The 288358-nt window shown below is 40.7% G+C and overlaps 8 protein-coding genes, 1 long non-coding RNA gene and 1 pseudogene across 11 annotated transcripts; 4 read left to right on the plus strand and 6 right to left on the minus strand.

The window, feature by feature from the left end:
* Positions 1-40876: 40876 nt before the first annotated feature.
* On the plus strand, positions 40877-145325 carry LOC122048164 (chloroplastic import inner membrane translocase subunit HP30-2-like). The gene is made up of 8 exons (XM_042609759.1): positions 40877-41065; positions 46412-46569; positions 48137-48292; positions 49466-49581; positions 105007-105017; positions 144847-144995; positions 145157-145219; positions 145307-145325. The coding sequence occupies exons 1-8, from the start codon at positions 40877-40879 to the stop codon at positions 145323-145325; spliced, it is 861 nt and encodes a 286-aa protein (XP_042465693.1).
* A 915-nt stretch (positions 145326-146240) lies between these two features.
* On the minus strand, positions 146241-148255 carry LOC122048165 (protein NRT1/ PTR FAMILY 8.1-like). The gene is made up of 4 exons (XM_042609761.1): positions 148138-148255; positions 147832-148049; positions 147188-147738; positions 146241-147114 (listed from the first exon to the last, which is right to left on the minus strand). Exons 1-4 carry the CDS (start codon positions 148253-148255, stop codon positions 146241-146243), a joined length of 1761 nt encoding a protein of 586 aa, XP_042465695.1.
* A 5438-nt stretch (positions 148256-153693) lies between these two features.
* LOC122045363 (protein DEFECTIVE IN EXINE FORMATION 1-like) lies at positions 153694-162058 on the minus strand. Its single transcript, XM_042605555.1, has 13 exons — positions 161696-162058; positions 160305-160415; positions 158910-158992; positions 158548-158665; positions 158321-158481; positions 157543-158015; positions 157346-157416; positions 156495-156751; positions 155713-155894; positions 154811-155094; positions 154609-154726; positions 154157-154339; positions 153694-154071 (listed from the first exon to the last, which is right to left on the minus strand). The coding sequence occupies exons 1-13, from the start codon at positions 161833-161835 to the stop codon at positions 153757-153759; spliced, it is 2496 nt and encodes an 831-aa protein (XP_042461489.1). The 5' UTR covers positions 161836-162058; the 3' UTR covers positions 153694-153756.
* Positions 162059-163466: 1408 nt separating this feature from the next.
* LOC122049003 lies at positions 163467-164617 on the plus strand. The gene is made up of 4 exons (XM_042610505.1): positions 163467-163635; positions 163706-163866; positions 163963-164292; positions 164377-164617. The coding sequence occupies exons 2-4, from the start codon at positions 163785-163787 to the stop codon at positions 164496-164498; spliced, it is 534 nt and encodes a 177-aa protein (XP_042466439.1). The 5' UTR covers positions 163467-163635; positions 163706-163784; the 3' UTR covers positions 164499-164617.
* Positions 164618-166634: 2017 nt separating this feature from the next.
* On the minus strand, positions 166635-171158 carry LOC122045364 (phosphatidylinositol:ceramide inositolphosphotransferase-like). 3 transcript variants are annotated; one of them, XM_042605559.1, is made up of 13 exons: positions 170938-171158; positions 170628-170858; positions 170247-170505; positions 169552-169638; positions 169377-169445; positions 168350-168430; positions 168186-168257; positions 168020-168080; positions 167832-167934; positions 167650-167745; positions 167515-167561; positions 167305-167426; positions 166635-167005 (listed from the first exon to the last, which is right to left on the minus strand). In XM_042605559.1, the coding sequence occupies exons 3-13, from the start codon at positions 170268-170270 to the stop codon at positions 166925-166927; spliced, it is 843 nt and encodes a 280-aa protein (XP_042461493.1). In that variant the 5' UTR covers positions 170271-170505; positions 170628-170858; positions 170938-171158; the 3' UTR covers positions 166635-166924. The 3 variants fall into 3 exon arrangements, with proteins under 3 accessions (XP_042461493.1, XP_042461490.1, XP_042461492.1); XM_042605556.1 differs by having other exon boundaries at positions 170416-170505; positions 170938-171153; XM_042605558.1 differs by having other exon boundaries at positions 170416-170505; positions 170934-171153.
* Positions 171159-173470: 2312 nt separating this feature from the next.
* LOC122045366 lies at positions 173471-176646 on the minus strand. Its single transcript, XR_006129975.1, has 2 exons — positions 173956-176646; positions 173471-173845 (listed from the first exon to the last, which is right to left on the minus strand). It is a non-coding gene; the product is annotated as an uncharacterized LOC122045366 (long non-coding RNA).
* A 56261-nt stretch (positions 176647-232907) lies between these two features.
* LOC122045368 (probable pectin methylesterase CGR2) lies at positions 232908-237119 on the minus strand. Its single transcript, XM_042605560.1, has 7 exons — positions 236953-237119; positions 236504-236665; positions 236351-236390; positions 236165-236206; positions 234653-235021; positions 234046-234101; positions 232908-233338 (listed from the first exon to the last, which is right to left on the minus strand). Exons 2-7 carry the CDS (start codon positions 236627-236629, stop codon positions 233192-233194), a joined length of 780 nt encoding a protein of 259 aa, XP_042461494.1. The 5' UTR covers positions 236630-236665; positions 236953-237119; the 3' UTR covers positions 232908-233191.
* A 160-nt stretch (positions 237120-237279) lies between these two features.
* LOC122045367 lies at positions 237280-238918 on the plus strand (annotated as a pseudogene).
* A 31108-nt stretch (positions 238919-270026) lies between these two features.
* On the plus strand, positions 270027-270380 carry LOC122048166 (stigma-specific STIG1-like protein 1). Its single transcript, XM_042609762.1, has one exon. The coding sequence runs from the start codon at positions 270027-270029 to the stop codon at positions 270378-270380; it is 354 nt and encodes a 117-aa protein (XP_042465696.1).
* Positions 270381-270473: 93 nt separating this feature from the next.
* Positions 270474-271738, minus strand: LOC122049004 (zingipain-1-like). The gene is made up of 2 exons (XM_042610506.1): positions 271244-271738; positions 270474-271162 (listed from the first exon to the last, which is right to left on the minus strand). Exons 1-2 carry the CDS (start codon positions 271665-271667, stop codon positions 270579-270581), a joined length of 1008 nt encoding a protein of 335 aa, XP_042466440.1. The 5' UTR covers positions 271668-271738; the 3' UTR covers positions 270474-270578.
* Positions 271739-288358: the final 16620 nt, after the last annotated feature.

Here is a 288358-nt window from a genome sequence, read left to right on the forward strand (position 1 = left end):
TTGAGTCTTGCTTTAGTAAGAGTTTGTCTATCTTTGTCTTATATGATGGCTAATTGAACATTCTCTTTTGTATGCAGCTCCAACAATGTTTAAATCCTCCATGAACAAAGTCTTAAAGCTGAGCAAGTCTGAGTTGGAGGAGTGTCGTGCTCCTCCCACTAGCTCTTCGTGCGATGTTGCGGCTAACATGGAGGAGTTGCTACCATCTCGCCCTTCAATGAGGTCGTGCTTGTTTCCTCTGAGGAGTCAAGGGATCCACTTAGGATAAATAAAAAAATTTATCAACCTAAGAGGCCTTTGACTAACCTAAGCTTGTTGGCTATGGCAAGGATGCCTCCACGTTCTCTCAGACGACGTTAATTTATTCCTCTCTAACATAGCTGCCAAGTGAATCAGCAAAGAGCAACTATCGTGGAAAAGGTTGTAGATAACACGGTGGCAAAGGGGAATCACAACTTTCTTACAAACACACATCAAGAGATTAGAGTGGACATAAAAATTAAACTTGACATGACCACTCCAATGCTCAAGTTAGCACATGGACTAGGGAAAAGTAAAAAACAATCGAGCAGTAAAACATTTTAGATGACTATATTATTAGAGGAATTAATTTATTGTGTATATCAATAATTATTTAGTTTTCTATATTGATTTTGTAAATATTTTAAGATAACAACAAATCTCATTGATTAGACAACTAATTAAATTTAAAATATTTGATTAATTATTTACTATGATTGGAAAATTAATCCGATCTCATCTTGTACTTGTATATATCTAATCTTTATAAAGAAAAATACGAGTCATTATTCTCAAATCTTATATGGTATCAGAGCGACGACTTTGACATGTCTCTCTCCCTCTCTCAAAACTCTTTATGTTTTCTACAATTATAATGACTTTCAAAGGCATCTTTGCATCTTCCACTACTCATACCAGCATTCAAATACTCAAGAACCAAATAATCCTCTTGTTACTATCAACACTAGAAACATCACAAAATTGACCGCCTCCAATTACATCACGCGGAGCCTTCAAATCCGAAGTCTACTAGAAGGATATGATTTCTATGGTTTTCTTGATGGTTCTCATCCTAGTCTCGTAACAATTGTCACTATTAATGATAACTTGATTGCAAATCTTACATGCTCAACATGGATGTGCTAGGATTGTCATATTTTCAATGCACTCCTTGGTGCAATATCTCTATCCATCCAACCTCTTCTTGCCCGCACTACCACCTCTCGAGAGGGTTGGACCACTTTGGATAATACCTATGTCAAACCATCCCGTAAGAACATCAAGCAAATCAAGGATCAATTGAAAAAATTGTGTTAATGGCTCCAAGACGATTTCTAAGTATATGTAATTCATAAAAAATCAGACCAACGAACCTTCTTGGAAACCTATTGATGATGAAGATCTCATTAATAAGAATCTTGATGGCCTTGGGGAGGAATACAAAGAAATTGTTGACCCAATTAATGCTCGTGAAATACCTATCTCCTTTGATGAAATTCATGAAAAGCTCATCAACAAGGAGGCATCTCTCCAACAATCACAAGCATCACCGTAACCCTTTTTAGCTACCGCTAATCCTTTCAATCAATGCAACAATCAATCTTAGCAGCCACCTCCTCCCTCTTGGCACCCTTCCATAACCATTGTTCACAGTCAAAGACAACAATCCAATGCTCGGCGCAATGACTGACCTCTACCATGTCCATATCTTGGGTATTGCCAAGGATGTGGTGCTCAAGGGTATATTGCCAAACAGTGTTCTCTTTTTCAACTTGTCATCATTCAGCTCTCATTGGCTCCAACAACACAATCACAGACTCCACATCTTACTTCACCACGGCAACCACGTGCACCCTTTGCATCTCTTGAGACAACCAACACCCATATGGCTGCTTAACAATGGAGCATCACACCATGTCACCACAAACTTGAATAATCTATAGCTTCATACTCCTTATGTAGGATCTAATGACTTATGATCGATGATGGCTCGGGTCTTCAAATCACCCACACCGGTTATACTACAATTCCTACTCCTACTCACACTTTTAATTTACAAAACATTCTTTGTGTGCCGAACATGAAAAACAACCTCATTTCAATCTATCAATTTTGCAATACTAATCACATTTCTATTGAATTCTTATCTACTATTTTTCATGTGAAGGATTGGGGCAACCCTTTTATGGATAATATTAAAGATGGCATCTATGAGTGACCAACCTTCTCTCCAAAACTACCTTCTCCTCTTATTGTCTTTCCAGAATGAGGACTACATCGTCTGAGTAACATTCTAGATTAGGACACACATCATCATCTATTCTTCAACATATTATGCCAACCTTTTCTTTACCTTATTCTATGTCACAAAACTCTCATTGCAATGCATGACTAAGCAATAAAAGTCACAAATTTCCTTTTTCTATATCTACAATTGTTTCATCTCACCCTTTACAAGTTATATTTTCTAATGTTTGGACCTCTCTTGTTTATTTTGTTGATGATTTCAAATATTATATTATTTTCATTGATCATTTCACACGTTACATATGATATTATCCCTTAAAAAGAAATCTTATATCTATAATGTTTTTCTCCGCTTTAAGGCACTAGTAGAAAATTACATTAAATTTTCCATTGTCACTCTTTACTCTCATAACGGGGTAGAATATCAAACTTGCATTAGATCACTTTTTATCTCTTAATGGAATTTCTCATCTTACTTCTTCCCTACATATGCCTGAATATAATGGTCTCTTTGAATGTCGACATCGACATATTGTTGAAATCAACCTTTCTCTCCTCACTCATGCCTCACTTCCGATAACATACTTGAATTATGCTTTTACCACTCCTATATATCTCATTAATCGCATGTCCATATGTACACTCTCTTTCCCCTCCTTATGAGTCTCTCTTACACTCCCCACCAAACTACACAGAGCTTTGTAGCTTTGGTTGTTTATGTTATATATTGTTTTGTCCCTGTTTTAGTCACAAACTTGAGTCTCAATCGATCCCTTGTATGTTTGCTAGGTACTCCCTCACCCAAAGTGTATATCTCTATCTTGATCCTTTCAAAATTTACATATTTCGTCATGTCAATTTTGTGGAATCTATCTTTCCATTCAAACTCATCTTCGTCGTCCTAGTCCAAAAATACTTTAAACTTTGTTTCCATCAGCATCATTTCTTCCCACTAAGGTTGTTCTACTCACCATGCCCTCAACCACCTTGCCCCTAGCTTGGCTCTATCTCCTTGTCCATCTCCCATCAACCATTCCGCAACCTCAGTCAACCACACGCTATCTAAAATTTCACATCCCATTACCGAAAACCCATTTGATCTTGGCCAAACTTTCATTGACTGAACCCCTTCCTCCAATTGCCTTCAACATTCGAGTGTAGGATCAAGACGTGCTAGAGGGGCGGAGGAGTGAATAGCACTCTTGGCTTTTTCACGTTTTCACAAAACATAGAATGCACAGCAGAAATAAAGAAACAACAAGCAATCGTAAACACTAAGATTTATTTAGTTCAGAGTCTATGGTGACTCCTACTATAAGTCCAACACTTGAGAGTACTTTCGTTGGGCAATCACTATAGTTTCAGAAATTTAAGTACAGAGATGAAGTACAATGATAATGTAATTAAAATACAATGAACAATTATACCGACGACTCTAGAGTTCGGAGATGCATGCTTTCAGTTGTCAGGGTTACGTTATAGCTTCGTAGACTTGTCTTTGGAGCAGCACGCAAGAGCAATAGATGTTCTGAATGTTGTTAATTGAAGTGCTTGTCCGAGGCCTCCTTTTATAGCCAAGTTGAGTCTGCTTCAAATCCACTGATCTCGGGATCAGGTTTAACTCGACGCTGATCGGTCGACTGATCCTCCCTATCAGTCAACCAAACCTTCTGCATCTATCTAGCTTCCCGTCTATAAGTTGTTGCTTCGGATAAAGCCTTCATTTGGTTGGTCGATCCCATCGTTCGGTTGACTGTTCTCGTCGTTCGATCGACCGATCCTGTTATCCTCACTAGCTTATCTGGTATGATCAACTTAGTCCGATCAAGTCGCTGCTTATCCACTGTTCGATTGACTAAACTCGAGGTTCGATCTACCGATCCCTTGGTTGAAACTTCACTTTGAGCTGGAATTTGATTTGTTTGCTTAGGGGTTCGGTAGACCGATCCAGACGTTTTGTCGACCGAATAAGGCAAAATCCGAACTTGTAAAATTTTTAGTTTCCATTAAAATAGAGTTAGAATAATAGGCAAGCAATATATAAAAAGTAACTTTGATAGCCTCCGAACTATCCGGTCTTACCTTTGAGTTTTGCAGAAACTCTAGATCGAATTGACGCCTACTGTTCCCTCTTCTGAGAACGTGTCCTCACCTACTCCTCTCAAGAGAGTTTATCTTTTGCCAGATTGGTCTTCCAGATTGTTTGGACTTTTGCTAAGTGTCCAAAACGTCAGGATTTCATTTTGAACGTCTGATCTTGACCCGTCCAGTCTTCCACATGGTGTCCATGATGCATAGGATTTTTACCTAGAGTCCTTGACTCTAGGATTTCGCCCAACATCCTTGACTCGCCAATACTTTGCCCAATCCCCTGGATCAGAACTTTGTTGCCTAACCACAGCTAGGACTTTCTATAACCTACGGTTATCTCCCCTAGGACCTAGAGTTACTTCCCCCTAGGGTTTCTACTTGCCTAGAATCTACTAGGACTTTTACCTAAGAACGCTTAGGACTTTTCTATAAGCTCAGTCACACTTGTTAGATCACAAGACATCTTAACTTTTGACTCTTTGTCATTATCAAAATTCAAGTTCGATTGTCTGGTGCTCCCTACACAAATAATCTCCCCTTTTTTATTATGACAACTTAATTCAAAAGTTAAGTAAAATATATAGCAACATATAGTAAAAGTTAATAGATTCATTCATAAATAAAATAATTAACTTGTTAGCTCCCCATTAGTCCCTTAACTTTCTCTCTCCTTATTAACTTTTGAATATTCTCTCCCCTGTTCACATATATCAAAAATAATTTAGGGAGGAAAACACATAATTTCAAAATAAAACATTTTAGTTTTCTTTTAAATACTTTGAAACAAATTTTAATAGTAGAATTTTTCTTTGAAAAACTTTTGAAAAGAGAGAGTTAAAAATAATTTCAAATAGACTATGTTTTGAAAATACTTAGTATTTTTGTAAAAGCCTTGAAGAAGAACTTGACTTTTAAAAATACTTTATTTTTGAAAGATATCTTTTGCAAGATTTAGTTTCTTTGAAAGTATACTTAAAATCTTTAAAGAAAAAAATAGCTTTTTCTTTAAAAACTTAGCTAAAATCTTAGATTTGAAAAACACTTTGTCAAGTACTTAGCTTTTAAAGAATTTCAAACAAACTAAGTACTTAGCTTTTTGAAAAACTTAGTTAAGTAAAAGATTACTAAAAAAACTTATTTAAGCTTTTTGAAAAGATTTCTTAAGAACTTAGAAAAAAACTTTTTCAAAAATTTATTTTTCCAAAAAACTATTTAAACTTGTCTTTTAAAAAAAATTAAGGTTATTTTTCAAAAATGGTTAAACTTTCAAAAAATAATTGAACCAAAGAAAAACTTAAATTCCTTTTGAAAAATACTATGACATTTGAAAATAAAAATATTTAACTTAACTCCCTTTTTCTCCCCTTTGATTAATGCCCAAAAACATTTAGATAACTTATTTAAGTTTGAGAATCCTAGAGTCCAAGCACAAAAAATTAAGAACATATTTAAAATAATCATTTATTTTCTTGATTTTCCATCTCACCCTTTCTAAGTTATCAAACAAGTTAAGTTTATGAGTTTGTATGAGATGGAGTTAAGTTAATTTCGAATTTGAAGTTGATTTTAAGTTTGAATTTTTGAAAAAAAATTTAAGTCTAAATTTGAATTATAAAATAATTAAGTTTAATTTTAAAATATTTAAATTTAAAATTTGAAAATATAATTAAACTTAAATATGAAAATTGAAGTTTGAATAAGAAAATTTAAGTCTGAATAATTAAATTTGAATTTAATAATTTAATTTTGAATAAGAAAATTTAAGTTTGAATAATTAAATTTGAATTTTGATATTTATATTTTCTTTGTTTTAAATATTAAGTTAGGTTTAAGCTTTAATTAACTAATTTAAATATAAATCCATCTCACCCTTTTCGAGATTGTCAATTAGGGAACCTTATCTATTTTGTAAGATGATTAATTTTATCTTCAATTTAGATTCAAATATAAGGATTCATGTACACATGAGTTAGACTAAGATTTAATAGTTAGTCAATTAAACATTCATTTCAATAATTAGCTTTCAAGCTGTGGCGAGACACTAGACCTTCTTGGATAGAACAATAACCACTTCTAGACAAAGCCTTTTAAAGAAATTAAATGTTTAATTTTTTATTTTTGAGAATCATTGTTCTAACTAAATAAGTGTCAATTAGGCCTAAGTCCTTATATATCATAATCTAAGCATGTATAAGGAAAAAGCAGTAAATCAAGCATCAAATAAGTCTATTTAATAATGAAAATAGTTTTTTTTATTGGCTCCTCCTGGATTATAGCCTCGATAAGGTCTATCAAGATAATGAATTTAACTTTGGGGATCCAATATTAATCAAGTCCAACTTGATTAGTCAGATTAGACTTAAGGACCCATGCTTGAACTAGGTTCTTAGTTGATCGATTCACTAAAGATAAGTAAGATTTCAATCGATGTCTAGCCTTGTATCCGAGTCCGGTTCGGTTGTATACAACCCTTTGTTTTCCAAGAATCAGATCAAGGTTCTTGAAATCCAAAGTAAATCATTCCAACGTGTCCTTAAGTCCTTTGACTTGAGTTTTCAAATTAGAATTTTCTTCCTCAAGTTGTTGGACTTGGGTTGAATTTCTACTTTGAACTGGTTTTTAGTCAGAGGACTTGGGTTAGTCTCCTCTTTAAGGGATTCAATCTCCTTTTAGAGTGACTTGACCCAGATATTAGACTTAGCTAATTTTCTCAACAAGTATACAATTAAGTCTTATAATTCATCTACTTGAGTACTAGCGACCAGAGAACTTATAATGTTGTTTGACCCTTCAAAAATGGATACAGATCCATGGCTTCTTTTGAACTCGGTTTCTGATTCAGCTTTGGTATGTAAAGTTTTTGGAGGCTAATTCAAGACATCCGGAGCCCTGAGATAACTCTAGCCTTTCCAAAAGAATAGTTTGATAAGATAAATCTAAAAGAGCTTTGTCTTTTAGAGCTTTCTCTACTTGAAGTTGGGACTCACTTCGTTGTAATTGGAGCTCCAAGTTTTTCATTTCTTCTTCTCGGGATTGTAGCAAGTGACGATAATCTTGTAAAGCCTTCTCTAGGCTAGCAATGAGCTCAGCTTGTGAATTCAATTTTCCTTGTAATTGAGTGAGTTCATCATTAGGAAGGTTGGGAGTGGTCTGTAATTCCTCCACTTTATCTTTCAGAACTCTGTTGACTCTTTTTAGATCCACAACTAGTCGGCTTAAGTGTAAGCTTGAGGCATAGAATTGGGTAAGATAACAATATAATTACACTTTGTAGCCATAAACCAAGGAAATTTAATCAGAAACTTACTGCAATAGCTTAATGGTTGTGGTCATCAGCACATTCAGAGATTGTATTCCTTTTCATGTGTGCTTGTGAGTGTAGCCATGACTCAGGTAAGGAACCTTTTAGCTGGAGTAGCCCATATGAGGGAGGAGTAGATGTTTGTCCTAATTGGGATGGTAGCCCATGGATTTGTTTAAAAAGGAGGGAGGAATTGGTAGAAGTTGGGGGCCTTGGGGAAGGAGTAAGAAGAAGTTTAGGTGCTGGCGGGAGAACCTGAGAAGGTGGATCAGGGGGTGTATGACTAACCAACATGGGATCTTGCTCAATGGGTGTTTTGGTGGGTATAGGAATAACTGATCTCTTACAAGGTGCTCTCTTAGCATGTGGCCTAGTTGGAGAAGAAGTAAAAGTCTGAAGAAGGGGTAGTGAAGTCATAGGGACGTTTGGTGCCATCTCTAAAGTAGAAACGACTGAAGGAATAGTACAAAACATAGGGATAAGGAGGTCGGGTCTTATCATATTGGGTGTAGAATAAAAACGAACATGTGTAGAAGATGCAGGCTCCTTACCTCTAGCATAGGAGATTTTGGAGGAAGTAATAAGAATCTACTCAATAGTAGGTATGGTGGATATAAGTGGACCTGATGCTTCAGTACGAGGTTTTATATGCCTAACCATGAAGGGATTTTCTTGCTTGAGTGAGCTGGAGGGTTCTTTGGTTGGTGCAGCTGGAGGGAGTAATCTAAGAGAGGAGGAGGGACGGTTAAGACGACGATCTCTTAGTAGGTATTCTCCTAGTTTAATCAAAATTGCTCTGGTCAGGCGAGTATTTCTGTATATGAAAGCTGGGAGGATAACTTCAGCTAGAAAAACAAGAGTCATAAATTCCTATTAGGAACGATCTGAAAGTGACAAATAAATATTCATAAGGAAAGTAAACTTACCAAAGGAGACATCCAATGCTGTTTCGGTTGGACTAAGACTGAAAGTGAATAATGAACCTTTTGTGATCAACGCATGTAGGTTAAACTTCACACCCTTCAATTTTTCTATAAAAGAGCGAAGAATAGGGTCTATAAAAATATCACCAAAATGGGGAAGAGGAGGAAGGTTCTGCTTCCAAGTTACTAGATATGGCGATGGAAAGGGAAGGCGTATGAAAAAGAATCTATCCCTCCACTCTCCTTGAGGTGGAATTCTAGTGAACAGAATGGTTTTATGGCATGATTAAAACTTAAATAAACTATCCTCTATTTGATGGGGAAGGAAGAAATGGTGAAATAGGCGAGGAGATAGAGAGAAGTCAAGTAAGAGAGAAATAACAACAAAGTCAACCATAATAAAGAAGGATTAGGGAATGAGTTGATGTAGAATAAAGTTAAAATATCTACTAACATCAACGAAAAAGGGTGAATGGGAAATCAAAAATCGGATAAGGCTTGTTCCCAGAAGATCGCAAGGCTCTCCGAAGGAGGACGGTGAGGACGGTCCTCTGGAGTAGGGATGTCTTTGTATGAAGGAAACCCGTAGTTTCACTGAAGTTCATAGGCCTCTTGGGCAGTAAAAGTGGAGGAGCATCGAGTGTACCACTCTTTGGATGTTGACATTGTTAGAAGAAAGGATTAGTAACGACGAAAAGAGAAGCAAGTAAAAGGAAGAGAATGATAGATAAGCAAATTAGAGGAAGAAGATGATGCGTTAACATTTTTTTTCCTCCTTTTCTCTTTAAAAGCCTTAGCCAAGTACCAAAAAAGGTGTTTTAAGTGGAAACATTAGATCAGGGCAATGGAAAAAGCGGGATCAGTTGTAAGCTGTTAGATGGATAAGTAAGTGGTGGGTATAGTGAGACAAGTACCTTTAGGAGGTAAGGTGTACAAGTGTTGCTAATAAGAAACCATCATAAGCAATTGACGCAATGGGTTACTTCCCCAAGAAGTGGATGTTGTTGCCAAAATCAAGCTCAAAAGTTTTGGAATCCCAAGGAGTAGTGGAACAGGGCGAGAATATTCTATAGTAAATACAAGGCAGGATTTGTATTCTTTTTGCATTAATTATTCTTGAACTTGCGTAGGCATACGTGAACTTAATCGACCGTCAAAGGTCAGACGAGTATTAAAGCTGAGCAAAAATAGGCACATGAGCTAACAAACCCGGTCAACCTATAAAGGTCGAGCGAGTGTTATGTACGGGCGATAGTAAATGTGAGTTAGAGTAAATGTGACTATCCTCCAGAAGATGAGTAAGTGATAAACCCAATAAGGATTAAACAAATCCCAATCCTGTTAGACATTAAAAGTTAAATGAAAATCAATTCTGATTGAGGGTAAATAGGAGTTCGATCAGGCAATAATAGAATCAAACTAGCTTTAGAAAAATTCAACATAGCTTCACTTGATTATATAGATTTTCATTTATGAGTAGCTTAAACTAGTGATAAATTGTATAAGTACTTGAAGCATCCTAAGAAAATGTTGGTACTTAGAATTGTTAAAAGGATTCTCCAATACAATGATAAGTCAGAGGTCACATTAACTTAGGAAATAGATCAGGGGGTCTGCTCCTGAGCAACCTCCTATGGTCAAGGAAGTTGGCAGGGGGATCGGAGGCTAGATATCTTTTCTCTTTTAGTTGTGTTGGGACCTTGATGTCCGCTAGAGGGGGGGGGGGGTGAATAGCGTTTCGTCGCGCTTGTCAATTGCTTCGTCTTGATAATATGCAGCGGAAATAAACACAAGACACACACAACGCTAACACTAAGGATTTACTTGGTATCCACCTCAAGAAGAGGTGACAAATCCAAGGATCCACATGACACACTCACTCCACTAATGAAAACCTCCTTCTCGGTCGTAGCCGGAGGCGGAGAAGCCTCGTACAGTACTCACACACAAACACGAACACGAACACAAGAAGAAGAAACAAAAATACAATGTAATACATCCTCCTTCTTGCTTACTTGTGCTTGTCGTCGCTCTTGAACCTTGGAGAAACTCTCCAAGTGCCTTCAAGAACTGGCGTGAGTAGATCGGAGAAGCTCGCTGTGAATTGCTGAAGACCGGCGCAAAAGATCTCAAGAGATCTGCTGAGAAAAAGCTTCGCCTGGGCTTTATACAGTAACTCCAATCAATTGAATTCATCCCCAATCGATCGCCACGTCACATCCGGACAATCCTAGCCATCCATCACCTGCATCCTACGCAATGGTCGAATTCCAATCGATCGACCGATCGATTGGGAACATCTGGATCGATCGGTGGATCGATCCAGAAGCATTCTGTGCTTCTCGCGATCGCGCGAGAACACCCCTGCCCAATCGATCGACCGATCGATTGGCAGCTCACAATCGATCGCCCGATCGATTTGGAGAGCTTCTTCTGTGCTCGCGATTTCCTGACCCCAATCGATCGGCTGATCGATTGGGTCATTCCAACAATCGAGCACACTCCAATCGATCGACTGATTGATTAGAGCCTGTTCAATCAATCGCCCGATCGATTGAACACCCTGGACTTGACTCAAACTCAAGTCTAGCTTCCCAAACCTAACTCCCGGTCAACCGTAACCTATTAGGTTTGCACGCCTAACATTTGACTTCTCCCGACCAACCTCGAACTAGCCTTCTAGCCTCTTCTATCAGCCTTGCGTCCCTCGGATATCTCCCCATCTTTCACGCCTTGCCTTTTGGAGCTTCCATCGGCCTCATCCTAGTTGTCAGGTTCTCTTCGCCAAGTCACACTAGGACTTACCTTGCCAAGACCATATGCTTGGACTTACAACCTTTGCCAAGATCACACTTGGACTTTTCAATTGCCTGACTCACTTATCAGGACTTTCACCACCAAGTCTGGTCAACACTGACCTACTTGGATTTTCACCCTTGCCAACCTTCCTGTTGGAATTATCTTTGCCTAATCTCCAATTAGGACTTTCTCAGTCAAGTCTCTTGTCAACTTTGACCTACTTGACTTCTCTCTTGCCTAACCTCTAGTTAGGACTTTTCCAGATGCCTAATCTCCAGTTAGGACTTAGCCGGTCAAGTCTCCGGTCAACACTGACCACTTGACTTGTCTTTTCATCAACCTGGTCAATCCCTTGACCATCTCCACAATCGGACAATTGCTCCAGCAATCTCCATACATTGTCAAACGGACGATTGCCCTAACAATCTCCATATATTGTCAAACATTAAAACTTAAATCTTGACTCAAGCTTGACTCAACTCAAGCTTAGTCAAACTGGTCAAACTTGACCTAGGGAAATTACCCCAACAATCTCCCCCTTTTTGATGTTTGACAATTCTTCTTAGTTAATACCTCTAAGTTATGCTAAATCCCATAGCCTTAACTTCTTCTTTATCACAAGACTAAATCTCATAGCCTTAACCTTTCCATGACAAAGTATGAATGAAGGTCTAACTTAACCTTCAATTCTCCCCCTTTGTCACACATCAAAAATAGAAAACAACTCTTCCCCATAAGAGTTAACCTCACAATGAAGATCACATACCCTTTATTGTCTCCAAAGCTCCCCTTTGAGCTCTACTTAACTCCACAATGCTCAACCTAGAGCATTCACCATTTGACCAATGAAAATCCCATTCATTGTATCCAATGCTCCCCCTTGAGCAAACATCTACTCCAAAATGCTCATCCAAGAGCATTTAACATCCTAGCAATGAAGATAACCAACCTTTCATTGCTCTCCAATACTCGGCCCGGAGTATTAATTCATCATGAAGGTTTAACCCACCTTCCAAGGTCTTTAAAAATATTTTTATGTTTTCAAAGAGTAACTCCCCCTAAAAACATGGTCAACCTTCTATCATTGCACCAACAATGACTTGGGGTTTCTAAATAATTAGGAAAACCAAAACTCGAAGTTTTGAGGTTCAAAATTCAATAATGAAAATGTAGGACCGTTGGGCCAGCTAGAAGGGGGGTTGAATAACCCTAAAAAAATAAACAAGAACCCTTCCCGACTTTTCAAACTAACACTTGTAAAATAATCAAAGCAGTAAATTAAAAGCAGAAAAGAAAGAGTCATAATTGTTTACTTGGTTACAACCGGGGAGGTTGTTAATCCAAGGAAAGGATGAAGCGCACTATCAATCTCCTTCAGGCGGAGAAGCCTCTTACAGCGTTGAAGCACAAAAAGAGAGAAGCTAATCTAAACAGTGGAAAGCGCACAAGCATTGTTACAATTTCTGAACTGATGAAAAGCTTCTGGACCAAGGCTATATTTATAGCCTTGGTCGGGGCACCTGGAAGGGTTCCGGGCACCCTAGGGGGGATAAATTTTATCCCCCAACGTTCAGATCGAGATAAATCTCGATCTGGTCAAAACCTTTGGTCCGGGCGCTCGGAAGGGTTCCGGGCGCCCCGGGCTGCTCCGAGCGCCCCGGACCCAAAAGTCAATAGTGGTTGACTTTTTCATCTGGCACCTCTGCTCCGGTTCGGTTCGGTTCGGCTTGGTCTGGGTCTTTTATTCTGGATCCGTTCGCTTGGGTGATCTCTGCCATCCGAAAAAGGGCTCACCCGAACCCAACTTCCAATCTTCTCGAGCGGGCTTCCCTCCGGCTTCTCGTCCCTCGGAATCGCCGCGTGTTTCCTTCTCATCCGCCGGCGTACTCATCCGCAGTCTTCATCCCTCGGACGCACCGCATGTCGTTCTTCTCGCTAGCTGCGTCTCTTGCTCTCCGAGCAATCTTCCGCTCCAACTTTCATCCCTCGGAACCACCGCACACTTCCTTCTCATCCGTCGGTGTACTCTTCGGCAGCACCTCGTCCCTTGGACTACCGTTCTTCTCGCTAGCTGCGTCTTCCGCTCGACTACCTGTGCTCCTAAGCTCCTGCACACTTAGACACAAGGTTAGAAACACACAGGACCTAACTTAACTTGTTGATCACACCAAAACAACCTTGGGGTTCCAACAATCTCCCCCTTTTTGGTGTGATCAACCCAAGTTAAGTTAGGGTTAAAAAAGATATAAAATAAATTTAACTAAATTTGCAATTAAGTGAAAAAAAAAACAAGTTAAATTTTGGTCTACCTCCTCCTAGATTTATACTAATTTTTCTCCCCCTTTGATCACAAAAAAAAACGGGGTTCAAGAAAAAATCTAAGGGTAAAAACTTAGAAATTTTGAGTTTCTTTAAAAAATTTACAATAATAAGCAGTATCTAAAAAAAATTTAAGTGAAATTATAAGAAAAACTTCTAAGTTAGACAGTTTTGCAAAAAAAAAAATTTCTAAAAACTTTAAGTAGAAAATTTTCAATTTCATAATAACCTTTAACTTAAAACATATCTCCTGAGTATTTTTCTAAGTATTAAAGAAAATTTTCTAAGTCAATTTCATGTAAAAGTATTTTTCAAAAAAAAATATTTTGAAAAAATGTTTGAAAAACTTTGAAAGCATTAATTAATTCTAATTTTAATGCTTTGACAGAAAGTTAATTAAACATTTATTTCAATATTTTGGCTTCCAGGTCGTGGCGAGGCACTAGGCCTTCTTGGTTATTGGAGCAACAACCACTTCCTTAGACAAAGCCTCATAGATAAATTCATTGTTTAATTTTCTCACTGAAAAGCGCTAATTTTAATTTTAAAACTTAGACTAAGCAAGATTTAGGAACCCAATAAAGGTTCCAGCCTACTAGATTGATTAAAAATTTCTTAGGGACATACTTTCTTGAAATATTCCTAATTTGTCCCGGGTGATATCTAAAGTACCAATTTAAATTATTAGATCTTCTAAAATTTGTTTTAGATAAACATGCATAATTTTTCAAGTTATCTATTTGAAGTTTCAAATTTTGATTTTCTAATTTCAATTTTTCACTTTCCAATTTTGATTTGTCTAATTCTTCTAAGGGACAAGATTTAGTCAAAATTATTTTTAAATTTTTGATTTCCTTTTCTAATTTACAGCAGTCTTTAGTTAATAACTTAACGAACTTAAAAAGTTTATCGGGAGGAAGAGAACGTACCTGACTTACCTTGTCGAGTTCGTTATCCGTGTCTCCCCCTGAACTGCTGCTTTCTTCTGACAAAGCTCCCCCTTCATCGATGCTTTCGATGCTCATCTCGGAAGAGCTTGAATCATAGTCGTTGTCTTGATGACTCGCCATCAGTGCGAGTCCGGATAATGCTTCGACTTCCGATTTGGACGACGTATCATCCCACGTCGCCTTTAGGGCCTTTCGCTTTTGGATAGGCTTCTTACCCTTCTCCTTGTTCTTCAGCTTGGGGCAGTTGTCCTTGACGTGCCCTTCTTCGTCGTAGTGGTAGCAGCGGATCGTCCTTTTCTTCTTCCCCTGCGGATGGTTAGTAGATCTAGATTTACAAAGTTTCTTGAATCTTCTTACCATCATTACCATTTCCTCGTCGTCGAGAGAAGATTCCGACTCGGGTTCGTCTCTCGAAGCTTTGAGGGCGACGTTGTTCCTGGGCTCCTTCATTCTTGCACATCTTGACTCATGCACTTCAAATGTTGAAAAGAATTCTTCTAATGAAATCTTTTCTAAATATTTAGAAATGTAAAAGGCATCTACTAATGATGCCCATTTGGTATTTCTAGGAAAGGAATTCAGTGCGTACCTGAGCGAATCTTGGTTACTTACCTTTTCTCCGAGATTCGAAAGTCCGGTAATAATTTCTTTTATTCTCGAGTGCAAATGTGCAACTGACTCGTCTTCCCCAAGTCGCAGGCTAGTTAGCTGATTGCGAAGCAGATCTCTTCTGGCGAGCTTGGCTTCGGACGTCCCTTAGTGCAGCTCGAGGAACTTCTCCCAAAGTTCCATTGTCGAGTCGTAGTGCCCGATCCTGTTGACTTCTTAAGGTGGAAGAACGCTTAGCAGATGATATTCTGCTTTGCCGCTCGCCACGAATTTAGCCTGCTCCTTTTTTGTCCATTGACATTTTTCCTTACCTTCTGGAGCTACAAAGCCAGATTCCATTGTTAAAGTTAATTCAAAGTCTGTTGTAAAAAATACCTGCATCAAATTCTTCCAGGTAGTGAAGTCCCCTTCATATTTCGGCGGGTGGATGCTTGGTCCGGCCATCTCGTTGCTTCGTTCGGCGATTAGTCCTCTTAAAGCGCCTCGGCTCTAATACCACTTGTAGGACCGTTGGGCCGGCTAGAAGGGGGGTTGAATAGCCCTAAAAAAATAAATAAGAACCCTTCCCGACTTTTCAAACTAACATTTGTAAAATAATCAAAGCAGTACATTAAAAGCAGAAAAGAAAGAGGCACAATTGTTTACTTGGTTACAACCGGGGAGGTTGTTAATCCAAGGAAAGGATGAAGCGCACTATCAATCTCCTTCAGGCGGAGAAGCCTCTTACAGCGTTGAAGCACAAAAAGAGAGAAGCTAATCTAAACAGTGGAAAGCGCACAAGCGTTGTTACAATTTCTGAAATGATGAAAATCTTTTGGACCAAGGCTATATTTATAGCCTTGGTCGGGGCGCCTGGAAGGGTTCTGGGCACCCTAGGGGGATAAATTTTATCCCCCAACGTTCAGATCGAGATAAATCTCGATCTGGTCAAAACCTCTGGTCCGGGCGCCCCGGAGCCAAAAGTCAACAGCAATTGACTTTTTCGTCCGAGACCTCTGCTCCAGTTCGGTTCGGCTTGGTCCGGGTCTTCTATTCCAGATTCTTTCGCTTGGGTGATCTCTGCCATCCGGAAAAGGGCTCACCCGAACCCAACTTTCGCTCTTCTCGAGCGGGCTTCCCTCCGGCTTCTCGTCCCTTGGAATCGCCACTTGTTTCCTTCTCATCCGCCTACGTACTCATCCGCAGTCTTCATCCCTCGGACGCACCGCGTGCCGTCCTTCTCGCTAGCTGCGTCTCTTGCTCCCCGAGCAATCTTTCGCTCTGGCTTTCGTCCTTCGGAACCACCGCACGCTTCCTTCTCGTCCGTCGGTGTACTCTTCCGTAGCACCTCGTCCCTCGGACTGCCGTCCTTCTCGCTAGTTGCGTCTTCCGCTCGACTACCTGTGCTCCTAAGCTTTTGCACACTTAGACACAAGGTTTGAAACACACAGAACTTAACTTAACTTGTTGATCACACCAAAACAACCTTGGGGTTCCAACAACCTTGGGGTTAAACCTTGGAAGGTTTAACCCACCTTCCATGGTCTTTGAAATTATTTTTATGTTTTCAAAGAGTAACTCCCCCTAAAAATATGGTCAACCTTCTATCATTGCACCAACAATGACTTGGGGTTCCTAAATAATTAGGAAAACCAAAACTTGAAGTTTTGAGGTTAAAAATTCAATAATGAAACTAACCTCAACCTAAACTTCACCTAAGTCGACATTAACCAAACCATGCTTGTTTTCATCATGAAAACTCCCCTTAAGTGTATACAGATGTATTCCAAAGGGTTAGGAATGGTTAATGACCCTTGAAAACCAAAACTTAAAGTTTTAAGGTTCCAAAATTCAGAATTGGAACTAAACCTTATCCTACACTTCACTTTGGTATTTCTTAACCAATCCATACTTGTTTTCACATGAAAACTCCCCCTAAATGTATACAAATGTATTCCAAGGGATTTGGAATGGTTAACGTGACTCGAAGTGACTTGAAGTGATGAAATTAGGCTTTTTCAGCCAAAAATAGACTTCCCAATCGATTAAAGTTGGGACTCAATCGATTGAAATCACTTCAATCGATCCATTGATCGATTTCGCAAGCTACTGCTCGCAGAAATTCCCTCTGAATCGATCGACTGATCGATCCAGACTGGGTCAATCGATCGGCTGATTGATTCACTACCTTTCTGTTCACGAGAATTGGTTTCCCAATAAATCGGCTGATCAATTGAACCAATCCAATCGATCGGCTGATCGATTGGGTTTCTGATTTCCTGAAATTCAATTTCAGTGAGCTTCAGAAACTCTCCAAAAATTCTACAAAAATATAAAAAACATGAAAATTCATGTAGACACTACTTAGGGTATATACTATCAAAGAAAAATAGTTTCTATGAAAATACTTCCTATTTTTAAAGATTGACACAAACTTTGAAACTTGTAAAAATTCTAGTGTTTTCTTCCAAGTTTGTGCTCAACTATTCAATGATGATTACTATCAAAAGATAGCTTTCATTAAGGTTTTCTAAAGTACATTTAAAATTATTTTCAAAACCAATATCCAACCATGTTCTTTGGGCTCAATGCACATAAATTGTACATTAGCTTTCCCAATGATTGGAAAACAGATAACTATGTGTTTTGATGAACCTAAAACTCAACAAGATGCACTAAATCAACATCTTGAGTTTTGTTCACCATCAAAACATCTCACTTGTATCTAATGTGTACTAAAACACATACAAGTCACCTTATGATTCTTTGTGAGATGTATATTTAGTTTTGTCCTAAACTAAGGGATCATGTATATCTATCTAGGCATTATGAGACTTATGATCATCCACCTAGGATGTCATTTTAGTAGAATCCCACTTGTTGGGATATTCACCATTCATAATAAATGCCTTTGTCCTTAATTACAAGGAAATTAACATAATGCATGATGATCAATGACATACATCAAAATAAGCAATTTTCAAAAAAAAAACATGTTATAGCTACATGATGTATGTATGACATGACATGATATTTTTATATTTTTCATAATAAACATGAATGCAACACATGATGTCATGACACATGAAGAGCAAGCAATCATGGCATTTTAGCGTAAATAAAATATACCCAGATAATCTATCTAAGTATCCTTAAACCTTACCTAAGCCTTAAACTTAATCCTAGATTGCCTATGCCTTCCTTAAGAGAATGCCAAAACCAACTTGGCAATTCTTTTGCCTTTATTCTATTTGTGCCAATTGAAATTAAGACTTCAATACTCAAGTATTTATTTGGCACATATTACTCCTTTTAAGGATTAAATGTTTAGATTGAGACTTAAATTTGCCCTTAATCCCTTAAGAACATACTAATATCTCAACTAAACAATTCCTTATCCTGTCTCCAAGTGTGCCAACTTATATTAGATGTGATTCCTCAAGGTTTGACACAACTTACTCCTCCAAAGAGTAAATGAAATCAAAGTAAGACTTAGATTTGCCTTTAACCTTCTAAGAAAATGACAAACTCCAACTTAGCATTTCTTATCCTTTTCTACATTGTGCCAATTTAATTCAAACATAATTCCTTAAGATTTGGCACATGTTACTCTTTCCAAGAGTGACAATTTGGATTAAGGTTTACATTCCCTTAATTCCATAAGAAAATGTCGAATTCCAAATTTGACATTACTTTTGCTTCTCTCAAGTGTGTCAATTAAAATTAATTTCAAATCCTCAACACTTGGCATCTTTTTGCCCTTCAAGGCTTAATCACATTTGATTAAAGCATGAGTTTTCTCTTAATTCCTTAAGAAAGTATTAAGATTTTAACTCAATTTTTCTTATACTTTTCTTAAGTGTGCCAATTTAGATTAAGTTCAACTCTTCAAATTTTGGCACATATATTACTCTTTCAAAGAGTAACCCTACAATCCTTTTCATTTTCAAAGGTTAACAATAACCTTGAGAATGCTCTCAAGTGTCGACTTTAACAAGGTTGGGTTAACTACCCTTCCAATTGGAGTTGATACTCTCTAAACCCATCTAGGGTGTAGAGAATATGCTCCTAGGAACCCAAAACCTATTGGTGCTCCTTGGATGCTCTAGGTACTCACTAGGGATAACTTCCCTAGATACCTTCCTAAGGACCTTTCTAGGCTTCTTAGAATCCTTGGTCACTTCTACTAGGTCACTCCTAAGGCTAACTCCCCTTGTAACGTTATTTGTGACTTTGTTTGGCCTCTTTGGAGCCTTAGTCACCTTTACTATGTCAACTCTAGGGACGACCTCCCTTGTGACCTTCTTTGTCACTTTGTTAGACTTCTTAGAAGTCTTAGTCACATTGGTCTTACCAAAAGGACATTTAGGGATTCCTTTCCTATTATCCTTGACTTGACCTCTAATCCTAGGGTTGGTCCCATAACTATATGGAACCCTATGAAAGGAAGTCACATCCTTCTTGGCTTTAGGTTTGTATCCCAAACCTCTATAGCCATTGGATGACTCTTGCCTAGTTCTCCCTAGATTAAGCTCATTTTGACCCTTAAGCATATTTTCTATTTTTACTAGGGTTCTTTCTAAGTTATCAAGTCTTGATCTCAAGACTTGGTTCTCCGTGACTAAATTCATAGATTTGGATTTTTCTTGACTCCTATGAGCATTGCTAGCCTTAGGCTTATATCTAAAATCTTTAGAATTATTGCCTAAGTAGTTATCTACCTTCCTAACCTTAGGTATGGTAGATCTAGCATGAGGAGGTATGTATTTTCCCTTAAAGCTATCATGCTTTCTATTTTCATGATAATTTGCATTAAAATGATGAGTGTTATTTCTAACATGCATTTCATCATGACTAAAAGGAATTGCACTATTAAAGGTTACCTTGGGTTTGCTTTTAGAAGCTTCCTCTTGATTTGCGTTTCCTCCTTTAACTTTGATTGGCTTCTTCCCTTTAGGGCATTGACTCCGGTAATGCCCATTTTGATTGCATGAGAAGCACACAATGTGCTCCTTACTCTTGCGTTTTGTGGGACCAATCTCCTTGGGCTTCTCCTTGCCCTTGGGTACTACTTGGCCCTTCTTCTTGGCCAATTTGGGACACTTACTCTTGTAGTGCCCATGCTCCCTACATTCAAAGCAAATGATATGATTTTTATCTTTAATAATTGAAATCTTTATACCTTTGCTTGTAGGATTGATGCTTGATCCTCCATTTGATTTTTCTTGTAATGTAGAGATGGCATCATCTTCTATTTCTTCCTCTTCACTTGAGGATGTGGAGTCTTCCACTTCTTCATCTCTTGAGGATGTGGAAGATCTCTCCTCTTCCACCTCTTCCTTCTCTTCCTCTTCCTCCTCCTCCTTTTCTTCCTCGAATGTTGACTTCTCGTCAACATTGGATTGCATCTTTTCTTCCTCCTCTTCTTCGGATGTTGACCTCGTGTCAACATCGGATTGGTCCTTCTCTTCTTGCACCAATGAGCCCTTTTCCTTAGGCTCTTCCACTCCTTGGACTTGTGTAGAGTCTTCATGATAGGCAATGATCTTTTTCCAAAGATCACTTGCATTTGTGGTTTCACCTACACTCAACAAAATATTAGAAGGTAGTAAATTATGCAAAATTCTCGTTACCTCCTTGTCCTCCTCCGATTGCTCTCATTGCTCTTCGGTCCAATGCCGAGTTCGGAGGCGTTTACCCTTCTTGTCCATAGGAGCTTCAAATGGGTCACTCAAAACAACCGATTGGTTCCAATCCATTTGGAACCATGTCTCCAGCCGATTCCTCCAAAAGGCGAAGTCTTCCTTGTCGTATAGAGGAGGAATCCGGATGTCCCATCCAAGTGGACCTCCCAAGTCCATCTTCTTCTTCCTCTAGTTTCTTGCTCTCTTGGCGGTTAGTCCGTAGAAGATCGACCTCACTCTGATACCAATTGTTGGGACCTTGATGTTTGCTAGAGGGGGGTGAATAGCGTTTCATCGCGCTTGTCGGTTGCTTCGTCTTGATAATATTCAGCGGAAATAAACACAAGACACACACAACGCTAACACTAAGGATTTACTTGGTATCCACCTCAAGAAGAGATGACTAATCTAAGGATCCACACGACATGCTCACTCCACTAATGAAAACCTCCTTCTCGGTCGTAGACGGAGGTGGAGAAGCCTCGTACAGTACTCACACACAAACACAAACATGAACACAAGAAGAAGAAACAAAAATACAATGTAATACACCCTTCTTCTTGCTTACTTGTGCTTGTCATCTCCTCTTGAACCTTGGAGAAACTCCCCAAGTGCCTTCAAGAACTGGCGTGGGTAGATCGGAGAAGCTCGTTGTGAATCGTTGAAGACCGGCGCAAAAGATCGTAAGAGATCTACTGAGAAAAAGCTCCACCTGGGCTTTATACACTAGCTCCAATCGATTGAATTCATCCCTAATCGATCGCCACATCACATCCGGACAATCCTAGCCATCCATCACCTGCATCCTATGCAACGGTCGAATCCCAATCGATCGACCGATCGATTGGGTACATCTGGATCGATCGGTGGATCGATCCAGAAGCATTCTGTGCTTCTCGTGATCGTGCGAGAACACCCCTGCCCAATCGATCGACCGATCGATTGGCAGCTCCCAATCGATCACCCGATCGATTGGGAGAGCTTCTGTGCTTGTGATTTCCTGACCCCAATCGATTGACTGATCGATTGGGTCATTGCAACAATCGCACACACTCCAATCGATCGACTGATCAATTGGAGCCTATTTTATCGATTGCCCGATCGATTGAACACTCTGGACTTGACTCAAACTCAAGTCTAGCTTCCCAAACCTAACTCCCGATCAACCGTGACCTATTAGGTTTGCATGCTTAGCATTTGGCTACTCTCGACCAACCTCGAACTAGCCTTCTAGCCTCCTCCATCAGCCTTGCATCCCTCGGATATCTCCCCATCCTTCACGCCTTGCCTTCTAGAGCTTCCATCGGCCTCATCCTAGTTGTCGGGTTCTCCTCGCCAAGTCACACTAGGACTTACCTTGCCAAGACCACACGCTTGGACTTACAACCTTTACCAAGATCACACTTGGTCTTTCCAATTACCTGACTCACTTATCAGGACTTTCACCACCAAGTCTGGTCAACACTGACCTACTTGGATTTTCACCCTTGCCAACCTTCCTGTTGGACTTACCTTTGCCTAATCTCTAATTAGGACTTTCCCAGTCAAGTCTCCTGTCAACCTTGACCTACTTGACTTCTCTCTTGCCTAACCTCCGGTTAGGACTTTCCCAGATGCCTAATCTCTAGTTAGGACTTACCCGGTCAAGTCTCCGGTCAACACTGACCCACTTGACTTGTCTTTTCATCAACCTGGTCAATCCCTTGACCATCTCCACAATCGGACGATTGCTCCAGCAATCTCCATACATTGTCAAACGGACGATTGCCCTAGCAATCTCCATATATTGTCAAACATCAAAACTTAAATCTCGACTCAAGCTTGACTCAACTCAAGCTTGACTCAACTCAAGCTTAGTCAAACTGGTCAAACTTGACCAAGGGAAATTGCCCCAACAAGTTGGTCTATGACCCCCTCAACCCCATGATTAAAAGGTTTGATAATAGATGCCGCAATAGGATTATTGAAATCAGCTGATTAAAGAAGTATCCTTTTTCTCTCGGCCAACTACTCGTCTTCACCTGCTTGATAGTTTTTTAAGGCATCTTGAGATGCTTTCAGTTCAGCCTCTTTAGTGGAAGTATCTGCTTGAGCTTTGGCTAAGGACAAACATAAAGAGGCTATTTTGGTATCCTTAGAATTTAAATCGGAGGCTTTAGCAGCTAACTCAAGAGCATGGGCATCTTTCAGCATCTACAGTTAGGAGGATAACTGAGTATTCTCTGTAATGTGCTTATCCAATTTTACTGTTATCTCAGCACGAAGATTGATCTCTGATTGAACCTGAGATTCAAGGTTTCTTGCAGTAGTTTTCCACTGGCTCAAGCTTTCAGATTCAACCTTGAGTAGTTTGTGAGTCTTTTGTAGCTGTGCAGATAACTCAGCTAGTTGTTTAAAGGCTTGGGTGGAAGACACTTCAGGAGCTGGTTGCTTCAGCGTCTCATTTTCTTGAGCTAAATCATATAGTTGGCGGGCCACGCTCATGTTGGTGACCCAGCGCTGTGGAATGAAAGTCATTAGTAAGGTACCTAGAGGGGAATAATTAAATAAGAGATATCTTACCTTAGTTTCTTCAAGAGAAAATTTATCCGCTAACTCGGTAGAAGTGAGTCCTTTAAATTTTTTGACGAGTCTCTGCCCAAGCCGTTGTTAAAGAACCTACCAGTAGTATAGGGAAAGTGGAAGAAGGTGTGGATGAGGAAGACAAGGAGGTTTGAATTTAAGGTGGAGAGAAAATAAGAAAAGGAGGATCCTGAGTTTCTTGGCGAGGTAAACGGATCTGCTCCTAAAAAGTCATGACAAACCCAAGAACTGAGCTAGTGCTTTGTGTTGAGTGGTCTTTCTAAAACTAGACAGGTGGTGAAGCAAGAATAGGATATAAGCAAGATAATGTAAGTTCAGGGGAAGTAGTAGGGATATCTCCTTGAACCGTACTGTCAGGGGTAGAAATGGCTCATCTTTTGGGAGAGGGCGCTAGAGTCAATTTGTGCCCTGGATGTTTTCCCATAGAAGCAATCTCTTGCACCCTCTCTTGCATCTCTAGAGGAGCGACTTCTGGCAATAAAGGTGAATTTGTAGGTATTTCTTCCGGAATGGCTTGTGAGCTTGATGCAGCCACTTGATGGACGGAGGTCTCATTTGAAGGGATAGCAGGAGGCTGATTTTGCTTGGCTTGGAGTTCTTGCTCTTTGGCCAAAAGTGCCTCCTCTGCCAGACTAATTTTCTTGTCAACTAAAGCTTCATATATAGCATCCACTACATCAAATAAAGAATATTTTAGTTAGTAAAAAATAGTGATGAAGGCTTCATAACTTACGAAAGGAGTAGCGTAATTTTTTTTTAACAGGGTTTAAGCCAAAAAGGTATAAAAGGTCACTGTGTATCCATTTGTGAATGTAAAAATGATGACCAAGTAGTTTATTGGAATAAGCAGAGAAGGTTGGTTGTTGGTGAAGTTCTTTTATGTCAGGTAGAGGGGGGAAAGAAGATTACCATGAAGTAGTCCATGTAACGGGTCCAAGAAATTTGATGAAAAAGAAGTGTGACTTCCAACCCTTGAAGGACGAAGGAATCTCCTCAAAGAAAATCATTTTTGGGAAGGATTGGAAAATAAACACTCCCGGTTCTGATTTTTAGGGTAGGAGAACATGAAAAATCTCTGAGGCGTAAGAGGGATGTTAAAGAGACGAAATAATATGTATAGCCCACATAGATATCGAAAAGTATTTGGGGTGAATTGTTGCAAAGGAATGCTAAAGTACTGGCTTATCTCTGCTAAGAAGGGAGGAAGATGAGGATAGGCATCGGAGCAGGGAACCTTAATATGATACTCTTTAGGAATTTCATACTGAAGATGAATGGAAGTCCTATCGGCGATACCAAAAGATGAATGAGTCTAAGCATACCAAGGAACCAATGATTCCTTAGCCATGGTGAAACACGGAAACAACTAAGGGATAAGCGACTTACTGAGTCCTTACGGAAAGGAGGTAGCAGAAGAAGGTCGAGAAAATGAAGGGGCACCGGGTGTTAGAAAGGGTCGAGAAAAGGAATCATTGGGAAATAAGTTGAAGAAGACGAAGGGTAAAGAAATGAAAAAGGATTAGGGTTTTAGTGTACTGGCATAGCTAATAAGGATCGTTGTTGGATTGAAATGGCTTGTTTAGGGAAAGTCATTGATTTGCCGAGGAAAATATGTGATATGACATTGGTAAAGAGGCATGTGAATGGTTGCTTCAAGAAATAGAAGAAAATGTTATGTGGCGCTCACCTTTAAATGGACATTTATGATGGACATGACAGACCAAATCATGTTTGGGCTGAGGCATTATATCTTCATGCGCCTCCAAGATTCTTTCTCAGTTAAAAGATCAATTACCAATGAAAGAATTTCAAAAAGTTGCTTAACTCTATAGGCGTGAAAATAAAATATAAAATAATAAGGTAGATGAGTAAGTAGATAGAACTAAAACTGGTATCTAGTCAGTCAGCTACACTTCCTTCGACTAGATTTGAAGAGAAGGCTACTGATATGGGTTATGATAAGTCAGGCCCTCGAAGTGGAAGTCAAGGATGAGAGGAAGAAGGGGATGCTCATAGCTGGTTGAGTGTATGATCAGTAGGGCACAAGTCGACCAAATAAAAGGCTGAGCAAGCACAAATGTGTGTGTATACGCTTGGATGGGCAAAGCCCGATCGAGCTTACAGGCGCTCAACCTTATAAAACTTCTATTATATGAGCGACTGAGCGAAGGACGAACAAGCACCAATGTGCTTATATGTGTTCGGATGGGCAAAACCCGACCGAGCTTAGAGGCACTCGACCTTATAAAGCTTCTAGTATATGGTATATGAATGATTGAGCGAAGGTCGAATAAGCACAAACATGCTTGTATTCACTTGGACGGGTAAAGCCTGATCGAGCTTAGAGGCGCTAGACCTTATAAAGCTTCTAGTATATGAATGACCGAGCGAAGGATGGACAAGTATAAATGTGCTTGTATTTGCTCAAACGGGCAAATCCTGACTGAGCTTATAGGTGCTCGGCTTTATAAAGCTTCTAGTATATGAATGACTAAGAGAAGGCTCAACAAGCACAAACGTGCTTGTATGCACTCGGACGGGAAAAGCCTAACCGAGCTTAGAGGTGCTCGACCTTATAATGCTTCTAGTATATGAATGACTGAGTGAGGGTCGAACAAGCACAAACGTGCTTGTATGCGCTCGGGCGAGCAAAGCCTAACCGAGTTTATAAGCACTGCGCCTTATAAAGCTTCTAGTATATGAATGACCGAGCGAAAGCTGAACAAGCACAAACATGCTTGTATGCACTCAAACAAGCAAAGTCCAACCGAGCTTAAAGGTGCTCGGCCCTTTAAAGCTTTTAGTATGTAAATGACCAGTCAATATATGCTTCAAAAAAGGTATTCTTAATATGTCATCGGCATAAGTGACCAGTCAAAATACATGTAGATTATTTTATGACAGCCTGACAAGTTTGGCGAAAAATATTCTCTCAAAACTTCTTCAGTTGTAGGGGTACATTCTTCTGCATATTTCATCAAAATGAGGTGTCATAAACGACAACAGAGGTACATCTGGGGTATAAAAAAAATATTTCTTAAAGAATTATTGAGAGAGGTTCAGGTTGTACTTTCTCCATCTTCTAACAAACTCTAACAAATCGGGGACCACCTTATGATTTCAAAGGTTATATGAGGTAGTATAAAAAGGGGAGTCTTGTCCGCTGACAAGGTATGCTGATGCTCACAAACTTTGGCATCTAAAACTCTACTTCTTCGTACTTTCATGATTGTACTTCTGCTTCTTCCACTTTGAAGAGAGAGAACTGACTTGAGCATCGGAAGGTCTAGCTAGGGATTTCTACCCTAGTCTTAGGTCGCTAACACTTTTTTGGCTCGTCTCACTGTATGCAGGATCATTGAGAAGCTTCTCTGGATCTCCAAAAGTTTATCTTTCTTGGAGTCACCGTTCATCGGAGCCAGTACGCCTTCTCGTAGATTTTAGACAGGATCAACAACAAATAGAGGCAAACTCTGTTCACATTTTCTTATCGTTCCAAGCACCTTCTAGCAGCAAATCTTCACCATTTTCTTCCTTTTTTTTCCTCCCAAACATCAACAATGCCTCCTTGGTACACTCTAACTTAATATATCTAGTTAGTTTTGTCTATTTCTATGTTTCTTTTATAAATTTTTGTGTGTATATGCTACTGTGCTCCTTTAGGAAACCATGAAATGTTACTCCTAGCTTGAGTAGTACCCCATCTACTAATGCTAAATTTCCCACTGAGCGACTTAGGCTAAATTTTCTATAGCATACATATATTACACTTAAATGTAGGTTTTAAAGTAGGTCCTTTTTCACCCAATACTATGCCCCCATTATAGAGGTCATTGACTATTACCAGTTAGATAGGTTAGTTTACTGTAGTCATTTAGTAAACCAAATCTTGTGTGCCTAGTTTTATAATAATCTGATTAAGATTGATGACTTGACTAACTCCACTAGAGTTGGTGGAAAAGACTTTAGCTTTTCCCCCACTCTATTGTATGATAGCTTAGGACTTACTAGGTCTGCCTATTCTTTTTTGTGTTATCCTAGTAGGGATTTACCATTTGGTGAGCCCTACTCTCATATTATATTAGATACCATCTGTAAGTACCCCAGGGTAGTTTTGATGTGATCAACCAAGTTCAGTTAGATCTTGTAGTATTTTGATTCTTGTGTCTAAGTGTGCAGGAGCTTAAGAACACAAGAAGTCGAGTGGAAGACACAGCTAGCGAAAAGGATGGCACGGGAAAGGAGCTAACGGGCTCAGTGCATCCGAGGGATGAAATGCTGCGGAAGAGTACACCGGTAGACAAGAACAACGTGCGTAGCTTTCGAGGGACGAGAAGCTGGGGAGGAAGGTTGCTCGAGGAAAAGGCCTAAGTTGGGTCTAGGTGAGCTCAATTACAGACGGTCAGAGCATTACCCAAGTGAGCAGAGCAAAAATGGTTAACAAGGGAAGCTAACCATTTTCGGATGAACAATGTCGAAGGCGCCTTCCAAGCCTTCGAAGGTGCCTTCAAAAGGCTTGGAAGGCGCCTTCCATGAACAATATGAAGGCGCCTTCAAAAGACTTGGAAAGCGCCTTCCATGAACAGTATAAAGGTGCCTTCAAAAGACTTGGAAGGTACCTTCAGTGAACAATACCAACCTAAAGTAACTGTTTGTTGCCGTTGAGTTGTGGATAAAACTTTATCCACTTGAAGGTGCCTTGAACCCTTTTGAGGGTGCCTTCCACACACGAATAGGATTTTCTTAGAGCTATAAAAAGACCCCTGGAGATAGAAAATATTCAATAACTTCTGTATTAGCTTCCTAGCAACTTTTTGATCTTTTCAAAGAGTGTAAGAGGCTTCTCCGCCTTGATTAAAGGAGATATTTTTAGTGGAGCTTTACAATCGCCTTGGATTAACAACCATCTACGTTGTAACCAAGTAAAAGTCGTAGTCTCTTACTTATTTCCCATTTAAGTTGTTATTTTCTTTATTGTTGTTGCTTAATTAGAATTATGCTACTAATCTAAGTCTAAAGAACGAGAAATGTTTGTTTTATTTTTAATAGGCAATTCACCCCCTCTTGACGACCCCGCTGTGCCAACAAGTGGTATCAGAGCCCAACCACCTCAGAAGGACTAACCGTCGACTGAAGCATCGAAACGATGGTTGGACCAACGATCTTTCCATCGAAGTTATGAGGGAGAATTTGCGTCTTGGAAGAAATGCATGGAGGTATTTTTCAAAACTGATTTTGAAAATTATTAATCATTAAATATGATTTTGTAGCTCCCAAAGACTCCCAAGGAAATGAAAAGGAAGAACATCAATGGACCAAGAAGGAGCAAGCAGACTTCGTGGTAAATGGAATAGCCGAGTTCCACCTACTCAGCGTACTTCCACCCGAGGAAGTAAATCAAATTGAAGATTACGACTCAGCAAAGGAACTTTGTGAGAAGTTCCTGGAGTTGCACGAAGGAACTTCCGAAACAAAGCTTGCGAGATGGGACCTACTTCGGAACCAGCTGACAAACCTCCGGATGGAAGAAGGTGAAACAGTCGCACATCTGTACTCGAGGATCAAAGAACTCATTACCAGACTAACGAATCTCGGAGAAAAGGTAACGAACCGAGATTCATTAAGGTACGTTTTAAATGCATTTCGTCGGACACCTAAGTGGACCTCTATAGTCGACTCATTTTATATATCTAAAGACCTCAAAGTCAGTTCATTAGAAAATCTTTTTTTTTTCCACATTTGAACTTCACGAATCTAGATGTACAGAGACGAAAAGGGAGCCTAGTCAGAACATTGCCATGATGGCAAGAACAGACAATCCAGACTCCGAAGCGTCATTTGATGAAGATGAAATGGCTCTAATGGTAAGAAAATTTAGTAAATTCATTAAATCTAACAAATTTAATAAGTCACAGGCAAAGAAGCACTTTTAGAGCAAGAGAAAGGTCTGATGCTACAACTGTCAAGGGGAAGGGCACATCAAAGATGATTGCCCAGAACTAAATAAAAAGGAGAAGGACAAGGAAAATAGACCAACAAGATCCAAGCACAAGAATTTGAAGGCCATATGGGATAAATCATCGTCCTCTGAGTCCGAGATCGAAGCGTTCTTGGGACTAACCTAACTGGCCGACCATAAAGAAGAAGATGAAAGTAGCTTTGAGATGAGTATCTATGAAGGAGAAGGATCATCAGAGGGAGGAAAGCTGCAATGAAGGGGGAGCATCATATCACGAGGTAAGTGAGGTACGTGCACTATCTCCAGAACAGTCTTTTAATTTTATCAAAATGCTTTCTAAAAATTTGTGCAAATTAGAAAAAGAAAATGTGGATGTAAAAAGAAAATTAGCTAATGCTTGTCCACTAGAACTGTTTGACAATTTGAAAATAGAAAACGTTAAATTAAAAGAATAAATAGAATCTTTAAAAAGTGACTATGCATGTTCATATCCAAATTTAAATTTTAGAAATTACATATAACTAAATTAGTATAAAAGGAACCATAGGGGTCAAATTAGGAAAATCTCTAAAAATTATGTTCCACCAAAATTCTTAATAAATCCCGTAGGTAGGAACCTATATTGGATTCCAATTTTTTTTTTAGATTAAATTTTCAAATCTTTTTGGTTTAACTAGAAAAATATTTTTTGGTTGGAAATTTTTACCGTGCTATTTGATAATTTGATCTACTAATAGAAAATTATTTCAAAAATTTTCTTATTTTTGTTGAATATTTTTTTTTACAAAAAAAATTATTATATTGTTCGATCTAAAAAATATTTTGTAGAGTTTCATTTTTCAAAAATTTATTTTTCTATGAAATAGTATCATCTTATTTAACTATGAAAAAATTTTCAAAATTTTTTGACCGTTGGATAATTTTCTATGAATTTATTAACAAATATAGTATTTTGAGTATTAAAAATACTTCTCTAAATTATCTTTGAAATCTTTTATTTTTTAGGATAAAGCATGATGTCTTTTATCATAACAAAAATGTTTGACATTTTTCAAAATTTATCTGATTTATTATGAATTATTTTTCAAAAAGTTAGTTTTTAATATTAAAAATTCAAGGAAATAGAAATAGAGAACTTTAATTTTTTTAATGTTAGACAATCTATTTACCATATCTAAGAAATATTTACAAAATTTTTAGAAGTGAAAAATTATTTTTGAAAGAATTATTTTTTAAAATTAGCTACTTTACTAAAATAAATTATTTTTGTTAGACTGAATAATATCTTTTTGTGAAAATTCTTCTACTAGTCTATCTTATTCTTCTTAAATTTGGAAAAAATGTTTAAGATTTTTTGAAACCTAAAAGTAATTATTAAATTATATTTTGTCAAAACAGATGCTTAGTTATTAAAAATAGAATATATTTGAAAATTAATTATGAAAAATACTAGCATACTAGATATTAGTAATGTACCCCTAGAATTTTTTCAAATTTGTTTATCTATTTTTGTATTTTTTTTTCTATTTTTTTATGTGATCAAAGGGGGAGAGATAAGTACAAGTTAAGGGAGAGTAGGGGGAGTTAGAATATTTTTCTTTGCAAATCGTTAATTCATTGAATTTACAATGGACTTTACTTATAATCAATTTCTTTCTGTTTAACCCTAACTTGAATTTAGGTTGATGCACATCAAAAAAGGGAGAGATTGTAAGTACTCCAGGGTAGTTTTGATGTGACCAACCAAGTTCAGTTAGGTCTTGTTATATTTTGATACTTGTGTATAAGTGTGTAGGAGCTTAGGAACACAAGAAGATGAGTGAAAGACACAACTAGCGAGAAGGATGACACAGGAAAGGAGCTGACGGGCTCGGTGCATTCGAGGGAAGAAATGTTGCAGAAGAGTACATCGGTGGATGAGAAGAACGTGCACGACATTCGAGAGATGAGAAGCTGGGGAGGAAGGCTACTAGAGGAAAAAGCCAGAGTTGGATTCGGGTGAGCTCAATTACGGGCGGTCGGAGCATCACCCAAGCGAGCGGAGCAAAAATGGTTAACAAGGGAAGCTAATCATTTTTGGATGAACATTGTCGAATGCGCCTTCAAAAGTCTTGAAAGGTGCCTTCCATGAACAGTACAAAGGCACCTTCAAAAGGCTTGGAATGCACCTTCAGTGAACAGTACTAGTCTAAAGTAACCATTTGTTACTGTTGAGTTGTGGATAAAACTTTATTCACTTAAAGGCGTCTTAAACCCTTTTGAAGGTGCCTTCCACCCACGGATAGGATTTTCTTAGAGCTATAAAAAGGCCCCTAGAGTTAGGAAATATTCAACAACTTTTGTATTAACTTCCTAACAACTTTCTGAGCTTTTCAAAGAGTGTAAGAGGCTTCTCCGCTTTCATCAAAGGAGATATTTTTAGTGGAGCTTTACAACCACCTTGGATTAACAACCACCTAGGTTGTAACCAAGTAAAAGTCATAGTCTCTTACTTATTTCTCTTTTAAGTTGTTATTTTCTTTATTGTTGTTGCTTAATTAGAATTGTGCTACTAATCCAAGTCCAAAGAACGAGAAAGGTTTGTTTTATTTTTAATAGACAATTCATCCCCCTCTTGACGACCCCGCTATGCCAACACTATCCACATATATTTTTTTGGGGAGGAGAGACTACCTACTATGACTGACTTTAGACCTCTCTCTCTTAGGGTTTAGGACTATGTCTTGTATAGAGTTCTAACCACCTATATTTTGCCAATCACATCAGATGCTTGTAATACAAGTCTGGATGAAAAATACCAAAACGATAGTGATTAGGTTAAGTAATCTATTTTAATCAAACACTAACTGGATACATTAACTTAACTTGACTAATCAAGTGAACACTACTATTTGCTGATAGTTAGTTAGTAACTAATAGTTAGACATTTAAGGATAATTTCTAAGTGAATATTTTTGTTAAATAATATCAGGTTCAAAGGGAGGACATTTGAAGAATAATTTCAAAAATGTATTTTTGAAACTTCCTAAAATTCTATTTTTGAATTTGAAAATTATGTTTGGAAATTGTTTTTATTTAGAAATTTTTTTCTCAAAGTAACTTAACGTATTTTAAAAATATTTCTAAGTTAAAAACTCTTAGTTAAAGGATTTTGAAAATATTTCTAAGTTAAAAATTTTTGTTTAAAGTATTTTAAAAATATTTCTAAATTAAAAATTCTTGTTTAAAGTATTTTAAAAATATTTCTAAGTTAAAAAAAACACACAAATTAGTATTTTGCAAAAGTTAGCTTTTAAAATCTATTATGAATTTTGAAAACTTTTTCCAAATTAAGTGGAAATTTTTCCAACATTAAACTCCTCCTTACAATTAACTTACAAGTTCTTATGCTTAATTTTGAAAAGTTTATACTAACTTGTGTGTTTCCATACTCTGGCATACTTACTTGCAAATTTTTTTGATGAATATCAAAGGGGGAAAGTAAGGGTTACGTACTAAAAACTGAAAACTTAAAAATCGTAACCCTAAAATGCTCAAGAGAATGAAACATAACTTACTTAATTTTTATTTCTATTTCTTCTACATTATTTTTCTAACTTTAATTATTTTTCTAACTTTAACTCAGGTTGTCATTACATTAAAAAGGGAGAGATTGTTAGTGTAATTTGCACCAATGGTCAAACTTGAGTTTTGATAAATGACAAATAAGTTAAAGTTAGATGTATTGCGATCTAAACTTGTTACCGAGTGTGCAGAGTTAACTAACCCCAGTCAGGATGTTCGATTCTTGATTGATTAAAGACTGAATGTGTGATTCCGACAAGTCAGGATGTTCAATTCCCGATAGGTTGAAGTTCAGATGTGGGATTCCGACAAGGGTCGAGATGTTAGATTCCTTATTAGAGAAGACTGGATGTGCGATTCCGTTAGGTCGGGATGCACAATTCCCGATTGGAGAAGATCCTATATGTGATTCTGATAGGTCGAGATGTTTTATTCCCAAAGTCCAAATGTGTGATTTCGGAAGGTAACTCTACACCTGGTAAGTAGAGGTAAGTCATTGGAGGAGAGAGACTAAATGAGGACGCATCTGTAACGACCCGGCCCCTCGGCCCCTTGGGCGGCCCATTTGGTGGCCCCTTGGCGGTCCCTTGAGCGACCCAACTGGCAGCCCAACTGGCGACCCCTTATGTCATCGACGGAAGACCCTCGGTCGTGCCGTTACTCACTAGGACTTCCCACCCTTGGCCAGTGGATTTTTGCCTTCCCCAGGATTCGAACTCTAGACCTCCAGGCTAAGTACAAGAGTTTATGAATCCTAGTAGCCAAGTGAACGACGCTCACTTGACTACCAGGATTCATAAAATCTAGTACTTAGCCTGGAGGTCTAGATTTCAAATCCTGGGGAAGGCAAAAATCCACTGGCCAAGGGTGGGAAGTCCTAGTGAGTAACGGCACGGCCGAGGGTCGTTGGCCAACGACATAAGGGGTCGCTAGTTGGGCCGCCCAAGGGGTCGAGGGGCCGGGTCATTACAACATCCTTGTTTAAAGAGACAGTAAGCGTCGTTCCAATTTAGCTCCATTTTGAAAACCTAAATTGAGACCTTGACTAGATCTTAGTCTCAGGGAGACAGGATCTAATTACTACTCATTATTATTACTATGCTAACATTGTCTTGTAGGTTATTGGACTAACACTTTTTATAGGGCAAAAGGAGAAAAATGGTCTCAGGTGAACATTACACGAGGTGCCTTCAAGCATTGGAAGGTGCCTTCATACTGTTCACGGAAGGTACCTTCCGCATGATAAACTTCAGACTTCGTCACAGATAAGGAGCAAGAAGTTTAGAATCATACTTTATGGGTTGGAGGCGCCTTCAAGGCTATGAAAGGTGCTTCCACACCCTTTATAAGGGTATCTCGGCCAAACTCCAAGAATCAACTTCTACACGAGCTCCTACGTGCCTGATTTGGCTTTCAGACTGCTCCGGCTTCCTACTGCTGCACTATTGCGACTCTAATATGCCTGACTGCCGCTAAGAAGCCGTCCAAACACTGAGGTCAAGAAGACCATCTATAAAAGTTTTTGGTAACATAACATAATTTTTGTTCTTAATTTTTGCAAATGGAAAGTGTAGTCTATTATACTTTCAGACTCTTTTGTACTCGATCCCCTCTTCTAGCAGTTTTGAAAGAGGTTTTTAGTGAATTATCCATTGATATGTTCATGGGACATGGGTCTTGGAGTAGGAATTAGAAGACTTCGAATTAAGTAAATCCTTGTGTTTGTGTCTTTTTTTCATTTCTGTCTATTTCTTTTTCCGCTGTGTACTCTTGTTTTTAAAATGAAAAAGACAAGTTTTTCAAAACCATGTGATTCACCCCCTCCCCCCTTTCCTCCCTCCTACGTGCATCTCGATCCAACAAGATTAACTCGGTCAGTTGGAGAATGTTGACATGCCTTGTGAAGTCTATATTGACCAAGTCTTCAATCACACCACACCAACTCTTTCTTGACATAGTCAAGGGATCTCCTGCTTAGCCTTCCTATTGACCGAATCAAAGACTCGCTTAAGTGAATCCTTACTGACCTCCTCGTTGGGTATTATCCAACATTTCTAAGTAATTTCCTTGGCATTTTATTTGAACATGTATCCAATTTAAGCAGGACATCTTATTCAAAAATTTAGTGAAAAGCCTATTAATTTATTTTCAAAAATATCTCTCCATTGAATGTTGATTGGACAAGATTCTAGAATATTAGGTGGCTCAAAGTTAAGTAAAAAGGAATATAAACTTTACTTGGGAAATTACTAAAAGTACAACGATACCCATTTGATATGAATTGGGATCTTTTTATATTTGCCTTCATGGTCTAGTCGAGTTGTTACTCGGGCAGAGTTTGCAATCAAAGAGAAATGGTTTGATGCTTAATAGGTGTAAATAGTATTTTAGATGATCTCATGTCTCTATCTAAGAAAGTAGCTTGGCTAAAGTTAAATATGTCTCCGTGATTTATCTCTTTTCAGAGTGTATGGGGCCCAAGAAGAGTCGCTAAGGTGACGACTGTAAGTACCCCAGGTGAGTTTTGATATGATCAACCAAGTTAAGTTAGACTTTGCATTTCTTATGTCTTGTGTCTAAGTGTGCAAGGACTTAAAAACACAAGAAATCAAGCGAAAGATGCAGCTAACGAGAAAACTAACATGAGAAGCAAGTCGACAGACTCGGTACATATGAGGGATGAGGTGTTGTAGAAAAGTACGCTGGCGGATGAGAAGGATGCACACGGCGTTTCTGAGGGACGAGAAGCCGGGGAGGAAGGCTGCTCGAGGAGAAGGTCGGAGTTGGGTTTAGGTAAGCTCAACTCTAGATAGCCGGAGAATCACCTAAGTAATCAGAGAAATAGCCGGATAAGTCAACATGAAGTTGACTTGTCCAGGCTCCTGGATTTTGGGCACCCAAACCAGGTGCGGGCACTCAGAATACTGGTGCTCGAACCAGGTCTGAGCGCCCAGACAAGCTTGGGCCAAGGATAGGTGCCTCGCTCGTTGAGTCGTTACAGCGAGGGTCAGATTTCGAGTTTACGTCAGCAGCCTCTAGGTGCCCGAATAGAGTCCAAGCGCTCAGGTACTGATAAGGAGCTTATCACGAAGTCATTAGGAAGTGGAATAAGGCGACCAGTGGAGGCGCTTGGACTTGGTCCAAGCCCCTAGAAGCTACCATATCAACAAATGGCTACTTTCGACCAATATACTATAAATTGAGCCCTGATCCTCTTAGTTTGAATAACACACTCACTTTTAATTTCAATATTCTATATTTCATTTTCTATTTTTTAACATTTGTAAGAGGCTACTCTATCTTTGTCAAAAGGAGATCTTTTAGTAAGCTTGCATTTGTCTTGGATTAACAACCACCTCGGTTGTAACCAAGTAACTCTTTGTCTTTTTTTTTTTTAATGTTTATTTCAATTAACTAATATGTGTTTGTCTTTGCTAAGTTTATAAGCAAGAGAATTGTGAAACTTTTTATTATAGGCTATTCACCTCCCTCCCCCCCCCCCCCCCCCCCTACGCCGGCCTATCAAGACCTACAAGTGGTATCAGAGCCAAGTTAGATTTAGAAAGACTAACCGTCAACTAAAGAAAAAGAAAGATGGCTAGATCTAGCATCTATCCAACAATATTTGAGGGGGAGTTCACATTCTAGAAATGAAAAATGAAGGTATTTTATCGAACTAACTTTGATATAATGTTTTCAATTAAATTTGTTTTTGAAATGCCTAAAAGCAAAGATGGAAAAGAACACGAGGAGCATCTTTGGACTAAGAAGCAATGCAAAGAATTCATGACAAATGGTAAGGTCGAGTTCAACCTTCTAAGTGCTCTACCTCCTCAGGAACTCGATAAAATTGACAACTACCACTGTGTTAGGACCACTAGCGGCCAACTAGAGAGGTGTTAATAGCCCTGCAAAATTAAATGAACCTTTCTTGGACGTTATAACTTAATTAAACACTTGCATAAAAATTAAGAAAGTAAAATTAACAAAAAGAGGCATGATGAGCTTTACTTGGTTACAACCGGGGAGGTTGTTAATCCAAGAAAGATGAAAAACACACTAAATTCTCTTTCAGGCGGAGAAGCCTCTTTACAGTAATTAAAGCACTCAACAAGCAAAGCTAGACAGAAGAAGTTGTTTACAAGTGTTCTGTTTTAGCTTCTAGAACCAGGGTTGTATTTATAGCTCTGGTCGGGGCACCTGGAAGGGTTCCATACACCTGAAAGGGGATAAAACTTTATCCCTGTTTTAATAGATCGCATTTGATGTGATCCGGATAACAATCTAGGTTCGAGCTCTCAAACTAGTTCCAGGCGCCTAGAGTCTGTCCAGTCCGGGCGCCTAGAGTCTGGCCAGTCCGGGCGCCCGGACTCCGACGACGACTCCGGGCTCCTGGACTGGGTTCGAGAGCCCGGACCAAGAAAGTCAACCTTCTGTTAACTTTTGGTCCTAGTTTTCGTCTCCGGTTCCGCTTGCTTGAGTGATATCGACCATCTAAAATAGGACTCACCAGAACTCAACTTTCAGCCTTCGAACAATCTTCCGCTCCAGATTCTCGTAACTCGGAAATGACTCGCGCTTCCTTCTCGTCCGCCTGCGTACTCTTCCACAGCACCTCGTCCCTCGGACGCACCGAGCCTGTCTGCTCTCTCCTATGCCTTCCTTCTCGCTAGCTGCATCTTTCGGTCGACTTCCTGTGCTCCTAAGTTCTTGCACACTTAGACACAGGGTTAAACATCAACAAGACCTAACCTGACTTGGTTGATCACATCAAAACTACCTTGGAATACTAATAATCTCCCCCTTTTTGATATGATCAAATCCAAGTTAAGTTAGGGTAAACCATAAACAAATAATTATAATTTTTTGCAAAAAAAAGAAATTGCAAGTACAAAAATTAAAAATTGTACTACCCTCCCCCTAGACTCAACCATTACTCCCCCTTTTGATCATATTAAAAATTGGGGGAAAAATCTACTTAACAATGATAAAAAGTCTAAGGAACATTAAAATTAAGGTAGAAAAATAGATTTCATATAATGGGAAAAAATTCTAAAAAAACACCTTTAATGTTTAGAAAATTTTAACATATGAATTTTTTCTTAAAGTTAAGTGAAAAAGTTCTTGAAAAGTTAATTTTTAAATAATTTCTAAAAATTTTGACATACATTTTAAATCATTCTTATAGCCACTAATTGCTTAACAATAAGTCAATTACATATTCAATTCAGTAATTGACTTTCAGGCTATGACGAGGCACTAGGTTTTCTTGGTTATTAAAGCATTAACCACTTCTAGACAAAGCCTCTTAAAGAATTTTAAATATTTAATTTTCTTTCTGAAAGATCCTAAAAAAATAATTAGTCTAAATGTGATTCTAGAATCCAAAATAGGTTCCTTCTTACAGGATTAATTAAAAATTTCCAAGGAATGCATTTTCTAGGTAATTTTCTAATTGTCCCTTTGTAATATCTAAATTGCCAATTTGATCCTTTATAGTTCCTGAAAGTTGAAGCAGACAAATTTAAACATGCAGAATATTTTAGATTTTCTACTTGATCCTTCAAATTTGTATTCTCAATTTTGAATTTTTCATTTTCAATTTTGATTTTGTCGAGATCTTCTAATCGACAAGATATAGCTAATGTTGATTTTAACTTTTTTATTTTCATTTTCTAATCTATAGCAATTTTTCGATAATAGTTTTATAAACTGAAATGACTTGTTAGGAAGAAGCAACCATACCTGACTTACCTTATTGATCGTGCAATCTGAAGCTCCCCCTGAAGTGTTGCTTTCTTCTGATGTCTTTCCCCCTTCATCGATACTCTCGATGCTCATTTCAGACGAGCTTGCTTCATCTTCGTTTCTTGGTGAGTTGCCACTAGCGCAAGTCCAACAATTTCTTCGATCTTTGATTCGGATGACATGTCATCCCACATTGCCTTTAGATTATGCTTGGGCCGGGCTAGTCTCTTGTTCTTTTCCTTGTCCTTACCCTTGTCCTTTAATTTTGGATAGTTATCTTTGACGTGCCCTTCTTCATTGCAGTGGTAGCATCTTATCTTTTTTTTTTGTACCCTACACTTAATTAAGTTTATTAGATTTAAATAATTTTTTAAATTTCCTTACCATTAAGGTCGTTTCGTCATCATCTAGTGATGCCTCGGGATTTGGTTCGTCGATTTTTTCTTTTAAGGCAATGTTTTGCCTCGATTCCCTTTTTAGATCTGCACATCTTGACTCATGAATTTCAAAGGTTGAAAAAATCTCTTCTAAAGTGCTTACCTCTAAATCATTAGAGATGAAGTACACATATACTAAGGTCGATCATTCCAGAGTCATAGGAAATGCGTTGAGCGCATGCCTTAGTGAATCTCGGTTGGTTACCTTTTCTTTGAGATTCGTGAGTCCGGTGATGAGCTCCTTGATTCTTGAGTGGAGGTGTGCGACAGTTTGCCTTCTTCTGGCCGGGGGTTGCTGATCTGGTTCCAGAGCAGGTTCCGTCTCGCTAGTTTTGCCTCTGAAGTCCCTTCATGTAGTTCTAGGAATTTATCCTAGAGCTCCTTGGCTAACTTGTAGGCTCCGATACAATTGACTTCTTGAGGTGGTAAAATGCTAAGAAGATGAAACTCTGCTTTACCGTTTGCCACGAAGTTTGCTTGCTCCTTCTTCGTCCACTAATATTCTTCTTTGTCTTTCAGAGCTGAAAAACTATATTTCATAATTATTAATAGTTCAAAGTCTGTCTTAAAAAATACCTCCATATATTTCTTCCATCTCGAGAATTCTCCCTCAAATTTCGGTGGGTAGATGCTCAGTCCGTCCATCTTGTGTGCTTCGTTTGGTCATTAGTCCTCTTGAAGTGAACTTGGCTCTGATACCAATTGTTAGAACCACTGGCAGATGGATAGAGGGGTATTAATAGCCCTACAAAATTAAATGAACCTTCCTCTGACATTATAGCTTAATTAAGCACTTGCATAAAAATTAAGAAAGTAAAATTAACAAGAAGAGGCACGAAGGGTTTTACTTGGTTACACCGGGGAAGTTGTTAATACAAGAAAGTTGAAAAGTGCACTAAATTCTCCTTCAGGTGGAGAAGCCTCTTTACAGCAATTAAAACACTCAACAAGCAAAGCTAGACAGAAGAGGTTATTTTCAAGTGTTCTGTTTTAAATTCTGGAACCAAGACTGTATTTATAGCCCTGGTCAGGGCGCCTAGAAGGGTTTTAGGTGTCTGGAAGGGGATAAAACTTTATCCCCATTGTAATGGATTGCGTTTGATGCAATCCGGATAACAATCTGGGTTCGGGCACCCGAACTAGTTCCGGGCGCCCGGAGTCCGACGAGTCCGGACCAAGAAAGTCAACCTTCTGTTGACTTTTGGTCCTGATCTTCCACTCCGGTTCTGCTCGTCTTAGTCTAGGTCTTCTTCTCCGGCTTCGCTCGCTTGAGTGATCTCGACCATCCGGAATAAGGCTCACTCAAACCCAACTTTTGGCCTTCGAGCAATCTTTAGCTTTGGCTTCTCATCCCTCGAAAATGTAGCGTGTCTCCTTCTCGTTCGCCCGCATACTCTTCCAAAGCACCTTATCCCACGGACGCGCCAAGCCTGTCAGCTCTCTCTCGTGTTGTCCTTTTTGCTAGCTGCGTCTTTCGCTCAACTTCCTGTGCTCCTAAGTGTCTGCACACTTAGACACAGGATTAAACACCAACAGGACCTAACCTGACTTGGCTGATCACATCAAAACTACTTTAGGGTACTAACACACTGTGCAAAAGAACTTTAGAAAAAGTTCTTGGAGTTCTATGAACAATCAAAAGAAGAAAAATCTGATTCTACAATGGATATTGATTCATCTTTAGAAGAGTTTGAGACCAAGGAGATTACCATAACAATACTAATTGTTGAGTACCTACCTGAAGATGATGAAAGTGCTTCAGGAGAGAGCATCGATGAAGGCGGAGTTTTGTTAGAAGACAGTAGCAATGAAGAGGGAGAATTCAGTTTCAGATCAGACATGATAAGTGAGGTATATCTTCTACCTCCTCATGAATTATGTGAAGGTATTAAACTTATGTCTAAATCTTTATGTAAACTTAGATCTAAGAATATTAAATCAAAAAATGATAATATGGATTTGAAAATGATCTTAGCTAGAACATCTCCACTACAAGAATTCGATAAAATTAAAAATATAAATATAAAATTGAAAGAACAGATATTTTTTAAAAGAATTATGCATGTTCAAATTCTGCTATTCTAAATTAAAGAAATTATAAAGTCTTAACCAGTATATTAGGAATTATGGAGGTCAAATTACAAAATTGGATAGAAAATTTATTCCATGAATATTTTTGATAAATTCAATAGGTAAACATTTATTTTAGATTCATAAATCATGCTTAATCTCATTAGATTAATTTTCCTATTATGCATGCTTCAAATTTGCTTCCATTTTTAACATTATCAAATTAATTATTTAGCATATCTACTATTCATATTTTTCGGTGCAAAAAAAAAAAATTATCTACTCACATGAATATTTTTAAAATTTTCTATGTGTTATATTATTTTTTAAAAATTTTCTTTTGAAAAATTACTTATAATGATTAAAAATGTTTTAAAAATTAATTTTTCAAAAATTAATTTTTTTATATAATATTAAATCATGCTCTCTCTAAAGTAAATTTTTTTGAGATTTTTCGATCATTATCTATTTTTTATGAATTTTTTATTAAAAAAATATTATTTAAAATTTAAAATTATTTTGGAGATGAATTTAATAAAAAAAACTGATTTTCAGGAGTTTACCGTTGAATTATGAATGTTGAGAAAAATCAACCATACTTTAAACTCAAAAAGAATTTTTAAAAAGTATTTTTTCAAAAATAACACTATCTACTCTAAAAGATTTATTACCGGTAAAATACATATTTATTTTTTTGTAAAAATGTATTTTCTAATTGGACTATTTCTACTTGATCATGACAAAAAATTTAAGGATTTTCTTAACTAAAAAGTAATTTTTAATTTATTTTTACCGAAATAAAGAATTAATTAATAAAATTAGTACTTAAAAATTAATTTCTGTAAAAAGATAAATTACTAAAAATACTGTTTCAAATCCCCGTAAAAAATTATCAAAATATTTAAATATTTTTTTTTTTTTTTTATGTGATCAAAGGGGAAGAAGATTAGAGATTAAGTTTAGGGGATATATAAAATTTAATTTATAAATTTTCTTTATCTGCTTAATTGCTAAATTATTGTATTTACTTGCAAAAATTACTTATTTTATTGTTTGTTTTATCCTAACTTAATTTGAATAGATGTACATTAAAAAAGGGGAGATTGTAAGTACTCGGATAAGTTTTGATGTGATCAATTGAGTTAAGTTAGACTCTGCATTTTTGATGTCTTATGTCTAAGTATGCGGGGACTTAGGAACACAAGAAGTCGAGCAGAATATGTAGCTAGCGAGAAGGATGACACAGAAAGTGAGTCGATGGGCTCAATGCATCCGAGAGATGAGGTGCTACAAAAGAGTACACCGATGGAAGAGACAGATACGCTGAACGTTTCCTAAGGACAAGAAGCTAGAGCAAGACTACTCGAGGAAAAGATCAGAGTTGAGTTTGTGTAAACTCAACTTTGGATGGGCTGAGAATTACCCAAGTGATCAGAGAAACAGCTGGATAAGTCAACACTAACTTGACTTGTCCAGTCGCCTGGACCAAGTCCAGGCTCCCGGAATCTAAGCGCCTTGACTAGGTCCGAGTGCCTGTACAAGCTTGGGCGAAGGACAGGCGCCTCGTTGAGTCGTTGCAGTGAAGATCATATTTGGAGTCCACGTCAACAGCCTCTAAGCGCCCGGACCGGGTCCAAGTGCACGGGTAGCGATAAGGAGCTAATCATGAAGTCATTGCAAAGTGGATCAAGGCGACAAGTGGAGGCGCACGAAAGTTGCCACATTAGCAAATGACTACTTTTGATCAGTAGGTTATAAATTGAGCCTTAGTTCTCTTAGTTCGGATAACACACTCGCTTTTAACTTTGATTTTCTGTATTTTATTTTCTGTACTTTCGATGTTTATAAAAGGCTACTTCACCTTCGTTAAAAGGAGATATTTTAATGAGTTTGCATTCGCCTTGAATTAAAAATCACTCCTATTGTAACCAAATAACTCCTTGTCTTTTATTCTATTTTCTTTATGTTTATTTCAATTAACTAATATGTATTTGTCCTTGCTAAGTTTAAAAGTAAAAGAATTGTTAATTTTTTTTTACAAACTATTCACCCCCCTAATCAATCTATCGGGACCTATAACGATTTCACCTTTTACCACCAGAGATCTTTTTATATTTATCTAATACTTTAAGGTACTCATTTATTGTAAATTCGAAGTCTTTAGGGCTTTCAAACTTGTGAGCTTGCAACTAAGTCTAACCTATGTAAAGTTGCATCAGCTTCTGGTGGTCTTGCGGAGAGCTGTAGCCAAGTTTGGTCTCCACAAAGTCATCACAAGTTTGTGGTGGCCTCACAAAGAAAATATGGACTCCTAAGATCGCTGATAACCATGATTTTAGCTATATTATTTTGAATCATAATGTATGTTTTTATTGGTTTATTCATAGTTTAATCTCACATTAGCATCATATCTCAATATTGCATTTGATTTTGAACCTAATTGCAAATTAGCTAATTTTCATGGTATTTGGTGCTAATATTTGATTCTTATTTTGTAGGCATCAAAAGGGTCATGAACCCAATCAGATTGAACCGCACTTGGGCTCAAATCAAAGGCTAATCAAGTTGATCAAGCCTCGGAGCATTATGAGCCGTTCATCTAAGATTGAGCAGATCTGAGCAATCCGATGAGGATCCGGTCCATCCGACCTAATGAGGAGCAGATCTGAACCATTGATGAAGATCCAGAGGTTTTTAGTCCGATCTGAAGATGTCTCCACCGTTGATCGAGATCAGAGCATTCTTGGCCGTCGGATCAAATCTGAGGAGATTTAAAAGGCAGTGAGGAACTACAGTGTTCCTTGGCTCGGCGATCTCGCGATTTTGCTACTGTGCATCCTTCTTCTTCTCCGCGACGCCGAAGTCCCGTTCCTTAATTCCAGATCCGATGAGCAAGCTTCTCCTCCGACGGCGTTCCTAAGCTTCCGGCGTCCATCTTCCGGTGATCAGAGAGTGTTTGAGGGAGGTTTCTCGGCACGTCTTGGTTCTGCTCACTGTCGCGATCTTGTTTGAGGGAGGTTTCTCGTCCAACGATCTTCGCAGTCAACAGATGCTTCAAGGGAGGTTTCTTGAGGTTTCTGAGTGTTTTCCGATCTCCATTTCATAGCTAAATTGGATCGAATTGGCCGTTCGATCTGGTTTGCGATTTCCAGAATTTGAGCTCTGTTCTTCGGTCGATGGGATTATCAGATGGTTGTGAGCTTGCGGGGAGGTTTCCAAGAGCTGTGAATGTCCCCTGGTGATAGTTGGAAGCCTTGTTTATTGCTCGTTGGGTGTTTGATGGGAGGTTTCAGATAGCGACTCTGCTTCATGGCAGATTGTTGAGGATTGTTCCCGGATTTGGTCTAAGGAATGCTTAGGGTTTAGATTTCATTGAATTTGTCTTTGAATTGTACTCGAATTTGCTTAGATCGTTGGATCTGATAGTTTTCGTTCCATATCTTCCTTGTTTCAGTTTATTACATTCCTTTCCCTGTTTTTCTTTGCTGCAAACCCCATTTCTGATTTCTTACTTACTTTCTCATCTTGTTGAATCTTTACAATTTGAATCTGATGTAGTTAATTAACTAAAGCTAACTAATTAATTTGTTACTTAGTATTTGCCTTGGATTCAATGTTTCGAATTCCACCACTTTGAATCAGTTTTAATGCTTGAATTGGAGAAACTCTTGCTCTGTTCATTGAATATGCTGTCAATGAGATTTAGTTTTGATAGTGAAAGGATTACTTGATTACGAATGTGATTATAAGTTGAATGCTACATTGATTCATGCAAAATTAAGATAGGTTTCAAGCCTTGAACGTAGAAACTCTTCTTTTAGCTAATGTAGCTATGGTTTATGTGGATGAGAATTATGGATATAGTAGTTGACTCATTTGATTCAATGTTGTGGTTGATGTTGTTCTTGATTTAGCTGAACTTAGGTTTTAATTGGGATCTCTTCTAGAATTCATACATTTACTCACTAGTTACCCTTGGAAAAAAAAAATACGACTTGGGACTCGTTGCTACAACGCTTGTATTAATTTTAATGAATTTCAATTTTAATTAATTTGATGTGCCACGTGACATGAAAATGACTAACACCAATCGCCACTAGCTTATGGTGGCCTCGCACAGAGTTCGCAGCTTAGCTTAACTTAGCTCGATTTGACTTAATTTGACTAGTTTAGCTTGACCTCTATGAGTTCACAATAGCCTCATAGAGAGCTAGTGGGCAGGTCTGGTCTTCGCACACCCTCATTGGCTATTGTTAGAGATGAAGTTAGAAATTTTATATTAGAGGGTGAAAGATGTGTATTTCCGTTGAAGTGAGTTGATTGTGTCATTTTTCTCCCATTCACACTCCATTTTTATATTTTACATCTCTTGCATTAGAAAATTGATGGGCTGAATAATGAGATCCTATTTATTGCTTTACACTGTTTCACAAATTTTTTTTTAAAAAATAACAAATTAATAAACACACGATGTAGTGATTTAGATCTCCTTGCAAAGATACCCTCTTTTTATAACACTTTCAATAGTTGTACCCTTTCACGAGAGTTTTCTAAGTAGGGATGGTAATGGATCGAGTTTAGGTCTGATTCTATATTCTCCATATCTATATTTATCGTGTATAGGATATCCAATGGGTATATCCATACCCATTAAAGGACCGAATATATTTTATATGTGTAATTTTTCTTCTTTCTATCGAGCTATTATCATTCAAAAAAACATATTAAAATTAACATTCTATTAAAAAATATATATATAATTAAAAAAATAGATTAAACATCTATATAGGCCTACTAATATCAACAAAAAATTGTAAGTTGATTTTAGAAAAAGAAAATTTTCTTTAATATATGTATATATATTATTTAATCAGGTATTCGGGTTAGGTTTCGGGTATTGATAGTCTCTCCATACCCTTCTCCATTCGGGTCGGATGTCAAATCCTCTGTCGAGTTCGGGTGAAATTATCATCCCTATTTCTGATGCTGTTTCGTTCCGAGAAAGAGAAAGGAGGAGCGGCGGGGAAGATGGATGATTGAGCCAGCTGCCATGGATGGGAAGCAGAGCGTGGCGATATTAGATCTGCCGACTACTCCTCCAACTAGTCCCATCACTCAGCTGCGCAGGTTCGAATTAAGGAACTCGAGACCGGGCTCCGTGCCTACCTGGCGAAGCAACTGACGACTGTGGAGACTGCCATCGTCACTGCCATCGTCACCGCCCATGGTGCCTTTATCAGAGCCCTCATGATCTCTCACGTCGGACACTGTCATCTCCACCCCTTGTCTTAATGTGTCAAGTCCTGAGGATATATTTATCAGTCAAATGTACCCTAGTGACAATATATAAAATAATTGATATTAAATCAATTAAAATTAATACAACATCAATGTAATACAAATCAACCAGATATAAAAATCAATGTGTGTATGAATATATGTACATGAGATCATACTATAAAATAAAAATCATATTATTCTAATAAAACTCAACATCGATACAGAAAGAAAATTATAAACGCCAGCAGCGAAAAATAAACCAAACAACTCGAAGGAAAATCCAAACTCGAATGGGACTGGCAGCTAGGATCTCTGAGTGACACATCACATCCTCTATCTGCTAACCTAAAAGTCAAAGGAGAAGTGAGGGATAGTGAGTACAACAACTCAGTGAATATAAGAAGATAGTGCATAAATAATATAGTGTAAGGAGATCAAAGAATGTAGTCTCAGATAATAATACTTATTAAAAAAAATAAGAGTATCGACATAAAATCATCTACTAAACAAATCATAACTAATAATACAACCCTTTACTAATCTGCTCCACCAAGTATAACTAATAAATCGGAAGTACATACAGTACATCCAAAATCACCAGCATAAACTTAGCACATAACAAACATATAACAAGTCCCGACTGCACACAACAACATGCTACCACGAATGAGTCTCATGGGCAGCCAGGGTATCCACTATCTACGAGTGACAATACACCCTACTATCATCTGGTCTAGTGGGCAAATAGGATGAGATAGCTATCTACCTCCTCAGCTACTGACTGCGGGCGATAATACACACTACTACCAACTGGTCGAGTGGGCAATCAGAACACATAAATGTCACTATCTGTAAGCAATAATACATGCTGCCACTACCTAGTATAGTGGGCAAAGAGGATGTGTAACTATCTAACTACAAACTGTGGGCGATAATATGTTACCATGGATGGTCCTGTGGGCAGTCGTATGTATTATGATCGCTGATAATTCTCTCAACCACGAATGTGAGATAATTCTCAACAGGATATACCAACAGTCACTAACGACTCTCTCAACTACGAATGAGAAATAATGGTCGTCAGGATATAACAACGTAATGATAAACAAAAAATGATTAATCACATCGAATATAATACTCTATAACCACATCTCGATCTAACCTCACTTACATATAGACATGAGCCTAAATAACAAACAAGAATCTAGTAGGATACTCGATATCCTACACTACAGTATGATCTTATGAATGTATAGGTATAAGCCTATGTAACAAACAAAGATTTAGTAGGATACTTGATATCCTATACTACAGTATTGCTACATAAAGGCACAAGTATAAATATCAATAAATAGCATGGATAGCAAACGAAACTGTATAGATATCAAATAAATCAAACTAAGTACAAGCAACTAAATATCAACGAAGAAGTAAATAGAGTGGAGTCAAGATAAACAGTAACTACTGTCGAATAATAAATGTCAATAAATAATCATGTCTTAATACATGATTCACTTTTTGTCACGAAGGAACTTTAACAGAGACGTTTTGTGTTCCATGTTGACTCTTTAGATACGTGCTCAAGAACATGTTCTTCTTGCATGAATTGCAGGCTTTTGCAGGTGGCCCCTTAGTGCAAGCTCGAAATTTTGTTGTCATGACAGGTACTAATGCAGGCATATCATGCGTGATGAAAAGGATAAGAGGAGTGGAGGATATGCATAGTAGGTGAGATCGCTGAATTCACACTGTGCCTTCTGTTCTCTCGACATTACTAGAATCATATTAAGTTTGATGGAAGTAAAGATTTCTTGTCTTTGATATTCTGGGCCTCATCTACTTTAGCTACCAGGATACAAAGACAAAGACCTTTGTGGACCATTTGAGATCCATGTTGGTTCTAGCTACTGCAATGCATAAATGCTTACCCTAGAGAGTCCCATACATGAGAAATGCCGCCATCGCTTACATACGAAATGAGGAGTAGGCATCCTGTTAGTGCTTGGAGTCTCGACTCATGTCTGTTTGCTTGATGGCTCATCCTAGGTGTGCTTAGTGTGTCAACCTGTTTCTTGGCCCATTGTCTCATAGTCCAACATAGCCAAGTGGGAGCATCTTGAATGTGCTTATATTAGGAGGGAATCTCCTTCCCAAGCCATTAGTCATTTTTGAATGGAATGCTCTCACTTGTTCACCAACATTTTGTATTCTAATAGTTTAAGATTTAGCAACCTTTGTTACTTGGGTGGTATCAGATACAGATACGTACACTACGAATAATGAAACATTTGAAGAGAAGCAACATATATCATGCAATTTTACTTTTGGGTCATCTGTTGGTGACATTCAGGAAATACCATGATAATCCTGACTGATGCACTAAATACCTTGTTGGTAACATTCATCCCATTCCAACATCTATTAAGCTTTTCTTTTCTGTCATCTCGACTCACTTGGTCTTTATCTATTTCACTTGCAATATCAATTTCAAGTAACATGCACTTGGTCTTTATCTATTTCACTTGCAATATCAATTTCAAGTAACATGCACTTGACACACTTCATTAGTGATAGGAATAAAATCATACTGTCGGACTCTACCATCTGGTGATTGCACCAACAAAAATTCCCTAAAATACTTTAATTCATTCTTCTGTATTCATCAATAATCCATTATCCATCCATCGACATTCTGCCAAAGCTCTCATAACAGAATGGTTCCTTCTTATAAGTTCTCAGATTAAAACCTCATGGATCATATTGCTTAAACTAAGATAGAAAGGTCTCTTGAGTTTAACCTATAAGAGAAGAATTATTCATTCTAATTATATAATGCACTGCACAAAACCAGTTTTCTATCAAAATTGACTTACTATTCAGCTACTCTGATTTATCTTGCAGTATGGTTGCAGCATTTGGTTCTGGTGCGATGTTTTCATTGGTCAGTGGCATTGGAGGTTCAAACCAGGCTGTGAATGCGGTTACCTCAGGATTATTTTTTGCACTAATTCAAGGTGGTATTTCAAGGTAAATAAAGCGTCTTTTAGATTATGTTAACCCTTATGATGTCTTACATTTTGGCTAGATTATCAGTATTTGCTTGTATAATGACCAAGCTACAATTCATGTAGAAATTTAGTTTTCCACTTGCCACAGTACTTTGCTTTGTCATCTTCACATATGATTTTCCTACAAATAAAATACAAATAATGGGAGTATATTTCTCATAACTAGTGGGTTTGTCGTGACAATCTGAAGTTGAGCTTCTCTTAGGATGGCCATTGTAATGCAACAAACAGCGTCAGTCCGAACCATAACAATTGTTTAATTCTGTGAAGACTCAAGAGGCAACTAAATAGCTTCACAAATGTTTTATAATTTAAAATTGTTACATTCTTCCAATGCAACAAATCAAGACTTTGGAATTGGCCTAAACTGAAGCGCTATAAATATTTTTGTATAATATTTCCTATACCTGCAAAAGAGCAAAGAACATGTAAAAAAATCATATCTTTACTGAATGAAATGCTATATATATATATATATATATATATATATATATTAGCTGTATATATAGCCGTGTATATATATGTCCATTATGTTAGATGTTAATTAGCTTTCTAATTGTAGATAGTTTTTTATTCTGTCCAGAATTTAAGTCAGACAAAGGTTGACTGAGATAGTGTCGGTGTTGACGGAAAGACAACTTAGACACACCTATCATATCTATACCAGAAAGGCGAACCCCCACGTGGAGCTCAAGGACAGTGGTGACGAGACCGGCGATACTTAGACTTTGTGCACACTAAGACAAGCACACGGAACATTAGAGACCAGAAACCAAAGGAAAAATCCCCGACACAGGCCCTCCGACACTCAAGTCAGGTCATTTTTCCCCAGAAGAACAGTGTACGAAGGAAAAAAGAAGTGTAGAAGACGAGTGCGAATGTGCGTGCATACCTAGCTAAGGGAGAGAACCTCCCTTTTATATGACAATGCATACCTCTGGAACCTGACCGATGTTAGAAAATGTCGGGTGTCAGAACCTATCGGGTGATGGAGGACACGTGGTAACCTCTCATTGGTTAAAAGAAGGTTCCATTTGCAGATGATAGCAGACCATTAGGATATTCTCTGACGTATGACATTTATTCTCTAACAGGAGGTTATGATTCCCTAATATTGTTGTCACCTAGTGCTTTCTATCCCGCCCGGGTTTAGCTACAGACAGCTCGAGATGACCGTTCGGGTGTGGCACCTGGTTCGAGTCTTGATAAGGGAGATGAGTTGTGACGAGGGTCCCATCTTTCACGCTTGGATCATTGAAATACGGATCAAGAGTTATCTTACTCAAAGTATCAGGCCTGGCTATGCGGATCGAGTTGAGGAAACCCGACCAGTCGGAGCAGGTTAGGCATTACCTCGAGCTGTACCTTATGTCTCAAATCTAGGACCCTGATCTGTCTGTACCTGATCGGGAATTATGTGACTGATGACTTCAAGCAGTCTAACTCCTTTCCTCTCATAACTACTGGCTGCCACATTCCCTTGACTTCTGACTGGCATGTCCCTTTAACTTCTTATTGCCACGTCCCCTTGACTTTTGACTGTCACGTCCCCTTGACTTCTGACTGCTCGGCCTTATCAGGCCCTACATTTATGCACCGTATGATGAGCCTCCCCTCCAAGTCTAGTCGAAAGAGGCTCAAGTCCGACTGACTAGACCCAAACTCGAGTTTCATTTATTTTGTCATAATAAATGCTGCTTCTCCTCCCAGACCAATGGTATTGTAACATGTTTAATTGCTCAATCAACCTCGAGAGGAGGACCACTTGAATCTCTATAGAAGCTGACTGCTCCCCTCTTCCTCTTTCTCTTTAAAAGGGGTTGACCTCCACTCGTGGAGACATACTTTCCTTTAATTGTCATCCCCTAATCATGGAGTTGAACTCCGAGTCTGATGAACTGCAACATCTTCGCTAGCAACTGGCTCAAATAACCCAACTGCTTGCCCAGAAGGAGATGACCTTAGCCGAGATGATGCAAGACCCTACCTTCAGTCTTCCATTCGTAAGGAAATTGAAGAACTCTGGCTAGCTACTAAATCGCGGACTCGTGTTGAGGTAGCGTTGAAACAGAAAGCTTATTCAGACTTGGAGAGTCAAGCCCAATTCATAATCTATTTGAAAGAGAAACACGCCTCCTTAATGTCCTTTTTGCAAGAAAAGGCAAAGATTAAAGATGAAACAATTGCTCAACAATGGTGCATCCTTCAGTTGACTCAAGCTGAGCTAGAACAAGCTCGAACCCATCTAGGGAAAGCAGGTCAAGCAGAATGCTTTTGCCCGAGGTGCCGACTCACAGCTAACATTGGAAGAGAATTTTGAGCACTTAGATGACCTCTATGTCTTTAGAGATTTAAGAATGAAATTTTGAGGGGCATTCCCCTTTAATTTAACAATTAAGTGTAAATTTGCTCGGGTTTCAGTCTTTATTCCTGTCTCTTTATTCCTTTCCTAAGGGAACTTCCCTGGTTTATGCAGACCTCTTTAACAGAAAGGGTGTTTTTGAATATTCACGAATTACGTGACCATAGCGATGCTAATTGCCCTTAGAAAAGCTACTTCTCTGCGCCATGGCAAGGGCCCTGCCCGTCTATCACCCCTGATGGGGTGAGTTTAAAATGCTGACCGAGAGGTAGTTAGTGAAAGCCTTGATTGCTTATAACTCATGCAGGGATGAGGTCGTTGGTCGTGAGGGCATGCCCATTTATAACTCACGCTGGGGTGAGAGTCTGGAATGTCAACCAAGAGGTCGTTGGTCGTGAGAGCATGCTCACTTATAATTCGTGTTAGGGCGAGAGTCTGTAATGCCGACCAAAAGGTCGTTAGTCATGAGAGCATGCTCACTTATAACTTGCGCTAGGGCGAGAGTCTGTAATGTCGACCTAGAGGTCATTGGTCATGAGAGCATGCTCACTTATAACTCGCGCTAGGGCGAGAGTTTAGAACGCTGACCGAGAGGTTGTTGGTCGTGAGAGCATGCTCACTTATAACTTGCACTGGGGAGAGAGTTTGGAAGGCTGACCAAGAGGTCGTTGGTCGTGAGAACATGCCCACTTATAACTCGCGCTGCGGCGAGAGTTTGGAATCCTGACCGAGAGGTCGTTGGTCATGAGAGCATGCTTACTTATAACTCGCGCTTGGACGAGAGTCTAGAATTCCGACCGAGAGGTCGTTAGTCGTGAGAACATGCTCACTTATAACTCGTGTTGGGGCGAGAGTCTGGAATCCCAACCGAGAGGTCGTTAGTCGTGAGAACATGCTCACTTATAACTTGTGTTGGGACGAGAGTCTGGAATCCCGACTGAGAGGTCGTTGGTCGTGAGAGCATGCTCACTTATAACTCATGCTAGGGCAAGAGTCTGGAATCCCAATCGAGAGGTCGTTGTTCGTGAGAGCATACTCACTTATAACTCGTGCTGGGGCGAGAGTCTGGAATCCCGATCGAGAGGTCGTTGGTCATGAGAGCATGCTCACTTGTAACTCGCATTTGGGCGAGAGCTTGGAACGTCGACCTAGAGGTCGTTGGAGTTGGAGTTTGAATGAAATGCCTCCGTGGATTTAGACCCATTCACCTGTGATCATGAAGCGTATTGCAAAAGACAATAGTTAATTTTAAATCTTAGTTTGATTCTGAGGCTAGGGTGAGGCCTCAAATTTTGATCAACGCTTCCTGTCACCTCCTACTCCATTTTCCGAGATAGTCGCATGGAATTTTCGATCCTTGAGGAATGGCCCCCGGTGAGGCATGGTGCCAATGTTCGCATATCAACTCCATGATTTCCCTATCCTTTCCATCATAAATGCTACTTCATAGGAAGCTGACATGTGTCCCATGAACTTCTCTTGATATGATAATTGACACACGCTTTCTGCAGGCAACCTGATAGTGCTTCTCTCCCTTGATCCGACGGTTCTCGTGCGCCCCTCTATTTTGATTGTCTGGCTTAAATCCCCATGCTCCTTAAGGGTTTTGGTTTAAAAACCCTAAAGGCCTCCAACAGCTGTTCAACAGCGCTTCGTCTTTGTTACATCACCGCAAGTGCACGGGTACGTCGTCAGTAATAAAAAGATATCGAATCCACAGGGACTATTGATTAAGCACTAGTTAACTTCGCACGGTGAATTATCTAGACAAACGTAAGATTGGTTGGAAAAGAGAGTAAGAGAAAGAGAAGAGAGAAGAGATGGTGGATCTTGAGAGGGGTTGAGCTAAGAGGATATGAGAGATAGTTTGAGGTGTGATTCTAGGATTTTGGTTTTCTTGTGATGCTAGGCGAGATTACATAGATTGTTTAGTTCCTATCCTCTATGTTCATGCTCTTGTAGGAAGTTAAATGCATTATCGACTCTCCCCTGCAGTGAATAATCCGGCATGATCTCCTATTCCATGTCCTATGCTACTAAATGGAAGTGATTCCTATGAAGTCCGTTAGCGGGACAACTTGTCACTAACACTCCTTTGTCATACAACACAGAAACACACTAACACATAATAACATAGAAATAAAAATAGTGATTATGCTCGATCCCCTACTTCCTTGTGGAGATTTGCTTCTCCTTTCAAGGTGATACCCTAGACGTCCATAAGTGGGGCAGCCTATCACTAGCGCCCCTCTATCATACGATCTAGGATATCCCCTCTACGGGATTAACAATTCTACACAGCCATTTAATAAAACATGCAAAAAAATATATATAAGTTTCACACACACATTTCATCAAACATGAACAAGGCATTAACAAATCATTGAATAGAAACATGGCAAATTCACATAGTTTTACATCTCCATCACATCACAAATACTCTCTGATAATAGAAAGGAGATCTACTCCATTGTAAAGGAAGAACAACCCCAAAACATAAAGTAAACATACTTACAACCCTAGATGTGAGAAGAAGGGGAAGAAGAGATGCTTGCTGATGTTTCCGATGTCTTGGGGATGTCTTCTTGCTCCGGAGATGGACGGATCATCAAGGGATGGAGGTGAATGAAGCTATAGGGTTTCCCCCTTAGGGGAGAACCCTTCCTCCAAGGAAAGGGATGAAGTCCCAAACCCAAGATGTGTCAAAGAATGAGGTTCTTGACCTTTTTATACCTCCTCCAAACTGCCCAGAAAAACCAGGATGATAGGGGCCCGGTAAAATAGATTTTTCACCATTAAACTAGGTTTTCTCGTGGTTTACCCTAAATCAAAGTTGTAGATCTTGAAATTATCTACAATATGATATTTGGATCAAGCCCTGGCTCTAACTTAACCGAAAGTTATGGCGGTTCAAAGTTTGGTCTGCAGTCTCAGCGAAGGTCCAGATGAATTCGCGGTTGGGAGGCACGGATGTGCCATTTAGCACGGGTAGACAATGCTATCTCTCTGTTGGATCTGAAGCAAAGTTGTATACCTTGAAGTTAGCTATGTTTCAGTATAAAGAATAGCCCAAAACTCTAACCGAACGCCCAGAATTCAGCACAACTCTGTTTTGGCGTGGCACGACCGTGTGAGATCTACACGACCTCACCGGACTTCCTCTCAGGTTGAGCCACATGGTCGTGTTGGTCACATGGTCGTGCCCTTCTTCTTCTCTGCCACGGTCACATGGCCATTTGGATTCACACTGTTGGTTGGTCCTAGGAAGATCGTACCGGTTTCACTGTACAAAAATTTTGTACAAGTGTCAAACCTTTTCTAACAACCTATTGTGTTCTTCAGAAATTAAATTCGGAATCGCAAACGGAACTTAACATTATTGATTCCAAATTTAACCTCTGTTCTTAGTGGTTTAGACTTGGATCGCAAACGATACTTAACATTATTGATCCAAATCTACCTATGTTACAAATTCAATTAAATATTAATTTTAGAAATCGGCTTCTAGGTTAAACATGGCGAGGCACTAGGCCTTCTTGGATATGAGAGCAACCACCACTTCCTAGACAAAGCCTTACAATGAAATCTAATATTTAATTTTCTTATATAACCCTAGGTTTAACCAAAAAGAACAATCGAATCACAAATTCGAAAAAACAAAACAAAACATAAACTCGAATCACAAATTTGAAACCTAGAATTATATGCCTCTTGTGTTTGGAATTCATACAAAGAAAAACTAGTATGATGCGGAAAATAATTACTAGTTATACATTTCTTTGTATGCAACGACCTCTTGATCTTCTACCGTATTCCTCTTCTTATCTCGGACGTTGTGTGGGCAACGATCTACCGAGATGAAAACCACCCAAACCCTTCTTTTTTCCTCCTTGCAAGTTTTGGCCAAGCTCCTCTCCTTGAGATGAAGAGTTTTGACCACCACCACCAAGCTCCAAGGGATGCTAGAAACAAAGTCTCCTTTCTCCCCTTCTTCTCCTAGCTAGAACCAGCCACCAACAAGGGCTCCAAGAGAGGGATGAAACCGGCCACTAAAGAAGAAGAAAAGAGGAGAAGAGCAAGGTCTAGGGTCGGCCACCACCAAGGAAGAGAGGGAGGAAAAATAGAATAGAGTTGTGTCTCATGAAGTCACCCCTACCCTCTCTTTTATAATCCTTGGTCTTGGCAAATAAGGAAAATTTAAATAAAACCTTCCTTATTTCTTTGCCATGAAAAATAAAATTTTAATTGATTAAAACCAATTTCCTTTTCTTAAACAATATGGTCGGCCACCTCATAGCTCCAAACAAGGAAAGTTTTAACAACACAAGAATTAAAACTTCCTAATTTGTTTCTGGAAATTTTTAATAAAAATTTCTCTAATAATTTTTCCCTTCATGGTTGGTTATAAAAGAAAATTTAATAAATTAAAATCTCTCTATTAAAACATGTGGATGATTTCCAAAAAGGAAAGTTTTCTACAAAATTAAAATCTTCCTTTTAACTACAAATAAGGAAAGATATCTAATCTTTCTCTTAATCTTTTGTAGAAAGCTATAAAAGGAAATATTTAATTTTTTAAACTCTCTTTTAAATCATGGCTTCCACATTAGGAAATATTTTAAAATAAAAATCCTTTTAATTTTTTATATGGCCAGCCACCAAGCTTGGGCTCCAAGCTAGGGCCGACCACTTCCAACTTGGCTCAACCCTTTGCTTGGCTGACCCAAGCTTGGACTCCAAGCTTGCTTGGCCGACCCCTTTAGGTTGGGTAAGGAGGTGGGTATAGATAGGTATAATTCTCTATATACAAGAGGCTACGATAGGGACCGAGAGGAGGAATTGGTTTTGGTCTCCCAATGAAAATAAGCTTCCCATGTTCGCCCCGAACACCCAACTTAAGTTCATCAATAATAATTCATACCACTAAAGAATTATTATTGAACTACCGCACTAATCCCAAATTATATTTTGAGATCCTTCTTATTATGAGTGTGTTAGTCTCCCTATGTTTAAGATGTAGAATGACCACTAATCAAACGAGTTACTGACAACTCACTTTAATTAATATCTTAGTCCAAGAGTAGTACCACTCAACCTTATCATCATGTCGGACTAAATCCACCTGCAGGGTTTAACATGACAATCCTTATGAGTTCCTCTTGGGGACATTATCAACATAGATTACTAGGACACAGTTTCCTATTATAATCAACAACACACACTATAAGTAATATCATTTCCCAACTTATCGGATCTTTTGATTTATCGAGCTAAATCTCACCCTTTGACAAGTTAAAGAAATAAATACTAAATATATGTTCTTGTTATTATATTAGGATTAAGAGCATACACTTTCATAATAATTAAGGTCTTGTTCTTTTATCAAGTCAGTATAAAAAGAACTTACCTTAAATGGTCCTACTCAATACACTCAGAGTGTACTAGTGTAATTCATTAGTCAAGATAAACTAATACCTAATTACACTATGACTATTCCAATGGTTTGTTCCTTTCCATCTTAGCCGTGAGCTACTGTTTATAATTTATAAAGAACCGATAACATGATCTTCTATGTGTGACACCACACACTGTGTTATCTACAATATAAATTAATTGAACAACTACACTTAGCATATAAATGTAGACATTTTTCACCAATATGATTCTTTATTTCAAAATAAATATTTACAAAAGTTAGGCTTTTAGTATACACTCTAACACACACGACCATGGCCTTCTTCGCCTCTGGAAAGTTGGCACGGTCGTGCCATTTGGCACGGCCGTGTGCTGCCTGGCCATAGGATATTGACACGATCGTGGCTTGATTTGCCTCTAGTGGGAGAGCACGGTCATGTGGGTCACACAGCCTTGGCCTAATTTCTTCCAAAGTTGTTCTCGTGTGCGTTTTTTACTCCATTTTCGCTCCAATATGCATTCTGTCAATCAAAATATACAAAGAGCATATCTCCGAATAGAATATAATAGAAATATGACATTATAATAAAATATGATTTAATAAATATAAATTATGCTCATAAAATATAAGTAGATGTGCGTCAAAACATGCATAAAAGTGTATATAATCTACGCACATCAATCTTCATTCAACATTCCCTTCTCTGCTCATTTCTGCTCGTTCACTTTCACCTTCGTGAATCTCCCTTGTAAGTGCTTCTCCTTCCCCATCTTCTGCTCCTTCGCTTCTCGATTCAATAATGGTCAGAGAAGCACTAGTACCGTGGTATACGTACTTTCATCCTGATTTTGATAGGAGTGACATCAGAGCGGTGCAATCTAGCTTGCAGCTTTCTGAAGCATACCAGCTTCACGTTCCAGGGCCCAATGACCATCCTTATCCTCCTTCCATCGGCTTCGTGACCTTCTTCAAAGACCAGCTTCTCGGCGGTCTCTGTTTTCCTATCCCTTCTTCTTTTCCTCCTTGAGTCGGTATTTTGGTATCCCCTTATCCCAGTTTTCCCCCAATGCCTTCCGCGCCATGTGTGGAATGATAATTCTATGTTTCTTGTATGAAATTCCTTTGACTCCTTGACTTTTCCACCACTTCTATTCCCTTAAGCGATCGGAGTCGGGTGTCTTCATGGTGCAATCCAAGACTGGGTATAAATTTTTTTAGGGCATGCTTTCTTCAAATAAGGGATGGAAGTTTCATTTTTTCTATGTCTAGTTGCCTGATTCCGTGACTTGTTCTGTTAAATGGCGTCCCAATCTTCCCTCTCCTTTTGAGTTGAGCGATCATTAGCACTGGCCTGCCTATTTCCTTGCTTTTGAGAAATTGGATGGGGTGCAACTTCGACTCTCTTCTTTGCTATAGAAGAGCATGTTGTACACTTTCAGCTTGAGCCCCATTCAGACACTTTTAAGCACACCTTTCGGTAAAATTACCCGACTCTCCTTTCATATCTTTACTAACTGAGGTGTTTTCGTTTGCATACAGAAGTCATCATGTTCCGAGCCTTCGCCCTTGACTCCTCTATAATGCCCAGTGAAATCCTGCAGAAGCGAGGCAGAGATTATGTCTGGCTAGGAGGTTCCCTAGGCCAGCGCCTCAGCAGGGGTCTCTTCTTAACAGTAGGGGAACCCTGAAGCCCCCGAAGATGAATCACTTCTCATTGAGGCAACTGCCGGTGAGCAGGCTTCCTCTCCGACTTCTGAGCAGCGTTTGCGCCTTCAACGCAAGAGACGACGCATTACTCCATCAATCCAATCTCCCCCCCCCCCCAAGGCCTCCTATGTCGCAGGCATCCTCTAAGGTAGAAACTCCCACCTGAGTAAGCACTCCAGCTTCGTCAGAAGCTACAGCCTCCCATCCTATCCCTGTCCCAGTCCAAGAGCAAACAGCCTCGCGAGCAGAAGGCCAGCCCGGGACTTCTACACCCTCTGCTCCTCCATCCTCGAGCCAGCAACCACCTTTAGCTCCTGCTTCCTCTTCTCGCCCAAAGGAGTGACTCAAATGATGGTATGTCTCTACTTCTTCATTTCAGCTACCATCCTTATAAGTTCTAGGTCCAATCCCTTCCTCCAGCACCTCCCCCAACTGCGGGCAGGTGCAACTTCATGGTGCCCTGGCTGATTTATGGAAGACTATCACCGACTAAATTTTGGAATACCCCAACTAGATTTGGTTGACCAATTTTCTCAACGAATAATGTCGGTAAGCTTTATATGCCCCCTCTCCACGCCCTTAATACATCGCTAATCCTTCGTTCTTTGTAGACCTGTGTCATGGGGGTTGAGCCTATCCCAGTATGCAGCTGGTCTGCATCGAGAGAACGAGTCCTTGAGGGTTTGAATTCAAGGGTTAGCCTCTCCCACCTCCCTGGGTTGCTCCTTTGACCTAATGACCCCTTAGAGCCTGATTCAATCTTACCTGCAGATGGCGGAGGAGCAAGCTCGAACTGCCCAAGACCTGGCCTAAGCAGAGTCGAAGAAGGTATAGTCCTTGAAGACTGCCCTGAAGACCAGTGAGTCCAGGCTCAAGTCCGAGGGCCAAAGGCGTATCTAGATCCTAGCTGACTTGGAGGCGAGGGATTCAAAGATTACCTACCTCTCCTCACAACTGTGGGAGCTCTAAGAGGCACATGCCTCCCTGAGGACAGACCTGGCGGCTAGAACAATCAACTTGTCTACGAGCGTCGATCGCGAGACTGTCCTTCAAAAGCAGGTGGATGCAGCTCAGACTACCCTCAAATCGGTGCAGGCGGAGCTCTCAGTGGCTAAGTCAGAGATAGCGACACGCGTCAGGAGTTGGCTAAGGCATGAGACGACACAAACAAGACCAGGGAAGAGCTAAAGGACCGCAAGGCAGGCAAGGACTCTCGTCTAGAAGCTCATATGACCTCCTTTCTAGCCTCCAAAGATTTTAGATTTAAGATAGGCAACCTCATCGACCAAATGCATTGTTATGGCGGCGCAGGGGATTTGTTGCAGCTACAAAAGAAAGGCTCACTCCGGTCGACACTCTCTAAAAACTTCCTGGACTGGACCCGTCATAACAATGCAAGGCTCCACAACTTTTGAATAGTCTGTGTCCCTTTGTAACTATCTTCCTCCCTTTCTACGACCATGTAAGGCTCCACAACTCTTTGTGACTTTGAACTTGACCTTTCTTTAAGATGTGGGTAAGTGCTGTGTAAGCGGACTTGCTATCAGTGTACAATGTGGTGCTCATATATCTACTAGGCTCGTCCAGGATCCTAGGACATTTCCCCTTCCAGGATCCTGGGACATTTACCCTTGTATGCGTAAGTGACCTGTTAAGTGTTTGACCCCTCCATGGATGCCTGGTCGGCTTATTACCCAAACAGGCATCAGTAGGGGTCATTTCACCTGATTGAGCATTACTCCTTACTAGCCACTTCATCTCCCCGAATGGACTACATAGTCCAACTACTCGATTGGTCGCGGGCCACAATGATTCCAGGGTCCTCTTACTTGCCCGAGTAGGGATTACTGTAGCATCGCCTATCTCCAATATCATACAGGCTTTCAACCCTTTTTTTCCACATGTTCTTCGACTCGGCTTTTTCTGACAAGATCTTTCTGTATGATTTTCTAAGGCTATCGAACGACCCACATCCCTTACGCGCCTACCCCTGTCGCCACACACATTGTTTACGGATCACATGATTGGCACTGATATCAAGGCACTTCTTCGGGCGTCCCTCCTGATAGCTATAAATAATCTACTCCACATCTCCTTCAGACTTCTTACTACTACTATCTTGGGCCCTCCTCCCTTCTCTTCTTCCTTCCGCTCTCTTGCCTTCTCATTTTCCTTTTGCTCTCCATGGATCCTTCAACACCTAGGCCTGCTACTAGCGTATCAACCTTTAGCGGTATAGATCTAGACAATCTTCACTTTAATTATGAAGTGTCTATAGCTATGCATATCATCATACCCTCCGAGATTCACCAATTCTCCCGGCCTCCTCAGGGTTATATAACTTTTTTCAAAGAACAGATTGTAGCCGACCTCCGTTTTCCTATTCACCCTTTCCTCTGTGACGTGAGTTGCTATTTTCACATTCCCCTTTGTCAACTCACCCCTAACTCCATCCGGATGTTGTGTGACTTTGTTCTTGTTTGCGAGTTATGTGTTCTCCATTGGACCCCTTGCCTGTTCCACTACTTCTTTTCCCCCTCAACGCCCTACCGAGGGTTTTTTCCACCTCCAGGCTCGCTTCAGGACCACTCTTTTTGCTCCCTTACCCTCTTTAGGGACCAAGTGGAAAGCAAAGTATTTCTTCATTCGCTTTCCCTCTGTCATAGACTGGCCCACTGAGCGAAGGTCCACGCTTCCTTCAACGTCTTTCCTGGGCAATTATCGCGCGGACCATATGTTTATAGAAACAGAGACGCAACTGGCGGGCTGGCGCTTGGACCTACGCATGCTACTCACGGAGGATGTGTTGTACCTATTTAGGCTGAGCATCGTTCCTTCGAAGCTTCTACATTCCCTTGGTAAGTAATACCCTTGTCCTAATTTGTTTTGGCCTTCTTATTCTAACTCTTATTTTGCAGCAGCGGACACTATTACTAGGGCATCTCTGATAAGGTCTCTTCCAATGAGAGATATGGAATAAATCGTTGAGGCCGCATAATCCTAAGCAAGTGATGCCCTCATCTTCGAATCTGACCACTCCCGAGATGGCCGCGGATAATACTGCATCTCATTCTACCACCTCTCTCGTGACACATCCTGGTAGCTCTATCCCCCAACCCATTCAACAAAATCCTCGTGTTCCTCCTGCTCATCGCCCTCTTCCTTCAGAAGAAGGGTCAGACTTAGACGACCAACCACTTTTGCATCGGCCGAGGCACAGGCCAGTTGAGGTCGGCCATGGTGCCCGGGCCTCCCCTATGACCCAGGTGCCTCGGTCAGCGAAAACCTCTATTCTAGGACAACAACCCCAGAGCGGCCCTTTCACTCCTTCAGATGCTCGAACAGGGCTTGACCGAGGGAAAACCCCTATCGTTAAGGAAGAGATTGATCTGAAGGGGGGATCCACACCAGCTGCATCGGTCGGGCCTTCCTCTCCTCGACCATCTACCTCCACTCGTCCTGCCCCCAGCGGAACTGCTCTCAAATCCTCCAGGTACAGTGTGTTCCACTTTCACGCCAATATACCTTCTAAGCGGGGGATGTGTCATGACCCTTCTTCTTGTGCCGGTACTGTCCTACTTTGGGGGAAACTAGCAATAGCCTGGAAAGATGCTATGGATTAAACAGTCTCTCTCTTAATTCATGGTCTAGTGGACTTGTTCGCTGAAGATGCTACTACAGTCAGTCCTTGACTACTTTTATTGCTCCTCCCTTCCAATTCTGATTGTCCTTTTCTATGGTCAATTCTATGCCGCAATGTTGCGCATGAGTCAGACAGTCGCGGACATGTATTAGCAGAATAAGATCTTGAAGGAGCGCATTGAAGACCTGGAGTCTCCTCCTTCTGACCCCCCCCCCCTTTTCAAAGTTGGGTCAACTAAAGGTGGAGGTGGCATCCTTAGAAAATTTGAATGCTTCCTAGGAGCAGCACCTCGGTGAGGCCTTACTGGAAGTCCAATAGTTATGGGATGACAAGAAGAAGCTTGAGGCCCTCCATCAATCAGCAGATGCTAAGTATCAGGAGGAGCTGACCCTCAAGGAGAATGCCCGATCAAAGCTGGCTCAACAAACTACAGCTCTGGAGAACTATAAGCTCATGCACAAATAAGAGATGGATCACCTGACCAAGGAACTTAACTCCAAGGACGTGCTTCTCATAGACCATAGGAGGAATCTAGAATCTTAAGCTACAGAGCTGGGCTCCTTACAGGCAGATCTATCTCAAGCTCAATCAGCATTGTCTCAGTCAGCCCAGGCCTTAGAAACTTATAAGGTGGGAGAGAACGAGCGCCGCTTGACTGATCGGGCAGAGTACTTGTACTCTCTGGAGTTTGGCTCTCAGGTAGGAGATTGCTTCATTCAATCGTTGGCCTATGGAGCAGTAGAAGCAGTCCAATAACTTCAAGAGGGAGGATACTTTTCGTCCAACCCTCCTGAAGACTTCCTAGACCATCATCGGATCATTAAAGAAATGTCCGATGATGTTTTTTCCAAATTTAAGTGATTCCTTGTCTAGAACATTTATTGTATTTTTTTCTTTTTACTTTCCCTATTTATAAAAGCTTGCCTCTCGCTTTTTAGTTCCTGCTTTCCATCAGGATTTTCCTACTTTCCTTAGGCTAGATTGGCTGGGATAGTCAGCCGGGAATTAGAAGATCTTCATTCGAGGCTTGCACAAGGGGCATAGTAGGACTTAACTAAGTCCTGTGTCTATGACTTGGGACTTCCGAAGTGCCTCGTGGAAAGAATTAAACTTAATCCAAGTTGGGATTACGTGGCCGGGTTTTCTTGTGCATATGCTTGTATTGCTCATTCCCTGGCCTTAGATCTTTCTCTCAAACAACTATTGTTACAAAAAATAACACCCTCACACATGGTAAGGTTGGAGGTAATTAGCACTCCATGGATGATCTAATTTTCTACCTTGAACATCCTGCAGGTAGTAGGCACCAGATGCTAGCTTCTTGATGACCTTATAGGGGCCATCCCACTGAGGTACTAACTTAGTTACCTCTCCTACTAGTTTGATCCTTTTTCATATGAGGTCCCCTTCTCCAAAGAAGCGGGCAATCACCTTCTTATCATAGTTTTGCCACATCATTTGTCGATAGGCGATTAACCTCGCGGTCATCCTCTCATGAGTTTCACAGATAAGATCTAGCTTTAGAAGCCACTGCTCAGCATTCTTGGGGGCATACAGTAAATGCTGGATGAATGGAATTCCCACCACGACCAGCATGACTACCTTGTTGTCGTAGACGAGATGAAAAGGAGTGAGCCTTGTACTTTCCCGAGGAGTCGTTCAGTGTAAATACCCCGGGGTAGTTTTGATTTGGTCAACCAAGTTCAGTTAGGTCCTGTTGTGTTTGATCCTTGTGTCTAAGTGTGCAAGAGCTTAGGAACATAAGAAGTTGAGCGAAAGATGTAGCTAGCGAGAAGGATGACACGGGAAGGAAGTCAACGGGTTGAGCTACCTCGGGCTTCACCCATGGTAGCTCCTTGGGGGACCAAGTGAAGACATCCCTGTTGCGCGTCAGACATTCGACCAAATCTGTCTTGATTTCGATCGGCAGGTCACTGGATATACGAGTGATGCTTTTCGAACACTCAGGGTAGAGTTGGATCTCCTCCCAAGGGATGGGTTCCTCGGTTATAGGAAGAGGCTCCTCTTGTATGACATGGATTCCCTCATCCTGGGTTCTTTGAGCCTCGCGAGCCTCGACCTTCACCATGTCGATATAACACCTACGAGAGACCAGTTGCTCTCCTCTGACTTCCCTAACCTAGTCTCCCATAGGGAATTTAATCTTCTGATGGAAGGTGGAGACTGTCGCTCAGAACTCATGCAGTGCAGGTCTTCCCAAGATGACGTTATAGGAGGATGGAGAATCCACTATAATGAAAGTGCTCCTCCAACTCCTCACCAATAGTTCGCTATCTAAAGATATAACTAGCTTGATTTGACCCATTGGTCATACCTCATTGTAGTGAACCCGTACAAGGAAGTAGCTACCGATTGGAGCTCACTAGCGTCTATCTGCATGCCTTCGAAGGCATTATTGAATAACACGTTAACAGAGCTTCCGGTGTCAACGAAAACTCTGGCCATATGGATATTAGCAATAATGGTTTTGATTATGAGGGCATCATCATGAGGGAGCTCCAATCCCTCCAAGTCTTGTGACCCGAAGCTGATTACGAGTCCTACAGCTTGTTCTCAGTTGCATCTTACCGCATATATCTCCAAGCGGTGTTCATGAGATTTCCAAGCTTTAGTGGAATCTCCATCCGTGGGTCCTCCGGAGATTATGTCGATCTCCCGGATGGTGATGTTTCCCCTATTCTCCTCCTCAGAGGATTCCATCGGCTCCTTGCCCCGAGTTGGCTACTGGATTCCCTGACCTGCATTATCGAGCAGGGGTTTACCTGTTTGCCCTATGACAGTAGGCGAGTGGGCTAATAGCTTCTGAAGCTTGGGCACGATCTCCAGCAGGGGCAAGCCCAGTTCAGCTGCCTTCCGAGAATCTTGAGAGAACTGGATGCCCTCTCCAGTGGAATGGGTGTGGCACCTATGGTAGGTGCAATAACAAGGCCTCCACTGACCCGGTCTGAGGGCTGAGACATCTTTGACTCGTTACGCTGCCCTGGATTCCTAACCGGTCAGATACCCCGGTCGAGCATCCTTAGAGCAGGGAAAGGGTCAAGCTGGAGGTTGGGGCAGCCTTTTCTCTATTTTGTTAGAAGGAGAAGGCGCCTTGTCTGCTTTCCACCGAACCGCCTGGGCTTCTTCTACATTGATGTAGCTGGCTGCCTTCCCTGACATCTCATCAAAATTCTTTACTAGTTCCTGGATGAGAGATCGGAAGAACTCCCCCTCCACTACACCATGGGAGAAGATGCTCATCAAGATCTTCGAGGTGGCGGACGGGACATCCTAGGCCACCTAGTTGAAGCGCTTGATATAACTCTCAAGGGTTCTGCAGACCCTTGCTTGAGGGCAAAGAGACAGTGGTTTGTCTTCTAATACTTCCTGCTACTGGCGGAATGGCGCAGGAAGGCATTTTTGAAGTCTTGAAAACAGGTGATGGATCTATTCGACAATCCATCGAACTACTTTTGTGCCGAGCCAGACAGAATGTTTAAAAACACTCGGCACTTGATGGCGTCGCTATATTAGTGCAGCAATGCAGCGTTCCAAAATTTTTGGAGATGATCCTCTGGGTCCTTGCTACCATCGTATTCTCCAATAGCTGAGGGCTTATACTCCTTTCGTAGCTTCTCCTTGAGTACCCATAGAGAGAAAGACACTTGCTCCTCAGGCATCTCCCTCGGCTCCTCCCTAAGAACTATAGCTTTCCTATTCTTCAGATCTCTAGGCGGGGAACTCTCGGCCGTGGAGGCCTAGTGATGCTCTTTTTTATTATAATAGTTCGTGCAGGGCTCGCGATAAAAGGCTTGGGGGAAATTCTTGGGTTATTTCCTCTTAGACCCCTTGTCGGAAACGTGGGTCTGGTCCTTTGAAGCTGCAGACATTTTGGGTGGTTGTGAAGCAATAGTCTATTTTTCGAAAGTTACTCGCCTTTTGGTCTCCTTGAATAGTTCGTACTCTCCTACTATCATGATGATGTTGATCCTTTTGGTATCCTCCATCATCATGCTCCAGAACAGATGAAGGAAGTGTTGGGGATCGGTCGGCCGGCTTGAAGGGGGGTTGGATAGACGGCACCCCCAAATCGATTGATCTTCCTACACTTGTTAGTATGCGCAGCAGAATATACAAAACAAACAAGCTAAAGGAAATTAAACTAAAGATAAGAAAGAATGCAAACCAAGCTACACGATCATTTATGTGGTTCGGAGATAAAGCTTCTACTCCATGGCGTGTCCTTGAGGTGGACGATCCCTATCTGTTGGTGGATTACTCCCCGGAAGACCTCCGGCTAGCTCACGTAGCTCCTTGTGGGTGGAGAAACCTCACCACAACTCTCACCAAGGACTCTTTACAAGCTAGGGCACAAGTAGACTATTAATAGAGATTAATCACCTCTATTTCATCAGGGATAACCAAACTTCCAAGCCTTGGTTATATAGGACGTGGGTTGAAAACCCCGCATACCAGTCGACTGCCAAAACATGCAGTCGACTGCCCTCTGTGGAAATTCGACCGTTACATCCCAACTGCTCGATACCAGTCGACTGCTAAAACTAGCAGTCGACTGCCCCACACTAGTTGAGCGAACAAAAGCATTCTGTTCGCTCCCAGTCGACTGCTCCAGTCGACTGCACCAGTCGATTGATGAAACATGCAGTCAACTGGTACCGAGTACATTCTCTCACAGCACTCGGACCCTCACCCTTACGACTCATTTGACGCTTCCTTCGCAGCCTTGACTTTTTACCTTCAGGCCTACTTCCTCTTTGGCTCTCGTCCCTCGGATGCATATAAGCCCGCGGCTCATCCCCAATGTCATCCTTCGCGTATGTCTTGAAGTCGCTTCCCTCGGCCCTTGTCCTTGTTGCCTTGTCCACAGTCCCTCGGATACATACAAGCCCGCGGCTCGTCCCCAATGTCATCCTTCACCGGACCCGAAGCCGTCAACCTGAGTCTCATGTGTATCCTGCAATCCTGCACAACTCAAGTACACATATCAAATACAAGGGTGAACCTAACTTAAACCCTTTGCCCAAACACCAAAACACATGGTCCCACGGACCATTGGGATTGCTCCAACAATCTACCCCTTTTTGGTGTTTGGCAATACGTTTAAGTTAGGGAAAACATAATAGCAAATAAACATGCTAAAGCAAATGGACTTACGTTGCCAAGGCTACACACTTGGACTTACACCGCCGAATGGACTTATGTTGCCAAGGCTACACACTTGGACTTACACTGCCGAATCAATGCACCATGCATTAGAACTTATCCAAGGCTCCCCCTACACCTAAGCTCCCCATTGAGCTAGGATTTTACCACAGGGTTTTTTAAGAACCTATCCCAAGGCTTCCCCTACGCAAAGGAATTTTCAGGTTTTCCCAACTAAACCTTACTTCTCCCCCTTTGCCTAACATCCAAAAAGATTTCCAACAATATCCCAATTGTTGAAAATTTATCATCCAAATTGACCCTAAACTCATGTATTCATCCTCCATGGATCTCATACACCTCAATGAGTTGACCCGGTCACAACCAAAGCTGAAAACAGAATCAACCTGGTATCAGTCGACTGCCCCAGTTGACTGGCCTCATCGAAACAGCACACAGAACCATTCTGTGTTCGATTTTTACTATTACCAGTCGACTTGCACACTATTTCGACCCTTTTCAGTATTTTTGACCCAAATTCAAAAATGTACCAAATATTCCACAGACATCCAAAAATCTCCAAATTTTGTGGAGAGGTCTGTTTTACCCATGTCTACTTGGAAAAAATATATCTAAAAATGTATCTATCACCAATCCCAAGATTGATACAAAACCTAAAACTAGCTAAATGGTTCAATTGAACCTTGACCTAAAGTCCTAGTTTTGGCTTCCTCTTGATGTATTTGCCCATACTAACCCATAATGCATCCCTAGCATTGGTTTATATGGTATTTATACATCCAAAACTAATTTTCATGCTATATAACCTCAATTGTCATATTTCTTGCATGAAACATAAACCAATTGTGCAAAATCCCTAGGTTTGAGACTCAAGTCCGTCTCCAAACCACTTGGCACATTCCATGACCCAACCTAGACTCCCAAGTAAAACTCACTTGAAATTCATTGACCATGGGTCCCAACTTGACTCTTGGACCTCCTCCTAGAGCCTTTAGTCTTAGCCACCTCCCTAGGTGACTCATCCACAATGACTAGGCCACATCGGTGCACTTCCGATGACATTTGGCCTACAAATCTAACCTTCTTAACCTTGGACACCTTGTCCTTGGTTAATTTCTCCTTACCTTTAAATGACTTTCCCTTGCCATTTATTGGCTTCTCCTTGCTATAGTCATATGCAACCCTAGCATAAGACTTTCCCTTAGCTTTGGAGACACTAGATCGGTATCCTAAACCTGATCTATCATTGTTGGGTCTTTGGCTACCCAACACCATACCTAAACCCTTAGATCCAACATTGAATCTTTCTAGGATTTTCTCCAACTTATCAAGCTTTGCCTTCAAAGCTTGATTTTCCCTTTCTAGGTTCCTAACCCTTGAATCAACATGTCCACCATGGACATTCCTAGACCTACCCTTTCTAGGCATGTGTCTCCCCTTCTTAGGATTAATGTCTTGGGTTTTCTTAGATTTATCATTTCTAGATTTATCATGAATAGACACCTTAGGGTTATGATCTACAATTACCATATTCCTATCATGATATTTGAAACCACAATTTTGCATGGGCATATAATGAGAATTATTTCTAGCATGCATGGAGGAATTTAAATTTGACTTCAAATTTAAATTAGGGTTTACCTTACCCTTTACCTTTAGAGCTCCCCCTTGACATGAGCCTCCATTCTTCCTCCACTTCTTTTCCCACATCCTTAAATGCCCCAACCTTTTGAGCTCTCTCTTCCTTGGGCATTTGGTGTGGTAGTGCCCTATTTTACCACAAGTGAAGCGTCTAATGTGCTTCTTCTCCTTCTTCTTCTTGGCACCATCATTCCTACAACCAAAATTAGTATCTAAAATAATTTTAGTGGGTTTAGGAGTTACCTTCTTACCCATTGGACAACTACTTTTGTAGTGTCCCCTTTCATTGCATCCGAAGCACACAATGTGATCTTTTGACTTTGCTTCGATGGAGGTGCTCACTAGGTTGACTTCTTCCAAGATTTCTTCTTCTTCTTCTTCACTTGTCTTGGATTCTTCTTCAACCTTTGAGGATGCAGATGCTATATCTTCCTCATCCACACTTGTGGATGGCCTTTCTTCATCCTTTTCCTCAAATGTGACCAAATTCACTTCCTCTTCTTCTTTTGATGTTGAATTGGTCTCCACATCCGATTGATCCTTCTCTACTTGAGCTTCTTCATCCGTTTCTTCGGATTTTTCCTCCTTTTGTGTAGACAAAGGTTCTTCCCATGGAACCTTCTTTATCTTGCTCCACAAATCATGGGCGTTATCATATTCACCTACATGACTCATCATGTCATTAGGTAAAATATCAATTAAAATCGATATTACCTTTGAATTTGCCTTTGACCGTGAGGTTTGCTCCTCAGTCCAATGACGTGGTCGGAGTCTCTTTCCCTTCTTGTCCTTCGAAACTTCGAACGGCTCTTGGACCACTATCATGATGTCCCAATCCGTGTTGAAGAAGACCTCCATCTTCATCATCCAATATGTGAAGTCCCATAAGCCTCCGCCTTCTAACTTTGGCGGTTCTATCAAGCCGGTCATCTTTGCTTCCTCGACGGTTAGTCTGACAAAGAGCGGCCTTGCTCTGATACCACTTGTTGGGGATCGGTCGGCCGGCTTGAAGGGGGGTTGGATAGACGGTGCCCCCAAATCAATTGATCTTCCTACACTTGTTAGTATGTGCAGCGGAATATACAAAATAAACAAGCTAAAGGAAATTAAACTAAAGATAAGAAAGAATGCAAACTAAGCTACACGATCATTTACGTGGTTCGGAGATAAAGCTCCTACTCCACGGCGTGTCCTTGAGGTGGACGATCCCTATCCGTCGATGGATTACTCCCCGGAAGACCTCCGACTAGCTCACGTAACTCCTTGTGGGTGGAGAAACCTCACCACAACTCTCACCAAGGACTCTTTACAAACTAGAGCATAGGTAGACTACTAATAGAGATTAACCACCTCTATTTCATCAGGAATAACCAAGCTTCCAAGCCTTGGTTATATAGGCCGTAGGTTGAAAACCCCGCCTACCAGTCGACTGCCAAAACATATAGTCAACTGGCCTCTATGGAAATTCGACCGTTACATCCCAACGGCTCGATACCAGTCGACAGCTAAAACTAGCAGTCGACTGCTCCACACTGGTTGAGCGAACAGAAGCATTCTGTTCGCTCCCAGTTGACTGCTCAAGTCGACTACACCAGTCGATTGATGAAACATGCAGTCAACTGGTACCAAGTACATTCTCTCACAACACTTGGACCCTCACCCTTACGACTCATTTGACGCTTCCTTCGCAACCTTGACTTTTTTCCTTTAAGTCTACTTCCTCTTTGGTTCTCATCCCTCGGATGCATACAAGCCCGCGGCTCGTCCCCAATGACATCCTTCGCGTATACCTTGAAGTCGCTTCCCTCGGCCCTTGTCCTTACTGCCTTGTCCATGGTCCCTCGGATGCATACAAGCCCGCGGCTCGTCCCTAATGCCATCCTTCACCGGACCCGAAGCCATCAACCTGAGTCTCATGTGTATCCTATAGTCCTGCACAACTCAAGTACACATATCAAATACAAGGGTGAACCTAACTTAAACTCTTTGCCCAAACACCAAAACACATGGTCCCACGGACCATTGGAATTGCTCCAACAGGAAGTTCCCATAGACGACGCCAAATTGATTCTGTCTAGAATCTGAGTCAGACAAAGGGTGGCTAAGATGGCATTGGTATTGATGGAGAGGCGACTTGGACACACCTAGCATATCTGTACCAAAAAGGCGAACCCTCACGTGGAGCTCAAGGATAGTGGTGATGAAACTGATAGTACTTAGGCTCTGCATACACTCAGACAAGCACACAAAACATTAGAGACCATAACCAAGGAAAAGGTTTCTGGCCCAGGCCCTTCGACACTCAAGTTAGGTCATTTTTTCCCAGAAGAGCAGTATACGAAGGAAAAAAGAACTATAGAAGATGAGTAAAAATGTACGCGCGTACCTAGCTAAGTGAGAGGACCTCCCTTTTTATATGACAATGCATACCTCTGGAGTCTGACCGATGTCAAAGAATGTTGGGTGTCAATGCATGTTGCGTGATGGAGGACACGTGGTGACCTCTCATTGGTTGAAAGAAGGTTCCATTTATAGATGATAATGGACCATTGGGATATTCCTTGACGTATGATAGTTATTTTCTAACAGGAGGTTACAATTCCCAGACATTGTTGTCCCCTAGTGCTTTCTGTCCCGCCCGGGTTTAGCTACGGATAGCTTAGGATGACCGTTCAGGTGTGGCACCTAGCTCGAGTCTTGATGAGGGAGACAAGCTGCGATGAGAGTCCCATCTTTCACCCTTGGATCACTGAAAGGTCGACCAGGAGTTGTCTTACTAAAAGTACCAGGCCTGGCTATGTAGATTGAGCTGAGGAAACCTGACCAGTCAGGGCAGGTCAGGCATTACCCCCGGTTGCACCTTATGTCTCAGATCTGAGAGATCCTGATCTGTCTATACCTGACAGGGAATTATGCGGCTAATGACTTCAGGCGATTTAACTCCTTTCCTCTCCTAACTGCTGGCTGCCACATTCTCTTGATTTCTGATTGCCACGTACTTGACTTCTTACTATCATATCCCCTTGATTTTTGACTGTCACGTCCCCTTTACTTCTGACTGCTCAGCCTTATCGGGCCCTACCTTTATGCACCATATTAGTTTCCTAAATAGATTCCAAGTCTTGTATACAAATATACCTCATCTTTCAATAAAGAGATATTATTCTTTCCATCTCAATTAACATGGTATCATAGCATTAGAAAATTTAGAATTAGGGTTCCATCTCCATCAGAACCTTTATCAACTCACTGCCCATCAACCGTTGCGTTTCAGTCAATCTTCTCTTCACCCTTCTTGGTCTTCATCTCCATCACCTCTAACAGCCTTCTTCGTTGCAGCCTTCTAAAACTTCCTTTGGATTCCAGTAGCCTTCTTCACTACAGCCTTCTGAAACTTCCTTCAGATTCTAGCAGCCTTCTTCGCCGCAGCCTTCTGAAACTTCCTTGGATTGGATTCCAACAACCAATTACCGTGCTACAAATTCTTCTATTTTGTATCCTCTATTTGGTCTTCCGCTATTTTTTCAAGATTTAAAGGTCTTATGGCTGAAAATAAGTCGTCTAATATGGATGTGGTTCTTGTGATGTCTAAAATCATGGACCATAAGCTAAATGGTTCAAACTACTTAGATTGGAGTAAGAATGTTCGCCTCTATCTATAAAGTATTGACTGATAATCCTCTTTAAGATGATTCAAATTAGATATGACTTAAAGAGAATGCTTGTTTGTTCCTTTAAATTCAGAATTCTATTGATAATGAGGTAATTGGTTTGGTCATTGTGAATTTATGAAAGAACTGATGGATTATATTTTTGTTCTCTGAAAAGGGAATCTCTCTAGTATGTATAAGGTTTGCAAAGCCTTTTACCGTGTGGAAAAACAAGATGAGTCCTTGATCAATTATTTTATGATATTCAAGAAGATATATGAAAAGCTTAATAAGTTACTATCATTTGGCCTTGATATGAAGGTTAAACAATGCCAACTAGAGTACATGACTATCATGAGTTTCTTCGTTGGCCTATCTCCTAAATTTGAGTTTATTAAATCATAAGTTCTATCTGGTTTTGAGGTCTCATCTTTACAAGATGTATTTAGTCACATTATCTGAACAGAAAGTACTACACCCATTCTGCTTAGTAGTATTTTGGTAAGTTGTAATACAAATTATATGCCTAGGAGATCAACTAGTTATAGTGGAAACAAAGGTGGCAATCAGAACTTTGAAACTCGAATGCCAAATTCTGGTATTGTGTGTAACAACTATCGTAAGTCAGGCCATTTGAAGTTTGAGTCTAGAAAGTTTTAGTTAAAAAATCAATAAAAACACTTGGCCCATGTTGTTTCCACTAATGATGCCTCCGATAAATCTGTTCTTATCTCTGCAGATGAATTTGTCAAGTTCTCACAATATCAAGAATCACTCAAGTCTTTATCATCTTTTATCACTACTATTGTTGATTCAGGTAAGCACAATGCATGTCTCTTTCCTCATCCTCCAAATGGGTTATTGATTCTGGTGTTACAGATCATATCATAGGTAATTCTAGTCATTTTTATACTTTTTAGTACAAATCTAATAAGTCTACCATTACTTTAGCTGATGGGTCTCCATCTTGTGTTTGTAGGTCTGACACTATCAACCTTAACCCTTCGCTTCCTTTATCTTGCATTTACCTAATTTATCCTTTAATTTGCTCTTTGATAGCCAACTAACTTGTAATTTTAACGGTTGCATCTCATATTTTAGTGATCATTTCAGGATCTTATGACGAAGAAGATTATTAGTAAATGACATGAATTTGGAGGCCTCTACATTCTTGACCCACCTCTCCCAAATTATTTTTGCTTGCTTGAGTGTCACTTCTCCCTTTGATACTCATTATAGATTAGGCCATCTATCTCTCCCTTTGCTTAAGAAGCTTTGTCCTTGATATAGTAAGGTGTCTTCATTAGATTGTGAGCCACGTTAGTTTGCAAAACATTGTCGTCTTAGTTTAAGCCCTAGAGTCGATAAACGTGCTATTGTTTCTTTTGAATTAGTTCATTCTGATATCTAGGGTCCTTGTCCTTTTTTGTCTAAACTTAGATTTAGGTACTTTATTACTTTTGTGGATGGTTATTCTTATATAACTTGGTTATTGTTATCTGTATATATTAGTTACCATATTATCTGTATATATTAGTTAATATATTTGTCAATTAGCTAATTGTCGATTAACCTAATTATAGTTTCCTAAGATAGATTCCTAGTTTATATATAAATATACCTCACTCTTCAATAAAGATTATGAATTCTTTTTTATCTTAAATAGCATGGTATCAGATTTCGAAATTAGGGTTCCATCTCCGTCTCTTCTACCTCTCACGTACTTTCATCTTCGTAGTGCGTCACTGCCTCACCGTCACCCATGTGCACGCGCCTCCACCAGTTGGCCATGATCACCTCGTTGGCACTCATTTTTTCCCTATGTCCGCACACAAAGTCGAGTATTTCTCATCATCCTACCGATCACTACTGCGCCTCTCCTTCCCCAACGTACAACACACGGGGTTGCACTTATGTCGATCCACTGCCACACTAGGTGGTGGCTCTCCTTCCACGACACTACAACAACAACAACAACAACCAAGCCTTTTCCCACTACGTGGGGTCGGCTATATGAATCCTTTTACGCCATTGAGCTCTATCTCCTATTATATCATCATCTATATTTAAATAAATTTTATCTTGTTTTATTGTTGCTAACCAAGTCTTTTTTGGTCTTCCTCTTCCTCGTTTTATATGCATGTTTATCATAGTTTCACATCGCCTAACTGGAGCATTTATTGGTCGTCTAAGTACATGTCCGTACCATCTTAAACGTGTCTCTCTGAGTTTTTCCTCAATAGATGCAACTCCTACTTTCTCTCTAATGCTCTCATTTCTTATTTTGTCCATCCTCGTATGTCCACACATCCACCTTAACATCCTCATCTCTGCAACTCTCATCTTCTGCTCATGTGCTCGAGTCATAGCCCAACATTCAGCTCCATATAACATAGCAGGTCTAACTGCGATTTTATAGAACTTACCTTTAAGTTTAAGAGGTACTTTACGGTCACATAAAACACTCGACGCTCCCCTCCATTTCACCCATCCTGCTTGTATTCTATGTAAGACATCTCTCTCAATCCCTCCATCATTTTGTAAAAATGATCCTAAATATTTAAATCTCTCGATTCCGGGCAACTCGTCCTCTCCTATCTTAACAATTGTTTCATTACTTCTAATATTGCTAAACTTAAATTCCATATATTCTGTCTTTAATCTACTAAGCTTAAAACCTTTCCCTTCTAGTGTTTTCCTCCAAGATTCTAGCTTAGCATTTACTCCTTCACGTGTCTCATCTACCAAAATAATATCATCTGCAAACAACATGCACCACGGTACTGTGTCTTGAATGTGCACAGTGAGTTCGTCCATAATTAATGTAAAAAGATAGGGACTTAGAGCTGATCCTTGATGTAACTCTATCTTTATTGGAAATGCTTCAGTTACTCCCCCTGAAGTCTTTACTCTGGTCGTTACATCCTCATACATATCATTAATTAGTTCAATATATGTTACGCTAACACCTCTCTTTTCTAAAATTCTCCATATAATTTTTCTTGAGACTCTATCATAAGCTTTTTCTAAGTCAATGAACACCATGTGTAGATCTTGTTTTTGCTCCCCATATTTTTCAATTAATTGTCTAAGAAGATGTATAACTTCTATTGTCAACCTTCCAGGCATTAACCCAAATTGATTTTCTGTGTGGTCTCCTTCCTTAATCTTTTTTCTATTACTTTTTCCCAAAGTTTCATAGTATGACTCATTAGTTTAATACCCCTATAGTTTGCACAATTTTGTACGTCTCCCTTATTCTTATATAAGGGAACTAGAGTACTTATCCTCCATTGATCAGGCATTTTTTTCATTTTCAATATCATGTTAAATAATTTTGTAAGCCATTCAATACCTTGTTTCACTAAGCACTTCCATACCTCTATTGGAATATCATCTGGTCCAACGGCTTTTCCATTGTGCATCTCATTTAAAGCTTGTTTTACTTCTGAAGTTTGAATTCTACGATAAAAATTAAAATTTCGATGCTCATTTGACCTAATTAAATTACCTAAGTTAAGTTGGTCTCCTAAACCTTCATTAAAAAGTTGATGAAAATACCTCTTCCACCGCTCTTTTATTTCTCCATCGCTTACTAATACCCTATTACATTCATCTTTAATACATTTTATTTGGCTAAGATCTCTTGTTTTTCTTTCTCTCACTTTAGCTATTCTATAGATGTCTTTTTCCCCTTCTTTTGTATCCAATTTTTGATATAACCGTTCAAAAGTTTCATTTTTTGCTTCACTCACTACTTTCTTAGCTTCTTTCTTGGCTATTGTATATTTTTTTAAATTTTCCTCGTTCTTACAAATATATAATTCCTTATAAGCTATTCGTTTTTCCCTCACTTTCTCTTGTACTTTCTCATTCCACCACCAAGATTCTTTACTTAGCGGTGCATGCCCCTTTGACTCACCGAGGACACTCTTAGCTACTATTTTCAACTTTGATACCATCTTATCCCATGTTGTATTAGAGTCATCGTATATTTCACCTAATGCTTGTACTTCTACCTTCTCCTTAAATATATGTTGCTTCCCATCCTTTAACTTCCACCACTTAATTCTAGGAATTGTATATATTTTCTTTCTATTGATACTATGTTTGAAGCGTATATCCAACACTACTACCCTATGTTGGGTAGTTAAGCTTTCTCCAGGGATGACTTTGCAATCTTTACAAATCTTTCTATCCTTCTTCCTAACCATAAGAAAGTCAATTTGCGATTTATTATTCCCACTTTTGAATGTGACTAAGTGTTCTTCTCTTTTCTTAAAAAACGTATTAGCTAATATAAGGTCATATGCTATCGCAAAATCTAATATAGTTTTCCCTTCCTCATTTCTCGTTCCAAACCCATAACTCCCATGTACTCTCTCATATTCCTCATTTTTCACTCCGACATGGCCATTTAGATCACCTCCTATTAAAATCCTTTCATTTGGTGGAATATTTTGTAATATTTCATCTAAGTCCTCCCAAAACCTTAATTTGGTAGCTTCATCTAATCCTACTTGTGGTGCATATACGCTAATTATGTTCATAGTTTCTTTCACCACTATTATCTTAAGAGTTATAATTCTATCCCCTTTTCTAACTACTCCTACAACTTCATCCTTTAACAAACTATCTACAATAATACCCACTCCATTTCTTGTTTTACTTTTTCCAGTGTACCATAACTTAAAACCCGAGTTCTCTATCATCTTTGCCTTCTCACCTGTCCATTTTGTCTCTTGTACACATAAAATATTAATTTTTCTCCTAATCATCATATCTACTACCTCCATTGATTTACCAGTGAGAGTTCCTATATTCCATGTTCCAAATCTTAGATTATTAGTTTTCCTATCATATTTGTTCTTATCTAACCTATGGTGTGAGAACTCTTGCCTATTTAACACTACACCCAAGTTCTCATGGAGATGTAGCGGTCCTTGCTGAGACGTTACAGTCGGACCCTGTAACGCGAACTCTTGCATATTTATCACTACACCCGAGTTCTGGAGATGTAGCGGTCCTTGCCGAGACGTTACAGTCGGACCCTGCAACGCGTTCCTTCCGGGGAACAACCTAGCATTAGCACAATAGTTTAATGGATTCATTCATGAAATTTTGCCATAGTTTGACGCTGGCTGGCAACCTAACGCAACCCTCCTCCTTTATCCGGGCTTGGGACCGGCCATGACTGGTCATCATGGGCGGAGTTCTCCTTCCACGACACTATCGTCTCAAATTTTGACTGCCAAGCAGCCACCCATCAGCCCTACTCCTAGCGAGTGTCGCCGATGCTCTCCGAATATGCATTATCAGAAGCATCACCGGCGTCACCCAATCTCAACCACCAGCGATCATTGCCGCTAGCCTAAATATGTCGGCTTACTTTCCTCAACATGAGCAGCACCTAAGTGCGCGTGGGTTTATCTATACTTGTTGGTTTGGATCTTCTTTCAGATTCTTCTCTTATTTGACTTCCTTTAGGATAAAGTCTTATGATTAAAAATAAGCCTTCTATTGTGATGAATGTGGTGCCTATAATGTCTAAAATCATGAACTATAAGCTAAATAGTCCAGACTATTTGGATTAGAGTAACACTGTTCATCTTTATCTATGAAGTACTGACAAATAACCCTCAAGATGTTTAAAGTAGACATGAATTAGAGAGGATGCTTGCTTGTTCCTTCAAATTCAGAATTATATTGATAGTGAGATAATTGGTTTGATCAATCACCGTGAATTTATTAAAGAACTACTAGATTACTTGGAATTTTAGTACTCCAGAAAAAGAAATATTTTCTTCATGCATGCAGTTTGCAAAGCATTTTACCGTATGGAAAAATAAGATTAGCTTCTGATCAATTATTTTATTACATTCAAGAAGACATATGAGGAATTTAATATGCTACTACCCTTTAGCACTGATTTGAAGGTTCAACAACGCCAATGAGAGCATATGACTATCATAAGCTTTCTTGCTAACCTATATCCTGACTTTGAGTCTACTAAGTCATAAGTTTTCTTTGGTTCTGAGATCTCCTCTTTACAAAATCCATTTAGTCATGTTCTCCGTATAGAAAGTAATGCACCAGTTCTGCTTAGAGGTGCTTTGGTGAGTCGTAATACTACTTATGTGCCTAGAAGATCAACTAGTCAAAGTAGAAACAAATGAGGTGGTTTACAGAACTTTGAAACTCGAACACTGAATTCAGATGGTATTATGTGCAACTACTGTTGTAAGCCAAGTCATACGAAGTTTGAGTATATAAAACTTTAATATAAAAATCAGCAAAAATACTTAGCCCATATTTCATCCACTAATGATGCCTCTGATAAATCAAACTTTAACAGATGAATTTTCTAAGTTCGCAAAATATCAGAAATCATTCAAGTCTTCATCTCCTTCTGTCACTACTATTGTTGATTCAGGTAAATAAAACGCATGTCTTCTTTCCTCATCCTTTAAATGGTTCATTGATTATACCGCCACGAATCATATGACTGTAAATCTAGTTTTTTTTCTACTTTTAGTCCAAAGCTAACACTCCTACCGTTACTTTAGCTAATGGGTCTCAATCTTGTGTCTATGGGTCTGACACTATCAATCCTACCCCTTTACTTCATGTGTCTTCTGTCTTATATTTACCTAATTAATCTTTTCATTTGCTCTTTGTCAGTCAACTAACTCATAATCTTAATTGTTAGATCTCATTCTTTTCCCAATCATTGCTTATTTCAAAATCTTTTGACAAAGAAGATTATTGGTAAAAGACATAAGGCTGAAGGCCTCTATATTCTTGATACATTGCTCTCAAATTCTTTCACTTGCTCGAGTGTCACTTCTCATTGTAGGTTAGGACATCTAACTCTCTCTTTGCTCAAAAAACTTTGTCCACAATATGATAAGGTGTCTTCATTAAATTGTGAGTTGTCTCAATTTGTTAAATATTATCGTCTTAGTTCAAGTCCTATAGTAAATAAACATTCTACTATTCATTTTAAATTAGTTCATTATGATATTTGGGGTCCTTGTCCTATTTTATCTAAACTTAGTTTTAGGTATTTTGTTACTTTTATGGATGATTATTCTCATATAACTTGATTATATTTAATGAAAAACTATTCTGAGTTATTTTCTCTGTTTTGTACCTTTTGTGTTGAGATTAAAACTCACTCCAATGCGTTCATCCATACTCTGCGAAGTGATAATGCTAAGGAATATACATCCAGTTTATTCTAATCTTATATGGGTCAGAATTACATGCTTTGTAAACCTTTTGTGTTGATACTCCATCCCAAAATTGTGTGGTTTAACGTAAAAATAAACATCTTGAAACTACACGGGTCCTTTTATTTCAAATGAATATTCTCAAACCTTTTTGGGCTGATGCAGTTTCTATATTATATTTTATCATTAACCGCATGTCATCCTCTATTCTTCAAGGTGAGATTTCTTACAAAATCCTTTTCGATATTTGGTAGCACTTATTTTTTTCTATGATGTTCTTCTACATGTCACTAAATTAGATCCCAAGTTTTTAAGGTGTATCTTCCTTGGTTATTTTCATCTTTAGAAAGGTTATAGATATTATTGCCCCATTATTAACAAATATCTTATCTCATTTGATGTTATATTCATGGAAAGCACACCTTATTGCTCATCCTCACCTATTCTAACCCGTCAAAGGGAGGAGGAGGATTTGTTGGTTTATTCTATCACATCCTCTGCACTCATCCAAGAATCGGCTCCTATCAAGTCTCCTATTATTCAAGTCTACTCCAGGTGTCAATCTCTTGATTCATGCCCTGCACCTACTACTTCATTATTAGATCAAATCTTGAGCGATGATATTCCTATTGGGTTACATAAAGGTAAACACCAGTGCACATATCCTACTTTTTTTATTTCTTATAATGGCTTGTCGTCTTCCTCTTGTTCTTTTATTGCTTCACTTGGTTCTATCTCTATTCCTAAAACTATTTATGAGGTCATATCTCATCCTAGTTGGAAAGATATAATGATAAAGGAGATGAATGTTTTAGATGACAATGACACTTGGGATTTGGTCTATCTATCGTCAGGGAAATGAGCTATTGGATGCAAATGGGTATTCACAATTAAAGTCCATCTAGATGGGTCAGTTGCCAGATTAAAAGTTTGTCTTGTTACTAAAGGCTATGCTTAGACCTTTGGTGTGGATTATTTTGATACTTTTTCTCCTATTGTAAAGTTGACATATGTTCGATTATTTATTTCAATGGTTGCTACTTATCATTGGCATTTACATTAACTTGATATCAAGAATACTTTTCTTCATGGTAATCTTCAGGAGGAGGTGTATATAAGGCAACCTCCTAGTTTTGTTGCTCAGGGGGAGTCAAGGTGAGTTTGTCGTCTTCGTATATAGAGCAACCTCTTGGTTTTGTTGCTCAAGAGGAGTCAGGGAAATTTTGTCATCTTCAAAAATCTTTGTATGGTTTGAAATAGAGTCTGTTGGGGATCTTGTATAGCCAGCTAGAAGGGGAGTTGAATATACATTGTCCCCAATTTATCGCTTCTTTCTACAATGTTAGTGCGCAAGTGGAAATACAAATAAAGCAAGTAGAAAGTTAAACTAAAGAAAGAAAATGCAAACCACAACACGTCAATTTACGTGGTTCAGAGATTAGGGCTCCTACTCTATAGCTATCCGTAGGGTGGATGATCTCTCAATCCTTAGGCGGATTAACCCCCTGAAACTCTGGCTATCTCAAGTCTCCTTGTGGGTGGAGAAACCTCACCACAACACTCACCAAGACCTCTTGGATTACACAAGCACTTGAGAACTAGTTGACTACTAATTAGGCTTTAACCAAGTCTAATTTCATTAACCTTAACCAAACTCCAAAGCCTTGGTTATATAGGCCATGGGTTGAAAAACCCCGCCTACTAGTCGACTCGTGAAAGTGTCAGCCGACTACCCTTTGTGGAGATTCGACCATTATATCCCAACGGCTTGATACCAGTCGACTGGTGAAAGTACCAGTCGATTGCTCCACACTGGCTGAGTGAACAGAGACATTCCGTTCACTCCCCAGTCGACTGGTGTAAGTACCAGTCAACTGGTACCCCGAGTACAATCTCATGCATTCAGACCCTCACCTTATGACTCACTTGACTCTTCATTGTAGTCTTGACCTCTTGCCTTCAAGCCTACTTCCTTTGACTCTCGTCCCTCGAATGCACCCAAGCTCGCGACTCTTCCCAATGTCATCCTTCACGTAGCTTCAAAGTCGCTTCCCTCAGCCCTTGTACTTGCTACCTTGTCCACGGTCCCTCGAATGCTCTATCTTTCACCGGACCCGAAGCCATCAAGCTAAGTCATATGTGTATCCTGCAAACCTGCACACTCACATACATATATCAAATAACAAGGGTAAACCTAACTTAAATCCTTTGCCCAAACATCAAAACACATGGTCGCACAGACCATTGGAATTGCTCCAACAATCTCCCCCTTTTTGATATTTGGCAATACATTTAAGTTAGGAAAAATATAATAGCAAATAAACATACTAAAACAAATGGACTTATGCTGCCAAGACTACACACTTGGACTTACACAACTGAATGAATTTATGTTGCCAAGGCTACACACTTGGACTTACACCGCAGAAAAGACTTACATTGCCAAGGCTACACACTTGGACTTACACCACCGAATGCACTTACGTTGCCAAGGCTACACACTTGAACTTACATCACCGAACGGACTTACGTTGCCAAGACTACACACTTGGACTTATACCGCCGAATGAAAAATGCAAACATGCATTAGAACCTATCCCAAGGCTCCCCCTACACCTAAACTCTCCATTGAGCTAGGAATTTTACCACTGCAAAGGTATTTCAAGTTTTCCCACTTAAACCTTATTTCTCCCCCTTTGTCTAATATCAAAAAGCTCCAACAATATCCCAATTATCAAAACTTATCATCTAAATTGACCCTAAACTCGTGTATTTATCCCTTTAAGGATCTCATACACCAATGCGAGTTGACCTAGTCACAAACTAATGCTGAAAACAGTTTCAGACTTGTATCAGTTGACTGTCAAAAGTACCAATCAACTGCCCTCATCGAAACAAACCCACAGAACCATTCTATGTTTAATAAACACTGTTACCAGTTGACTAGTAACTGCATCAGTCGACTGGCATACTGTTTTCAGCCCAAATAACATTCTGAACCCAACTTCAAAAATGTGCCAAATATTCTACAGACATCCAAAAATCTCTAAATTTTATGGAGATGTCTGTTTTACCCGTGTCTACTTGAAAAAATATATTCAAAAATATATCTATCACTAATCCCAAGATTGACATAAAACTCAAAACTATCTAAATGGTTCAATTGAACCTTGACCTAAAGTCTTAGTTTTGACTTCCTCTTGATGTATTTGTCCATACTAAGCCACAATGCATCCCTAGCATTGATTTATATGACATCTATACATCCAAACCAATTGTCATGCCATATGGCCCCAATGTCATATTTTCAAGCTTGAAACACAACCCAATTGTACCAAATCCCTAAATTTGAAACTCAAGTCTGTCTCCAAAATCCCTTGGCACATTCCATGACCCATCTAGAATCCTAATACCCACTTGAGATCCATTGGTCATGGGTCCAAAATTAACTCTTTGAGCTTCCCCTAAAGCTCTTAACCTTAGTCACCTCACTATGTGACTCATCCATAATTACTAGGCCACATCGGCGAACCTTCGGTGACACTTAGCCTACAAACTTAATCTTTTTAACCTTAGACACTTTGTCCTTGGTTAAATTATCCTTACCTTTAAATGTCTTCCCCTTGTCATTTCTTGACTTCTCTTTGCTATAGTCATATGCAACCCTAGCATAAGACTTTCCCTTAGCCTTAGAGACCTTAGATCGGTATCCCAAACCCGTTCTACTATTGTTGGGTCTTTGACTACCCAACACTATATATAACTCCTTAGATCAAACATTGAATCTCTCTAGGGTTTTCTCCAAATGATCAAGCTTTGCCTTCGAAGCATGATTTTCCTTTTCTAGGATCCTAAACCTAGAGTCAACATGCTCACCTTGGATATTCCTAGACCTACCCTTTCTAGGCATGTGTCTCCCCTTCTTGGGATTAATGTCTTGGTTCTCCATTACCTTCTTCTCCTTAGGTAATGAGAATCTAACATGTCTAGGTTTATCATGCATAGGTCTGCAAGGATTGTGATCTACATTGACCATATTTCTATCATGATATTTAAAACAAAATTTTTTTATTGCTACATAATAATTATTTTTCCTAGCATGCATGGGAACATAAGAATTTGAATTATAATTCAAGTTGGGGTATACCTCCCTTAATCTTGAAGCTCCCCCTCGACTTGAGCTCCTCTTCTTCTCCCATTTCTTTAAATGCTCCAACTTCTTGAGCTCTCCCTTCCTTGGGCATTTTGTGTGGTAGTGTCCCATTTCACCACATATGAAGCATCTAATGTGTATTTTTCTCCTTTAAGTTTCTTCATTCCTACAATCCATGTTAATATTTAAAATAACTTAATTGGGTTTAGGAGTTACCTTATGTTGGATCGAGACGCGCTAGAGGGGGGGTGAATAGCGCTCGTGGCTATTTGTTCGATTATCGGAATCGTAAAGCGTTCGTAGAGTAATTAAAGGAGCGGAATAAAGGAAACAAATACAAGAACACAGTTGTTTACTTCGTTCGGAGCCTAGGTCGACTCATACTCGAAGGCCCGCGATCCTTGATCGCTTTCCGTGGGCAACAACTATAATTTCATATGAATATTACAGATTAATTACAAAATGTAACTGCAATTAAAATTATACCGACAACAGTAGTAGAAAAGAAATCTGAGCTCCTGGTCGTCGGAATGTTGCAACAGCACTTCGGAAGCAGCACTTGAGCAGAACACAGCAGAATGGAAGCTTGGAAGTTGTGTTTTGAAGCTGCTGGTCGAGACCCCTTATAAAGGGGGTTCAAGGCGCCTTATACTGTTCACCAAGGCGCCTTGAACGAGCCGAGTCACCCGCGTGGATCAGCACGGACCTGGTCGAACTCTATCTGGTTCAAGGCGCCTTCAGCCTATCCAAGGCGCCTTCAACCTCCGGTCTAAGGCGCCTTGGACTCCATTCAAGGCGCCTCCAGTCTACTGCGCTACCCGAGGCGCCTCAAGCTCCATGGAGGCGCCTCACTGTTCATCCGAGGTCTTTTTTCCACTTTGGTCCTGCAAGATATGTTAATCCCAAAAATATCCTGCAGCAACAAAACAGTGATATAAGTATTGAAATATTTGATAGTCTCTGGAGTCTGACTTCGGGTTTCCCACCGGAAACCCTAGGTCGACTCGACGCTGTTCCCTCTACGGGAACGCGTCCTCACCTACTCCACTTAGAGATTTACATTGCCGACGATCCTCCGGATCGGACTTTTGCTCGACTTTCGATGCTTCGGACTTTATGAACATCCGCTTCACCGGCGAGACTTTCACCGTTCGCGACACCAGGACTTTCCACCTAGGGTTACCACCCCCTAGGACTTTTGCCTGAAGCCATCGACCTGCCAAGACTTTCCGCATAGGGTTACCACCCCCTATGACCTAGGGTTACCACCCCCTATGACCTAGGGTTACCACCCCCTAGGGTTTTACCTTGCCTAACCGCAGTTAGGACTTTCCTGAAACACTCAGCAAAAGCTGTCAGATAACAAAGCACCTTAACTTTGAATCCTTTGCCATTATCAAAACTTAGGTTCGATCGTCGGATGCTTCCCGCACCAACAATCTCCCCCTTTTTGATTATGGCAACACGTAATTCAAAGTTTAAGAAAAACAACATATGTAATAACTGCATAAAGTTAACCAAGCTCAAGTAAGTAAACTTCAAATGCAATAACAGTTAAGCTGGAAACTTTGTACTTTGTAATATTAGACTCCCCCTTAATGAAAGCCCTCCTTTTATTAAATACTTGAATTTAACTTTAATTTACCTACTCTCTGCTTTGAATTTTCCTTTAACTTTAATCTTTAACTTTAATTTACCTACTCTCCCCCTTTGCCATATATCAAAAATAAACCAGTTTGAAAGTAGATTTGTATTTTTTGAAGGAAAATTTTCAAAGAGGGAAAAAGATAAATTTTCTTCTTAGCAAAAACGACTTAGCTTTTTGAGTTTTGGAATTTGCCAAATTTGAAAATACTTAGCTATATATTCAGCTTCGAAATGATTTGTATTGAGAAAATATTTTGCCAAATAGCTAAGTTTAGAGTACAATCTAACTAAGTCTAGTTAAAATAGTCTTAAAATTAACTAAGTTTGAAAATATGAGTATTTGAATTTTTAAAAAAAGGATTTGCTTAGAAGTTATAAAATATAAGGTCACTTAAAAAAATAACTTTAAAACGTTATAAAAAGATGACTAGATTTGAATACTCAATTACACGGACAAGTTTTTTGAAAAACTGTAATTAAGTTTTGAATACTCATATTGAAGAAACTTTGATATTAAAGAAAAATATTTAGTTTTAGGACAGAGGGAGTAGCAGTAGTTTGTTTTCTAGTCCAAGCATGAGTCAAATTAAATTATTGAGTTTAATTTGATTAAGTATCAGAGCCTTAAAATAATCAGGTAAGGTAATTTGATTAGAACCTTAAAGTACAATCATGCTTAAAAAAATTGAAACACACTTTTCCCAATTGTCTAACCTTTAGCTACTTGCTGATTGCCTAGAGGGCAGTAGCTTTCACATGGTTAGTCAAATTAAGTCCATTTGGTCCAGTTAGAGTTGGCTAGAGCTGGAAGACTTGACTTGATTATTATTTATGATGTGTTTAACGCCCAGACTCATATCGATGCACAAATATAAGCATTCCTGAGTCCAGGCTGTACCCTATGCATCTCACGCCATTCTAAGTTTGTCAAACACAAGCAAGGTATACCTAGGTGATTGTGAGATGCTCTGGCTTTAATCTAGGGGTACATGATATCTAGGGGAAAACCTAGGCGTAATCCGAATTTTTGAAAATTCTAAGAAATTGGAATTTTGAAAACTGTTTTTCCTAGAATTTGAATGAGTGATAAGTAAACTCAGATTTTGTGAAACTGAATAAGTATATATTACTTCAGATTTTGTGAAACTGAATAAGCATGCAAATAAGTATATATTACTTCAAGGAAGTCTAAACAAGGGAGACAACAATCCACAGAAAAATGCATAACAGAGTCATATCAAATAGCAGGGTCATCTGCTCGAGGAGAAATAGCTGGAGGATCATGGGGCTGCTCTGGTGCTGGCTGACCTAGCCGTCGTATCTCGTCACAAAGGGACGTAAATCCGGCAGCCATCTCGGATCGAATAGATAGAACTATCCGTCGTGTCTGGATGGACTCGACCTCGAGTCGAGCAAGTCTGTCCTCGATGGAGAGTGAGGAAGAGGTCGAAGGTCCAGCTGAGGTGGATGGTTTGGCAGACGGGGAGGGATCTGCGAAAAGATCCTCAGCTAAGAAATCAGCCCACTCCTCTCCCTCGCCTGGTAAATCCTAGGCTGCTGGAGCGATAGGGGCAGCTGCCTGCCGTGGTCGGCCTATCCACGCTAGAACTCCATCAGCTGTGATATCGGCACTGGCTAGTCTACAACTACGGGATCCTAGCTCATCATATATAGTAAGAGGAATGACTGTTCCTCTGGTCACATCTATACCCTCTATGGTCGAAAAGAAGCGTGTCAGAATATGACAATAGGGCATGTGGACTATCTTGGAGGTGACTGTCCCAGATGCACAGATAATGTTCTGGAACATATGCATCTTCGGGACACAGGGCATGTGCAATATCGATATCAAATCGATGACACAGGGCGTACAAGAAGAATGAGTGTGAAGATCTCATCTTCGGGACATCCCGAGATGAGATCGGCAGAATGCATGCTGTCAGGACCCTATACACCACGTAGTCCTGAACCTGAAGAGTAACTGACCTGACCTCAGTCAAGTCAGCAGGTCTCGCTTCCCCGAGGAAATACGTATAGATAGTATCTAACGTAATGTGGGAGTAAGGATCGCCAAATGGCAGATCCCTACCGGGGTAGCATAGAAAGGTAGACTCAGAAGCCCTAAGTCCTAGGGTGGTGCGTAGCAGAGTGGGAGTAAGCTCAATGTCCACGCCAGAAACTCTAGTGCTGTACCTATTATCATCAACCCTCTCAAGGTTGTGATAAAACTGTGCACATAACTCCTGGTTTACCGTATCGGTGCAGTAAACCAATTGATCCAGTTGATAGTGCTCTATCATTTGAATAGTTGGTTGACAATACTGGGTATAAAAAGTCTTATTTACATATCTAGGTTTGATAGGTTCAAAGATGTAATTAGCAAAGGTATCCCTAAGATGTATAGTCGGGAATCTGATATCTGCTGATGGAATTCTAGCTGGATTAAGGTCAACATGTCGGCGTTTCCTATTTTTAACGATTTTGCCAAAAATTGACAGAAATAAGCAAAAATTCTAAATAAAATTGAGGAAGGATTAAAAAGGAAAAAGGCGCCTTAGTTGGGAAGAAAACGCACGAGTATCGCGTGCTCGGCGTCGGCAGAAAACGAACAGAAAGGCTTCTGTTCGTTTTGATATAAAGTGTTGAAGGCGCCTTAAAACAAGGTTTAAGGCGCCTTATATACGTTGGAGGCGCCTTGGATTGATCCGAGGCGCCTTAAGACGAAGCGGTGGGAATTTTCCCGCCGCTTGCTAGGGCGCCTCCTTTTGATGGGAGGCGCCTTCGATAAGTTCCACGCGATTTTTTTTTTTAAATTTAATTTAATTAATAAATTTTGAAGAGGTTTTAAAAATAATTTTAAAATTAAAAAAATTTAAGGAATTTTGAAATTGAGTTTTAAAAATAATTTTGAAATTGAGTTGTAAAAATAATTTTGAAATTGAGTTTTTAAAATAATTTTGAAATTGAAATTGAGTTTTAAAATAATTTTGAGTTTTGAAATTGAGTTATGAAATAATTTTGAAATTGAGTTTTAAAAATAATTTTGAAATTGAGTTTTAAAATAATTTTGAAATTGAGTTTTAAAAATAATTTTGAAATTGAGTTTTAAAAATAATTTTGAAATTGAGTTTTAAAAATAATTTTGAAATTGAGTTTTAAAATAATTTTGAAATTGAGTTTTATTATAATTTTGAAATTGAGTTTTAAAATAATTTTGAAATTGAGTTTTAAAAATAATTTTGAATTTGAGTTTAAAAATAATTTTGAAATTGAGTTTTAAAATAATTTTGAAATTGAGTTTTGAAATTGAGTTTTAAAAATAATTTTGAAATTGAGTTTTAAAAATAATTTTGAAATTGAGTTTTATAAATAATTTTGAAATTGAGTTTTAAAAATAATTTTGAAATTGAGTTTTAAAATAATTTTGAAATTGAGTTTTATTACTTAGTCATCTCACCCGATCTAAATTTTCAATCAGGGAATCCTATGATTGATGTGAGATGATTTATTGTTGAATTCAGGAGTTTTGGTTTAACTTTGTGTTAGATTCAGATTTGGCTTTGGGTTCAACAAGTAAGCATTCTTTGGATAAACTTCTGGGCTATGGTGAGTCACAAGGAGCTCATTAAAGTAACCATGCCTTCGAGGTTTTCCAAATAGTCCTACCCATTGAACTTAATACCAATCCTTGGTCTAACTAGTCAGGATCCATTTAAGGGTAGCTTCGGTCAGTTCCACTTGGCCAAATGTACCAGGTCGAAGCCCAAGCTTCCCTAACGTACTATCATCCAAAAACTTCACCAGTACTGTGGTTCAAGTTAACCTTAGTCTGTTTTAATCTAACCTTAATTACCCTGCCGGGTAATCTACTCTTGTTTTACCCATTTCGGGTAGATTAGGTTCAGTTACCCTGCCGGGTAGTTTAGTTGGGGGTGCCAGCGAGTCTGGATCCTCCATCTTTATTTTGAGTTTTAATTTAATTTCGAATCTTGAATTTATAACTTAATTTTAAATTTTGAAGTTGATTTTAATTTTGAGTTTTGAATTTATACTTTAATTTTTAATTTCAATTTCGAATCTTGAATTTAACTTTAATTTTTAATTTCAATTTCGAATTTAATTTTTAATTTTTAATTTTTAATTTTAATTTCGAATTTTGAATTTTAATTTTAATTTTGAATTTTGAATTTAATTTTTAATTTCGAATTTTGAATTTTGAATTTTAATTTTTAATTTTAATTTTGAATTTTGAATTTTGAATTTTAATTTTAATTTCAAATTTTGAATTTTGAATTTTGAATTTAATTTTTAATTTTTAATTTTAATTTCGAATTTTGAATTTTGAATTTAATTTTTAATTTTAATTTTGAATTTTGAATTTAACTTTAATTTCAATTTAGAATTTTAAATTTTAAATTTTTAGGATTGTTTTTCTTTTTGCTCCCCCTGCCTCGATATGGTCTATCGAGGTAGTATATTTGATTCTTCGGAACCCAGTATTGGCCAAGTCCAACTTGATTGACCAAGTTAGACTTGGAGACCCATGCTTGGACTGATTTAATACTTTGTTTGTTTATTAGTGATAAATAAGATCTATATTTACTTTTGTATCTCAACCCAGTTCTGTTGTAGACGGCTCTTTGTGTCCCAAGAATCAAGTCCAAATTCTTGGAGCCCAAAGTAAACCGTTCTAAGGTATTTTCTAAATCTTTAACCTTATTTGTTAAACTTGAATTTTCTTCCTCAAGTTTTTGAACTTGAGTTGGATATTCAGTCTGACTCTGGTCAGGTAAGGGTTTGGTGTTAGCCACTTCTTTAAGGACACTTACTTCCTTTAGAAGTGACTTAACTTTCAGGTTTGACTTAGCTAATTTGCGCAATAAATAGCTAACTAAAATGTTCAACCGGGAGATACTTACAGCGGGGTCTGGTCCTTCGGAAACGGATACGGATCCGTGGCTTTGCTCGGACTCTGCCTCAGACTCGCTCTCGCATCCGTATTCGACGACTTGGTCCCGGGCCATTAATGCGAGTAGACTCGTTTGTTCGAGCTCATCGTCGTCGTCCTCCGATGAAGATTCGTCCCATGTAGCCTTAAGGACCTTTTTCCTTCTTTGCTTTTTGACCTCCTTCAGGTTAGGGCAGTTGGATTTGATGTGCCCTCTTTGGTTACACCCGTAGCATGTAACTTCAAACTTCATCTTTGTATTTTGTGGGCCTTCCTTTGATTTTACTGCCTTCTTTAGATCCCTTTTGTCGAATCCTTTCGTCTTGTAGAGCTTCTTCACGAGGTTTACCAGCTCGGTTGTAATGTCACCTTCTTCATCGTCAGAGTCTGGTTCAGCTTCCGATGCTGGTTCGGTTCTCCGTCGTGGTCTCGGTTCCCGGGTTCGGCTTGTACCTGCAACCAACGCAATACCTTTCTCGGTTGGCTGTGCATTAGTCTGCTCATGAAGTTCAAATTCACTAAAAGTTCATCTAGTTTTAAAGAAGATAAATCCTTGGAAACTTTGTAGGCATCTACCATTGATGCCTACAATGTATTCCTTGGAAACGAGTTTAAGCATACCTTATTACGTCCCGATTTTCTATCTTCGGCCAATTCCGTGAAGAGAGTTAAGGATGTCTTGTATTCTCGCGTGAAGAGAACTCGTTTCGCCTTCCTGTATTTTTAGATTATATAATTTATTAAGTAAAGATCTCTTTACTTACCTTGGTGTCGTCAATGCCTTCGTGGAGTTCGATTAGCTTTTCCCGAGCTCCTTTGCGGAGGAGAATGGGCCAACTCTGTTGAGTTCTTCCTTGGTAAGACCACACTTGGAGGGTGCAGGTAGCTTTGGCGTCGGCTTCCACCTTTTTATTAGAGAAGCGTCCCACTTCTCGCAGGTGTAGTTTTGCCGTCATCATCGATGGCAGTTTCAGTCCCGTCTTTATGATCATCCACGTTTCGAATTGTATCTTTAGATACGTTTCCATTCTTCCCTTCCAGTAGCCAAAATCCTCTCCGGAGAATAGCGGGGGGCGTACAGTGCTGAAACCCTCTTGTTGGGCCATTTATAATATGTAACAAAAGAAAACAACAGAATATGTTCCAAGACTAAGTCTTGGATTAGTAGTGCTGGAATAAAGAATAATAAAAACGAACTCGAGTGGTGTTGCACCTACTTCGAGCAAAAGTCGATTCGAGGGAAACAAAAATTAGAATATAGCTATAAGGCTAAATTCTAATTCGACTCCGAAAACGAAAAAAAAAACTGCGAAAAATTTGTTTTGAAAGGTGGTTGCACCAATTCAAAACGACCCCGCTCTGATACCAATTGTTGGATCGAGACGCGCTAGAGGGGGGGTGAATAGCGCTCGTGGCTATTTGTTCGATTATCGGAATCGTAAAGCGTTCGTAGAGTAATTAATGCAGCGGAATAAAGGAAACAAACACAAGAACACAGTTGTTTACTTCGTTCGGAGCCTAGGTCGACTCCTACTCGAAGGCCCGCGATCCTTGATCGCTTTCCGTGGGCAACAACTATAATTTCGTATGAATATTACAGATTAATTACAAAATGTAACTGCAATTAAAATTATACCGACAACAGTAGTAGAAAAGAAATCTGAGCTCCTGGTCGTCGGAATGTTGCAACAGCACTTCGGAAGCAGCACTTGAGCAGAACACAGCAGAATGGAAGCTTGGAAGTTGTGTTTTGAAGCTGCTGGTCGAGACCCCTTATAAAGGGGGTTCAAGGCGCCTTATACTGTTCACCAAGGCGCCTTGAACGAGCCGCGCGTGGATCAGCACGGACCTGGTCGAACTCTATCTGGTTCAAGGTGCCTTCAGCCTATCCAAGGCGCCTTGAACTCCATTCAAGGCGCCTCCAGTCTGCTGCGCTGGCCTTTTCCTGGCTCGCACCCGAGGCGCCTCCAAGCTCCATGGAGGCGCCTCGGCACTGTTCATCCGAGGTCTTTTTTTCACTTTGGTCCCTGCAAGATATGTTAATCCCAAAAATATCCTGCAGCACAAAGTTAGCACAAAACAGTGATATAAGTATTGAAATATTTGACAGTCTCTGGACTGTCCGAGTCTGACTTCAGGTTTCCTACCGGAAACCCTAGGTCGACCCGACGCCTACTGTTCCCTCTACGGGGAACGCGTCCTCACCTACTCCACTCAGGAGATTTACCTGTTGCCAGTACGATCCTCCAGATCGACTGGACTTTTGCTCGGCACTCGATGCTTCCGGACTTTCTGCTGAACATCCACTTCACCGGCCAGTTCAGACTTTCACCTGGTTCGCGACACCAGGACTTTCCACCTAGGGTTACCACCCCCTAGGACTTTTGCCTGAAGCCATCGACCTGCCAAGACTTTCCGCATAGGGTTACCACCCCCTATGACCTAGGGTTACCACCCCCTAGGGTTTTACCTTGCCTAACCGCAGTTAGGACTTTCCTGAAACACTCAGCAAAAGCTGTCAGATAACAAAGCACCTTAACTTTGAATCCTTTGCCATTATCAAAACTTAGGTTCGATCGTCGGATGCTTCCCGCACCAACACCTTATTCTTACCCAATAGACACCTACTCTTGTAGTATCCCTTCTCATTGCACCCGAAGCAAGTGATGTGGTCCTTTGACTTCACTTTAGTGGAAATACTCACTAGGTTGACTTGTAAGACTTCTTCTTCTTCTTCACTTATCTTGGATTCTTTTTCAACCTTTAAGGATGTCTCCTCATCCACACTTGTGGATGACATTTCCTTATCCTTCTCCTCCTCAGATGTTAAACATGGCTCAACTTTCGGTTGCTCCTCCTCTACTTGAGCAATTAAACCCATCTCCTTGGGCTCTACCTCTTCATGTGTAGGGATATGTTCTTTACTTAGAACCTTCTTCAATTTGCTCCACAAATTGTGAGCATTCTCATATTCACCTACACGACTTACAACATCATTAGCCAACAAATCGATCAAAATTGATATTACCTTATCATTTACCTTTGATCCTGATGTTTGCTCCTTTGTCCAATAGCGTGATCGGAGTCTCTTCCCATTCTTATCTCTTGGAACTTTAAACGGTTCCTCCATCATCATCATCATCGTGTCTTAATCCGTCTTGAAGAATACCTCCATTTTCACCATCTGAGAGGTGATATCCCATAGACTTCCTCTTTTGAATTTCAACGGGACAATCAAGCCAGTCATCCTTACTTTCCTCGGCAATTAGTCCAATGGAGAGTGCCCTCACTCTGATATCACTTATTGGAGATCTTGTATGACCGGCTAGAAGAGGAGTTGAATAGATGTTGCCCCCAATTGATCGCTTCTTTCTACAATGTTAGTGTGCAAGCGAAAATATAAATAAAGCAAGTAGAAAGTTAAACTAAAGAAAGAAAATGCAAACCACAACATATCGATTTAAGTTGTTCAGAGATTAGGGCTCCTATTCCACGGTTGTCCATAAGGTGGATGATCCCTCAATCCTTCGATGGATTAACCCCCGGAAACTCCGACTATCTCAAGTCTCCTTGTGGGTGGAGAAACCTCACCACAACACTCACCAAGACCTCTTGGATTATATAAGCACTTGAGAACTAGTTGACTACTAATTATGCTTTAACTAAGTCTAATTTCCTTAACCTTAACCAAGCTCTAAAGCCTTGGTTATATAGGTCATGGGTTGAAAAATCCCGCCTACCAGTCGACTGGTGAAAGTGTCAGTCGAATACCCTTTGTGGAGATTCGACCATTACATCGCAACGACTCAATACCAATTGACTGGTGAAAGTACCAGTTGACTGCTCCACACTGGCCGGGCGAACAGAGACATTCCGTTCACTCCCCAGTCGACTAGTGAAAGTACTAGTTGACCGGTACCCTGAGTACAATCTCATGCACTCGGACCCTCACCCTTATGACTCACTTGACTCTTCATTGCAGTCTTGACCTCTTGCCTTCAAGCCTATTTCCTTTGGCTCTCATCCCTCAGATGCACCCAAGCCTGTGGCTCGTCCTAATGTCATCCTTCGCGTATGCCTCGAAGTCACTTCCCTCGGCTGTCACGCCCAGGTAGTCCCTGTCCGAAGAAATTTCGGCAACATCTCCCCTGTACGGGTGACAATATGAATCCAGAATACATATATCTATACCTCGGCCACACACGGCCGGAACAATACAATACAAATAAGAAACCAACCACGCAGCTTATATCAACATTCCACACAGTTCAACATATAATCAATCCACGCAGTTTAATATAGAAAGACGATAAAGAATCCTCGAAGATATATGTAAACATTTTACTCCACTACAACGAAGAAAACAAATCCACGAAGTAATGGGAAAATCCGCAGCGGAAAACAAAAGTAGCAAACCCGAATGTTCAATGTCCACAATACAAACCCACATCATCAGTATATGCGTAGAAACAATAACAGAAATCTAAAATAAGAAATCCTCATAACGAAGGGGTTAGCGACTGGAATCTCTCTTGACGGCCTCAACCTGAAAAAAGATAGTAACAACGGGGTGAGTTCAAAGAACTCAGCAGGTAATCCAATAGATATGTACAGCAACATATAACCACCGGTAACATCCTATGGTACAGTACACTAAATCATAGAGCCTACAGTACAGTTTCCTAACAGTACAACCTACGGTACAGTCTCCTAACAGTATAACAGATATGCATAGCTGAAATAAACTGTAATAACCAGCAATAGACATAAGGTACAGTCTATAGCAAGAATAATAAGAAAATGCATAACTGAAATAAACTGTACTCACCTACGAGGTTTGGGCAAATGACTGTGGACATACACAGATAAAGATAGTCAGAGCAAATAAGCATGTATCCTGTATGCATGTCAATCATATGCAGTCACTCAAGTGCAGCATCCAATATGCAACAATCACAATAAATGTAATATGTGCATATGATGCAATATGACATGGTCACCCCTGACGCCAGTCAGTCATCTCACACATAATGGTGAGACCGAGTGGGTAGGGCTGTGACACCGTGCACTCTGTCGTCACTACCCCTGAAGAGTGACCGAGTGGACGGGATGCACCGGAGTACACCTATCCTCCAACCTCAAACATAGTGAGGGAGCGTAACGCTCTCATCTCCCGGTACGCAATGACGGGAAGAGACCCCTGTCCTACTACTACGCTGCGTCCCACTAACCCATGAGTGTACCAGCGGAGCCCTCGACAGAGCAACCTACCATACACACCCTGAGTGTTGTGCCACTACCCATGTAGTGATCACGTGTGTAGAGGTCCATGTAGCCAGCCGACAAGCTCAATAATAATGGAGTCGTCAATCGCCCAGCATGCAATCATGCGATATGGTGCATGCGGCTACAGTATGTCATTCCTGAGCATATCCTCCATATGTGTAGGTGCCAAAAAGATAAACACATATATAACAAGGATAGTAAACAACATGAATCCAACATAACATATCCAACATATCTATCAACTAATCCAGTATAGAGGGAAGCACAATAAAGACCTCTATCTCTATGAACACAGATAAACATAGCCAGAAAGAAAAGCATGCCAGACTAATGTATAGCAGCTAACAGTAAAAGCATGTATCAGGTATCAACTAAACTAAACCCAGGAAAATACTAACTACCAACACTAGTAAGTATATATAAACTGCACATATCATAAGACACTATCAAAAGATAAGTCAAAGGGTACCCGCCTCAAATAGCAGTAGTATCACGCCAAAGCCAACGTCGAGACGCCTGTCTCGAATCAGAGTCCTGTGTCAAACAAACAAACAATATATATATTTTATGTAGCTAAATCCAATGAATAGCTAAATAAAATCCCTAATACTAAATTAGGGCAAAACTCTAATCACATCAATCACAACTTACCTAATTAAATCTAACGGTCAATTAGGGTTAGTTACCTAATCCCTAATCACCAATTAGATTACTCTAAGCAGATAATTCTAATCACAATCACTAACCATTTAGTAATCATGTAATCCAACTATCTCCAATTCAACACACAAACCTAAATTAATCTACCCATGACCAACAACTAATTACACTAATCATGTATCAATTCCCTGTTCCTTACCTCAATCCCAGTTACAGGAGAAAATGCTGCCGGAAGGAAACACTGTTGGATTGTAGAACACCACAGCAAGACACCTCCCTGTTGGAATTCCTTCCCTACCGTTCGGATCAAGGTGAGATCACGGTTCAGATCAAGGAATAAACATCACTAGTCAAACAATAACCTAATTCCGGAACCAAATCTTACCTCAACCGATTGTCTCCAAAAGGTGTCGCTCGATTAGATTCTGCACACCAGGGACTTCTCTGACCTTCAATCAACAACAACAAGGAAGAAATCCCTGACCTAACCTGAGATCGCCAACCATCAGCAAGAAGGCGAGCAAGAACCAGAGAAGAAGACTCGAACTAGGGCACAAATCAAAGAATAGAAAAGAGGAAAGATCGGTCGTTTACCCTCAAGGCCCTAATGGTCTCTTCACACCGGCGATCGGATGGCAAAGACTCGACCCAGTGGCTTCTAATCGAGGAAGAAAGGTCGGCAGTCCGCTAGAGGAGACGCGACGCCGTGTCTATGATCCGGAGAGAAATAGCGCCGCCCGGATCTGAGCGCAACGGCCACCGATGCCGGTAGAGGAAATCGCCGGAGCTGGAAACCCTAATCTCTTCGGCGCCGCCCGTCCGCGAGAGAGAGAACAGAGGAAGAAGAGAGTGCGCATGGGATCGGGGAAGGAAAAGGGTGGATCGGCGTTTTAGGGAAAGGCTTGGCGTTTAGAAGAGAATAAGAAAAGGAATTTTAAAATAAAAACTTTTCCTCACTTAACCGGGTATCCCAAACAGGCTTTATCCGTGCCCGCCGATCGATCCCCTCAAAACCCTCCGTACGAGCTCCGAAAAATTTCCAGAAAATTTCTAAAAATTTAATAAGGCTATTTCTCCAATAACCCTATTTATTTAATTTTCCGATATATTACATCCTCCCCTACTAATAAAAATTTGGTCCCCAAATTTCGCTATAACCAACAGCAAACACTATAATATAACCAAACAGTATAAATGCTGAAAGAACTCTAACCCACATACCTCAAGTAAACAAATGAGGGTATCGAGCTCGAATCGTATCCTCCAGCTCCCAAGAAGCCTCCTCGTCAGAATGATGCTGTCATCCGACTTTAACCAGCCGGACCGTCTTGTTCCGCAGCTGACACTCTCTGTGGTCCAGAATCCGTACAGGAACCTTCTCGTAAGTGACGTCAGGCTAAATAGGAACTGATATATCTAACAGAATATGCGCTGGGTTGGATACGTATCTCCTCAGCATAGATACATGGAATACATCGTGAATGCCAGCTAGAGATGGTGGTAGCGCCAGACGATAAGCTACTGCTCCAATCCTCTCCAAGATCTGGAATGACCCAATATATCGTGGAGCTAGCTTACCTCGAAGACCAAATCGCTTCACCCCTTTCGTGGGTGAAACTCTCAGAAACACATGATCACCAATAGAGAACTCTAGGGGTCTCCGTCGTCGATCAACATAACTCCTCTGACGGTCCTGAGCCTCAGACATCCTCTGTCTAATAGTACGAACCAACTCTGCCTCCTGCTGAGCTCTCTGAGGTCCTAACAGCTGGGCCTCCCCAACCTCCTTCCAGAGGATGGGTGTTCGACACGGTCTACCATACAACGCCTCAATCGGTGCCACCTAGATAGACGAATTATAGCTGTTGTTGTAGGCGAACTCCACCAATGGCAGATGGTCCTCCCAACTGCCTCCGAAATCCATAACGCAAGACCTCAGTAAGTCCTCCAAAGTCTGAATGGTCCGATCTGACTGTCCATCTATCTGCGGATGGAATGTCGTACTGAAACGGAGCTGTGTGCCCAAAGCATGCTGTAGACTCTGTCAGAACCGGGACGTGAATCGTGGGTCTCTATATGATATAATACTTAACGGAACACCATGTAACCTGATAATCTCATGACAGTATAACTCTGCTAATCGATCCAGAGAATCAGTCCTCCGGATCGCTATAAAATGTGCGGATTTGGTTAATCGGTCAACAATTACCCAAATCGCATCATGGTCTCGTCGAGTCCTAGGCAATCCTACCACAAAATCCATAGTAATATGCTCTCACTTCCACTCTGGAATAGGGATCCTCTGAAGTAAACCAGCAGGTCTCTGGTGCTCAGCCTTAACCTGCTGACAGATAAGACATCTAGCTACAAACTCCGCGATGTCTTTCTTCATGCCGTTCCACCAATAGGAACGCCTCAAATCACGATACATACGGGTCCCACCTGGATGGATAGCAAATCTAGAACGATGAGCCTCCTGAAGTAACTCCTCCATGACCGGGTGAGACCGAGGTACACATAATCTGCCTCGGAAATAAACAATACCCTCGTCATCTCAGGTAAACTCGGTCTGCTATCCGGAAGTTATCTGGCTGCCAATGAACTGTAAATGCTGATCTCCGGCTTGGGCCTCTCGAATCCTCATCCTGATCGACGACTGAGCAACCATGGTAACAAGAATACCCTGCTCTGTCCGTCCCTGCTCCTCAAGGCCCAACTCGGAGAATTCCTGAATCAAGTCCGTGACTAAAACTCGGTGACAAGCTAAAGTCCCTCTGGACTTCCTGCTCAGTGCATCAGTAACCACATTAGCTTTACCCGGATGGTAGCTAATAGTACAATCATAATCCTTTAGGAACTCCATCCATTTCCTCTGTCGGAGATTGAGTTCCTTCTGTGTGAAAATATATTTGAGACTCTTATGATCAGTAAGAATCTCAAAAGTAATACCATAAAGATGATGTCGCCAAATCTTCAAAGCAAAGATAATAGCGGCTAGCTCTAAATCATGTACTGGGTAGTTCATCTCATGCTCCTTCAACTGACGAGAAGCATAGGAGACTACCCTACCATGCTGCATCAAAACAGCACCCAAGCCTTGAAGAGATGCGTTTGTGTAAAGTATGAATCCGTCATCACCAAAAGGTAAAACCAAAACTAGTGCTGATACTAATCTCCGCTTCAGCTCCTGGAAGCTGGTCTCGCAAGCCTCTGACCACGTGAACTTCACGCCTTTCCTAATCAGACGTGTCAATGGCATAGCAATATTGGAGAAACCCTCAACGAATCGTCTGTAATATCCAGCCAGTCCCAAGAAACTACGGATCTCCTGAACTGACTTCGGCTGCTCCCAGCTAGTGATAACCTCGATCTTCTGAGGATCTACTGAAATACCTCGGCTTGACATCACGTGTCCCAGAAAACCAACTGAAGATAGCCAAAATACACACTTACTGAATTTCGCATACAGATGATGTCGTCGCAGAGTCTCCAAGACTATGTGAAGATGCTGTGCATGTTCCTCCTCGGAACGTGAATAGATCAATATGTCATCGATAAACACAATAATGAACTGATCTAGGTACTCCAGAAAGATGTGGTTCATCAGATCTATAAATACTGCAGGAGCATTGGTAAGCCCAAATGGTATTACCAAAAACTCGTAATGTCCGTATCTGGTACGAAATGCTGTTTTCTGAATATCAGAATCTCTAACTCTCAGCTGATGATATCCAGACCGTAGATCAATCTTAGAATACACTGATGTATCTCTGAGTTGATCAAATAAATCCTCAATCCATGGTAAGGGGTACTTATTTCTGATAGTCACTGCATTCAGCTGCCTATAATCGATGTACAACCTCAGAGTATCATCCTTCTTCTTGACGAATAGTACAGGAGAATCCTAAGGCGGAATACCGTGGGGTTCTCCACAAGGACACCAGAATGCTCCTGCCCGTGCATGTCATATGCAGCTGCTACAGGGGGAGCTGTCCTCTGCCGACGCTGCAAAGATTGGGCTTTCGGCCCACCTCGCTGAGTCCCGGACTGACCAAACCGTCCTCGCGGAATAGAAATCCCGGAAGCTACATGCTGAGTCTTCAGCGAATAGTCTCGGCTCAAATGTCCAAGCAGTTTGCAATAATAGCAAACTGACTGTCCCAGGGTGCATGCAGAGATGATGTGATCTCGGGATCCGCATCAGGTGTAGTGAGAATCACCGGTGGACAGTTTCCGGTTCTGTTGAGAAAATCGGGAATGTCCTGATGAAGATCATCCTGACTTCTGGGGTCAGCCAGATGACCCAGAAGTATCCTGACCCGTCTGAGTACGACTGCTCTGCTGCTGTCCAGTAGTCTGTGGCTGCTGGATCTGTCCCGAAGTTCGGTCAGACTGCTTCCTCTTCTTATCAGTATTTACTCTATGATGAGTAGACTCAATCATAAGAGCTCTATCCAATGTCTCGGTGTATGATGAATTCTCAAAATCGGCAATCTTCACCTGAAGATGCCCGTCCAGTCCCTGGACAAACTGGAGCATACGAGATCTGTCCTCGGCAACCAACTCAGGACAGAATCTAGCCAACCTATTAAATTCGGCATTATACTCCATCATTGAGCGGTTATTCTGCCGAAGACTTAGAAAATCCTGCCGACGTGTCATCTGATATGTCCGGAGAAAATACTGACTCTCGAATGCCTCCCTAAATCTCATCCAGGTAATATGCTGCTCGCTTATAATCGAGCGCTGTGTCCCACTAGATCTCTGCCCCATCTCGTATGTGGTAAGCAGCCAGCTCAGCCTTCTCCCACTCGGAGCAACCATGTAAAAGAATGTTCGCTCCATAGACTCTATCCAAGATTGAGCCACGCTCGGATTAGTCTTCCCGCGAAATAGCGTAAATCGATCTTTTCACCGACTCCGCTAAGGTTGGGATCCGTGCCAGTGCCGCAACCATATCCGTAGATATCACTACAGAACTGGACAAAACCACTGGAGCTGATCCTGTGGGTGGTACTACTGGATAAGTCGGAGGAGGTACTACTGTTGCTGCCGCATAAACTGGGGTGGGTACTGCTGGTGGAACTACAGGGTAGACATAAGTACAAAAAGTACGATGGGCAGTACCGGGTAAGAAGTAATCGGTACTACCGATGTGGGTGCCTAGTATATAGTAGCCGACACAGGTATCTGCAGTAATACCGGGTACGCAGTAATAGGCATGGCCAGAGAGGGTGCCGAGTATACCGCGAGTACTACTGATAGGGGAGGTGCTTGATATGCCGACGGTGGTACCACTAATGGTACAGTCGAGGTATGTACCTCTGAAGTCGGAATCGTCGGGGTCTTATAATCCGACGTGCCTATAATATCCTGATGAGTCTGTCCCTGACAGGCAAGCTTGATCCTAGCAGATCTCTCTAGAGACTCTATCTCCGGAGAATCTATCGCCCTCTTATCGGGGCGACCACATCTCAGTATCGGAACACCTGTATGTGTCGTATCTATAAACAAAATGTTACCTAGATATCACTACATGTATAAAAACTATAAAATTACCTGTTTTACCTAATTGCCGTCTGGAGATGTCCTGTCGCTGCTTAGCCCCAAATAGAACCAATAAAACTTCGTCAAAATATCTCGGAATTCCGAAACGATAAAATCGACGGAAATCCGTACAATCCGAAATACCGAAATATCCAAGCTAAATAAAAAATTTAGCTCTGATACCAAATAAATTGGTATCAGATAAACCTCGAAAATCCAAAACGAAGAGCAAGTATCGTGTAACCTCACTCTGATACCAAATAAATTAGTATCAGATAAACTCACAAATCCATAACACAGAAGCAGGTATCGTAAACCTGCTCTGATACCAAATAAATTGGTATTAGATAAAATCCCAAAAAATTCAGATACGTTCGTAAACTATAGGACACAAAAATCCGAAATCGGAGCCTAGCTCTGATACCAAATAATTAAATTGTCACGCCCCAAGTAGTCCCTGTCCGAAGAAATTTCGGCAGCATCTCCCCTGTACGGGTGACAATATGAATCCAGAATACATATATCTATACCTCGGCCACACACGGCCGGAACAATACAATACAAATAAGAAACTAACCACGCAGCTTATATCAACATTCCACACAGTTCAACATATAATCAATCCACGCAGTTTAATATAGAAAGACGATAAAGAATCCTCGAAGATATTTGTAAACATCCTACTCCACTACAACGAAGAAAACAAATCCACGAAGTAATGGGAAAATCCGCAGCGGAAAACAAAAGTAGCAAACCCGAATGTTCAATGTCCACAATACAAACCCACATCATCAGTATATGCGTAGAAACAATAACAGAAATCTAAAATAAGAAATCCTCATAACGAAGGGGCTAGCGACTGGAATCTCTCCTGACGGCCTCAACCTAAAAAAAAAATAGTAACAACGGGGTGAGTTCAAAGAACTCAGCAGGTAATCCAATAAATATGTACAGCAACATATAACCACCGGTAACATCCTATGGTACAGTACACTAAACCATAGAGCCTACAGTACAGTTTCCTAACAGTACAACCTACGGTACAGTTTCCTAACAGTATAACAGATATGCATAGCTGAAATAAACTGTAATAACCAGCAATAGGCATAAAGTACAGTCTATAAAAAGAATAATAAGAAAATGCATAACTGAAATAAACTGTACTCACCTGCGAGGCTTGGGCAAATGACTGTGGACATACACAGATAAAGATAATCAGAGCAAATAAGCATGTATCCTGTATGCATGTCAATCATATGCAGTCACCCAAGTGCAGCATCCAATATGCAACAATCATAATAAATACAATCTGTGCATATGATGCAATATGACATGATCACCCCAGTGGTAGGTTGCTCTGTCGAGGGCTCCGCTGGTACACTCATGGGTTAGTGTGACGCAGCGTAGTAGCAGGACAGGGGTCCCTTCCCGTCATTGCATACCGGGAGATGAGAGCGTTACGCTCCCTCACTATTTTTGAGGTTGGAGGATAGGTGTACTCCGGTGCATCCCGTCCACTCGGTCACTCTTCAGGGGTAGTGACGACAGAGTGCACGGTGTCACAGCCCTACCCACTCGGTCTCACCATTGTGTGTGAGATGGCTGACTGGCGTCAGGGGTCACCATGTCATATTGCATCATATGCACAGATTGCATTTATTGTGATTGTTGCATATTGGATGCTGCACTTGGGTGACTGCATATGATTGACATGCATACAGGATACATGCTTATTTGCTCTAACTATCTTTATCTGTGTATGTCTACAGTCATTTGCCCAAGCCTCGCAGGTGAGTACAGTTTATTTCAGTTATGCATTTTCTTATTATTCTTTTTATAGACTGTACCTTATGCCTATTGCTGGTTATTACAGTTTATTTCAGCTATGCATATCTGTTATACTGTTAGGAGACTGTACCGTAGGTTGTACTGTTAGGAAACTGTACTGTAGGCTCTATGGTTTAGTGTACTGTACCATAGGATGTTACCGGTGGTTATATGTTGATGTACATATCTATTGGATTACCTGCTGAGTTCTTTGAACTCACCCCGTTGTTACTATTTTTTTCAGGTTGAGGCCGTCAGGAGAGATTCCAGTCGCTAGCCCCTTCGTTATAAGGATTTCTTATTTTAGATTTCTGTTATTGTTTCTACGCATATACTGATGATGTGGGTTTGTATTGTGGACATTGAACATTCGGGTTTGCTACTTTTGTTTTCCGCTACGGATTTTCCCATTACTTCATGGATTTGTTTTCTTTGTTGTAGTGGAGTAGGATGTTTACATATATCTTCGAGGATTCTTTATCGTCTTTCTATATTAAACTGCGGGGATTGATTATATGTTGAACTGTGTGGAATGTTGATATAAGCTGCGTGGTTGGTTTCTTATTTGTATTGTATTGTTCCGGCCGTGTGTAGCCGAGGTATAGATATATGTATTCTGGATTCATATTGTCACCGTACAGGGGAGATGTTGCCGAAATTTCTTCAGACAGGGACTACCTGGGGCGTGACAATTTATTCTGGATTCATATTGTCACCCTCACCCTTATGACTCACTTGACTCTTCATTGCAGCCTTGACCTCTTGACTTCAAGCTTTTTTCCTTTGACTCTCATCCCTCAGATGCACCCAAGCCTGTGGCTCGTCCTAATGTCATCCTTCGCATATGCCTCGAAGTCGCTTCCCTTGGCCCTTGTCCTTGATGCCTTGTTCACGACCCCTCGAATGTTCCATCTTTCACCGGACCCAAAGTCATCAAGCTGAGTCATATGTGTATCCTGCAACCCTACACACTCACATACATATATCAAATAACAAGGGTAAACATAACTTAAATCCTTTGCCCAAACATCAAAACACATGGTCACACAGACCATTGAGATTGTTCCAACAGAGTCCTCATGCTTGGTTTGGAAAATTTACTCAGGTTGTCAAAAAATTTGGTATGATGAAAAGTACGTCTGACCATTTTGTATTTTACATTTACATGTAGTCAGAAGCTCGCATAATTCTGTTAGTTGTGTATGTGGATGATATTGTTATCACTGGAAGTGATACTAGGAATTTCATCTCTTAAAATTTTCATTCATACTCAGTTTTACACAAAAGACTTTAGAGTGCTAAAGTATTTATTAGGTGTTGAAGTTATGAGGAGTAAAAAAGGTATATTTCTATTTTAGAGAAAATATGTCCTCAACTTATTATCTAAGATAGAAAAATTAAGGACAAATCCTTGTAGTTCTCCAATGACTCAGAACATGCACATTACATGAGATGGGAAACTATTTGAACATTCTAAGAGATATCGAAGATTAGTTAAGAAGTTGAATTACTTTACTATCACTTATCCAGATATTGCATATCTAGTTAGTGTTGTCAGTAAGTTTATGTCATTTCCAACAGTTCATTATTAGGTAGCGTTAGAGTAAATTTTGTGTTACTTGAAGGGAATATTCAGATGAGGTATCGTATATGCAAATCATAGGCATGCTCATATTGAATATTTTTTAGATACAAATTGAGCAATTCCAAAATGGATATATGATCTACTTCAGGTTATTGTATCTTTGTTAGAGGAAATTTAGTCTCATGGAGGAGTAAGAAGCAAAATGTTGTGTCACAATACAATGCAGAGTCAGAATATAGGGCAATGATATAGTCTGTGTGTGAGATAATATAGATACATATCAACTCTTGATTGAAGTAGGTTTTAAAATTTCAATACCGACAAAACTGTGGTGTGATAACCAAGCTGCTTTTTATATTACATCGAATCCTATGTTTCATGAGCAAATTAAGTGCATTGAAATTGATTTCCATTTTGTTCATAAAAGAATTCAACAAAGCTTGATTTCTATAAGATATGTGAAGAATGGAGAACTAGGTGGCATCTTCACAAAATCTTTAAGTGGGATTCAGGTTGATTATCTTTATAACAAGTTGGTTATGATTAATATCTTTGCTTCAACTTGATGAGGAGTATTATCTGTATATATTAGTTACCATCTTATCTACATATTATTTGTATATATTAGTTAATATATCTATCGATTAGTTAATTAGCAATTAGTCTAATTATAGTTTCCTAAAATAAATTCCTAGTTTGTATATAAATATGCCTCACTCTTCGATTATCTATCCTTTTTATCTCAAATGATAGTTATATTTAATGAAAGGTCATTCTGAGTTATTTTCTCTATTTTGTGCATTTGTGTTGAGATTAAGACTCAATTCAATGTGTCCATCCATATGTTGTGAAGTGATAATGCCAAAGAATATATGTTTGATTTATTTCAATCTTATGTGAGTTAGAATGACTTGCTTCATGAAACCTCTTGTATTAATACTTCCATCCTAAAAATGGTGTGCCAGAACGTAAAAATAGACATCTTCTTGAAATTGCACAAGCATTTTTATTTCAAATGAATGTTCCAAAAGTATTTTGAGTTGATGTAGTTTCGACAACATGTTTTCTCATTAACTGCATGTTATCCTTTGTTCATCTTGGTGATACCCCTTTCAAAATACTTTTTCCCAATAAGGCATTTCATGTTAAGCCTAGGATAGTTGGTAGCATCGGTTTAGTTCAGGATGTTTGTCCGCATATCACTAAATTAGATCACAATTCTTTGAAGTGTGTCTTCCATGGTTATTCTCGTCTTCAGAAAGGATATAAGTGTTATTGTCCAATATTAACAAATATCTTGTTTTAATTAAAGTTATATTTACGGAAGACACACCTTATTTCTCGTCATCTATTCAAACTCGACAGGAGGAGGAGAAGGATTTGCTGGTATATTTTGTCAAATCTGTTGGATCGAAAGCGATAGAGGGGGGTGAATAGCGCTGGTGGCTATTTCGTTCTTTTCGTAAAACTGTCGAAGTGAAACACGCAGCGAAAATAAAGAAAAAGGAACAACACAATAACACGGTCGTTTACTTGGTTCGGAGCCTGTGGCGACTCCTACTCCAAGGCCCGCGATCGTTGACCGCTTTCGGTGGGCAACAACTATAAGCTCGAAAGATTGTTACAATTAGAACTATAAAAGAAAACAATACCGACAGTAAGAATATCAAAATCTGGAGTTCCGGGTCGTCGGTATGTCGTCACAGCACTTCGGGATGAACTCGTTAGCAGTTGAATGCAGAAGGATCGCTTGCGAATTCTTGTTCTAAGCTGCTGCTCGAAGTCCCCTTTTAAACAGTGCTGGAGGCGCCTCCAGGCTGCCGAGTCACACGTGTGGATCAACTCTGATCTGGTCGGGCCTTATCCCACTGAAGGCGCCTCCAAGTTGCTCCAAGGTGCCTCCAACGCCTGGTCCAAGGTGCCTCCAGTGACCTCCGAGGTGCCTCCAGGGTCTCTGGGCAGCTGGCTTCGGCTAGCACCCGAGGCGCCTCCTAGCCCCATGGAGGCGCCTCGGACACTGTTCATCCGAGGTCTAAGTTGCTCCTTTGTTCCTGTAAAATGTGATAGTCCAAAACACAAACCCTGCAAAACAAAGTTAGCACAGAAACAGTATGATAGACATACTTAACAGTCGCCAGACTGTCCGGGTCTGACTTCGGATTTCCAACCGAAAACCCTAGGTCGACCTGACGCCTACTGTTCCCTCTACGGGGAACGCGTCCTCACCTACTCCACTCAGGAGATTTACTTGTTGCCAGTGTGATCCTCCAAATCGAATGGACTTTTACTCGGCATTTGAAGCTTTCGGACTTTCTGCTGGACTTCCGCTTCCCGGCTGGTCCAGTCTTTCACCTGGTTCGCGACACCAGGACTTTCCACCTAGGGTTACCCCCCCCCCAGGACTTTTGCATGAAGCTCTCGACCCGCCAAGACTTTCCACATAGGGTTACCACCCCCTATTACCTAGTGTTACCACCCCCTAGGGTTTTCCACTTGCCTAACCGCAGCTAAGACTTTTGCCTAAGTACACTTAGGACTTTTCCTACAAGCTCATTCATACACATTAGATAACTATTAAACTTAACTTTGAATCCCTTTGCCATTATCAAAACTTGAGTTCGATCGTCGGATGCTTCCCGCACCAACAATCTCCCCCTTTTTGATTATGACAATCGAAATTCAAAGTTAAGAAAAAAAAATGCAATAATAGATAAGAATAAATTTGCACAAGCATAATTAAAACACAAGCACATTAAAGCTCCCCCTTTATAGAAGCTCCCCCTTAAAATAATTTCTTTTTATTTTAAATTTTCTTTAATTGAATTTCCTTATACTCTCCCCCTTTACCATATATCAAAATAAACAAGAGAGTAAAATTAGTATGGACATAAACACATAGCTCTTTTAAAATAAGTTTTCTTATAAATGTTTAGCTAAGTTAGAAAATTTGACATAAGTTTAGAACCACAATTTTTTCAAAGATTTTAAAATTTAAGTTTGAGAAGTAATGTTTAAATTTTTCAAATAATTTCCAAAGTATGCTTTTAAAAGATTTTTTAAATGATTTTTCAAAGCATTTTGAAAGATTTAAGTGAATTTTTTTTTAAATAAGTTTTTGACAAAATTTTCCAAAGGATTTTAAATTAAGTTTTTGAAATAATTTTGAAATAATTTTCAAAGGATTTTTTAAAATTACTTTTTGAAATAATTTTCAAAGGATTTTTAAAATTAGATTTTGAAATAATTTTCAAAATATTTTTAAATAAGTTTTTGAAATAATTTTCAAAGGATTTTTAAATAAGTTTTTGAAATAAGGTTTTGAAATAATTTTCAAAGGATTTTTAAATAAGTTTTTGAAATAAAGTTTTGAAATAATTTTCAAAGGATTTTTAAATAAGTTTTTGAAATAATTTTCAAAGGATTTTTAAAAGAATTTTTAAAATTATTTTTCAAAGATTTTTAAAGAATTTTTCAAAATATTTTTAAATAATTTTTAAAAGAATTTTTAAAAATATTTTTAAAAATATTTTCAAAGAATTTTAAAGAATTTTTCAAAAGATTTTTAAATATTTTCTAAAAGAATTTTTAAAATTATTTTTCAAAGATTTTTAAAGAATTTTTCAAAAGATTTTTTAATAATTTTTAAAATGATTTTTCAAAGATTTTTAAAGAATTTTCCAAAAGAAATTTTTAAAAGAATTTTTAAAATGATTTTTCAAAGATTTTTAAAGAATTTTTCAAAAGATTTTTAAATAATTTTTAAAAGAATTTTTAAAATGAATTCTCAAAGACTTTTAAAGAATTTTCCAAAAGAAATTTTTAAAAGAATTGTTTAAATGATTTTTCAAAGAATTTTAAAGAATTTTTCAAAAGATTTTTAAATAATTTTTCAAAAGATTTTTAAATAATTTTTAAAAGACTTTTTAAAATATTTTTCAAATAATTTTTAAAAGAGTTTTTTAAATAATTTTTAAAAGAGTTTTTTAAAAAATTTTAAATAATTTTTAAAAGAATTTCTAAAATATTTTTTAAAGGATTTTTAACGAAATTTTCTTTTTTTAAATGATTTTTTTATATATATAATTTTTAAAAGAATTTTTTTTAAAAAAAAATAAAGGTTGATTGGGTTTAGTTGATTTTAATTAAATTTGCTTAAATTTTGAACAATTTGAACTTATTTGAACTTAGATCCATCTCACCCGATTCTAAATTATCAATGAGGTAATCTTAAGTAATTTTGTGAGATGGTTATCTTTAATTTAGGTTATTTGTAAGGATTAATTTACATTTGAGTTAAACTTAGGTTTTCCAATTAGTCAATTAAATATGTCTTTCCATGATTGATTCCCAGGTCAGGGCGAGGCTCTAAGTCTTCTTGGGTATGGAATCATCCACCCCTTCCTAGACAGAATCGCTCAAAGAAATATATATTGAATTTTCTTTTTGAAACTCCTAGATTTAACTAGCAAGTGTAAATTACGCCTAGATTCTTAAGCTATCCTAGTCTAAGCATGTATATTGCAAGGAAAATAAATAAACAAGCATCAATCAATTTTATCTATTTATTGAGATAGTTTTTCTATTAGCTCCCCCTGGATCATAGCCTCGATATGGTCTATCAAGGAAATGGATCTTATCATTGGGGACCCAATAGTGACCAGGTCCAACTTGATTAACCAAGTTTAACTTGGGGACCCATGCTTGAATTATGTTTCTATTATTTCTATTTATTAGAGATAGGTATGATTTATATTTTCTTTTGGTTTTAAATCCAAGTCTGGATTTATTGTAAACGTCTCGTTGTTTTCCAAGAATCAGATCCAGATTCTTTGAACCCAAGGTGAACCGTTCCAACGTGTCCTTGAGTTCTTTAATTTAAGTTTTCAAATTGAAATTTTCTTCCTCAAGTTGTTGGACTTGAGTTGAACTTCCAATTTGAACTGGTTCAATTAAAGAACTCGAGTCAGTCGCTTCCTTAAGGGCTATTACCTCCTTTTGGAGTGACTTGACCCGAACGTTGGATTCAGCCAACTTTTTTAGCAAGTAAGGAACTAAATTCATTAATTCATCTATTTGAGTTTCGGCGAGCAAAGAACTTACAGTGGGGTTCGGCCCTTCGGAAACGGATGCGGATCCGTGGCTTCGCTCGGACTCGGTTTCTGATTCGCTCTCGATCTCGGATTCGGACTCGATCTCAACAATATTTGCTTGTATTGGTAGAGCTAGGAAGCTTGTTTGTTCAAGCTCTTCATCGGAATCTTCGGAGGAGGACTCATCCCACGTCGCCTGCAACACCTTCTTCTTTCTAGCTGTGAGATATCGGAAAATTAAATAAATAGGGTTATTTCAGAAATAGCCTTATAAAATTTTTTCTAAAATTTTAGAAATTTTCTAGGAATTTTTCAGAGCTCGTACGACGGATTTTGAGGGGATCAATTTCGAGTTAAGATAAAGCCTGTTTGGGATACCCATTTAAGTGAGGAAAAGTTTAAATTATATATTCCTTTTCTTTTATTCCTTCTCTCCCAAAGCGCCATTTCCCCCAAACCCGAGCCTTCTTCCCCGATCTCTTCTCCCCTCTCTGCCCGACTCAAATTCTCGATCTCCTCTCCCCCGATCTTCCTCCGCTCGACGCGCTCTCTCTCTCGCGGACGACTCGGCGCCGAGACTGGAGGAGCACATCACCGGAGCTCGACAGTGCTGAGGAAGACAAGCTGGATCTGGCCGAGGGATCTCTATCTCAGTGGCTTCTTGCGCCGGTCATCGGCGATTCCTTGGTGGCTAGGTCACGGTGAGGAGCAAGATTCGCGTCGACTCCCAACCAATCATCCACCGCAGCTTGGAGAGGTGCCCTAGTCTGGATTTTTGCCACTCGATCGCCGGCGTGGTAAGCTAGCCTTAACCGAAAACCCCTCTTCTCGAATTGCCTCTTGATTCATCACTGGATCCTTGTTGATTCAAGGGTTTAGCTGGATTAGGGTTCTCCTTTTGGAATTGACTCTTCTTGTGCTGGATTCTTTCCCTGATCAGATTGGTCATCTTCTTGTGGTTGTTTTAGGTTTCAGTTGAAGATGATGGGATTAATAGAGTTGTCGAGCAGAGGCTTGAAGGTTTATTGTGTGATCCGTGATCTCCATTGATTGATTCTTCGTGATCCGGTTGTTTCCAGTAGGTGATGAGGTTCTGTTCTGTGGTGTTCTTGATCTCACCTTGAACCCAATTGAGTAGGGAAGGATTTCAGGAGGATTACATTCTGTGGAAAGCAGTGAGGATTTGAGAAGGTGATCTTGGTTCCGATAGCAATAACCATTTGATCCAGCATCAATAGCAGCTGAGATTGAGGTATGAGTAGGGATTTTGATACATGATGTATTGATGAATTAGGTTTGATTGGAGGTTCTAGTTAGATCTTGATTGTGATTAGATATATTTACTTAGATTTAATCTAATGGAATGATTAGGGTTAAGACAATTAACCCTAGTTAACTATTGGATCTAATCTAAGTTTAGATATCTAATCTAATTGGTGATTAGGGATTAGATAACTAATCTTAATTAACCATTAGATTTAATTAGGTATATTGAGGTTGTGTTGATTAGGGTTTTGCCCTAATTTAGTTTTAGGGATTTTATTTAGCTATTCATTTGGATTTATCTAAATAAAATATATATGTATTGCTTGTTGACGCAAGACTCTGTTTCGAGACGGGCGTCTCGATTTTGGATTGCTTGATTGTACCTTCTATTTGAGGCGGGTACCCTTTGACTTATCTTTTCGATATTGTCTTATGATATGTATAGTTTATATATAATTACTAGTGAATGGTAGTTTAGCACTTTCCCTGGGTTTAGTTTAGTTGATACCTGATACATGCTTCTACTTTTAGCTGCTATACATTAGTCTGGCATGCTTTTCTTTCTGGCTATGTTTATCTGTGTTCATAGAGATAGAGGTATTTATTGTGCTTTCCTCTATACTGGATTAGTTGATAGATATGTTGGATATGTGATGTTGGATTCATGTTGTTTATTATCCTTGTTATATATATGTTTATCTTTTTGGCACCTACACATATGGAGGGGGATATGTTCAGGTATGATATACTGTAGCCGCATGCACCATATTGCATGATTGCATGCTGGGCGATTAACGACTCCATTATTGTTGAGCTCGTCGGCCGGCTACATGGGTCTGCACACAACGTGACCACTGCATGGGTAGTGGCACAACACTCAGGGTGTGTATGGCAGGTTGCCCGGTGGTGCTCCGCTAGGACGCTCATGGGTAGCGTGACAAGAGCGTAGTAGCACGCCAGGGTCCCTCCCCATCATTGTGTACCGGGAGATGAGAGCATTGCGCTCCCTCACTATGTTTGAGGTAGGAGAATAGGTGTACTCCGACAGCATCCCGTCCACTCGGTCACTCATCAGGGGTAGTGACGGCAGAGTGCACGGTTGTCACAGCCCTACCCACTCGATCTCACCATTGTGTGTGAGATGGTTGATTGGTAGTAGGGGTGACCAGGACATGTCATTTGCATCATATGCACAGATTGCATTATTTGTGATTGATGCATTTTGGTGATTGCATATGATTGACATGCATACAGGTTATATGCTTTTGCTCTGACTATTTTTATCTGTGTATGTTCACAGTCAGTTGCACAAGCCTCGCAGGTGAGTACAGTTTATTTCAGTTATGTAGTTCTTATTATTATTGCAGTAGACTGTATTACATGCTTATTGTTGGTTACTGCAGTTTATTCAGTTATGCATACCTGTTATACTTTTAGGAGACTGTACTATATGTTATATTCTTAGGAGACTGTACTATATGTTATACTGTTAGGATACTGTACCGTAGGATTGTTACTGATAGTTATATATTGTTGTACATATCTATTGGATTACCTGCTGAGTTCTTTGGACTCACATCGTTATATTACTACCTTTCAGGTTGATGCCGTCGGGAGATATTCCAGTCGCTAGACCCCCTTGTCGCGAGAATTCCTTATTGTTGGTTTTTGTTATGATTTCTATGCATATACCGGTGATGTGGGTTTTGTATTGTAGACTTTATGTTGAACCTTTGGGTTTGCTACTTTTTTTTCCGCTGCGAATATTTTCATTACTTCGTGGATTTCGTTTTCTTCATTGTAGTGGAGTAGGATGTTATACATATATCTGCGATTATTTCTATATCATCTTTTCTTCATATTAAACTGTGTGGAATGTTGATATAAACTGCGTGGTTTGGTTATTATTTGTATAGTATTGTTCTGGCCGTGTGGACCGATGTATGGATATATGTATTCTGGATTCATATTGTCACCCGTACAGGGGAGATGCTGCTGAAATTTCTTCTGGCAGGGACTACCTGGGGCGTGACAATATTTTTGGTATCAGAGCAGGTTACGATACCTATTTTGCTAGTTTTGGATTTTTTTTTTACTTTATCTGATACCAATTTATTTGGTATCAGAGCAGGTTACGATACTTGCTAGGCATTCTGGATTTTCGAGATTTTATCTGATACCAATTTATTTGGTATCAGAGCAGGTTATGATACCTGTTTTCCGTGTTCCAAATTTTTTGAGGTAATCTGATACCAATTTATTTGGTATCAAAGGTGGTTTACGATACTTGTTTTTTGTTTTGGATTTTGGACTTAGTCTGATACCAATATTTTTGGTATCAGAGCATGTTACGATACTTGCTAGGCATTCTGGATTTTTGGGGATTTTATCTGATACCAATTTATTCGGTATCAGAGCAGGTTTGCGATACCTGTTCTGGATTTTTGAGTTTATCTGATACCAATTTATTTGGTATCAGAGCAGGTTACGATACTTGCTAGGCATTCTGGATTTTCGGGATTTTATCTGATACCAATATTTTTGGTATCAGAGCTAGGCTCCGATTTCGGATTTTTATGTCCTGGAGTTTGTGAGCGTATCTGGATATTTTCAGATTTGTACGGATTCCGTCGATTTTTCTCGTTTCAGAATTTCGAGGTGTTTTGACGAGGTTTTATTTGGGTGACTAAGCAGCGACAGGATATCTCCAGACAACAAATAGGTAAATTAGGTAATTTTATAGTTCTCATACCTGTAGTGATATATGGGTAACATTTTGTTTATAGATATGACATATACACGTATTCCGGTACCGAGACGTGGTCGTCCACGTAAGAGGACAATAGATTCTCTGGAGATAGAGTCTCTAGAGAGATCTGCTAGGGTCGAGCCTGTCCGTTAGGGGCAGACTCGTTAGGATATTATAGGCACGTCGGATTATAAGATCCCGACGGTTCCGACTTCAGAGGTGCATACCTCGACTGTACCACTAGTGGTATCACCTTCAGTATACCCGACACCCCCTCCAATCATGCCTACTACTGCGTACTTGAGGTACGAGATGAGGCAGAGATCTAGTGGGACACAACGCTCCATTATAGGCGAGCAGCATATTACCTGGACGAGATTTAGGGAGGCATTTGAGAGTCAGTATTTTTTCCGGGCGTATCGGATGACATGTCGGCGGGATTTCCTGAGTCTTCGGCAGAATAATCGCTCAGTTATGGAATATAATGCCGAATTTAATCGGTTGGCCCGATTCTGTCCTGAGTTGGTTGCCAAGGACAGATCTCGTATGCTTTAGTTTGTCCAGGGACTAGACGGGCATCTTCAGGTGAAGATTGCCGGTTTTTGTAGTTCATCATACACAGAGGCATTGGGTAGAGCTCTTATGATTGAATCTGCTCATCAGAGTGAATGCAGACAAGAAGAGGAAGCAGACTGATCGAACTTCTAGACAGATCCAACAGCCACAGACTATGGGATAGCAGCAGAGCAGTCACACTCAGATGGGTTAAGGTACTTCTGGGTCATCGGGACGACCCCTGAAATCAGGATGATCTTCATCAAGACGTTCCCGGTCTTCTCAGCAGAACCGGAAACTGTCCACCGGTGACTCTCACTGCACCCGATGTGGATCCCGAGATCACATCATCTCTGCATGTACCCTAGGGCAGTCAGTTTGCTATTATTGCAAACTTCCTGGGCACTAGAGCCGAGACTGTTCGCTGATAGATCAACATGTAGCTTTCGGGATTTTTGTTTCGGGAGGATAGTTTGGTCAGCCCGGGACTCAGCGAGGAGGGTCGAAAGCTCAATCTTCGCATCGTCAGCAGAGGACAGCTCCCCCTACAGCAGCTGCATATGGCATGCACAGGTAAGAGCATTCCGGTATCCTTGTGGAGAACCCCACGGTATTCCGCCTTAGTGTTCTCCTGTACTATTCGTCAAGAAGAAGGATGATACTCTGAGGTTGTGCATCGATTATAGGCAGCTGAATGCAGTGACTATCAGAAATAAGTACCCCTTGCCACGGATTGAGGATTTATTTGATCAACTCAGAGATACATCAGTGTATTCTAAGATTGATCTGCGGTCTGGATATCATCAGCTGAGAGTTAGAGATTCTGATATTCAGAAGATAGCATTTCGCACCAGATACAGACATTACGAGTTTTTGGTAATGTCATTTGGGCTTACCAATACTCCTGCAGTATTTATGGATCTGATGAACCGTATCTTTCTGGAGTACATAGATTAGTTTGTTATTGTGTTTATCGATGATATATTGATATATTCGCGTTCTGAGGAGGAGCACGCACAGCATCTTCGCATAGTCTTGGAGACTCTACGACGACATCATCTGTATGCGAAGTTCGGCAAGTGTGCATTTTGGCTATCCTCAATTGGTTTTCTGGGACATCTGGTGTCAAGCCGAGGTATTTCAGTAGATCCTCAGAAGATCGAGGCTATCACTAGTTGGGAGCAGCCGAAGTCAGTCCAGGAGATCCGCACTTTCTTGGGACTGGTTGGATATTACAGGCGATTCATTGAGGGTTCTCTAGTATTGCTATGTCGTTGACACGTTTGACTAGGAAAGACGTGAAGTTCACGTGGTTAGAGGCTTACGAGACCAGCTTCCAGGAGTTGAAGCGGAGATTAGTATCAGCACCAGTTTTGGTTTTACCTTCTGGTAATGACGGATTCGTACTTTACACAGATGCATCTCTTCAGGGCTTGGGCACTGTTTTAATGCAGCACGGTAGGGTAGTCTCCTATGCTTCTCGTCAGTTGAAGGAGCATGAGAAGAACTACCTAGTACATGATTTAGAGCTAGCCGTTATTATCTTTGCTTTGAAGATTTGGCGACATCATCTTTATGGTATTACTTTTGAGATTTTTACTGATCATAAGAGTCTCAAATATATTTCCACATAGAAGGAACTCAATCTCCGACAGAGGAGATGGATGGAGTTCCTGAAGGATTATGATTGTACTATTAGCTACCATCCGGGTAAAACTAATGTGGTTGCTGATGCACTTAGCAGGAAGTCCAGAGGGACTTTAGCTTGTCACCGAGTTTTAGTCACGGACTTGATTCAGGGATTCTCCGAGTTGGGCCTTGAGGAGCAGGGACGGACAGCAGGGTATTCTTGTTACCATGGTTGCTCAGTCGTCGATCAGGATGAGGATTCGAGAGGCCCAGGCCGAAGATCAGCATTTACAATTCATTGGCAGCCAGATAGCTTCCGGACAACAGACCGAGTTTACACGAGATCACGAGGGTATTGTTTATTTCTGAGGCAGATTATGTGTACCTCAGTCTCACCCGGTCATGGAGGAGTTACTTCAGGAGGCTCATCGTTCTAGATTTGCTATCCACCCAGGTGGGACCCGTATGTATCGTGATTTGAGGCGTTCCTATTGGTGGAACGGTATGAAGAAAGACATTGCAGAGTTTGTAGCTAGATGTCTTATCTGTCAGCAGGTGAAGGTTGAGCACCAGAGACCTGCTGGTTTACTTCAAAGGATCCCTATTCCAGAGTGGAAGTGGGAGCACATTACTATGGATTTTGTGGTAGGATTACCTAGGACTCGACGAGGTCATGATGCGATTTGGGTAATCGTTGACCGATTAACCAAATCCGCACATTTTATAGCGATCCGGAAGACTGATTCTCTGGATCGATTAGCAGAGCTATATTGTCGTGAGATTATCAGGCTGCATGGTGTTCCTTTGAGCATTATATCATATAGAGACCCACGATTCACGTCTCGGTTCTGGCAGAGTCTGCAACAAGCTTTGGGCACACAACTCCGTTTCAGTATGGCATTCCATCCATAGACAGATGGACAGTAAGAGCGGACCATTCAGACTTTGGAGGACTTGCTGAGGTCATGCATTATGGATTTCGGAGGCAGCTGGGAGAACCACCTACCCTTGGTGGAGTTCGCCTATAACAACAGCTATCATTCGGCTATCCAGATGGCACCGTTTGAGACGTTGAATGGTAGACCTTGTCGGACACCCACCCTCTGGGAGGAGGTTGGGGAGGCCCAGCTGATAGGACGTCAGAGAGCTCAGGAGAAGGCAGAGTTGGTTCGTACTATCAGACAGAGGTTGTCAGAGGCTCAGGACCGTCAAAAGAGTTATGTTGATCGGAGACAGAGACCCCTAAAGTTTTCTATTGGTGATCATGTATTTCTAAGAGTCTCACCCATGAAAGGGGTGAAGAGATTTGGTTTTTGAGGTAAGTTAGCTCCACGATATATTGGGTCATTCCAGATCTTGGAAAGGATTGGAGCAGTAGCTTACTATCTGGCGCTACCACCATCTTTAGTGAGCATTGACGATATATTTCATGTATCTATGCTGAGGAGATATGTATCCGACCCAGCACATGTTTTTTCAGATATATCAGTTCCCATTCAGCCTGACTTTACTTACGAGGAGGTTCCTGTATGGATTCTGGACCATAGAGAGAGATAGTTGCGGAACAAGATTGTCCGGCTGGTTAAAGTCGGATGGCAGCATCATTCTGACAAGGAGGCTACTTGAGAGCTGGAGGATACGATCCGAGCTCGATACCCTCATCTTTTTACTTGAGGTATGTGAGTTAGAGTCCTTTCAGCATTTATACTGTTTGGTTATATTCTAGTGTTTGCTGTTGGTTATAGCAAAATTTGGGGACCACATTTTATTACTTGAGGAGAATGTGAGATATCAAAAAATTAAATAAATAGGGTTATTTCAGAAATAGCCTTATAAAAATTTTTCTGAAATTTTAGAAATTTTCTGGGAATTTTTCGGAGCTCGTACGACGGATTTCGAGGGGATCAATTTCGGGTTAAGATAAAGCCTGTTTGGGATACCCGTTTAAGTGAGGAAAAGTTTAAATTATATATTCCTTTTCTTTTATTCCTTCTCTCCCAAAGCGTCGTTTCCCCCAAACCCGAGCCTTCTTTCTCGATCTCTTCTCCCCTCTCTGCCTGACTCAAATTCTCGATCTCCTCTCCCCCGATCTTCCTCTGCTCGACGCGCTCTCTCTCTCGCGGACGACTCGGCGCCGAGACCGGAGGAGCACATCACTGGAGCTCAACGGTGCTGAGGAAGACAAGCTGGATCATGCCGAGGGATCTCTATCTCGGTGGCTTCTTGCGCCGGTCATCGGCGATTCCTTGGTGCTAGGGCATGGTGAGGAGCAAGATTCGCGTCCACTCCCAACCAATCATCCACCGAAGCTTGGAGAGGTGCCCTAGTCTGGATTTGTGCCACTCGATCGCCGTCGTGGGTAAGCTAGCCTTAACCGAAAACCCCTCTTCTCGAATTGCCTCTTGATTCATCACTGGATCCTTGTTGATTCAAGGGTTTAGCTGGATTAGGGTTCTCCTTTTGGAATTGACTCTTCTTATGCTGGATTCTTTCCCTGATCAGATTGGTCATCTTCTTGTGGTTGGTTTAGGTTTAGGTTGAAGATGATGGGATTAATTGAGTTATCGAGCAGAGGCTTGAAGGTTTATTGTGTGATCCGTGATCTCCATTGATTGATTCCTTCGTGATTCGGTTGTTTCCAGTAGGTGATGAGGTTCTGTTCTGTGGTGTTCTTGATCTCACCTTGAACCCAATTGAGTAGGGAAGGATTTCAAGAGGATTACGTTCTGTGGAAACCAGTGAGGATTTGAGAAGGTGATCTTGGTTCCGATAGCAATAACCATTTGATCCAGCATCAATAGCAGCTGAGATTAAGGTATGAGTAGGGATTTTGATACATGATGTATTGATGAATTAGGTTTGATTGGAGGTTCTAGTTAGATCTTGATTAGATATATTTACTTAGATTTAATCTAATGGAATGATTAGGGTTAAGACAATTAACCCTAGTTAACTATTGGATCTAATCTAAGTTTAGATATCTAATCTAATTGGTGATTAGGGATTAGATAACTAATCCTAATTAACCATTAGATTTAATTAGGTAGATTGAGGTTGTGTTGATTAGGGTTTTGCCCTAATTTAGTTTTAGGGATTTTATTTAGCTATTCATTTGGATTTAGCTAACTAAAATATATATGTATTGTTTGTTGACGCGGGACTCTGATTCGAGATGGGTGTCTCGACTTTGGATTCCTTGATTGTACCTTCTATTTGAGGCGGGTACCCTTTGACTTATCTTTTCGATATTGTCTTATGATATGTATAGTTTATATATAATTACTAGTGATTGGTAGTTTAGCACTTCCCCTGGGTTTAGTTTAGTTGATACCTGATACATGCTTCTACTGTTAGCTGCTATGCATTAGTCTGGCATGCTTTTCTTTCTAGCTATGTTTATCTGTGTTCATAGAGATAGAGGTGTTTATTGTGCTTCCCTCTATACTGGATTAGTTGATAAATATGTTGGTTATGTGATGTTGGATTCATGTTGTTTATTATCCTTGTTATATATGTGTTTATCTTTTTGGCACCTACACATATGGAGGGGGATATGTTCAGGTATGATATACTATAGCCGCATGCACCATATTGCATGATTGCATGCTGAGCGATTGAAGATTCCATTATTATTGAGCTCGTCGGCCGGCTACATGGGCCTGCACACAACGTGAACACTGCATGGGTAGTGGTACAGCACTCAAGGTGTGTATGGCAGGTTGCCCGGTGGTGCTCCGCTAGGACGCTCATGGGTAGCGTGATAGGAGCGTGGTAGCACGCTGGGATCCCTCCCCGTCATTGTGTACCGGGAGATGAGAGCATTGCGCTCCCTCACTATGTTTGAGGTAGGAGAATAGGTGTACTCCGACAGCATCCCGTCCACTCGGTCACTCATCAGGGGTAGTGACGGCAGAGTGCACGGTTGTCACAGCCCTACCCACTCGGTCTCACCATTGTGTGTGAGATGACTGATTGACAGTAGGGGTGACCAGGACATGTCATTTGCATCATATGCACAGATTGCATTATTTATGATTGATGCATTTTGGTGATTGCATATGATTGACATGCATACAGGTTATATGCTTTTGCTCTGACTATTTTTATCTGTGTATGTTCACAGTCAGTTGCACAACCCTCGCAGGTGAGTACAGTTTATTTCAGTTATGCATTTCTTATTATTCTTGCAGTAGACTGTATTACATGCTTATTGTTGGTTACTGCAGTTTATTCAGTTATGCATACCTGTTATACTTTTAGGAGACTGTACTATATGTTATACTGTTAGGAGACTGTACTATATGTTATACTGTTAGGATACTGTACCGTAGGATTGTTACTGGTAGTTATATGTTGTTGTACATATCTATTGGATTACCTGCTGAGTTCTTTAGACTCACATCGTTATATTACTACCTTTCAGGTTGATGCCGTAAGGAGATATTCCAGTCGCTAGACCCCCTTGTCGCGAGAATTCCTTATTGTTGGTTTTTGTTATGATTTCTATGCATATACCGGTGATGTGGGTTTTGTATTATAGACTTTATGTTGAACCTTTGGGTTTGCTACTTTTTTTTTCCGCTGCGGATATTTTCATTACTTCGTGGATTTCGTTTTCTTCATTGTAGTGGAGTAGGATGTTATACATATATCTGCGATTATTTCTATATCATCTTTTCTTGATATTAAACTATGTGGAATGTTGATATAAACTGCGTGGTTTGGTTATTATTTGTATAGTATTGTTCCGGCCGTGTGGACCGATGTATGGATATATGTATTCTGGATTCATATTGTCACCCGTACAGGGGAGATGCTACCGAAATTTCTTCTGGCAGGGACTACCTGAGGTGTAACACTAGCTTCCTTAGTTTTGATTGTACCTGCAACTAACACAACACCTTCATCGGCCAAAGTAGTATTAGTATGTTCAAATGATTTATCTATTAAATTGTGCTTACTTACATTGGCATTGGAGTTATCTTTGTGTAGCTCAATCAGTTTTTGCCACAACTCTTTTGCACTTGCGAAGGGGCCGATGCGGTTCAGTTCTTCATTGGTTAGGCTGCATTGTAGCATGCAGGTCACTTTGGCTTCGGCTTCAACTTTTTTCATTGTGCTAGATGATAGATCGTTTGAAGCGATAGAGGGGGGTGAATATCGCGCTTTTTAAAACTATTCTTTTCGTATTTTGAAACCAAAGTTGTGCAGCGGAAATAAGAAAAAGAGACAAGGTATTTACTTCATTCGGAGTCTAGCTCGACTCCTACTCGAAGGCCCGCGGTCCTTGACCGCACCGATGGGCAAAGCACTATAATCCTTCTTTCTGAAATCCTCGAAAAGAAGTGAATCGTACAAGTACAAATATGTAAGATAGTAACACTTCTACTATCTTACAGAAATTAAGTGCAGTACTAAAAATATATACCGACAATAGAAGTAGTAAATTGTTGCTTGGTCGGCACTGTTGGATGAAGTCACTTGCAAACTTGATGACGACGTGTAGAGTGAGCAGCTAGCAGAAGAGCACAAGAGTTGATCAGAAATTTCTACCTGGCCTCTGACTTCAAGCCTCAATTTATAGGTATGATGGATGTTCGGTCGACCGATCCCTCTGTTCGGTCGACCGAACCAGCTCCGATCCCTTCCAGCTGGAGTCTGACGCTGGCTCGATATTTTTCATTAATTGGACTTCAATGGTTCGGTCGACCGAACAGGCTCCTTCCCTGTTTGTCGAGATTTGTCATAATCTGCATTTACTGCGCCTTTAATATTGATGGTTCGGTCGATCGATCCTCGGGTTCGGTCGACCGATCAGTGTAGTTTCCTTCTGCATCTGATCGTTGCTGATTAAACTGATCTGTGTTGAGTCATCTTGGTTCGGTCGACCGATCCTCTAGTTCGGTCGACCGATCCGGCCAAACCTGCAACACAATATTAAGCAAAGTATCCCTACAACACAAATGGTAGCACAGTAATATATAAGGCATGAGTATGACAGTTAGGACTGTCTTGATCTCAACTTGGAAACCTTCTCAGTTTTTTTAGTTGGATCAGCGACCTTAGGTTGTTCCCTGTAGGAACCCGAACTCACTGTCGCTCTTCCAGTTGCATACCTCAACTTACCTACCAAACATGATCCTCCAGACATGTTTGGTCTTTTGTCTGCTCAGTGTCTGATCACCTGATCCACTAAGACTTTTCCTGCAATACCATATTGGCCAACAACAATAATAGTAATACAGAAAACAATGGTAAACCTAAACCTAGATTTACCGAGATCCGCTGGACCGGAAACCACCCGATCAACCTTGCTTGGAGTTCATTCCTCCAAGACTTCTCGTTACCTAAGATTACCATCCCCTAGGATTTTCTCCACTTGGCTTCACTCACCAAGACTCAGTATTCGGCTACCCAGGGATCAAGTCCTCCAGACCTATCCACCTGGCTTCCACGACATACCGAGATTTCCCTTACCTAGCCTACAACTAGGACTCAGTATTCGGCTACCCAGGGATTAGGTTCTCCAGACCTATCCACCTAGCTTCCACGATATACCGAGATTTCTCTCCTTGCCTAGCCTCCAACTAGGACTTCCCTAGATCAAACTTCATACTTAAACATACTTAAGCATACTTAAACATATTTGTCTGACATTAAAACATTGGAGGTCAATTGCACCAACACTAGAATCCCAGTTGATGCATGAGATAAGTTTTCCGGTGTCGTCACGAGGAAGCTCGAGTCCGGTCTGGATAATGATCCACATCTTGACTTGCGTCTTGAGGTGGTATTCCATCCGGTTCTTCCAATATCCAAAGTCCTCGCCAGAAAAGAGTGGTGGGCGGACGGTGCAAAATCCTTCTTGGAATGCCATTTAAGATCTAGCACACAAATAAACAAAAAAACTTGTCCCAGGACTTAATCCTGGATTAGTAGTGGGAGAGAAGGATAAAAATAGGAATTCACGAATTTTGAAAAAAATAATAAAATAATAATAAAATATTATTAAAAATTATTATTTTAAATTTTGCCAAATTCGATATTTTATCAATACTAATAAATGGTGAAGAGATGAGAATGAATTTTTTGAAAATAATTTTGGAGGGAAAAAACGAAAGGCGTATAAGAACGAGAAAGTGACGAAAAAAATGCTCAAACAGTAGTTGTACCAATTCAGAGCAACCCCGCTCTGATACCAATTGTTGGATCGAAAGCGCTAGAGGGGGGGTGAATAGCGCTCGTGGCTATTTCGTTCTTTTCGTAAAACTATCGGAGTGAAACACGTAGCGGAAATAAAGAAAAAGGAACAACACAATAACACGGTCGTTTACTTGGTTCGGAGCCTATGGCGACTCCTACTCCAAGGCCCGCGATCGTTGACCGCTTTCGGTGGGCAACAACTATAAGCTCGAAAGATTGTTACAAGATTATTAAAATTAGAACTATAAAAGAAAACAATACCGACAGTAAGAATATCAAAATCTGGAGTTCCGGGTCGTCGGTATGTCGTCACAGCACTTCGGGATGAACTCGTTAGAAGTTGAACGCAGAAGGATCGCTTGTGAATTCTTGTTCTAAGCTACTGCTCGAAGTCCCCTTTTAAACAGTGCTGGAGGCACCTCCAAGCCTGTCCTAGGCGCCTCCAGGCTGCCGAGTCGCACGCTTGGATCAACTCTAATCTGGTCACGCCTTATCCCACTGAAGGCGCCTCCAAGCTGCTCCAAGGCGCCTCCAATGCCTGGTCCAAGGCGCCTCCAGTGACCTCCGAGGCGCCTCCAGCGTCTCTGGACAGCTGGCTTCGGCTAGCACCCGAGGCGCCTCCAAGCCCCATGGAGGCGCCTCGGACACTGTTCATCCGAGGTCTAAGTTACTCTTTTGTTCCTACAAAATGTGTTAGTCCCAAACATAAACCCTGCAAAACAAAGTTAGCACAGAAACAATATAATAGACATACTTGACAGTCGTTGAACTGTCCGGGTCTGACCTCCGATTTCCAACCGGAAACCCTAGGTCGACTTGACGCCTACTGTTCCCTCTACGGGGAACGCGCCCTCACCTACTCCACTCAGGAGATTTACCTGTTGCCAGTGCGATCCTCCAGATCGACTGGACTTTTACTTAGCGTTCGAAGCTTCCAGACTTTCTGCTGGACTTCCGCTTCCCGGCTGGTCCAGTCTTTCACCTGGTTCGCGACACCAGGACTTTCCACCTAGGGTTACCCCCCCCCCCCCCCCCGGACTTTTGCCTGAAACTCTCGACCCGCCAAGACTTTCCGCATAGAGTTACCACCCCCTATGACCTAGGGTTACCAACCCCTAGGGTTTTCCACCTGCCTAACCGCAGGTAGGACTTTTCCTACAAGCTCATTCATACACATTAGATAACTATTAAACTTAACTTTGAATCCCTTTGTCATTATCAAAACTTGAGTTCGATCGTCGGATGCTTCTCGCACTAACAAAATCATCCACACCCATCTCGGAACCAAATCCTGTCAAGCCTCCTATTATTCAAGTCTACTATAGGCATTAACCTCTTGATATAGGTCCCACATCTCCTTTGTTAGCATATCCATCCCCGAGCGATTATCTCCCTATTGCGTCACGCAAAGGTAAACACCAGTGTACCTATCCTACTTCTTTTATTTCTTATAACAGCCTGTCGTCTTCCTCTTATTCTTTTATTTCTTCACTTGACTCAATCTATATTCTTAAAACTGTCTGTGAAGTCATATCTCATATTGGTTGGTATGATGCAATGATAGAGAAGATGAATGCTTTAGATGACAATGGTACTTTGGACTTTTTCGATTTACCTTTAGGGAAATGGACTATTGGATGCAAATGAGTGTTTGTAGTTAAAGTAAACCCGGATGGGTCAGTTTCCATATTGAAAGCCCGTCTTGTCGCAAAGGGCTTTGCTCAAACCTATGGTGTGAACTATTCTAACACTTTTTCTCCTATTGCAAAATTGACATTTGTTCGATTGATTATTTCAATGGATGCTACTTATCATTGACCTTTACATCAACTTGATATTAAGAATACTTTTCTTCATGGAGATGGAAAAGTGTATATGGAGCAACCTTCTAGTTTTGTTGCTAAGGAGGAGTCAGGGCGAGTTTGTCATCTTCGAAAGTCTTTGTATGGTTTGAAATAAAATTCTTGTGCTTGGTTTGGAAAATTTAGTCAGGTTGTTGAAAATTTTGGTATGATGAAAGCAAATGACACTTTTTCTTTTATTGCAAAGTTGACATCTGTTTGATTGTTTATTTCAATGGTTACTTCTCATCATTGGCATTTATGTCAACTTGATATTAAGAATGTTTTCTTTCATGGAGATCTTCAAGAAGAAGTGTATATAGAGCAACCTCCCGATTTTGTTGCTCAAGGGGAGTCAGGATGATTTTGTCGTCTTCAAAAGTCTTTGTATGGTTTGAAATAGAGTTCTCATGCTTGGTTTGAAAATTTTAAGGTTATTGAAAATTTTGGTATGATGAAAAGCAAAGCTAACCATTCTATGTTCTACAAACAATCAAGAGTTGGTATCATATTGTTAGTTGTGTATGTGGATGATATTGTTATCACTGGAAATGATGCTACATGAATCTCATCTCTTAAGTCTTTTATTTATACTCAGTTTCACATGAAGGACTTGGAGTGCTAAAGTATTTTTTGGGTGTTATATTTCTATCTCGGAGAATATATCTTCGACCTATTAATTGAGACAGGAAAATTGAATGCAAAGCCTTCTAGTGCTCCAATGACTCAGAACATGCTATTGGTGCAGGAAACAACAAATGATCAAACCTGTGTTTTGATAATGACAAAGGATTCAAAAGTTAAGATGTCTTGTTGTCTAATAAGGTTGATTGAGCTTGCAGAAAAGTCCTAAGTTGTCTTAGGCAAAAGTCCTAATGGATTCTAGGCAGGTGGAAAACCCTAGAAAGTGGTAACCCTAGGTCTTAGGGGGTGGTTGTTGGTGCAGGAAGCATCCGACGATCGAACCTTAGTTTTGATAATGGCAAAGGATTCAAAGTTAAGTTAGTGTGTGATCTAACATGTTTGAATGAGTGTTTCAGGAAAGTCCTAGCTGTGGTTAGGCAGGTGAAAAACCCTAAGGGGGTGGTAACCTTAGGTCCTAGGGGGCGATAACCCTAGGTGGAGGAAAACCCTAAGGGGCGGTAACCTTAGGTCCTAGGGGGCGGTAACCCTAGGTGGAGAAAAACCCTAGGGGGCGGTAACCCTAGGTCCTAGGGGGTGGTAACCCTAGGTAAAAAGTCCAGTCGGTCTGGAGGACCGGACTGGCATCAGGTAATCTCTCCTGAGGGGAGTAGGTGAGGACGCGTTCCCCGTAGAGGGAACAGTAGGCGTCGGGTCGACCTAGGGTTTCCGGTTGGAAATCTGAAGTCAGACTCGGACAGTCCGAAGACTGTCAGTTATTACTTACTGTGTTTTATCAAATTCTAACACTGTCTTGCAGGGTATTTTGCTCGGACTAACCTTTGTTTGCAGGTGAGGAACCTGCTAGAAGAAGGTGGTCCGGGCGCCCGGGACCAACTTTTATCCCCTGCGCGACTTCGCCACGTGGAGCATCCTGGTTGGTTGGCCACGTCACACTCCAGGCGCCCGGAAAGGATCTAGGCGCCCTGAACCTCATATAAAAGGAGGGTTGAGGTGCAGCTTCAAAGATAACTATTCGACAAGCTTTCCTTCTGCTGTGTGCTGCTCAAGAAACGACTCTAAAGTGCTGTTACAGTCGCCGACGACCTAAAGCTTCAGTTATTATTTTGTTGTCGGTATTGTTTCAATTCCAGTTGTACTTATTTCCTTGTACTTATTCACGATATTATAGTTGTTGCCCACCGGAAGCGATCAAGGATCGCGGGCCTTCGAGTAGGAGTCGCCTTAGGCTCCGAACGAAGTAATTCCCTGTGTCTCTGTGTTTGACTGTCTTTATTCCGCTGCTTATTACTCTATTAGTTTCACGTACGATTTACGGATTTTGAAAAATGAAATAGCCACGAGCGCTATTCACCCCCCCCCCCCTCTAGCACTTTCGATCCATCAATTGGTATCAGAGCGGGGACATTTTGAATCGGTGCAACCACCATTCAAAATAATTTTTCGTGGTATTTTTTTTTTCGGAGTCGATTAGAATTTAGCCTCATAGCTATATTCTAATTCTTTTTCCCTCGAATCAGTTTTTCTCGGAATTGGTGCAACACCACCCGAGTTCGTGATCCTTTTTTTTTCCTTCCGCACTATTAAGCCAGGACCAAGTCCTGGGACATTTTTTTGTGGTTGTTTTTTCGCTTTAGGTAAAACTGAAATGGCCCTTCAAGAAGGCTACAGTACTGCCCGCCCTCCGCTATTCACCGGAGACGACTTCGGGTACTAGAAGGGTCGGATGGAGGCATATCTCCAGACTCACTTTGAAGTCTGGATGATTGTCTAAACCGGATTCAAACTGCCAACTGACACCACCGGCAAACCACTACCGTACGAGGACTGGGATGCATCCTTAATCAAGAAAGTGGAAGCTAATGCCAAGGCAACCTGCACCCTCCAGTGTGGCCTATCAAAAGAAGAACTCAACCGCATCGGCCCCTTCAACAGCGCCAAAGAATTGTGGGAGAAGCTAATTGAACTTCACGAAGGGACATCCGACACCAAAGTAAGTAAAAGAGACTTAATTTTTAATAAATTATTTAACATCAAATTGCAGGAAGGTGAAACAGTTGCACAACTCCATGCCCGGATTCAAGATCTGCTCAATGGACTTCATGCGATTGGACAGAAGGTAGACAACCGGGACATAATAAGGTATTCTCTAAACGCCTTTCCAAGGAACACCTTGTGGGCATCCATGGTAGATGCCTACAAGGTCTCCAAGGACTTATCCACCATTAAATTAGATGAACTGTTTGCAGAATTCGAACTTCACGAACAGACTAATGCACGCCCGACCGAGAAAGGGTTGGCTTTGGTTGCAGGAACAGGGAGATCGCGCGAATCAAGAATCAAGCGGAGAACCGAACCTGAATCAGAAGAAGAACCAGATTCAGAAGACGACGATGAACTTACAACCGAGATAGTCAACTTAGTTAAGAAGCTCTGCAAAAAGAAGGGTTTTAACAAAAAGGATCTCAAAAAGGCCATCCAGTCTAAAGAAGCCCAACCAAGCTCGAAGGTTAAATTCGAAGTGACCTGCTATGGGTGCAATCAGAAGGGTCACATCAAGGCAAATTGCCCGAACCAGAAGGATTCAAAGAAACCCAAAAGAAAGAAGGCATTGAAGGCAACATGGGACGAGTCTTCTTCCGAGGAATCCGACGACGAAGAACAAGAACAGACGAACTTTCTTGCCTTGACAGCCAGGGACTTCACCGACGGATCCGGAAGTGAGGACGAATCGGAAGCCGAGTCCGAGAGAAGCCACGGATCCGCATCCGTTTCCGAAGGGCCGAACCCCTCTGTAAGTAAAAGTCGTTTATACAGTTTAATTAATTATTTAATGCATAAAGTAGCTAAGTCCAAGATTCGAATCAAAGCGCTTCTGAAGGAAGTAACACTCCTTAAAGAAACGCCAAACAACGAATCCTTAACTGATCAAGTTCAGACTGGAACCTCAACTCAAGTTCAAAAACTTGAGGAAGAGAATTCCAATCTGAAAAGTCAGGTAAAGGATTTAAAAACTACCCTAGAACGATTTTCCTTAGGATCCAAGAATCTTGACTTGATTCTTGGAACACAAAGGGCAATCTACAATCGAACTGAACTAGGATATAAAAAGAAATATAAATCTTAACTATCCTTAATAAACAAACCAAATAGAAAAGTGGTCCAAGCATGGGTTGCCAAATCCAACCTGATCAATCAAGTTGGACTTGGACATTATTGGGTTCCTAAGGATCAAATACATTACCTCAATAAACCTTATCGAGGCTATGATCCAGCGGGAGCTAAAACAATAAAAATTCAAAATTAATTTAAAAACTCAAATTTTAAAATTCAAAATTAATCTAAAAACTCAAATTTAAAAATTCGAAATTAATCCAAAACTCAAATTTAAAAGTTCGAAATTAATCCAAAACTCAATTTAAAAATTCGAAATTAATCTAAAATTTAAAAATTCAAAATTAATCTAAAACTCAAATTTAAAAATTCGAAATTAATCTAAAACTCAAATTTAAAAATTCGAAATTAATCCAAAACTCAAATTTAAAAATTCTAAATTAATCTAAACTCAAATTTAAAAGTTTGAAATTAATCTAAAAACTCAAAGTTAAAAAAAATCGAAATTAATCTAAAAATTAAAAATTAAAAAATTAGAAATTAATCTAAAACTTAAAGATTAAAAAATCGAAATTAATCTAAAACTCAAGTTCGGAATTAAAAATTCAAAATTCAAAATTAATTCAAAACTCAAGTTCGGAATTAAAAATTCAAAATTCAAAATTAATTCAAAACTCAAAATTCGTAATTAAAATTTAAAATTCAAAAATCAAATAGAAGGAGGGTCCAGAATAGCTGGCAACTCCGAAATCTATTTACCCGACATGGTAACCGAACTTAATCTACCCGAAATGGGTAAACAAGAGTAGATCACCCGGATGGGTAAATAGGGATAGATTAAAAAGGGTTAAATTTTAACTTGAAGCACAGTACTGGTGAAATTTTTTGGATGATAGTACGTTAGAAAAACTTGGGCATCGCATGTCTAGGAAGATATGGCTTCGACCTGGTGCATTTGGCCAAGTGGAACTAACCGAAGCTACCCTTAAATGGATCCTAACTAGTTAGACCAAGGTTTAGTATTAAAGCTCAATGGGTAGGACTATTTGGGAAACCTCGAAGGCATGGTTACTTTAATGAGCTCCTTGTGACTCACCATAGCCCAGAAGTTTATCCAAAGAACGCTTACTTGTTGAACCCAAAGCTAAACCCGAATCTAACATAAAGTTAAACAAAATCGTATAAATTGAACTAATTCATCTCATAGAATAATAGGAGCCCCTGATTGAAAACATAAATCGGGTGAGATGACTAAGCAAACTCAATTTTAAATCTTACTTAAGTTAAGTTAAACATTTTTCAAAATTAAATTAACTCAAAAATCTCCAAACTACTCAACTTAAACATTTTTAAAATCAAATTAGATCAAACGTTTTTTTTCTAAACATTTTTGATAAATTTAATCAAATTAAATGTTATTAATAAATTAAATTAACTTTTAAAAAAAATGAACGAAACAAGGTCAAAAACCGGGGGCGGGCGCCCCCGGTATTCAGACTCAGGGCGCCCGCAGAGAACCCGGGCGCCCCCCTTATAAGGGGCAGGAGGCGCCCCCTACCTTTGCACCCAAGTCTTCCTTAAGCTTCTTCTTAGCTTCCCTGCGAAGACTTTCAAAATTAAATTTTTCCGCGGTTGATACGAAGTCGTAACTCAACCGAGGTCGTCAGTTCTAAAATTTCTAACAATGGCTCCTCGGTAAAATTTCTATCCCCTCCTAAACTTTATTTCTTATAATTTTTTTCCTTTTCTTAGTGTAATATTAGTTTCAAATTTAGGAAGCGTACTAAATCTGGTGCTGGACCCTCTACACCTAGCATTGACCCTAGGTTTCCCACCGACGAGCTTAGGATTAAGTTTATGTCAACCAATTACATGGCCATTAGAACCAAATGTATAGATAGATCGTTCTTTCTACGCTCTTGTATTCCAGTCTCCGAGGCCATAAACCACTATAGGTTGCGAAACCTTGTTGAGTGCACCAGCCCAGTAAGCATAAGTTTATGTGCCGAATTTTACAACAACCTAGTGAAAGTAGACGACTACTCCTATACCACTAGGGCAGCTGGCACGGATATCACATTATCTCCCACTACCATTCGTGAGTTTCTAGGGTTACGAGAGTCACCCTGCACCTTTTTATGCTATCCTCCTAGGGAGCTACCTTTTGGAGATCCCTACTCACATATTACCCTTGATACAATCTATTCGTATTTCTTTGAGGACCAGCGTGATGCCACTGAGACCCAGTTTAGGTCACTTAACCTTAGAATTCAGGACTACGCCCTTTATAGGGTTCTAGTGCTTTGTGTTCTACCGCTGACCACTCACGACATTGCGGTGATGCGTCCATTTCACTCCTTTCTTCTCTATGCCCTGTGTCATAGGTTAGACATAGACATCAGCCTACACATCTTTTCCACTATTATTTACGCAGCTGGATACGTGACCAGCAGACGAGTACATATGCCTTACTGTCACATTTTGACAGCTTACATGTCCTCATTGCACATTGATGTCACCGGAGGTGACATCCGCCACATGACCGAGTTTGACATCATAGGAGCTAGGAACTTTTCCCTAGCAAATACCCATATAGACGATGAGGGTACCATGTCCTGGCGTAGGGGGGCACAGCACCAGCAGGCGGGGGAGGCAGAGCAAGATGAGTTCATGTTGGCACTATTTCCTGAGGAGGCTGCTCCTGCCCCACCACCACCTCGAGCACCACACCCAGCTCCCCACACTCTAGCTGATCGAGTTTCCGGACTAGAGAGGGCTATGTCGAGTCTCCAGCACGAGAGCTCCGAGTTTCATCAGTCCATGCGGCGAGAGGTCTCCGATCTTCGACGAGAGGTCCGACAGGAGGTCTCCGACTTACGACGAGACGTACGGCAGGAGCTCTCCGACCTGCGCCGAGATCTACGAGAGGACGATCGGGCTCGTCACACTGAACTCCTGACACTACTCCGGTCGCTGGGTTCCGGACCACCTCCCTCATCATCTCAGTAGCTCTGACTGTAGCTCTATTATGACTCTAGTACAGCATGTAGCAGCTCTATTATGACTCTGTCATCTATGTCGACTATTTAATCTAATAGACTGTTTTACTTCAGACTTAATTGACTATACCTTAATCTAATAGATCAATCTTTTAATAACATTTTCAAAATTCTAGGCAAAACTTCATTTTTCAAAATCCCTACTTTACTAGACTTTCAAAAATTGGGTTTAGCCTAGGATTTCCCCTAGAAATCATGCTCCCCCAGGACTCAGCCAGAGCATCTCACAAACACCTAGGTTTACCTTGATTGTGTTTGTAAAACATAGAACGGTGTGAGATGCATAGGGTACAGCCTGGACTCGAGAATGCTTATTTCTGTGCATCAATATGAGTCTGGGCGTTAAATACATGATTAACAGTAATCAAATCAAGTCTTCCAGCCTTAGTCAAATCTAACTGGATCAATTGACTTGACTTGACTAACTAAGTGAACACTGTTGCCCTCTAGGCAATCAGCAAGTAGCTAAACGGTTAGACAGTTGGTGAAGGAAATAAGAAGTTTAAGCATGTCTGTACTTAAAAGATCTGATACCTGATCAAAACAAATCTTGACTCATGCTTGGACTTTAGGGCTCTGATACCTTACTAAAACAAAGGGCAAGCTATTTAAAAATAAGGTCATCCCTTCTCCTTTGCCTTAACTATTCTTGAAATACATTTCAAAAACATGTCTTAAGCAGCTTTCTCAAAAACTTTCTCCAAATTTAAAACTTTCAAGTGTTCTCTAAAACTTTAAAGTTTTTAAGTATTATTTTCTTTAAAACTTTTTTAAAAAAAAATTAAGTTAAAAATTTCTTTTAAAGCAGTATTAATTAAAACTTAGAAATTTTTAAGTTAAAAATTTTTCCTTGGAAATTTTCCTTAAAACACCTGAATATTTTTGAAGATAAAAATTTTGTTAGGAAATTTCTGAAGCTGAAAATGTTGTTTGAAAATTTGCTGAAATTGAAAATTTTGTTTGAAAATTTGCTGAAATTGAAAATTTTTGTTTGAAAAATTGCTAAAATTGAAAAAAAAATTTAAGTTGAAAATCTTGTTTGAAAATTTTTAAAGTTGAAAATTTTGGTTGAAAATTTCTCAAGTTGAAAATTTTGGTTGAAAATTTTTGAAGTTAAAAATTTCTCAATTGATAAAATTTTGAAAACTATTGCTATTTTAAGGTGTTGCCTTTCACTTGCTCCTTGACTAAGTTAAAACATTTTTCTGCTAATTTCTATCTTGAAAAATTAAGTTTTTTTTCAAAACTAGCTTATTTTTGATATATGGCAAAGGGGGAGAGTAGAGAAATTCAAAGAAAGAAATAAAAATTCAAATTCAAATTCAAAGAAAGAGTAGAGAAATTATTTTAAAGGGAGCTTATATTAAGGGGGAGCTATGTTTATGCTTATCTTGCTATCACGCTTATCTTGTGTCTTGTGCTTATATATAACTGCATATTTTTTTACTTAACATTGAATTTCGGTTGCCATTATCAAAAAGGGGGAGATTGTTGGTGCAGGAAGCATCCGACGATCGAACCTTAGTTTTGATAATGGCAAAGGATTCAAAGTTAAGTTAGTGTGTGATCTAACATGTTTGAATGAGTGTTTCAGGAAAGTCCTAGCTCTGGTTAGGCAGGTGAAAAACCCTAAGGGGTGGTAACCTTAGGTCCTAGGGGGCGGTAACCCTAGGTGGAGGAAAACCCTAAGGGGCGGTAACCTTAGGTCCTAGGCGGCGGTAACCCTAGGTCCTAGGGGGTGGTAACCCTAGGCGAAAAGTCCAGTCGGTCTGGAGGACCGGACTGGCATCAGGTAATCTCTCCTGAGGGGAGTAGGTGAGGACGCGTTCCCCGTAGAGGGAACAGTAGGCGTCGGGTCGACCTAGGGTTTCCGGTTGGAAATCTGAAGTCAGACTCGGACAGTCCAAAGACTGTCAGTTATTACTTACTGTGTTTTATCAGATTCTAACACTATCTTGCAGGGTATTTTGCTCGAACTAACCTTTGTTTGCAGGTGAGGAACCTGCTGGAAGAAGGTGGTTCGGGCGCCCGGGATGGATCCGGGCGCCCGGGACCAACTTTTATCCCCTGCGCGACTTCGCCACGTGGAGCATCCTGGTTGGTTGGCCACGTCACACTCCAGGCGCCCGGAAAGGATCCAGGCACCCTGAACCTCATATAAAAGGAGGGTTGAGGTGCAGCTTCAAAGATAACTATTCGACAAGCTTTCCTTCTGCTGTGTGCTGCTCAAGAAACGACTCTAAAGTGCTGTTACAGTCGCCGACGACCTAAAGCTTCAATTATTATTTTTTTGTCGGTATTGTTTCAATTCCAGTTGTACTTATTTCCTTGTACTTATTCACGATATTATAGTTGTTGCCCACCGGAAGCGATCAAGGATCGCGGGCCTTCGAGTAGGAGTCGCCTTAGGCTCCGAACGAAGTAATTCCCTGTGTCTCTGTGTTTGACTGTCTTTATTCCGCTGCTTATTACTCTATTAGTTTCACGTACGATTTACGGATTTCGAAAAACAAAATAGCCACGAGCGCTATTCACCCCCCCCCTCTAGCGCTTTCGATCCATCAGTGGTAACCCTAAGTGATGAAAAGTCCTAGCTACGGTTAGACAGGTGGAAAACCCTAGGGGCGGTAACCCTAGGTGGAAAGTCTTGGTGGGTCGAGCGCTTCAGGTAAAATCCTAGAGTCAGAGACTCTAGGTTGAAATCCTAGTGGTCGCGGACCGGGTGGAAGTCTGGGCGGGTCATGGAGTGGACGTCTAACATGAAGACCGGAAGTCTCAGGCGCTAAGCAAAAATCCAGTCGGTCTGGAGGACCGGTCTAGTAACAGGTAACTTCTCCTAAGAGGAGTAGGTGAGGGCGCGTTCCCCTGTGAGAGAACAGTAGGCGTCGGTTCAACCTATGGTTTTTGGAGGAAATCCAAAGTCAGAACTAGACAGTCTGAAAGCTGTCAAAAGCTGTCTTACTTAATTAATTGTTATTTATCTAACTCTATTTTATAGGAGACTAACACATTGTTATAGGGTTAGATTTGACTAAGTTTGATCGACCGAACGTTCAGTTCAGTCGACCGAACCTCCAAGCAGTAACATCAGAGTTCCAACGAGTGGATCGGGTTCGACCGAGGGATCGGTCGATCGAACTTTAGGATCGATCAACCGAACCAAGGATAAGTGGTGACGTGGTCGAGCTGAGTTGATCGGACCAGATGAGCTGGGGATCGGTCGATCGAACGGCGGGATCGGTAGACCGAACGAAGAAAGTATATCCAAGTAACAAAACTGAGAGGCGGACCTATTCAGGCAGGATTAGTTGACCGAACCTGGGAATCGATCGACCGATCGACAGGGTCAAACATGATCCCGAGATTAGGGGATCTGGATCAGGTCAAGCTCGGCTATAAAAAGGAGCCTCGACCAGCACTTTAGAGCAACTGAAAATCAGACTACTTGCGCTCCTGTGTGCTACGACGAAACGCTTCAACAACGCTCAACTGCTATGCCGACAATTGACGTTCCTTTCCAACATCTTTGTAGTGTTGGTAACTTAGTTTTAATATTGCAATTGTAATTGATCTCGTAAATATTTCTCGAGCTTATAGTGATTGTCCATCGAAAGCACTCTCACGTGCGCGCCTTGGAGTAAGAGTCGCCACAGGCTTCGAACAAGTAACTCTTGGTGTTTGTGATTGTACTTTTTGTCTCTTTACTTTTCGCTGCATTTCTTACTCTGTGTTTTCCGAAACAAACATGAAAGTCACGCGTGCTATTCACCCCCCTCCCTCTAGCACGTCTACGATCATACACATGCACCTTACAAGAAATAGGGAACTATTTGAACATCTTGAAAGATATCGAAGATTAGTTGGGAAGTTGAATTACCGGTAACTCATCCGAATATTACATATCTAGTTAGTGTTGTCAATTAGTTTATGTCATCTCCAATAGTTTATTATTATGCAGTGGTAGAGTAAATTTTGTATTACTTGAAAGGAGCATTCAGATGGAGTATCATGTATGCAAATCATGGAGACACTCATATTAAATGTTTTTCAGATATAGATTGAGCAAGTTTGAAAATGGATAAAAGATCTATTTCAAGTTTTTGTATCTTTGTTGGAGGAAATTTAAGAGTAAGAAGTAAAATGTTATATCATGATCCAGTGCAAAGTCAGAATATAGGACTATAACACAATCTATGTGTGAGATAATATGGATATAACAACTCTTAACTAAAGTAGAACTTAAGCCTTCAGTACTAGCAAAAGTTTGGTGTGATAATCAAGTTGTTTTTCATATTGCATCGAATCTTGTGTTTTATGAGTAAATTAAGCACATTAAAATTAATTGTCATTTTGTTTATGAGAAGATTCAACAAAACTTGATTTCTACTAGATATTTGAACAACTAGGAGACATCTTCATAAAAACTTTAAATGAGATTTAGATTGATTATATTTGCAACAAATTAGGCATAATTAATATATATGCTCCAACTTAAGAGGATACATACACACATACAAAGAGACACAAGCATGATAGCCTGGCGACCACCGTGGACGCCTCTCACATGCGAGGACGCCTCCGCATGTGAGAGGTACCCACGGTGGTCACCCACCGTATGTGTGTGTGAATTATGTTAGCTCATGAAGACACACCTAAGAACATGTAAACAATCATATCTATGCTGGATGAATTTGCTGCACTCATTTAGGTACTAATATAGAACAAGTTTGTGATCACTAATAAGAGAAATTTTGTTGTCTCCGGGTAGCTTCTGGAGTATGCAAACTGATCGTCGAGGCTAGTGTTCGACACTATCTCCGTAAACGATATTGCTCCGCTACGGTGCTTAACGGATTGTTACAATTCGTTCCCAAGATACAACGACGACGAACGTCTCGGAATCGTAGCACTCCGACTTCCGAGACCAGCGAACCTTTTAGTAGACTTCTTGGACTCTTGAATGCACAAGATGAGATGAATGCTTGAGGAAGAGAAGAGAAGATTGAGTTAGTATTCCATCATCTGGAGGGTTCTATTTATACTGAACGAAGAGGTTGAGTGTCCTTTGGGTGAGTGGATGTGTTCCTTGGGCTGGATCGATCTAGATCATCTATTCTGAAGGGTTGTAACCCTTCACCAAGCCCACTTCAATCTCATCCATCAGATCTGAGGAGTTGTGACCCTCAGATCCCGCCTATTGTCATCAGCCATCGGATCTGGATCCATTGATTCGATGCTTCAGATCAAGTCTCATCCCAGGCCGTCAGATCGTTACTCTTTGCGATCCAACGCTCTAGATCGCATCACAAGCGATCCATCATATCTATTTGATCAACGTTGATCAACGGTAGCCATCCTTCCCTAAGTCAACTGTCCAGTCATCTCCCTTTGCCCACGAGGATGCCGCATAGGCACTGCCACGTCAAGTAAGAGCCTGACACGTCATCCGAGTGTCACGCAGGCACTGCAATGTCAGTGCAAAGTGCGCCTACAAAGCGCCCATTGCGCACGTGCGCACGTGGCGGGTGGCGGGCTCACAGGTGCGAGCACCTGCTCGCCCTAGGCTAAGGGGTCACCTGTCCTTTTATTTTTTTTTGTTAACTTCATTAACACATCTTCATTAATAAGTAGAGAATACACATCGAGAATTTCCGATGTGGGACTATTCTCCTATGTACTTTATTAATGAATAACAAATGTTATTTTGGGTTGACTTTAAACATTAATTTCTCATTCACCCTTAATCGGTTTTGAGCAAATTAATAGTCTAAATCTATCTATGTGAATCGTAGATTTCAATTTTGAAGTCAATTACGACTTTCAACAATTGATGGCTTCCTTCCTCTAAATCGTTTTGGTCCATTTAAGGCCCCAATATCCAACAATCCCCCACATGAATGGAAATTAATGCAATGCGTGTATGCATGCTGACATTTTACAAGAGTCCAATCGATAAGTCACTGCATCGGGAGAGGTAGCTTGTGGCTTTGAACCTTCCGTAGTGAAATGCTATCGAGTATACTAGGCTGCGCAGTGAACGTGGAACTGCTCACTGTTGGTGTATACTTAGACAATAACACCCACACAGAGATCTATCTCACCTACTTTAGGTTCTCATGGTTGGTTCCGTTTCGGCCATGGATATCATCTTGGATTCATGAGTGTTTCATTGAAGCGGCCTGTCTTCACACTCACATAGGTGACACTTCTATCAAGAGTATCCTACCATACTCCACCTTATCAGGTATAGAAGTCACTAAAAGCATAAGCTTAACCTCACTACATGAGGTAGGACAGCACAAATTCATCCTAGGATTGGGATAGAGATAAACTATCTAATCTGCTGGACCACAACTTGTGTAACTTCGTTGTCCCATTGAACCAAGATCTTGGGATCTCCAGTCAATTAGGTAGGGTTACCGCTACAGTCGTTTTCAGTTGTAGATTTTTAATCTCATTCCTCTTGATGAGCAGTATACTTGATCTCGACTCAACCCCTTCGTTAGAGGATCTGCCAAATTATCTTTGGACTTAACATAGTCGATTGCAATCACTCCATTCGAGATCAACTGCCTAATGGTATTATGTCTACGACGTATATGTCGTGACTTCCCATTATACATATTACTCTGTGCTCTTCCAATCGCCGATTGACTATCACAGTGGATTAGTACGGCAGGCACAGGTTTCACCCAGCTAGGAATATCTTCCAAGAAATTCCGCAGCCATTCAGCTTCCTCAGCTGCTTTGTCTAGTGCTATAAACTCGGATTCCATAGTTGACCGAGCAATGCAAGTCTGCTTAGTGGATTTCCAAGATACTGCTCCCCCACCGATCATGAATACATATCCACTAGTGGATTTGGAGTCTTTTGTATCTGATATACAATTAGCATCACAATATCCTTCCAATACAAGGGGATATTTTCCATAATGTAATCCATAGTTCATAGTATATTTCAAATATCTGAGAACTCGCATCAATGCTTTCCAATGAGTGTCGTTTGGATTACTCGTAAAACGACTCAGTTTGTTGACCGTACAGGCAATATCCGGACGTGTGCAGTTTGTGAGATACATCAAACTGCCTATTATCCGAGAATATTCCAACTGCGATATGGTCTCACCATGGTTTTTTGCTAAGTGTTGACTTAGATCCATAGGTGTTTTCACTGTAGAGAGATCGTACGCATTGAATTTTTTCAATACAGATTCTACATAATGGGATTGTGTTAAAACTATCCCTTCTGATGTCCTGAGAATTTTAATTCCCAATATAACATCTGCTTGACCCATATCTTTCATATCAAAATTTCTGGTCAACATTTTCTTTGTAGTCATGATTACATCATGATTACTGCCCATTATTAGCATGTCGTCTACGTATAGACAGACAATTACATAGCCTTCAGGTGTGTTTTTGACATAAATGCATTTGTCACATTCATTTATTCTGAATTCGTTTGACAGCATTACTTTGTCAAATTTTTCGTGCCATTGTTTAGGCGCTTGCTTAAGTCCGTACAATGACTTAACAAGTCGACACACCTTTTTCTCATTTCCAGGAGCCATGAACCCTTCGGGTTGCTCCATATAAATTTCTTCTTCCAACTCACCATTTAAGAATGCAGTCTTAACATCCATTTGATGTATTTCAAGGTCATACAGTGCTGCAATGGCTATTAGCACTCGTATGGACGTAATCCTTGTCACCGGTGAGTATGTATTGAAGTAATTAAGGCCTTCCTCTTGCTTGTACCCCTTGGCTACAAGTCTGGCCTTATACTTGTCAATTGATCCATCAGCTTTATACTTACGTTTTAGTATCCACTTACAACCTACTGGTTTATTACCATAAGGAAGGTCTACTAATTCCCAAGTATGATTATTCATGATAGACTCAATTTCACTATTGACAGCTTCTTTCCACATTGGAGCATCGGGTCTAGAGAGAGCTTCACTTAATGTTCTTGGTTCCATTTCTGACATGAAAGTCATGAAATCTGGCCCGAACGATTTCTCAACTCTAGCCCGTTTGCTACTACGTGGCTCTTCACTTTGATCGTCAATAGTCCTTTTATAACAGCTAAGTTCGGTAACGTCATTTTTGTTTGAACTTCCGTTGTTATCACTTTCAACGTTTCCCTTTTTATTTGGGAATACGTTTTCAAATAATATCGCATTTCGAGATTCTATGGTTGTTCCCACATGTATATCAGGAATATCTGATTTGTGAACTAGGAAACGATATGCACTACTATTATGGGCATATCCGACAAATATCGCATCGAACGTTTTAGGTCCGATCTTTACTTACTTTGGTTTAGGTACTTCGACCTTTGCCAAGCACCCCCACACTTTCAGGTATTTGTACGATGGCTCGCGGCCTTTCCATAGTTCATATGGAGTTTTATTATTTTTCTTATGAGGGATTCTGTTGAGAATGTGATTTGCCGATAATATTGCTTCCCCCCACAAGTTTTGAGGTAAGCCTGAATTTATCAACAAGGCATTCATCATTTCTTTTAGTGTCCGATTTTTATGTTCGGCAACACCGTTTGATTGAGGTGAGTAAGGTGCCGTTGTTTGATGGATAATGCCAGATTCTGTACAAAATTCATCAAACGGTGCACCATATTCTCCACCTCTATCGCTTCGAATTATTTTAATTCGTTTGTCAAGTTGGTTTTCAACTTCTGTTTTATAGGTTCTGAATGCCTCTAGGGCTTCGTCTTTACTTCTTAAAAGAAAGACATAACAGAACTTTGTGCAGTCATCGATAAAAGTAATAAAATATTTTTTACCTCCTCTAGTTTGCACAAATTTCAAGTCACATAGATCACTATGTATTAACTCTAGAGGAGTTGTCGTCCTTTCCACCGAATGAAAAGGTAGTTTCATCATTTTCGCTTCCACGCACACTTCACATTTGAGTGTTCCGTCAACATTGACGTTTGGTAATAAATTTAATTTGACGAGACGTTTGAGAGTATTATTATTCACATGTCCGAGTCGATCATACCATAAATTAAAACACTCAACAACATAGCTGGAAGCATTTATTTTATTACCATCAAAATTTCGGAGTACAGGCATTACAACCATTTTGAATAGACCCTTTTCTAGGTACCCCTTTCCTACGAAGACATCATTCTTCGTAAGTACAAAGTTGTCTGACTGGAACACTAGCCTAAATCCGGCCTTGACCAATGCCGCTCCAGAAACTAGGTTCTTACTGATGTCGGGAACATGGAGTACATCAATGAGTGTTAGCTCCTTTCCAGACGTCATCTTCAGAACAACTTTTCTGAGTCCAACAATTGGCGACGTCGTGGAATTACCCATATAGAGCTTCCTGCCATTTATCGGAGTATACTTGGAGAACATCGCTTTATCGGAACAGATATGACGAGTTGCTCCAATATCAATGAACCACTGCTTCGGGTTGGTATCCACCAAGTTGGCTTCAAATACAACCGCAGTGAGATCCAAGTCCTCAAGAGAGGTTGCGACATGATTCGCAACATCCTTTGGCCCTTTGGTTGGCTTCTTTGGGCGTCTGCAGTCCTTGGATAGGTGTCCTGCCTTTCCACAGTTGTAGCAGGAGCCTTTGAACTTCTTTGCTTGAGCCTTCCTTTTGAACTGCTTCGGCTTTTTGGCGTTCGACTCGACCAGGTTGGACATTTCGTCTATAGTCCGCTTGGTTCCTCTGGAGTCAGATAACTTTCGATTATCCTCTTCTATTCGTAGCCTCAGGATCTTTGCTTGTGCTTTAGGTAATTCTTGAAATCCTTCCATGACGGAGGGAGCTTCTCAATTACCGCAGCAACTGCGAATGTCTCGTTCAGCTTCATGCCTTCGGCGTCCAGATCATGCATTATTAATTGCATATCTTGGACTTGAGATGAGACGCTTTTTGAGTCCACCATCTTGAAATCCAGAAATCGACCGACGATGAATTTCTTCAATCCAGCATTTTCGGTCTTGTATTTCTTCTCAAGGGATTCCCACAAAGATTTTGCCGTCTCCAGAGAACAATATACGTTATATAACGTGTTGTCCAAGGCGTTGAGTATATAATTGCGGCACAGAAAATCTCCATGAGACCACGCATCGCTAGCAGCCTTACTTCCTTCCGTAGCGGCTGGCGTGTCTTCGTGCAAAAACCGTACAAGGTTTAGCGTTGTTAGATAAAACAACATCTTCTGTTGCCATCTTTTGAAGTCGGTTCCGGTGAATTTCTCCGGCTTTTCTCCGTGCGGAATGGTTGTCGGAATGGCGGTCGGAACGACGGTCGGAACGGCCGTCGGAATGTCGTTGGTAGCCATATCAGTTTGCAGGAAATATCGTTTACGACTGTTGTCTCCGGGTAGCTTCTGGAGTATGCAAACTGACCGTCGAGGCTAGTGTTCGACACTATCTCCGTAAACGATATTGCTCCGCTACGGTGCTTAACGGATTGTTGCAATTCGTTCCCAAGATACAACGACGACGAACGTCTCGGAATCGTAGCACTCCGACTTCCGAGACCAGCGAACCTTTTAGTAGACTTCTTGGACTCTTGAATGCACAAGATGAGTTGAATGCTTGAGGAAGAGAAGAGAAGATTGAGTTAGTATTCCATCATCTGGAGGGTTCTATTTATACTGAACGAAGAGGTTGAGTGTCCTTTGGGTGAGTGGATGTGTTCCTTGGGCTGGATCGATCCCTTTGCCCACGAGGATGCCGCATAGGCACTGCCACGTCAGGTAAGAGCCTGACACGTCACCCGAGTGTCACGCAGGCGCACTTTGCGTACGTGCGAAGTGCAAAGTGCGCCTACAAAGCGCCCATTGCGCACGTGCGCACGTGGCGGGCTCACAGGTGCGAGCACCTGCTCGCCCTGGGCTAAGGGGTCACCTGTCCTTTTATTTTTTTTTGTTAACTCCATTAACACATCTTCATTAATAAGTAGAGAATACACATCGAGAATTTCCGATGTGGGACTATTCTCCTATGCACTTTATTAATGAATAACAAATGTTATTTTGGGTTGACTTTAAAAATTAATTTCTCATTCACCCTTAATCGGTTTTGAGCAAATTAATAGTCTAAATCTATCTACGCGAATCGTAGATTTCAATTTTGAAGTCAATTACGACTTTCAACAATTGATGGCTTCCTTCCTCTAAATCGTTTTGGTCCATTTAAAGCCCCAATATCCAACAAATTCAACCTGAACAAGTCTAAATAATTAAATATAAATTAAATGATCTGTCATCTATTTAGTATTTTATCTAATGCTGAAAAGAAAATTCTTCAATGAAATAGGATTATAGGAATGAACATAAATGGAAAGCCCCCCTCCCTTCCTTTTGCAGAGCTTTGTAGAGTAGATGTCCAACCTGTTCACCGCATATGCTTGAATCGCATTGATGTGCTCCTGGTTCCTCAGCAGGCATTTTAGAAATGGAAAATGAATCAATTGTTACAAATATTATTATCAATAAAAGTATTAGAGTCCAAGTCATTCACTCATACATCTATATTTGTCAGTTAATACATTTCTGTTCATATCTTCTTGTTTGTTACAATTTCAGGAAAGCGAAAGATTCACAAAGCCACCAGCTGATGACATGTTCTACTCCCGCACAAAAGGAATGTTAACATGCCTCGGCCTTCAGAACTATGAGAAGAACTTCAAGAAAGGCATTTTCAATGATGCTACTCTTCCCCTTCTCACAGATAGGTAAGGGTTTTGTAACCCTCTATGAAGTGTAGTCTTTTGAACAAAACCCCTGCATTGCACCAAAGTAATCCGTTTTACAAATAGTTGATATATATATGAAAAGCAATCATACTCTTCCTAGATCCTTTTTTAGATTTTTTTTTTTTTTTGTCATGTTGCAGTGCTCTTCGAGATGTCAATATTCCTCCTGGGCCTAGGCTTCTCATTCTTGATCACATACAAAGGTAAACAACAGTTCCTACTCAATCACGTTGCTTCCAAATCTTTAAATTTTCATCATATTTATTGACAGTTCCATTTGTATCCAACAGGAACCGTGATTTGGTCTAACGATGAAGATGATGGACAAATATTAATTGACTTCAAAGTTAATGTGACAAGCAATGAGAGCAAATCTGGTCGTCCGTGCCAGTTTAGATGCACTTTGTGCTTTTGAGACACTCTCCTTAGAGCATCTCTAATCCATCACTAAAATACTAAATTCAGTTTAAAATTAACATCAAAATGCTCTAATCTATACACCAAATTCAACACTAAATATGATGATATAAATAATACAATGCCAAAGATGGTTCATCATACTATATTTGATGTGGGAGAGGATTTTTATTGTTTAATTTTATTATATAATTAATAAAATCAAATATAATTAATTTATAATTATTATTTTCTTTGTCTTTACTTATGGGATATTTAAATGTAATCATTATTTGTTATAAATTTAAATTAAGTATATTAATTTAGTAGCATATTTAAATTTTATTAGGTATATTTATAAAGATTTAATTTATTAAAATTATTATTTTTAATTTATTTAATATATTTAATTATAATTATCCTATGAAGTATCAATTTTAAATATAATAATTATCATATAAAAATATTAATAAATTTAAATGTATATTGATAATTAAATTATGAATAAAAATAGAATATTTTAAAGAATTTTTTTTTGTGTGTGTGTAGGTGTGGGTGGATTGAAACTAAAATATTATTTGATAAATTGTATTATTTTAATGTAAAAACTGCACTATGGTGTTATGGGTTATGAATCGGAGATGGTCTTATAGTTTTCATCTTATCCAAATTTTGCTCCAAAATACGTTTTATTATAACAGGGATCATCTTGTTTTCATCTTGGAAATCATAGTTCCACTTCCTCTGTGTTTTATTTGCGTCTTCATATGCAGAAGGTGGTTGACTATTTCTCTGTAGATGAATTGAAAATGGCAGCTTAAAATTGAGTCAACGCAGTTCGACGTCATCATCGACTTTGTTCTGACTATCAGTGGTCTTCTTGTAGGTGTACCATTTGGCGATGAAAAGGTAAGCGCCGAAGTTGAGCAGGCTCAAGATCGCCAACAGCCAGAAGAAGTAATCGAGGTGGCCGCGATTAAGATTGTCGGGAATCCATCCGAGATTCTCGTTCTTGGTGGTGATCCCGGTGACGATGGTGACGAGCAAGGCGCTGAGGTAGTTCCCGAGCGCCGTCGTGGTGAGCGAGAGAGCGGAGCACATGCTCCTCATGGCGTCGGGCGCCTGGTCGTAGAAGAACTCCAGCTGCCCGATGAAGGTGAACACCTCCGCCGCCCCCACGATGAAGTACTGCGGCACCTGCCAGAAAACAGAGACGGGCACTGCTCCGCCGCCGGCATCGTCGTACAAGCCGTACCGCTTAACGGCGCTCAGCCTCGTGAGCTCGAGGACGCCGGCGGCCAGCATGGCGAAGATGGAGATGACGAGACCGACGCCCATGCGGGTGAGCTGGGTGAAGCCGCGCTCCCGGCCGGTGAACCGCCGGGCGATGGGGACGACGAGGCGGTCGTAGACGGGGACCCAGGCGATGACGCTGAGGGTGTCGAAGAGGGAGAGGGACGCGGAGGGGATCTGGAAACGCCGGCCCAGGCGGCGGTCCAAGGTGTTGCCTTGGAGGACGAACATGGTGCCCATCTGGCTGTACACGGCCGAGAACACGATGCCGCTGGCCCAGACGGGCAGAAGCCGCACCAGGCTCTTCAGCTCCTCCACCTGCGTGACGGTGCACAACCTCCACGGGTTCGCCTGCCCATCTTTCGTCGCCTCATCTCCGGCCGTCTCCACGGCTGCTCTGTCCAAGAATCTGGAGGAAACAGAAACGTGAATTACGAACCCTAGATCGTTACGTTAATCTAACCAAATCAGAATTGACGTGCTCGAATTGATCCGTGTGGTCGAGTTTCCGGCTCCCTCGGATGGCAGAAGCTTCCCGTGCAGTCTCGTGCAGCAGAGATTTATCTTCCGGCACCTCCACTCGAATCTTCCGCAGCGCCGCCACGATCACCTGCGCCACCCTCGTGATGGGGCTCCCTCCGGGCCTCTGGTGCCGGTACAACGGCGTGCCCAGGAAGAAGCTTCCCACGGCCAGCGCCATGGCGGCCGCAGGGATCCCGAATCCCCACCCCCACCCCACGTCGGTCTGAACCCAAACCAGCACCGAGGAGGCGACCAGGGAACCGATGTTGATAGAGAAGTAGAACCAGTTGAAGAAGGAGGTCTTCCTCTTCTTCTCCGACGCATCTGATTCGTCGAACTGGTCGGCGCCGAAGGAGGAGACGCACGGCTTGATTCCGCCGGTGCCGAGCGCGATCAGGTACAGAGCCGCGAACACCGCCGCCGTCTGCGACCGCGACGCGTCACAGACGCCGCCGTGGCAGCGGGGTTCAAGGCCCCTCACGGACGCCGTCAGCGTCAGTAGACTCAGACCCTGATTGCAGAACACGAGCACAAGAGACATAAATTGTTTTCCCTCTCTTTCACTTCAAAACCATCAATTTCCTTCTAGAATCGCTTTGACTACCATGATGTAGACGATCATGAAGCTTGAAATCGTCCAGTATCTGCCGGCGTAGGCATCGGCGACGAACGCACCGAGCAGCGGCATGACGTAGCAAGTGCCGGACCAGTTGCTGACGTTCTTCGCGGCGGCGGCATTTCCCTGGTGGAGACGATCCTTCATGTAGTTCACCAGGTTGGTGCTCATCCCATAATACGCCAGCCTTTCGCAGCATTCGTTTGCTGAAATTGATATCGTCCGACCAGAAATCACGCAATGAGGAAGAATCGATATATCTCGAGAATCCATTATTAGTATCTACGGCGTTACCGAGGATGTAAGGGCATGCTCTCCAATTCCCAGAGCTTTTCTTGACTGCAGGGTTACCATGGAAGTCGACTGTCCCATCCTCGGTGTATGGATCTTGGCCATTGTTCGTGCTCCTCATTGTGAGTCGGAGGTGAAGATGTGGGATGTGTCTGTTTATATAGATCGAGTAAAAGAAGCTTGCACTTGCCAGCAACTGCGTGGTGGATGATGCTGGGATATTTGGCACGCCTTCCTACGTGCAGATATAGAAGAGATGGGATTCCAATTTGCTTCTCCATAGTGATTTTGTGACAAACTTCCTGCCCAATGGTGTAGATATGAATACAACATTCATGCATTTAAAATATCGTAATTTATCAAATCACACACCTATAAATATGAATTCATCAAAAAAACCTATGTTATTTTACTATTTACCAAAAGATATTTTTTCAAGTGCACTTTCTTTTTTACCCTTATGACAAATCTATTTTTTTTTTGTCATTTTTCTTCGGGTAATTTTGCATGCAGTCCCTATTGGCAAACAAATCTTTGCATGCAGTCCCCATCCATGAAAATCTTTGTTTTCACTCCTCAGTCAAACATATTTACCTAATTATCATGATATTTTTAGGTACAAAAAGTCTAAAAATCAGTATAAATCTTCTTAAATTGAGTATATTAACTTAGAATCTAGTATATTTTCTATCAAATTGAGTACGATTCTTTTTTCACCTCAAAATATACTCGATTTTAGTTTAATATGCTGAATTTAATAGGAATTATACTCATTTTTAGACTATTTGTATCGAAAAAATATGAGGGTTAATTTCGATAGAAAATATACTCGATCCTAGTATAGAGTGCTGGATTCTAGTGTAAAGTGCTGAATTTAACCGGAATTATACTTGTTTTTAGACTTTTTATATCTAAAAAATAAGAGGGATAATTTTGATAGAAAATATACTCGATTTTAATATAAAATGCTGACTTTAAGAAAAATTATACTCGTTTTTGAACTTTTTGTATTCAATTTTGGACTTTTTGTACCTAAAAAATCTGAGGGGCAATTTAGGTAACAATATTTGCATGAGGGAGTTGAAATAAGTAATACTTTGCATACATGGAGTGAAAACAAAGTTTTTTGGACATGGGGATTGCATGCAAAGTTAACATTGTGATTGAGGATTTTTCTCTAATTTACCGTTTTTCTTTTCTCCCGCTTCTCTTTCCTATCTTAGTTTCTTTTATTTTTATTTTTCCTTTCCTATCTTTCCTCTTTTTTAGTCCAACGACATAGAAGATTTAATTAACTTTTTAATAACATTTTAATATATTTAGATAAACAAAAAAAAACATGAATAGTAAATTTAAACTCCTTGTAATCTCAGCAATCCACAGGAATTGAAATAAGTGCAATCGGAGCTCTCTAAGTCTATCAGTGAGTTTGGTCAAAACCTACTGATGGACCTAGCGACCTCAGATTGCACCCATTTCAGTTCCTGTGAATTTCTGATATTGCAAGGACTTCAAATATAATATCCATTGATTATTTTGGCTTATCAAAGGTGTTAAAATATAATAAGGTAAAACTGGTAAAAATCTCCACGTTGGGTCTGATATGTATCATATCAAGCCCAACGTGGGCCTGATATGATTCAATATCAGGCCTAATGTGGAGAGAATTAATGTACAATGTCTAATAATGAAAAATTCTATTTTACTTCTTTGAGGATACAACAATGAAAAGAGACTTAAATAAACCAACAAGTTTATCATCTGGACCAGCTAAGACCCATGATGATTTGAAGTATAGAAGGATTAAGTGCAAATATAAGGTTCTTCATTAGAGAAACAAAGACAATTAACTGACAATGAAATACTCTAAAATACCAAGCTAACAGGTTTGTGTTGAAATTGCAGATTTTATGCAAAGCAAACAGTATAGAATCACTCATGGTCTACTAAGGGTTAATGGCACAAATTTTAGATAAGAGCAACTTGTTAAAAGTAGGTGGGTATCAATAAAATAACAAAATTATGCAAATAAATCAAAGTTATTTAATCACTAAAAACTATAAAATATCTATAAAGAAACCTTATGTGATTAGAGAAATCCAATCTCTCAATATGGTAAGCTCAAAGATTATCACTTTTGATCAAAACCCATATTGGGCCTGATATGATTTGGTAAGCTCAAAGATTATCACTTTTGATCAAAACCCACATTGGGCCTGATATAAAATCATATCAGGCCCACGTTGGGCCTGATATGGAATCATATCAGGCCCAACATGAGCCTGATATGATTCATATCAGGCCTAATGTGGAGGTCTTTTGTTGATTTTTTTCTTATTATATTTTAACATCTTATAAAAGTCAAAATAAACAATGGATAGCATATTGAACTCCTTGCAATATCAGAAATCCACATGAACTGAAATGGGTGTAATCGGAGCTCTCTAAGTCCATCAGTGGGTTTTGGACCTAGAGAGCTCCGATTGCAGCTATTTCAGTTCCTGTGGATTTCTGATATTGCAAGGAGTTCAAATATATTATTCATTGTTTATTTTGATTTTTATAAGATGTTACAATATAATAAGAAAAAATCAACAAAAGACCTCCACATTAGGCCTGATATGAATCATATCAAGTTCATGTTGAGCTTGATATGACCTGATATGATTCTATATCAAGCCCCATATGGATCACACTCTATTAGAAATGCTCAACTATTTTAGAAACTTTTTATTTCATAATACGAATCATACCAACTGTTTTAGGATCATTTTACAGCAAAATTCTAACCAAATAGAGAAAAAAACATTCTTATAAATTTATTAGGAAATCGACAAATATTTAGTACCAATTTTCAAGCATTGATGTGCATGACACACTTCCACTTTTCTCCTCTTTCCTTGTACTTCAACAAGGATGTCACAACCATTTTCAACGCCCCGTTCTCATTATCTCCTTTTCTTCTTATCCTAGTTCTCAAAATTGTTTTTTCATCTTTTTCATAATTATGCATTTTTTTAACTAGTAGGCTGCTAGTGCACTAGAATGCCAACAGTCATTGTGCCAATTGCCAGCAAGAATGTTTCACAGAATTAGGACTGTAAATGAATCAAGTATTCATGAACAAGTTTGGTGTTCGACTTGGTAAGAGCTTGTTTATGTTCGTTCAATATACATAAGATTAATTAAACAAACAAGTTTGAACAGCTCGTTAAACTAAACAAACAAGCTTGAACACATTTGTGTTCAGCTCGTTAACGTTCGTGAACAACGTTCGTGAACAATGTTCGTGAACAACGTTCATGAACAATGTTCATGAACCATATTCATTAATAAAGCTCTTTTCAATATGCTAAATAAACAATAAAATAAATAAATAAATTTAAATTATCAAGCTCAATATTCAATCAAACAACTAAAACTTTCAAACAATCAAACAAGCTTGAATTGAGAGCTTGATAACATCTAAATGAACCAAGCTCAAGCCAAGCTTGAACCAAGCTCAAGCCAAGCTCGAACCAAGCTCAAGCCAAGCTTGAATTGAGAGATTGATAACATCTAAACGAACCAAGCTCAAGCCAAGCTTCAAACAAGCTCAAGCTCATAAAAAATAAACCAAGCCAAGCTTGAACACTCATTTCAAAAGTTTGGTTCATTTTAAGCTCGGCTCAGATCGGCTTGGTTACCTTATCAAATAAGCTTGAATACCCCAAAGCTCGACTCGGTTCGACTTATTTACAGCCCTATACAGAATGATATTCAAATATTGGTGTGCAGGTTTACCAACAAAGATTTAAGTGCGCGAATGATCTTTCTAGTAAAGTTAATTCACATCAATGATAAACACTAAACAATAAAACTAGTCTATAAAACCGTTGGTCAAGAAATAAAGTTGTTGCTAATTCATAGGTCAGTAAAAGGTTCTCTTAACCTCCAGAGATTTTAATAAAAGGTTCTCATAAACTTGAGAATGTGGTTAAGCTTTCAATATTACACAATCTTTTCAATTTAGATGATTCGTATTATCCATCAAAGAGTGAACACTCACTTGATTGTGTGGAATATATATACTTACTTGCTTGAGATGTCAAGTATAGTTCTTCTATGAACTGAAAAGTTCCTAAAATAATTGAGCATTCCTAATAGAGTGAGATTCACATGGGACTTGATATGGAATCATATCAGGTCCAACGTGGGCCTGATATGATTTTATATCAGGCCCAATGTGAGTTTTGATCAAAAGTGATAATCTTTGAGCTTACTAAATCATATCAGGCCTAATGTAGGTTTTGATCAAAAATGATAATCTTTGAGCTTACCATATTGAGAGATCGGATTTCTCTAACCACATAAGGTTTCTTTATAGATATTTTATAGCCTTTAGTGATTAAATAACTTTGATTTATTTGCATAGTTTTGCTATTTTATTGATACCCACCTACCTTTAACAAGTTGCTCTTATCTAAAATTTGTGCCATTAACCCTTAGTAGACCATGAGTGATTCTATACTGTTTGTTTTGCATAAAATCTGCAATTTCAGCACAAACCTGTTAGCTTGGTATTTTAGAGTATTTCGTTGTCAGTTAATTGTCTTTGTTTCTCTAATGAAGAACCTTATATTTGTACTTAATCCTTCTATACTTCAAATCATCATGGGTCTTAGCTGGTCCAGATGATAAACTTGTTGGTTTATTTAAGTCTCTTTTCATTATTATATCCTCACAGAAGTAAAATAGAATTTTTCACTATTAGGCATTGTACATTAATTCTCTCCACGTTAGGCCTGATATTGAATCATATCAGGCCCACGTTGGGCCTGATATGATTCAATATCAGGTCCACATTGGGTCTGATATGATACATATCAGGTCCAACATGGAGATTTTTACCAGTTTTACCTTATTATATTTTAACACTTTTGATAAGCCAAAATAAACAATGAATAACATATTTGAAGTCCTTGCAATATTAGAAATCCACATGAACTGAAATGAGTACAATCTGAGGTCTCTAGGTCCATCAGTAGATTTTGACCAAAACTCACTAATGGACTCAAAGAGCTCCGATTGCACTTATTTCAATTCTTGTGGATTGCTAAGATTACAAAGAGTTCAAATTTATTATTCATGATTTTTTTTTGCTTCTCTAAATATATTAAAATATTATTAAAAAAAATAATTAAATCTTAAAAGTTGCATGCATAGAAGATAAGAAAGAGAAGGAGAAAGAAAAATGATAAAAAAAATAAAATAAAATTTGTTAGAAGAGTAAAAAGGAAGTGTATTTGAAAAAAATATATTTTTTAATAAATAGTAAAGTAACATACGTTTTTGATCAATTCAAATTTATAGGTACGTGATTTGATAAATTACCGCTTAAAATAACTTGACTTTCCCAAACAAAAAAATATTTGAGCATGCCCGAGCCTTGTAACTTTAGCAGGGAGTCACTGTACGTTTTTTCCCTTCTCAAGAAACAGACATAAAACTTAGAAGTAATGAAATGATATAGTACGACATTTGAGTTTTCCTAATTTGATGATTCAACCGAGCTGGCAATTAGTGAAAATTGATAAATTCTATGTTATAGAAAGTTCGGAAAGGTGTTCCAACTCGCAAACATTAATCTCTGTTCCTTGAAAAGGATGGTAAAGGGGCACTTTCTTGAGGCCGAAGGATAACTAGGATGCCAAACATCCCAAGCATTGGCAACACTAAAAGCCACTTCAATAGCTTATAGTAATGCATATGGAACGTAAGGGAAAACTCATCGGAGAAGTAAATCCCATTCTTGTCCACCATCTCAACCACTACTGTTCCTGTTGTTCTGACAGGGACTGTCGGAAGCTTGATCCGCTGTTTCCCAGGACGATCGTAGACCTGATTTACAACAATACGCCTCTCTCCTTGGTAATTTCCAGGCACTAACAAAGTTGTCTGAGAGTTCAATAAAGGGTGGAAATAAAATCAATGATTATCCATTGAGTTCTAGATTATAAGAAACAGAGTGAAAATGTCTTACTGTAACATTATAAGGTCCTTGAAACCCTGAAGGCACCCTGTATTTGTCAATGATCTCCATCTCCACCCAGAAGTGTTTACCTTCTTCATCACGGAATGCTCTGGATGCATGGGAAATAAATATACCTTCACGGTGATTGCGAACTGCAACATTGTTTCTACCTTGGTTTGGCAACCTCCATTCCTGCGATGAAGGCCAGAAAATCTCAGTGACACATTGCAAGATGGAGAAGATTAAAAAAGCAACTGCTATAACAAATTTAGTATGAATATCATCATTGCAAACAATGGTTTTTCATTTCCACTCAAATACACATGCTATACAGGATAGGTAATGGATTTCATAATATTAACACAGTTCACACAACTTCCAGATGAAATACAAACAAAAACCCTCCAATTCATGAGAACTATTAAAATTCTGCCAGTAGAATACAATGCAAACTGGAGCACCTTAATAGGATGATGCGGTGAGGGAGTGGAAAAGCAAAAAACATTGCCATTCATGGTTGTCACAATAAGATCAAGGTCATCCCCACCATCAACATTACCAGCCAAGACCATGCTATATCTGTAGATAAAAGAACAATTATAAATAAAAGGTAAGAAAATTATATTATATAATGATTACAAGGTATCATGGTCAATAACATACGAAGTCTCGCCAATGTCAATAACATCTGGACAACCTGTGGCTCCATCAATCAGGTACAAATAGCCATCAAAGGAAGTGGTAACTAGAGTTAACCCTTTGGATTTCTCATTTCGTTTATCGAGATCAACTAAAAGAATCTGACTCATCACTCTTCCATGGGTTCGGTAGGGGAAAGGTCTAACATGTGAACCATCACGGCCACTTAGAACATAGATGTTCCCTGATGCTGTTGGGATCACTATATCAGTGCGACCATCTCCATCAACATCACCAATAGTTGGACTCTGGAATCAAATCTCAAAGTCACTTCAGCAACTGATAAATAAATGTTAATACCTAGTAACATCCTTATGAGACTTGTCACATGTGACTAACACAATTGCTTGCCACAAAAATGGGCATAAATACAGATACAATTCAAGATAAACAGAACTGAAACTGCACATGTATCAGAAGCAGTTAAACAAGAATCGAACTTTTGATAATTCAAAACAGAATGGAACAGATTAGATGTGCAATGAGCCAAGAAGACAGCTTGCCAGCTTTGTAGCTCAAAGTTTCACATTCTCATCGGAATGTATCACAAAAAAACTAAAGTTAGAGCATGGTAGGAAAAGCATTTCACTTTGTCAAAAGTTAATCTCATTATCAATGAAGAGAGAGATATTTGTAGACAATCATTTCACTCTATGGTCTTCCATATAAGTTTGATCAGGTTCGGAATTCTCTCTCTATCTGTCTCTGTTCAAGATAAAGAATATTAAGTATTGCTATTTATCCTAGCATGGAGTATATAACAAATTTGCCATCAAAGTTGCATAAATCTGTACAAGCACATGTAAGGCCATCCTAAGTCATAAATCACATTAAAACTGCATCCAGATATATCATATAAAACATGCCTGTGGAATTAGGCTTTTAAGATGCACTTCCCAAATTTCTTCTCCCTGTGCAGTCCATGCTGCAACATTTCCATGAGCGTCAACGGTCACTATTTCAATTTTGCCATCATCATTAATATCAGCTGCCACAACTGGTGCTTGAATCTCAGCCATCTCGAGAGGAAATTTGTTTCTCACTTTGCCTAACAGAAATTGTTTTAAAAAAAAAAAAGAATCAAGAAATTCAAGCCTTGTACTGGATTCCTATAATTTAAGATTGCATAATTGAATATTTATGTGCATGAGCATAATTACATGTCTTCATGAAAATGAAATACAAACCAAAAGTTTAATCTAGGAAAGTTCAAGAAAACAAAGGCAATAGTTTGGCATGAGACCTAGTCTGTTTCAGTTCAATATTAGTGGCACTGGTCTTGGATGACCAACTCTAATGTCAGCAACTAAACTAAAATCCACCTTTAAGATAGACAACCACAAGGTTTGATCTCATGCAAAATTCCTACTATGTAGAATGATTAATTTTGGAAAACTTTTTCAGGGATATAATTTACTGGCTTCTATTCAGTGAGGTTTGAAATTGTATTGTAAATCTCAACAGATTAACAGGAATCCTTCCCATACAGAAAAAATGCAAGATTTCTTATGATAGAGAAGCTGCAAATTTCCTCAAATATATATTGGGTAAATTGCAGTGAAGATATCACAATTAACAGCATACAGAGAACCCATTGATTTAACAAAGATAATAACTACAAATATAAAATGAAAGAAACTCGGATTACCATGATGATCCAAAATATAAAACAAGCCATAGGAAGTGCCAACAAGAATGTCCAATGTTCCATCACCATCCAAGTCAACCACAGTGGGAGAAGAATAAACATAGGCACGGAAATTTCCCGAATCAACACTTAAATCAAGATCTGCATTCCATTTGACTTGCTTTGTATCAAGGTTAAACACTACAATCCCACTGGCTACATACTTTTCAATGTTGATTCCCCCTAACTCTGCTGAATGTTCCGGATTTTCATAATACCTGCCAACTTATCAATGGTAATGAGAAGGATTCAAATGCATGATAAACCTTAAATAAATGGCATTGACCAAGAAAATCAATGCCTGATGAAACACATTACATTCAAGAACTAAATGATAGTTAAAGCACAATCATATTGTGGGCAGATGAAGAATCAATTAGACAAGCTAATTCTGTTAGAACCGTGACCTAAGACTTGTACAAGTATTCCACATGGTTCATGTGCATTAGGATTGCATCAACAAAAACATAGCAAAGAATGCTACTCACTGCATTCATGTAATAAACTTCCACCAATACTGAGATTTTATTGTAATAATGTGACCTACATAAGATTAATATCTCATATGATAGATGCAGAAAGTATCATACTAATCTGACTTCAGCATCATTTTTCGTTTCTGGAAACAAGAAATGGCTAGGAAATTGATATGATTGGGTAAAGAAGATTTCTTAAAAAATTGCTGAGAAAAATTTTATCAAAAAAAAATTAAGAATATATCCAAAAGAAAATCAGAAGTAGCTTTGAAGATCATTGTTGGCAATTTTTCAAGTAAAAGTACAATCACAGCTGGGAAAAGGACAAATGCTTACTCGCGGTCAAAGAAGTATGAAACAGCCACTACCATTTCTTGAGTACCATCATTATCTATGTCAGCAATTACCTTCATACAAAATACAAAAAAAAATGTGTTTTTTTATCAAATCTATAGAAATTGAAATCCTTTTTCCCCCTGTATGCTCAACACCAATGGAAAATAAATTCAAAAACATCAGTTTGTGGAACTTACTGGAGTGCAAAGTATGTGAGAATCTATGCTTACATAATCTTCTGCTTTCTGATGATTCTCTTCTGTCCAATTTTCATCCCCCCACATTGACTCATCAACATAGTCATCATAGTCATAATTATATTCATCAGCTAACTCATTTGTATCTCTAAGTAAATCAAAAGATGAATCAGCTTCTTCTTCCAGGTCTTGATCATTTTCCACAGTTGCTCCTTGCACTCCAGTATTGTCATCTTCAGAATGTTCATCTTGAGAGCTTTTATTATCAGTTTCTTCAAGGAGCCTTCTTTGAATTCGTGTTTGATTGTCCTCCATAACATTTCCCAATGAAACATTCTGTGTGACTGCGTCATTAAGATTGCTTGACAATCCATTCTTTTCTTTGTCCTCTAGCTTAGATGTATTCATTGAGGGAGTATTCACAATGTTTGGAGAATCAGAATTATTCAACCCATTCATACTCCCATTTATATCTGGATACAAAGCAACAAAAATTTTCTAACTTGATACACAACTCATAATTTCAAAAAAGAACATCAAAAAATATGTGATACTTGGAATATTAGTTTATCCGTTATGCTAAATTTCTCAATGTATGGCATACTTACAAAATTTGATCCGCGAATCCTAATGGCTAATGTAATTATCATAGCAAAGTTATTTAAGACATTTTAAACATGTTGTCAAAAATAAAATGCGGAAAGTTACTAACAAAAGAGCCCACAACATCAGGCACAAACATAATATGGTTGATTGCAGAAGTTTTGTGATCACATACGAGATACTGAATTCATAGCAGAGTTCTCCTGGGCAATTAAATCATCATGAACATCTGGATGTGAACGATCCACTGGGTCTGGATCCAAGCCAACATACCAGTTTTTATGAACTTTTCTTCGAGGTACTTCTAATTTATCCATCATCAGATAGCCAGAAACCCTAGTATAACCACCACATTTATATCAACCTGCACCAAAACACCAAAAAATTGTCGAAGGCACTTACCTGAAAAAATTCACAACTCCATTGTAGGTAGCTAACGCTATTTCTCGTGTACCATCCTTGTCTATATCATATAAGAGAGGGCTAGAATGGACTGTTGATTGGTGGAAAGCAGGCCATCCTGATGAATTTGCATTTTTCACATCAATGAAAACTGAGATGTTATTTTGTGTTCAATAACCTATAAGATATAAAAATTTCCAAATACAAAACTAGATGAAACAAATAATAATGTTAAAGAAATAGGTTCCCTCAGAGTTTCTAGAAGATAAATTGATGATTTAATTAAAAATTCAATTGCATTTAACACTCACTAAGAGAAAATTATCAAATCTAAACATATGAGATGAATCAACACAAAGTACCTGGCATTTTATCACCATCAGGACCTTCGAGTACTTCAAGGTAATGGACAAATGATGGTACCACTATCTCTAGCTTGCCATCACTAGAGTTGCAAGAATACAACAATAAATGAAAGTAAACTTTGCTAAAATAAGAAAAACGACCTGGAAATTCTACATATGCTAATAGAATTAAGCAATAAGTACTGGCAAGATTTGGTTCTAAGATCAGGTTTTGCCTTTACAAGCTGCATATATACAATGAAGCCATGGAAAAAACATCCCAGCTAGCACATATGATTGGTATGTCCCATTGTGGTGCCAGTTTAAATTAGAAGGATATTAACAGTGCACGAGGCAGTAAGTAGGGTAAGGCAAAGCACAATGTCGGAGGCAATAAAAGCCCAGAAAAGACAGATGTCTAGCAATCAGGTACTGTTATTCTTAAAAGTTAAGCCACAAACACCAAAGAAAAATTTAGACTAAACACATGTTACACAAGCATAAACAAGAAACAGACCTTATTCTTTGAATTGACTTCATGGCTAGACCACAGTTAATATTCCTTGAATTTTTATTAGTAAATGTGTAGGAAGTGTTAATGGTTCTAGCTATTCAAAAGGCTTATTTCAGCTTCAATTTGAATTGAAAGAATACATATAATATGGATGCATGCACGGATGGATAGAAAATAAGCCTTATTTTTATTAATTTAACCTTATTTTAATTTACATATTTTTATAGAGAGAGAAGAGTAATTAATTTAACCTTATTTCAAATTCTATGAATTTGATTGACTGGTTGACATATTCAAACTTATCTCAGCATAAATATTGATGAAGATTAAGAAAAAAGATCCACTCCTACTTTCCAGTAACATCACAACTTTAAAAGTCCCACCACATATGGTTCACTACTACACCCAATTTATACAATTGAGTCAATGATTTATCTTCAATATTTGTTAGGACAACAATTTAACTCACTCACAGCTAGTACAAGAAATTAGGCACAAAATCCAAAGTTTGCGCATCTTCAGCCTTGAATGATGATATGACAAATCCTTTAAACCCAGTGATCCTGTCACTTTGTTTGTTGACATCCTAAATTTATTAACCTTCCCCAAACAAATGCTGTAGCAACATCATATTCTCCACATAGCAGCATTCAGTGGCATGGTATAAGAATTTAGAAAAAATAAATAGCCCAATTTGATCTTGAATTCTTTAAGAATAGATATTCGAAATCCAGAAACTCGTGTAAAATTTCCTAATATGAATTTTCATGTAAGTTGTTTTATAAAATTCATACAAAAACATGCACTTATTCCAGTGAAGCCATGCACAAAAAAGTTAATTAGTTCAGTCTTGTCATGCATCTAAGGATTTGATAGATTGATTGATGGATACCACTTACCTGTTGATATCAGCAATTAGTGGAGTTGCATATATACTGGAGCTAACCTCAGTTTGCCATCTCAGTTCTATATGCTTGGGACATTTGGTATTCAGCAACGCATCTTCATCTCTACAATAAAACAACAAGAAATTGAAACACCCATTAGTACCAACATGCTCAAAGCAGAACCTAGAATTACTTAAAAGGACCTATTTTCTATATTGAGTCATGCATGGCATAGATATACTGTAATTAAGAAACTACCAATACGGGCACTGTCATGTAGCTAGATAAAAATGAATATCATGATTGTTGTTAAGGTTTACTTTGTATGTTGAAAAGTTTAAGGCCGTATTTCTAATATAACTGTATGTTACTATCTAATGGAATAAGGGAAAAATAAGGATCCCTATTTACAAGTTGGTATCAAACCACTCGGTTCTGGTGCCCTTTGCAATGCACAGATCAGAGGAGGCTCTTGTGAAATCAGCTTCACAAGCAAGTTCTCATTATGGACCTGGAAGACACCTAACTGAGCTGTAAGAACTGGTGGAGTTGCAAAAATGGAAGAAGTGATGAGTGCTTCCCTTGTGTCGTGTAGGCACACTTTCATTACAGATCTGTGACTGGTGAGGTGCACCGGCTTCTATCCTGCTTCCTGAAGGCATTGGCTTTCAAGTGCAAACAGTTGCTCCTGGGCGATTGAGAGGAGAGTTATTGTTTGGCTCACCAAATAACTCTGGATCAAAGTAGATGCCTATTCATCCTGAAGATGGTCATGCACGGGATAATTGTTGAAATTACATGGTAAACATTTTCATAGTGGTGGGCGAGGTCAAGGCGGTCACCTAGGAGGAGGACGGAATGATAGTCATGGTTTTGGACAAGTTCACTACTCCAAGCACAATGATAGTCCTTAACAGGTTACTTCCATATCATCAGATGAGATTCAAACTCTTATGGCTAAGTTAGGTTACATTTCTACTGGACCTCCATCCTCTACCACAGTCGAAGTTTCATCCTCCTCTTCGGTGGACAATTCTCATTGCTTAATCAGGTGTCTTGTGTAGCTAATTCCTTGCATAACTTTTCTAGGTTTTCTTGGAATATTGAGTTTATCATCTACTCATATATATGGTTCGTCAAAACTCTTTTGTATCATATGCTCCATGTTCAGGTAGAGAAAAAGTGAGCATAGTTGATGGCTCTTTTTCATCTAAGTCTGGTTATATTACTTTCATCTCTCTAACTCTCACATGTTACTTTCAAGTACAATAAGCAAATACTATTCCAAAATTAGCATTTGGATCTTTCGTTACTTTGATCTTTCACAAATTAAAAGACAAACATAAATAAGATGAAAATAATTAGAGGAAATCAATGACGGGGACAAATATTGTAGAGCTTACAGATGGGGATATCCAGTCATATCGTCAGTTGCTTTGCGGTCGCGGAATTTGTTGGTTCCGTTGGAGGAGGCACCATCCACCGCGAGCGATTGCCGAGCAACCAGGAGCGCTAGGATGAAAAGACCCACAAGGAGCCCCATCGGATCCGGAGTTTTCCCTCCAGGTACTTGATAGAACCCTAACGCCGTAAACTATGGAAGCAAAAGGCGAGAAGAGAGCAAACCGGCGCTGGAAGATGATCAACACGGAGGATCGCCTGGCATCGCCTCCCACCGCCGTCGATAAAAGAGACGATGCAGCGGAATGGAAAAAAACAACAAACCGAGAACTCGCTCGGTCCTTCGTCGGCCGTAGTTCACTTGTCGAAGACCGGAAGTGACCGTTAGATGGGTTGGCTGTGGCTGCTGGGCTGTTGATTGTGGCCCATTTTTGTTACCTTGATAACTCAGGTAAATACAGAGTTACCAATCGATTTAAAATTGAACCGATTGAACATAAAAAATAAAAATAAATTAAATCAATCAAACTTTGTCAAAAATCGAATAAATCCAACCTATTTTATATCAACATTGCTATTGGCCTATTGCTAATATTGGACAATTTAATTCATCATCATCAATCGAGAGTCGAGTCACGATTTAAATTTTTTTGAAATAATACATTAATCAATTTTTAAATTTTAAAACTAAGATTAAAATCAAAATAACTGATTTATTTTTAAAATGGCAATAATAAAATTCTAAATTAAAAATCTCAGCTGCAATACATTATGATCATGTCTAAAAACAATAAAAAAAAATAACTAAGGAGGTAGGTTCTATGTTGATCTCATGAACATTCCACTATAATATGTAACACAAAGAATATTAGTATTTGGTCAGGAAAGGGATCTCCGGCTTTGACCTTCCGACGCTCAAGTCAGTCATTAGAATAGTAGAAAGATGGCGAAGCAACAATGAAAGAACAAGTGCAAATAATAGATGTCACATACCGTCGTCAGTACAAGACCCCCTTTATATAGTGCTACAGTAGGCAACGTGCACGCTCCTCAAGGTGTGTGTACGTTCTCTAAACTGTCCTATGAAAGGACATATCAGAAAAGTGCCTCTGATATCATATTTTAAGAGGGCATGTGACAAGACAATAGAAGTTTTCGTTGTATTATTCATCTATTGATCATGTCCTATTGTCAGTGGCATTACCTCTCAAAGAGATATTAAGAGATATGAGAGGGGTCCACTGTTTGGTTAAGTGGGATAGCCGCTCGATCAGGTACTTTCTTCGTAGTACCTCGGTTCGACAGATTGATTATTGTTTGACCGGACACGAGCTTCAATCGACCCACACTCACTCGGTCAATTGTGTGACATCTAATGTTATGTCTATATGACCTCGTCCGGCCGAGCATTCTACTTTGATGAATTTCCTGGCCGATCGGACCATTAAGCTCGATCGGTAGTTGAAGTTGACCTCCACTCAGTCTACTTTTGATGAGTCCGTTAGTTCTTTAATGTTGATCATTTTGACTTTGATCTCCATATCAGTTAATATCTCTGCCCTTGATCCTTGATCCTTGATCCTTGATCCTACTTGATGGACCCTTCTTATCACTCATTACATTATATAAATTTTCTTCTCATCAAATGATAAATTTAAGAATATTATATTTAAGAATGCTATTCATTTCAATGGATGAAATGGATTTCTACTAATACTTTCTGATTTCGGTGGTTGTTAAAAAAATTTTGTGAATAAAAATATCAGCAGCTTGAGTGGACCTTTGTGAGTACTTCCTTCTTGATTTATCCTGTTGGTTGATCAAAATGATCAACTCGATAAAAATGCCAGTCGCTTGAATTGATTCAATGAAATTAAACCAGGAAGCAGTTTCTCCCCATGCTACTAAATACCCAAATTTATGCCTCTAACGCTTCGCTTCGGTAGGTTACTGGAAAATAAATATTTCTTGCCTGTGGTTGCACAAATAAATATTTAGAATTTGGTTGGCAGCCAGCCAGAGAACGTTGTCCCGTCGGCTATATAAGCACCATCGTCTCCCTGCTCGATCGATATATCGATAGCACCGACGATGGCTTCTCCGGTGTCTTCCGATATGGCCCTGGCCTTCATCCTGCTCTCTCAATTTTTCCTCTTCTTCCCCTACGCTTTAGGTTTGCCCGCCACCTGTTCGACGTAATGGTAAGGTTAATTTAATTTGCTCTGTTGTTGATGGATTACTGCTGCGTATATGTGCGGCGGCTTGGCAGGGGCCGTGACCTGCGAGGAGCTGCCGAAGGATGCGTGCGCTTTTGCCATTTCGTCGGCGGGGAAGCGGTGCCTGCTGGAGAGCATTCAGCGGGGCGGCGGGCCGACGGAGTACCAGTGCAGGACGTCGGAGGTGGAGGTGGAGCGGAGGATGCGGGACTGGGTCGAGACCGACGAGTGCGTGCGGGCGTGCGGCGTCAGCCGCGACGCCGTCGGCCTCTCCTCAGACTCCCTGCTGGAGCACGAGTTCGCCGGGAAGCTCTGTTCCGCCGCGTGCTACCAGAACTGCCCCAACATCGTCGACCTCTACTTCAATCTCGCTGCCGGGGAAGGTGTTGTATATATATATGCATTTTCCGATCATGAAGCCTCAAGAAATCGCGGAATCTGATATTCATTTTGTGAAAATGGCGCAGGAGTTTTTCTACCGGGTCTGTGCGCGGAGCATAAAGTGAATCCTCGGCGAGCCATGGCGGAGCTTCTCAGTTCCGGCGCCTCGCTTGGCGGCGCCGTGGCGCCTGCCCCGACTTCCTATTGATTGCTTCTCCATGCACTATGTCATCAAAATTAACAGTGATTTTCTCATTTATATTTAGATTAATTGTTAAAGTTCAATAGATTATTTTTAAGAACTGTGACGTGGAGGTCATGCCAAGTTTTTAGTTAAAGTTGGATAAACTTATAATAAATCTTAGATTTGAAAATTGTGTAAACGTTTTGATAGATTAATGTATTAGTCTTGGTTTAAGGAAAATGTAATAACTCCATGTTAACATCCACATATAAACCGAGAGCAGAAGATGAACCATTTATATTTACGATCGGATCGTGATCGTGATCCGGTCATAATTAGTTATGATCCCTTTTCAGGTTCATCGTTCCCACCAGGTTATAGCTTGATTCGGAATGGGCGGTCGGAGACTGTCCGGAGGACACCGGTGGTGGATAAGTGGCCAGATTACTGGGTGTCGAGCGAGGGTCTCCTCTGGGCGGCCTCCAACAGCTCACTCCGAACCAAAACTATAATCTGATGGGGATGATAAATCCAAAAAGATATCATAACAAATTACGGTCAATTCGTGACTACAATCCGATCGCAAATATGAGTAGTCCATCCCCTGGACCACAAAAAGTGGTCAAGGAGATCCTGGCTCCATATAAACCAGTGCAAAAAATTAAGGGATCCCCACAAAAAGTGATCAAGAAGATCCTGGCTCCATATAAACCAGTGCAAAAAATTAGGACAGGGATCCTCTAGTCTAGGATCCCTGGACCATTCATGACTCTCTATTCATTTATTGGTTGGATGAACTGAATTCCACCTGTTTAACAGGTGGGGTCTAGTTCATCCAACCAATGAATGGACAGGACCTCTTCTGGTCCAGAAAATTTAGGACCTCTTCTGGTACAGAAAATTCTGGATCAGAGGATCTGGCCTAAAAAAAAAAAAAATTAAAGGGACTTTTTATATTAGAATTTCAAAAGGACATTTTTTTATTTATTATAAAAAAGTTTCCTATTTCACCTTACATATATTTTTTTTAAAATTATATTTATTTTTAACGTAGGTATGCAATTATAATAGCAATTATAACATGATATTTGCTACAATAGATTGCTATTAGTGTTGAGTACTGTTATAACATAATATTAGCTAGTAATGATATGAAATACTCTTATTGTAACAACTATAAATTATAATTGTAATATAATTTATTTGTGTTGTCAAAATTGAAATGTGAATAGTTATAAATTCATAAATAAGAGTGAAAAATAAAATATACTGAATAAGACACCTTTGGATAATAAATAAAAACGGAACATACCTATGACATTCCAATTAAAAGAAATAGCTTTTTTATTGTTGCCTAAACTAGCATGCTAAAATATGACATGTATATCAAGTCACATTTTAAATAGTAATTAAAACAGAGAGCGTGTCGAGCTCAAATTTTTTAGTCCGCTTTTCTATGATCTCCTTTTACTCTCTTTCACAATTGTAATGAGTTTACATTTCCATCTAAATTATAATTTAGATCGAAATAGAAATGCACTCCTCAACAACCCGTTCACTGCCAGTAACCTCCAGGCAGTCTGTGACCATTTGTCCAAATCCAAACTATTTAACCTGGATAATAATATAAACTCAAGAAATGATCACAATTAATCACGACCAAATTCTAATGATCATCCAACAACAATTACGAAGAGGACCAGACAAGAATCATGAAAAAATGGACTAAGGATCCGTGCTCATTAAAACATTTTAAAAAGAAGAGAATAGTTTTAGATTCTTTTAAAAATTTAGAAATATTTTTAAGAAAAACATGTAAATAATTTTACATTGGACAAATTTATATATATTAATATCACATTTAACCATTCACCCTTGGATTTGCTCGTCTAACTGAATGGAAGGAGTGGTCGGAATAAAAGACTCTTGGCGAAGAGGAATCGTGAAAGAGAAAAAGATATTGAAAATATACAGAGAATGGTTTGAATCAGTAGTCAGAAAATGCATAATGCTGAGGAACTTTGAAGCTTTCGACCGAGTTTAAAGCGTTCGTAAAACAGTAGTAGGCAAAAGGGCTGTTGTTGAAATGCAGTAATGGAGAGGTGTCAAACAAATTCTGATGGATTTTCCAACATAGAAAATAAGTATGGCAGGAACTCCTGAAACAAGAACATTACCGGCGACAGCACATCAGATTTCAACAAATGAACTGCAAGTCAGAACATTTTCTTTTACTGCAGGATAAAGAATTGTTGAAGATAGAGACATAATACATATGAACATTCTTGATGCAAGGAGTGAAAGAAGTAACATGCTCAGTTGTCATATGGGGTGTGGAGATAGCTTAGGGCTTCCCTGTCGGCTTCAAGTTGATTAAGTACAGGGTGTTTTCCATGTTGATTGCTTGTATTCCCTGTGTACAGCTGAAGCCTTTGGATGTCCGGGATCATCTAAGCACCGTTTGCTAACGATTCAGAATGATTGTGGTTGGCATCTTCTCCATGCTTCCCATTCATTTGCAGTCTCTGCCTCTGGTTGGGAAGAAAAACAGACATTTGCACTCAAGTCGACAAAAGTAATTTTGTAGGATACTCTGTTAATAATACATTATGATAACTCCATGAGTTAGTAGACAGTTCCTCTTTAATGCATGTAACTTGCAATTCTTATCTACTTGTTCAACAAATCAAGTAAATATTCATGTCGATCATCCTGATGTGTTCAGGTTTAGTTAACAATGCTTTAGTGAGATGGTATATTCAAATTAATATGAAACTAGAGCTAATGAACCACATGATAAAAAAGCAACAAATCACAAATAATATTGTACCCGATCAGCAGCATCAGCTGAATTTCCATTCAATAGTTTGTGGTTCTCTTCTCTGGATTTTCCATCTTTCTCTTTAGCAGTTAGTGGTAGCAATGGTTGTGCACTAGAACGTTCAGGCATTTCTGTAATAAATAAAAGAAAATTCAAATCTCAAAGATGTTGTATAGGATATAATTTTTGAGAAAAATCTCATGCATTATTTACACACACCTGGTAGTTTTTTGTCGATAAAGAATACCACTAAATTGACAGTGTACCTGATAGTAAATAATCAAAAATATCATACAAATGCTACAATTAAAGTACCAAGTTTAAGGAAAATACTGGCATGCAAATCCATCTCACCATGCAACAACTACATCAACAGTGTAATGTTTGCGAGAAGCTACTATAAGTAAACTCTGAATAATAGCAATAACCCAGGCAATGAACTTGATAAACCTGCAGGAATTTAAACAAATTATGACAATTTTTTCCAAAGAAGTAAGCAGCTAAAGATGTGAACCCAATTTAAGGGTAAAATGTACCTTCTAGATCCATATTTATGGTAGGTAAGGACAAAAACAAGCGTAAATATCATGTGGGATGAAAATATGAGATCACCACAACCAAAAAGGACTCCGCGAGGAACTGCAAACAAGTTAAATAATGAAAACTCAAAATTCGAAACTATACCATTTCACTATAATGAGCTAATATCAAAAAAGGATCTCACAGTTAATCAACAGCACTTCGGCTATAGTATCTGGTGGGGGGAGTCTGGCAAGCTTTGATCCCTACGTGGAAAGGAAAACAAGTGTTACAGTGAATCATGACAAGAATTAGTTGATCAGATAAACTGAGACAGAAAATTAGAAATTAGCACAAAATTTTGGAAAAACCTCTCGGCAATGATAGTTAGGACCAGGAAGTTGAGTAGAATAAAACGTAATGATCCTCAAAGTTTGACAAGCCTGAAAAGACCATTGAGCATTTAAAAACCAGAAAAATTGCAAAAAAGAAGCATAGAGCATTACGAAACAAGAATAGTTCAACAAAATCTTACAACGAGAAAAGCTAAAACTCTTCTCCAGAGCAGGACAGTGTAGAAGCGCTTGCTATGATAAACAAAAGGATGAAAAGTCCACTGCAATAGTAAATGCACAGTGGCACATCATCAAATAATCAATAAATGGTATTAATAATAAACTAATAACAGTAACTTGTCAATACAAATAAGAGAGTACAAAGCACAATGCCTGCCCCAAGTTATAGTTTATAACAAGGTGCATAACAGCATATGCAATGGATGCACATGAACACAAATACATCACAAAGAGAAGGAACCAGTGGAAGAGGCAGAGGGAGAGATATAAGTAACAAAAACTGGAAGTGTCTTATTTGATATGAGTAGATATCTAATGCTTCGGAACAACAATCCAAGAGTCACTTACATGAATGATGAGCCCGGTTGCTTACATAATCATGTTTGGAACAGCTAAGAATTAGACAACCCAGTATAGTACATTCAGGTGACATTGAGCTGAGAGAAAAATCAACATTCTAGTTCTTCGTTGATATCCTATGTTTATGGAAAACTGAAAACTAAGATGCAAGTATCCAGCTTCAATACATTGATTGAGGATTATAATTCGATTTTTAAATTTTCCCTCCCTACCATCATTTGGAAATTAAAAGCATCTCTACCACTGTAAACGATGACCATGTGAAATTATGATGCCATAATTAGACGATAAGTGTCATGAGAATAAAATAATTATAGAACATGAGCAAAGTAGAAAAAGCATATGACACAAAAAGATGGAAAGTCTGCAAATCATGAAACTACCATGGCATTTTTTGGCATTAGCTTTTAACGAGTTTTATATTTGAGTTTGAACTAACTTTGGCATTTCTGCTGTTAATAGTTACTCATTTCTTAGTTCAATGCATCAATTAGAAAAATCATAAGACAACAATGACAAAAAGATGGAGGTGGACAAAGTTAACTTACATAATAGAACTCTATGTTTTTCCAAACAAAACTGTGATTGCAGAAAACAGTCATAAAACAACAGATAGACAAATCATACCACTACAAAAGACAAAAAGATGAAGGTGAATAGACTTTCACTGAGGTAGCCACGTTCTTTCCCAAGTTCCTAGAAATATAAAGCAAAATATAAGGAAAAAATCTCAGATGCCCCCTAAAATCTTACTGGCATTCAATTTTCTAGATCACAGTTAATCCCAGTAAGTAGAACACACCGGAAGGAGCATAAAGCCAAGATCTTGAAGAGTTGGACCAGGTCGATGTAGATAATGAACTCCTCGTGCAGATAGCCCATGAATATACTGGAGACAAGGTATTCTTGCATGATTAATCAACAGAATTTCTAAGTTAAGAATTAAGTAAATAATGCTGACAAAATTATTGCTAACAAAACTTAGCAAATGGTCATAATTAAAAGCACAGCACAAATTTCAACAATTACAAAATATTTGACTAAATAACTTGTCAAGTATTAAAAAGAGAAGTAATCCCTTTCTCCAATCATTATTCCAAGCATATGTAGTCGCTAATAGCTCTATTAGATGCTAAGAGAAACATAATAATAAAAAAATTGATCAATTAACTAGTGTAAGTTTATACTGCCAAACCTATAGATAAGTACATAACTTATAGATTTTTTTGTCTGAACTATAAGCTAATAAGATGTTCAAGAATTATTGATTACTTTTGCATGGGGTATTTTGTGGTTAACTGTTAGTTTATCCATTTCAAATGTTCCTACTGTCATATACAAGACAAAAAATTTCAAATATTATGACCACATAGATAAGTAAAATGATGCATCGACAATAAATCATTCTAAAACATTTGATATGGACAGAGACATCAGTTGAAATAATGAAAGTGGATTTTTCATTCGAGAAAAGGATAGACGAAATTCATAATCAACCTTACAAACTAAAAGTTTTTCCATGATCAAAAACAACTAAAGTACTTCTGAACGGGAAGTTGTGTGTGCCACTTTTCTCTTTAGTCCTCAAAAAGCATTCCAGAATAACCCTACAAAAAGCACAACTCTACAAAATAATGAGTTTTGAGGAGAAGTATCATCAACATACCTGGAAAATCAGTCCTGCGAGCAGAAGTTTCCACTTCTCCATAAGAAGTTGAAGTTCCACAGATGTTTCCATGTAAATCTTCCTCCATAGCTGCAACAGGAAACCCATAACCCATATCAAAAAGCGTTAAGAATTAAAATAAGTAAAAAAAGGAAAATCAGAAGATTAACCAAAACAGATGAATCCTGTGAAAGAAAAAGAAAAAGGAACACCTTGGAAGACTCGCGAGCAATGTACATCGTCATCACTGATAACCAGAGGCCCATTCACTCCCATACTCCTTCACCATCCACCCTCCTTTCTTTTCCACATGGCCCCTCTTCGTTCCTCTGTAGTCAACCCGACCGATCGGAGCACGCAGATAAAAAAAAAACAAAACCTTATTCACCGGACGGAGACCGAATTCGCACTCCGTCAGTCCAAATCCCAAAGGCGACCTCGATCTGAAACAAACAAAGAAAACAGAATCCTGATTAAAAAAAAAACTATTTCTATGATTCCCCTGCGCTAACAAATACCTACGAGATTATGTAATTTGTCGTTGAGAAGTGATCAGGGTTAAATAAGAATGAAAAATTGAGAATCCCAGATTCCCCCCTCTCCCTTCTCCTCGCCTCGTAAAAACGCGGCCTTCACACGGATCTCCGGCGACTAGGAGAGGAGACCAAGGGGAGCAGAGAAAAAGGACCGCCACCGAAGGTCAAGAACAGATTTAAGAATTAATAGAAAGCAGAGAAGAGAGAGAGAGACGCTACTCTTTTACCCCTTCTTGTCTAACAAAATTATTTAATCATAAAAATGGAATTTCTTAATACGATTCGAGTCATATTTAATTCTTCAGGGGCGTAACTGAAAACAGGCTGTCGCACTGCCCGATCCGCTGCCCGCCGGAAACAGACTGGGCCCCGCGGTGGTGGCCCGCGCCCACTGGACGAGAGGGAGAGGGAGAGGGAGAGTGAGGGGGCGTCAGGATCCAGGTCACGTTGGCTGTCACCTCGTGGCTTGCACTCAAAACTTCGACCCACCCCCGCCCGTTACCAAACAGCACGACGCGCAGCTGGAAAACGGCCGCCCTCGCGCTACGCTCGTGCTACTGCTGGTTCCGCGCGACGCGGCGAGCCACGTGAGGGCTCAGACCGTTGCGAGCCGCGCGTAACGGAAGAGGCAAGTTGATGTGGGAATCCGCTGCCTGCGCGTCTGCTGCGCTGTTGCTTGCGCGTGTTCGAATTGTCAACGTCTCCGCTGGCCTGCGCACTGCGCAGCACAGGAGGCTGTCTGGAGCGGGACAGGGCGGATAGCAGAGAGGGAATCGGAGGGAGACGAAGATAAAGCAGAGGAAAGGAGAGAATATCGAGAAAAGTTTGGGCGTGCTCGACCAGTCCCATGCAGCTTTATAAAATACACAAGCACCGTTCGAGTGAAACAGAGGGTCACTAGATTGTGTTGGTTAGCTAGAGAGATTTCGGGTCAGAAAGTCAAAGCATAGGAAGCTTTGAATCGATCGAAAAGAAAAGAGCGTAGGACGGCCGAGGGCGGCTTCTGTAATCGATGCAAACAAATTTTATTGGAACGATCGGCAGCAAAAGCAAATTCTATTGAATAAGAAAATATGGACATTAAAATATTCTCAGTCGAAGAAACACTGAGTCCAACTTGACAAAGGACGAGCTTCTGGTCAACCCGAACTAAATCTTAACATAACAAAAAAACACCTAAACCAAAAATCTCTAACGTGAATCTATTATTTTTTGGATCGATTCCGGTTGATTTATCTAATCGGATTCAATTTTAACACCTAGAGGTTGAAGATGCTCATCCACACTTATTTCCTTATCGAAAATATATAATTTAAAGTAACAAATTACTTTACTTAAACTGTTTCATTATTAAAATGTATAATTTAAAATAAAAAATATTTTATTAAATTTAAATATTTTCTTCTTATATCAATTTTTTAATTTTTTTCTTTCCTCTATAATATTTAAAGAATGTAATTCATAATCAAATTTAAAATAAAATTTTTAATAGGATAACTGATGTGACTCTCATAATGTTGACTTGGAAGAAAATGGTTTGGATTGATTAGGTTGATTTTAATATAAATTTTTTTCATAATAATATTAAATATTTTTTAAAATGTTTTTTTTTAAATATTTTATTTTATTTGTTTAGATTTATTTTTTAGTAATTCTAAAAAAATTAAAATAGATATATGAACAAAAAAGATATTTAACACCAGACGCCCTCACATATTTTTTATTTTATTTTATTTTTTTGAATGAGTAACATCAACCATGTTGGTTCATCAAATAATTTAAGGTTAATGACCCTTCAAATCCACAAATCAAAACACTACAATTCTCCATACCTCTAGACCATGAATGCCTATATAAGCAGTGTTCAAAACTATTTGATAATCTTTCATATATATATATATATATATATATATATATGAAAAGATGATATTACTTATCTCAAACGGTCCAGTATTATTAGCTTAACGGTTAAATATAGACACGCCGAACAAGTCCTCATATAGGAGGACATTTTTCATGACTTCACCGTTATTCAATCCTTATCTCATGCTGTAAAGCTCGTTATTCAACCCTTATCTCATGCTGCAAATCCATGATATGATTATCAGCTCAACTACGTCTTATTCATTCCTTATCTTAAGTTGTATATCTATAATATGATTACTAGCTCGGCTAAGGCTTTAGAACTGATAACCTTTTATAGCACCTATACAAAAATTAATACAAAGTTGTACATCCTACACTCCCAAGTCCATATTATCGCGATGACAATGACAATTACAAGATAAATATCATCAATGCTTTTTTTTGTTTAGCATAAGTGCTCAGTTGTCTTCTAAGTATCCTGGTTTAATTCCCAGCATAGAGATTTTTTTTTTTCTAAATAAAACTTACAACTAAGAGATGTTGAACTTATGAACCATCTGCCGACTCTCAAAGTCTCAATTGCACAGAAAGCCGAGTGAATAATTAACAGACCAAGAATTAGAGTATACAAAAGTAAATGCATAGCATGAAGATGGAACGTAATTTCTTCTGTTTTTTTACCCATGCACCTAATTAAACTATGACAAGTCAATGTATACAAATAGTGGCTAATCCAAGCAGGATCAGAAAAAATGTCATAAAGCATGTTTCCTCATTAACTTACCTCCTCCACCCACAATGATTCAGAGACAACTACGCTCTCCCGACAGGAGACAGAGGGGGGCAGTGAAGTTGATAACTAGTGGGAGGAGATCTTTTATCTGGCAGTGACAACTTTCTTAACGCAGCAGAATGAATGGCAGGGCCCAACAGTGCAGAGCTGCTAAGCAAATTGCAAAAGCTTGAATACAAGAAATGAAAGACGAGATCATGTGGAAGGCGTGATGAGCATTTGCCCGTGATCCGCCCTGAGAAAAGCCACACCATTATTTGAAAAAAGGTGGAGCAACTTTTTTCAAGTCTAACAACAATTGATCCAACAACGGAAACAAATTGGATATTAGAGGAGCATATGTACCTGAAGGAACAGCTTTAGTCGACCACACTGTTCCCCAGTGTTGAGGTTTGGACAGTCCCTCGGTCACATTTTCCTCCTGGTTTCCATCTTTGGATCATAGGTGGAGGTTTGCCATCAATTGACGGACCATGAACTCCACTTGGAAGTCGAATTACCATAATGCATAGATCTGAGTTACTACTGTCCCGATCACCTTGCAGTCTTACTTCTCTCTTCAAAAGAATCACTGAGGTTGCTGGGGTGCAGCACAGAATCACAACTTTCTGGCGTTTCTTCAGGAACCTTGAAGAATGAGCACAAGTAGATGAAATGGTGTTGGTTCAGCACCATACACAACACAAACTCTCCTGTGAAATAATGATTTTTTAGGTCATGATTCTTCGTTCTGGAAATATTCATCCTACCAATGATATTATTAGATACCAACCAGTGTTTATTACTCCTTTTTCCCATATTAGCCCAGGCATCAATCTTCTAAACTTCATTAAGACTAAATATTGTACAAGTGCACTCGGAATCATACTTGTGTGCATGCTGCAAGAGTATCACCATGTGAGGATGAGAACATAAACAAAGGCACTCCATTTTTCCAGGAAATTTGAAGAATAGCTTTCCAAATCTTAGCATCATGATTGTCATTGTGAGTAATCTTTGTTTTCAACAGGATTCGTCATTTGAAGTATATGTTGTTTTTCAGACATCAGAACTGTTTCATTTTCATATATAAAATAACTCTGAGCAGGTGAAGAGGAAATTAGGCATCAGCAAAGGGTTAAATACCATCCTCAATGGATTCCACCTCACTTTATAACTTGACATCCACTGTTTTCAGCTTTACGGGAGAGGAACCATCCTTTAAACATCACATCCACTGTTTTTTTTTCTTCTTTACCTGCAAGGATTAAAAAATGCTGGAGACTATTTTGAGAAATTTGCTTCTGGCTACCAATTTGGGTTTTTGATTTTTCAGTTGAGATCTCAGTCTCAGCTTGCAAAGTATTAGATGCTCTGCTGAGACTGACACAAGGGAAAGGACATGAGCTGGAAAGGCAAGGAGATTCATCAATGAATTTGTCATCCACAAAATGGAAAATTGAAATTTCACAATTATTTCCTTCCATTAAAATGGTGTCATCAAAATAAGACTCAAAACGGTTCCTCGCATAGATGATTGTGTATGTTGCTGCCATGATGTAGCTGCCACAAACAATATGTTAAACCTTGATTATGAGGATAATCTTGGAACTCCTTTCCAATTTGCAATCTAGTGGCTTGAATCTCTGTGGTATCATGTGTGGCAGCTGAAGTATTATAGAGAAGATTGGAAGTTGGAGCTGAAGTTCCACAATCCGAATGCATGGACAAACTCAGCCCATGCGGTTTTCAATTCTGAACAGGACTCATTGTATATATATGACTATCAGCAGCATGTTTATTAGAATCATTCAATTGTTCAAAATGTTCATCCACAGTTAGCTGTTTCATTTCGAGATTAAGAGAACCAAAGCTTTCAGATTTGAGACAAGCTTTTCCTCTAGTGTGTTGTGCGGATGTGTCAAATGTATAAAGCACTGGAGACTTGTTCTTGATTGATTTGGGTCTATTGGTTCCTTCATGAACCACACATTTCTGATGATACTTCAGTCTCTCGAGCAATCCCCAATCAATGACGCCAGATTGGAAAGCCTCAGCCAGGATATTATCAGCTTCCTCCAAATTCTGACTGATCGGCATGAATTTCAACTGCTCCTCTTCAATAATAGTTGGCTTGATTTCAAATGATACTCTGATAGAACCGAACTGGAACTGAAACGTGAGTGGCAATCTGAGCCTCTTGTAGCTGCAAGCTATTTGGTTTCTATAAGCTCTTGCTCTTCCAAATTGGCAGTTTTAATTCCTTTGCGAGAGTACATGGCTGCACTAGAGGGAAAATCTCCCCACAGTACATGACTTTTGGTAATAGAGAGGATTGACAGCTAGTTGAAAATTTTCTGACATGGGCTGCAGATTTACTTCCCATTTTTTCTTGATCATCCTTTTCATAGGCTAGAAATTTAGATGGCATGACTCAACTCTGCTTTGTAACTATCGTCTTCTCTGCTTTGTAACTAGAAGTTTTTACTATATGTTCACCAGCTACCTCGGCGTCGGCGGGTAGTGCCGTACCCTCTTTCTCTCTCTCTCTCTCTCTCTCTAAAGGCGTGCTCCTTTGTGGGCCGCTTTGATCACATGCAACCCTAATTGCCTAATCGGGCTTCAACTCGAAAACCCTAATTCCGAATGTCCCACGCGAACGCGATCACGATCGAAATAAAAAATCTTCAAGGAAATAATACAGAACAGCACCAAAGCAATCGAATATGAGAAAAGGAGAGCGCAGACGCACTACGGAGCCATGGCCAGCCGAATCCGAAGCGACGGACAACCGAAGAACAAACAACGACCACCAAGTCGACCAGAGGGTCGCCATCCGCCGCCTCTTCGAGTCGAATAAGAAGCCTTCTGGATCGGAGAGGGTCGAGGAACGCAAGCTGCGGATGGACGAACGGAGAAGGGAATGATAGCGCGGTCGGTGGCTGGCGGAGGAGTCAATTGAGGGGAGCTGCTTCGAAGATTGAAGCCAATAAAAGACAGAGGAGGGAGGGGGGCGACGGGACTCGGCGGATCGATTAAAATTTCGTTCAATGTCTTAAAATTATAGTTAAGACATTGTTGTCCAGCTAATCATTAGTTTTGCGGGTTAAGAATTAAGATGATGGTCTCCTTTCAAATCAAAATTCCCTTAGTTTTTAAAATTTTATTTCTGGTTAAGTAGATGCTCGGTTTTAAAACAAATTTCACCTTTTGTGATGCAAAAGATGATAATACTCATCGCTCTTTCATTATTCACCTCCTACCTTGTAAGTTAGAATAATTTATTCTTTAAGGAATGACCTAGGAGATTTTCTAAGAAAATCAACCCATGAAATTCTACCATATGATTATTGATACGGTGCATAAAGGTGGATCCGATAAGGTTAAACAGTCAGAAGTCAAGAGGACGTGACAGTTAGAAGTTAAGAAGACGTGACAGTTAGAAGTTAAAAAGACGTGACAGTTGATAGTCAAAAGAAGGAGCAAGTTATACCGTCTTACATCATCAGTCGTATAATTCCAAGTCAGTCACAAGTAGGGCAGGTCCTCAGATCTGATGCGTGAGACAAAGCTTGGACTAGTTCCTAACCTGTCCTTGACTGATCGGACTTCTCCAACTCGGGTCGTGTAGACAGGCCTGATATATTCACTAAGACAACTCCCGGCCAGCCCTTCAGCGATCAAGGCGTGAAAGATGGGTCCCTCGCCATAGTCTCAAATAAAGCCCGGGCGGGTTGCCACGGCTCATCCTCCGCATCAAGACTCAAGCTGGGTGGTACATCTGAACGGTCATCCCGAGCTGTCTATAGCTAAAACTCGGGTGGTACAAAAAGCGCTAAGCGACAACAATGTAAGGGAATCGTAACCTCTTGTCAAAGAATAACTATCATACGTCAGGAAATATTCTCATGGTCGGCTATCACCTGTGAATGGAACCTTCCTTCCACTAATAGGAGGCCACCGTACATTCTCTTTCACCTGACAGGCTCTGACACCCGACATTCTCTGATAATCGGCATACTCTGAAGGTATGTAGCGTCATATAAAAAGGGAAGTCCTCTTCCTTAGCTAGGTATGCGCATATATACACTCGTCTTCAACAATTCTTTTTCCATCGTACATTGTTCTTCTGGGAAAAAGGACCTAACTTGAGCATCGGAGGGCCTCTACCGGAGACTTTTTCCATGGTTTCTGATCTCTAATGTTCTGGGTGCTTGTCTGAGTGTGTGCAAAGTTCGCTTACCATCAATTCTGGTACTATAGATTAGGGAGTTCCACGTGAGGGTTGACTTTTCGATCATGTATACACCGGGTGCACCAAAGTCGCCTCTCCGTCAAACACCAACGCCATCTCCGGTGGCCTCCGTCTGACTCAGATTCCGGACAAGATCAATTTGGCGTCGTTTGTGGAAATCTCCTTCACATGTTCTGGAACATGACGATGGAGGACACTGGCAAGATCAACGTCATCATGACAACCAGAGAGTACGAACTGTTCAAGAAAGCTAAGAGGTGAGCGGCTTTCGAAAGGCACACCACTGCTTCAAAATCACACAAGATGCCTGCAGTTTCAAAGGACCAGACCCACGCCTCAGACAAAGAGTCTAAGAGGAAATAGCTAGAGGATTTCTCCCGAGCTTTCTATCGCGACCCTTGCCAGAGTATTACAACAAAAAAGAGTAACACCAGGCCTCCACAATTGAAAGTTCCCCACCCAGAGATTCTAAGAAGGGCAAGGCCAAAGTCGTCAGGGAAGAGCCGAGGGAGTTGCCCGAGGAATTGCAAGTACCCTTCTCTTTGAGGGTGCTTGAGGAGAAATTGTCGAAGGGGTATAAGCCCCCAGCCATCGGAGAATATGACGGTAGTAAGGATCCAGAAGATCACATTCGCAAATTTCGGAATGTTGCACTGTTGCACAAGTACAATGGCGCTATTAAGTGTCAGGTGTTTTTAAACACTCTGTCTGGCTCGACACAAAAGTGGTTCGACGGATTGGCTGTCGAATCCATCACCTACTTTCAGGACTTCAAGAACACTTTCCTGCACCATTTCTATTGGACGTTGCATCAGTTGCAATGTTAGGAAGATGAAGGGATGCCCATTCACCTTCATCTTCCTCCATTGAATGCCATCAAAGCATCGGTTTGTAACCGATGCTTGCTTCCTATTTATACTGGTGTCCAAGAGCAATCGGAGAGAGTGAGTGCGATGGTGATCAGCGTGCATAGTGGAGGCGACGGTGGGCAAAGTGAACATCCTATGGTCGGGATTTGATTCATGAAAAATTTGAGGAGGTTCCAAACGGTGATCTTCTCGGCGACAGCAGTAGCGTCTTCGTCGACATCTTCTTCGATTTCTTCTCAGGAGATCACTGTGAGTATTTACAGTTTTATTTCATGTTTGATTTATGCTGTCAAAAAGACAACAATGGTATTGGAGCATTTTTAAAAGCATGAATATCAATGCGCGGAACTGAGAAATTGCGACGTTGCGATTTCACTCAATCTCTACGAGAATCGGCATCCCAAAGTCGCGATTTCCACCTGGCTACTTGGAAATCGTGTAGTCCTCGACGGCATAAAGTCGCGGCAGAGGAGCACCGACGACCGTGTTTAAATACCGGTGAAAGTCGACCGAGGGAAGCCTCGCGTTTGTCGCGAGATAGAAGATGAACAGTGCTATTTGACGACACCATTTTTTTTCCTGTTTTAATTAATTACTCAATCGATTCATTCATTTGAATCGATTGATAAGAAAATTGAATCGATTAATTTCATGGTACAATGATTCATGTACTTAATCGATCATCAATAGATTGAATTCATTTTAATCAATTAATCAATCGATTCGATTAAATCTTAATCAATTCAATAGGGAAAAAATGAGATGAACAATGAAGTGCTGTTGATGAAGCATAATAGAAAAAAAAACATAGGTTTTACACGAAAATGTTTAATTAAATGCATCTATTAATTAATTACATGTATGTAGAAATATTTTGTTAATTAATAAATACATATTTAATTAATTTATGGTTCAATTAATTAAAATTAAACTATACTAGCTTAGTCTAATTAGATCCTAATTTGGTTCAAACCATTGGTTGGTTTAACCAGACCAGTTAAATTCAATAATAACCAGATCTGGTTCAATCCATTGGTTGGTTTAACCAAATCAGTTTATTATTAATTGGGGTAGTTTTGATTACATGAATTGGGTTGTCCGATCATACCAAAAGTTGGTTCAAATCATTAGTTGATTTAAACAGATTAGTTTGACCAGATTAGTTTGGTCAAATATGACCTGGTCTGTGATTTAAACCATTAGTTGGTTTAACTAAACTAATTAGATTTGCTTTAATGAATTAGACTTAATCCAATAGACATTGATTTGATCAAATGGACATGAGTTTGATCAATAAGTCTGATATTTACTTAAATGGGTCAGAACAAACATAGATAAAACATCCTTTTCCAATTAGATTAGTTTTGACTGGAAAATGGACTGAACACAGGAGCTAATCAAAAGATCCAATGTGTCAGTCACATGAGACTCCCCAAATAAAGAAAATTTGTTTTTCTTATTTGCTTGTGTATTCTGTATATATTTGTTCTATATGTGGGAATTGAATATGACCGATTTTGTTACTGGTTTGTCAGTTTTGTACTGACATCATTATTTTCAATTCTAGATACCATGAACAATATATATGATGACTGGTTATTATGAACGACAGCATGAGCTTTGGGAGGAGATCAAGAAGCTGAAATATGACCTGGATCATGGAGTCGGTTGGCTTATTGGTCGGCTCGATTAACTGTTTTAGAAACTCAAGCGGGAAGGGTATCCAGTCTAGGACAAAGAAAGAAGATGGACTCTGGTTTATTCATTGTCAGAACATCTTAGGTAGATAGCATTCCAGCTATGGGATGATTCTGAAGGGCACATCTCATATTCAGAGATGTATAGGCAGTTACTTCAATTGGAATGAGGTCCTGAAGAATCTGAAGAGGATCCAGATCTTGAACAAATGGACCTTGAAGAATTTGAGGAGGATCTAGAAATGGATCCTGAAGATTTTGAGGAGGATCCAAGTCCCGCAGAATTTGAGAACGATCAAGAAATGGACCTTCAAGAATTTGATGAGGATCCAAAAATGGATCCTGAAGATTTTGAAGAGGATCCAAAGATGGATCTTGAAGATTTTGAAGAGGATCCAGAGATAGATCCTGAGGAGGATCTAGAGATGGATCCCGAAGAATTAGAGGAGGATACTGAAGAGTGTGTAGAAGATCCAGAAATAGATCTGATGGATACATCTGAGGCTGATCCACTCATCATAGAGTCCGGGATAAATGGGATACATTTGCCCACTGCTCTAGTATTTATCCTAGTGGGAGTTGTGCTAGCTTATCTATGTTACTAGTGTTCTGTTTACTGTCGTTATGTACGAATAGTGTTAGCCCATTTAGTTTTTGAATAATGTAATAATTCCTGTCATGTACGAATAGATATATAAAAGTTATGTTATATGTTAACAAACTTGAAAATGATTAGTTCATTTCATGATTCGTTCATTTCATGATTTGTTCATGTTCAATGAAATGATTAGTTCATACATATATGATTAGTTCATATGAAAATGATTAGTTCATTTCATGATTTGTTCATGTTCAATAATATGATTAGTTCATATATATATGATTCGTTCATATTAAATGATTCGTTCATTATATGTGATGTGTGTGCACTATGTGAAAATGTGAAATAGACTTCGGATATTATCCGAATAATAGGTAGATAATTACCGAAGTAGACGCACGTGAAGTAAAAGAGTCAATTTTTTACTTCACCACACGTTTACCGAAGTCTATCACCGGTCCAAAACCGGTTCAAAATCAGACCATTTTCGAAGTAAAAAAGCTCTATTACTTCGTCGAGACTTGTAAAAAGACCGAAGTAGTTGATGATTTATGACTTCATAGGTTTCGTTGCTTGACGAAGTAAAATAGGTCTACAACTTCACAATTTTTGAATTCTGGTGTAGTAAATGTTTAATTTTACTTCTGCATAATTTGGCTTGGTCGAAGTATTTATTATTATATTACTTCATAGTAGTATAAAAGTAATAGAGTATATTTTACTACAACAAAAAATTCAATGTAGCGAAGTAATTTATACGAACTACTTCATAAATTTAATCAGTAGTGAAGTAAATAGTTTCTTTAACTACACCACTATTTAAATTTAGCAAAGTCTTTTTTGTTGTATTACTTCATCATTTATTTATAGTATCAAAGTAATTGATGATATTTTACTACAATACAATTTTAATTGACAACAATTTATATTATAATATTTTACTACAACACAATATTTTTTATCACCAAAATTAAACAAATATGTATCAAATACAATCCAAAAGTGTATTCATAAAAGACATGTTTAACCATAACCCAAAAACTTTTGTATCCATAAATCTCTAAATACATGTCTAAAATTTATATCATAGCCTACACTTAGGCACCCATATAGAAGTAGACGAATTCGCTCCATTCACTTCTGACTTCATCATACTGAGATTGATTGTAATACTGTTTATTTTTTGATGCTGCAAACTGAAACATTAACAGAAGTTTGAGGATCAATAAAAAATGACTCAATATTTTATAAAGAAAATATTTCATAAAGAAGAAATTCACCTTTCTCTCCAATTGTGGATCTTCATCCAAGACTATCTCTTTCATGTATCGCATCACACAATATCCACATTCAGTAAACATACCAATTCACAAGGACCTTCCCATATCCAAAACCTACATAACCTAACAATACACAATATAGATCATGCCTATCAAAAATGGAGAACAGATTACACTATACATTATACATATCAAAACAGAGAATATTTTACCAAACATATACATGGACAGATGTTACTGGAAATTAAGGAAATTGCACAAGTTAATCATAAAACTTAGAACCCAAACAACTTTCATTTTCAATAGCAAAGAAATCTTCAGCAAGCACGTGCATTTTTCTTATAAATAATAATGAAAATTTGGAAAACTGAGATCAGCAAAGGGACCTTTGTTATTACTAGCTATTTAATTATTTGAACTATTAATAAACTTCTAAAGTTGGATTCTACAAACTATCATTCCTGCTTAACTCTAAAATTCCTGCTTAACTCTAATAGATTATCTCCATCAATGTCATATGAGCCCTGCTTAACTCTAAAATTCCTAAAAAAATTCTATAAAATTATTTCTTAATAAACTGAAATTATTTCATATTTTATTATATTATTATTATCACCATCGAAAATATTCAAAATACTTAATTTAATCATTCGATGCTAGTAGGACCTTACAATTCTCCCATTCTTAAAAGAATTTCGTCCTCGAAATTTTAGCTTATCAAGTAGCTCTGGGTAGCAGTGTCAATTTTGTCTTACCACATTTGAACCATGGTAGTGTATTTTCATTCTTAAGGAATGTGCACTTGATTGTAGAGAACTTGGAAATATTTTATCCCATCTATACCACCTTACCATAGCCACCTCAGTGAATCAATTGCAAACAACTTGAAACATTTGATTCTATATATATGTCCATTAACCAATCTATAGGATTAAGTGCAGGTTCTTACCCTCACAATGCATTTGTAGATTGCGCAACCTAGCATATGTATTTTCTGACCATAATGACCCATCTTTATAATTTTATCCGCGATGTACAATTAAACCTGATACCACCAGAGAACAAGTTTTACTTCAATCCAAACCACATGTCATGCTTCTTAACATGTAGCTCAAATAATCACTCTAAGTTGACTTGGACACTGTGTTAGAATTTCAAGGGCTCCAACAAGCTTCATTTAGGTAAATTGTGCTTGTTAGTGATATTCTCGATGGTAATTTGTTTGGGTTGAACTCTTTTCTTGTAAATCAGGTAGTAGTCTATTAGTAGGCATTCCAATCCAACTAACTATTAATTTTAGCTCTTCTTGATCTATGTATCAAGGTAATTGATAATGAGATTCTCACATCTATCATCCATATTTTCACATTGATGGCATTATTTATTTAATGTGTGTGAACAGGGGTATAACAAAATTTTCTTTTAGGATTGCTTGTAGAAGGTTCGGTTAGAGTCGGAGAGGATGGTGCACCTATATCAATTTGAATCACCAAAACACGTTAAAACCAACAACCTAATTCCCCAAGCTATTCAAATTAATCTAATACACATTGAAGGCATCAACAAAACTTGGTATCAAATCCAAATCAAAACAATCACCAATTCCTTTTAAGCTAACTCACCTAAAGAACGTAGTATCAAATCCTGGTTCAATTACACCCATCTAGTTCACCTTCAAGAATGGTTACACACACAGAAAATATAATATCAACATATGAATTCAGTTATAACAACCTAGAACTCCTCAAAGAAATGAGTTATCAACAATCGAATCCAAAGTTACAATAAGAGGTAAGTACACAACAAAACTCCGAACCCCTTCTTCTAATCTGCACTTAGAAGCTCGCCACCATCAGGAAAGAAAACGAGATGACCACGGTGACACTCACAAATCACTCATATTGTTTCCAAAACCTCGAACCCATCAAGAACAAGAACTCATCATATCAAAGAATGTAAATTGGCAATCCACACCTTACCGAAACAAATCATAGGAACTTACTCCAAATCAAATAATGATGCGAGTGAAATTCAAAGGAATGCTGCAAGAAACCATGGCAATAAAGAAAAGAAAAATGAAACATCCCCACAGTATTCTTTTATCTCTGCTTTAGATTTTGTATTGCCTCTTCAGACTATCCCGGAAGTTCTATCTATTCAAAGTCAAGACAGACGATAATAACCAGATGACAACATTACATTCTACGAGTACAAGAACCTTGGCACTCCTTCCTTTGGTAAGTCTACTGTTGGCTTCAAATGGTTGTGCAGTATTAAGTAAAGTTTTTTTTCTCTACCTAACCTTGCCTATCCCACCTCAGTTGTCTTGCTTAAATACATAACTTGTTACAATTATCAACTTCAAGTCACTAGAAAAACAAGAGATGCCAGAAACTAACCTAGTTGATGAGTTGTTAGGGCTGCAGGACCAGATCTGTTAGGGACAACGATCTCTAGCTCAAACTTCTACAAAGAACTTGCCTTCTTCCCGTGGCCAGGAAACCTCAAAGAGGGCGACCTATCGAAGGTCAATTCCCTCTGATAGTGCTGCAAAGATGAAGAACGCTAAGGCACAACAGAAAGTAAAGGAAAGAAGGGGGTGGGTGGAGAGGGAAGAAACCTACCGTCGATAGAAAATGCGAAGGAGAATCCTTCTGTCAGGGGGAAAGGGGAAGGAGAAGCTGCCGTCAAGGGGGGATGGGAAGGAGAAGCTACCGTCGGCTACCGTTATTGGAGGGGAACGCAAAGGAAAAAACCTAAGTTTTCTTTCGGCGGAACAACGCCGAAGGAGAAGGCTGCCGTCGTGCTTCAGGGAGAAAACGTCGAAGGCAAAAGCTGCCGTCAGGTGAACACAAAAGAGAAGGTTGCCGTCAAGTGGTTGTCGGGGAGAAAACGTGAAGGAGAAAAATGAGATGGGATCGAAGTGCTTTGATCGGCAGAATTAGGTTTTAGCAGGGGTTGGGAAAAAAAGTAAACCGGTTCAAGATCTACCACAAATTTTAATCCATTCACTTATTACTTCAACACTTAGACATATAAATTTTATTTTATAATTTATTACTTCATCGAATATATATTATGAAGTAAAATATCAGATAAAATTAAAGCGAGACTCATATTTTTAAACCTACGAAGTGTAAAATCAAATTTACTGTATTAAATTTATTATCGAAGTTGATTATCATATATTACTTCGTAATTACTAATTGCCGAAGTAAACAGTGGCGAAGTCTATTTCACATTTTCACATAGTGGTGATATAATTGATCAATGTTGATTAGATTGTCACATACAAATGATGAGTGGAAACCTAGTTATCACTTGATTTTGTAAACTAATTCTAATTTACACCGAGTTAATAATTAATTGCATACATATGAATTACATTGAAATAATAAATAATGTGTTTATTTATGTAGATCATGGCAACTAAAAACATCATAGCTAAACTCAATAAAGGAGAAAAATTATATGGGGATAACTACAAAATATGACACCTCAATATACAATATATTCTTGAAGAACAAGAAGTTCTAGAGGCAGTAAATCAATTCATAGAAGAACTAGCTGATGGTTCAACAGCACAACACAGACGTGACCTTGATGCCTATAAGGCATGGAAAAGGAAGGACTCCATTGATAAGAGAATATTGATTAGTTCAATAGTGGATGACCTAATATTTGAGTATGAGCCATTACCATCAGCTCATGTTGTCTGGGCAGCCCTTAGAGAGAAGTACAGTGGAGTAAGTCTGAATAAGCTCCATCAGCTAACTATCAAGTTTGATAGCTGTAAAAAATTCTCGAATGTTACCATGGCCCAATATCTCAGGGAAAAGGGTAACATGATTCGAGAGCTTAAGACTGCTGGTCATGCTTTGACCGATGAACAACAGGTTCAGGAAGTTATTCATTTCCTTCCTGATTCTTGGGAAATGATGAAACAGAATCTAACCCACAGTGAGAGTATTAAGACTTTCACTGATGTCTCACGCCATGTAGAACTTGAGGTGAAGAGCATTGAATCCATAAGGATTTCTGGTCAAGCTTTTGTAGCTGAAGGTTCTGGTTCCAAAAATAAGAAGAAATGGTTTAAGAAAGGAAAGGAAAAAAGGAAAGGAGGCTAGTGCTGTTGCTGCAAAAAACCAAATCAAGAAGAAAGGAAAGAAATATGAGCAAATACCTAAGAGCAAGTTGACTTTCTATACATGTGGCAAGAAGGGCCATTTCGCTCGAGATTGTACGGAGCCTAAAAAGGTAGATACATTTTTATCTTCTTTTCACGAGCATTATGTTGTAATTACAATGTTGTTAGTTGATTCTTATTCTTTGTGGATTATAGATTCGGGAGCAATGAACCATGTAGCACGTAATCGAGCTACATATGTAGAGTACCGTCGGGTACCAGCTAACAACAAATGGATATATGTGGGAAATAATGGAAAAATTGAAGTCAAAGGAATTGACACTTGAAAGCTCAACCTACGTGGTGGGCGTACCTTGTTTCTACATGATATCCTGTGTGCTCCTGAGATTTGACAGAATCTGGTTTTCGTCATTTGTCTTCTTGATTTCGGTTATTGTGTAAATTTTTATAGTCGTTGTGTGAAACTTCGAAATAACTCTGTGTTAATTGGGCATGGTTATGTAATAAATGATTTTATGGTTCTTGATGTAGAACCAAATAATAATGATGGTTGTTTTTCAAACATTGCTTTTACTAGTAATGCTGATGTTAATGATGAAATTTGGCATGCTAGAATAGGACATATATGACAAGAATGAATGAATATATTAGCTAAGGAGGGTCTTTTAGGCACTCATGATAAGATTAACTTATCTATATGTGAGCATTGTTATACTGGAAATGCAACTAGGAAACCATTTGGTAAGACTATTAGAGCTGAATCATCATTGTAATTAATTCATTCGGATATTTGTGGTCCAATGAATGTGAAGGCTAAAAATGAGAGTTCTTATTTCATTACATTTATTGATGACTTCACTCATTTTGATCATGTGTATTTGATTTCTCATAAAAATGAAGCATTAGATTGCTTCATTCGTCACCTGAACGAAGTTGAGAATCAATTAGAACATAAGGTTAAAACCTTGTGCACTGACCGTGGAGGTGAATATTTGTCTGATCAATTTAAGACAATGTGTAATGAGAAAGGAATTATTAGACAGCTAACTATCCCTGAAACTCCACAGTAAAATGAGGTTACTGATAGAAGAAATAGGACTCTTCTTGAAATGGTTATGTTTATGATGGCGCAGGCTAATTTGCCAATCTCCTATTGGGGAGATGCATTATTAGTTGCAGCCTATATACTTAACAAAGTACCTTCAAAGTTAGTTTCATCTACCCCACATGAACGTTGGACAGACAGAAAGTCGGATTTGAGTAATCAGAGACCTTGGGAGTCAGCTACCTACGTTCATGATAAGACTCACAAACATGGAAAATTAGGACCCAGAGGTAAGAAGTGTATCTTTATAAGGTATTCTGAGACTTCTAAGGGTTTTGTTTTTATTGGTAAGCAACAAGATAGAACCATCTCTGAAATAGAGTCAAGAGATGCTACTTTTCTTGAAACTAAGTTCCCAACATGAGGTGGAGTTGATAAGATAATTCCTCTATATGAGATAAAGGCAAAGGGCAATGTTCCTTTATCAACAAATCGGGAGATGCCTGAATCTAGTCAACCTAGTGAGAGTAATTTGCCACTGAATGAGTTAATTTCTCAACAGTCTAACCTATGAAGAAATAGTCATCAGATTATTTCTTGGAGAAGGTTTGATATTGAGAATGAGGCATTGATGATTCTCCCAGTTGACGATGAGGAACCTCGAACAGTTGAGGAAGCTTTGAGATGCTTAGTTAGAAAAGAATGGAAACTTATAATGAATGAAGAAATGAAGTCAATGAAAAAGAATCAAGTTTGGGATTTAGTCGATCTTCCTCCGGGCCGAAGGGCTATTAGGAATAAGTGGATTCTCAAAACAAAGAGAAAAGTAGATGGATCGATTAATCGATACAAAGCTTGATTAGTTGCAAAAAGATATACCCAAATGGAGGGTATTGATTTTGAAGAGACATTCTCCCCAGTTATGAAGTTTATGTCAATACGTGTCATCCTAGCTATAGTAGCACTATTTGACATGGAATTATATCAGATGAATGTAAAAATGACTTTCCTTAATGGTAATCTTGACGAAGATGTTAGGATATATACTAAAAGTCTAGCTTTTGGTATAAACATTTATCTAGAAATAATAATCACATTGGTCAAATGTCTACATTTATGATAAATGTAGTTGTTCAATTAATTTATATTGTAGATAACATGGTGTATGGTGTCACACACAGAGGATCATGTTATCAGTACCTTATAAATTATAAACAGTAGCTCACGATCAAGATGGAAAGGAACAAACCATTGGAAGATCGTAGTGTAATTAGGTATTAGTTTGTCTTAACTATATAATTACACTAGTACACTTAGAGTGTATTGAGTAGGACCATTAGAGGTCGTCTCTTTTATACTGATTTTATAAAGGGACAAAGACCTCAGTTATTATGGAAGTGTGTGCTCTTAATCCTAATATAATAACAAACACATATATTTGATATTTATTTCTTTAATTTATCAATGGGTGAGATTTAGTTCGATAAATCAATAAGCCCGATAAGTTGGGAAATGATATCACTTATAGTGTGTGTTGTTGATTATAGAAGGAAACTGTGTCCTAGTAATCTAGGTTGATAATACCCCCAAGAGGAGCTCATAAGGATTGTCATGTTAAACCCTGCAGGTGGACTTGGTCCGACATGACGATAAGGTTGAGTGGTACTACTCTTGGACTAAGATATTAATTAAGTGAGTTGTCAGTAATTCATTTAATTAGTGGACATTCGACATCTTAAACACAGGGAGACTAACACACTCATAATAAGAAGGAACCCAAAATGTAATTTGGGATTGGTGTGGTAGTTCAATAATAGTTCTTTAGTGGAATGAATTATTATTGATGAAATTAAGTTGTGTATTCGGGGCGAACACGGGATGCTTAATTTCATCGGGAGACCAAAACCAATTCCTCCTCTCGGTTCCTATCGTAGCCTCTTGTATATAGAGATCTATACCCACCACATACCCACCTTCTTACCAATCCAATGGGGCCGGCCAAGCTAGCTTGGAACCCAAGCTAGGGCCGGCCAAGACCAAGTGGATGAGCCAAGTTGGTGGCCGGCCAAAGCTTGGGTCCCAAGCTTAGGTGGCCGACCACTAAAATATTAAAAAGGATTTTTATTAAAATTATTTCTTATGTGGATATCATGGTTTTAAAAGAGAGTTTAAAAATTAAATATTCTCTTTTATAAGTTTCTACAAGAGATTAAGAAAAGATTTGATATCTTTCCTTATTTGTAGATTAAAAGAGATTTTAATTTTTAGAGATAACTTTCTTTTTATCCACATGTTTAAAAGAAAGATTTTAATTTATAAAATTTCCTTTTTATTAACCAATCATGAAGGGATTAAAATTATTGGAGAAATTTTTATAAATTTCCGGAAACAAATTAGGAAGTTTTAATTCTTATTTTAATTAAAACTTTCCTTGATTTGGGCCTTGAGGTGGCCGACCATTGTAATTGAAAAAAGAAAATTGTTTTAATTAAAATATTTTTTCTTTTTCATGGCAAAGGAATTAAGGAAATTTTTATTTAAATTTCCTTATTTGCCAAGACCAAGGATTATAAAAGAGAGGGTAGAGGTGCCTTCATGGTGAACGATCTCTATTCTATTTTTCCTCTCTGTTCTCCTTGGGTGTGGCCGACCCCTTCTTTTTCCTCTCCTCTCCTTTGTGTGGCCGAAATCTTCTCTTGGTGGAGATAGCTTTGGTGGCCGGATCTAAGAAGGAGAAGAAGGAGAGAAAAGAAGCCTCTTTTCTAGCATCCCTTGGAGCATTGGTGGTGGTTGAATCTCTTCATCCTTGGAGGTGCTCTTGTTATAGCCGAACCTTGCAAGGAGGAGAAGAAGGTGTTTTGGTGGTTTCTCATCTCGGAAGATCGTTGCCCACACAACGTTCGAGGTTAGAAGAGGAATACGGTAGAAGACCTAGAGGTTTTTGCTTGCAAAAGAAAAGGTACACTAGTATTTAATTTTCGCATCATACTAGTTTTATTTCTTTGTAAAAATACCAAATACAAGAGGCATGTGATTCTAGTATTTCGAAGTAGTTTTCGATGTTGTGTTCTTTTGTTTTTCTTTTCCTTGTGATTTGATTGTTCCTTTTGGTTGACCCAAAGTTATTTAAGAAAATTAAATATTAACTTTCCTTAAAAGGCTTTGTCTAGGCGGTGGTGGTTGTTCCCATATCCAAGAAGGCCATGTGCCTCGCCATGCAGTCCTGGAAGCTAATTTTGGAAATTAATATTTAATGGAATTAATAACCTAGGTGATTTGGATCAAACGTGTTAAGTTTCGCAGGAGATCCAAGTCTAAACCTAAAAGAACAAATAAATTAAACTTAGGATCAAACGTGTTAAGTTCCATAGGTGATCCGAGTTTAATTTAAAAGAACACATGGTAGCTAGGAAAAGGTTCAGACCTTTGTACAAAATTTTTGTACAGTGGAACCATTAGGTTTTCTGAGTAGCAACCAACAGAAGAAATTTATATGGTACAACCAGAAGGTTATGTTGCCGAAGACCAAGAGAATAGAGTATGTAGATTTAAGAAGTCTATATATGGGTTAAAGTAAGCATCAAAACAATGGAACATAAGATTTATGAAGTCATTTTGTCTTATGATTTCGAAATGATCAATGAGGATCATTGTGTTTACCTAAGAAAAGAAAAAGGGAAGTTTGCCATTTTATCATTATATGTTGATGATATGCTAATAGCTGGAAGTGATATAAAGTGTGTGATAGAAATCAAATCCTGGCTTTCATCATAATTTGACATAATAGATATAGGAGAAGCAAAGTACATCTTAGGAGTGAAGATCATTAGAGATTGATCAAAAAAGCTTTTGGATTTGTCTCAATAAGCTTATATCACTAAGATTCTTGAACACTTCAATATATCAGATTGCAGCATTGAAAAGACGTCTATAGCGAGAGGTACTATTTTGAGCAAAAGTATGTATCCTAAGACTCTTGAGGAAATAGCCGAAATGAAGAAAAAACTATATGCCAGTGCTATTGATAGTTTAATGTACATTATGTTATGTACTCGTCCTGATATAAGCTATGTTGTTGGCTTAGTTAGTCGATTCTAGTTAAACCTAGGATCAAGACACCGGAAAGCGGTGAAGAGGATATTCAGATATCTCAAAAGAACAGCAGATTATTGCCTCTATTTCTAAGGATCAGATATGAGTCTAAGTGTCTACACAGATGCAAATTGGGCATGGGACCTTGATGACAGAAAATCTACATCTGGCTATACCTTCTTGCTGAATGGTGACGTTATCTCATGGAACAACAAGAAGCAGACTTGTGTAGCCTTGTTGACAATAGAAGCTAAGTATGTGGCTTGTGCAGCAGTTGTGCAAGAGGCTGTCTGGCTAAGAAGGTTCCTGAAGCATCTGAAGATTGCTGAGGATAGTGGGAGTCCTGTTACAGTATACTATGATAGTCAAGCTGCAATAGCTTTTTCCAAGGATCCTAAATATCACAACAAATGCAAGCATATAGAAATTAAGTATAATTTTATAAGGGATATTGTTGACAAGAAAAAGATAATTCTTGAGTACATTCCTACACGAAATATGCTTGCTGATTCTTTTATTAAGCCATTGACTAAAGAGGCATTTCATGGATATGTGAAGTCTTTGGGACTTCGAAGAATGTAACTTATTGTAAAGATACTTTGATAAATGAAAATGCCATGATCTATTCAGTGTATATGTCTTTGTCGCATTTGAATAAAAGTCTTGATAAGCATGTTGGCAGATTGAGATTGGTCCACTCACATGGACAATCATCTCTATTTGTTAAGCATAAATAGAGGTATGACCATTGCTTATGAGACAACTTATGTAGCTATGTATAGAAACATACCCATAAGTTAAGGCCGCCTTGATAATTATGTCAAAATGAGATCATTTATGTAATGATTGGAGTAAATGCACCCATGATTTATTAATCTGTTTAAAGTCATATTGGAATTCATATGTTGAATTTAGGATTAGACATTAGGTATGTCTAGATCAAAATTTGTACAATGTTAAATTTTAGAGAAAACACACGCTCTTTTTAGTAAAGAGAATAACATCATCGTATGTGATTCATACCACATGTGCTATGATGACAAGAATGGTAGTAGGAGAATGGATCCCTGCTTCTCTACTACGTGAAAAATATGAGGAGGTTCCAAATGGTGATCTTCTCAGTGATAGCAACAGTGTCTTCGCCGACATCTTCTTTAATTTTTTTCTCGGGAGATCACTGTGAGTGTTTACAGTTTTATTTCCTATTTGATTCATGTTGTCAAAAAGACAACAATTTCGCCAGTAGCAGGAAATATCAAAAGACTAACCATTGCCTATTCACCTTCAGACAGGGCTTGCAGAGTCCCTGAGGGCTTACATAAAATGCTTCAATCAGGTAGCCCAGGACATCCCGTCAGCTACCTCAGAGATCTTGATGAGCGCCTTCTCCTATAGTCTGGTGGAAGGAGAGTTCTTCCGAGCGCTCATTCGAAGTCTGTAAAGAATTTTGATGAGATGCTGGGGAAGGCAGCAAGCTACATTAATGTAGAAGAAGCCTAGGCAGCATGGAGGAAAGCAAACAAGGCACCTACTCCGGCCAACAAGTCGGAGAGAAGGCCGTCCCAACCTCCAGCTCGACCCTTTCCCCGCTCCAACAATGCCCGACAAGGATTTCCTCTTGGTCAGGAATCCAGGGTGGTGCAACGAGTCGAAGCTGTCCAAGCCCCAGACCTAGTCAGTGGGGGTTGCGTTATTGCACCTACTATAGGTCCCATACCCATTCCACAGGAGATTTTGTCCAATTCGCTCGAGATTCTCGGCTGGCAGCCGAATTGGGCCCTCCTGCACCCGAGATCACTCCCAAGCTTCAGAAGCTGCTGGCTAGCTCGCCTACTGCAGCAGGGCAATCAAGTAACCCTGTCTAAGAGCGAAGGTCAGGGAACTCAACAGCCAGGCCAGTGTAAGGAGCTAATGGAATCCCCTGAGGAAGAGAATAGGGGAAATGCCATTATCTGGGAGATTGGCATGATCTCCAGGGGCTCCACAGATGGAGACTCCGCTAGAGCCCGGAAGTCTTATGAACGCCGCTTAGAGATACACGTGGTAGGGTGCAGTCGGGAGCAAGTTGTAGGGCCCGTAATCAATTTCGGGCCACAAGACCTAAAGGGAGTGGATCTCCCTCATCATGATGCCCTCATAATTAAAGTCATCATCGCCAACAACCACGTGGCTAGGGTTTTTATTGACACCGGAAGTTCTGTCAATGTGCTGTTCAAAAATGCGTTCGAGGGCATGCAGATCGACGCTAGTGAGCTCCAACACGTAGCCACCTCCTTGTAGGACTTCACGGGCAATGAAATGAGACCAATGGGTCAAATTAAGCCAGCCATATCTTTGGATAGTGACCCATTGGTGAGGACATGGAGGAGCACCTTTATTGCAATGGATTCTCCATCCTCCTACAACGTCATCTTAGGGAGACCTGCCCTGCACGAATTCTAATCGACAGTATCCACCTTTCATCAGAAGATAAAATTTCCTGTGGGAACCCAGTTCGGGGAGGTCAAAGGCAAGCAGTTGGTCTCCCGCAGGTGTTATGTTGACATGGTGAAGGTCGAGGCCCGTAAAGCTCAAAGAACCCAGGATGAAGAAATCCACGTCATCCAAGAGGAGCTGAAGAACTCATTCCTTGGGAGGAGGTTCAGCTTTATCTTGATAGTCCAGAGAGCATCACTCGCATATCAACCGACCTGTCGATCGAAATTAAGATGGAGTTGGTTGAATGTTTGACGTGCAATATGGACGTCTTCGCCTGGTCCCCCAAGGAGCTGGCAGGAGTCAAGCCCGAGGTAGCTAAGTACAAGCTGCATCTCCTACCTGATTCCCGGCTGATCAAGCAGAAGAAAAGAAACTTCTTGGCTGAATAAAATAAGATCATCCGAGCTGAAGTTGATCAGCTCTTGAAAGCAGGGCACGTTAGAGAAGTACAATTCCTACCCTGGCTCTCTAACGTGGTCCTAGTGTCCAAACTCAATAATAAGTGGAGGGTCTGTATCGACTTTCGGGACCTCTATTAGGGTCAAAATGTGCTAGAGGGGGGGGGGTGAATAGCTCGTCGCGCTCAGTGATGTGCTTCTTCGATGATGTGCAGCGGAATAAACAATTAGAAACACACTCACAACGCTAACGCTAAGGATTTACTTGGTATCCACCTCAAGAAGAGGTGACTAATCCAAAGATCCACACACGAATCACTCTCCACTAATGAAATACTCCTTTTCGGTCACAGCCGGAGGCAGAGAAGCCTCATACAAGCCCACACAATAAAAATGCAACACGCGCAAGAAGAAAATACAAAGATACAAAGAAAACTCTTTCTTCTTACTTACTTGTTGCTTGTTGTTTCCTCTTGAACCTTGGAAGTGTAACTACATTTATCTCCAAGAGCCTTTAAGAACTGGCTGTGGAAGTGTGGAGAAGCTTGTGAGAATCGACGCTGAGATCGTCTTCTTGTCGCTGGAGAAAAATGCACGAAGAAGACGCTCGCTAACGGCTGCACAACGGTCGGATCTCAATCGATTGAATGACTCTCAATCGATTGGGGAGGCTTTGAATCGATCGGCTGATCGATTCAAAGTGCCTATGTGCTCTCTGGAAAACACCTGAATCGATTGCCCGATTGATTCAGCCTCTATCGCGTGATTTCCAGCTTCCCAATTGATCGACTGATCAATTGGAGGTTTCAATCGATCAACTGATCGATTCAGAAGCTCACTATTCACTCAGAAACTCTCCAAATTGATTACCAATTGATTGGGGAAGTTTTGATCGATTACCCAATCGATCAAGAAGGTTTTTCATAAAATCACGTCAACCAATCGATTGAACCCCCCAATTGATTGGATAATCAATTGGAAAGCATAAAACTGTGTAGAGCTTGAAATGAGCTTTGTTTCACATCCGAGATCACCTCATTCCGATATCCGAGTCAAAAGTTATGGCCTTCGGAAGTTTAATATGTCCGAACTTCCTAGTGTCATGTCAACTCCCTATTGGACTTACGACCGCTAAGTGTTCGGTCAACTTTTGACCCATCAGGACTTTCTCTTTGCCAACTTCTCGTTGGACTTTTGATCACCAAGTGCGGTCCTCATTGACCCACTTGGATTTACCGTCTCGTGTCAAGTGTCCAATCCTCCATGACCCACTTGGACTTCCTTCCACCAGATGTTCGATCACCCTTGATCCATCTGGATTTCCTTGTGCCAAGTATCTGATCAATCCTTTGACCTACTTGGACTTTTCAATACCCGGTGTCCGGTCAACCTTGACCGACTTAGATTTCCACGTACCTGGCTTCACTCACCAGGTCTTTCCATCTGTCTAGCTTCACTCACTAGAACTTCCCATCTGTCTGGCTTCACTCACCAAGACTTTCACCTGGCTTCACTCACTAGGGGGTTCATCTGGCTTCACTCACTAGGATTTTCCCATCTGCCTAACTTCCAATTAGGACTTTCCCAATCAAGTATCCAGTCAACTTTTTGACCTACTTGACTCTTCTTCACATTTAACTGGTCAACCTTGACCAGAAGGGAATTGTATCACAATCTCCCCAAACGGACGATTGCATCTGCAATCTCCATAGATTGTCAAACATCGAAACTCAAACATCGAAACTCAAACCTAAGGATATTGCACCAACAATCTCCCCCTTTTTGATGTTTGACAATACCTTTAAGTTAGGCTAATCCCATAGCCTCAACGTCCTTTCATGTCAAGGCATGAATGAGGATTACCTTCATTCTCCCCCTTTCCTAGAGGGTAAACTCCCTCTTTAGGTAATGAAGGCCTAACTCCTTAAACCCTACATTCTCCCCCTATTGGCATACATCAAAAACTCTCCCCCTGAACAGTTACGCACCGTTGTTCACAACTTCACTCGTTGTTCACAACACCACAATGAAGGTCTCATACCCTTCATTATCTCCAATGCTCACCCTTGAGCATTAACCAATCCAACAATCCAAATGAAAGTCTTATACCCTTCATTTGCATCGAATGTTCATCCTTGAGCATTTACACTAAGGAAGGTTAATCACCTTCCGAGGTTTATGAAAACTTAATTTTCATGTCCTTAAAGAGTAACTCCCCTAATGACATGCTCGTAACTTCTGTTATTGCACCAACAATGACTTGGAATCCATAAATCTTTAGGAAATTCAAATTTAGAAGTTTTGAGGTTCAAAACTTCAATATTGAAACCAAACCTCAACCTAAACTCCTACTTAGTCTCCCTTAACCAATCCATCCGTGTTTTCATCATAAAAACTCCCCCTAAATGTATACAAATATGTGTCAAGGGGTTAGAAATGATTATCTAGACTAAAAATGGTTTAAAATGCTGAAATCAGACTTTTCCACCCAAAATCAGCATTTTCAATCGATTGAAACCATTTTAATCGATCCACTGATCGATTCAGAGAGGTTCTATTCGCAGATCCTGCCTCTGAATTGATTGCCTGATCGATCCAAGAGAGAATGGATCGATCAACTGATCGATTCCGTGAGCTACTGCTAATGGGAAATACCTTCCAATCGATCGACTGATCGATTGGGGCACTCCATACGATCAGCTAATCGATTGGAGCTCTGATTTGTTGAAATAAAATTTCAGCGAAATTTAGAAACTCCTCAAAAATTCTACAAGGTTCTGAAAATCATGAAAATTGTTGTAGACATTATTTAGGGTATATACTGTCATGGAAAAATAGTTTTTTATGAAAATATTTCCTATTTTCAAGAGATTGACATAAACTTGAAAACTTGTAAAAACTTTAGTATTTTCTTCTAGTTTGTGTCTAACTTTTCAATAATGATTACTATCAAAAGATAGTCTTTATCAAGGTTTTCCAAAAATATATTTAAAATGTTTTTCAAATCCAATTTCCAACCATGTTCTTTGGGCTCAATGCACATGAATTGTACATTAGCTTTCCCAATGATTGGAGTACACACAACTATGTGTTTTGATGAATTTTAAAAACTCAATAAGATGCACTAAATCAACATCTTGAATTTTATTCATCATCCTCACACCTCACTTATATCTAATGTGTACTAAAACAATACAAGTCACCTTTGTTAGGACCTTGACGTTCGCTAGAGGGGGGGTGAATAGCGTCTCACCCAAATCGTCGCTTCCTACAATGGTTAGTGTGCACAGCGGAAATACAAGATAAACACTAACAATAGAAAGCAAACCTAACACGTTGATTTAACGTGGTTCGAAGATAAAGCTCCTACTCCACGGCTGTCTGTAAGGTGGACGATCCCGATCCGTCGGTGGATGATTCCCCGGAGAACTTCCGGCTAGCTCGTGTAGCTCCTTGTGGGTGGAGAAACCTCGCCACAACCTCGTACAAGCACGCTAGATCACTTGGGCACTTGGAGACTCTAATTAGGGTTAACCACCACTAATTTTGTCAACTTCAACCAAGCTTCCAATGCTTGGTTATATAGGCCACGGGTTAGAAAACCCCGCCTACCAGTCGACTGCCAAAACATGCAGTCGACTGCCCTTCGTGGAAATTCAACGGCTCAATTCCACACATTCTGTTCGCTGCCAGTCGACTGCACCAGTCGACTGCTACAGTAACGCTACAGTACTGCTACAGTAACGCTACAGTAAGCCCTAATTTTGGGATTTTACCCCGAGTACATCCACTCAGCACTCGTTCTCGTCCGACCAACCTAGACCTAGCCTTCTAGCCTCCTCCATCAGCCTTGCGTCCCTCGAATGCCTCCCCATCCTTCACGTCTTGCCTTCTGGAGCTTCCATCGGTCTTGTCATTGTTGTCAGGTCTTCCTTTGCCAAGAGGTCGCGCCTCCGGAACTTCATCCATTGCCAAGTCACACTTGGACTTACGTTGCCAAGACTACATGCTTGGACTTACACCGCTAAGACTCATCCTTGGACTTTCCTCCTTTGCCAAGATCACACTTGGACTTACGTTGCCAAGACTACATGCTTGGACTTACATTGCCGAGACTCATCCTTGGACTTTCCTTGTTGTACCTGTATCTTGCACACTCACAATGCATATCAAATACAACAATAAATCTAACTTAAACCTTTGCTCAAACATCAAAACCTAGGGTACCCAGATTGCTCCAACAATCTCCCCCTTTTTGATGTTTGGCAACCCGTTTAAGTTAGGGAAACAATATAGCAATACATATGTAAATAAATATATGTAATCTACACATGCATAAATCATGGAACCTAATCCTAGGCTCCCCCTTCACCTAAGCTCCCCCTTGAGCTAGGATTTCTTGCAAAAGTAAACTTCTCCCCTTTTGCTAATAAATGAGCAATCGCTCCCCCTTCACCTAAGCTCCCCCTGGAGCTAGGATTTCTTGTAAAGGTATGTAAGTTTCTCACTTAAACCTAAACTTCTCCCCCTTTGCCATACATCAAAAAAGAGCTTCAAAAATATCCCAATTATTGGACTCTTTGACCTCTAATGACCATAAACATCATGTATTAATCCCCCATAAGATTACATACATGTTCACCACTCTTTTGGTCATTTTCTAATACTTGAAAAATATTTTCAGACCGTATCAGTCGACTGAAAGAAGTACCAGTCGACTGCCCCCATGAAAACGAGCTTACAGAGACATTCTGTGCTCGTGAACAGTGTTACCAGTCGACTGGTAACTGTACCAGTCGACTGGTACACTATTCATGAAAAAATCAACCTTTTCTGGCCAACTTCAGAAATACGGCAGAAATTCCACAGACCTCTAAAAATCCCCAAATTTTGTGGGGAGGTCTATTATATCAATATCTACTTGGGAAAAATATATATATAAATATATCTATAACCAATCCAAAGATTGACACAAAACACAAAACTAGCTAAAAAGTTCAATTGAACCTTGACCTAAAGTCCTAGTTTTGGCTTCCTCTTGATGTATTTGCCCATACTAAACCATAATGCATCACTAGCATTAGTTTATATGACATATATACATCAAAAACTAATTTTCATGCAATATGAACCCAATTCATATTTCTATGCATGAAACTCAACTCAATTGTGTCAACCCACTATGTTAGAGACTTAAGTCCGTCTCCTAACCACTTGGCACATTTGATAACCCATCTACCATGGGTCCCAAAGGCTCTTCCTAACCTTAGGAATCTTAACCTTAGTCACCTCCCTTGGTGACTCATCCACTATGGCTAGGTCACTTCGATGCACCTCGGGTGACACTTGGCCTACTAAACTCACCTTCTTAACCTTAGACACCTTGTCTTTGATTAATTTCTTCTTGTCCTTAATCTTGGACACCTCATCCTTAATATAACCCTAGCATATTCCTTCTTATTGGCCTTGGATGACTCTCCCTTGTCCTTGGTAACACCTCTCATACCAATGTCATGTGCTACCTTAACACTTGACTTCCTTTTAGTCTTGGAAAAGATTTTTATGTTTCCAAAGCGTAACTCCCCCTAAAAATATGGTCAAACTTCTATCATTGCACCAACAATGACTTGGGGTTCCTAAATAATTAGGAAAACCAAAACTCGAATTTTTGAGGTTCAAAATTCAATAATGAAACTAAACCTCAACCGAAACTTCACTTTGGTTTTTCTTAACCAATCCATACTTGTTTTCATCATGAAAACTCATGTAAACATTATTTAGGGTATACTTTATCAGGGAAATATAGTTTTCTATGAAAATACTTCCTATTTTCAAAGATTGACACAAATTTGAAAACTCTTGAAAACTTCAATGTTTTCTCCTAATTTGTATCTAACTTTCCAATGATGATTACTATCAAAAGATAGTCTTCACCAAAGTTTTTCAAAAGTATTTTGAAATCTTTTTCAAAATCAATATCCAACCACGTTCTTTGGGCTCAATGCACATGACTTGTACATTAGCTTTCCCAATGATTAGAAGACACATAATTATGTGTTTTGATGAACCTAAAACTCAACAAGATACACTAGATCAACATCTTGAGTTTAGTTCACCATTTTAACATCTCACTTGTATCTAACATGTATTAAAACACATACAAGTCACCTTATAGTTCTTTGTGAGATGTATATTTGGTCTTGCCCTAAACTAAGGGATCATGCATATCTATCTAGGCATTATGAAACTTGTGATCATCCACCTAGGATGTCATTTGTTATAATCCCACTTATTAGGATATTTACTATTCTTAATAAATGTCTTTTGTCCTTAATTACAAGAAAATTAAAATAATGCATGATGTTTTATGGCATACATCAAAATAAGCAATTTTTAAAAGAAAAACATGCTATAACTACATGATGTATGTATGACATGACATGATATTTTTATGTTTTTCATAATAAAGATGAATGAAAAAATAGATATGATGTCATGACATATGATGGGCAAACAAAACATGACAAATTAGTATACATAAGATACCTAGATTACCTATCTAAGTGTCCTTAAACCTAGCTAACTTAAAATTTAACCCTAGATTGCCCATGATTTCTCATGAAAATGCCAAAACCCCAACTTGGCATTAAATTAAGTTCAAATTCTCAACGTTTGACACATTTTACTCTTCCAAAGAGTAAACATTTTACATTAGGACCTAGATTTCTCTTAAATCACTAAGAAGATACCAAAATCCCAACTTGGTATTTCTTATGATTCTCCAAATTGTGCCAATTTAATTCAAAGATAATTCCTTAAGATTTGGCACATGTTGCTCTCTCCAAGAGTGATAATTTGGATTAAGGTTTACATTTCCCTTAATTCCATAATGAAATGTCGAATTCCAAATTTGGCATTACTTTTGCTTCTCTCAAGTGTGTCAATTTAAATTAGATTCAACTCCTCAAACTTTGACACATTTTACTCTTTCAAAGAGTAACACTTATCATCCTTTTCATTTTCAAAGGTTAACAATAACCTTGAAAATACTCTCAAGTGTCAACTTTAATAAGGTTAGGTTAACTACTCTTCCAATTTGAGTTGACACTCTCTAAACCCATCTAGGGTCTAGAGAATATACTCCTAGGAACCCAAAACCTATTGGTGCTCCTTGGATGCTCTAGGTACTCACTAGGGATGACTTCCCTAGATACCTTCCTAAGGACCTTTCTAGGCTTCTTAGAAGCCTTGGTCACTTCTACTAGGTCACTTCTAGGAATAACTTCCCTTGTAACCTTCTTTGTGACTTTGTTAGACTTCTTAGAAGTCTTCGTCACATTGGTCTTGCTAAAAGTACTTTTAGGGATTCCTTCCCTAGTATCTTTGACTTGACCTCTAAGCCTAGGGTTGGTCCCATAACTATATGGAACCCTATGAAAGGAAGTCACATCCTTCTTGGCTTTAGGTTTGTATCCCAAACCTATATAGCCATTGGATGGCTCTTGTCTAGCTTTTCCTAGGTTATGCTCATTTTGACCCCTAAGAATATTTTCTATTCTTGCTAGGGTTCTTTCTAAATTATCAAGTCTTGACCTCAAGACTTGGTTTTCCGTCATTGAATCCATAGACTTGGATTTTTCTTGACCCCTATGAGCATTTCTATATCTAAGCATATATCTATAATCCTTAGAGTTATTGCCTAAATTGTTATATACCTTCCTAGCCTTAGGTGCGATAAATCTAGCATGAGGAGGAATATATTTACCCTTAGTGTCATCATGCTTCCTACTTTCATTATAATTAGCATTAAAACGATTTAAATTTGAACTAGCATTCAAATTAGGGTTTACCACCCTTACCCTTGAAGCTCTCTTCTTCTCCCACTTCTTCAAGTGCACCAATTTCTTGAGCTCTCCTCTCCTTGGGCACTTTGTGTGGTAGTGGCCCCACTCACCACATGTAAAGCACCTAATATGCTTCTTCTCCTTCTTCTTCTTCTTCCTACAACTCACATTAGTTTCTAAATTAACTTTAGTGAGTTTAGGGTTTACCTCCTTTACCTTCTTGAGCGAAGGACACCTACTCTTGTAGTGCCCCATCTTACCACACTCAAAGCATTTGATGTGGTCCTTTGTGCTCTTCTTGGTAGTTGAGGTGGAGGGTTGAGCTTCCAAGATCTCCTCTTCCTTGGATTGCTCTTCTTCCTCTTCACTTGAAGATGTGGACGGTTCCACTTCTTCCTCCCTTGATGATGTGGATGATACCTCCTCATCTTCCTTCTCCTTCTCGGATGTTGAGCTCGTGTCAACATTCGATTGGTCCTTCTCTTCTTGGACCAATGAACCCTTCTCCTTGGGCTCTTCCACTCCTTGGATTTTTGTAGGGTCTTCATGATAGGCAATGATCTTTTTCCAAAGATCACTTGCATTTGTGGTTTCACCTACACTCAACAAAATATTAGAAGGTAGTAAACTATGTAAAATTCTCGTTACCTCTTTGTCCGCCTCCGATTGCTCCCGTTGCTTTTCGGTCCAATGCCGAGGTCGGAGGCATTTACCCTTCTTGTCCGTAGGAGCTTCAAATGGGTCACTCAAGACAACCCATTGGTTCCAATCCATTTGGAACCATGTCTCCAACCGCTTCCTCCAATAATTAAAGTCTTCCTTGTCATACGGAGGTGGAATTCGGATATCCCATCCGAGCGGTCCTTCGGACTCCATCTTCTTCTTCCTCTAGCTTCTTGCTCTCTTGGCGGTTAGTCCGTAGAAGAGCGACCTGGCTCTGATACCACTTGTTAGGACCTTGACGTCCGCTAGAGGGGGGGTGAATAGCGTCTCACCCAAATCGTCGCTTCCTACAATGGTTAGTGTGCACAGCGGAAATACAAGATAAACACTAACAATAGAAAGCAAACCTAACACGTTGATTTAACGTGGTTCGAAGATAAAGCTCCTACTCCACGGCTGTCCGTAAGGTGGACGATCCCGATCCGTCGGTGGATGATTCCCCGGAGAACTTCCGGCTAGCTCGTGTAGCTCCTTGTGGGTGGAGAAACCTCGCCACAACCTCGTACAAGCACGCTAGATCACTTGGGCACTTGGAGACTCTAATTAGGGTTAACCACTAATTTCGTCAACTTCAACCAAGCTTCCAATGCTTGGTTATATAGGCCACGGGTTAGAAAACCCCGCCTACCAGTCGACTGCCAAAACATGCAGTCGACTGCCCTTCGTGGAAATTCGACCGTTGCAGCCCAACGGCTCAATACCAACCCTCTGTTCGCTACCAGTCGACTGCACCAGTCGACTGATGAAACCACCAGTCGACTGCTACAGTACTGCTATAGTAACGCTACAGTACTGCTATAGTAAGCCCTAATTTTGGGATTTTACCCCGAGTACATCCACTCAGCACTCGTTCTCGTCCGACCAACCTAGACCTAGCCTTCTAGCCTCCTCCATCAGCCTTGCGTCCCTCGGATGCCTCCCCATCCTTCACGTCTTGCCTTCTGGAGCTTCCATCGGCCTTGTCATTGTTGTCAGGTCTTCCTTTGCCAAGAGGTCGCGCCTCCGGAACTTCATCCATTGTCAAGTCACACTTGGACTTACGTTGCCAAGACTACATGCTTGGACTTACACTGCTAAGACTCATCCTTGGACTTTCCTCCTTTGCCAAGATCACACTTGGACTTACGTTGCCAAGACTACATGCTTGGACTTACATTGCCGAGACTCATCCTTGGACTTTCCTTGTTGTACCTGTATCCTGCACACTCACAATGCATATCAAATACAACAATAAATCTAACTTAAACCTTTGCTCAAACATCAAAACCTAGGGTACCCAGATTGCTCCAACAACCTTATGGTTCTTTGTGAGATGCAAAGTTTGGTTTTTCCCTAAACTAGGGATCATGCATATCTATCTAGACATTTTAGAAATTTTGAACATCCACCTAGGATGCACTTATTAGTCAATGTCATTTGTCCTTGATTTCAAGGAAATTAAAATAATGCATGATGATTTATGACATACATCAAAATGAATAATTTTTCAAAAGAAAATTTGTTGTAACTACATGATGTATATATGGCATGACATGATATTTTATATTTTGCATAATAAGCATGAATGCAAAATATGATGTTATGACATACGATAGGCAAACAATCATGGAAAATTAGCACAAATAAAATATACCTACATTACTTATCTAAGTATCCTTAACCTTACCTAACTTAACATTAAGCCCTAGATTGCCCACTTTTTCTCAAGAAAATATCAAACTCTCAATTTTGACATTTCTTTTACTTTTATTAATTTGTTTCAATTCAAATTAAGCATAATTCCTCAAGGTTTGGAACATTTTACTCTTTCAAAGAGTAATCATTTTAAATTAAGGCCTAAATTTTGCCCTTAACTTCTTAAGAAAATACCAAAATCTCAACTTGACATTTCTTTTACTCTTAATTTGTTGTGCCAATTAAAATTACATCAAATCTCTTAAATTATGGCACATTTTTCTCTTACAAAGAGTAAATAAATAATCTACTTCATTTTCAAAGGTTAATAATAACTTTGAAAATGCTCTCCGAATGTCAACTTCATCAAGGTTGGATTAACTATCCTTCCAATTTGAGTTGACATTCTCTAACTCATCTAAGGGGTAGAGAAAATGCTCCTAGGAACTCAAAACCTATTGGTGCTCCTTGGATGCTCTAGGTACTCACTAGGGATAACCTCCCTATTTACCTTCCTAATGACCTTCCTAGACTTCTTAGAAACCTTGGTCACCTCCTCTAAATCAACTCTAGGGATTGCTTTCCTTGTGGTATTCTTAGTGACTTTCTTAGACTTCTTAGAAGTCTTAGTCACATTTTTCGTTGGAAAAATACTCCTAGGGATAACTTCCCTTGTATCCTTGACTTGACCCCTAGACCTAGAGTTGGTTCCATAGCTATATGGAACCCTATGGTAAGAAGTTACATCCTTCTTAGCCTTAGGTTTGTATCCTAAACATCTATGCCCATTGGATGACTTTTGCACTCCTACACCTAAATTATGTTTGATCCGGCGATAAGAAGGGGGCCCCCCCCCCCCCCCCCCCCGCTGAGGGAAGTCAATGCCACGTGGAAGTCAAAGGGTCGAACGGGCGACCGGAGAAGAGGAGACCGGTCGGCCAAGCGAGGTCCCAGCGGAATCAAAGGCACCTGGCAAGGAGTTAGGGTTCCGACGCTCGTCGAACAGGATTATAAGGCTGAGCGGATGGCACGCTCGGCCGAAGACATAAGGTAGCATACTGCTAACAGTCTCCACAAAGCACATTACCGAGTATCTCCCAAGTAGATCACTATATATGGCCGGCCGGACGTAAGGCAAGTGCTGGCCGGCCGGACGCCCGACAGGGAGTAAGGAGAAAAGGACAAAGGACATATTCTGACAACGGGCATGCTTTATAATCTGGCCATACTCCAAATCTGACGACAAGGGGTTCCGCTGTCCCATCGAAGACATGCTTGGACTGTAGCAGTATGGTGTCAGGTAAGCTTGCTGACAGACCCTTACTAAGGTATGGGCTGAGGACACGTGTTTGCCTAGGTATGTGTGCCTGAGCTCCTCCCCATCTCTATATAAGGAGCTTTGCACTTCACCAGGGGGGGCATTCTTTGATATTGGTAGCCACTTCTTTGCTGTCCACTTGCCTGACTTGAGCATTGGAGGGTCGTCGCTGGGAACCCCTTCCCGGCCCGACTTCTTTGCAGGTTCGCCGGAGCGTCGTACGTCCGGTAGGGAATCTACGCCAGCAACCAGGAGAGCGCCACGTGCCCAGCGTCTGTTGATTCAGCGATTCGGACAGGATCAATTTGGCGCCGTCTGTGGGAACACTCCTGCATCCGATCGGAAGCAATGGACGAAGCTGGACGACAACACTCGGTGATGCTCCCCACAGAGGAGCTCGATGCTTTGATCGAGACAAGAGCCGCCAAGCTTATGGAACAGAGACAAAAGTCACAAGCCGAGCGGGCGGAGCAACAAGCAACATCAGCATCAGGCGGCCGAGCGGAAGCACCGCAGGCCACAGTTGCATTCCATCGGGCCCTATTCCGCACTCCTGAAGCCGCAGCAACTATTCGTGATCGAGGATCTTCTTCGGATGAAATGCCAAGACGAGACAACAAAAAAGGGAAAGCCCCCCAAGCGGACGCCTCTCCCGAGCGGATCAACCGTCAATTTTCAGAGGCTATTCTACGAGACCCTTTGCCGAAGCACTATGTGCCCCCGGCGATCGGTGAATACAATGGAACCACCGACCCGGACGATCATTTGAGTAAGTTCGATAACACGGCTATCCTTCATCAATACACAGACGGAGTAAAGTGTCGAGTTTTTCTGACCACCCTCTCGGGATCGGCTCAACGGTGGTTTCGGAGGTTGCCGGACGGATCCATCACAAGTTTCAAAGATTTCCGAACGACCATCCTCCACCACTTCGCAAGCAGTCGGCACTATCAAAAAACTAGTGTTAGTCTGTTTGCCATCAAACAAGAAACCCGCGAATCGCTCCGAGCCTATATCCAGCGGTTCAACAGAGTGGCCATGGATATTCTAACGGCCACCTCGGAGACAATGATGAATGCCTTCACACAAGGCCTCGTGGATGGGGATTTCTTCCGATCACTCATTCGGAACCCGCCCCGAGACTACGACCACATGCTACACCGAGCCAACGAATACATCAACGTGGAGGAAGTCCAAGAGGCCCGAAAAAAAGAAACTCCAACCGAGCGGGCTCCTCCTACCGAGCGGAAGCCGCACGCTGCTCATCAGCCACCCAGAGGACCGAGGGCCGAAGCAATCCGCTCCCCCTCATGCTAGACCCCACGTGCAAGAGGTAGCTGCCACGCAGCCCAAGCCAAAGAAGAAATGGACCCCAATGTTTTTCTCCTTCCACCGGACGGACACACATAACACCAGGGATTGCCGGAGTCTTCCTCTAATCGCACACCCCATTCCCAGGGGTGGCGGTCGTCGATCGCCATCAGCCGACAGGCGACAGAGGCCTCGTGAAGCCGATCGGACGATAGCTGACAGGCGACAACAACAGACTCCCGAGCGACATCGCTCTCCGAGGCGGGAGAATCTCCGGATATCTAGGGAACGGCCCCGACCGTCCGCTCGGGAAGAAGAAAATAGAAGTAATACTTCCCGAGGCGAGATCAACATTATTGCTGGCGGACCGACCGGAGGCGAGCGTCCGACAGCTCCAGATCCATGTGGTCGGCTGCAGCCAGGAATGGGCAAGCGGACCCGAAATCAGTTTCGGGCCCAGGGACTTGGAAGGAGTTGAAGTTCCCCACGACGACGCTCTTCTCATCAAAGCGGTAATAGCCAATTACACTATACACCGCGTTTTATTGACACAGGAAGCTCGGTCAACATCATGTTTAAAAAGGCCTTCCAGCAACTACAAATTGACCGAGCCGAGCTGCTGCCCATGACAACCCCCCTTTACGGGTTTACGGGCAATGAATTTCAGCCGGTCGGACAGATCCGACTGGCCATATCGCTGGGAGAGGAGCCGCTCAGAAGGACGCGGACTGCAAAGTTCGTCATATTGGGATGACCGGCTCTAAGTGAGTTCCGAGCGGCCGTCTCCACCTTCCACCAGAAAATCAAGTTCCCAGTAGAAGACAAGGTGGGAGAAGTACGAGGAGATCAACTGGCAGCTCTGCGATGCTACGTCGAGATGGTCCGAGCTGAAGCCAATGCCGCTCGGAAGGCGCCACGAATCGAGGTGAACGCTATAACTGAAAAACCTCCCTCTTTGGTTTATGAAGAAAAAGAGGAAGTGCAGATTCACCTGACCCGATCGGAGGCCACAACGTTCATTGCGGCCGATCTGGAGGCCAACCAGAAAGAGGAAGTGATCAAATGCCTCCAGAGAAACCGTGATGTCTTCGTCTGGTCGACGCATGAGTTGCCCGGAATTTCACCGAGTATAGCGCAGCATGAGCTACACGTCCGACTGGACGCTCGGCTGGTGAAGCAGAGAAAGAGGGACTTCAGCGCCGAACAGAATGCAATCATCCGATCGGAGGTCAAGAAACTCTTGGAGGCCGGCCACATACGCGAGGTCCAGTTCCCTAGTTGGCTGGCGAACGTGGTACTAGTCTCCAAGCCGGGCAATAAATGGAGAGTGTGCATCGATTTCCGGGACCTTAACAAGGTGTGCCCAAAAGATTTTTATCCTCTGCCCCGGATCGATCAACTGGTGGATTCTACAGCCGACTGCGAGTTGATATGCATGCTCGATGCATATCAAGGCTATCATCAAGTGCCGCTCGCCCGAGAAGATCAAGAAAAAGTCAGCTTCGTTACAGCCGACGACACCTATTGCTATAATGTGATGCCGTTCGGACTAAAGAACGCGGGAGCCACTTATTAGCGATTGATGAACAAAGTGTTCAAAGAGCAGATCGGGCGAAATCTGGAAGTATACGTGGACGGCATTCTCATCAAGTCCGTCCGGGCGGACGATCTCTTTGAAGACATGGAAGAGACTTTTAGAACGCTGAGGAGGTATGGAGTTAAGCTCAACCCCCAGAAATGTCTGTTCGGAGCCAAGGGCGGGCGTTTCTTGGGCTACATAGTGACAGAGCGGGGCATCGAGGCAAATCCCAGCAAAGTGAAAGCCCTACAAGATATGCCGCCCCCAAGAAATCTGAGGGAAGTGCAGCGCTTGACCGGTCGGATAACTGCTTTGTCCAGATTCATCTCCAAGACTGCCGACCGGAGCTTACCTTTTTTCAAAATCTTGCGCAAAGCCACTAAGTTTCACTAGGACGAAGAGTGCGATCGGGCGTTCGAAGATCTGAAGACGTACCTGAACTCTCTACCTGTGCTAGCCAAGCCGACTGTGGGTGAGTCACTTTGTATCTATTTATCTTCAACTGAGCAAGCAGTCGGCTCGGCACTAGTAAGGGCGAGCGGAGAAGAGCCTGTATATTTTCTAAGCCATATTTTAAAAGATGCTGAATCTCGCTACACTGGGCTCGAGAAGCTGGCTTTCGCTCTGGTCCTTGCCGCTCGGCGCCTCCAGCCCTATTTCTTGGCTCATACTATCATTGTCCGGACGAATAGCCTATTGGGAAGAGTGCCGTTGAATCCCGAAGCGTCCGGATGGCTCATCAAATGGACCACGGAGCTGAGCGAATTCGACATTCAATATCAACCCCGCTCGGCGATAAAGGCGCAGGCCTTGGCAGATTTTATCATTGAAGTACAAAGGCCAGAGCCCGAAGCAATGTGGAAATTATTTGTGGACGGATCGTCCACCCGGCTCGGTAGCGGGATTGGCGTGCTGTTGCTCTCTGCACAAGAATAAAAGATGCACTTATCCGTTCGGCTGGATTATAGAGCTACAAATAATGAAGCAGAGTATGAGGCCCTTATAGCAGGCTTACAGGCCGCTTGGCATGTGGGTGCTGGTCGGGTGACGCTGCATTCAGATTCACAGCTGGCCGCGCAACATCTCTCAGGTACTTTTGAAATTAACAACGCTCGGCTCAAACTCTACGTGGAAGCCTTCGAAAAGCTCAAGGCCAATTTCAGAGAGGTCATTATCCAGAAGATACCCCGAGCGGAAAACCAGGCTGCAGATGAGTTAGCCAAACTCGCAAGTTCAATAACGTCGGTCATCATCCAGCAGCCTATTGAGCAAGTATCTTTGGTGGCGCACGTCGATCGGATGGAGGGCCTCGAGTTTCCGAGTGACTGGAGAATAGCCATCATGGAGTTTCTTCGATCGGGGGCAACATCATCCGATCGGGAAGCAGCCCAGCAATTAAGGAGGAGAGCCGGTCGGTTCACGCTTATTGGAGACCAACTTTACAAGAAGGCTTTCTCCCGCCCGCTGTTGAAATGCGTGAGCTCGGAAGACGCGGCGTACATCCTCCAAGAAGTGCATCAAGGATCGTGCGAGGGGCATCCGGGCCGACGATCGCTGACTAAGAAGATCCTGCTGGCCGGATACTTTTGGCCAACCTTGCAAGCAGACGCCGCTCGGACCGTGGCGACGTGCCTTTCTTGCCAGAAGTACCATAACTTCTCCCACCGACCGGCGGAGGAAATGAAGGCAGCTACAGTGTCCTGTCCGTTCGACCAATGGGGAATGGATATTGTTGGTCCGTTTCCTATGGCGACCGGGCAGAGGAAATTTCTACTAGTGGCGGTCGATTATTTTTCCAAATGGGTGGAGGCCAAGCCGCTGGCCAGGATCACCGAGCAGATGGTCAAGAAGTTCATTTTGCAACATATCATCTGCCGGTTCGGCATCCCCCGCCGACTCGTCTCCGACAATGGGCGGCAATTCGCGGGAAAGTTGCTCGAAGATTGGTGCAAAAGCTATGGCATCGAGTAACACTTCACATCCGTGGCGTATCTCCAAAGTAACGGTCAAGCCGAAGTAGCCAATCGGGAAATTCTTCGCATTTTGCGCGCTCGGCTCGACCATTTGGGAGGAAGCTGGGTGGATGAAGTACCAGGCGTCCTATGGGCCATCCGAACGACCCCGAAGGAGGGCACGGGCGTGACACCATTTCACTTGGTGTATGGCGGCGAAGCAGTTATTCCTGTCGAAGTCGGCGTAGAGTCCGTCCGGATCCAGAATTATGATGATGATAACGCCGAGCGAAGGAACATGGAGCTGGATCTGGTCGAAGAAGAGCGAGCCAAGGCGTCCGTCCGGCTGATGGCGTACCGACAACGGATGAAGCAAAATTACAACCGGTGCGTAATTCCTCGATCGTTCCAGGTTGGTGACCTTGTCTGGAAGAAAGTAAAGCCGGTCGGCGACGTCAGCAAGCTGGAAGCTCCTTGGACGGGCCCCTTCAAAATCATCGAAAAGCTCCGCTCGGGCGCTTATTATTTGGAGGATGAACACGGGCGGCAGTTAGATCGACCATGGAGCGCGAATCATCTCCAGCCATACCGAGCTGGGTAAGATGTGCGCTGATATAATTTTGCATATGCTTTGGTCGCCTATGTACTTATAATGCAGGCAGCAAAAATGATAAGGATGTCAAATAACTTCGCCGAACGACAATGTTCAAATTAGCCTTAAAGACTGTCGAGCTCCGACGTTAAAAATCGAGAGACAAGCCGGCGTCTATAAACCCTCCGAGCGGAAGACCGTCGAGCTCCGACGTTAAAAATCGAGAGACGAGCCGGCGTCTATAAACCCTCCGAGCGGAAGACCGTCGAGCTCCGACGTTAAAAATCGAGAGACGAGCCGGCGTCTATAAACCCTCCGAGCGGAAGACCGTCGAGCTCGAAGGTTAAAAATCGAGAGACCAGGCGACTGCAAACCCTCCGGCGGAAGACCGTCCGAGCTCCGACGTTAAAATCGAGAGACGAGCGTCTATAAACCCTCCGGCGGAAGACCGCCGAGCTCAGACGTTAAAATTGAGAGACGTCGGCGTCTATAAACCCTAAGAGCGGAAGACCGTCGAGCTCTTAAAAATCGAGAGACGAGCAGGCGTCTATAAATCCTCCGAGCGGAAGACCGCCGAGCTCGGAGTTAAGAGACGAGGAGGCGTCTATAAACCCTCGAGTGGAAGACCGCCGAGCTCCGGCGTTAAAATTGAGAGGCAGGCTATAAACCCTCCGAGCAGAAGACCGTCGAGCTCCGACGTTAAAAATCGAGAGACGAGCCGGCGTCTATAAACCCTCCGAGCGGAAGACCGTCGAGCTCCGAAGTTAAAAATCGAGAGACGAGCCGGCGTCTATAAACCCTCCGAGCGGAAGAGGGCAATAAGGACGGCAAGTGTCCAAGGAATTCTGCTATCAAAGCGTCAATATCGTTCGACCGCTCCTGTATCCGATCCGCTCGGCTCTGTACCCAAAGGTACTTCATCGGCCTATAGCGAGCGATCTCTGCTATCAAAGCGGAATATTACATATTTAGCCAAGCGGAAGGGTCACGCCAAATACTTAGGGATTTCAGATATTAGAGGTGTGATAATAGATGAGCAGACAACACACATTGGCTAGCAAAGGGGCAAAGTACGCGAAAGGAAAGCATTGCATTAAAAATAAAACTTTGAGCCGAGCGGCCTAAGTACAAAAAAGGATCATTTTTTGGCCGAGCGACCTGATTACATATAAAAACGTCTACTCAATATAATCGTAAAGGTCCTTGGGAATGTTGTTCAGGAGCGCCACTTGATCGCCGACCGGAATAGTAGTGGAATCCGGAAGAAGACCCTTAGACTTCAGATATGTGGTGGTGGCGGTCATGGCAAGGTCAAAGGCAGTGTACATCCGATCGCAAACCTTCTCTGAAAATTCGGGCGAGCGGATGTAATTTTGTCTCAGAGTAGCGACCCGGCTCGGCTCGGCCTCTTGGTATTCTTTGAAGGCCAATTGAGACGCAGTGAGGGACTCCTGCAGAGTTTTCAGCTCGTCTGTATGCTTGACTGCATCAGCCAAGCGGCCTGCCTTCTCGCCGTCAAGCTGGTCCATCAGCTCCTTTACTTTCTGCTCTAGACCCCGAGCCTCCACATTCTTTTTCTCCAAGTCGGAGATAGCCGTGTTTTTACGAGTAGTGGCCAGGGTTATTTTTGTGTCGAGCGATTTGACCTGTCGCTCGGACTCGGCCAAGGCGTGGGCCTAATCGGCCGTCTTCTTCTGCTCGGCCGCCAGCAAATCTTGAGCTTTCTTCAGCTCCTTTTGTAGCTCGGCATACGAAGGGCCTTGAGAGCCGGACGGACCGCCAGCCGCCTTCAGTTGTCTTAATTCCTCGTCCACCATCGCCAGGCGGTTGGAGATAACTATCTCCTCCACCCATCTCTGGCGAGAGAAAATTAGAAGTTGTTAGTGGCCGAGCGGAGATAATGCATATCAAACTTCGAAGAAAACAAACTTACCCCCGTGGCCTCCTGCATGTGGCTATTGGCCAAATTTCGGAGGGGGATCAGCGCGACGCGCGCCCGAGCGTCGGCCCACATCTCAGCTAGGGCCCCTTCAAGGTGATGGTGTGCTCGGGCGGGTTGGGCGGTCGGCCTCTGACAGCAGCTCTTTAGTCGGGAGATGAAGAGTGACTCGTACAGTGTGGCCATGACCGGGGGTCGTCCGACCGGCGGTCGGAAGAGGATCAGAGGCCGGCGTCGAAAACTGAGATCGGATGGTTGAACGTTGGACTGGTTGAGGAGCGGGCGGAAAGGTGCCGACCGGAGTAGCCTCAATAGGAGCTGCCGGCTCGTCCCATTCAGAGGGCGTCTGGTCGGAAGAAATAGCTTCGACCTCTGGAGCCTTGCCACGAGCCCGTGCAGTAGCTCGGGCAGATGGTTGGACCGCAGATCCAGCTGATCGAAGGGGAGTCTCCGCTCGGCGCCTCTTTTGTCGAGGCTGCGACGAAGTGAGAAAACGAAGCTTTTTATAGGATGGAGCCCGAGCGACCTCCACCGTTGGATCCAGGTCGCGAGAATCGGAGCACTCATCGCGCCATTCATTTCGAACCGCCTCGATCCCATCAGGACACCATGCCGCCGCCGTACGATGACGACAGCATCGCCACGTGGCATTCAACCACGGGAACACATTTAATGCGCGCATGCTAGACCTTAATGATGAAGATTGGTGGAAAATTCGAAGTGATGCTGAGTAACGGTGGCGTTGACTGGCGTTTTGGCTACCCTTGGTTTCCAAGCGGATGGTTGTTGCAGCGCGCCGCTCGGCTCAACTGACGGTCCAGTCAGTCGAACTAATCGCCTCCTTAGACTAGACTTGAAGGGGAGGCATGTGATCCGGCGATAAGAAGAGGGACCCCTGAGGGAAGTCAACGCCACGTGGAAGTCAAAGGGCTGAACGGCCGACCAGAGAAGAGGAGACCGGTCGACCGAGCAAGGTCCCAACGGAATCAAAGGCACCCGGCGAGGAGTTAGGGTTCCGATGCTCGTCGAACAGGATTGTAAGGCTGAGCGGATGACACGCTCGGCCGAAGACATAAGGTAGCATACTGCTAACAGTCTCCACAAAGCACATTACCGAGTATCTCCCAAGTAGATCACTATATATGGCCGGCCGGACGCCCGACAGGGAGTAAGGAGAAAAGGACAAAGGACATATTCTGACAACGGGCATACTTTATAATTTGGCCATACTCTAAATCTGACGACAAGGGGTTCCGCTGTCCCATCGAAGACATGCTTGGACTGTAGCAGTATGGTGTCAGGTAAACTTGCTGACAGGCCCTTACTGAGGTATGGGCTGAGGACACGTGTTTGCCTAGGTATGTGTGCCTGAGCTCCTCCCCATCTCTATATAAGGAGCTTTGCACTTCACCAGGGGGGGGGGGGTATTCTTTGATATTGGTAGCCACTTCTTTGCTGTCCACTTGCCTGACTTGAGCGTTGGAGGGTCGTCGCCGGGAACCCCTTCCCGGCCCGACTTCTTTGCAGGTTCGCCGGAGCGTCGTACGTCCGGTAGGGAATCTACGCCAGCAACCAGGAGAGCGCCACGTGCCCAGCGTCTGTTGATTCAGCGATTCGGACAGGATCAATGTTCATTTTGCCCTTTTAGGATATTTTCCATCCTTTTTAGGGTCTTTTCCATTTTATCAAGTCTTGACCTCAAGACTTGATTTTCTTTCCATAAATCCTTAAATTTTGGTTTTTCATTTTATCCTTGAGCATTTTTATTTTTAGGTCTATAACTAAAATCTTTAGAGTTATTGCCTAAATTTTTATCTACCTTCTTAACCCTAGGTGTGGTAGTCTTAACATTAAGAACCACATGATTTTCATTAATTCTATCATGTCTCCTATGTTTATGATAAATAGCATTAAAATGATATAGGTTAGAACTAGTATGCTTTTTACCATGATTAAGAGGGCTATGCTCAATAAATGATACCTTGGGTTTTACTTTGGAAGCTCCCCCTCGACTTGTGCTTCCTCCCTTAGGCTTGACCGATTTCTTCCTCTTAGGACATTGACTTCGATAATGTCCTTTTTGCTTGCACAAGAAGCACATAATGTGCTCCTTGCTCTTCTTCATTGTGGGGGCGGTCTCCTTGGGCTTCTCCTTATCCTTTGGTGCTACTTGACCCTTCTTCTTGGCCAATTTAGGGCACTTACTCTTGTAATGTCCTTTTTCCCTACACTCAAAGCAAATGATATAATTTTTATTATTAATAATTGAAACCTTTATACCTTCACATGTAGGAGAGACACTTGATTCTTTTGATCCGAATGTAGAGGCTTCTTCTTGATCCGGCAATGATGGTCCATACTCCCCCTCAATCCTAGAGGTGGAGAATTCTTTCTCTTCATCCTCGGATGTTGAGCATCTCTCAACTTCCGAATCCTCATGCACATGAAATAAGGAGTACACTCCTTTGCCTTTATCTTCGTGCCCTCGTGAGGATGGACTTTTCTCTTATTCTTCCAATGTTGAGCACCTCTCAACCTCGGAGACATCTTCCTCTTGGTCTTGCTCCAATGAGTTGCATTCTTTGGATTTATCTTGATTTGGTACAGTGGAGGGTTCTTCATGAAGCTTGGCCAATTTTCTCCATAGTTTTTTGGCATCTTTAAATTCCCCAACTTGAGCCAAAATATTGTTTGGCAATAAATTGACCAATAGCTTGGTCACTTTGTCATTTGCCTTGCTCCTTTGAATTTGCTCTTGGCTCCACTTGCTCCTCTTGAGAGTTTTGCCCTTTGAATTTGTTGAAACTTCAAAACCTTCCATTAAAGAAAACCATTGCTCTATCTCCATCATAAGAAAAAATTTATCCTTGCTTTCCAAGAATCGAAGCTTGTGGATACAAATGGTGGAGGCACCCTTGTGTCGAATCCAAGTCCATCTTGGAATTCCATCTTGAAGTTGAGCTCTTGATGAATTCTTTGACTTGATGAATTTTGCTCCAACTTCTTCACCCTCTAGCCTTTTTGCCCCTTCCGACGATGATTCTGGTAAAGAGCGACCTCGCTCTGATACCACTTGTTAGGGTCGAAATGTGCTAGAGGGGGGTGAATAGCTCGCCGCGCTCGGTGATGTGCTTCTTCAATGATGTGCAACGGAATAAACAACAAGAAGCACACTCACAACGCTAACACTAAGGATTTACTTGGTATCCACCTTAAGAAGATGTGACTAATCCAAGGATCAACACACGACTCGCTCTCCACTAATGAAATACTCCTTCTCGGTCGCAGCTGGAGGCAGAGAAGCCTCGTACAAACCCACACAACAAAAATACAACACACGCAAGAAGAAAATATAAAGATACAAAGAAAACTCTTTCTTCTTGCTTACTTATTGCTTGTTGTTACCTCTTGAATCTTGAAAGTGTAACTACACTTGTCTCCAAGAGCCTTCAAGAACTGGCTGTGAAAGTGTGGAGAAGCTCGTGAGAATCAGCGCTGAGATCGTCTGCTTGTCGCTGGAGAGGAATGCACGAAGAAGATGCTCGCCAACGGCTATAACCTGCGCAACGATCGGATCCCAATCGATTGAATGACTCTCAATCGATTGGGGAGGCTTTGAATCAATTGGTTGATCAATTCAGAGCACCTCTATGCTTTCTGGAAAACACCTAAACGATTGTAGCCTCTATCGCACGATTTCTAGCTTCCCAATCGATCGGTTGATCGATTGGAGGTTTCAATCAATCAACTGATCGATTTAGAAGCTCACTATTCACTAATAAACTCTCCCAATCAATTGAAAAATCGATTGGGAAAGTTTTAATCTATCACCCAATCGATTAAGAAGGTTTCTGCATAAAATTACGTCAACCAATCGATTGGCTGATCGATTGAGCCCTCAAATCGATTGGTCAATCAATTGGAAAGTAGAACACTGTGTAGAGCTTGAAACGAGCTTCATTTCGTATCCGAGATCATCTCATTCCGATATCCGAGTCAAAAATTATAGCCTTTGGAAGTTTACTACGTCCGAACTTCCTAGTGTCATGCCAACTCCCTATTGGACTTACGACCGCTAAGTGTGTCGGTTGCTACTCGAAAAACCTAACGGTTCCACTGTACAAAAATTTTGTACAGAGATCTGAACCTTTTCCTAGCTACCATGTGTTCTTTTAAATTAAACTTGGATCGCCTGCGGAACTTTACACGTTTGATCCTAAGTTTAATTTATTTGTTATTTTAGGTTTAGACTTGGATCTCCCGCGGAACTTAACACGTTCGATCCAAATCACCTAGGTTATTAATTCCATTAAATATTAATTTCCAAAATTGGCTTCCAGGATTGCATGGCGAGGCACATGACCTTCTTGGATATGGGAACAACCACCATCGCCTAGACAAAGTCTTTTAAGGAAAGCTAATATTTAATTTCCTTAAATAACTTTAGGTCAACCAAAAGGAACAATCAAATCACAAGGAAAAGAAAAAACAAAAGAACACAACATCGAAAACTAATTCGAAATACTAGAATCGCATGCCTCTTGTATTTGGTATTTTTACAAAGAAATAAAACTAGTATGATGCGAAAATCAAATACTAGTATACCTTTTCTTTTGCAAACAAAAAACCTCTAGGTCTTCTACCGTATTCCTCTTCTAATCCCGGACGTTGTGTGGGCAACGATCTTCCGAGACGAGAACCACCAAGGCACCTTCTTCTTCCTTCCTTCAAGTTTCGGCCAAGCATATCTTCTAAAGGATGAAGAACTTTTTTTCACCAACCAAGCTCCAAGGGATGCAAGCTTTCTCTCATTCTTCCTCAAGCTAGATCCGGCCACCTCCTCCAAGCTCCAAGAGATAAAGGATTTCGGCCACACAAGAGGAAGAGAGAAAAGGAGAAGGGTCGGCCACACCAAGGAAGAAAAGAGGGAAAAAATAGAATAGAGTCGTTCAACATGAAGGCACCTCTACCCCCTCTTTTATAATCCTTGGTCTTGGCAAATAAGGAAATTTTAATAAAAACTTCCTTAATTCTTTTGCCATGAAAAGGAAAATTTATTTAATTAAAAATAATTTTCTCTTCTCCAATTTATTTGGTCGGCCACTCTTCTCCCCAAAACAAGGAAAGTTTTAATTAATTAAAACTTCCTAATTTGTCTCCAGAAATTTATAAAAATTTCTCCAATAATTTTAATCCCTTCATGATTGGTTAATAAAAAGGAAATTTTATAAATTAAAATCTTTCTTTTAAACATGTGGATAAAAAGAAAGTTATCTCTAAAAATTAAAATCTGTTTTAATCTACAAATAAGGAAAGATATCAAATTTTTTCTTAATATCTTGTAGAAACTTATAAAAGAGAATATTTAATTTTTAAACTCTCTTTTAAATCATGAACATGGTTAAAAAGGAAAGTTTTCTTAAAATTTAAAATCCACCTTTTAATCAACAAATAAGGAAAGATTTCAAATTTTAAACTCTCTTTTAAACATGTAGATGATTTACAAATAAGAAAAGTTTTTACCAAAAATTAAAACCATCCTTTTAATCTACAAATAAGGAAAGAGATTAATCTCTTCTCTTAATCTTTTGTAGAAAGCTATAAAAGGAAATTTTTAATTTTTAAACTCTCTTTTAAAAACATGATACCCACATAAGAAATAATTTTAATAAAAATCCTTTTTAATATTCTAGTGACCGACCACCTAAGCTTAGGACCCAAGCTTTGGCCGACCACCAACTTGGCTCATCCACTTAGTCTTGGCCGGCCCTAGCTTGGGTTCCAAGCTAGCTTGGCCGGTCCCATTGGATGGGTAAGAAGGTGGGTATGTGGTGGGTATAAATCTCTATATACAAGAGGCTACGATAGGGACCGAGAGGAGGAATTGGTTTTGGTCTCCCGATGAAATTAAGCATCCCGTGTTCGCCCCAAACACACAACTTAATTTCATCAATAATAATTCATTCCACTAAAGAACTATTATTGAACTATCGCACCAATCCCAAACTACATTTTGGGCTCCTTCTTATTATAAGTGTGTCAGTCTCCCTGTGTTTAAGATGTCGAATGTCCACTAATTAAATGAGTTACTGATAACTCACTTAATTAATATCTTAGTCCAAGAGTAGTACCACTCAACCTCATCGTCATGTCGGACTAAGTCCATCTGCAGGGTTTAACATGACAATCCTTATGAGCTCCTCTTGGGGACATTCTCAACCTAGATTACTAGAACACAGTTTCCTTCTATAATCAACAACACACACTATAAGTGATATCATTTCCCAACTTATCGGGCTTATTGATTTATCGAACTAAATCTCACCCATTGATAAATTAAATAAATAAATATCAAATATATGTGCTTGTTATTATATTAGGATTAAGAGCACACACTTCCATAATAACTGAGGTCTTTGTTCCTTTATAAAGTCAGTATAAAAGAAACGACCTCTAATGGTCATACTCAATACACTCTAAGTGTACTAGTGTAATTATATAGTTAAGATAAACTAATACCTAATTACACTACGACCTTCCAATGGTTTGTTCCTTTCCATCTTGGTTGTGAGCTACTGTTTATAATTTATAAGGTACTGATAACATGATCCTCTGTGTGTGACACCACACACCATGTTATTTACAATATAAATTAATTGAACAACTACATTTATCATAAATGTGTCACTTGACCAATGTGATTCTTATTTCTAGATAAATGTTTATACCAAAAACTAGACTTTTAGTATACATCCTAACAAAGTGTTCGGTGAACTTTTGACCCATCAGGACTTTTTCTTTGCCAACTTCTTGTTAGACTTTTGATCACCAAGTGCGGTCCCCATTGACCCACTTGGATTTACCGTCTTGTGCCAAGTGTCCGGTCCTCCATGATCCACTTGGACTTCCTTCCACCAGATGTCCGGCCACCCTTGACCCATATGAATTTCCTTATGCTAAGTATCCGTTCAATTCTTTAACCTACTTGGACTTCTCAATACCAGGTGTTCGGTCAACCTTGACCGACTTAGATTTCCACGTGTCTGGCTTCACTCACCAGGTCTTTCCATCTGCCTAGCTTCACTCACTAGGACTTCCCATCTGCCTGACTTCACTTACCAGGAATTTCACCTAGCTTCACTCACTAGGATTTTCACCTGGCTTCACTCACCGGGATTTTTCCATCTGCCTAACTTCTAGTTAGGACTTTCCTAGTCAAGTATCCAGTCAACCCTTTAACCTACTTAACTCTTCTTCACATTTAACTGGTCAACCTTGACCAGAAGGGAATTGTATCACAATCTCTCCAAATGGACGATCGCATCTTCAATCTCCATGTATTGTCAAACATCGAAACCCAAACATCAAGACTCAAGTCTAGGGATATTGCACCAACAACCTCAACCAAGCTAGCCCTAAAGACTGCCATCCACTATCGAGGATCGACCAGATGGTAGATTCAGCCTCAGGCTGTGAAAGGATATGCATGCTCGATGCTTACCAAGGATACTACTAGATTCCGCTAGCCTAGGGAGACTAGGTGAAAGTTAGCTTCATCACGGTCGACGGTACTTTCTATTATACGGTCATGTCATTCGGTCTACGGAATGCAGGAGCTACTTATCAGAGGATGATGGACAAGATCTTTCAGGAGCAAATAGGATGGAACGTGGAGGTCTATGTAGACGACATACTGATCAAGTCTACTATGACAATAAACTTAATTGCTGATGTGGAGGAGACTTACGGAATGCTGAGGCAGTACGGGCTAAGGTTAAATCCCTTGAAGCGCTTGTTTGGAGCTCGAGGAGGAAAATTCCTGGGATACCTCATTACCAAGCGGAGGATTGAAGCCAACCCGGAGAAGGTTCAGGCACTCCGAGACATGTAGGTGCCTCAGAATATGAAAGAAGCCCAAAAGTTGGTGGGTAGAATTATGACACTCTCCAGGTTCATATCCCGATCTGCAGATCGAGCGCTCTCCTTCTTTAAGGTACTTCGAAGAGCTACTAAGTTTTAGTGGGATGAAGAATGTAGTAAAACTTTCGAGGAACTGAAGTAACACCTGGAGACCCTACCTTCATTATTTAAACTTATTGCTAGGGAGTCGCTCTGGGTGTATTTGTTAGCTACCCCTGAGGCCATGAGGGCCGTTCTGGTGAAAGAGCAAGACGATGCACAACGACTAGTGTATTTCTTCAACCATCTATTAAAAGGGGCCGAGTCTCGATACATGGCGTTAGAAAAGTTGGTTTACAGGTTGGTTCTCATGGCTCACCACCTAAGACCTTATTTTCTAGCATAACCAATTACTTTCCTGACCAATAGTACCATGGGGAAGGTCCTTACCAACATGGAAATAGCCGACCGTCTCATTAAATGGGCAACCGAGCTGGGAGAGTATAATATACAGTATTAGCCTCGAACAACGATCAAAGCACAAGCCCTGGCCGACTTTTTGATAGAGATCCATCAGCATGATTATGAGGAAACATAGAAGATATATGTAGATAAGTCGTCCACTCAACAAGGAAGTGGAGTGGAGATACTTTTTATATCCCCTCAAGAAGATATCATGCAACCAGCCGTCAGGTTAAACTTTAGAGCTATAACAATGAAGTGGAATATGAGGCACTTTTGGCTAGACTATAGGCATCTCAGCATGTAGGAGCCACACGGGTAATTATTTACTTAGATTCTTAGTTGGTGGCTTAGCAGGTGGCCGATAATTTTGAAGTCAATAATAAGAAGCTACAGCTTTATAGAGAAGCATATGAGAAAATGAAGGAAGACTTCAAGGAGGTCACAGTAACCAAAATTCCTAGGGCAGACAATCAGATGAATTAGCCAAGATGACCAGCTCTTTGACCACTTGGGTCCTGGATAAGTCGATAGCCCAGAGTTTCCCGATAGCTCAGATCGAGCTACAAAACAACTTGGAAGAACTCATCAATTCGAGAGCCCCAATGATCATTTATCTTCAACAAGGTGTCTTACCCGCCATGCTGAAGCAGCTAGATCGATTAGAAAAAGAGTTCATGCGTATACATTGATCAGGGATCAATTATACAAGAGGGCATTCTTCGACCACTACTCAAATGCTTAGGCCCGGACGAGACAGAGTATGTCTCGCAAGAAATTCACTAGGGATGTTGCGGTAGTCACGTAGGAGGAAGGACTCTAGCCTGCAAAGTATTGCTGGCCGGCTATGTTTTGGCCCACCTTATAGAGAGATGTCCAACGGTTGGTGGCCACTTGCCTCTCTTACAAAAAACATCAGAACCTGACTCATCAGCCGACCAAGATTTTAAAGACCTCAATAGTCTCTTGTCCGTGGGACCTTTCCCCATGACCCCCAGGCAAAGGCGATTTTTACTCGTCACAGTGGATTACTTCTCCAAGTGGGTGGAGGCAGAGGCCCTAGCCAAGATAACGGAAGGAGCCATTATCTAGTTTATATGGAAGAATATCTTATGCCGATTCGGAGTCCCGCATAAATTGGTCTCAAACAATGGGAGATAGTTCCAAGGATGCAAGTTCCAGGAATGGTGCAGGGGCTTGGTATCACTCAGGCCTTCACTTCTGTGGCATATCTTTAGAGAAATGGACAGACCGAGGTGACCAACATTGAGATAGTCCGAGGGCTAAAAGTCAAGTTGGACCATGTGGACGACAATTGAGTGGAAGAGCTTCCTAGCATCCTTTGGGCGTACCGAATGACTCCACGAGAAAGTACAGGGCTTACTCCCTTTCATCTCATCTACGACAATGAAGTAGTCATGCCGATCGAGGTTGAGGTTCCGTCCGTCCAGTGGTTATTGTATGACCCTGAGAATACCGAGCGGCGGCTTTTAAAGTTGGATCTTATCAGTGAAACCCGCGAGAGGACAACCACCTGGTTAACCGCCTACCGACAATGGATGCGACAAAACTATAATAAGAAGGTGATCCCACGCTTCTTTAGAGAAGGAGATTTGGTATGGAAAAGGATCAGACCGGTAGGAGAGGTAACTAAGCTAGCACCTCAGTGGGACTACCCTTATAAGGTCATTAAAAAACTAGCGTCCAGTGACTATTACCTACAGGATGCTCAGGGTAGAAAGTTGGACCACCTATGGAGTGCTAATTACCTTCAGCCTTTTCATGCCTGAAAATGTTAGTCTTTGTACTAACAGTTGTTTGAGAGAAAGATCCATGGTCGGGGAATGAGTACTATAGCCATATGCGTAAAGTATCCGGTTGGGTAAATCAAGCCAGGATTATGTTTAAATCTTTTAGGAAGTCATGAAAACTGAGGCACTCTTGATGAAGTCCTTAAGGGCCTAATTGGGTCCTAGTGCCTCTCTCCTAGTGAAATCTGTCAGCAAGATTTCTCTAGACTTAGACTAACAACTCGGGCCTAGTTAAGCAGAGATTTGAAAATCTCACTCGTGAGTAGCTCGCGCAGCTCTTAGTATAATAAGTGCCACCTTAACTTACGCTCACTCGAGGACCCGAGCTAGAAAGCATCCTCATGATGGGACCTGACCTAAGGAAAAGTCAGGAGGCATGTATAGAAAGTAGGAACGCGAGAGGCAGAAACATGCTTTCATAAATAAGTAATGGATGCACTATACAGAGAATCATTTGAATTATGAAAAAATATCATCGGACATTTCTTTAATGATTCGATAATGGTCTAGGAAGTCTTCTGGAGGGTCAGACGATAGATACCCTCCTTCCTTAAGCTGGTGGACTGCTCCTATTACCCCATAAGCAAGCGATCAGACAAAGCGATCTCCTACTTGGGAACCAAATTCTGGAGAGCACAGGTACTCCTCTTGATTGGTCTGAAGATGATCACTCTCCTCCACTTTATAAGATTTCAGGGCAATAGCAGAGTTAGACAGGGCAGAGCGGGCTTGAGATAGCTCCATCTGTAAGGAACCTAATTCTGTGGTTTGGGATTCCAAATCTTTCTGATAGTCCATCAGGAGCAGCTCTTTGGCATTGAGCTCATTGGTCCAGTAGTCCATCTCTTACTTGTGCATGAGCTTGATGTTGTCCAGAGCCTCTGTCTGCCAGGCTAGCTCTGACAATGCCTTCTCCATGAGGGCTAGCTCCTCATGGTACCTAGTATCGACTGTCTGATGGAGGGTTTCAAGCTTTTTCTTACCGTCTCGTAAAAGATTGGACTCCAGTAAGGCTTTACTGAGAGTTTATTCTTGGATTGTATTTAACTTCTTTAAAGACTCCACTTTCGCCTTAAGTTAGCACACTTCTGGAGTGGAGTCAAAAGGATGAGATTCTAGGTCTTCAATGCGATCTTTCATGATTTTATTTTACCGGCACATGTTCATGGACACATGGCTTAAGCGCAACCCCTTGGAAAAAAGCTAGCCATAAAGAAGATCAGTCGAAATCAGAAGGGAAGAGCAGTAAAGGAAGGTGAAGGCTTACTGCAACATAGTTTTCAGAGAATAGGTCTACTTGGTCGGGAAGTGAAATGACATCTAGTTGCTGAACAGATTCCTTCCAAGATTTTGTCAGTTTTCCCCACAGCAAAATGGTGCCAGCAGGAGGAAGGGGGTCTTCATGCAGACCCTACTGGGAAGGCGTAGTGGCATGAAAGAAAAATAGTCGCGACCTCGAAGATCTAGGAGCAGTCTCGCCGATAGAAGGACGGGTGGAAGTGGAAGGTTGAGAAGAGGCAGGCATGACAGGGGTAGCTGGTGAAAGTCGCCTCTCTGAAGCGCTCTTCTACTGATTGATCGGGGCTTTCCCTCAGTCAGGCAATATTTTTTCTTCTGGAAGAATAGTAAGTCGGTCTGAGGTCTGAACTTTGAAGCGAGGGCGGAAGCAGGTCGGGGTAGCTGGGTAGCCAAGGAGGCTTCCATAGGCCTATGCCTCGGTCGACGCATGAGCGGCTACTCCTCTGAATTTGACTCCTCCTCCGGGGTTCGGGGACGACAAGCACGAGAAGCAAGTGGAGTTTGCCGAGTAAGAACAGGAGCACAATGGATGGGCTGTGTCGCTTGGGGGTCGGAAGGACAAGAGGTAGAAGTACCTAGGGCCACCCAGATGGCCTTCAAAATGGAGTGTCAGGCACTTTGATCAAACAAAATTATTCACTCTGTGATTTATTTCTAGAGCACTCAATGGAAGAGGTCTAATCGTATATGCTCGGGCAATAGTATCTGCTGCAGAGAAGTAAGGATCAGAATAAGAAGACATAAGAGGACTAAAGTTGCGATGGTACTTACCAGAGAGTGCGGCAGCTCTGATAGTATGAAGTTTATCCCAAATAGATACAGGACGTCCTCCTTCAGTAGCACACGTAAATCAAAGCGTCAGCTCGCTAGTTGCGTCGATGCCTCCATGAATGTTGGGTCTGAGTGATAGTCTCCCAGAAAGGGCATAGAAGGGAGAGCGGTCTGGTACTTGGTCGACCACTCTACAACAGAGGGAAAGCGGAGGAAGAAATATCTCTCTTTCCACTTTGGCTCCGAGAAGGGTAAAGGAGTGAAAAAGGTAATCCTGGGGTAAGCCTAGAAGTGAAAGAGGCCTTCACTGTGGCGACGAGGGGTGAAAAATAGTGAAATAGGTGAGGAGTCCAGCGGAAGTCACACAAGTTACAAATAAGAACGAATCCGCATATAATTAGGATGGAATTAAGAGTGAGATAATAAAGGGAAATGCGAAAATAGTGGCTCACGTTGGGTGGATGGGAAAACGAAGACCTACTATGATCTGCTCCTTAAAGAAAGTCACATAACCTTGAAGAGACTGGAAAAAGTGATGGATCTCGAAGGGTATATAATATGCATGATAGTAGACACTTCGTACGCGAAACGAAGATCGTCTAGATCTACGCCGCTAAAGGTCGACACTCCAAGAACGTATCCAAACTCTAGCAGGTCCATGAAGAATTTACACGAGGGAGTAAGGAAGGCAAAGTCAAAAAAAGAGTAAGGAAGGGAAGACACCTCTGGCTGTCACCGACAAGTCCCAAAGAGAAGGCGAAGGGGACTATTTATAGCCAGAAGAAGGGGCGAAGATGGGGGGGGCCTCGACATTAGCACCAATCATACGATCATAATAGAAGTGGATGGCATCAGGTGGTTATGTCAGTCGTTGGATCATCATAAACAATCACGCCAAAGTTTGTCTTGATTAGAAAAAGGGAAGTAGATAGTCACGTGGTAGAAGGAGAATAGAAGCCTTTATGACATCGGAAATATGCGAGGCAATAGTAATTCTGCTCGGGCAAGTAGCTCTGGAGTCGCGAGACTTCACGACCAGACAGGCGGTTGATAGTAATATAGGGCGACCTGCCCGGGAAAAGAGAGTGATTGATGTTCCTAGTCAGGCGCGACCAAGAGGAGCGAGCCTCCCTTGAAATAGTACCTACGCAGGCAGACGGGCCGACCAGGCATTCATTGAGTGGTTAGACACTTAGCTTATCACTTAGCCATAAAAGGGGTAATGCTAAAGGGCCTTAGGTAGGCCTCGCGGACATTAAAGAAACACAGTTCGCTAACAACATATCCATCCAATACAATAACCACAGTGCAAAGGTTCAATAGAAAATCCAATACATTACATCATTAAGTAGAGGAAGATAGATACAGGATGCTTTAGACTATTTTAAAATGGGAAAAGCCTCCTCAGGTAGCTCTTTAAGACGGGTGCGGTCCAAGAAGTTTTTAGGCGAAGGGGATTGGAACAGACCTTTCTCTTGTAGTTGCACTAGGGCGGTAGGGCCCCTTTGCCGCCATAACATATCATTTGATCGATGAGGCGGTCTACCCTAGCCCCAAAATCCTTGGAAGCTAAGAAGGAGGTCTTATGGGCCGTGAGACAAGAGGCCTCCCCCACCTGGTAATCCTTCATCTATTCCTGGGCCTTACACTCCTCACCTCGAGCTCCAGCCAACTCTTGGCTGGCAACCGTCGTCTCAATCTTAGCTGTCGAAAGTTCCACCCGCAAAGACTTGAGTGCAACCTGAGCTACATCCACTTGCTTCTGAAGGGCGGCTTCCCGATCAGCACTGGCAGATAGGTCAGTCGTTTTACCTGCCATCTCTGTCCGTAGGGAGGCATGTGCCTCCTGGAGGAATAGTAGTTGTGAGGAGAGGTTGGTAACCTCTGTTTCTTTCGCCTCCAAATCGGTCAAGATTTTGACGCGCGTCAGACCCTCAGACTTAAGTTTAGCCGCACTGGTCTTCAGGGCGGCCTCTAGGGATTTTACCTTATTAGACTCAATGCAGGCCAAGTCCCTGGCGATTCAAGTTTGATCCTCCACTGTTTGCAAGTGAGATTGTACCAAACTCTCCGGGATCATGAGATCAAAAATTCGACCCGCTGTCGTAGGGGACGCCAGTTCTTGAATATGAGCCCTTAAGGACTCATTTTCTCAACACATGCCGTTGAGAAATGCTTAGCCCCATGACGTAAGTCTACAAATAGCACCAGAAACAATTCGAGGAAATGAAAAAGGAAGTAGCTAAAACTTACCAACACCATCTATTGGGAAAATGTGTCAGACAGATCCAACTGTGGACTTTCCAAAATCTGGTTGGCCGTGTTCTTCCAGGAGTTAGCCAGGTGCCATATAGCTATACCTGGCCGCAGTTGGGGGGAGTGATGGAGGAAGGAGTTGTGCCCAGCACTTGGATGGATGGTAGCTGGAAGGAGGAGGTAAACGCATACCACCCCTTTGAGCGGTCCTTGGAGCGGGAGGAAGGCGTAGGAGCCGCTGACGACGATTGAATCATGAACGTTGGAGGTAGAGAGGGTGTGGAAGTCGCGAGCTGGCCCCCCGGTCGGGAGGATGTCTGGTCCGTGACTTGAGCAGGGACTGGTGAGGAGGTTGCAACCTCCGAGGAGGCAGGAGTGCTAGTCTAGGAAGGAGTCGTGGTCTGGATAGATACCCACAACAATGGTGGCCTCTTGGGGGAGGACTGGACCAAAGGAGTCACGTGTCATCTCTTGTGTTCAAGGCGTAGGGGGTGCTCGGCCGCTGGAGAAGAAGTCCTCTCACTGGACGCAGCGGCGACCGAAGGTTCCGCTGAAGGGTGAGATTCTTCTTCAAGAACCTCATGTTCTCTAGTTTGTTGGGATGAGGCTCTTGTTGAAGCGCTGGCCTAAGGAACCTCCCGGCCAGCCATAATCTCTCTTCCGTGCTTCCGTAAAATGTCACTAGACAGCGTGGAGGAATCGAGGGCAAAGGCTCTGAACATGATGACTTCTACAGATGAAAGAAGATACCTCAGTTAATGAAGATAGGAGGGAAGAGTTGCTTGATCTTATCGAAAGGTGCAGTCAAGGGCGTCCAGATGGGGCTCAATCCGAAGGTGTACAATACGCTTTCCCATAGTTGGGAAGGGAGTTGGAGTTGCACCCTATCTAATTTCCTGGAAGTCGTGAAACAATCTGACCCGTGCTGGTGGTCACTTAACTCAGAAGTAGGGGGAAGGCTTGAACGCCACTCATTGGGCCAAGCTACAGACTCATGTAGTTGTATATAGAAGAAACGAGATTTCCAGCTTTTATTAAAAGAAGGCATGCCCTGGAAGAATTTGTACCCAGTCCTAGACTGTACCATAAAAACAGCCGGCTCTGATCGGTTGAGAGAATAGAAATGATGAAAGAATTGAGGAGTTAAAAGAATGTCGTACAAATGACACAAAATTACCATCCCGCACATGGTACTGAAGGCATTGGGGGCAAACTTAGACAAGGAGATACAAAAGCATTGACTTAACTCTGAAAAGAAAGAGGGGATAGGGAAGCGCAGACCACCAAGAAGCCGATCCCTGAAAAAGGTCACACAACTAGGAGGAAGATGGCAGGGATGATCATCAGGCCCAGAAATGTGGAAGGTGTAGTTGTCAGAAAGTTTCAGGCTAACCTGCACCGACTTAAGATCTCTTCTATCAAAATCGGAGCTGAAGAAGGCATACGAGGGGACTAAAGTTTCTCCAGCCATAATCTAAAAAATGTAGAAGCAAGAGAAAAGGAAAAAAGAACACTTACGAAAGAAATGCACGAACGCTAAGGTAAGCAAGTAGGGAAGAAGAAGTATCGATGAACAACCGCTAGATGACTTTAGGGGCTTTAAACTAAAACCACTAAGAGGCATAGGGATGCGAGCCAAACAATCTAAACAACACTGTGAAGGATAACCATCGGATCGCCAGAAGGGGAGCACTATCGAGTCTCGTGCGAAAAGCGTGCGTCAGCCGTCGTATCAAAGGAAACCAGTCAGATATGTGCCATCTTCCTATGAAATGACATTTATGATGGAAAAGACAAGGAAATCATGAGGTTGATTTGGTGAAAATGGTGCCATGCCTCGAAGACCAAGAATTCCATGCGGTTATCTTGGGAATAGGAGTAGAAGGCGGCGGGAAACGCTGATCAGAATTTGACATTTCACCTCAATCTCGAAATCATAGTAAGATTCAAATTTAGCCAAGACCTAATGACCGAATGGGAGCTCTGACTACAGGTTGCTCCAAAGGCCACAGAAGATAAGTCCACAGGTGATCAACGACCTCTTGGTTGGCTTTCCAAACTCTCGCCCCAGCACGAGTTATAAATGAGCATGCACTCACGACCAACGGCCTCTCGGCTGGCGTTCCAGATTCTCTCCCCAGTGCAAGTTATAAGTGAGTATGCTCTCATGATCAACGACCTCTCAGCCGGCGTTCCAAACTAGGGGTGCAAATGAGCCGAGCCGCTCGCGAGCGGCTCGGTCAAAGCTCGACTTGAGCTTGAATTTGATTGAGCTCGAGCCGAGTTCGAGCTGCTCGTTTAACATTCGAGCCGAGCTCGAGCTCATTTAACACTGGCTCGAGGGCTCGTCGAGCCTATTCGAGCCAGGCTAAAATTCAATATTCTAATATTTAAAATAATTATTACTTCAAAACAATCTAAGTTGACGAGGTGTTTGTGGCTAGAGTGTTCTATTGGGTTGCTAGAGGTTGAAGGTTCAAATCCTAGTTTCCACAACTTGTTTTTCCATTAAAATTCATTTTCGAGTCGAGCTCAAGCCGAGCTCGAGCCGATCATTAAATGGTCGAGCCGAGCTCGAGCTTAAATTTTGAAACTCGCTCGAGCTCGAGCTCGAGCCAAGGCTCTTCAATTTTCTCGAGCTTGAGTTCGAGCCGACCCAAGCTTGAGCTCGGCTCGGCTCATTTGCAGCCCTATTCCAAACTCATGCCTCAACGCGAGTTATAAGTGAACATGCTCTCACCACCAATGGATTCTCGGTCGCTGTTCCATACTCTCGCCCTAGCACGAGTTATAAGTGAGCATGCTCTCACGACCAACGGCCTTTCGGCCGGCGTTCCAGATTCTTACCTCAGCGCGAGTTATAAGTGAGCATGCTCTCACGACCAACAACCTCTCAGTTAGCGTTCCAGACTCTCGCCCCAACGCGATTTATAAGTGAGCATGCTCTCATGACCAACTGCCTCTCGGTCGACATTCTAGACTCTCGCCCCAGCACGAGTTATAAGCGAACATGTTCTCGCGACCAACGACCTCTCGGTCGGTATTCCAGACTCTCGTCTTAGTGCGAGTTATAAGTGAGCATGCTCTCACGACCAACGCCCTCTCGACCAGCGTTCCAGCCTCTCGACTGGCATTCCAGACTCTTGCCCCAGCGCGAGTTATAAGTGAGCATGCTCTCACGACCAACGGCCTCTCGGTCAGCTTTCCAGACTCTCGCCCCAGCGTGAGTTATAAGCATGCATGCTCTCGTGATCAATGACCTCTCGGTCGGCATTCCAGCCCCTCTCCCTAGTGTGAGTTATAAGTGAGTATGTTTTCATGACCAACGACATCTCAATCAGCTTTCCAGACTCTCGCCTCAGCGCTAATTATAAGCGAGCATGCTCTCGCGATCAACGACCTCTCAGTCGGTGTTCCAAACTCTTGCCCTAGCGCGAGTTATAAGTGAGCATGCTCTTATGACCAATGGCCTCTTGGTTAGCTTTCCATACTCTCGCCCTAGCGTGAGTTATAAGCGACCATGCTCTCGCGACCAACAACCTCTCGGTCGGCGTTCCAGACTCTCGCCCTAGTGCGAGTTATAAGTGAGCATGCTCTCACAACCAACGACCTCTCGGTCAACTTTCCATACTCTCGCCCCAGCGCGAGTTATAAGTGAGCATGCTCTTACGACCAACGACCTCTCGATCGGCATTCTAGACTCTCGCCCCAGTGCGAGTTATAAGTGAGCATGCTCTCACGACCAATGACCTCTCGGTCAGCTTTCCAAACTCTCAACTCAATGCGAGTTATAAGCGAGCATGCTCTCGCAACCAATGACCTCTCGGTCGAGCTACTGACTCCCACCCTGGCACAAGGTATGAGCCAGCACTACTCTTGCGAACACTTGTCACCAACTTGAGCGTTGGATCGTCTGCATCTATTCCAACATCATCGGGCCAATGGCAATACTATGACTCGCCACCTTCACTGGGCTGATAGCAACACTGTGACAAGGATGCATGTTTCAATCTTTGCAAAGATAATCAACTACACGCCAATCCCTTGTACACAGATGGAGTTACAAGCGTGCTAGGATCTAGTAGGTCGGACTTAAGCCTCCTTCGACTAGACTTGGAGGGGAGGCTTGTGATAGGGTGTATAAAGGTGGGGCCCGATAAGGCCAGACAGTCAGAAGTCAAGGGGACGTGACAGTTGACAATCAAGAGAAGAAGGAAGTTAGACCGCTTCACATCATCAACCGCATAATTCCAGGTCGGTCACAAGCAGGGGCAGGTCCCAGATCTGATGCGCGAAACAAATCTTGGACTAGTTCCTGACCTGTCCCCGACTGATCGGACTTCCCCAGCTCGGGCCGTATAGACAGACCGGTACTTTCACTAAGACAACTCCCAGCCGACTCGTCAACGATCAAGGCATGAAAGATGGGCCCCTCGCTACAGTCTCAGATAAAGCCTGGGCGGGTCGCCACGGTTCATCCTCCGCATCAAGACTCAAACGGGGTGGTACATCTGAACGGTCATCCCGAGCTATCTATAGCTAAAACTCAGGCGGGACAAAAAGCGCTAAGCGACAACAATGTCAGATAATCATAACCTCCTGTCAGAGAATAACTGTCATACGTCAATGAATATTCCTATGGTCGGTTATCACTTGTGAATGTAACCTTCCTTCCACCAATAGGAGGCTACCGTACATTCTCTCTCACCCGTAATTCTCTGACTTGAGCGTCGGAGGATCTGCGTCGGAGACTTTTTCCCTGATTTCTGATCTCTAACGTTCTGGGTGCTTGTCTGAATGTGTGCAGAGTTCGCTTACCATCAATTCTCGTACTATAGATCAGGAAGTTCCACATGAGAGTTGGCTTTTCGGATGTGTATACACCGGGTGCACCAAAATCGTCTCTCCGTCAACACCAATGCCATCTCCGCCGGCCTCCAGATTCCGGACAAGATCAAATATCAACTCAGCTACTAGTCATGGACATATAACAAGCTTCACTTGATCCATACACAGATCAGAAAAATAATGAGAAACAAAACAATATGCTCATTGAAAACTTTCACCAACCAAAACAACGCAACATTAAAACAACAATCACTTACAGAATGGTACCAGAAGAAATTCTAGTTCGCCTGTACATATTGAAAGGTATTTATAGGGACACTCCGTCGATTTTCTTTAGGAAAAAATTTATACGATTCAGTGGTAGTGTAAATCAACACTACTGAGAAATTAAAGTTCGTTACATATGGGGCTACAAAATAATGTGTGTTCCAATAAATGGGAGCTTTTAAAAGCTCAATCTTTCTAGGAAGTGACGTGAAAAATTTGGCAGCTTGGTTTGTACGAATTTTTTACTGAAGCTTCCTCGAACTTCTTTATAGCCATTTCATTCTCTTGTAAACCGGTCTGGACAAAATATCGAATCCACCAGGATGAACTCCTAAGTTTGGCCTACAAATCAACTAGAGATGTCAGAATTCAGCAAGAGTAATAATCTTGAGCTCCATGTTAGCTACTTGAAGAAATTGGCAAATAATACACACACACACATATAAGAATCCATTTCAGACATAAATAGAAAACAAAAACACTAAAACCAAAAATATCTACAAACAAGCAAAACGGGAATCAATGTTCATTCAACTACTACTGTGCCAATCAATTCAGAAAAATATTGGAACTGATCAACAAAAAAAAAATGCAGAGATCTTAGTACACTTGTTAAGAATGCTAAAAATAAAATAGTAGCAAAAAAAGGAAGATTTTTTTTGCAGTTTAAATGAGAATGCTAAAAATAAGAATGCTAGAATGCTAAGAATGCTACCACATCTTAGTACTTTCTTGCAGTTTAAATGAAATAAAACACTAATTTTTCTGATGCAAACACAATAATAATAATAATAATAATAATAATAATAATAATAATAATAATAATAATAATAATAATAATAATAATAATAATAATAATAATAATAATAATAATAATAATAATAATAATAATAATAATAATAATAATAATAATAATAATAATAATAATAATAATAATAATAAAAGATAATAAAAAAGTAATAAGTCCATAAAAGATGCCGATATATAGGAAATAACTTCTAAAAAGAATATAATGACAAAAGAAATGCACATTTAGTTGCAGAACATACAGGTCTTCCAAATTTTGCCAGCTCTGAAACCTTGGCTCTTTGTTTTCCTGGATAGCCTGAAGAAATTATGGGCTAAAATGAGAAAGAGAAGATTTTTTTTTTTCACAAAATAAAGAATTGTATAAGTTTGTGATATAACAAATAGAAAGGTAAGCACTTGCAGTAATAAGCAAGATCTTTATGGGAAACTGAAAAAAATATGGACTATTTCTGTTACTCCAATCTATTCTATTTCAGGCAGAACAGGAGTCTATTTTGATCATACAAGAATGACAAAGTCATGCACAAAACTAGTGTGGTATATTTATGAGACCAGCCAAAATACTAATATGAAAAATATTAAGTATTTACATACTCATATGGACATTCACAATCAGTTTCCAGTATAATAACCAAGTTGATGCCAACGGCCAACCCTTAAAGGTAATACAATCTAACCCATTTAGCTATTCAATGCGATTATTCTTCCTTTTAGAACAAATAGTTCTCAGTGCCCAAAATGGGATTATAAGGTCATCTGGAGGTGGTTTGAGAATTCAATAAAATAAATAAGAAAAAAAAATCACAAAAAACAGTGTTAGTGAGGTAGTAACGAAGCAAGTAGTACCAGCAAATATGACAAGACCATCTGCTGATACTCTGGCAAGATCTGGAAGGGTCTTGTTGAGGTACTTGGAAGACAGATAATCCAATGAATCAGAAACGATAACAAGGGAAAATGATTTTGGTTGGTATGGTAGGGGAAACTTGATGTCAGCTACGCGCACGAAACCTTTGCGCACGAGGCTCTTGCAGCTACTATCTGTATCTTCTAAATCGTATGGTTCCACGCCCCAAGCTTCAGAGTCTTCTTTTAATAATTTGGAAACAACTGCACAAGAGTCAGGACCTACATGCAAAACCTTCCTCATGCTATCTCCATAAGCTTTCTTGAGAATAGGCATAGCCTGTATAACATCCAACGAGCAGGAAACACCTGTGGACATAGAATTTTGAATAATATTAAGCAACAAAGAGCATTCAAATGAATCTTTGTATACTTGGTTAATTCAATGGTTATAGTATAAATTATCCTGATAAAATCAGAGCATCATCAACGTGTTATAATCATCAAGACACCCTAGTTATTCTGAAATCATCATTAAGAGTGGATTTTGAACCAAGTGAAGTTCATTCTTCCATTTTACCAACTTGGTAGCAGCCACCTTCTCTTTTCATTTATATTATTGAAACCATATTTCAAATGTTCAATCTCCATGACACAACATAAATATTTTGTTTTTAAAGTTTATCTCCATAAATCAAAATTTGAGCTAAATTTATTTACACTCGTCAATTTCCATAGCGTCTACAAATAAAATGTGGCAACCAAAACATGAACTCAAAAATTTCTAGAACATAGAATTTTATGTTTCATAAAATATTTTAGGACCATGAATAAGATAATGAGATGGAGTTAAACACCAAAATATTCCACCAATGTTTCCAAGAATGAAAGAATTTATGGTTTACATGTTCTTGTTTGTCCATTTCCAACAGAACATATCTCTTCATCTCTTCTTTCCAAATCTTCACAAGGTTCTGAGACAACTAGAAAGTTTCCTAGTGATTGCATGAACTAGCTTCTCAAGTTTTCCCATCAATTCTCTCTTTTCTTTAGTTGCTTTATTTGAAATTGGAATGCAGCTACAGTGTCTTGATCAGATCCATTTATCTTTAGTTACACATATTTTTCAAACTATCCGCAATTCTTTGATCAGATCCAATATGCGTTGAGGAAGGACAATCTTCAAGGATCTAAATAAAGGAGATCTGATTTAACAAAATGCGCTTTAGTCAGTAAGCAGCTTAGTTCGTGAAGGCAATCATCATTAAGTTGCTGAAAGTGGTTTTGAGAATGTAGACAGTGCATTCGAAACCTTGGCACAAAGGGGAAATGAGGGGGGAAAAACAACACGCCTAGTTTAAGCCATCGGAGTTTCTCAAAACCAATAATTTAAGTAGCAGTAGGACAATAATAAGATAAAGCAACTCCAGAGAAGATTCATCAATAATCACGAGTCCGAAAAGAAATTTATCTTCATTAACAATAATCTTCAAAAAAAAATATGATACGTACCTTGCCCAATACTTATGGCTTCCTTCTCACTGGCAAATCCACCTTCAACGACAAAATTTAGTTGAGTTTAATTGGCAAAAGAACTAAAAATGGAATACACCAATAATCGAAATAAAGAAAACAACTGCTTTTCACCGAATCAAGCATCTGGTTCAGTTCATATTTAAACACAAGATTCTTACGTACCTGAACCTCTCAACGAGTAACCAATGAGAAAAAAGGCAGCCTAAAATTTCACAAAACGGGGGAAAAATATTGCATCAAAAAGTTTGTAGAATCCAAATAGTGCATCTTCATCGACTGATGATGCAATTGACACCCACAATCTAAAAGACGCACCACAACAACCAATCCGATGGACAAAAGGGGCGAACTCCGCGACTTCTGGTGCAGTGAGCCGACGAGCGGAAGGCTTCCGCTATCCGAAGCGCGCCGAGACGGATTAATCAGTCGTCTTGACGCCATAACTTCGCTTCTTTAAATCCACAAAGACCGCAAACCCTACGCCGATCGTAATAACAAAACAGAAAAAAAAAAATGTCAGATCAATCACACAAAATTCACAGCAACAACAGATTCATCAGCGATTCCGGCATCTTCCCGGAGATGGCACAGAGTCTCGAATTCAAGAAGCAAAAAAATCAAACAAAGATCCCAAACCTTCCGCGATTATAAGTAGGATCCAGTCGGCCAAAAAAACACAGAAACAGATTAATACTTGGCAGAACGAAATCGGCGAAGCGAGATCTAAGAGGAGGAGGAGAAGAAGAAGAAGAAGGGAGAGCTACCTGTAGACGGCGAACGCCGGATCTGAAACCTCTACCTGTCTAGCACTATTCTTGTTGTGGAGGAGGAGAGAAAAGTGAGGAAGAGCATTTAAAATGCTACAGCTTTCAGCATCACCTCACACACGGAAGAGATCTGCCGATCAATCTCATCCTGTGTTCTTATAAAATAAAATAAAATAAAATAATAAATAAATAAAATGGATAATAAAAACATAACTCATATAGATATAGTCTTTAATTTACTTAACATATTGCATAAAAAATAAATTTTAAAATATATATAAAAAATCATTTAATAATAATAATAAAGGCAGAGGAATTGGAGGCTTAGCGTTGTGATATCGTTCGAGCTGTAGTAGGGCGGATGGCCAACAAGGTCACCACCATCTCCAATCTGCTTCAACGCGTCGCCTCCTCCTGCCTCGTGCACCGGCTCCCGGGAGGCCACGCGCTCGATGACTGCAACTGCGGCAGCGAAGAGGGGGAAGTGGATTGGAGCCAGGTGGAGAAGGCGGTGGCTGAGGAGAAAGATGAGGCGGGCGAGGAGGAGGAGGGACTTAGGATCTGGGAAGAGGACGGCGGCCATCGCGTCGACGCCGCTCCTGAGGATTCCCATAAGGTTAGGGTCAGGGAGATGGAGGCGTTCGTGCACGAGGTGTTCGACGCGGTGTCCGCGGTCAAGCGAGCCTACGTAGGCCTCCAGCAGGCGCACAGCCCGTGGGACTTGGACAAGGTGCGGAAGGCGGACGCGGCGGTGGTGGTCGAGCTCCGCGAGCTGGGGAGGCTCAGGGATCGATTCCGCCGGGAATGCTTCACTCCCCCAGCTACCGCCCAGACGGCTGCGCGGCTGAAGGACTCGGTGGCACCCCACGAGGCGGCGATCGACGATCTGAAGCGGCAGCTGAAGGCCAAGGAAGCGGAGGCGGAGATCCTGAAGGAGAAGCTCCACAATTCCATCGCGCTCAGCCACTCGGCAAGCAAAGGGCGTCACCATTCGAGCAATTGGCTTGGACACGCATCCGCCATCGGTTTGTGGAAATAGATCATTTTCTACGCAATCCGCAGTCACCGCCTCTAATTAGGGTTTTGGTCGCTTGAACAGGGGCACCGGACGCACCTAAGCCCACGCCGGAGCTATTCGAGATGTGCATGGAGCGGGTGAAATCGGCGTTCAAATCCTTCACAGCTCACCTCCTCTACCTCATGTGCTCCGCCCACTGGGACGTCAGCGCTGCCGTCCGATCCGTGACCCAAGGGGGCAGCGACGGCGCGGAAGACCACGCTCCATCCATCCCCAATTTGGAGCCTCGCCACACCAAGTACGCCCTGGAGTCGTACGTGAATCGGAAGGTGTTCCACGGGTTCGAGAACGAAACCTTCTATCTGGAGGGTTCGCTGAGCTCGCTGATCAAGCCGGCCGAGTTCCGGCGCAACTGCTTCGCGCAGTTCCGGGACATGCGGGGGATGGAGCCGGAGCAGCTGCTAGGCATTCTCCCGGGCTGCCCGTTCGGCCGCTTCGCGGCCGCCAAGTACCTGGCGATCGTGCACGCCAAGATGGAGGAATCTCTGTTCCACGGCGAGTCGGAGCAGCGGCGGCAGGTTATAGCCGGGGCGCACCCACGGACGGAGTTCTACAGGGAGTTCCTCCGCCTGGCCAAGGCGGTGTGGCTGCTCCACCTGCTTGCCTTCGGGATGGACCCACCGCCGGCACACTTTGAGGCGGCGCGGGGGGCGGAGTTTCACCCGCATTACATGGAGAGTGTCGCACGGTTTTCCCTGGCGGGCGGGTTCCGGCTGGGTCTGTCGTGGGATTCCTGGTTAGCCCCGGGTTCAAGCTGCCGGACGGGTCGGTTGTGCGGACGAGGGTTTACCTCGTTCCATGTGTTTAACCTCGACTTCTCATGTGATGCCCGCCCATATGCGGCGGATGGATAAGCAGATCTGATCCGTCCATTCCATCATTCAATTTTAAGTGTTTATTTTTTATTATTATCATTGTCATCAACCTCCAGATCCACTAATCAGATCCTCCATCACACATGGCGGCATGTCAGCAGATTCACATATCTATTTTAGTTTATCTGTAGCACAAACTATCGGTAGTGTGCCTATTGTCCAGTTATTTAGAATTTAGGGCGTAGACATTCGGCACAACTGGGGAAGTTGATTATTAATTCTTTCATTTGATTAGTAATTTCTACAAGTTAATCTTTAGACTATCTCAAGCAACGTTAACGATTAATGGAGCAGTATTTGGTTAATTTAATATTATTTTTATATAATTTTTTAAATTATTTTAAAAATAATTTTGATTAATTCAATGTTAATCGAAATAATTAATTTTTAATTTAATTTTGATAAAATTTTAATTTGATTTTATTAGTAAATATTAAATTAATTTTTAATTAATTTATAGATTGAATTAATCAAATACCCATTCCTAACTTTAGTATTTCAAGACCATTTCTTTGAACAAGCTCTTTTGTCAAATGGAGCCAAGCCGCATGAAGAGTTAAACAAAACACCAACAGAAAGTAAGAAGGGGATAACATTTGTGGCACAATAAGAAAGTGAAGAGGATAGTTCACTATTATCATCGTTATTCTTTTGCACTTCATCATTGAGTAGTGATGAAAACACTCATGTGGCATGGTGTTAGCCCCTTAACTTTAGACAACACAAGGCTATCCAAGTCAAGTCTTGCAAGAAGGAGACTTGGCATTCTACGGGCGTGGCATGAGTGCTAGCTATGCTAAGCAGCGGACTGGCAGTAGGCAGGACATTGTCCAAGCCGAAGTATGTAGGAGGCAGATTTGACATTCTAGCAGACGTGGCATGGGTGTAAGCTATGCCAAGCAACGGAGCATTTGGGCGGAGCAGGGATGTCCCAGCCCAAGTCTGGTAGGAGGCAGACTTGGCATTCCAGCGGGCGTGGCATGGACGCAAGCCATGCCAAGCAGCGAACCGGTAGTGCGCGGGCATTGTCCATACCCATGTCTGCAGGAGGCAAACTTGGCATTCCAGCGGGTGTGGCATGGGTGCAAGCCATGCCAAACAACGAACTGACAGTGTGCGGGGCACTGTCCATGCCCATGTCTACAGGAGGCAGACTTGGCATACATCCGAGCCGGACATGCGCAGAAGACATGCTAAGCAGCGACAAGGATCTTGACAACACGTGGGGTGTTGTCCAAAGCCCAAGTATGCAGGAGGTTGACTTGGCAATGAAGCGGGTGTGGGATGTGCGGAAGACATGCCAAGCAGCCAGTGGATCAGCAGCGCGGGGCTGCCAAAACCCAAGTCATGCAGAAGGCAAAGACTTGGCAATCCAGCGAGCATGACATGTGCACAAGGCATACCAAGCATCAGAGCGGTGTGCGGGGCGCTGCTCAAGCCCAAGTTTGTAGGAAGCAAACTTGGCAATCTCCGGAGCATGACCTATGCGCAAGGCATGCCGAATAGTGGAGACTTGTGACAGTACGCAGGGTGCTGTCCAATGCACTAGACATGCAAGGACAGACTTGGTGATCATGCGAGCAAGGCATGTGTGCTGGGCATGCCAAGCAGCAAAGAAGTGGACAGATGGACTTGTCCATAGCGCAGATAGATGGACTTGTCCCTGTTGCCGAAGGAGCAGATAGATGAACTTGTCTGTGGCAACAAAGGTGTGGGCAGATGGACTTGCCTGTGGCGCCAAGGGAGCGGATAGATGGGCTTGTCCATGGCACTAAACAAACGGAGCCGTGGGCCTAGCACGTGGTGTGCATACAGACTTTAGCGTGAGGCCAAAGAAGCGGAGCCACGGACTGAAGCAGACAGATGGACTTATCCGTGGTGCCAAAGATACAGAGCCGTTGTGAGAACACTGGTGGACAGATGGATTGTTCGTGGTGCCAACGAAGCCAGATCGTGGTCAAGCACAAGGTGTGCAGATTTTACACTTGGCATGGACTAATGTAGTGAAGCCATGGGGGTGAAGCACAAGCGGTGGATGCTGACAGTTGGCAGGGCCAATGCAACATGATGATGGAGCAAAGCCCAAGGTGTGCAGGCTGTCACTGTTATTGCAATCGACCTCTAGGGTTTCGATGTTTGATAATATGACTAAGGGTTGGGAGAGAGAGAGAAGTCTAGTTAGGACTAGATGACTAGCAAAGGTAAGTCCTAACCAAAGGTTAGTGGAAGTCCCGGTGAGTGAAGCCGGGCCCTAGTGAGTGAAGCTAGGTGGTGGAAGTCTCGATGAGTGAAGTCGGGTCCTAGTCAGTACTTCGAGTCTCAATCTTGATGAATTAACAGATAAATTTTTCGTAATGTGCAATTGACCTAAAACTGTTAGAATGATGGGTCAACTACTACGAGCGCTTTTTGATTTATCTTAGTGGATGATGGAAAATTTTCGCAAGGTCAAGCTGTCACGCCCAAGATTAATCGACGTAAACTGAATACCTAATGCCAACAAAAAAAACAACAGGTGACATTCAGGCACCACATCAGAAATCACTCGCTTTCTGAATTTACTTAGTATGCACATGCAGGTTCGGAACATACATCTTAGGATTAATTAGTTTCTAAGATCTAGATATCGGCTATAAAAAAAAATCAAACATCGAGCATAAAAAATTTAGAAAGCATGAAATGTATTTGATGATATTAAAAAAATCTTAGGGTATGTTTGGTTAACGTATTTTTTATTTTCTGAAAAATATGTGTTTCTGAAAAATGATGTTTAATTTGTATTTTTCATGCATATTTTTTTTTTTAAAAAAATAGATAGCATTTTCTAGAAAAATAAAAATATTTAAAAATTATTTTTTCTCAAAAATATGTATTTTTCAGAAAATAAAAATAAAAAATACACAAATCAAATGCATGAGAGCATTTTTAAAATTCTCCTTTTCTTAACATTTCCATAAGTAGTTATAATTAACCTTCATAATATTAAGATATCTAAGAATATTTTGAGAAAATAGTTCAAACTGTGGGAGAAACATTTTAAAATTTACTTTGATCACTTTTAGCCCGAAAAAAAAACTTATTTTTCCTCAGAAAAATAGATTGTGCCGTCACGAATTAGTCTCGGAAGAAACAGACTGTACCAGTCGGCGGGTCATTGGGCCGATCGGACGGGGAAGCCAGGATTATCTCATGGTCAGAGGGAAGGTCAAAGGCATTTATAAGGCTCGCGGTGTTGCCCGCGTCGAACCGAATCTCCATGGTGTTGTACTAGAGGCCGGGAGCGGGGTCAGATGGCTGAGAGGAGCCCGCCATCGCTGGAAAGCCGAAAAACGAAAAGCTCGATAGACGAAAGGAAGGAAAAACGCAAAACGATCACCGGAACAGTGGCGTGGCGGAGAAAGAACAGTGGAAGATCAACGAGAGGTTTTGGGGAGGCTTACAGGGAAGAGAAAGACGTCCGCAGAGAGCAGTGGATCACCGCCGAGAAGCGCAAGGTCGCCGGAGCACTGGCCGCTCAAGGCCGCTGACAGCTGCAGGAAAAGGAGACGGATAGTGGGGACGAAGGCGGTGCTGCGGTTTTTTATAGGTCGGACTCAACCGACTGGAGCCGTCCGATCTAGGTCACAAACATCGAAGCGCAAATCCAACCGTTGAATTCAAACCGTCAGGCATCACATCAACAGCTGTCACCTCGGACGTGCGACGGTGACACGTGGCAGGCTCCCACAGGGCGGCTGTCGCCTCGGACGTACGACGACTGCAGCGGTGACACGTGGCACACCCTCACAGGGTGACATTTAATGGGCGCTATCATTAGACGTGGGCGCGCGCTCAGCCTTAATGGGGGTGATTTGCACGAATTTCGAAGAGATTCAGATTGCGTTAGCATTGACCGAGCAGTCCGCACTCATCCAAAGACGCCGAAGGAAGAATCTTGCAAGTGCAAACCCTCAAAACGTCGAGCGGCCCAGAAGATCAGTCCTGCACAGATCGGTTGGGGTCCAACTAGCCTCATAACCGATCGGCCAACCGATCTCCAGACTATTTGTCCAGTCAGTCGGACTTGCAGCCTCCTTCGACTAGACTTGAGGGGGAGGCACGAGATCTAGTGGTAAGGTAGGGCCCCACCCCGCAGAGAGGTCGACGCCACGTGGAAGGTCAAAATCAAGGCGGTCAACGCCCCGGGCTAGCATCCGATCAAGCGACCTCATCTGCCAATCGGGCTAGGGAATGGTCGGTCCGACATTATTACAGCTCGGTCTCGCATCAAGCTTCTGACGCTCAAAACTATCACCAAAGCAGACGTCGACCAGCAAGTCATTTGTCGAGTGGCTGGGTGGGTGCCGGGCGAACATCCGGATCAGCCATAGGTCAGATCACAACCATCAAAGCGCAATCCCAACCCAGCAAACTTGGACAATGGAGGTAGCCGAATGGTTGTCCCGCTCGGGCCAGACAACAAAAGTAGCCGAGCGGCCCACCCGCTCGACCCACTAGCAGACAGAGGCAGGATCAACTGGTATCCTCCTCGAGACCCGTGTCGTAGACAGACAGCATGGTCGGCAGCATGATCAGGCAAAGAATCGTATGACAGAAACTTCCATTGTCTTGTCAGGATATGCTCGGTCTATTGAGGTATTGTGTCAGGTATACTTTTCTGACACATCCTATCAGGGAGAGTTTTGAGATATGTGCACACCTCGAGGAGCGTGCACGCGCACCACTGAGAGCCCTATATATAGGACCCCAAGCTTCGACGGAGGTATGCGCATTCTACTGTAGCCACAGTTACGCTGGCACTTTCGTTTCTTTACTTGCCTGTTACTTTCGCCGGAGATTTGACTTGAGCGTTGGAGGGTCATCGCCGGGGAACCACTCCTTAGCTTGGCACTGACGCTTTGTGCTTGCAGGCCAGTCTCATCGAAGGTCCACGCGCGATCAACAGGAGCGTCACATCCCCAGCATCCGTCACCCTCGACTCTCGGACAGGATCAACTTGTATTTTCGTTTAGCCTTAAATCTAAGTCCGGATCGGTTGTAGACGGCTCTCTGTTTTCCAAGAATTATATCAAGATTCTTAGAACTCTAAGTGAACCGTTCCAACGTGTCTTTAAGTTCTTTGGACTTGAGTTTTCAAATTGGAATTTTCTTCCTCAAGTTGTTGGACTTGAGTTGAACTTTCAATTTGAACTGATTCAGTCAAAGAACTTAATTTAGTCTCCTCCTTAAGGATTGTTACATCTTTTTGTAGTGATTTGACTCGGAGGTTGGATTTGGCTAACTTGTGTATAAGGTAATTAACTAAATTACGTAACTTAATTAAATAAGAATTTCTTACAGTGGGATTAGGCCCTTCAGAAATGGATACGGATCCGTGGCTTCGCTCGGACTCGGTTTCCAATTGGCTCTCGGTTTCTGATTCTTCGAGTTATTCCCGGGTCGTCAGTGCGAGGAAGTTCGTCTATTCGAGTTCTTCGTCGGAGTCTTCTGAAGAAGACTCATCCCATGTTTCTTCTTCCTTTGCTTCTTTGCTTCCTTTTAGTTCGGATAGTTGGCTTTGATGTGTCCCTTTTGGTTGCAACTGTAGCAGGTTACATCGAACTTGACTTCTGGACTGGCTTGCACTATCTTGGACTGAATTACCTTCTTGATGTCATTCTTCGTGAATCCTTTCTTCTTTTTATAGAGTTTGCGTACTAGGTTGACAATCTCCTCCGTGATCTCATCGTCGTCATTTTCTGAGTCCGATTCGTCTTCGAACTCGGGTTCGGTTCTGCGATTTACTTTTGTCTCCTGGGTTCTGCTTGTACCTGCAACCAAAGTAATACCTTTCTTGGCTGGACGTGCATTAATCTGTTCATGTAACTCAAATTCTGAAAATAACTCATCTAACTTAATTAATGAAAGATCCTTGGATACTTTGTAAGCATTTACCATGGATGCCCACAGAGTATTCCTCGGGAAAGTGTTTAGTGTATACCTGATTATGTCTCGATTCTCTACCTTCTGTCCAATCGTGTGGAGTCCGTTCAATAGATCTTGAATTCGTGCATGAAGTTGGCTAGCCGTCTCACCTTCCTTCATTTTTATGTTATATAATTTATTCAAAATTAAATCGCGCTTTCTTACTTTTGTATCGGAGGTGCCTTTGTGCAGCTCGATCAGTTTTTCCCACAATTCTTTCGTGCTTGAGAAAGGGCCAACTCTGTTCAGTTCTTCTTTTGTCAGCCCGCATTGTAGCATGCAAGTTTCTTTGGCATCAGCTTCAATCTTCTTCATTAAGCTAGTGTCCCAGTTCACGCATGAGACTGGTTTTCCAGTGCCGTCTCATGGAAGCTCGAGTCTAGTTTGGATAATTATCCACATCTCGACTTGCGTCTTGAGGTGGTATTCCATCCGACTCTTCCAGTAGCTAAAGTCCTCGCCAGAGAAAAGAGGCGGGCGGGTTGTACTGTAACCTTCTTAATGGGCCATTGAGGAAGAAAATCTCGCACAAACAAAAACAAGAAACTTTGTTCCAAGACTTAATCTTGGATTAGTAGTGCGAGATTAAAAATAAACACACGAACTCAAGTGGTGTTGCACCAGTTTCGAGCAAAAATTCCGATTGCGATAAAAACATATTAAAAGGCGGCAATTATACCGATTCCGATCGACTCCGAAAATTAAAAAAAAATTACTACGAAAAGCTGCTTGAATTGTGGTTTCACCAATTCGAAGCGACCCCGCTCTGATACCAATTGTAGAATCGAATGCGCTAGAGGGGGGGGGTGAATAGCACTCGTGACTTTCACTTTCGTTTCGTAAATATGCGCGGAAATAGAAGTAAACGAAAAACTAATTGTTGGAACCTTAAGGTTGTTTTGGTGTGATCAACAAGTTAAGTTAGGTCCTGTGTGTTTTTAACCTTGTGTTTAAGTGTGCAGGAGCTTAGGAGCATAGGTAGTCTAGCGGAAGACGCAGCTAGTGAGAAGGACGGCATGCGATGCGTTCGAGGGACGAGGCGCTGTGGAAGAGTACACCGGCAGACGAGAAGGAAGCATGCGGTGGTTCCGTGGGACGAGAAGCCGGAGCGGAAGACTGCTCAAGGAGCAAGAGACGCAGCTAGCGAGAAGGTTGGCATGGGATGCGACCGAGGGACGAAAACTGCGGATGAGTATGTTGGCAGACGAGAAGGAAGCACGTGGTGATTCCGAGGGACAAGAAGTCGGAGCGGAATCCTGCTTGAGAAGACCGGAAGTTGGGTTTGGGTGAGCCATATTCCGGATGGCAGAGATCACCCAAGCGAGCAAAAGACTCGGTCTGAGGCGAACGGAGCCGGAGCAGAAGACCTGGGCTGAAAAAGTCAACGGGGTTGACTTTCCCAGTCGGGGCGCCCAGAACTGTCCGGGGCGCCCAGAACTGTCCGGGGCCCCCGGAACCCTTCCGGCCTCCCGGAGTTGACTTTTTTACCAAATCGCGTCAATCATGATTTGAATGTTGGGGGATAAAGTTTTATCCCCCCCAGGGCGCCCGGAACCCCTTCGGGGCGCCCCGACCAAGGCTATAAATACAGCCTTGGTCCAGAAGCTTTCAATCAATATAAGCAATTCATTTTGCAACACTTGTACGCTCAATTTCTAGATTAGCTTCTTTGTTTTACGCTTCAACGTTGTACAAGGCTTCTCCGCCTGAAGGAGTATTTAATGCTACATTATCCTTGGATTAACAACCTCCCCGGTTGTAACCAAATAAATCTCGGTGTGCCTCATCTTTTCTATTTAAGTTATAATTTATGCAAGTGTTCTGTTAAAAGATCGAGAAGGGTCATGTTTTAATTTTGCAGGCTATTCAACCCGCCCTTCTAGCCGACCCAGCGGTCCAATAAGTGGTATAAGAGCCAAGGCACCGCAGAAGGACTGACCGCCGACTGAAGCAACAAAACGATGGCCGGAGTTAAAGTCTACGCACCAGCATTTGAGGGGGAGCTTGCTTTTTGGAAGTAATAAATGGAGGTATATCTTAACACAGATATTTCATTAATAATTAAATTTGGTTATGAAGCACCAAAGACAACGAATGGAGAAGAACTCAAGATTCACCTCTGGACCAATAAGCAACGTGACGAGTCTATGGCAAACGCTCGGGCAGAATTTCACCTTCTAAGCATGATACTAGATCAAGATCTCGACATAATCGGAGAATATAAAAGCGCAAAAGAACTTTGGGAAAAGTTCTTGAAAATCTACGAAGAACCAACTGAAGTCGAATCCAACTCCTCGACGGACACCAAGTCACCGTCAAAACAGTCCGAGAATGAGGAAACTACTGACACAGCCGAAGTCCATCCCTAGAACACAGAAAGCTCATCCCAGATGAGGATCAATGAAGGAGGAGAGTCTTCAGAAGAAAGCAACTCAACAGGGGGAGAATCAACAGCTGACAAGGTAAGTCAGATATGGTCTTCACCTCCTGATCAATTGAGTGATTCAATAAAAATATCATCAAAAGAGTTTTTCGAATTACAAAATATTTTGTCAAATGAATTTTGCAAATTAGAAATATTGCCGAAAGATTTCTGTGAATTACAAATTATGTTGTCGAAAGAATTTTACGAACCTAAAAAATTATTAACTAATAGTGAATTAAAAGAAACTCAAACACTAGCTTGTCGATTAAAGAATCTCGACAAACTAATAAGAATTAACATGATAGACTTCTCTGCATGCTTAATATTGTTTGATTTAAATCTGAAAAATTATGATAGACTAAAATGAAAATTTAGATATCATAATGATATTAAAGAAATGACAGTAACTTGAGAACGGATTTTTTTTATAAAAAGAAAATAAACTAGTATTATTCTTTTACAATTTGTTAATTAAACTATGAAAATTTCATTTGAGTTATCCTTTCCCATAAATTTTTTGGTTAAAATATTTTTCTAATGCTTATCTAAAGGCAAATTTTTTTCTTGAAAATGCATGCTTTATTCTTTCAAGATCTCAAAAATTGCTTTTGACTTAGAAATTTTGAAATTTTCTTTTACTTAGAAATTGTTTAACTTAGAATAACTTTTTTTTTTTGCTGAAAATTATTGCAAATTCTCTAACTTAGAATTTATTCAACTTAGAAGTTTTTAAGAAACTTAGAAACCTTGTTGAAAATTATTGCAAATGTTTAAAAGTATTTTCAAAAATTTTCTAAGTTTGAACCCTTAGAGTTTTTCTTTGAACACTAATTTTTATGTGATCAAAGGGGGAGAAGGAAAAGTATAAGTCTAGGGGGAGGTAGACCAAAATTTAAATTTTCTATCTTTTTGCACTTTATTGCAAAGTTAGTTAGTTTATTTTTTATGTCTATTTACCCTATCTTAACTTGGGTTGCTCACATCAAAAAGGGGGAGATTGTTGAAACCCCAAAGTTGTTTTGGTGTGATCAACAAGTTAAGTTAGGTCCTGTGTGTTTTTAACCTTGTGTCTAAGTGTGCAGGAGCTTAGCAGCACAGGTAGTCAAATGGAAGACGCAGCTAGCGAGAAGGACGACACGCGGTGCATCCGAGGGACGAGGCACTGCGGAAGAGTACACCGCGCGGGCGAGAAGGAAGCGTGCGGTGGTTCCGAAGGACGAGAAATCGGAGCGGAAGACTGCTCAAGGAGCAAGAGACGCAGCTAGCAAGAAGGTCGGCACGGGGTACGACCGAGGGATGTGTTAGGACCAAAAGTAGCTAGAGGGGGGGTGAATAGCTCGTCGCGTTCGCTCGTTGCTCGGTGTTGCTTGTTTCTTCAAGAATGCGCAGCGGAAAATACATAAACAAACACAAACACGCTAACACTAGGAGTTTACTTGGTATCCATCTCCAACGGAGATGACTAATCCAAGGATCCACACCACGCACGCACCCTCCACTATGAAAACACTCCTTTTCGGTAACTACCGAGGGCGGAGAAGCCCTACAAGACTCTCAGTACAAGAAGAAGAAAGGGTAGTAAAGAATAAGCAAAAGCTTACAAGAAATGCAGTAAAAACCCTAGCTTCTTCTTCTTCTCGTTGCAACTCGCCTCTTGACTTGGATGAACCTCCAAGAACCTTCAAGAACTGGCGGTGAGGAGCTTAGAGAGTGCTGGGGAGGAGCTGTGTTGAATCTAGAATGAATCGGTGAAGTGCTGCCGAAGGAAATGAACGCCTGCGGCTTAAATCGACGCTAACGGTCGAATCCCGATCGATTGGAATGCTCCCAATCGATCGGGGAGGCTTTGGATCGATCCAGAGCGCCTCTGTGCTCTGGAAAAATGCCTGGATCGATCCACGGATCGATCCGGCACTTATCACGCGAAGCGGCGGCGTCCCAATCGATCCACTGATCGATTGGGAACTCTGAATCGATCCACGGATCGATCGGGAGATCGATCCAACTCTACCGGATCGATCGGTGGATCGATCCAGATCTTCTGGATCGATCCACGGATCAATCCAAACCTGCTGGATCAATCCACGGATCAATCCAAACCTGCTCGATCAATCCACGGATCAATCCAGATATTGGTTTTTGCCCAAAACCAAGCCCAAAACCCCCTAAACCAACATCTAGTCAACCATGACTTGTTGGTACATAAGACCTAGCATCCGGTCACCCTTGACTAGCTAGGACTCTCTCACCAAGTGTCTGGTCAATCCCTTTGACCCACTTGGACTTTTCTCTTCTTGCCAAGTATCCGGTCACTCCCTAAGACCTACTTGGACTTTTCTTCCTCATGCCAAGTATCCGGTCAATCCCTTTGACCTACTTGGACTCTCACCAGATGTCTGGTCAACCTTGACCCATCTGGATTTCTCTTGCCTGGCTTCACTCACCAGGACTTTCCCAATTGCCTAGATTCACTCACTAGGTCTTTCACCTGGCTTCACTCACCAGGATTTTTCTCCTGCCTAGCTTCACTCACTAGGACTTCCCAATTGCCTAGCTTCACTCACTAGGTCTTTCACCGGGCTTCACTCACCAGGATTTGCCTCCGGCCTAGCTTCACTCTCTAGGACGCCCCAACTGCCTAGCTTGACTCACTGGACTTCTTCAATCAATATCTTGTCAAACATCTAAACCCAAACCAAGACTCAGCTTGGTCAACCAGGTCAACCTTGACCTGAGGGATGTTGCACCAACAATCTCCCCCTTTTTGATGTTTGACAATACCACAATAACACTTACAATACCACATGTAAGTTAGGCTAATCCCATAGCCTCATTCTTCATGCCACTAGGTAATGAAAGCATAAGTTAAGCTCTTCATTCTCCCCCTAAGAGGGCAACCTCCCTCTTAGATAATGAAAGCCTAACTTACTCCCTTTCACACGTCCTTTCATTCTCCCCCTATTGGCACACATCAACCTATGCCCCCTCTTTGGGCACACTTCAACAAATCCATTTGTTGAAAACTCTCCCCCTGAAGAGTTGCTCATCATTGGTTACAACTTCACTCGTTGAACCAACACGATAATGAAGGTCCCATACCCTTCATTTATCCTTAACTTCTTCCTCAATGTAGACAAATACCCAACCTTGAGCATTTTCTAACCTCTTGAGTTCCCACTTGAAATAATGAGGATATCCACTCCCCATTTCAAGTTCAAAAGCTCATCCATGAGCATTTTCTTTAAAGAAGGTTAACCACCTTCCAAGGTTCATGAAAAATAATTTTCATGCCTTTAAAGAGTCCCTCCCCCTAAAGACATGGTGGTAACTTCTGTCATTGCACCAACAATGACTTGGAATCCCTAAACCTTTAGGAAACCCAAATTTAGAAGTTTTGAGGTTCAAATATTCAAAATTTGAAACAAACCTCAACCTAAACTTCAACTTAGCCTTCCTTAACCAATCCATCCTTGTTTTCCACACGAAAACACCCGTTTTATGTATACAAATGTATTTTTAGGGGTTTGGAATGGTTACCTAGACTAAAATAGGTTTAGAGTGCTGAAATCAGACCTTCCCAGCCAAAATCAGCGTCCTGGATCGATTGGAGTTGGGTTCCAATCGATTCAACCTATTTGAATCGATCCACTGATCGATTCAGGATGTGTGGATCGATCGGCTGATCGATCCAGCGAGCTTCTGCTCGCAAGAGTTGCCTTCTGAATCGATCCACGGATCGATTCAGGCACTCCAATCGATCCATGGATCGATTGGAGCCTCTGATAGTTGCTGAATTTCAAATTCAGCCAACTTCAGAAACCCCTAGAAAATTCTACAAAAATCTAAAAATCATGAAATTTCGTGTAGACATTATTTAGGGCATACTTAATCATGGAAAAATAGTTTTCTATGAAAATACTTCATATTTTCAAAGATTGACACAAACTTGAAAACTTGCAAAAACTTTAGCGTTTTCTTCAAGTTTGTGTCTAACTATTCAATGGTGATTACTATCAAAAGATAGTCTTCACCAAGGTTTTCCAAAAATATTTTAAAAACATTTTCAAAACCAATATCCCATCATGTTCCTTGGGCATAATGCACATGACTTGTACATTAGCTTTCCCAATGATGGGAAAATACATAACTATGTGTTTTGATGAACCTAAAACTCAAAAGAATGCACTAAATCAACATCTTGAGTTTTGTTCATCATCATAACATCTCACTTGTATCTAATGTGTACTAAAAACACATACAAGTCATCTTATAGATCTTTGTGAGATGTAGATTTTGGTTTTGCCCTAATCTAGAGATCATGCATATCTATCTAGGCATTTTGGAGATATTAGACACCCACCTAGGATGTCACTTGTTAATAAGTGTTGTTAAATGCCTTTTGTCCTTAATTACAAGGAATTAAACTTAATGCATGATAATGTTATGGCATACATCCAAAAGAAATAATTTTCAAAAGAAAATATCCTATAATTACATGATGTATGAATGTCATGACATGGTATTTTTGGATTTTTCATAATAAAACATGAACGTAAAAATAGACATGATGTCATGACATATGATGGGCAAACAATCATGGCAAGATTTAGCATAAATAAAATATACCTAGATTAACTATCTAAGTATCCTTAAAACCTTAGCTAAACTTACAACTTAAACCTAGATTGCCCTAAAGTGCTTCAAGAAAATGCCAAAGCCTAAATTGGCATTTCTAATTCCCTTGATTTATGCCAGTCGAAATTAAGCATATCCTCAAATGTTGGCATATTTCATTTTTCCACAAGAGTAGCACTTCAACATAAGGCTTCAATTTTCTTTAATTTTCTAAGAACATACCAAAATCCCAACTTGGTAGTTCTTATGATTTCTCAATATGTGCCATTTTAAGATAAAATCAAATTTTCAACCATTAGGCACATTTAACTTTTTCAATTTGTGTCACTTAAAATATCATCCAATTTATCAAATTGTGACACATTTTACTCTTCCCAAGAGTAAACATAAATCCACTTCATTTTCAAAGGTTAAGAATAACCTTGAAAATGCTCCTTGAGTGTCAATTTCTTCAAAGTTGGGTTAACTACCCTTCTTCTTAGAGTTGACACTCTCTAACCCATCTATGGGGTAGAGAAGATGCTCCTAGGAACCCAAAACCTATTGGTGCTCCTTGGATGCTCTAAGTATTCACTAGGGATAACTTCCCTAGATACCTTTCTAGTGATCTCGTTTGGCTTCTTAGAAGCCTTGGTCACTTTTTCTAGGTCAACTCTAGGGATAGCCTCCCTTGTGACCTTGTTAGTGACTTTCTTAGACTTCTTAGAAGTCTTAGTCACATTTGTTGCAAAGATACTTCTAGGGATGACTTCCCTTGTATCCTTGACTTGACTTCTAGACTTAGGGTTGGTTCCATAGCTATATGGAACCCTATGATAAGTAGGTGCATCCTTTTTGATTTTAGGTTTGTATCCCAAACCTCTATGGCCCTTGGATGACCCTTGTTGTCCTAAACCTAGATTTTGCTCATTTTGCCCTTTAAGGATATTCTCCATCTTTTTTAGGGTCTTTTCTAGTTTGTCAAGTCTTGACCTCAAGACTTGATTTTCTATCATTAAATCCTTAGATTTTGATTTTTCATTACACCCATGAGCATTTTTGTTTCTAGGCTTGTATCTATTATCCTTAGTGTTCTTGCCCAAATCTCTATCTACCTTTCTAGCCTTAGGGGTAGTAGATTTGGCATGTAGGGCCACATGCTTTTCCTTAATGCCCTCATGCTTCCTATTCTTATGATAAATCGCATTAAAATGATAAAAATTAGAACTATCATGCTTTTTACCATAATGCGAGGGAATAGGCTCAATAAAAGATACCTTCCTTTTTACCTTGGAGGCTCCCCCTTGACTAATGCCTCCTTGAGCCTTGACCATCTTCTTTCCCTTGAGGCATTGACTCCGGTAATGCCCCTTTTGATTGCAAGAGAAGCATATGATATGCTCCTTGCTCTTCTTTGTTCCGAGAGTGGTCTCCTTTGGCTTAACCTTGCCCTTTTGTGCCACTTGACCCTTCTTCTTGGCCAATTTAGGGCATTTACTTTTGTAATGCCCAGGTTCCCTACATTCAAAGCATATGATATGATTTTTATTATTAATTGAAATGTTTATACCTTCTTGTGTAGGGATGGCACTTGCTCCTCCATTTGATATTTCTTGAATTTCGGAGGTGGCACCATCTTCTTCTTCTTCACTTGGCCCGGATGTAGAAGCTTCTCCTTCTTCTTGATCCGGCGTCACCAAGGATTGCTCCCCCTCAATCCTAGAGGTGGAGGCTTCATCATCTTGAACATGAAACAAGGAGTATGCTCCCTCTTTGTTCCCTTCGTTGCATTCCCTTGAGGATGAAGCCTCTTGGATTTCCTCTTCTTCGGAGGTTGAGCATCTCTCAACCTCGGAGTCCTCCTCTTGGTCTTGCTCCAAAGAGTCACCCTCTCTGGATTCTTCATAATCTTGTACAGTGGAGGGGATCTCTTCATGAAGCTTGGCCAATTTGCTCCATAGCTCCTTTGCATCTTCAAACTCTCCAATTTTGCAAAGGATGGTGCTTGGCAATAAATTGACCAAAAGCTTGGTCACTTTGTCATTTGCCTCGCACCTTTGGACTTGCTCCGGGCTCCATTTGCTTTTCTTTAGAACTTTGCCCTTTGAATTTCTTCGAGCCTTGATGCCTTCCATTAGAGCAAACCATTGCTCTATCTCCATCATAAGAAAATTTTCGATTCTTGATTTCCAAGAATCGAAACTCGTAGAAGTGTATGGTGGAGCCACCCTTGTGTCAAATCCAAGCCCATCTTGGAATTGCATCTTGAAGTTGAGCTTGATAAAGTCTTGAACTTGAAAAATTTGCTCCAACTTCTTCACCCTCTAGCTTTTCTTATTTATGCTTGACCCTTCCAGCGATGATTCCGGTGAAGAGCGGCCTCGCTCTGATACCACTTGTTAGGACCAAAAGTAGCTAGAGGGGGGGGGGGTGAATAGCTCGTCGCGTTCGCTCGTTGCTCGGTGTTGCTTGTTTCTTCAAGAATGCGCAGCGGAAAATACATAAACAAACACAAACACGCTAACACTAGGAGTTTACTTGGTATCCATCTTCAACGGAGATGACTAATCCAAGGATCCACACCACGCACGCACGCACCCTCCACTATGAAAACACTCCTTTTCGGTAACTACCGAGGGCGGAGAAGCCCTACAAGACTCTCAGTACAAGAAGAAGAAAGGGTAGTAAAGAATAAGCAAAAGCTTACAAGAAATGCAGTAAAAACCCTAGCTTCTTCTTATTCTCGTTGCAACTCGCCTCTTGACTTGGATGAACCTCCAAGAACCTTCAAGAACTGGCGGTGAGGAGCTTATAGAGTGCTGGGGAGGAGCTGTGTTGAATCTAGAATGAATCGGTGAAGTGCTGCCGAAGGAAATGAACGCCTGCGGCTTAAATCGACGCTAACGGTCGAATCCCGATCGATTGGAATGCTCCCAATCGATCGGGGAGGCTTTGGATCGATCCACGGATCGATCCAGAGCGCCTCTGTACTCTGGAAAAACTTCTGGATCGATCCACGGATCGATCCAGCACTTATCGTGCGACACTTATCGTGCGAAGCAGCAGCGTCCCAATCGATCCAGAGAGGTTCTGTTCGCGAGGACTCACCGGATCGATCGGTGGATCGATCCAGATCTTCTGGATCGATCCACGGATCAATCCAAACCTGCTGGATCAATCCACGGATCAATCCAGATATTGGTTTTTGCCCAAAACCAAGCCCAAAGCCCCCTAAACCAACATCTAGTCAACCATGACTTGTTGGTACATAAGACCTAGCATCCGGTCACCCTTGACCAGCTAGGACTCTCTCACCAAGTGTCTGGTCAATCCCTTTGACCCACTTGGACTTTTCTCTTCTTGCCAAGTATCCGGTCACTCCCTAAGACCTACTTGGACTTTTCTTCCTCATGCCAAGTATCCGGTCAATCCCTTTGACCTACTTGGACTCTCACCAGATGTCTGGTCAACCTTGACCCATCTGGATTTCTCTTGCCTGGCTTCACTCACCAGGACTTTCCCAATTGCCTAGATTCACTCACTAGGTCTTTCACCTGGCTTCACTCACCAGGATTTTTCTCCTGCCTAGCTTCACTCACTAGGACTTCCCAATTGCCTAGCTTCACTCACTAGGTCTTTCACCTGGCTTCACTCACCAGGATTTTCCTCCTGCCTAACATCCCAGTTAGGACTTCCCAGTCAAGTATCCGGTCATCCTTGACTTACTTGACTCTTCTTCAATCAATATCTTATTGTCAAACATCTAAACCCAAACCAAGACTCAGCTTGGTCAACCAGGTCAACCTTGACCTGAGGGATGTTGCACCAACAGGATGAAGACTACGGATGAGTATGCTGGCGGACGAGAAGGAAGCATGCGGCGATTCCGAGGGACGAGAAACCGGAGCGGAAGCCCGCTCGAGAAGACCGGAAGTTGGGTTCGGGTGAGCCATATTCTTGATGGCAGAGATCACCCAAGCGAGTGGAAGACTCGGTCTGAGGTGAACGTAACCAGAGCAGAAGACCCGGGTTGAAAAAATCCAACGAAGTTGACTTTCCCAGTCGGGGCGCCCGGAACTGTCTGGGGCGCCCGGAACCCTTCCGGGTGTCCGAAGTTGACTTTTTGACCAGATTGCGTTAATCGCGATCTGAACGTTGGGGGATAAAGTTTTATCCCCCCAGGGCGCCCCGACTAAGGTTATAAATACAACCTTGGTCCAGAAGCTTTCAATTAATACAAGCAATTCATTTTCCAACACTTGTACGCTCAATTTCTAGATTAGCTTCTTTGTTTTACGCTTCAACGTTGTACGAGGCTTCTCCGCCTGAAGGAATATTTAGTGCTACATTATCCTTGGATTAACAACCTCCCCGATTGTAACTAAGTAAATCTCGGTGTGCCTCATCTTTTTTGTTTAAGTTATAATTTATGCAAGTGTTCTGTTAAAAGATCGAGAAGGGTTGTGTTTTAATTTTGCAGGCTATTCAACCCGCCCTTCTAACCGACCCAGCAGTTCAACACTAATCGCTAACACTTTTTGGTTACTTGGTTCGGAGCTTTTGTCGACTCCTACTCCAAGGCCCGCACATAGAGTGCTTTCGATGAGCAATCACCAATCAATCGAAAGATTACAAATTGAGTCTTACAAATAAGCTATTTAAAGAATACCGACAACAACAAATCTTCGGTGGAACAGTCGTCGGAGCTTTCGGGAGTCGTAGAAGCATTTTCTGAGCAGCTCGAAGAAGCAGAAATTGTTCGTTATGTTGTTCTGAAGCTTTTGATCGAGGCTCCTTATATAGGCTGTTCTGGGCGCCCGAAACCCCTCTGGGCGCTTGGACCATGTGGCTCGGCCACTCCACACGCGCCATGTCAACTTCCCAATAACTTTTTGATTCCGGGCACCTGGACCGACTCCGAGCGCCCGGACCAGCTCGGGGCTCCCGGACCTCTTTCGGGCGCTCGGACCAAGTTTCTCCGGCTCCTTGTTTTCTGCAAAACAAAGTTAGTTCAGATAAAAACAATATAATATAAAATTATGACAGCCTCTGACTGTCTGGTTCTAACTTCGAATTTCCATATGAAAATCCTAGGTCAAATCAACGTCTATTGTTCCCTCATAAGGGAACGCGTCCTCACCTACTCCACTTAGGAGAATTTCCCTGTTGCCAGATCGGTCCTCCAGACCGATTGGACTTTTCGCCTAGGGTTACCACCCCCTAGGGTTTTCCTCAGCCTAGGGTTACCGTCCCCTATGACTTAGGGTTACCACACCCTAGGATTTTCCTTCACCCAGGGTTACCACCCCCTGGGACGTAAGGTTGCCGCCTCTTAGGATTTTGACCACCTAGGGTTACCACCCCTAAAACCTAGAGTTATCACCTCCTAGAGTTTTACACCTGCCTAACTTTTGCCTAAGTACCCTTAGGACTTTTCTGCCTTTTGCCTAAGTACCCTTAGGACTTTCCTGCAATCTCATTGTAATTCGTTAGACCATAAATAACCTTAACTTTGAACTCTTTGTCATTATCAAAACTTGAGTTCGATCGTCGGATGCTTCCCGCACCAACATAAGCTACCTTTCTCTTCATCCGATCATGTTTCTAATTTTCCACTTGAAATAATTTATTCAGATGTTTAGGACCTTGCACCTATTTTGTCTAACCAAGGTTTCTAATATTATATTATCTTCATTAATCATTTTAGTAAATGTACTTGGTTCTATCCTATGAGAAGGAAATCTAATTTATTGGATATATTTTATAATTTTCAAAATCAAGTTGAACGATATTTTAATCGTAAAATACTTTTTTTCATTCTGATTAAGGAGGGGAATATCAAGCTCTCCATTATCATCTTGTCTTCTGTAGAATTATTTATCGAGTCTCTTGTCTTCACACTTCAGAACAAAATGACTTTGCTAAGAGAAAATATAGACATATAATTGAAACTACCTTAGCTCTTCTTCATCATGCATCAGTTCCGCATAAATTTGGGATGAAGTTGTTAGCATTACCATATATCTTATAAATCTTCCTACTCAATTGCTCAATTATAAGTGCCCTTTTAAAAAACTTTATAATCAAACTCCTAATTACACTTTCCTTCGAATTTTTGGTTGCGCATGTTATCCGTGGTTATACCCCAACTCTAAACATAAATTTGTCTCTCGTTCACTACAATGTGTTTTCCTTGGTTATAGCAATTTGTACCATGGTTATCGTTGCTTGCATATACCAACAGAATGAATTTATATTTCACGGTATGTTACTTTTGATGAGTTTCTATTCTCTTTTTAGTAGCTTCTTCAATCTCTCCTCTAGATACAAGTGACACATTCTTGATGTCACCTAATATTATCAGAAGTGATTGCATCCTAGGTCCTGCTCCAGAGCTCCCTAATAACTCACATATACCATCAGAATTACCTCAAGTTGCTGATCCAATCTATGAAGCTTCACCAGTAGAAAACAATACAAGTCCATCATCAAAATCATCATGTCAGTCTACTTCCTCGTCACCATCAACAAATGATTCAGATAATAATCCTCATTATCGCGTGCTTCCCTTAAGTGACATATATACACGATGTCCACCGATAACAACTCAACATCCGCTTCCACGAGCTCTAGTGGTCTCTTTAAAATCTATTGAACTAACTTTTTTTACACAAGCAAATAAGGATCCAAATTGGAATAGTGCAATGGCTACATAATTTAATGCACTTTTTCGCAATGGAACATGGAGCCTAGTTCCTCACACACCCTCCATGAATGTTGTGGGCTCTAAATGGGCATTTCGTCTTAAGCATCGAGATAATGGTTCTCTTGAACGACACAAAACTCGACTTGTTACCAAAAGATTTAGTCAACAACTAGGTATTGACTTTAATGACACTTTTAACCCAGTCGTCAAAATTACATATGTCAGACTACTACACTTTTAGCCCAGTCATCAAAATTACATATGTTAGACTATTATTATCGATAGATATTAGTTCTAATTAGCCTATATGACAATTAGACATTTCAAATATGTTTCTCCATGGTCATCTTGAGGAAACTGTATTTATGGAGCAACCACCTGGGTTCATTTATCCATAATTTTCATCTCATATTTGTCAACTCAAGAAATCCTTATATAGTCTTCGATAAGCTCCTCGTGTATATTTCATCGATTATCTAATTGGTTACAAGCTCAAGGATTTTCTAGATCAAAGACTGACTCGTCTCTATTCCACAAATATAATGATGGATTTATAATATTTTTTTTATGTAGATGACATCCTAATAATCGGTAATAATCACAATGGTATCACAACTTTATTAAGTCTTCTCAATCAAGAATTTCCTATTCGAGATTTGGGTATTGCTCATTTTTTTCTTGGTATTGAACTTATTCCACACGAGGATGACTATCTTCTCTCTTAGAGTAAATATATTACTGGGCTTCTCCAAAGAGCAAAAATGGATGGAGCACGTTCGGTCTCTACACCAATTGCTATAAACAACTCTACAACTTCATCCTCTCTTACTCTGTCTGATCCACAGATTTATCAAAGTATTGTTAGAACCTTACAATATGTCACTATCACATGCCTTGATATTACCTTGCAGTAAATCATGCTTGTCAATTCATGCATGCTTCAACTGAACAAAATTGGAATATTGTAAAAGAATACTTCGTTATCTCAAAGATACTATTCTACATGATCTTCTTTTATATCACTAATCATCTCGAGATTTTCATGCCTATAGTGATGCGGATTGGCCAAGTTCTCCGTGTTGGTTCCTTGCGGTCGACAAAAGGGGAGTGAATTGCTCTACGAAATATAAAACAAATAAAATACCTTTCTCGACTTTTCAAACTAAATTACAACACACTTGTCTAATAGTAAACTAATTAAAAAGAAAGAAAGTAGAGGTAGATCTTTTTTACTTGGTTTGCAATCAGAAGATTGTTAGCCCAAGACGTTGAAAACTCACTATCAAATTTATTTCTGGAGGAGAAGTTTCTTATAGCAATTTAAGCATTAGATCACAAAGTAGAATAGAAGAGAAGATTGTTAACAAGTGTTGTGTAGACTACTAAGATCAGACTTGTATTTATAGCCATGTTTCGGGCGCTTGGAAGAGTTTCAGGCGCCTAGGTGTGGATAAAACTTTATCCACATTATAACAGATTGCAATAGCTCGGCGAAGATAGGGTTTTCTGGTCCGGACGCCTGGACCAGGTCCGGGTGCCCGGACTGGGCTGAACCAGCCCTCGAACAAGGCGCGTGCCCGGGCCCCCCTGGCTACCCGGGGGTCGAGTGCTTGGACCAAGTCCGGGCGCCAAGACCACCAGGACAGTCGACATTCTATTGATTATTCGATTTCTCCCCATTTCAGCTCCGATCGATTGGGTGATTTCGGCCATCCAGAATAGGGCTCACCCGAACCTATTTTCTGGCATTCTAGAGCAATCTTCCGCTTCGACTTCTCGTCCCTCGGAATGCCGTGCACCTTCTTCTCGTCCGCCAGCGTACTCTTTTGCAGCGTCTCGTGCCTCAGACGCACTGAGCCCGTCGACTCTCTCATATGCCGTCCTTCTCGTTAGCTACGTCTTTCGCTTGATTTCTTATACTCCTAAGTTCCTGCACACTTAGACACAAGGCATCAAAAGATAATAAGACCTAAGTTTGATTTGGTTGATCACATCAAAACTATCACGGGGTATTTGTTGGTGCGGGAAGCATCCAACGATCAAACCAAAGTTTTGATAATAGCAAAGAGATTCAAAGTTAAGATTCCTTGTTATCTAACTTGCTTAAATGAGGTCTCAGGAAAGTCCTAACTACGGTTAGACAGGTGAAAACCCTAGGGGGTGGTAACCCTAGGTCCTAGGGGGTGGTAAGCCTAGGTGAAGGAAAACCCTAGGGGGTAGTAATCCTAGGTCCTAGAGGGTGGTAACCCTAGGTAGAGGAAAACCCTAAGGTCTCAGGGGGTGGTAACCCTAGGTAGAGAAAAACCCTAGGGGGTACTAGGGAGTGGTAACCCTAGGCAGAAAGTCCAGTCGATCTAGAAGACCAAACTGGCATCAAGTAATCTCTCCTGAGGGGAGTAGGTGAGGACGCGTTCCCCGCAGAGGGAACAGTAGGCGTCGGGTCGACCTAGGGTTTCCGGATGGAAATCCGAAGTCACACCCGGACAGTCCGATGACTTTCGATCACTTGATTTATCATGTTTATACCTGGTCTAACTTTGTCTTGCAGGGTATGTTGTTGTGTTGGGACTAACTATCTTGCAGGTACAAAAGGAATAAACTAAGTCACGGATGAACAGTATCAGAGGCGCCTCAATGGAGCTTGGAGGTGCCTTGGGTGCAAAGCAGAAGTTGGCCGCGAAGAGCAGCTGGAGGTGCCTCGGACCAAGGCTTACGGATGCCTTGGGCTTGAAGGCGCCTTGGAGTGACCATGGAGGCGCCTCAAGCAGGATAAGAGGAGAAGATTTCAGCGCTGATCCACGTGGCTGACTCGACAACTTGGAGGCGCCTTGAATGGGGTTTGAGGCGCCTCAAGCAAGCTATATAAGGGGGCTCGAACAGCAGCCTTAAAATAACTAGATACAAGTGATCTAGCCATTGTTCGCTGCTCAAGAGACGCCCTGAAGTGCTGTTACAAGTCACCGACGACCCAGAGCTTCGAGATTCCTAATTTGTGTTGTCGGTATAACTTTTTATTTGCACTTATTGTAATACACACTTGTAACCATTTTTGCGCCATTATAGTTATTGCCCACCGAAAGCGATCAACGATCGCTGGCCTTGGTGTAGGAGTCGCCCTAGGCTCTGAACCAAGTAAACCCTTGGTGTCTTTCTGTGTTTGTTTTTATTTCGTTTATCATTTCTGCTGCTCTAACTCGAACATTTTCCGAATATGAAACAAGTGAAAGCCATGAGCACTATTCACCCCCTCTAGCGCGGTCTCGATCCAACAATTGGTATCAGAGCTGGGTAGCTTTGATTTAATGCAACCACCAATCAAGCATTCTTTTCGTGGTACTTTTTATTTTTCGGAGTCAATTGGAATTAGCATAATTGCTACATTATGATCTAATTCTTTTTGTAATCGTATTCTTTTCTCGAAGTCGGTGCAACACCACTCGAGAACGCAATTTAGTCTTATTTCCATACCACACTACTAATTCAGGATCAAGTCCTGAGACATCTTTTTGTTTTTTCTATTGTGCATATCCTCTAAATGGCCCAACAAGAAGGCTACAGCACTATCCGCCCCCCGCTCTTCACCGGAGAAGACTTCGGTTACTGAAAGGGCATAATGGAGAATTTCCTAAAGATCCAGTTCGAGATGTGGATGATCGTCAAGACTGGGTTTGAACTACTGACTGACGGAGACGGCAAACTAATACCCTACAAAAACTGGGATCCAACATTAATCAAGAAGGTGGAAGCAAATGCCAGAGCAACTTGCACCCTCTAGTGTGGACTAACAAAGGAGGAACTCAACCGCGTCGGCCTTTTTTCCAGCGCCAAGGAGTTGTGGGAGAAGTTGATCGAACTTCATGAAGAAACATTCGACACCAAGGTGAGCAAAAGGGACTTAATATTTAATAAATTATATAATATTAAATTGCAGGAAGGTGAGATAGCTACCCAACTTCACGCCTAGATACAAGACCTACTCAACAGACTTCATGCGATCGGGCAAAAGGTAAACAACTGGGACATCATCAGGTATTCCTTAAACGTCTTTCCGAGGAATACTTTGTGGGCATCCATGGTAGATGCCTACAAGGTTTCTAAGGATCTTTCCTCTGTTAAATTAGATGAGTTGTTTACTGAGTTTGAGCTTCATGAACAGATTAACTCATGTCCGGCCGAGAAAGGTTTGGCTTTGATTGCAGGAACAGGAAGAGCACGCGAGTCAAAATCAAAGCGCAGAACCGAATCAAAGTCAGAAGAAGAACCGGATTCGGACGATGACAACGACGAGCTCACAGCCGAACTCGTCAACCTGGTGAGGAAACTCTACAAGAAAAAGAAAGGCTTCAACAAGAAGGACCTCAAGAAGGAAATTCAATCCAAGGAGACTTAAGCAAAGGTAAAGTTCGAAGTGACGTGCTACGGGTGCAATCAAAAGGGGCACATCAAGGCGAACTGCCCAAACCAGAAAGATCCGAAAAAGCGAAGAAGAAAGAAGGCCCTGAAGGCAACTTGGGACGAGTCTTCTTTCGAGGAATCCGATGACGAAGAACTCGAGCAGGCAAGCTTTCTCGCATTGACAACCCGAGACTACACCAACGAATCTAGAAGCAAGGACAAATCGGAAGTTGAGTCCGAGAGAGGCCACAGATCCGTTTCCGAAGGGCCAAACCTCTCTGTAAGTACGAATCGTCTTTATAATTTAATTAATTATTTAATGCATAAAGTAGTTAAGTCCAATGTTCGGATCAAGTCGCTTCTAAAAGAAGTAACATCCCTTAAAGAAGCGACTAATACCAAATCTTTGACTGAATCTGTTCAGACTGGAACCTCAACTCAAGTCCAAAAGCTTGAGGAAGAGAATTCCAGCCTAAAAATTCAAATAAAAAAATTTAAAGACTGCATTGGAACGGTTTACACTAGATTCCAAGAATCTTGACTTGATTCTTGGAAAATAAAAAGTCGTATACAATCGATCCGGACTAGGATTTAAAGCTAAAAAGAAATTTCGTTCATATTTATCGCTTATTAATAGATCAAATAGTAAGATAGTCCAAACATGGGTACCCAAGTCCAACCTGACAAATCAAGTTGGACTTGGTCAATATTAGGTTCCCAAGGATCAAGTACATTACCTTGATAGACCAAATCGAGGCTATGATCCAGGGGGAGCAAATAGGAAAAATATCCAAATAAAAAGATAAACCATTAAAGGAATATAACTCAAATCTAATTTATAAAATTAAATAAAATTATCAATAATGTAGGAGGAGGCTCCAGAATAGCTGACACCTTCAAAACTAACCTACCCGGTAGAGTAACCCAAACCAAGCTACCCGGCAGGGTAATTAGGACTAATTAGAAAGGGAACAAGTTTAACTTGACCTATGGTACTGGTGAAATTTTGGATGATAGTACGTTAGAGAAGTTTAGTCTATGCATGTCTAGGAAAATATGGCTTCGACCTGGTGCATTTGGCTAAGTAGAACTAATCGAAGCTACCCTTTATGGATCCTAGCCAGTTAGACCAAGGTTTTATATTAAGTTCAGTGGATAGGACTATTTGGAAAACCTCGAAGGCATGACTACTTTAATGATGTCCAAGTGACTCACCATAGCCCAAAAGTTTATTCAGAGAATGTCTATTTGCTAAGCCCAAAGCTAAACCTGAATCTAACACAAAATTAAACCAAACCCTGTAATTAAACCCAATTCATCTCACAAAATTATAGCATTCCTTGATTTAAAATTTAGATCGGGTGAGATGACTAAGAATAAAAAAATTAAATAATTAAAATCTAATTAAATTATTTAAAAATCTTATTTAAAAATCCTTTTAAAACTTATTTAAAAAACCTTTTAAAAACTTATTTTTAAAAACCTTTTAAAAACTTATTTAAAAATCCTTTTAAAAACTTATTTTAAAAACCTTTTAAAAACTTTATTTAAAAAAAAACCTTTTAAAAACTTATTTAAAAAATCTTTTAAAAACTTATTTTAAAAAAGCCTTTTAAAAACTTATTTAAAAATCCTTTTAAAAACCTATTTTAAAAATCCTTTTAAAAACTTATTTTAAAAATCATTTTAAAAACTTATTTAAAAATCTTTTAAAACTGATTTTAAAAACTTTTAAAAACTTATTTTAAAAATCCTTTTAAAAACCTATTTTAAAAACTTATTTAAAAATCTTTAAAAAACTTATTTTAAAAATCCTTTTAAACTTATTTAAAAATTCTTTTAAAAACTTATTTAAAAATCTTTTAAAAAAAACTTATTTTAAAATCTTTTAAAAAACTTATTTTAAAAATCCTTTTAATTTTTTTTTTTAAATCCTTTTAAAACTGACTTAGAAATCTTTTTAAAATCTTTAAAAATTGATTTTAAAATCTTTAAAAGAAACTTATCTTAAAAAAACTTTTAAAAACTTATTTTAAAAATCCTTTAAAAACTTATTTAAAAATCCTTTTAAAACTGATTTAAAAATATTTTTAAAATATTTTTAAAATCCTTTTAAAACTGATTTAATTTTTTTTAAAAAATCTTTTTAAATTGATTTAAAAATCTTTTAAAAATTTTTTTTCTAAAGGGACTGAACGAAGGCGCCTCTGCTATTATAGAGGCGCCCTCCAAAATCAGCGAAAAAAATTCCCGCCGAAATCCACTAAGGCGCCTTGGACCGAGTCCGAGGCACCCTAAACGTAACATTGAAGGCACCTTCAAAGAGCTTGAAGGCGCCCTCAATGCCAACATATGCAGCGAACAGAGAGTTCGCTGCAAGCCATTTCTCGCTGAAAATCGACGATCCAAGGCGCCTTCGACCCCCATTTTCTACCTTCGACCTCCGTTAAAACCTCAGGATGCCTCATAGGTATAACCTTAACTTATCTATTGTTTGCACATATTACTTTTGTCCATTACTTTGTTGTATGAATTGCTTGAATCAAAATAGGAAACGCCGAAACATTAATCCTGCTCCCGTTAGCATACCTTCCATCGATCCTAGGTTCCCCTCAGAGCTGCATAGGATTGAGTTCACCAGACATAAGTTTACCCCTATTAAACCTAGGTACTTGAGTAGGTCATTTTTTGCTCAGTTTTGTCAGCCTACAGTCTAGATGATAGAGCACTATCAGCTTAGTAAACTGGTTTATTGCAGCCTTGCAATAAATCAGGACCTATGTGCTCAGTTCTTCAATAACCTCGAGAAGGTTGACGACCTGACCTACTCCTCCAGAGTAGGTGGACAGGATATCCAGTTTACCCCTTCTTTGATTTGCACTAGTCTAGACCTTAGATCATCCGCATGCCCCTTTTTGTGTTACCCGGCTAGGGATTTGCCATTTGCTGACCCCTATTCCCACATCACATTAGACACCATCTACATGTATTTCTTTGGGGAGAAGAGACCAGAGATCCTGACTGAGTTCAGGTCACTCTTCCTTAGGATTCAGGACTATGTTATGTACAGAGTCTTGACAGCATGAATTTTGTCGATCACATCTCGGGATGTCCTGAAGATGCGACCTTCACATTCCTTTTTCCTGTATGCATTATGCCAGCGCTTAGACATCAATATAGCATTACATATGTTTCATAACATCGTTCATGCATCCAGTCTAGTCACGTCCCTTGAGATCCACATGCCCTACTGTCACATCTTGACATCTATTTTTTTGACCCTTGGGATTGATACCACCCAGGGGACAGTTGTCCCTCTGGGACATTATGATGTATTAGGGCAGTGTAATCTCATATTAGCCCGCATTGACATCATCGATGAGAGGATCCTAGCTTGGAAAGGTAGACCACAACCAGCCATTGCTCCGATAGAGCCCGAGGCAGACGACGAGTTTGTTGCCTTCTTTGCTCCAACCGAGGGAGAGGACTGGTTAGAGTTTACAGCCGAGGATATTCATGGGTAGCCCTCCACTTCGGCAGGGCCCTCGACCTCGACACGTCCATCCACCTCCTTATCGGTCGAGGACCGACTTACACGTCTCAAGATTCACTCCGCACAGACACGACGACTTATCCTGGATGAATTTCGCATGCTTCGCACAGAGATAGCCTCCGACTTTTCCTCTCTTCATCAGGGATAGTCTGCACCCGAGCAGCCTCTTGCACCACCTCCAGCTGATGACCCTCCAGCTGATGATCCTACTCATTGATGTTATCTTTTTATGCTTTGGACTTTGGACACAAACACTTCCATCTACAATTCTATCATTGCCTAGTTAATTTAGTTACTCAACTTATTTTTCTGCTTACTAGTTTTTGTTATATTTAAGTTGCTTAGTTATGCATAAATTAGACTTTTGCTTAGTTTCTTTTAAAAATTCTAGGAAATATGTCTTTAAAATCCCAGTTATTGTTAGATTTTTAAAATTTGGGCTTAGCCTAGGGTTTACCTTTAGATATCATGTTCCCCTAGTTTCAGCCAGAGCATCTCACAAGCACACTAGGCATAACTTGTTTATGTTCGAAAAACTTAGAACAGCGTGAGATGCATAGGGTACTGCCTGGACTTCAGAATGCTTATGTCTGTGCATCGACATGAGTCTCGGCATTAAACCAATATTACATTAATCAAGTTAAGTCATCTAGCCCTAGTCAAATCTAACTGGATCATTGACATAACTTGACTAACCAAGTGAAAGCTGTTACCCTCTAGGTAACCAGCTAGTAGCTAAATGGTTAGACATTTGGCCCTAGGAATTAAATGATTAATTTTAATTTTCAAATTACTCATGCTTGGACTGTAGGATTTTTTTAAAAAGAATAGATCTTCTTATTTCGAGAGTGAAAAGGGCCTTAGTTAAAATTTTCAAAATTCAGTTAAGTATTTTTCAAAAGTTTTAAAATTTAACTAAATATTTCTCAAAAAGCTTTTCAAACTTACCCAAGTGTTTTTCAAAACGACTTAAAATTTTAGTTAACACTTTCATACTTAAGCTAAGTATCTTTCAAAACATTTCCACTTTTGTTAAAGTGTGTTTCAGAATTTCAAAATTGATTAAGAATTTTAAGTTGACAAATCTAAGTGCTTTCACAAAAGCTTAACAAATATTGCTAAATATTTACATTAAAGCTTTTTCACAAAAGCCTTTTGATTTAAGCTAAGTATCTTTTTCTCCAAAAAGCTTTTCAAGTTTCGCTAAAATTTTAAGCTAATTATTTTGTTAGCTAAGTTCCCTTTCAGAGTCAAAATAATTTTTCACTTGGCTAGAATATTTTCTTCATCTCTCTGTTTTAGAAAATCTTTCTTGTTCTAAACATATCTGAAAAAGTTAAAAACAAACTAAGGTCATTAATCACTCTTACTCCTCCTTTTACTTTGATGTATACCAAAGAGGGAGAGTATAAGGAAGGCAATTCAAAGAAAATTCAAAAATTTGGAAAATTCAAAGAAAAAAAGGGGGAGTTTTTATAAGCTTCTATTTAAGGGGAGCTTTGTATGTGTATGTGCTTATCTATGCGTGTGCTAAATTCATACTTGTCTTGTCATACTTTTCTTTTTTTTATTGTCTTTTTACTTAACTTTGAATTTTGATTGTCATAATCAAAAAGGGGGAGATTGTTGGTGCGGGAAGTATCCGACGATCAAACCCAAGTTTTGATAATAGCAAAGGGATTCAAAGTTAATATTCCTTGTTATCTAACGTGCTTAAATGAAGTCTCAGGAAAGTCCTAACTGCGGTTAAGCAGGTGAAAATCCTAGGGGGTGGTAACCCTAGGTGAAGGAAAACCCTAGGGGGCAGTAATCCTAGGTCCTAGAGGGTGGTAACCCTAGGTAGAGGAAAACCCTAAGGGGCGGCAACCTTAGGTCCTAGGGGGTGGTAACCCTAGGTGAAGGAAAATCCTAAGGGGGGGTAACCTTATGTCCTAGGGGGTGGTAACCCTAGGTGGAGAAAAACTGTAGGGGGCGGTAACCCTAGGTCCTAAGGAGTGGTAACCCTAGGTAGAAAGTCCAGTCGATCTGGAGGACCGAACTGGCATCCGATAATCTCTCCTGAGGGGAGTAGGTGAGGATGCGTTCCCCGCAGAGGAACAGTAGGCGTCGGGTCGACTTAGGGTTTCCGGACGAAAATCCGAAGTCAGACCTGGACAGTTCGATGACTGTTGATCACTTGATTTATCATGTTTATACATGGTCTAACTTTGTCTTGCAGGGTATGTTGTTGTGTTAGGACTAACTATCTTGCAGGTACAAAAGGAACAAACTAAGACTCGGATGAACAGTGTCCGAGGCGCCTCCATGGAGCTTGGAGGCGCCTCGGGTGCAAAGCAGAAGTTAGCTGCGAAGAGGAGCTGGAGGTGCCTCGGATAAGGGCTTGGAAGCGCCTTAAGCAGGATAAGAGGAGAAGATTTCAGTGCTGATCCACGCGGCTGGCTCGGCAACTTGGAGGCGCCTTGAATGGGGTTTGAGGCGCCTCAAGCAGGCTATATAAGGGGGCTCGAACAACAGCCTTAAAATAACTATATACAAGTGATCTAGCCATTGTTCGTTGCTCAAGAGACACCCTGAAGTGCTGCTACAAGTCACCGATGACCCGGAGCTTCAAGATTCCTAATTTGTGTTGTCGGTATAACTTTTTATTTGCACTTATTGTAATACACACTTGTAACCATTTTTGCGCCATTATAGTTGTTGCCCACCGAAAGTGATCAACGATCACGGGCCTTGGAGTATGAGTCGCCCTAGACTCCAAACCAAGTAAACCCTTGGTGTCTTTCTGTGTTTGTGCTTATTTCGTTTATCATTTCCGCTGCTCTAACTCGAACGTTTTCCGAATATGATACAAGTAAAAGTCACGAGCGTTATTCAGCCCCTTTTCGAGCGCGGTCTCGATCCAATAGTACTTACAATTTCCTCCTTTTTATGTGAGCAATCCAAGTTAAATTAGGGTAAACAAAAAACAAATAACAATAAGGTAATATATATAAATTTTACAATTAAAAAAAATATAAAAATAAAGATGTATCCTCCCCTAGACTTAACTTCTAAGTCTCCCCTTTGATCATATTAAAAATAAGGGTATAATATGAACATAGTTTAAGAGATAAAAACATAGTGACAATCATTCAAAAAAAAAAAAAAAAAATCATGAACTTTAAATTTTAAAAATTTAAACTTTTACCATTTATAAAGAATTTTGAAAAAATATTTTTAATTGTGACAAAATTATGAAACATTTTATTACAGTAAACAGCCATATCATAAACTAGAGATAAATTTTTTTAAAAAAAATTAAATTAATTTAAACAATAATAAATTCTTTTATATGTAAGAATGTATTTTGCCATCCATCTCAAAAAATACCTCATCGCCACCTCTCTTTCCTTTCCCATTAACATCGATACGTCTCTCCCTCCAGTTGATTCCAAATGAACAAGATTGCCGAGGCATACGCCATGGCCATCATCTTATTGCTCGCTCTCCCGGCCGTTTCTCCGGTGCCGAGGGGAGTGAGCCGTCTGTTGGCTCAACACGGTCCGATCGAGGAGTTCCATGACGTGCGACAGTTTCCGAGGGTGTGCCAGGCGGCGGGCGGCCCCGGGTCGGACTGCTGCCGGAAGCATTGCTTGGAGGTGGCGAGTGACCGCCAGAACTGCAGGGAGTGCGGAAGGAAATGCCGGTACGGCGAAGCGTGCTGCGGCGGAAGGTGCGTCAGCGTCATGTACGACGGCAAGAACTGTGGCGGGTGCAAGAGGGGGTGCAAGAAGGGCAGTTTACGCAGCTACGGGATGTGCAGTGACGCGTCGTAGATCGACGACCAGTTTTCTGTCAATATTGTGTAGAACCCTGCAATATTTTGATCATTTTGCAATTTGTTCGATTCAGCTTTGTAAATGAAGATCTAATCTAAAATCACAGTCCGTTGTTATTATTTTTCAGCGAGCAATTAAAACAGAGGAAAGCACATATGATATATCAATCTTCCATTGTTGAGACATATTGGGTAGCTAGATGATGGGAAAGGAAGCTCTAATGGCGAGACCACAGAGCCCTTCCTTTCGATCGACATCCTTCTCGAGTAATATGTAACCCTGATCACCCCACCCCGTGCCCCACGAGTTCTTGGCTATCCAATACTTGGTCCCGTTTCCATCGGTTCCATAGCCGACGAGTGTGACTTCGTGATTGAGATTGGCCTCGCAAGGCCCGTCGAAGATCCCACCGGCGTACAGCATGAACTCGCTCGCGTCGATCGACACGGAAACCGGCTGGTTTGCCACGGCCTTCATGAGCGACTCCTCGCTATTGCTCGGCACGAGGCTGTAGCTCGTCAGGGAGACTGCGTTGTCTGCTAATTTGCTCGAGTCACAAGCAATATTCTGATTTGGCTGGTAAGGATAGTTCGCTTCGGTGGTGATGCCTCCGTTGGCGACGACGAAGGAAAAGGCCTGGTAATGCAGTCCGCCGTCGCACCCTGAGTCGTTCTTGTCGCAGGCGACGAGTTCTTGCTCTGACAAAGATATCAGTTCCCCCTTGGCAATCTGGTTGATGCTTTCGATCGATGCTACGGCAGAGAATGCCCAACACGAACCTACACATCGAGAAATCAAAAGAATTAATTACTAGCTCGATCAAGCAAACTCGTTCTGATTTCGAATTAACGTTTACGTACCACAATTGCCTTGGTCCTTGATCGGGGTCACTGCTCCTCTGTCACGCCAATCGATGCTGGAGGGGGCAGTCGTGTTTGCATACTTGAACGGGGCCGGCACCGGAACCGAGGCGACTGACGGAGGGTTTCCGCCGGTGTAAGTCGCGAGGAATTCTTCTTTGGTGTGGTCGGCAAAGCGGTTGAGGCCGACGGTGTAACTGCGCCGTTGCCCTTTGGCTCGACGGAAGGCAGTCACGTACTCCGAGTTCCTGGCGAACACCTCGCGCCGGTAAACTTTCTCGGCTTCGTCTCTATATGTGCGGCCGTGGTCAGCCATCCACTTCTCGAACGTGTCCGACGAGGGACTCCCTCCGGTACCTGGCGCCGGCAGGCAGACCCAGACGACGACGGAGAGGAACATCGCAAGGTTAATCGGTGGCGACATGAGCTGCTGCCGATCGATCGACAGCAAATTGGATTGCGATCGATATAATTTGATCGATGGAGTTCGATGATCAAAATCTCTGGATTTGAGGGAGTATATATACATTAATGTTTTGGCTATATATATATGTTGTTCATGGGAAGCATCGTCCCAGATGTTTGTTAGTGGTCAAGCACAGGAGGATCCAGAGCAGCATGATCAGTCAGCTTGCGGCTCCTTCGAGGTTACAGGCCGAGCATGGGCGTACTCTCCCAGAAGAACCGAATAATCGATATTCAGCTCATTCTGTGATTCAATAGAGTGTTCGAAGTGCTAATTTGTAGTTGGCTCAGTCCATATTTACATGGCTATTTATTTCAATAGATTTTAGATTAAATTTCAGTAGATGTAAAATATTATATTGGGTGTTGATCTCTTCAATCTAAAGGATCATTATATTAAGATAAAATATTTTTTATAATTTATTTATTTATATTTTATTATGAAACTGATGATACTAAGTCATTTGAGATGAATAATTTCATCTTTTACTCTAATTAATACTAATTTAAATCGCCACTGTGTTTTGAGAATGCCTGACTGTTGATTATCAAGTCGCTCACACTTCTGGATGTACCTAATGGGTGAACAAAGATAAGATCGTCCACCTACTAATCCGGCTGAAAAGCTTGGATAAGTGGTTTAATATAAAAATATAATAAATAAATAAATAAATAAAATGCTAATTTGTAGATAAAGGATTATATAAAAACCTGATTCCCTGTTAGTCTCCTATTTAGATTAAACGGTCGAGTGAACTTAATAAATAAACCTTTATTTACTTGATTTCGTTCATTTGTTAAACTTGAGATACTTCAACCATTACTTGAGATAAAAATTTCAATACAAGTAACATAGGAGAATATTACCTTAGACATCCACCCGTGAGCACCGCATGAGCACCTATTATTATTATTGATGAGGTTGGCAATGGAGGAGCCCAAGAAGAAAGGATGAGAAGGGTCAAGGCCATATAGCGGTCAAAAGTCAAGAGTACTTGGCAGTCAATAGTCAAGGTGACTCGGCAGTCAATAGTCAAGCTGACTAGGCAGTCAGACGCAAGCATATGGGGTAGGGTCAGGCAGACTTGTCGATCAAGGGGGCAAAGTAGTTGAAAGACAAAGGGAGACGACAGGCGGAACACCGGGCACAGGTCGGGATCGGCAGAGCTGGGGTAGAGGCAGCTCGATCTACAGGCCTGCGATTCGAAGGCCCGGAAGTGCAAGTCACAAATCACAGATCGGAATCGGCAGAGCTGGGTAGAGGCAGCTCGATCTACAGGCCTGCGATTCGAAGGCCCGGAAGTGCAAGTCACAAATCCCAGATCGGAATCTGCAGAGTTGGGTAGAGGTAGCTCGATCTACAGGCCTGCGATTCGAAGGCCCGGAAGTGCAAGTCACAAATCACAGGTCGGAAGCAGCAGAGCTGTGTAAAGACAGCTCGATCTACAGGCTTATGGTCGAGCGCCAGGAAATACAGGGTACATAGTACAGACCGTGATCGACAGGGCTATTCAGGGTTAGCCCGACTGACAAGTAACGCTTAGAGGCTAGATCTGGTCGAGGGGTGTGAGGTAGATGCAGACCGCGATAAATAGGATGAGCTAATTAAGCTGTGTAGGAGTCGAAGGATCACAATTGTCCGTCAAGGGTAATCATTACATACCAGTGAGATGTGCGAAGGCGGAGGTTCCTAAACGAAAAGATGCCCTCATGACCAATAGTAGCCTGACAGATGTCCTTCGCTACAAGACAAAACTCATGTGTAAAGGCGGAGGTTCCTAAACAAGAAGATGCCTTCACGACCAATAGCAGCACGACAGGTGTACGGGATATACGACAAAGCCCAGCGTCTAACGTTGTCGGAGGGGGGCAGGTTCTGGAAGCGAGGCGGGTGTATAAAAAGGAGGGGATTCCTCGTACGCGGGTACGCTCTCTGGTCACTTTTTCCACAACTTTTCATTTTCAGTCATTTTTTGGGCTCTCTGTTTTTTCTGGCGAAAAAGGACCTGACTTGAGCGTCGGAGGGCCTGATCCGGGGACTTTTTCCCTGGGTTCTGGTCTCTAACGTGAGGAGGGAGATCGTATGAGTGTGTGCAGGATCCTGCAGCCTCGTCAGCCGCTCGTGGGAGCCGAATCACCCACGACTTTCCGTCAACAACCAGGCCGTCGCGACTAGCCTTCGTCCGACTCAGCTTTCGGACAGGATCAAATTTGGCGCCGTCTGTGGGAACACAACAGCCTGTTCTGGAACGTGAAGATGGACTACGTCGGGAGGTTCTCTGCTATTATCATAATCCCGGAGGATCTCGATGCACATATTATTTTCTATCCTCACTCCACCGGTATTCGGGAGTCGAGGGATCGAGTGGAGCTTCAGCTAGCTGACAGATTAGTTTTTCCGTTATGTTTTTTCCCTGACTCCACGGGTATTCGGGAGTTAAGGGACCGAGACAAACCCTTAGCCGGTTGGCATGGCTTCCCGATCAGGCTCTGCACCCTTCGCCACGAGGCCCTGCATCCTTTTACTGTTACAGGCTCTGCACCCTTCGCCATGAGGCTCTGCATCCTTTTACTGCTACGGGCCCTGCACCCTTCACCGCTCTGCTTCCTTCAACCACGGTACTCTGCTTACCTCTACTTTTATGAAATCTGCTCCCCTATATTACCATGGGTTTCATTCTCTTTGACGGTCGGGGCTCATATTATCATCTTCTCCCCACGCTCCACGGGTATTTGGGAGTTGAGGGATCGAGACAGATCCATAGTCGGTTGGCACCACACCGCTGTCAGGTATGACATAAGATTTATTTCCTCATGCTGCTACATGCTTCGCTTTTACTAGCTTCAAAGCTTATCCTTCCCCGTTCGGGGTTGAGTGGTTTTCACTGGTCTCAGACCAGCTTATTGGATTTCATATTTCCCCCGTTCGGGGTTGAGCGATTGTCACTGGTCTCAGACCAGCTTATTGGATTTCATATCTCCCTCGTTCGAGGTTGAGCGATAGTCACTGGTCTCAGACTAGCTTATTGGATTCTTATCTCCCCCGTTCGGGGTTAAGTTATCGCCACCGGTCTCGGACCGGAGTATCATTACTGGTCTAGGACCAGCACCATCGCCACCGGTCTTGGACCGGAGTATTATTACTGGTCTCGGACCAGCGCCATCGCCACCGGTCTCAGACCGGAGTATTATTACTGGTCTAGGACTAGCGCCATCGCCACCGGTCTCGGACAGGAGTATTATTACTAGTCTCGGACCAACGCCATCGCCACCGGTCTCGGACCGGAGTATTATTACTGGTCTAGGACCAGCGTGTAAGACCGTTAGATTCGATAGAGGCGGGGTGAATATCGATTCGAAAATCTCGAGTTAAAACGCAGCGGAAAAGTAAAGAAATAAAGAGATGACACTGTTGATTTTTACTTCGTTCGGAGCCTGTGACGACTCCTACTCGAAGGCCGTACTCCTTGAGTACTTTCGTTGGGCAATTAACTAGCAATTCGGATAATTACAATTTACGTACAAATATTGCTAATGAAAAAGAAAGAAAACAAAGCTAACCGACAAACAATGAATTAAAAAAAAGAGCCGGAGTGAGTCGTCGGAGCTTTGTGAACGTTGTTGGAGCGCAGAGCAGCAGAGTGATTGGACTCAGAGTTCTCAGCAGACTTGTATATTGAAGTTCCTGCCTGGGGCTTCTTTTATATGCTCCGGCGCTGGATCCTTCCGGCGCTCGAATGTGACGAACACTCCCAACCAGCATGCTCCAAGTGTCAACGTCGTCACGGGATAAAACTTGCCTCCGGGCGCCCGGATCCCTTCCGGGCGCCCGGAGCCATTCCGGGCGCCCGGACCCTCACTGTTCCCTACCTGCAAAACAGTGTTAGTCCGAGGCAAATAAACCCTGCAGCACAGTTTGTTAGCACATTTTTACAGATACGCTAAGTAATAAAAATTAGCATCCAGAGTATGACTTAGATTCCGTCTTTCCGAGACCGGAATCTAGTCACGATCTCGACTTAGATATCCGAAATGGATCTAAGCCGGATCGACGCCTAATGTTCCCTTCCCGGGAACGCGTCCTCGCAGTCACTCCCCTCCAGTGACTTACCTCACTTACCTGCCAGACGTCCGGTCAGCCCGTCGACCCGTCTGGACTTCTTGCCAAGCGTCCGGTCAGCCCGTCGACCCGCTTGGACTTCTCGCCAGCTATCCGGTCAGCCCGTCGACCTAGCTGGACTTCTCGCCAAGCGTCCGGTCAGCCCGTCGACCCGCTTGGACTTCTCGCCAGCTATCCGGTCAGCCCGTCGACCTAGCTGGACTTTTCCTGCACACTTGATAAAAGTGTCAGACAACAACACAACTAACTTAACCCATTTGTCATTCATCAAAACTTGGGTTAGACCGTTAGTGCTACCCGCACCAACAATCTCCCCCTTTTTGATGGAATGACAACCTGGTTAAGTTAGTGAAAGCATATGTACGAAACAACATGCATTTGTGTGGTTTTAAAGTTAGTTTGAGTTTTCAAATTGGTTTAGCTAACTTAACCACCTAACCCTTCTCCCCCTTTGGCATTCATCAAAAAAGAACAAGGGTAAATAAGCATAGTGTTTAAGTTACCTAATCATGAAAAGTAACTGAGTTTGGTTCAAAATTCAAGGATAAAAGTACACTCTTTAAATCCAAGAAAAATCAATTTGACTTTGGGGGAGTTTTTAAAAAACTTGTTTAACGCATTTGTTTTTTTTTTTTTGCTTTTGAAAAAATTGCTAAGTGTAGATTGTCTAATTTGCATTCATAAGTGTATAAGGTCTAATGTTTCAAACCAAATTTCCAAAACAAGTTTGAGAAAATATATTTTTCAAAACTGATTTATTTTTCAACACTAAGTTTGTAAAAGATTCAATTTTCAAAATCAAAGAAAATGATTTTGAGAAGCTTAGTTTGTAAAATTTAGCTTTGAAATTAAATTGTCAAACTCAAGTTTTAAGGATTAGATTCAGTACCAGTTTTCAAGGTAAAGTTACAAAAATTGTCAAACTCAAGTTTTAAGGATTGAAAAGGTCAGTTTACAAAAATTAGGAAAAAAGTTTGTGAGGTAAAAGAATTTCACAATTTTAAACAAGTTGTTTTTAAACTTTGATTTTCAAAATTAAGTTTAAAATTCAATTTGGAAAACTAAAGTAGTTTTATTTCTCCCCCTGAAATTGATACTTAACTCTAACCAGCTGTCTAACCAATTAGGTACTAACTAACTATCAGAAGATAGTAGCTTTCACTAGGTTAGTCATATTAAGGAAATTATAATCAGTCAGTGTTTGACTTGACTGATGAACTTTAATCTGATTAATATCTGAATTGTATTTAACGTCCAAACTTATGTTGATGCACTGAAATAAGCATCTTAAGTCTGGACAGTTGGCCTATGCATCTCACCCCTTTCTATGTTTGTCAAACACAAGCAAGGTAACCCTAGGGTGTTGGTGAGATGCTCAAAAACTAGTCCTATGGGTACATGCTTTCTAAGGATGTAAGCCTAGTCTAAGGCCAAAACTGTTTTTGAAAATCATTTTTAAGTTAAAAGTTTAAGTTAAAATTTTGAAAATAATTTTTAAGTTAAAAATTTAAGTTAAAATTTTGAAAATAATTTTTAAGTTTAAAATTTTGAAAATAATTTTTAAGCTTAAAATTTAAGTTAAAATTTTGAAAATAATTTTTAAGTTTAAAATTAAAGTTTAAAATTTTGAAAATAATTTTTAAGTTAAAAATTTAAGTTAAAATTTTGAAAATAATTTTTAAGTTAAAAATTAAGGTTTTTAAGTTAAGATTTTGAAAATAATTTTTAAGTTAAAAATTAAGGTTTTTAAGTTAAGATTTTGAAAATAATTTTTAAGTTTAAAAATTAAGGTTTTTAAGTTAAGATTTTGAAAATAATTTTTAATTTTAAAATTTTAAAAATTATTTTTAAGTTTAAAAATAAAATTTTGAAATTAATTTAAAGATTAAATTTTGAAATTAATTTAAGTTTAAAATTAAAATTTGAAATTAATTTAAGTTTAAAATTAAATTTTGAAATTAATTTAAGTTTTAAAATTTAAAATTTTGAAAATAATTTAAAGATTAAAATTAAATTTAAATAATTTTTTAAGTCTTATTCATCTCACCCGATCTATATTATCAATCAGGGAAACCTATGATTTTGTGAGATGAAATTGGTTTGATTATAGAGTTTTGGTTTAACTAGTGTTAGATTCAGACTTAGCTTTGGTTTCCACAAATTGACATTCTTCGGATAAACTTCTAAGCTTGGTGAGTCTCATGGACATCATTAGAAGTAACCAACCTTTCGAAGTTTTCCGAATAATCCTATCCACGGAACTTAGTACTAAATCTTGGTCTAACTGGTTAGGATTCGTTTAAGGGTAGCTTCGGTCAGTTCCACTTGGCCAAATGCACCAGATCGAAGTCATATCTTTCTAGACATGCGATGCCCAAGCTTCCCTAACGTACTATCATCCAAAAACTTCACCAGTACCATGAGTCAAGTTAAACTTGGTCTCTTTTTAACTAATCCTAATTACCCTGTCGGGTTAGTTTGTTTTGGGTTACCCTGTCGGGTATGTTAGTTTTGGAGGTGCCAGCTATTCTGGAGCCTCCCCCTGAATTATTGGCCATTAATTTAGATTTTGGGTTTGTGTCGATTCTTTTTATAGTTATAATCAACTTGGTGATAATCTAAATTTTGTTGAGTTTTGAATTTTGATTTTAAGTTAAATTTATTCAAGTTTATATAATGTATTTTATCTTTAGGTATATAGAATTGATTAAGTCCTACTTGCGTGGTTAAGCACGCTTTCGGGACCCAAGCTTGTTTAGTTGCTTTGTGTTGGGTTAATAATGATTTAAAGGTTTTGTTTGAGTTTGACTTATATCCAAGTCCGGTTTTATTATAGCATGCCTTTTGGTTATTTAGAATTAAATCTAAATTTTTAGATCTTGTTGTGAATTTTTCCAACAATTCTTTTAACTTATTAATTTCATTTTTTAATGATAAATTCTCCTCCTCAAGTGTTCGATCTTGAGTTGGATTCGAATTTTTTAATTGTTCCTTGAGGTTTTGATTTTCCTCAAGAAGCGATTTATTTTCATTTTCCAATTTAACTACTTCTTTATTTAAACACGAGATAATTCTAAAGAATTTACGATTTAAGTTTAGGTATACCTCTTCGGAACCTTCGGAAACGAGTGCGGACTCGTGGCTCGATTCGGGTTCGGATCCGTCTTCCGATTCCTCTGATTCGTCTTCCGTTTCAGCTTCGCGAGCCATCAGCGCGAGGTGACTTTGGTGCTTTTGCCTTTCTCCTTCCGATTCGTCCGAGGAGGAATCGTCCCATGTTGCTTTGAGGGCTTTCTTTTTTGTTGACTTTGGTTTGTCAAGTTTCAATCTTGGGCATTCGTTCTTGTAGTGCCCCTTTTTGTTACATCCGAAACATGTGACATTTCTTGAGTCGGCTGGCGAACTGATCTTCTGAAGATCCTGTTTGCTGAAGCTTCTCTTTTTCCTGGTGAACATTTTCCTTACCAAGTTCACCAGATGTTCTTCGTCTTCCGAGTCTTGATCGGAATCTTCTTCGGATTCGGGCTTGTTCTTCTTTTCTTTAGAGGAACCTGCAAATAGAGCTACACCTTTCTCGACCCCGGCATTAGTTTGCTCATGAAGTTCTAATTCACAAAAGAGTTCGTCCAATTTTAATTTAGATAAATTTTTTGAGATTTTGTAGGCATCTACAATTGATGCCCACAAATTGTTTCGCGGAAAAGCATTTAATGCGTACCTGATTAAGTCTCGGTTCTCCATTTGGTGGCCTATCGCGTGGAGACCGTTGAGGATATCTTTGACCCTCGCGTGGAGCTGACTTGCCGTTTCTCCTTCCTGCATTTTTATATTAAAGATTTTATTTAACAGCAAATCTCTTTTTGTTACCTTCGCGTCGCTTGTTCCTTCGTCAGTTTATCCCAAAGCTCCTTAGCGTTTTCATGTGGTCCGACCCGGTTCAGTTCTTCTCGTGTTAGTCCGCAGTGTAGAGTATTGATGGCTTTGTTTTCAATTGATGCCTTTTTCTTCATATCATTTGTCCATTCTTCAGGGTCTACTATTTTCCCGGAGTTGTCTACTGGAATTTTGTAAGCCTTTGTGACGCTCATCCATTGGTCGTAGTCTGTCTTCATGTAGACCTCCATTCTCCTCTTCCAGTACGAAAAGTCATCCCCGTTGAATAGGGGAGGACGTACTGTGCTGAAGCCTTCTTGTTGAGACATCTTAACTGGAAAAAAAAAAAATCCCAAGACTTCGTCTTGGATTAGCAGTGCGGGAGAAATAGAAACTCTAAGTTGGTGTTGTACCAATTTTGATTTTAAATGCAACGAAAAAAAAACTTCCAAAAAGATAATAATATCAGTTTGGAATTGTTAAAAGAAATGATTTCACTCCCTGTCTGATTGGTGGTTGCACCAAATCAGAGCGGTACCTGCTCTGATACCACTTGTAAGACCTTTAGATTCGATAGAGGGGGGGGTGAATATCGATTCGAAAATCTCGAGTTAAAACGCAGCGGAAAAGTAAAGAAATAAAGAGATGACACTGTTGATTTTTACTTCGTTCGGAGCCTGTGACGACTCCTACTCGAAGGCCCGTACTCCTTGAGTACTTTCGTTGGGCAATTCACTAGCAATTCGGATAATTACAATTTACATACAAATATTGCTAATGAAAAAGAAAGAAAACAAAGCTAACCGACAAACAATGAATTAAAAAAAAGAGCCGGAGTGAGTCGTCGGAGCTTTGTGAACGTTGTTGGAGCGCAGAGCAGCAGAGTGATTGGACTCAGAGTTCTCAGCAGACTTGTATATTGAAGCTCCTGCCTGGGGCTTCTTTTATATGCTGCTCCGGGCGCCTGGATCCCTTCCGGGCGCCTGGAATGTGACGTAACACTCCCAACCAGCATGCTCCAAGTGTCAACGTCGTCCTGGGGATAAAACTTGCCTCCGGGCGCCCGGAGCCATTCCGGGCGCCCGGACCCTCACTGTTCCCTACCTGCAAAACAGTGTTAGTCCGAGGCAAATAAACCCTGCAGCACAGTTTGTTAGCACATTTTTACAGATACGCTAAGTAATAAAAATTAGCATCCAGAGTATGACTTAGATTCCGTCTTTCCGAGACCGGAATCTAGTCACGATCTCGACTTAGATATCCGAAATGGATCTAAGCCGGATCGACGCCTAATGTTCCCTTCCCGGGAACGCGTCCTCGCAGTCACTCCCCTCCAGTGACTTACCTCACTTACCTGCCAGACGTCCGGTCAGCCCGTCGACCCGTCTGGACTTCTTGCCAAGCGTCCGGTCAGCCCGTCGACCCGCTTGGACTTCTCGCCAGCTATCCGGTCAGCCCGTCGACCTAGCTGGACTTCTCGCCAAGCGTCCGGTCAGCCCGTCGACCCGCTTGGACTTCTCGCCAGCTATCCGGTCAGCCCGTCGACCTAGCTGGACTTTTCCTGCACACTTGATAAAAGTGTCAGACAACAACACAACTAACTTAACCCATTTGTCATTCATCAAAACCTGGGTTAGACCGTTAGTGCTACCCGCACCAACACAGCGCCATCGCCACCGGTCTCGGACCGGAGTATCATTACTGGTCTCAGACCAGCGCCATCGCCACCGGTCTCGGATCGGAGTATTATTACTGGTCTCGGACCAGCACCATCGCCACCGGTCTCAGACTAGCGACATCGCCACCGGTCTCGGACCGGAGTATCCCAAACTCTCGTCTCAGTGCGAGTTATAAGTGAGCTCTGCTCTCACGCCCAACGACCTTTCAGGTCGGCTCCCATGCGAGAATTAAAAGTGAGCCTTGTGCTCACGCCCAACGACCTTTTAGGTCAGTATCTCCAGACTCTCGCCCCAGTGCGAGTTATAAGTGAGCTCTGTTCTCACGCCCAACGACCTTTTAGGTCGGCTCCCATGCGAGAATTAAAAGTGAGCCTTGTGCTCACGCCCAACGACCTTTTAGGTCGGTATATCCAGACTCTCGCCCCAGTGCGAGTTATAAGTGAGTTCTGTTCTCACGCCCAACGACCTTTCAGGTCAGCCCCCGTGCGGGAATAAGACATAGAGATAGGCTGAGGTCATAGAGATATGCTGAGGTGACGGAGATATGCTGAGATCTTAGAGATGTGCTGAGGTCTAGTCAGTCAGAATGTTGTCCTCCTTCTACTAGACTTGTGAAGGAGGCTTGTGATGCGGTTGGCAATGGAGGGGCCCAAGAAAAAAGGGTGAGAAGGGTCAAGGCCATATAGCGGTCAAAAGTCAAGAGGACTTGGCAGTTAATAGTCAAGGTGACTCGGCAGTCAATAGTCAAGCTGACTAGGTAGTCAGAGGCAAGCATATGGGGTAGTCAGAGGTCAGGCAGACTTGTCGATCAAGGGGGCAAAGTAGTTGAAAGACAAAGGGAGACGACAGGCGGAACACCGGGCACAGGTCGGGATCGGCAGAGCTAGGTAGAGGCAACTCGATCTACAGGCCTGCGATTCGAAGGCCCGGAAGTGCAAGTCACAAATCACAGATCGGAATCGGCAGAGCTGGGTAGAGGCAGCTCGATCTACAGGCCTGCGATTCGAAGGCCCGGAAGTGCAAGTCACAAATCCCAGATCGGAATCGGCAGAGCTGGGTAGAGGTAGCTCGGTCTACAGGCCTGCGATTCGAAGGCTCGGAAGTGCAAGTCACAAATCACAGGTCGGAAGCGGCAGAGCTGTGTAAAGACAGCCCGATCTACAGGCTTATGGTCGAGCGCCAGGAAATACAGGGTACAGAGTACAGACCGTGATCGACAGGGCTGTTCAGGGTTAGCCCGACTGACAAGTAACGCTTAGAGGCTGGATATGGTAGAGGGGTGTGAGGTAGATGCAGACCGCGATAAATAGGATGAGCTAAGTTGTGCAAGAGTCGAAGGATCACAATTGTCCGTCAAGGGTAATCATTACATACCAGTGAGATGTGCGAAGGCGGAGATTCCTAAACGAAAAGATGCCCTCATGACCAATAGTAGCCTAACAGATGTCCTTCGCTACAAGACAAAACTCATGTGTAAAGGCGGAGGTTTCTAAACAAGAAGATGCTTTCACGACCAATAGCAGCACGACAGGTGTCCGGGATATACGACAAAGCCCAGCGTCTAACATTGTCGGAGGGGGGCAGGTTCTGGAAGCAAGGCGGGTGCATAAAAAGGAGGGGATTCCTCGTACGCGGGTACGCTCTCTGGTCACTTTTTTCACAACTTTTCATTTTCAGTCATTTTTTGGGCTCTCTGTTTTTTCTGGGGAAAAAGGACCTGACTTGAGCGTCGGAGGGCCTGATCCGGGGACTTTTTCCCTGGGTTCTGGTCTCTAACGTGAGGAGGGAGATCGTCTGAGTGTGTGCAGGATCCTGCAGCCTCGTCAGCCGCTCGTGGGAGCCGAATTACCCACGACTTTCCGTCAATAACTAGGCCGTCGCGACTAGCCTTCGTCCGACTCAGCTTTCGGACATGATCAATTATAATTATTATTATTATTTTTATAGGATTTAGATTTTAAAATTTAGGATTCAGTGTTTATAGTATAGTATTTAGGTTAAAGAAAGTGAAAATAAAAATAAATAAATAAAAACTAAATGCTCATGGGTGTTCACTGATGGATAGAGTAACAAAACTCCAAATAACATACACTTTTACACTTGAGTGTATTAGTAACAATATTATAAATCTAACTTATAGTTAGTTAACCCAAGTAGGAAATTATGATCTATCCAAATTAATCAGTCAATGATATATATAATTGACTAAAATAATTAAATATTGTATGAAAAAAAATTCTTACATATATGACTTCTCCCCTAAACCCTAAAACAGGACTCGGGCTAACCCCAAGTAGACTAACTCATGCTTCCTCTCTTGGCTAACCCGTTTAAATGCACAAGAATGCTTTTAGCGTTTGCCAACATAAGGTTTTAAATTTTATTAAATGGATATCAAATTTAGCATTTCTAAATGGAGGAGGTATATTTGAAGATCAAACACCATAGTTTAAACACTTAAGTTATCTAAATCACGTGTATAAACTTAAAAATTTCTATATAACTAAACTAGCAGCTTGTGTTTGGAATGATATATTGTCAAACTAATCTATCGTATAGCAAAGGATCTTAAAAAAAATAAAAATTGGTCCCATTTTATCCATAAAATCATGAGAAAAAGATATATTCATTGCATAAATTTATATTGATGATATAATCTTTTGAAAAACAAATAAAGAATTACTTAATGATTTTATAATCCTTATAGAAAAATAATTTGAAACTAATCTAATAGAAAAATTACACTTTTTCTTAAGAGGATTCATATTCATGAAATTAAATATACAAGAGAACTCATTAGAAGATTTAGAGTAGAAAACACCAAGTTGTCCATAGCCACAAATATTAATATGCATAGTGATCCCAAAGGCAAACAAATTGACTTAAAATTCTCTAGGAGCATATTTGGCAGTTTACTCTATCTAATTGCTAGTAGATCTAAAGTTTTATTTGTAGCTGGACCATACACAATGTATCAATCATGTTCTAAAGAATCTCACTTTATTCTTGTCAAAAAAAATCTTAAGATATCTAAAAGGCATTACTAACGTAGAACTTTGTTATCTAGAGACTAATAGGATGCTTTAATTCTGATTACATGAGAAGCAAATTAGATATTGTTCTGGGGTGTTTGGTAGAATTCTCTATTACAAAAAATAGATAAGTGGGATATGCTAGTCGGACAAAAGATTGATGTGTGGCAAATCCACAAGTATACAGAGATGTCATCAAGTAATAAAAAATATCGATCCCACGAGAATTGTAAATCAAGTACTAGTCAGAATTACAAAATAGGTTATCTAAATAATCAAGGGTTTGTGTATGTGTCACTAGAACAAGAGAGAAAGTTAGAGTTGAGAAAGCAAGGGAGAGAGAGAGAGAGAGCAAGAGAAGTGAGGGGGAGACAAAGATCGCAAAAGGAAGGTAGAGTGATCTAGATCAAAAAATAGAGAAATCACAAGAAGTGGCAATGAGATCACAGTGAGAAGGCAGTAGGATCTCAATCAGAAGGTAGAGATGATCACAATAAGAGGCAGTGGGTGAAGGCAATTCTAGGACTTCGGTTTCACCCAAATGATTATAAACACCTAATCTATGTTTGCTTTCCTATCCTCAATGGGTATTTATGTAGTTAGACCATCATATGGTATCCGATATGAATTTTTATTTCTACAACGGCATATCATCCCTAATTATTATCTACAACGAGTTAGATTTGATCCATTAAGCTCTATGATGACCTAGGGCTCCTCACGACATATCAAGTTGCACTTTCGTATCTGACTCTCTGCGTCTTAGCTTTCTACATGTTGGAGGGTTAGGTTCTCCTTTCGGTTCATCCTCAAACTCTTATGGGATACAAATCTCATGCTTTGGACATCAAGATCGTGTTAATACAATAGATCCGGACCATAAACACACATTTCATCAAACAAAAAATATGCAAACATATAAATTAATTGAAAAGATGTTCACATAACAAAAGGGCTACTTCCTACATCCTAAAATTATGAGAACTACTCCATTACAAAGGAATTACAATCCAAAGACACAAATGAAAGCATTCATATAGATGAAAATAATGAATAGAGATAGCGAGATGCTTAGGGAGAAGATTCCCAGTGTGTTTGGATGTAGTTCCTTGTGCCAGAGGTGGAAGGATCGTCGGATTTGATGAAGATAATGACCTTTATGGTCTCCCTAGGAGGGGGAGGAAGTCCCCTGGTCCAAGCTCTCAAACCTAATGGGTGGATCCCCATTTTAGGGGTTAAAATTGGATGCTTCAGATATGTGAGGCACGACCCATGTCACTGGGCATGGGCGGTCGTGACAAGGCTTGATAAGGTCATATTTGTCACATGCATAAATCAAATTAACCTATAATTAGTTAGAAGCTGCTACATTTTGTAGCAGCTACTGCAGCACATTGTAGCAACTAGTTGTCCAAAGCTGCTACAATGTGTAGCAGCTTCTCAAGAGTAGCTGCTACACTATATAGAAGTTACTATGGATTAGCTACTACACATTTGCGGAGAAACTCTAGACACGTAGCTACCACATCGTGTAGCAGTTACTGCAGATTAGCTGCTACAACGTGTAGCAGCTACTCTAGAGTTGTGAGCTGTCACAACATGTAGCAATTACTGGTGATGCAACAAATAAGCTCTACTCTCTATTAAAAATTCTATGGTCAGTTATTTATTGTAAAAATAATAAATTTATATAGACACATCAATTAATTAATGGTGACCTACGACATCTGGTCCATTGATCCGTAACATCCATAGAATGACCACTCATAGCTGTCATTTAGTCATACCTCTCATAAACCATGACTTGTGAAAAATTCAAAAACCTGCTTTGTTAGAAGCCCAGCTGTGGATGTGTGAATACAACTATTCCCATATTGAATACTAAGCGCTCCTATTTTCCTATATAATAGAGGTAGCTAGGCTCATTTCATGACATCGAAAGATAAAATGAGTAGCATGTAAATGGATTGGTGGTATTTTCCCCACACCACCTTCATCATTTCTTTCATGGCATCTAGTCTACATCTTCAAGTGTTTCTTGCTCTGGAAGCAGGAATGAGAAAGCGGCCATGTTGTTTTCCATGGTCTAGTGTATGCTCCCATATTCGTAAAGGAATTTCTTTAATGCGAACACCATTGTCTGGGTCGGATCAACGTACGTGCCTAAGTTTAGGCCGCTCAAGGAGTGGTCTAAAATCTGTACAATTTCCTATGTTCGCAACAAAGAGCCTCGGGAATTTGAGGAATCCTCATGGAGTAACCATAGGATTCTGGCCTCGACGGACTTCTCCCATCCCCGAGCAGATGACGTGAGGGAAATGTAATCTTTAATTGACAATATTACATCTACTATGTAATCTCTGACATATTGACAATAAATGTATTATTCTAATTTTTTTTTCATAGCTATGTTGTGATATGATGATACGGTAAATTAAAATAGACTCATAAGTCATTAGCAAACTCACAAATAAGGAATATGAGGTCCATATTGTAGCAGCCATAATGTGGTAGCTGCTACACCCATGTAGCAACAGGTGGGGTCGGTGAAATTTAATTATACTTAAGTTGATGGTGTAGCAGTTACGGGTCTGCAACAACATATGACTTCATGTTGTAGCAGCTATCTATCTATAGCTGCTACAACACAGAGAGAGGCATTATGCAAGACATCTCAGATTATTAATAGAATAATAGCATAGAAATCGGAGTAGTAGTATAAATTCAACCAACGTGTAGCAGCTTCTCAAGAGTAGAAAATGCAGAGACCATCTTGTTGAGCATAAATGAAAAAATATTTGGAGACTATAGTTGGGGTTGATATACTTGAATGGAATAATATTAATATTCTAAATAAAGATAATAACATAACACAAACAAGAAGATCTTAAGCCAACAAGTTAATACAAACACTCAAGATTTTCCTGTCAATATAATGGAGGTATTCTCTAGATTTTTGTCAATGTACGCTTCAAAAGGTCTTATTACATTCTGTTTACTTACGAAGGATTGGTGTATAGCGCCCCCTAACCCAATTAACATATGTTTTCCCTATATTAATTAAATAGATCATTTATAATCACGAACAAAAATAATGTAGTAGGATGAGAGAGAATTAAAACTTAAATTAAAATAACTTGCCAAGTAACTGCTCTACGTTGTAGCAGTTTTTTGTTAAAGTAGCTGCTTCAACGTGTAGCAGCTGAATTTCCAAGTAGCTGCTCCACGTTGTAGCAGCTAACGATCCAAGTTTCTTTAATAGCATGTTGTAGTTAGGACGTGTACATTATAGCATAAATCTTTGATTATCCCTAAAATAACCACTCATAGTAGCCATAACCCATATGACTATCATGACCCGTGACTACTTGTATAATTTTGCTTTGTCAGAAGGGCAACTGTGGGCTCGTAACTACACCTATTCCCAGATTGAATAGTATATGCCACTGTTTTCCTATATAACAGAGGGTCACAGTGTTCATGACATCCAAAAGAAAATGAGTAGCTTATTCATGGATTGGCGATATTTTCTCGACACCACCTTCATCATTTCTTTCATGTCATTCTCTGTAAATCTTGAAGTGTATCTTGCTCCCAAATAGGGAAGGAGAAAGCGGTCTTGTTGCTTTGCACCGTCTAGTGAAAGTTTTCATGTTCGTAAAGGAATTTCTTTAAAGCAACCACTAGTGTCTAGCCCTGATCAACATACATGGATGAGGTTAGGCTGCTCATGCAATGGTCAAACTTCTGCCCAAAATCATGTGTTCGAGACGAAGAGCATCTACAATGCCTTGAGGAATCCTCTTGGAGTAACCATAGGATGCTCGCCTGTACGAATTTTTCCCATCCCCGACCAAAGGACATGAGGGAGATGGAAAATAATACATGGTGTATGGTATTCAGAACACTGAGTACGTTGATCAAGGGTGATCGCTCATGGAGAATA

This window comes from Zingiber officinale, chromosome 2B (genome assembly GCF_018446385.1).
Source record: "Zingiber officinale cultivar Zhangliang chromosome 2B, Zo_v1.1, whole genome shotgun sequence".
NCBI classification, from domain to species: Eukaryota; Viridiplantae; Streptophyta; class Magnoliopsida; order Zingiberales; family Zingiberaceae; genus Zingiber; species Zingiber officinale.

Coding starts and splice junctions, on each gene's coding strand:
- LOC122048164 (XM_042609759.1), top strand. CDS start 40,877: ATGGATATTGATTCATCTTTAGAAGAGTTTGAGACCAAGGAGATTACC. Junction 41,066..46,411: donor GATCAGACATGATAAGTGAG/GTATATCTTCTA, acceptor TCAGCTGCGCAG/GTTCGAATTAAGGAACTCGA. Junction 46,570..48,136: donor CACTGTCATCTCCACCCCTT/GTCTTAATGTGT, acceptor TTGACTCTTTAG/ATACGTGCTCAAGAACATGT.
- LOC122048165 (XM_042609761.1), bottom strand. CDS start 148,255: ATGAGGAGCACGAACAATGGCCAAGATCCATACACCGAGGATGGGACA. Junction 147,739..147,831: donor TCATGATCGTCTACATCATG/GTAGTCAAAGCG, acceptor TTCTGCAATCAG/GGTCTGAGTCTACTGACGCT. Junction 147,115..147,187: donor GACCACACGGATCAATTCGA/GCACGTCAATTC, acceptor TGTTTCCTCCAG/ATTCTTGGACAGAGCAGCCG.
- LOC122045363 (XM_042605555.1), bottom strand. CDS start 161,835: ATGGGGCTCCTTGTGGGTCTTTTCATCCTAGCGCTCCTGGTTGCTCGG. Junction 158,666..158,909: donor TGATGGTGATAAAATGCCAG/GTACTTTGTGTT, acceptor CAAATTCATCAG/GATGGCCTGCTTTCCACCAA. Junction 156,752..157,345: donor TCATACTTCTTTGACCGCGA/GTAAGCATTTGT, acceptor ATAAGTTGGCAG/GTATTATGAAAATCCGGAAC.
- LOC122049003 (XM_042610505.1), top strand. CDS start 163,785: ATGGCTTCTCCGGTGTCTTCCGATATGGCCCTGGCCTTCATCCTGCTC. Junction 163,867..163,962: donor CTTCTTCCCCTACGCTTTAG/GTTTGCCCGCCA, acceptor GCGGCTTGGCAG/GGGCCGTGACCTGCGAGGAG. Junction 164,293..164,376: donor CAATCTCGCTGCCGGGGAAG/GTGTTGTATATA, acceptor AAAATGGCGCAG/GAGTTTTTCTACCGGGTCTG.
- LOC122045364 (XM_042605556.1), bottom strand. CDS start 170,681: ATGGGCCTCTGGTTATCAGTGATGACGATGTACATTGCTCGCGAGTCT. Junction 169,639..170,415: donor TCGCAGGACTGATTTTCCAG/GTATGTTGATGA, acceptor CCTTGTCTCCAG/TATATTCATGGGCTATCTGC. Junction 169,446..169,551: donor TTGGCTTTATGCTCCTTCCG/GTGTGTTCTACT, acceptor TTATATTTCTAG/GAACTTGGGAAAGAACGTGG.
- LOC122045368 (XM_042605560.1), bottom strand. CDS start 236,629: ATGGCGTCAAGACGACTGATTAATCCGTCTCGGCGCGCTTCGGATAGC. Junction 235,022..236,164: donor AGCCATAAGTATTGGGCAAG/GTACGTATCATA, acceptor CTATGTCCACAG/GTGTTTCCTGCTCGTTGGAT. Junction 234,102..234,652: donor TGGTCTTGTCATATTTGCTG/GTACTACTTGCT, acceptor TAATTTCTTCAG/GCTATCCAGGAAAACAAAGA.
- LOC122048166 (XM_042609762.1), top strand. CDS start 270,027: ATGGCCATCATCTTATTGCTCGCTCTCCCGGCCGTTTCTCCGGTGCCG.
- LOC122049004 (XM_042610506.1), bottom strand. CDS start 271,667: ATGTCGCCACCGATTAACCTTGCGATGTTCCTCTCCGTCGTCGTCTGG. Junction 271,163..271,243: donor CAAGGACCAAGGCAATTGTG/GTACGTAAACGT, acceptor CTCGATGTGTAG/GTTCGTGTTGGGCATTCTCT.